A 272,169-nucleotide genomic window follows, 5' to 3' on the forward strand; every position below is an offset into this window, starting at 1 on the left:
TCGCCTTCTTTCTTGCTGGATGGGTTCGGAGCCGACCTCGGCTCCTGCCACTCTAAAAGCTCGAGAGTTGGTTCCACCGGCTCGAGGCTCCCCTTATATCCCACAATGCTAGGCGGTATTACCTCAGATCTCGTTTGTAAGCTAGGCCCAGCCAATAACAACTCCAGAACTACTGGAAAAGGGAAAAAACCCACCTCTATAAAAGGAAGGGAAGAAGGTGACCTGAAAACCTGATGAAGGAATATATGCACAGTATAGCATATACCTATATACAATAGAGGTGGTAGAAAGAGAGGTCACAATCAAACTCCTCTAGGTCTGTCCAGGCTAGGGGGAAGGAGGGTGGGCCGCAAGAAAGAAGGCGAGAAGAAGGCAACTAACATGGAACGTTATGGTAAGAACATAACTTCTATATGTTAAGTTGTCCATCTTGCCTTCATTCTTGCTGGATGGGACCGCGTCCCTAGCACCTTGTCCCGGGTGGCCTATCGGAACAGACTCTTGAGTACAGTGGAACCAAAATTAGCTCTATGTCTAGAAGCTAAATCCAACTTATAATGAGAAATGAAAGTGTGAGGAGTAGCCCATGTAGCTGCTGCACAAATGGTATCAATAGGCAGCCTGTCTTGGAAAGCTATAGAAGTAGCCAAAGCTCTAGTCGAATGGGCCTTTGGTTTGTTAGGCAACATTTGGTGTCTAATTTCATACACAAAGGAAATCAGGGATGTCAGCCATCTGGAGAGTGATACCTTCAAAACTGAAAGGCCCTTTCTGCCTTCTGCATAAGAGACAAACAACTGGTCAGTTTTCCTGATCTGTTTGGTCCTATCCAAATAATACCTTAATTGACAATGAACATCTAGCTAATGCAATTTTTGTTCAGACCTGTTAGAAAAGTTAGGAAAAAACACAGGGAGGTCAATGTTTTGATTTAGATTTGCCGCAGAGGCTACTTTGGGTAAAAAGGATGGATTGGTCCGTAAGGATACCCTATCCTTATGAAACAACAGATATGGTGGTCGACTGCTGAGTGCATGAAGCTCTGAGACCCTTCTAGCTGAAGTAATGGCTACCAGAAAGAGTCTTCCAGAATAGCAATTTCATTGAACAGGAAGCTGCAGGTTCAAAAGGGGGAAGAATCAAAGATGTGAGAACTAAGTTAAGGTCCCAAGAAGGAGGAGGATTTCTTATAGGAGGTCTAAGAAAAAAAACTCCCTTCAAGAAAGCTTTGCAAAGCTTGTGAGACATGATGGCAGAATCTGAGATGCCCACATGAAAGTTAGATATAGCTGCCAATTGAACTTTAAGAGTAGAAGGAGATGAACCTGCATGGAAAAGTTCAGCTAGAAAATCAAGGACTATTTGGATGGGAGCAGTGAAAGGATCTATGTCCCTTCCTTGAGCCCAATAGGCGAAACATTTCCACTTACTAAGATAAATCTTCCGAGTGGAAGATTTATGGGAAGCTATCAAAATATCTCGAACAGAGTGAGATATTTGAGGAAGCCTGGCTAAGGTTGGAACTGGAGGAACCAAGCAGTGAGGTTCAGAGAGGGGAGGGAGCGATGTAACTGACCCGACTGATGGATCAAAAGATCTGGAACTAGGTCCAGATGCCAGGGTTGCTCCAACAGAAATTGATGTAGAAAGGGGAACCAAACCTGTCTAGGCCAGTAAGGAGCAATGAGGATCAATGAGGCCTTCTGAGCGATAGCTTTCTGTATCACTTGAGAGATCAGTGGGAAGGGAGGGAATGCATACAGAAGTCCCCGGGGCCAAACTTGGACTAGAGCGTCTCTGCTGGGCTGGGCTGGTAAGGGGAAGAGGGTGAAATAATCTTTGCACTTGCTGTTTTGGGGAGTAACAAAAAGGTCGCAGCAAGGCTGACCCCACTTGAGAAAAATTTTCTCCAAGATAGAATCTTTCAGAGACCACTCGTGAGGCATGAGGATAGCTCTGCTCAACTTGTCCGCGATAAGATTGGACTTCCCGGGGATGTGCGTTGCTATCAGAAACCGCTGAGAAGAAATCGCCCATTGCCACAGTCTGAGTGCTTCTGAGTGCTTCTCGACATAGAATATACCACACTACAGACATGTTGTCCGTCTGAATTGCTATCGTTCCCAAGGGAAGGGAGTCTTGAAGGGCTTGCAACGCTAGAAGCACTGCTCTCATCTCTAGAACATTTATATGCAAGTGGCGTTCGACTGGTTGCCAAATGCCCTGGACTGTTCTGCCCTGATAATGCCCCCCCCCACCCGATCAGGGAGGCGTCCGTTGTCAGAGTAGCAACCGGAGGGGAAAGGACAAAGGGTCTTCCTAGGAAGAGCTGGGGGGAAGAAATCCACCAAAGAAGATGATACTTGCATGCTTGTGTAATCACAATGGTGTGGGACATCGGAAGTTGTTGGTATGACCATTGTGTGAAGAGCATCCATTGAAGGATTCTCATGTGAAATCTGGCTAATAGAAGTAGAGGGATAGCAGCCGCCATAATCCCCAGTACTTTTAGAACTAATCTGACTTTGACTCTGTTGCTGTGGAAGAGAAGGGGGACCAGTTTGTGTATGTCTGCTATTCTTTGGTCTGTGAGTCTCGCAGACATGATGACTGTGTCTAGATTTGCGCCTATGAAGGTAATAGCACGACAAGGCGACAAAACAGACTTTTCGCAATTTATTGAGATACCTAACTTTTGAAAAATGCGAAAGGTGTAGTCTCTGGCAAGTAGAAGATGCTTGGTAGGAGCTGTGAGGAGCCAGTCGTCTAAGTAAGGAAACACCTGGAATCCTTGACGTCTCAGGTGAGAAGCTACCACTGCCATGCATTTGGTAAACACCCGGGGGGCAGTGGTGAGTCCAAAGGGCAGGGCTCTGAATTAAAAATGACTGGTTCCCAGCCTGAAGCGGAGGAATCTCCTGGAGCGTCTGTTCATTTTTATATGATAGTACGCATCCTGGAGGTCTATAGAGCACATCCAGTTTTCCTTTCCCAACAGGGGTAGGATGGATTGTAGCGTGACCATCCGAAATCTTGTTTTCTTGACAGACTTGTTCAAGATACTGAGATCCAAAATGGGTCTCCAGTCCCTGTTTTCTTTGGAACCAAAAAGAACTTGGAGTAGATTCCGGATCCTTGCTGGTCTGCTGGCACTGGCTGAATGGCTCTTTATGCAAGCAACTTTGATATTTCCAACGCTGCTTGATCCCTTTGAGCGGGTGGAACATCTGGAAGGGATTTTTTTGATTGATTTGGAATGCGAAAGAACGGAATGGAATAGCCTTCGGAAATGATGGACTGTACCCACTTGTCTTGAGTTCGGGATCGCCAGGCTTCTGGGTACAGTGATAATCTTCCCCCGACTGCCTCCGAAGGTGGACAGTCGGGCAACACCTCAGGGGTGCTGGAAGGGTTTATCGGAAAAGGTTTCTCGATTGCCCTGGTTCTGCGGACCCCCCCTGCCTCTAGGGCGACGTCTACCATGATTGTTCCCCCCCCTCTGCCTCTAGAGGGGAACCGACTCTGTGCGTCAGGCAAAGTCCCTTGAGATTGTTTGCGGAACCACATCTTTCCACTTTTCTGGCCTTTGGGGTAAGGTCTAGAAGGAGTAGAAAAACGGACTCCGACGGCAGAAAGAGTTTTGCCATCTGTCTCGCACCTTGTCAAGGTTTCTTTCACTTGAGGACCAAAAAGGGATGATCCATCAAACGGGGAATTAGTGAAAGAAGTTTTAAAGGGGTCCGCAAAATTGCATAGCCGCATCCAGGCATGCCGGCGTAAGGCCACACCTGTCCCTGCGGGTCTGCTCACTCCATCAGCCGCATATGAAAGGAGGCGCATGGAGGAGTTAGCTATAGAGTTTAGGGTAACCAGCTGAGCGTTCATCTTGTCCTGAAAACCCGCAGCTGTAGGGTCCTTCAACATCTCAGTCGCTTCCTTGATCAAGTCTCTTTGAAGACGAGTGAAATGGCAGAGGTAGTTCAGCGAATGCATAGCAAAGGTCGCTGACGAAAACATCCGCTTCCCGTACCTGTCCATAGACCTAGATTCCTTGTTAGGAGGATGGACAGGCACCGAAGGATCAGCTAGCTCTTTCTTAGTGGTGGCAGCTACCACCATAGCATCCACAGAAACTCCCTTAGTGAGAAATTGTTTATCTGCTGGTGCTGTGATAAACTTTGAAGGTCTCCTGGGGGTGGGGTCCACAGAGTCAGGAGCCGTCCAAGCCTTTTTAGCTACCACCTGCATGAGGGGGTCAAAGGGGTGACACCCAGGAGGTGGAAGGGCGAGAGCCGACCGCCTCAAGATGCACAGATTCATCCTCCGAAGGGTTAAGGGCTGGCCAATTTCCCCTCTGTTTCAGGATCTCTAGAATGTCTGCAAAGGAGACATCTTCAGAAGGGGAACGGGGGGAACCTTCGGAATCCTCTAAATCTGTGTCAGAGGTGACAGACTCAGGTGAGTCTATGTGCTTCCTCTTACACTTTCTCTTCCTAGGGGGCTCCCCTGCCAATTCAGGAGAGGCCTCGGAAGAGGATGAGATCCCCACAGGGGATTCTTGAGGAGCTGGCTCTCTGCGGTCTGGGATGAGGGAGTGAGTAGACATAACCTGAGGCACCGAAGAGGGAGGGGCGGATGGAGCCGACTGTGGAGTTGAACCAGGTTCCAACACACTCCGCATGACCTCGAACGCACCTCTGTCAGGCAGAGCCAGAGGTCCCCGCTCCGAAAAGCTGAAAACCTCCCTCGGCACAGACAGCGATGGCTCCGAGGCCAATGTCGGAGCTGAACTCACCAGCGCCGAAGCACCGAGAGAGAGAGCGGGGTCGGACAAGGGTCCGATGCCACTCACCCCCTCGGAGCCGACGAGGGAAGTCCGGCGCCGAGATTCTTCCAAGGAAGAAATCGGAGCCGACGACGGAGCCGAAGACAATTGTATCGGCTCCGACGGTATCACAGTCTCGGGTCCAAAACGCCCCGGCTCCGAGCTCAAAGGAGTCGGAGGAGGAATATTCTGAGAAATAGGGTTGAGCATCGACTGATGAGTCGGGCTCTGAAGCATCTGGGCCAGTGCCTCGGACTTAAGAAGTCGACTCACTACCCTCTGAAGGTCATGGTCCGAAAGCCTCGAAGACCTAGAGGAGTGTGATCTATGGCTCCGTTCAGACAGCAGGGGAGAAGCTGGAGCCGAATGAACGGAGCCGAGGGACGGTGACCTTGACCTCTTCCTAGATGTCGGCTCCGAAAGCCTGATCGGAGCCGACGTAGCAATTTCCAAAACCTCGGCTCCGGCCGGAGCCGAGGGAACCACCGAAGTGGAAGTTAGAGTCTCATCGGCTCCAGCCAGAGCCGATGCAGGAGTAGACTTAGAAGTCTTAGATGCCGATTCAGTACCTGGAGCCGAAGACCTAGAAGCCTTAGAGGGTTTGCCCGAAGATGCAGTCGGGGGACCCTCAGGCTTTAACAAGCCCCGTAAAATAAGCTTGTTCTTTCTTTCCTGCAGGACTCTAGGGCTGAAGCCATGGCATACAGCACAAGAGTCCTGCAGGTGTAAAGGTCCCAGGCAGTACACACAAGAAGTGTGACCGTCTGTCAGAGACATTTTCTGACAGCACGAGTCACACTTCTTGAAGCCTGAGACCTTTGAATCCTTGGACATATCAAGGAACAAGTGTAACCACACACAAGCACACACACACCGATTACACTATACACTAAATAAAACTAACTTAAACTAAATAAATTTAGATAGTTTTTAAATTTTATAAAAGTCCCTACAAGAAAAACACATACATTCCAAGGGGAGATGGGAGGGCCCGAAAAGCCTAAGGGAAGAACTATAAGTTCTTGTGGTAAAAAAAGGGGAAAGAACAAGGAAGAAGGAATAAAAATCCTTTAAAATAAGGGGATACTGTAAGGAAAACTAATTTAAAGGAGTTTTGTAACTTTTTTAAACTATTTTCTACACTCACCTGAAGCCGGTTGAAGCAACACGTCTCGATAGCTGTAGCGGCAAATGAGATCTGAGGTAATACCGCCTAGCATTGTGAGATATAAGGGGAGCCTCGAGCCGGTGGAACCAACTCTCGAGCTTTTAGAGTGGCCGAGTCGGAGCCGAGGTCGGCTCCGAACCCATCCAGCAAGAATGAAGGCGAGATGGACAACTTAACATCGTACGTTAAAAAATTAAGAGAAAGCGTGCTGCTAGTGCAAAGCAAGAAATTTACCTTCATTTGCTTGAGAAGACAAAACTTCACTGGTACTGGTTGGACTATCACCTTCAAACTTTTCTTTCAGCTAATAATTTTAATGTGTTTTTTTTAATAACACCTTTATGAAATTATCACTTAAGACCAGTGGCGGCTGGTGACTTCAAATCACAGGGGGGCTGCAGGAGATGCTGAATGGGCGGGGTCAAAGGGAAGGGGTGTGGTCAACCATAAAGGGGAGGAGCTATGCACAAAACCACAAAAAAACTAACTTTAATTAAATACGCTGCCCTGGGTGGCAAACCATCATTATGAAAGTCCAATCAAGACAAAAATAAGTGTAGAAGAATAAAAATATTTCAATGCATTGGCTGCATGACAGCTTACTTAATATCTAGATGGAAACAAAAGGTTGTGAGGCATGAAAAAATAAATTACTTTTAAATACATTACTGGAATGCCAGTCAAAATCAAGTATAAGAAAACCAGAAGCACTCAACTCAAACTACTTCTCCTTGCACTGCAGTTCTAATTATAATATATTCAGCTTTATTAAAGTACCAAGCAACATGCTGAAAGTAGAAATCTATGTGATGCCCCACTTGTAAAAATGTTTCTTATCCAAAAGACCTGCTGCCTGACAACGTTTCATGGGGAAAACATGATAAAAGTAAAAATGAAAAGCAAACAAGAAACAAGCTCAAGATACATTGCTTAAAGGATTACTGTACAGGTTATGGACCACACATGATTGGCATTCTGTTTAGTTTACGGGTAAAGCCTGTAGAGATGACTGGAAGTCTCCAACAAGTGTAATGAGCTTTTAAAATAATGGAATCCTGTCCTTTAATACCCAAGGCTTATACATTATCTAGTCAAGTATTCTCTGCATGGCAACAACAGAAAGGCTTTCAATGTTGGCAATTCTTTAACAGTATGCTTATTAAAGCTTACTTGCATCTTACGATGTCAGACAAGCTTACCTTATGGTCATTAAAGCATTGCTACTTAAACACAGAGCAACAGGCACTTTGAGTAATAAGCATAAATCAACAGTACAAAATATGACAGAAACCAGACCATTCTGCAAAATCAAGGACAGATGAAAAGCCACTGTAGTACTTATGCAGTGTGTCCTCCCCATCCAAGGTAGATACAACTACTCCTTGCCTTGCTTGGACACATCCAGAGTCACTACATGGGGAGTGGGGTGCAACAAGCATGTCACAATTTGAAATCTCTCTGGCTGACTGTGATGGCCCTGACACATTTGTCATACCTCTCAACTTCAAGAGCAAGAAATCTGGACAAAGCCATACACAGAAGTGGGACAAAGGCACAACAAGAAGGACAATTTTAAATATTGCTCTAATAAACTTAGAAAGATAATAGAATAGGTCTTGCATTAGTATGAATTTTCTGAAGGGTATAAAATCTGAAACTCAAATGTCTGTCATTTTCTAACTTCAGTCTTTAGTGATTTGTCACTAATTTGCCAAAAACACAATTTTATGAAAATGGACCAAAATGTGATGCAAAATATAAAATAGACACACAATACAGCTTCTACCTGTCAAAGAAGGGACACTTTAATATTAGTACTGCTACCTTGAGCAGCTGACAAAATAAAAGAATCTACATGCATTTCAAGTAATCTATAACTTTGATTATTACAGTTATTTCTTAATTGTAAACCCTCCATGTTTTCTTCCAAAATTGCTATTTTATGGAGGGATTATTAGGGGAAGAGCAACATTTTGAGCCAAAATTGGGGACAGTTGAGAGGTTGGCTATGCCTAATTCTATAAAGCAATTTATTTGCATGTACCTCTCAACCTGTTAATGCAGTAAATCTGAACAAGGCCAAATATATTGGGGCACATATAAACAGTACTAAAATTGCTCTTGTATAAATTGAGACAGTTGATAGAACGGCTCTTACTTTAACATGCATTTTATGAAGGTTATGAAGTCTGAAACTTATTATTTAGTGACTTCTGGCAAATCATTTAGGAATTAAAACTACAAATTTTATGAACAACAAACCAAAAATAAGAAGCAAAAATCTATTCATTCTTTGAAAATCTGGACAGTTGGGAGGTATAGTTCAGCTGGGCCTGTCTGAGTTTGCTGCCCTTCCCCTGACAAAATAATGGTTGAACTGGAGCCTCTGCAGCCATTCCAATTAACCATTACTTGGCTATTTCACTCCATTTACCATAAACACTAATGTGCATACTGCTTTACTTCAATGATTGGACTTCATTTGAAAGTTTTATTTTGTATTTTACAGCACAAACATTAAGTAATCTGTTAAACAAAGCAATGCAGTCTCACAATGAAAACTTAGCATTAAAACTTCTCTGCCCTTGAAACTCACATTCATTGAAACCCACATTCAAAGAAAATACATTTTGCCAGTGGCAGATAAAGATTAATTTTGGGCTGTTTTCGAATCATAGGCCGCTTGCATATGAAACATACATGTGCTCTTTGATACACCTTCCTCATTGTACTAAAAATTATATTCCTTGTACAATACAGTACACTTGTTAGAGGGTGTTTTAAATTTGTTTTGAACATTTTTCCAGTAAGCAATGAAACAAAACATATGCACCCATAATGGCAAAACTGCCCAGTTGAGAACATTTATCATAAAAAGTCTACTCAGACTTCCACAGTCCACCATTATTAGTAAATATACACAATTCTACAGTCCACCATTATTAGTAAATATGCACAATTCCACAGTCCACCATTATTAGTAAATATGCACAATTCTACAGTCCACCATTATCAGTAAATATGCACAATTCTACAGTGCACCTTTATCAGTAAATATGCACAATTCTACAGTCCATATTCAGTGAATTCAGTTCTTGCCATAGCTGTCAACCTTAGCACAAAAACCTGGACGAAGCCAATAATGGGGAATACAGTCCCAAAAATAGGGACAAATTTAAAATATTCATCTTATAAACTTAGAAAATTGCTAGAAAAAGGTTGAGCTACTATGTATTCTGAAGAACATGAAGTTTGAAATTCAAATGCCGGTCAATTCTACTGCGGACAGAACAAAAACAATTTTCAGCAGAGGCAGGATTAATACTGCAGACACGTCTTTGTAAAATGGCAGGGCATCAGAGCAAACCACACAAACACAGGCAGGAGATGCAGACTCAAACAGAAGCCACCCCAACCAAGAATCAAACCAGAAAACCTATAGCTGTGAGGCAACAATACTACCACCGCACCATCAATTATGCAAGGAATTAAACATTCAGAAACCTGAAGTCTGAAATTCAAATGCCTGTCAATTTTACTGCGGACAGAACAAAACCAATTTTCAGTAGTGATTAAAACTTCAGACGTCTTTGTAAAATGGCAGGGCACCAGAGCAAATCCACACAAACACATGGAGGAGATGCAGACTCCACACAGAAGCCACCCCAACCAAGAATCAAACCAGAAAACCTATAGCTGTGAGGCAACAATACTACCACTGCACCATCAAATCTGCAAGCAAAACATTCAGAAACCTGAAGTCTGAAATTCAAATGCCTGTCAATTTTACTGCGGACAGAAAAAAAACAATTTTCAGCAGAGATGGAGGGATTAAACTTGCAGACACATCTTTGTAAAATGGCAGGGCACCAAACACAGGCAGGAGATGTAGACTCCAAAACAGAAGCCACCCAACCAAGAAATCAAACCAGAAAACCTATAGCTGTGAGGCAACAATACTACCACTGCACCATCAATTATGCAAGGAATTAAACATTCAGAAACCTGAAGTCTGAAATTCAAATGCCTGTCAAATTTACTGCGGACAGAACAAAACATTTTTTCAGCAGAGAGAGACAGGGATTAAAAACTGCAGACACATCTTTGTAAATGGCAGGGCACCAGAGCAAATCCACACAAACACAGGCAGGGAGATGACTCTCACAGAAGCCACCCCCAACCAAAGATCAAACCAGAAAATCTATAGCTGTGAGGCAACAATACTACCACTGCACCATCAAATCTGCAAGGAATTAAACATTCAGAAACCTGAAGTCTGAAATTCAAATGCCTGTCAAATTTACTGCGGACAGAACAAAAACAATTTTCAGCAGAGGCGCAGGGATTAAAACTGCAGACACATCTTTGTAAAATGGCAGGGCACCAGAGCAAATCCACACAAACACAGGCAGGAGATGCAGACTCCACACAGAAGCCACCCCAACCAAGAATCAAACCAAAAAAGAAAACCTATAGCTGTGAGGCAACAATACTACCACTGCACCATCAAATACGCAGGGAATTAAACATTCAGAAACCCTTAAGTCTGAAATTCAAATGCCTATCAATTTTATAACATTTACATTTTTAATCAGGACAGTCTGACTTGGAACAAATAAACAAATTTTCAGCGGAGGCCCAGGAAGAAATAATGCAGACATGTCTTTGTAACATGGGAGGCACAAAAGCAAACCCACACAAACACAGGGAGAAGATACAGACCCCACAAAGAAGGAACCCCAAGAATCAAACCCAAGAACCTGCAGCTGTGAGGCAACAATGCTACTACTACACCATCAAATATCAAGCATTACAGCATTTACAAACCACAGATATTATGAGGAACAAGATCAGATCAAATATGAGGTAAAAATCTGAAATTTTACAAATGGTGGTGGGTAGGGAACTCAAGTCTTTAACACCTGCATACAGGGTACAGGGTTCAAGCCTGAGGCATTCCCTACCACACCACCATAAGCACCTGGGGCATTTTCACACACACACACACACACACACCACACACACACACACACACACACACACACACACACACACACACACACACACACACACACACACACACACACACACACACACACACACACACACACACACACACACACACACCAGTACACACAAAGCACCATACAGCACAAGCACCATACACAAACTCCAGTAAAGCACAAGCACCATACACAAACTCCAGTAAAGCACAAGCACCATACACAAACTCCAGTAAAGCACAAGCACCATACACAAAGAAAAATAAACATTGTAAATTGAAAGGCACCTTACCTGAATCCTGAATGAATACATCCAGAGTTAACGTCCTTACAATCCATACATCCTTCCCAAGGCAATACTGAAGACCCATGAGATCCACATGCTCCTTGCCGTGACGAGATCCCTGAGGCACTGTCCCGAGCCCCTGCTGCTCCTCTTGCAGTCGGATGCGCCCCATAATCCTGGCGGGTCTGTGCACTGTAAAAGTGCACAGACGCTCCTTGTGTGCCCTATGGGGACGGCCGAGTTGCCCTGAGCATGCGCATAGACCGATAAGCGGGACTCGGTCTATGCGCTGCAAGTCCGCGAATTTTAAAAAAATATTTTTTTTATTTTTTCATTTCTTTTTCTTTCCCTTTTTTCTTTTTGAGGGGGCTGCAGTCCGGCAGCCCTATGCCACGAGCCGCCCCTGCTTAAGACACATACAAACATACATTGGCAGAAACTATACTAATTAACATTTTTCCTTAGTTACAGACATTTGCTCATTCAGTATTTCTGACACAGTACTCTGTAGGGAATTTTTACAATTTCCCAACTCATTACACTCCCAAAACATATGATTACATTTACCGCTCTCCTCCCCATCACACCTCCATCATTTGCTATCTACCTGAGGAAAATGTTTTGAAGTCTGCACAGGGTATAAAAATATCTATGCAAACACCTCAAAGTAAAGATCTTAAACCTTCTGGATTTTGTTGCATATTTGGGAGTCATACATATGATCTCCCATCTTTTGCTTGTAAATTGTTTCTCTCTCTCTCTCTTCCCAATCTTTTCTAGCTTCCTCTGATTGATTTTTATAGTTATTATGCAATATGTCATATGCGCTATTAATTACCTATTTTTAACTGCAGCTTCTGTTCTAGATTCAACTAAAGAAAAAAACTTGTAATCCAAAAAAGAGTGAAAGGCACCAAACCAAACTAGTAAATAGAAAATAGGTACCAACCCACGAAGAAACAATGAAGCCACAGATCAAAATGCGAGTGAGGCACTTTAATGAACACAATAGGCACTGCAAACTTGCACGAATAAAACAAGCAGCACATAAACGTATCCACAGTTTGCATTTTCGTTTCCAACACTTCTTCAGATGTGGGCTAGATTAAAAACACGCTAATTTAAGTACATCAAACAATGACATCATTAACAAACAAACCAATCATTTTTGTAATGAGGTACATGAATATTCATACTATTAAAACCCATACAAGGGTTGACTTACAGATAAATACGTAAAAACACAAATACTTTCAACAACTAAATGAATCAATAAATAGATGAATACTTAATATGTTGAGTAGATGTATAATTCTTCATAAAACTTGTACTATAAATAATTAAAAAACAACTTGTAATTATAAAAACCTTAAAAGCAAGGTTAATATAAAAAAAATTCATAGACTTCCCTCTACTGGTCATTGAGAAAATTACAACAAATAAAATAAAAAACAATTACTTGTGTATTTCATAATAAAACGTATAATAAATAACTACATAAAAAGACTATCTAGCGAAGAATGAATTCCCTTACACATATATTACAAAAACTGTCATAGTTTAAATAAATTAATAAATAATAATTCTTAAAATTTATAAAATTGTGAATTTATAATTTGGCAGACATTAATTTGAGTAGGGGAACAATTGAGATATGTTCATTTAATCTGGCCATGTGTTCGCTTGTAACGTCAACTGCCACCAGAGCTCCCTATACTCAATTTTTTCTTCCCACATACCACCACGTCCATCTTTTTTATTTTTTCCAGTACAAAAAACAAATAACGGGCTTCTGTACATTCTTGTTTGTGTTTATACAGGGCATTGTTCTACTTCCTATTTATGTCATACATATGCTCATATATCCTTCTCTTAAGCTTCCTTTTCGTCTTTCCAATATAAAATGCTTGACACAAAGCTAGATATATGAGCCCATTAGAATCACAATTTGAAAATGCTTTACTTAATAAAATTGTATTCCTACATAGTAACGTGACTTCATCTTTATTAATAATCCACTCACATTGTGCACAATGACTACATTTATATGTTCCCGTTTTTTTTATTACTACCCCAAATTTCCATTCTATGATTCGCTTCTAGAATATTTTTTATAGAGCTGGCATTTTTGTATACAACTTTAAGTCTCTCTTTAGGTAGCGTATCAAGATCAGTGAAGGCCAAAAACCTGTTCCATTCACTGTCCAGAATATTTCTAACCAAATTAGTGCTAGCATTGTATTTAATGACCAAAGCGCTCTCAAAATTCTTTTTCCTACATTTCCAGCAACAGTTTCTTCACTATTCTTGCCTAAAATAGGCATGAATCTTCCTCTCCCACCTTCCATAACCTCTTGTTCAAATTTGAGTAAATAATCAGGGTAGTCTCTTGCCTTGAATATAGTTCTTAATTCCATTTCCTTTCTAAAGTCATCATCGTCAGAAGTCATCCTACTAGACCCAATATATTGTCCCTTTAAATATTCTTGTAATGTGCAGGGTGACCACTATTAAAATGTAGGAATGAAATGCAATAGGTGCTTTTTCTAAACACTTTAGAATTATAAAAATTATTCTTTTTATATATTTCAACATCTAAATATTCCAGTTTTTATTGACTAGCCTTATAAGTGAATTTCAAAAAAGTAGTACTATTGCTGATAAAATTATTAAAATTGGATAACTCATCCTCTGATGATAACCAGAAGATACAAATGTCATCCAAGAAACACTTATATAATATCCAGGAGTGTCTATATATTTAATTTAAAACAAATTTCTCTTCCCATCTGGCTAGTACTAAATTTGCATAGGTGGGTGCGCATATTGCACCCATCGCCACTCCCTTTGTTTGATGGAAATATTCACCCTTAAAAAAAAATAAAATTATACTTTAAAACAAAATCCATTAACTGTAAAATTAAAGTGCATTCATTTGTTAAGCTATTGTCTTCATAATCTCCTCCAATAAATCTAAATAAACGGTTTCCTAACAAGCCCGAATTAAAGGACTGGCTCCAGGTTAGTTACACTAAAAATTTCAAAGACAGGGTTAACAAACCGGAGCCAATAACTGAGACTTATAAAAATAAATTATTGCACTTTAGTTTCTTTTGAAATTTAAAAAACTTGACATTGAGAATGATTATTTAAAGGAATGCATTTCAGAAGGCATAGTTCCCAAGGGACTAATAATTTGTAAGTTTCCAAATAATGTAGTTGTTGGAAGTGCCTTCCATAAAGAATTGATTGAAATATTTAACAGATGTGCGCTAGATATGTTAAAATGCATGATTGAAGAAAACAGAATTAAAATTGAGCTAATGAGGGAAATTGATATGTTGGATGAGTGCATTAAGGAAGATTTAAGTTTTACTATTCCATCTGAGAGAGAAAAATATGACAACATAAGGAATGATATTGACGGGCAATGTGATGACTTACTTATGTGGAAAATTAAAAAGTTTGAGAGAGACATTACTGACTTCAAAAATGATAATAGTTACCCTAAGCCTAAGGCTTGCTTTAGGTTCTGGGAAAATAGGGTTAATGAAGCAAGTGTATTCATTAATAATAATGATAATGTCAGTACTGGGGAACAGGTTTATGATTTGGATGATTTCAATGAATACCCTCCTTTACATAGATCTGAAAGAATTTGGAATAGAGAACAACAACAATATCAGCAGTATCAGAATTTTTGAGGGGGGGGATATTAATGATGAATTTTACCACCCTCCCTGACTTAGCAATCAAAATATTATACATGATGAGAATAATTGTTTTAGGTTTATTAGGGACAATTTTAGTATCTATAATTTCAGTGATATCACTTTAGAAAAAGAACATTTTAGTTTACTGTCAAAGGGTACAAAGTTTATTCCTACTAAAAAGGGTGACCCTAACCAGGACTTTATTGGACATTAAATTGTTCACAAGGAAAATTAATTTTCAAGTCTTTTTTAAACAAAACAGAACATCAAATCCAGGAGTTTTGACAAGAAAGAGTGTCTTCAACCCTCCTTTGCACCCACAGATCAGGAATTTTGTAAGTGAAGTAGAGAACCAAATTAGACAAAATTTTAATAAAATTAAGTATAAACAAAATTTAGACAAGGATGAAATTAGAATATTAGCTGAACTTAGAAAGGACAAAAATTTAAGAGTGATGAAGCCTGATAAAGGAGGGGGCATTGTCTTAATGGATAATATGACCTATGAGGCCAAGATGAATGAGATTTTGAAGGATACAGACAAGTATTCATGTGTATCCAAGAATGAGATAAATATTTCCTACAGAAGGATAGACATGGTTTTAGAAGATTTATTAATCGATGGTTTGATAGATCAAAAAACTCTTAATTATTTAAAGGTAGAAAAACACAGACTCCCTACTATCTTTGGTATCCCAAAGATACACAAGAATGGCACTGACCCTCCATTGAGACCAACTATCTGCTAAAGGGTCTAAGACTTTAACCTTGGCCAAATTAGTTGATACTAAACTTAAAACACCATGGATAAAGGGAGGTGATATTCTAAGGGATTCTTGGGATTTTTTAAGAAAAGTTTTAAACAAGAAGAGATCAAGGACGAAGTAACTTTTGTCAATATCGACGTTATCAATTTATTTTCGAGTATACCCCATAATCAAGGTTTAGATTTATTGGAGGAGATTATTTATGAAGACAATAGCTTAACAAATGATGAATGAACTTTAATTTTACAGTTAATGGATTTGGTTTTAAAGTATAATTTTATTTTTTTTTTAAGGGTGAATATTTCCATCAAACAAAGGGAGTGGTGATGGGCGCAATATGCGCACCCACCTATGCAAATTTAGTACTAGCCAGATGGGAAGGGAAATTTGTTTTAAATACAATATATAGACACTCCTGGATATTATATAAGCGTTTCTTGGATGACATTTGTATCCTCTGGTTATTGTCAGAGGATGAGTTATCCAATTTTATCAATTTTATCAGCAATAATACTACTTTTTTGAAATTCACTTATAAAGCTAGTCAAGTAAAACTGGAATATTTAGATGGTGAAATATATAAAAAGAATATTTTTTTATCATTCTAAAGTGTTTAGAAAAAGCACATATTGCAATTCATTCCTATAGTGGTCACCCTGCACATTACAAGAAGAATATTGCAAATGGGATTGTCTCTGCTGACTGTTCAATCTTAAGAATACTGGAATCATCTGCCGGAAAATTATCAGGAGTCAAGACACGTTCTGGAACAGGAATATCATCTGAATTGCTCAGAGAGTCTATCACAGGTACGATGCTGCGATATCAGTTCTGCTACAGGGAGAAGATATCAGAGATTTCGCCTGTACTCCACACACTCGGATTTAACAAAATAGGATTTTGGCTCTGCACAAATACTCGTTACTTAGCCAATCCGGTCAAAACCTTTCACTGTTTGTATCCTCACTGTCTCTCCTTTTTTCAATGGACGAAGAAATCTGCTCATCATAGCTGGACCTTTGGAAAAAATGCTTTCTAGATAAATAGAAGTTATGTTCTTACCATAACGTTCCATGTTAGTTGTCTTCTTCTCGCCTTCTTCTTGCTGGATGGGTTCGGAGCCGACCTAGGCTCCGACTCGGCCACTCTAAAAGCTCGAGAGTTGGTTCCACCGGCTCGAGGCTCCCCTTATATCCCACAATGCTAGGCGAGAGTTACCTCAGATCTCGTTTGTAAGCTAACCCAGCTTATACCAAAAACAGTATAACAGTGAAACAGAATCCACCTCTAACAGCAGGAAGAAAAGGGGTGACCTATATCCTGAAACAAGAAATATGCATAATAGCATATGACTAAGAAAGAGGTGGTAGAAAGAGAGGTCACGATCACAACTCCTCTAGGTCTGTCCAGGCCAGGGGAAGGAGGGTGGGGCCAAGAAGAAGGCGAGAAGAAGACAACTAACATGGAGCGTTATGGTAAGAACATAACTTCTATATGTTAAGTTGTCTATCTCGCCTTCATTCTTGCTGGATGGGACCGTCCCTAGCACCTTGTCCCGGGTGGCCTAACGGAACAGACTCCTGAGAACAGTGGAACCAAAATTAGCTCTATGCCTAGAAGCTAAATCCAACTTATAATGGGAAATAAAAGTGTGAGGAGTAGCCCAAGTAGCCGCTGCACAAATGGTGTCAATAGGCAGTCTGTCTTGGAAGGCTAGAGAAGTAGCCAAAGCTCTGGTGGAATGGGCTTTAGGTTTATTAGGCAGTTCTTGGTGTCTAATTTCATAAACAAGGGTAATCAGAGATGTTAGCCATCTGCATAAAGATACCTTTGAAACTGGAAGTCCCTTTCTGCTTTCCATAGGAGACAAACAGTTGATCAGATTTTCTGAATAGTTTCGTCCTGTCCAAGTAGTACCTTAATTGACGATGAACATCCAGGTAATGTAATTTCTGTTCAGACCTATTTGCATACTCCGGAAAAAACAGGAGATCAATGCATTGGTTTAGATTTGATGTTGAAACCACCTTAGGCAAAAGGACGGGTTAGTTCGTAAGGAAACTCTGTCCTTATGGAACACAAGGTAAGGAGCGACAACTGAGTGCTTGAAGTTCTGAAATTCTTCTAGCTGATGTGATAGCCACCAGAAAAGAGTTTTCCATGATAATAGCTTTAAGGAACATGAAGCTGCAGGTTCGAAAGGGGAAAGAATCAAAGAAGCAAGAACTAAATTTAGGTCCCAAGGAGAAGGAGGATTTCTGACAGGAGGTCTGAGAAGAAAAACTCCTTTCAAAAAGGCTTTGCAGAGTTTGTGGGACATTAGGGCAGATTCAGAAATACCCACATGGAAATTAGAAATAGCCGCCAATTGAACCTTAAGAGTAGATGGAGATGAACCTGCATGGAAGAGTTCAGCAAGAAAATCAAGGACTAGTTGGATGGAAGCGGTGAAAGGATCTATGTCCTTTCCTTGTGCCCAATATGAGAAGCGTTTCCACTTACTCAAATAAATCTTTCAGTGGAAGATTTATGGGAAGCTATCAAAATATCTCTAACAGAGTGAGATAATTGAGGAAGCCTGGCTACTGTTGGAAGTGGAGGAACCAAGCAGTGAGGTTCAGAGAGGGAGGAGCGATGAAGCTGACCCGACTGATGGATCAAAAGATCTGGAACTAGGTCCAGGTTCCACGGTCGCTCAAAAGAAATCGATGTAGAAAGGGGAACCACACTTGTCGAGGCCAGTAAGGCGCAATGAGGATCAATGAGGCCTTCTGAGCGATAGCTTTCTGTATTACTTGAGAGATCAGTGGGAAAGGAGGAAATGCATACAGAAGTCCCGGGGCCAAACTTGGACTAGTGCGTCCCTGCTGGGTTGGCCTGGTAAAGGGAATAGAGTGAAGTATTCTCTGCACTTGCTGTTTTGGGGAGTAGCAAAAAGATCGCAGCAAGGCTGACCCCACTTGAGAAATATCTCTCTCACTACAGAGTCTTTCAGAGACCACTCGTGAGGCATAAGAATAGCTCTGCTCAACTTGTCCGCAATATGATTGGACTTCCGGGGATGTGCGTTGCTATCAGAAGCGCTGAGAAGAAATCGCCCATTGCCACAGTCTGAGTGCTTCTCGACACAGGGGGTATGATCTGGTTCCGCCTTGTTTGTTGATGTACCACACTACAGACATATTGTCTGTCTGGATTGCAATCGTTCCCAAGGGAAGAGAGTCTTGAAGGGCTTGCAACGCTAAAAGCACTGCTCTCATCTCCAGAACATTTATGTGCAAGTGGCATTCGTTTGGTTGCCATGTGCCCTGGACTGTCCTGCCCTGATAATGCCCCCACCCGATCAGGAGGCATCCGTTGTCAGAGTAGCAACCGGAGGAGGTGGAACAAATGGTCTCCCCAACAGGAGCTGGGGGGAAGACATCCACCACATGAGATGCTTTTGCAGCTTGCGTGATCATAATGGTGTGAGACATTGGAAGTTCCTGGTATGACCATTGAGAAAAGAGCATCCACTGAAGGATCCGCATGTGGTATCTGGCCAATGGGAGGAGAGGTATGGCCGCTGCCATAATTCCCAACACCTTTAGAACTAACCTGGCTTTGGCTCTGTTGTTGTTGAGAAGTAGTGACACCAATTTTTGAATGTCTGATATCCTTTGGTTTGTTAGTGTTGCAGACATGTTTATAGTATCTAAATTTGCGCCTATGTAGGTAATAGTACGACAAGGCGACAAAACAGACTTTCGCAATTTATTGAGATACCCAATTTTGACAGGCGAAAAGTGTAATCTCTGGCCATCAGAAGGAGATGCTTGGTGGGAGCTGTGAGGAGCCAGTCGTCCAAATATGGAAACACCTGGAATCCTCGTCGTCTCAGGTGAGAAGCTACCACTGCCATGCATTTGGTAAAGAGCCGGGGGGGAGTGGTGCGACCAAAGGGCAGGGCCCTGAATTGAAAATGACTGGTTCCCAGCCTGAAGCGGAGGAATCTTCTGGGCGTCTGTTCATTTTATGTGATAGTGCACGTCCTGAAGGTCTATAGAGCACATCCAGTTTCCTTTTCCCAATAGGGGAAGAATGGATTGCAGCGTGACCATCCGAAATCTTGTTTTCTTGACCGATCTGTTCAAGATACTGAGATCCAAAATTGGTCTCCAGTCCCCTGTTTTCTTTGGAACTAAAAAGAACCTTGAGTAGATTCGGATCCTTGTTGGTCTGCTGACACTGGCTGAATAGCTCTTTTGCAAGCAGTTTTGAAATTTCCAAAGCTGCTATATCCCTTTGAGCGGTGGAACATCTGGAAGGGATTTTTTTGACTGATTTGGAAAACGAAGAAAGGGGATAGAATAACCTTCGGAAATGATGGACTGTACCCATTTGTCTTGTGTCAAGGATAGCCAGGCTTCTGGGTACAGTGACAATCTTCCCCCGACTGCCTCCGAAGATGGGCAGTCGGGCAACACCTCAGGGATGCTGAAAAGGCTTATCGGAGGAAGTTTCTCGATTGCCCTGGTTCTGCGGACCCCCTCTGCCTCTAGGGCGACGTCTACCATTGTTGTTCCCCCCTCTGCCTCTGGCGGGGAACCGACTCTGTGTGTCAGGCGAAGTCCCTTGAGATTGTTTACGGAACCACATCTTTCCACCCTTCTGGCCTTTGGGGTAAGGCCTAGAAGGAGTCGAAAAACGGACTCCGACGGCAGAAAGGGTCTTGCCATCAGTCTCGCACCTAGTCAGGGTTTCTTTCACTTGAGGACCAAAAAGAGATGATCCATCAAAAGGGGAGTTCGTGAAAGACGTCTTGAAAGGTTCATAAAATTGCATAGCCGCATCCAGGCGTGCCTACGTAAGGCTACCCTGTTCCTGCGGCTCTACTCGCTCCATCGGCCGCATAAGAGAGGAGGCATGGAGGAGTTGGAAATGGAATTAAGGATAGCCAGCTGCGTGTTCATTTTTCTTGGAACCCAGCGGCTGTAGGGTCCTTCAACATCTCACTCGCTTCCTTGACCAAGTCCCTTTGAAGACGAGTGAAATGGCACAGGTAATTCAGCGAGCATGGTAAAAGTCGCTGAGGAGAACATCCGCTTCCGTACCTATCCATGGACCTAGATTCCTTGTTAGGTGGATGGACAGGCACTGAAGGATCAGCCAGTTCCTTCTTTGTGGCGGCAGCTACCACCATAGCATCCACAGAAACTCCTTTTGATAAAAATTGCTTGTCTGATGGAGCTGTGATGAATTTGGAGGGTCTCCTGGGAGTGGGGTCCACTGAATCAGGAGCCGTCCATGCCTTCTTAGCTACCACCTGCATGAGGGGGTCGAAGGGGGGGACACCCAGGAGGTGGAAGGACGAGAGCCAAACGCCTCAAGATACACAGATTCGTCCTCTGAAGGGTTGAGGGCTGGCCAATTTCCTCTCTGTTTAAGGATTTCCAGAATGTCTGCAAATGAGACATCTTCAGAAGGGGAACGGGGGGAACCCTCAGAATCATCCAGATCTGTGTCCGACGTGATAGACTCAGGTGAGTCAATGTGCTTCCTCTTGCACTTCCTTTTCCGAGGGGGCTCTTCTGCCAAATCAGGAGAGGCCTCGGAAGAGGATGAAATCCCCAAAGGGGGCTCTTGAGGAGCTGGCTCTCTGCGGTCCGGAATGAGGGAGTGAGTCGACTTACCCTGAGGCAGCATAGAGGGAGGGGCTGGCGGAGCCGACTGTGGAGTAGAGCCAGGCTCTAACACACTCCGCATGACCTCGAATGCACCCCTGTCAGGCAGAGCCAGAGGTCCCGCTCCGAGGAGCTAAGAACCCCTCGGCACTGACAGTGATGGCTCGAGGCGATGTCGAGCCGAACTCACCAGCGCCAAGCACCGAGAGGAGAGGGGTCGGACAAGGGTCCGATGCCACTCACCCCTCGGAGCCGGCGAGGAAGTCGGCGCCGAGATTCCTCCACGGAAGAAAAGCGGAGCGGCAGCGGGCGAAGACAATTGTCTCGGCTCGAGGTGACCACAGTCTCGGTTCCGACCGACCCGGCTCCGAACTCAAAAGAGTCGAAGGAGGAAAGAGTTGATGGACCGGGGCAGGCACCGACTGATGGAGTCGGGCTCTGAAGCATCTGGGCTAGTGCCTCGGACTTGAGTAGTCGACTCACCACCCTCTGAAGGTCATGATCGGAAAGCCTCGATGACCTAGAGGAATGAGACCTTTGGCTCCGTTCAGACAGCAGGGGAGAACCTGGAGCCGAATGAACGGAGCCAAGAGAAGGTGACCTAGACCTCTTTCTGGTTGTCGGCTCCGAAGATCTTGTCGGAGCCGACACGGGTACCTCGATAACCTCGGCTCCGGCCGGAGCCGAGGAAGCCACAGAAACTGCGGACTGAGCCTTATCGGCTCCAGCCGGAACCGATAAAGGCAAAGGTTGAACAACCTGAGGTCTCGGCTCAGAAGCCGGAGCCGAAGACCTCGATGCCTTAGAGGGCTTCCCTGTTGAGACAGACAGGGAATCCTCAGGCTTCAACAAGCCTCTCAGAATTAGCTTGTTTTTCTTTCCTGCAGGACCCTGGGGCTGAAGCCATGGCAAACAGCACAGGAGTCCTGCAGGTGCAAAGGCCCCAGACAATAGACACAAGAAGTGTGAGCGTCTGTCAGAGACATTTTCTGACAGCACGCATCACACTTCTTGAACCGAAGACCTTTGCTTCTTTTGACATAGCCTAACTGGTGAACACAAACACACACTCAAACACACCAGTTATACCCTGTCAGAATAACAATTTTAGTAAAATACTAAAAATAAAGTACAACAAACTGTAGCAAAACTACACAAACACTCCCTAGGGAAGAGAAGGCCTAAGGCCCAAGGGAAGAACCAAAGGTTCTTTTAAACAAGAAACGGGAAAAATTAGGGTCGGGGATAAAGTTCTATGAACTATACTAATTTAAGAATAATTAAACTGAAAAAGGGGGAAAAAGAGTAACTTTTAATAGAAAAAGCTTAAACTCACCAGGAACCGGTAGAAGCAACCAACCTCGAAGCTGTAGCGGCAAACGAGATCTGGGGTAACTCTCGCCTAGCATTGTGGGATATAAGGGGAGCCTCGAGCCGGTGGAACCAACTCTCGAGCTTTTAGAGTGGCCGAGTCGGAGCCGAGGTCGGCTCCGAACCCATCCAGCAAGAATGAAGGCGAGATAGACAACTTAACATCTGGGCTTTGATTGCTTGGTTGTTCTTAGCTTTAGGCCTCAAACTAGAGCTGACAAGCAATGTTGTCCTGGTTTGCCTAGACAGAAGTCTCTGAGCAGGTGTGCCAAGTATATCGTCACAGGGTATGTTTCTGAGATTGAGTAAGTTAAAAAAAATTGGTATTATCACACTGACTTCTTAACTAATTGGTTTGCACTCTGTACTGTGCGTTCAGCAAGTCCATTCGATTGAGAGTACTCTGGACTACTAGTAACATGTACGAAGTCCCATCCTCTGGCAAATTTCTGAAACAACTGACTGGTAAATTGCGTATCATTGTCAGAGATTAATTTCTGTGGACTGCCATGGACTGAGAAATGGTGTTTCAACTTAGTGATGACTGTAGCAGAAGTCAGATTATGTAGTAAATCGATCTTGAACCAATTTGAATAAGAGTCTACCAGTACTAAGTAATGTTGATTGTTCCACTCGAATATGTCAGTAGCTACAACTGACCAAGGTAGATCAGGAATTTGACTTAGATGAAGTGGCCCTCTTTGCAAACGCGCTATAGTACTATTGCCTACTGAACAGGAAGAAATTACTCTATCAATGTCTTTCGCTACAGAAATCCAAAATACAAGTCCCCTTGCTCTTCTCTTAGTAGATTCGGAAGTCGGGTGACCACGATGCAAAATCTGGATATACTCTTGTTGTAAGGAAGCAAAAACAACAACTTTAGGACCTTTGAAAATAATGCCATCTTCCATCAACAACTCGTCTCTGTAAAGAAAGTAAGATTACACTTCTGGTGGTATACTCGATTGCTATGACACCCATCCAACACTGATATAGTGACTGAGCTTCTGCAAACTGGATCAGCCATCGTATGATCTCTTAGCTCATCAAGTCTTGTGGTAGAAAAATTACACTTCCATGACATCAGTCTCAAAATTCTCTCCATGAAGCTGTTCTGTTGTATTTCTAGGTGCTCTGGATAAGGTATGAACCAGATAAAGAAGTTTGCCTTTCTTATAGACCATTTTGAAGTACTTTTGCAATCTGAGCATCATTCTTTCTAAACTCACTGGAGCTGAATGCATAGGCTTCTTTAAAATAGTGACCAAAGGTTGATGATCAGTTTCAATTTGGATTTCTCGACCACAGATATAATCATGAAACTTGGAACATGCAAACACTATTGCCAAAGGTTTTTTCTCAATTTCAGCATACTGCATCTCATCCTGGGTAAGTGTTCAAGATGGGTAGGCTACTGGCTTGCCTTCTTGGATAATGTCTGCATCTAAATCAAATTCTGAAGCATTTCAGGAAAGTGTTACTGGTTTGTTGACATCATAGTATCAAAATGCTGGGGGAGGGGGTAGCAATTTTCTTTTTAAGAACTTCAAATGCTCTCTGGTGTTGGTCTAGCTATGACCAAGTAACATTTTTATATGTGAGCTCTTTCAAAAGCACTGTCAACTGACTGAAATCTGGTATAGACTTGCCTAAGTAATGGACCATTCAAGAAAACCCTGTAGAACTTGCACATTATCTTGGTGCTGGCATCTCAAGAATGGCTGCTTGCATGGAAGGGGCTGGTCTGAAGCCCATACTTGTAAACAAATGACCTACATATGTAACTTTTGGTAGTAGGAATTTGCACTTCAGAGGACTGAGCTTCAAGTTCACTTCACATGCTCTGTCTAGAACTCTCAAGATTTCGGTCATGCTCTGTCACCATTTCCTCCAACCAATATATCATCTACTATTATGGCACATGGATAGCTCAAAAAAGTTAGCTCCATTGCACGCTGGAAGACTTCACTTGCAAAATTTATTCCAAACAGCATCCTGTGGAATCTATATGTTCCAAATGGGGTACCGAGTAGTCAGTAATGAAGATTTGTGATCAAGCATCACTTACCAAAATTAACTCTCTGCATCTGAGACAGAAAAAAACTGTGGCATTCAGTATCAGGGCTGCAACCTCTTTGACTGTACGCATGAGATGATGTGCTCTCTTCAATGCTTTATTCAAGTCTCTTGGGTCAATACATATTCTGATTTCATCAGAGCCTTTTTATGAGCTGCTACCATGGACGACACCCATTCGGTAGGTTCTGTAACTGGACAAATTACACCTTGTTGCACCATTTTGTCTAACTGAGCTTTGACCTTATGCTGCACAGCTATCAGAAGTCTTCTTGTTGGTCTGACCATTGGACTGATTTCTGGCTCAAATTTCATGGAATACACAACTGGAAGTTTGCCCAATCTGTCATTGAAAACATCAGCATACTCTGAAAAAATAGCACTGATGAAGCTGGAACTAGGCCATGTGCTTATCTGATGAACTTCTTTGGTAAAAGAATGCAGATTCATTTTCAAACTGTCTGAGACCCAATAATGACGGCACAGGTCTTCGAACCATATAGAACAATACGCTATAACAGCTCTTAGCCACACAACATGAAAGCACTACTGGACCTTCAGTTTGAATCTCCTCACCTCCATTAGCTATAAGTTTCGCACAACTAATCACATTTAGTTGTTCACCAGCTCTGACCCTTGCAAAAGTATCTGCAGACATGACATTACACTTTGAAACAGTGTCTACTTTAAGCTCTGTGGATTTACCATTGATCCGGACTGTACAAAACACTTAATTTTGTCAATAAATCTACTGCATCAATCGTTTCAACAATTACTGAAACACCATCTACATCGAAAGCAGACTGTTGCAGGTCTGTTTGATTAACTTGCTTTTTGAATTGGCCGTTCCTTGCAACTGTGTGATGGCTTACTTGATTTACAAAATCTTTAAAAATGGTTCCATTTCTTACACTTATGACATTGCTGACCAAATGCCATGCACTTTCTTTCTGGACTTTTGGTTAGCACCACAATTGTGACAGTTAACAATAAAGCTTGGTTCGGGTTTTGCTGATTCACTCTTATGCTGTACTGAGCAACGTCTTTTGCACTAGGTACCCTTGATTTGCACTGAGCATGCTCCTTTAACAGAACTGTTCTTGGAATGTACTAGAAGACTACAGGTTTTACATAGAAGTCCCGCAGAGGCTGCTGCTGCTTTGTGCTTAGGCCTGCTTTTGCCTGTCACATGTTGCATGTGGTCTACATGAGCTCTGGAGCCTACTGAAACCATGCTCATATCACTAGCAAGCATATTTGTGTGCCTTTCTGTGGCTTCATGAATCTGACAAATCTCAATGGGTTTACTCAGTATTAAATCACTGTCACGAAGTAAAGTCTTTCTCACCGCAGCATTATTAATACTGCACACGAGTCTGTCCTTTATTAACTCATCCTTTAAATCACCAAACCTACACGTTTTAGCTTTGTTTCTAAAATCAGTAATAAAAGCTGCAAATGTTTCCCCTTGCTTTTGCTCTCTCATGTAAAATAAATGCCCCACTAGTGTAATAGTCTGAGGGTTACACATCTCTATGAATTTGAGCTTTAAACACTCGGTGTCTTCCGTTCATTCAGCCTGCACAACAACACAAGTTTTTCCTTCACCTTCATCCACTGCTGGTGCATAGACAAATGAATGGCCCCTTTCAATGGCTTCTGACCCTGCTAGGATCAGCAAAATGAATGCCCTGGTATGTGCATCTTTATCAGAATAAGCTGCTTGTATAAGTATATCATATTTTTGTTCAAATATTCTCTAATTCTCTGCAATGTTCTGATCAAACACAAGTCATTGCGGCTTGCAAAAATCCATCTGCTACATTGATATATCTCATTGAAAACGCTTGCAAATATGCACGACCACACAAACCTGTACATACACGTATACATGTACTTGAAATTTATGCCAGAACTTGTAACACCACAACATGCATCTGTGTAATCGAATTTCACAAAATGAGTTTCCTGGGCACTGCAACACTTTGAAATCTCTTTACTATAAAACCACTTGCTTTGAAATTATTTTTTTTTACCATATGAGCCGTTTATCTTGTAAATTTATTTATTTATTGTCATTTGTTAACCAGGTTGGTCCAAATGAGCCAGAGGCCCATTTTCAGTGGAGACCTGAGGAGAAAAATAGAAGTTATGTTCTTACCATAACGTTCCATGTTAGTTGTCTTCTTCTCGCCTTCTTCTTGCTGGATGGGTTCGGAGCCGACCTCGGCTCCGACTCGGCCACTCTAAAGCTTGAAAGTTGGTTCCACCGGCTCGAGGCTCCCCTTATATCCCACAATGCTAGGCGAGAGTTACCTCAGATCTCGTTTGTAAGCTAACCCCAGCTTATAATAGTAACAGTATAACTGTAAACAGAGTCCACCTCTAACAACAGGAAGAAAGAAGGGTGACCTACATCCTGAACCAGGAAATATGCATAATAGCATATGTCTAAGAAAGAGGTGGTAGAAAGAGAGGTCACAATCACAACTCCTCTAGGTCTGTCCAGGCCAGGGGGAAGGAGGGTGGGACGCAAGAAGGCGGCGAGAAGAAGACAACTAACATGGAACGTTATGGTAAGAACATAACTTCTATATGTTAAGTTGTCTATCTCGCCTTCATTCTTGCTGGATGGGACCGCGTCCCTAGCACCTTGTCCCGGGTGGCCTAACGGAACAGACTCCTGAGAACAGTGGAACCAAAGTTAGCTCTATGCCTAGAAGCTAAATCCAACTTATAATGAGAAATGAAAGTGTGAGGAGTAGCCCAAGTAGCCGCTGCACAAATGGTGTCAATAGGCAGTCTGTCTTGGAAGGCTAAAGAAGTAGCCAAAGCTCTGGTGGAATGGGCCTTAGGTTTATCAGGCAGCTTTTGATGTCTAATTTCATATACAAGGGAAATCAAAGATGTTAGCCATCTGGATAATGATACCTTTGAAACTGAAAGTCCCTTTCTGCTTTCCGCATAGGAGACAAACAGCTGATCAGATTTTCTGAACTGTTTTGTTCTATCCAAGTAGTACCTCAATTGACGGTGAACATCCAGGCAGTGTAATTTTTGTTCAGACCTATTGGAGTATTCTGGAAAAAGACAGGTAGATCAATGCTTTGATTTAGATTTGACGTCGAGACCACCTTAGGCAAAAAGGACGGGTTAGTTCGTAAAGATACTCTGTCCTTATGAAACAAAAGATAAGGAGGACGACAGCTGAGTGATTGAAGCTCTGAAACTCTTCTAGCTGATGTAATAGCTACCAGAAAAAGAGTCTTCCATGATAATAATTTTAAAGAACAGGAGACTGCAGGTTCGAAAGGGGGGAGAATCAAAGAAGCAAGAACTAAATTTAGGTCCCAAGGAGAAGGAGGATTTCTTATAGGAGGTCTGAGAAGAAAAACTCCTTTCAAAAAGGCTTTGCAAAGCTTGTGGGACATTAAGGCAGATTCAGAAATACCCACATGAAAGTTAGAAATGGCTGCCAATTGAACTTTAAGTGTAGAGGGAGATGAACCTGCATGGAAGAGTTCAGCTAGAAAATCAAGGACTAATTGGATGGAAGCAGTGAAAGGATCTATGTCCTTTCCTTGAGCCCAATATGTGAAGCGTTTCCACTTACTCAAATAAATCTTCCGAGTGGAAGATTTATGGGAAGCTATCAAAATATCTCTAACAGAGTGAGATAATTGAGGAAGCCTGGCTAAGGTTGGAACTGGAGGAACCAAGCAGTGAGGTTCAGAGAGGGGAGGGAGCGATGAAACTGACCCGACTGATGGATCAAAAGATCTGGAACTATGTCCAGATTCCATGGTCGCTCCAAAAGAAAACGATGTAGAAAGGGGAACCACACTTGTCGAGGCCAGTAAGGAGCAATGAGGATCAATGAGGCCTTCTGAGCGATAGCTTTCTGTATCACTTGAGAGATTAGTGGGAAGGGAGGAAATGCATACAGAAGTCCCCGGGGCCAAACTTGGACTAGAGCGTCTCTGCTGGGTTGGCCTGGTAAAGGGAATAGAGTGAAATATTCTCTGCACTTGCTGTTTTGGAGAGTAGCAAAAAGATCGCAGCAAGGCTGACCCCACTTGAGAAAAATTTCTCTCACTACAGAGTCTTTCAGAGACCACTCGTGAGGCATGAGTATAGCTCTGCTCAACTTGTCCGCAATTTGATTGGACTTTCCGGGGATGTGCGTTGCTATCAGAAACCGCTGAGAAGAAATCGCCCATTGCCACAGTCTGAGTGCTTCTCGACACAGGGGTATGACCTGGTTCCGCCTTGTTTGTTGATGTACCACACTACAGACATATTGTCTGTTTGGATTGCAATCGTTCCCAAGGGAAGAGAGTCTTGAAGGGCTTGCAACGCTAAAAGCACTGCTCTCATCTCCAGAACATTTATGTGCAAGTGGCATTCGTTTGGTTGCCATGTGCCCTGGACCGTCCTGCCCTGATAATGCCCCCCCCACCCGATCAGGGAGGCATCCGTTGTCAGAGTAGCAACCGGAGGAGGTGGAACAAAGGGTCTTCCCAACAAGAGCTGAGGGGAAGACATCCACCACATGAGATGATTTTTGCACGCTTGCGTGATCATAATGGTGTGAGACATTGGAAGTTGCTGGTATGACCATTGAGTAAAGAGCATCCATTGAAGGATCCGCATGTGGAATCTGGCTAATGGAAGCAGAGGTATGGCCGCTGCCATAATTCCAAACACTTTCAGAACTAACCTGGCTTTGATTCTGTTGTTGTTGAAAAGGAATATGTTGATGGACCGGGGCAGGCATCGACTGATGAGTCGGGCTCTGAAGCATCTGGGCCAGTGCCTCGGACTTAAGAAGTCGACTCACTACCCTCTGAAGGTCATGATCCGACAGCCTCGATGACCTAGAGGAGTGAGATCTTTGGCTCCGTTCAGACAGCAGGGGAGATCCTGGAGCCGAATGAACGGAGCCAAGAGATGGTGACCTGGACCTCTTCCTAGTTGTCGGCTCCGAAGGTCTGGTCGGAGCCGGCACGGAACTCTACTACCTCGGCTCCGGCCGGAGCCGAGCCACAGAAACTGTGGACTGAGACTTATCGGCTCCAGCCGGAGCCGATGAAGGCAGAGGTTGAGAAACCTTAGGTCTCGGCTCAGTTGTCGGAGCCGAAGACCTAGATGCCTTAGAGGGCTTCCTGTTGAAACAGATAGGGAATCCTCTGGCTTGAGTAAGCCTCTTAATATCAATTTATTTTTTCTTTCCTGCAGGACCCTGGGGCTGAAGCCATGGCACACAGCACAGGAGTCCTGCAGGTGCAAAGGCCCCAGACAGTAGACACAAGAAGTGTGAGCGTCTGTCAGAGACATTTTCTGACAGCACGCATCACACTTCTTGAATCCGGAGACCTTTGCTTCCTTAGACATTTTTTAACAGGTGTAAACAAACACACACACAAACACACTAATTACACCCTGTCAAGTTTAAATTATAATAATAACCACTAACTAGGATTTTAAAATAATACACACACTCCACTAGGGAAGAGAAAAGGCCTGTAGGCCCAAGGGAAGAACCTAAAGTTCTTGAGGGAAAAAAACGGGAATTTTTTAGAAGGGGATAAAAATTTCTCTAAACTAAGGGAAATAAGTAAAAATATTAAAATTAAAGGGGTTTTGATAGACTAAATTACACAAGAAAAAGTCACTTACCAAGAACCGGTAGAAAACCAACCTCGATAGCTTAGCGGCAAACGAGATCTGAGGTAACTCTCGCCTAGCATTGTGGGATATAAGGGGAGCCTCGAGCCGGTGGAACCAACTCTCGAGCTTTAGAGTGGCCGAGTCGGAGCCAAGGTCGGCTCCGAACCCATCCAGCAAGAATGAAGGCGAGATAGACAACTTAACATGCTCCAATTACATTTACAAGACATTCTGAACAAAAGTAATACAAAGATTAAAAATGACAATAGTAGTATTGCTAAGACACATTACATGGAATGAAATCAACAATGACTAAAATTTGTTATGCATAAATTTTGAAAAAATGCTAATACAATAGTAGCAAGATAAGGCAAGAATAAGAGTAGGATTATTTACAAGAGCTGATTGTCGATATTCCATAAGTTAGAGTGTTACAGGAGCAAGAAAAAGAGTAGGTAAAAAGAGAGAGAAAACATTAAGGTGGACCGAAGTAGAATTTAGGAAGAAATCAGTTAGAAGTCAGTTTGGGGCTTGGCAAGGGCAGGACCAGGTTTTAAGAAGGTAATGTTTGACTTCTTGTTTGAAATGGAGCTAATGTGGGATGCTTCTTATTTTCAGTGGAAAGGAGTTCCAGGAGTGAGCTACAGGGTATTTATAGGGGACTTACCGATATTTTTGACGGTTTATAAATGTCAAGAAAATGTTTGTCAGATGTACGAAATTGGTGTCGTGGGTTATATAGAGATACAATAATAGAGATGGAGGGACAGGAAGTGGGATTATAAAGAAGTGAGTATGCAATTGAGAAAAATTGTTTAGGGAATTCAGGCCATTGTAAAGATTTAAGGGCAAGGCAGTGGTGGGATTTGTAGGGTAGATTGGAGGCGAATCTAGCTATTTTATTGTATGTTTGCTCTAGTTTAGACAGAAGTGAAGACTGAAGGTTAGTAAAAATCGGAGCAGCATACAAAAGACAGGGTCATAAGAGAAACATGGCCAAGGAGGGTTTGGTGGAAGGTGACAGCAGTTTTTGATTCCGGTACAGGAGACCAAGTTTCTGGTGTTTTTTTGTTTTGTTTTATGGAATGATGGAGAAGTATGTCGAATTTTAATTTGTCAATTATAACACCAAGTAATTTAGTATGGGGTTCTAATCTGATGGTGGTATTGCTGTCGGAGGTAATAGAGAAATTGGATTTGTGTGGTGTTAAGTGTTTTATGAAGGAAAAGTAGTTTAGTTTTTTTTGGGGGGGGGGTTAGAATTATTTAATTATCATTGAGCCAGGTTTCAATGGATGTAAAAGTGTCTTGGGTAAGAGCAAGGAGTTCTGGGATGCTGTGGGCAGTGGTAATAAGGGTGGAGTCGTTGGCATATTGTAAGCATGTAAAGAGGTTGGTAGTGGGTTTATATTAAAAAGTTCGAAGTCTGAAAACGTCGAATCTCATATGATCGACATCATATGAGCGCTGTTTTCAAACATCGAACATTTCAGTGGAGATCGCCATAAGGAATTCTTCCCTTCACTTCAATGTAGTGCCATCTCGGAGTTGGTATATTTAACTAGCGGGCGTGTGGGTGGTGCAGGGGGGGCTTGCCCCCCTGCATAGAATGTTCAGGTAGGTTTTTTTGTTTTTACTGTGCTTACATTTTCAGTTCGATGTTTGAAAACTTTGCTCATATGGAGTCTACCATATGAGATTCAAAGTTTTAATATAGACCCTTGGTAGCAGAGGATAGACTGTTAGTAAAAATAGTGAAAAGGAGAGAACCCGATATTGAGCCTTGGGGTACACTGGTGTTAACAGGAAGAAACGGGGAGGTGACAGTTTTCCAGTGTATAGATTGTTTTCTATTAGATAAGTAGCTAGAGAACCAGCTTAAAGAGGGGATGAAGAAATGAAGGTCAGTTTAGAGTGAGAGACAGTATCAAAAGCTTTGGCGAGGTCAAGGAATAAACAGGAAACTAATAGGTTGTCATGGGCTTCTGCTACTGTTTGGGTAAAAGAGTACAGCGTAGATGTACTATGGTGAAGTCTGAAGCCGTTTTGGGTGGGAGTAAGGTTATTATCAAGTAGGTGTTTAAGTAGCTGAGTGTGGACACACTTTTCAAGTATTTTGGAAAGGGGGATGTTGGGAGAATCTATGTATATAAACAGGGGGATGTTGGGAGAATCTATGTATATAAACAGGGGAATGGGCACTCAGGGAGTTAGAGAGAATACTGGGGTTATGGTAGAGAAGGGTCAGAGGTAAGGATCCAGTCTATTATAGATCATGGACTAGAGCTTCTGTTGGACCTGGTTGGGGAAGATATTAGCTGGTGGAAGCCATACAGATTGAGACTATGAGTAGGAGATGGGGAAGAAAGTTGTCCAGTCTTTATGTCGCCAAGTATAATGGTTTCGTAAGGAATGTTCAGGGTAAGCCAGGAGGGAAAGTTTTCAAGGATAGGGATGTTGTCCCCTGGGGATGTAGATGGCTATGATGGCAAATCTTTTAGAGAGGTTTAGGTGGCAGTTTACTAGTAGTATTTCAGCAGGAGCAAAAGGTGTGGGAAGTGAGAGTGGAGAGAGAGGAAGTTGGTCAGAGTAGAAGATAGCAACACCTTCACCTCTTTTATTTGCTCTGTCTGCATGGAATATATTGTAGCCTTGGGGAAGGATTTCTGAGTTTGAGATGTGAGGTTTTAACTAGGTTTCTGAGAGGGTTAAGATATGGGGGAGTAGAGGTCAATCCAAGTGCAGGTCTGTAGTTTTGTTAATACTTTGGATATTTAGGGAGAAAATAGTTAGGGATTTAGGAGATGGACTGTAGCTATGGGGAGCTGTTGAGGGGGTTGAGGTGGGGGATGTTTGCTTGTGAGAGGTGGTGATTGGCGGCCCAGGGTTGGGGTGGATGTCACCATCCAGGAATAGTGAGTCAAAGAAAGTCAGTCAGTAAGGAGAGTAGACCAAGAGTACATGGATGGAAGGGTTTTATACATGTGAAGAGAGCCACTAGGATAAATCTTAATTGAACAGTGGAAGGTAGGAGACATAGGAAATAGGTGGGGAGAGATTATAAGTGTGTGAGGGTAGTCATGTTGGTGGTGGTTATTTGATAGAGTTGGTGTTGATACTATGTAATGCAGAGGTATGAAGTAGCTAGAGTTAAGTAGGAGGAGAAAGGGGATGAGAAGGTGGTATGGTGACATAGTAGGGGAGAGTTGGATGAATGTCTGTTGGAGCAGTTAGGTGTAGTAGGTTTAAAGAGAGATAGGTAGTTGCCAGAAAAGGGGACTAAGGCAGAGTTGAGAGGAGGAGATTAAGGGAGGGCAGATGGAATCAAGTATGGTGGGAGAGTTTCAGGAAAAGTGTTGGAGGGGTGGGGGAGTAGGGAATTGGAAGGGTGAAGTGATTGGTCCGAAACTAAGGGGGTGGGGGGTAGAGAAGTACAAATCAAATGAAAGTGGGGTGGGTGGGAATAGGGGTAGGGGAGCAGATGAGTGTGAGTGCAGCGAGGGAAAACGGAGTGGGTTGACCGTCAAGGAGAAAGCACAAGAGGAAGGAAAAACAAAAAATAATCAGTAAGGCAAGTTACATGAGCAGGTAACTCTGGGAGGATTTAGCTGGCTGAAAATGGGGAGAAAAGCAAGCAGTACTTGTGTAATACTTATTTGAAAGAAACATGTTATAAACCTGTAAACAAGACAGGCAGGTACTCTGCCAGTATATGTTACAACTGGGGAAAAACGAAAAATAGCTAAAGAGAACAAAAAATAAGGCAGTCTGCTAGAAGCCTTAAGCAAAGCACGCTCTCAAAAAATATATCCACTCCGGATGTTCTGCAAGCCAGAGTGCTGGCTTATCCTACTACAATACTGCCATTTAGTGGCAGAAAGGGGACATATAGGAGAAAAACTGGCGAGAAAAAAGCTACGAGACCAAGAGAAGTGAAAAAAAAGGGAGTACTGGGGGAGGTTCCCAGAGTGTGTGCTAGTCTCTAAGGTACAAGCGGTGTAAATAAAATAAATATGTATTGATGACTCAGTAGGCAAGGACCTACTTTATTGTACAGTACGGGTGGGTATCCAGAGTTTGTACAGCTCTTTGAATAATTCCACAGGGCTCAGTTCAAGGTAGTATGTAGAATTAGTTTTGTTTGGGAAGGCAGGTATCGCTCAGGAAGAAGAGCAGGCTGTAAAAGAGAAAAGCAGAGTACAATTGTAGTGGAAGTATATGCAGAAAGGAGGGAAATACAGATATAGAGAGGGAGAGAGACAAAGGGGGGTGTGGAGAGGTATATTTGGAGAGGCACAGATCGGTGAGGTGAAAATGAGAATGAGAAGAAAGATGAGAAAAGAGTAACAAACAAAGATAGGAGTGGAAGGGAGACTGGGACGGTCAGTACGAGAGTGGAAGGAAATAGTGCATATACATTTGCTAATATGAAGCAATAATTAGATTTAAACAGTAAATGTAGGGCAAAGCTATTAATAAGGTCATGCAAAATAACACACAAACGACAACTCTAGCCTCTTAACCATATTAGCTGTCCAAGGATAGAGCTTGCTTTCGCCTTACGTGGGGCCAAAGCCTCGGCCTTTGGCTGTTCAAGCAATGCTAGAGAGAATGCAGTAATCCTACTATGTATAACTGAATTACAGCAGCAATTGCAAGCACAAAATACAATGTTTAAAGAAGAGATAGAAAATACAATAATCCTAGTTCTCAACACATTTGTGGCAGCAATAGCATGTTAAGACCCAGATAAGCACGGGATTAGCATTCAGAGATATGAAGTACACAAGGCTCCTTATAAGACCATCGTAGCAACAAGCAACAATGAACAAGTTAACAGCAAGAGAGAGATATGCTAGGTTTTATAACAATAATAGAAAAATAACCAACATGATAAGGCACAGGTTTAGATTAAGGCAATTTAGGTATAAAATAATACATAGAAACACTGCTTACCGGCAAGCACACAATGACAAGGGAGATATGAACAGTTAAGTGTATAAGTGAGATTTAACAATGGCACCAGTCAGTACTGACCCCTAATTGCAGATTCACATGGAGGTTGGAGAGGAACTAGACATAACCTAGGCTTCAGTGAGAAAGGGTAGAGGGGGAGGGGGGTGCAAGGACATCAGGGGTGGACCAGAAGATTGGTTATGACCTGCTGTCAGACCTGGCAAGGAAAAAGCACAAGAGGAAGGAAAAACATAAAACAATCACTAAGGTAAGTTATGTGAGCAGGTTACTCAGGGGAGGCTTTAGCTGGCTGAAAAGGGGGAGAAAAAACAAGCAGTACTTGTGTAATACTTAAACATGTTATAAATCTGTAAACAAGACAGGCAGGTATTGTGCCAGTATACGTTAAATTTGGGGAAAAACGAAAAATAGTTAGAGAATAAAAAAATAAGCCACTCTGCTAGAACCCTTAAGCAAAGCATGCTCTAAAAATATATCCACGCCAGATGTTTTGCGAGCTAGAGAGCTGGCTTATCCTAGTACAATACTGCCATCTAGTGGCAGAAAGGGGACAGGTAGGAAAAAAATGGTCGAGAAAAATGCTAGAGACCAAGAGAAGTGGAAAGAAAGGGAGTACTGGGGAGGGGGGTCCTGGCATGTGTGCTAGCCTCTAAGGTACAAGTGCTGAAAATAAAATAAATATGTATTGGTGACTCAGTAGGCAAGCACCTACTTTATTGTACAGCACAGTTGGGTATCCAGAGTTCATTCACCTCTTTGAATAATTCCACGGGGCTCTGTTCAAGGTAGTATGTAGAATTAGCTTAGTTTGGGAAGGCAGGTATCGCTCAGGAAGAAGAGCAGGCGGCAAGCACACAAAGCTGAGAGAGATACGAACAGTGACATGTACAAGTGAAATTAAAAAAAAAAAAAAAAAAGCAAAATGCTAAAGTAATTTATCATCATTTTACTGTACAAGCCTTTGCCATGTAATCACTTTAATGCCAAAGCCATTTATCAACAGTTTACTGCCAAGTTCATTTATCATCATTTTAAAAGACATTTTGAACTGCATGCTTTGCGAATACACTATCTCGAAGCAATTGCACTTTACGAATAAACTATGTCTAAGTAATAGCAATCTGCATATGAACTGTTCCGAAGTAATGTCACTTGGCGAATAAACTTTTTGAAGTAATGGCAATTTGCGAATAAACTGTTTCTAATGGCAGTTTCAGAATGTATTGGGCAGAAGAAGCTCTGAGTGAGAAACGCCTCAAAATAACTGCACTCTGCGAACAAACAGTACATTGCACACTGTAATTTCCCCCAAAGGGCTGCACTTTGCCAAACAACTCTGTGTAGTGCGAAATACATTCTGTAATGGCGGCACTCTGTGAACAGACACACCCAGGCACAAGTAACTTTTCAAAATAACTTCACTTGACTGCACTAAACGAAACAGTTGCACGCTGCACACAACAAACTCTTCGGAATTAATGCACAGCAATAAGCACAAACTGCAAGCACTTCCACACACTTTGAGATACTTTGAACAACTCTAATTATGCTATTCAATGCTTCAATCAATGCGAAGTAGCAATTTGTACCAAACACAGTAATTTGCCCAAAGCACATGCCGTCACCTTTGCTTTATTTATACTCAATGTGCCCTTTTATGCCCTTACTATTCCAGTGGTTTTGCTCACTAAATCTCTTAATGTGCCTTTTATGCCCTTGTGTTATATTAATTTTGCTCATTTAATCTCTTTTCATGCCCATTGTACTTTCTGGTGCTCATTTTATTTTAAACATGCTCATTTTATAATTCGGAGGCTATTCTGAAACCTTTATGTATTTTTCTAATGCTCGTTTTATCAAATAACTCTGTTTCAAAACATTTCGTTTGATTAATGAGCTCTTTTCTATTTCTTGTTTGCTTAATAAACTTTTCTGTGCTATTCGTTTGCTTAACAATACGTTTTGTGCCCTTGTAATGCTCCATTTAACCTTTTTCAGCAAAGAAATCATTCATGTGTGCCTATTTACCTTTAACTTGTCTCTGGCCATTTTTCATTCTCGGTTCTTTTAGTTTGCCTTCATTGCCTCTCTCTGTACCTTGTGGCTCTGAAGAATAGTCTTTGCATCCTGGTTCTGACACCATGTCGCTTGCCATGTCAGGATAAAATAAGCAAACATCGTGGGTTCTTGTTCAAGCAGCTTTATTGCAAGCAAAAAGTAAGTTATGTACTCACCAGTACAGTCCATCTGAGTTGTTGCTTTTCATTTGTCTTCGACTTTGGGACACAGATCCGGGACGGATCCGACTTGGACGCCTTTTACCAGCATTGGATCCAAGATCCTCCCCTACCCCTAATGCCCCTATCTCCTTCCTCTCTTCAGATCAAGTTTGCCATTCTCCACAGCATCCCAACCTGACTCAATGCCTTACCCCTTGGCAAAAATACCCAGAGAGGAACATAAGAAATTACCAGATATGCCAAAGGAAAGGGCCATGTCTTTTCAACCAGATAAACATGCAACCCACATAAGGCAGGCGGGAAGGAGGGAGGGATGGTTGAAGACAAATGAAAAGCAACAACTCAAATGGAACGTTATGGTGAGTACATAACTTTTATCTGAAGTTGTTTTCATTTAGTCTTCAACTTGTGGGACAGAGTCCCCAGCTACCAAAAACCTGGAAGACCCTCATGGAAGGATATTCCGGAGCATGGCAGAGCAAAGGATACCCTGCTGCTGGATAGAAGGTCCAACTTGTAATGGGAAATGAAAGTATGCAAAGATGCCCATGTAGCCGCAGAGCAAATGTCATCCAAAGAAACTCTGGACCAAAAGGCAGCTGAAGTAGCCATAGACCTAGTAGAATGGGCCTTAATGTCACCTGGCGGAGATAATCCTTTGGTTGAATACTCCATGAGTATGTACTAAGAGATCCAATGAGCAATGGTGATCTTCGATGCACGTTTCCCTAAAAAGGGCTTAGAGTAGGAAACAAAAAGTTGATCAGACTTGCGAAATGCCTTTGTTCTGCGAAAATAAAACTGTAATTGTCTATGAACATCTAGCAGGTACAATTTATGCTCTCCCTTATTCTAAAAGTTTGGAAAGAATACAGGGAGATTGATAACCTGACTAATGTTTGATCCTGAGGCCACTTTCAGAAGGAAGAAAGGAAGAATTAGTGCATAAAGACACCCTGTCTTTATGGAAGATCATATAAGGCGGCTTAATCTATAAGGCTTGAAGCACTGACGCTCTTTTAGCTGAAGTAATGGCAATCAGGAAGGCTGTTTTCCAAGTAGGAACTACAAATCCACTGAAGCAGCGGGTTCAAAGGAAGAAGAAACCAAGGCTTGAAGGATCAAAGTAATGTCCCAAGAAGGCACTGGGTCCTTGACTGGTGGCTTAAGAAAAAAGTGCCCTTCAAAAAAGCTTTACAGAGCTTAGACGAAGCCAGGGAAGCTGAATTATTCCATATGTGGAAGTTAGAAATAGCCACCAGCTGAACCTTAACCGTAGAAAAGCTGGCACCCTGTTGAAATATACCTGCCAAAAACTCTAAAATAGCAGGTACGGGGGCAGTAAAAGAATCCAAGTCACGTTGACATGCCCAAATCGAAAAATGCTTCTACTTGCTAGAATAAACCTTCAGAGTGGAAGATTTATTAGCCGCTACCAATATCTTCTTAACCAGAAAAGATAGCCCAGGAGTCCTAACTATCATGGGAACTGGAGCATCCAAGTGGTAAGCTTCAGGCTGGCCAGATCTCGATGTGGAATCCCTGAGGGGTATGAAATCAGATCCGGAAGGGGATCCCGCGTCCAGGGAGGATGCACTGCATGAGACCATAGAGAAGGGAACCATAGTTGGTGAGGCCAAAAAGGGGCAATGAGGATGACTGAGCTCCACAGTCATTGCACTTTCTGAATGAACTTTGGAATCAGGGGAAGTGGAGGATAAGCATAAAGAAAACCAGTGGAGGGCCATGCATGAACCAGAGCATCTCTGGGGGACTCCCCCAGAGGGGGGTTCAGAGCAAAAAACTTGCTGCACTGCATTTGAAGGAGAGGCGAAGAGATTGCAGCAAGGCTGACCCCACTTTAGAAAGATCTGTTTCGCTACTGAAGGATTCAGAGACCACTCATAAGGCATCAAGATAGACCTGGTAAGCCTGTCCACTAGAATGTTGGACCTTCCCCAGAATGTGCGATGCCACCAAACAATGTCTGGTGAAGATCTCCAACTATCTCATGGCTTCTTGACAAAGGGGATAAGACCTGTTTCCCCCATCTGCTGCTGTACCAGACTAACGACATGTTGTCTGTCTGGATGGCACTTGTCCATTGGGGAAGATGGGCATGAAGAGCTTGAAATGCCAACAGCACCTCCCTCATCTCCAGGATGTTGATATCCAACTGTGTCTTCAGGGAAGACCACATGCCTCATACTGTCCTTCCCAAGCAATGCCCCCCCCCCACCAGAGTAGGGAGGCATCCGTGGTCACCGTGGTTAGCGGTGAAGGAAAAATAAATGGACGACCCGAAAACAGGTCCAGGGATTGAATCCACCATAGTGGAGAATCCCTGCAGGCTCAATATACATGCACAGGATGGGACAATGGTAGATCTAGAAATGACCCACTGGACCGCTAGAGTCCATTGAAGCACCCTCGTGTGTAACAGAGCTGTGGGTAAGAGGGTGCATCGTGGCTGCCATGGATCCCAATGCCCTTAAGACAAATTCCGCTGGAGGAGATTGGGTTTGAAGGATGCACAATACATAAAGTTTGAGGGACTGAAGTCTGTCGGGTGTCAAAAAGACCTTGATCTGAAATGGTGTCTAAACGAACTTCAATGAACTCCAGAACATGAACTGGTTCTAACAGAGATTTGTTGAGATTTATGGTGATGCCCAACTGATGGGCGGTCAGGATAAGGAAATCCCTGGCTTGGCAGAGTCAATGCCTGGAGGGAGTAGAAAGGAGGCAATCATTCAGGTATGGGAAGACCTGGAAGCCCTGCAACCACAGGTGAGCTGCTACCACCGCCATGACTTTGGTGAACACCCTGGGGGCTGTGTTGAGACCAAAGAGTAGCGCTCTGAACTGGTAATGATTGACCCCCAGCTGGAAGCAGAGGAACCTCTGAGACCATCTGCCCATTTTGATGTGATAGTACGCGTCCTGGAGGTCCACCAAGCACATTCAGTCGTTCTCCTGCAGGAAGGGCAGGATAGATTAGTATGTGACAGTCTAGAATTTTGTCCTGGCAACTGCCAGGTTTAGGGTTGATAGATCCAGGATTGGTCTTAAGTCCCCCATCTTCTTTGACACTAAAATGAACCTGGAATAGATGCCTAATCCGGACTGGTCTGGGGGGACAGACTGGATGACTCACTTTTCCAGCAGCTTGGAAATTTCCACTACTGCATCCTCCTTTGCGCAGGTGGAATGTCTGGGAAGTATTTCAGAGGGAGTGGTCTCTGTGTGAAGGGGATTTAATATCTTCTGGATATGATTTGCAACACCCACTGATTATCTGTGATGGACTGCCAGGACGTTGGGTGTAGCGAAAGTCGACCCCCAACTGCCTCCAGAGGTGAGCAGCTGGGCAAGCCTTCAGGGCTACTGCAAGGGCCTGTCTGCGAAAGAATCCTGAGATCCTTGGTTCCTCGGACCCCCTCTGCTGCGAGAGCGGCGTCCGTCTCTGGTGGAAGGAGAGTCCTGAGCGTCCTGGGAATAACCCTGAGACTTCCAGACCCACATTTTCTTCATCCCTCACTGATTCCTGGAGAAGGTTTGTTGAGGGGTTGAGCAGCAGATTCCAGCAGCAGAGTCTTCCCGTCCTTCTTGCACTGGACCAGTGTGTCACGTACCATCTCTCCAAAGAGAGTGGAACCACCGTACGGGGCATTTGTAAAAGACACCTTGAAGGGCTCTGAAAAAGTACAAAGTCAGAGCCAGGCATGACGCCTGATGGCAACGCCTGCTACGGCTGCTCTAGCGGCACCCTCGGTAGCATGAGATAGAAGCCACAAAGAGGTATTGGCAATGGAGGTGAGGGTGGCCATCCAAGAGAAGAAAACTTTTTCCTCCGTTGACATGGACCCTGGGGTAGACTCAGCAATCTCTAACTAGGTCTCGCTGAAGCCTAATCCCATGTGCCATGCAGTTCAGCGCACATAGAGAACGTTGCTGAAGCATAAACCTGCTTCCCAAAACGGTCCATGGTCCTAAACTCTTGGCCCGGCGGATGGACTGTGAAGCTCTCCTGTGCAAGCTCCTTCTTGGTGGCCACCACCACCATGGAATTGACAGGGGATCCCCCTCGACCAGTGCAATTTATCTTCTAGAAACTGAGGATCTTATCAGGGCATTTGGGGATAGGCTCCACCACAGACCACTCCCCGCATTAACGAAGGTGCTCCATGATGCATCCTCTGGGGGTGACTGGGGGGAACCCTCCCCTTCCTCCAAGTTGGTGTCCTCAGTGAGGGACTCCATCGGGGAGTCTCAGTGCCTCCTTTTACACGTGCGTTTTCGAGGAGCTTCTTCAGGGGGAGTCTCCGGGGAGGACTCGAAAACGTCCAGCAGCTGTTCCTGTGGGGAAACTCCCTGGGGCAGAGAGGTTGCAGGCTGTCCTTGAGGGGCCTAGATGGTGGAATCTGGGGCCAGACACAGAGGGAGCCAGGGTGGACTCAGAGGATGAAAGCGTTAGGGGTCTCGATGGAACCGAGAAGACCCTCTCCACCACATTGAAAGCAGAAGGAGAACGCACCCCTGCAGCTGGGACCATAACTGGGTCGGTAATCCTCTGGATCAATGGGGGAGTCGAAGATGGCCCTCTAGGTGTCAAGACTCCTCGAGTGGACAGTTCGGCTCCAAAAAACTCTGAGCCGAAACCACCACATCGAATCAGATGCCGAGACGATAGCTCCATGAGTCGGTCGGCTCCAAGCTGGTCGGAGCCAACCTGCTCAGGGCAATGATCGATGTCAAGGTACAGGGTACCCTCGATGCAGAGGGGCCTTGCACCCCAAAACTCCGAAGCCAGGGGTCAGATCGGAGAAAACAGTGATAGGGATAAAGGCAGACAGCATGCCCCCAGCCCCAGAGGGGGAGGGGGCAGGCAAGACTCCCATGTGAATCTGTGTGTGGATGAATCCCTGCATCATCCTGTCCACCTCAGCTTCAGAGAGGTTGCGGGTGGACCTGGCAGAAGTGGCCACTGACACTGGCCTAGAGAGGCGGTGAGTGGAAGCTGACAGCAGGGAATGGCCCCGAGACACCTCTGGCTCTGGGCAGAAGCAAGGAGAATGGAGCCAGAGGGAGCCTGAGCTAGCAGCCGATTCCTCAGCCTATCCTGGTCCCTATATTTGAGCTTCTCTCCGTCTCCGGTCATCTTGGAGGGAGGTTGAGTCCCAAAGGCCAGGGTGGAGGAAGCAGCAGAGGAAGCTGAAGTAGAAACTGACGTTTGGGACACCTAACCAAACTACCTAGAGTGTGGCCATCTGTTGGAGATAGCTTATAGCCACACTCTGAACACTTACTGAACCCCGGGTTTGGGTGTCTCTGCCATGGTAAATGGAGAGAGAGAGATCCAAAGCACTCACACACGCACACTCTAGAGAAGAAATAGAGAGGGGAAAAGCAGAAGGGAAAAACTTTTCTTTTTAACCTAATGACCAACGCCTGAGCGCAAGAAGAAAGAAAAGGGTGAAAGGGGAGTTAGAAAATTAGAAAAGTATACTAAAAGCACCAAAAACACTTGCCCCAAAACTACCGACCACGATGTTAGCATTACATGCAAACGAGATCTGAAGGGAGAAAGGAGACAGGGGCATTATGGTTAGGGGAGGAGCTTGGAGCTCAGATCCGATGCTGGTAAAAGGCAGCCGAATATTATCTGTCCGGGATCCAAGTCCCACAGGTTGAAGACCAAATGAAAACAACCACTTCAGATCACAGCATAAATGAGATTAAGTAGCTTTAACTTATAAACAAATTAGCTGTAATACACATGGATGTTAACATTCTGGCTGCACCCTAAAAATGGCACTGAAGCTAACACGTGCTTAGTATTTATATATATATATATATATATATATATATATATATATATATATATATATATTTATATATATTTATATTTATATATATATATATATATATATATACACACACACACACACACACACACACACATTTCTTGGAAATGCTTCTTATAGGTAACACACCTGCTATTCTACAATATACATCTGAATTCTGTTTCTTTTTTTCCCCCCAACTTTATTATGCTTTACAGTACACTGAGTAAGGGACAAGGAAACGAAGCAGCAACAGCAAGATACAAAACTGCTGTTACTGAAGCATGAATTAATACATTGGAGATGGGGGCGAGGAAAGATGGCTCAACTGACAAATTATCTAACAGTCAGGATAATGAAAAGCCTAAATGCAAAACAGTATTATTCTGGTAGCAGTTATAGACTTCTTACAAAAAGACGCAACTAATCCACTGTTCAATGACATTCCTAGAGAACAAGAACAGTCAAAGTGTGCTGCACAAGAGTTCCCCCACCCCTGGAAGTATCAGACAGTTTGCAACAATACTGACAGACATGAGTAAGGGTAAATTTATACACAACTGTTTCTGCTCCCATACACACTACTTCCCTGATGTCAACATACTCATGAGCTGCACTGAAGAGTGTTCTCAAAACCTCCCACTGTGCAAACTGAGTGCAGCTAGTGCAAACTGTTTAAAAGCAGTAGACTGCATAAAGTTGCATGGTCTATGATAGAAACCAATACAAAAAAAGTTCTGGGTAAATGACAAAGGCACATACATGCAAGATGACAACATAAAAAATGATCTACTGACATAAGCATAATAAGGCATTTAAAACCATAATAATAAAAAGAATAAGGTATAATCTCACCTCAACACACATGACATCATACTATCATGGACAATGCATTATGCAGTACTCATCCCTTAAAAACATACCGGAAAGAGGCAGGCGAATCAGCATCCTGGAGGTACTACAACTCCTGAAACAGCAGCACTGGCTCTGTAATGAGTCCTGCAAGGTGGCTGCTAGGTTTCAGGGTCACTCTGCCAGAAGATACAAGCATGCCAGTGGGTTCTTGTCTGAAACACCAGTATTTTTTACAGTCTGGACATGTGCACAAAGACTGTCAGGGGAAAACCTAGAACAATATTTGGCATTCTACAGTGTGAGAGAGTTTCAGTGTTCTGAGGAGAGCAACCAAGGGTGGGAAAATACCATTATCATACAACCCAATCATAATCAGAAGGAATGCTATCTGCTGATTGGGGGGAACCAAATAATAATGGTAAAATGATGAATCTGGTTGCAGTATTAGATACACTTCTGTTTCCTTTTTCTCTAAACTGCATGCTGGCTACTTTAGATGTCCCTCTTGTCAGCAGCTACTGTATTTCAGCTGCAGGCCAGCTCTTAACAGATATCCTATTATGACAAAGTGGAAAACTGTGCCACTGGTTCAAGGATACCACTTCAGTCAGAAATATTGTCCATGGGAAGATGCCTGACTAAATAAATAACACTGCCTACCCACTACCTCCTCTAGTCTTCACTAGTCATAACCTAACCCGGTGAAATTCTACCTAATTTGTCGGATTCCAAGTAACTTGCATTAATATATCAATGTTACTGTTAAGTTAAAACATACTTGGTCACAAGCTTAGAACTACATCCTTCCAAAGCAGCTTTTTGTCAGCACTTTTTATCCAGCCCCTGGAAAACTTTGGATCACTCCCTCTTATGTGTACACAGACACATTTGCCTTATGACTCCTTTTAGCTTTTGCCACTTAATTGATAAGGTTTGTACTACTTGTATTCAAACATTTCCTTTGCATGATTTAAATTTCACCTGAGTTTATATTTTGCTACACATTTTAGAAAGGAGATGCACGATCTTTAAAAGTAACAGCAAACATGAACACACTTTTATTTTTTGCCACAAGAGGGCTCAGCTTTCTTTATTTTTATGGAGAAACAACAGTGCACGAACCAGCAGTTTTGTGAAAATCAGACAAAACTGTGTGGGGGGAGTTCAGCAGCAGACAATTTAAGACAGGACACTCTCTCTTGTGCTTCACTAGGAGAAACAGCTCTCAGAACAGGAAGCAAAATAAGAACTATATTCAACTTTCTTTAATTTTCTCCTAAAGGATTCGTAAAAACTGCACTCCAGTAGTGTGAATTATTGCTAAATATTACTGAAAACATTTTGAATTAGACTTTTTCAAAGCAGTAAACAAGATGCTTATGCTATCGATGCTATTTCTGCCTCTACTGACTACTGGCACAAGACTGAAGAATTCTGAAAAGAAAACATCTGATGCAACAATTTCAGATGCTAAGAATGAAAGTTATGCATCTCAAATGCAAATTCAGGGTACAGGAACAGAGTTTTCAGGCTCAACTGGAAACTCCTGGACTGGAAAACAGGGTGATTTTGTGCTGCCAAGAGAGAAACACAGATGGCAGTTAAACAACAAGTGGACACCAGTGAATTCCCCGGTGCTTGAAAGGGGGGCTGTGCATTCCCTAGGAGAGGGAAATGATAATACAAGACTTCGAAGAGGGACAATTGAAGAAGGGCTCTTAGTGCATTCTCATTATGACCCAGTGACAAAGGTAGAATATCCTAGACTTATAAACCCTGCTAAACTGAGGCCAACATCTTCTCACACTCATTCTCCAAGGGAAAAGGAAGGTAAACAATCCTTAGAGATCCCAAAGTCCGCAGAAGACACACTCAGCAATCTTGCCATGGCATCAGAAAAGAGGATGCAGATTCACAACCCACTATATCCCGTCACCGAAAGCTCATACAGTGCTTATGCAGTAATGTTTCTCTCTCTGATCATATTCGCTGTGGGCATCATTGGAAACTTGTCCGTTATGTGTATTGTCTGGCATAATTACTACATGAAAAGTGCTTGGAACTCCATTCTGGCTAGTCTAGCATTTTGGGATTTTATGGTTCTTTTCTTCTGCTTGCCAATTGTTATTTTCAATGAAATCACAAAAAAGCGTCTACTTGGTGACCTGTCATGTCGTATTGTGCCATACATGCAGGTAAGACTTTTGCAAGTAATAATGGCAGAACTAATTAGAAATTAAAACACAAGTCGTGCCATTGTCAGAGTCACTGTATGACTCTGAGCAAGTCATTTAACTTTCTAATGTCTTCATTTACTTACTACCTTTAGGTACAGCTAGAAGCAGGACTACACCAGAAGTAATATGAAATGAAACTAACTAGAAAGGTAGACAACAGGCAGGAGGATGTATCTTACAAATTGTGAACATTTACTAGGGCTTCTAGGATCCAACACAAAGTACAACAAAACCACTGAAAAACTATGTACATCACAAGTAGGCAACAGAAGGACAAGTAGATGAAAACGTGACAGGCTGGAAGTAACACCAAATTATGTGACTAGCTGACACTGAGCAAGGTATTCATTAATTAAAATATGAAAGCTTAAGGTGTTCCTCTGCAAAACTACCGTATGTTCCAGCTGCTACTTCAGAATGCATCAACATATTTTGCAAGCAAAAAAAAAAAACAGTGCAGTGTAGGACAAAACATTTTGTAAAGGCAGCAGGTAAGCATGTGTGAAATAAAATCTGAAGTAGCTGCATGTTTGTTCTGTGCGAAAAGGAGGATGACTTATTTATATTTTACATTTGTTTACCTGGAAAGTCCGGTTGTGTCAGAAGCAGAGACTCGGGGAGAAAAGCTCCATTACAAAAAAAGCTCCATTACAAATTACAGCATTTACAATAGAAGTTGCAGAGTAACCTAATGAGAAACATATGGCTCAATGACAAATTAACAATAGTCAAAAACAGGTCAACAAGACTCAAGAGAAAATGTAATAACACAGGACATAAATGCACAAGGGTTGAATGCTTAGGTGCTAACATGAGTCAGTATAAATACACATTGCGGGAAATAAAGACAAACACCCCTAAACAAATACTTTAAATGCATGGGCAAACAATGTACTCTAAGGTTTTATTAATGCTAAGGACAGCATTTTTTAATGAATGTATATCAAAAACAATGCAACGAGTGAGAAGGAATGGCAAGTAATAGGTGACAGAAGAGCAGGAACATAAGCACAGGACAAAATATCTGCATTAGATGGCAATCAAAATCTTGTGACAGGGTGAGAATTTCTCAAGACAAACTGTTGAAATCACAGCATTCTCTGTTTTCTTTGAATTAATTCAGAATATCAGTTACAGTTCAACAGCATGAAGTATATTACAAAACAAGATCATATAATTATGGCCGGGGTGCCTGATTTATGCAAGGTGATAAAATATGCTATTACACACAAACCTGCCCCTCTGAGATACTGAAGTTCTGGACTACAACACTATTTCATAAACAAGACTGAGACGCCCACAGGTGGCAGGCAGACAGCAGTTGAACAAAACCAGTTTCAGGTACCAGGTGCCCTCCCCAGAGTATGCTGCAACCAGTTTCAGGTACTAGGTGACCCTGAGTACACTACAAACTCAGTGACTCATAAAGGGCCCTTCTCCCAATCACAGCACACTGAATACCAAATTTTTATTTGTCGCAGTCCTATTAATAACAAAAGTTACTTCACTAATGTGCATGTGGCTACAGATGAATGATACTATAAATACTTAGGAAAACACCCTCAGTGAGTACCACTAGTATCTCACTGCAGGATTTCAAATGCATGTTTGGTTCCATTGAAGAATAAGTTGTGCACTATCCAAAATAAATCACTTTAGTTAAAGGTCATTTTGAACTGCGGCCCCAAGATGTTACTCATTCTGTTAAAGGTTCCCAGGATCCTCCTGTAGATCACATAACATAATTGTTAGCTAGGAGGTCATTTGTGTTATGTCATTACCAATAACTTGTTCATCAACAGACTGATATTATGTTAGTCTTGTTTGTAATTTATCATGAAAAATCAGTGTAGTTGTCACTCTTGTTCATTGATGTAACTGCCACTGCCTATTTCTAAATTTTTGTACTTTCTGTTATTGCAGTTCCAAAACTGAATAAAATGTATACACTGTGTTAATCCTGCTAACACCCTGCTGGAGTCCCTGGACAGCATTAATCTTGCTACCCCATAATTCTACATACAAATTTTGTTGGTGGTGCTAAAAATATAAAACTGTTATAAAACATCAGAGTGAAGCTGACTCTTGTCACGCCCCAAAAAAACCTATGAAATCTGCAGGTTTTCCCAGCTCTGAAGGGTGCAAAGACAGCATGGCCGTGTAAGGTGCTTACCAGAACAGTATATCTTCAAGGTAAGGTCAGTGTAACAGTAAAGTATAACATTGAGGTGTACAAACCTTCTGTTCCACTTTCCCCAGACAGATTTTTCCTCGGCTCTCCTTTTTCACAAAGACCTCTTTTTTTTTCAAAAAAACAAAATCTCATATATTAAACATAATTATAACACAACTTATAAACAATTAGGAATTGCTATCAATGCCCATGTATTAACAAATGATGAAAATAATCAAGTAATTCAACACTTCAAAACAATGTAAAATGTTATGTCTTAATTCCAGCAAAACACTAAAATAGTCCATAAATCTTGAAATAATGAAAAATCCAATTCTTGCAATAAGTTCAATGCTTTTATTCATATAAAAGAAACAGTCAATTAAGTTTGCTTGTCCCCTCCTTCCAATTTCTGAAAATTATTGTTGCCGATTTAGGACAACTAATCTCAATAAGATCTCCTCTGCAGTGAGCCAAAACTCTAATACGCTCTCATGGCACGCTGCTGACTGTACTGTGATCCCCTCATATAAGTATGACCACAGAACAGCAACTCCACAGTAACATGAACACCATTTGTAATCAAACAAATAATTTAAAAAGCATCACAACTCCCACTTATCCCTGCTACTTATTAACAGCATAAAGACCACTTCATCTAATAGAAAGAGAAATCCTTAGTAAAGTGCAAAATCAATATTCCAGGAAATTACCTGGAAGGTGCACATTAGTGATTGCAAATACATGTGTAACAATCACTAGTGCTTCATATGCACAAGCCAGACACCGCCCCCCTCAAATCTACATAAATGGGACAACCAGCAATGAAAGGCCCTTCATACTACACTACCAACATTTTCCTATTTGTTTAAAGTAGTGGGACACTATCATTAACAGATGAATGTAATCAGCATACATTTGATGACACCTCCAGGAAATTCTGGCCTTCCCCACCTACACATTTTTTTAAAAAAAAATTTCTGTGTAACATCCCAGAAATGTACGAATTTAAACTGATAAATGTAATAGCAACAACCAGCGGTAGTGGTTTTCATTATTTAATTATCAGAATTTGATGTTAAGTTTCGCAGCTCTGATTCTTACTTTGTTGAAAACTAAGGAAGGACCCATCTGCAAGATAAAAAAAAAGTCAGCAAATAAAGCCTGATGTAATCAAGGAGTACTAGTATTTATCCAACTAGCAGCGTATAACTTAGATTTCCAAAATCTGCCCAGTATTCCCATACTCTGATTATGGTCAAAAAGGTCCTTAAATTCTTCCTTATTTTTCCATCTAACACCCACTGGGATCCAGTCTTGTAGGGGCACTGCTGCTGTTGTACCTACTAATGCACTCAGGCAGATGGATGGGCATTATTCTGCTATACAAAATAGACAATGGTTTACATTCCCTTCAGGTTCTCAAGGCTCAAGTCCCTGCAGGGAGAATTCATACTTGTATTAGATACGCAAAGTGCTGATTCCAAGTATATGGTTAACATATGTTAAGTAATCATAAACATAAAAGTACTTGTTTGCATGTGCAGAAAAAAACACAGAATCATAATTATGTACATGCCCACAATGGTGGAAAGAGAAAGGGTAGTTTTACTATTACTGCCCCTCCACCTAAAAAATCTAGTTACCCACAAAACTGTACTATCATCTGCTCTGAGAAGGGCTACTGTATCAGTAAATCAGCTTTTAGATCCATACTACTTTACCCCTGTGGGTGGAGTGTTACAGAGTTATAGGTATATTAGAACTATGTCATTATCTGTCCAAGGCAAACTACCTGCACAAAGAGTAGAGAGGAGATGTGCTCAGTGTGTATGTCGGTTATACCTTCCCATTCACCTTGGGCTGGCAGTTATAAATGAACACATAGCCAACAGGCTTTGTGCCCACTGAATGGCGCACAGCAACAGTTATCCCACTCCACAAAGGGGAAGCCACCACTGATCCTGGGAACCATCGACCTATTAGCTTGACAAGCCTGGTCTGCAAGGCCATTGAACGTATTATCATGGAACTTATAAACAGACATTGGTAACCTCCAAACTCTGGATCCCACCCAGTTCGGGTTTGTGAAAGGCAGATCATGCCTCCTGAACCTGATCGACTTCTTTGAGGCAGTCACCAAAGCTGTAGATGAGGGTAAGGTGGTTCACACAGCCTATTTTGACCTCGCCAAGGTTTTTGACATCATCCACCATTCTGAAATTATAGCTAAACTCACTAAACTAGGTATAAATCCCTACGTCACAAGATGGGTTTCCAACTGGCTCACTGACAGTACCCACACTGTAAAAGTTGCAGACTCCAAATCTGACCGCAGTGACAAGTGGAGTACCACAGGGTTCCGTCCTGGGACCTCTCCTGTTTGGTATCTACTTCTCTGAAGTACAGGCTAGCACAGAAGGCCTCTGGCTAACTAAGTTCGCAGATGACTGCAAATTAGGAGCCATAGTCAAGTCCCCAAATGATGGGGACATCCTACAAAAGGGCCTCGCTGAGACAGATGCCTGGTGTCAGAGCCATGGCCTCAAGCTCAATGCCAAAAAGTGCAGTGTCATCCCCTTTGGTAAAAACTCTGTACCTATTAACTACCACATAGGCAGCAATCTACTTAACACCAAATGCGTGATAAGAGACCTTGGGACACAGGTGGACAGTAGTCTCGCCTTTGATAGTCACATTGCCACAGTAGTCAGGAAGTCCTTCTATGTGGCACACCTCATCATAAAAGGGTTCTCATCCAGGAAAAAAGAGGTCATTGTTACCCTCTACTCGACACTCATTAGACCCATTATAGAGTACAACGCCCCTTTTAGAATGTACCTCACAAGACATCTGCAGCAGCTGGAAAGGACACAGAAGTACCTCACAAAGAGGATAACTGGCCTCAAACAAATGCCCTACACTAACCGCCTCAAAAAACTCCAGCTTTACTCCGTAGCACATTGCCTACTCCGAGGTGATCTCTACCTAACATATAAAGCTATGTCAAACCCAGAGCTGTTGGACATGCTCCACCTAAAGAAATCCCAATCCCTCCAAGCTACAAGCTCTAGGGACCTAAACCTTGTCATCACAATAAACAGGACATGCTGGAGGGATAGATTCCTGTCCCAGAGACTTCCCATACTTTGGAACAGGCTACCCATCTATGTCAGCAAAGTTCTTCATTAGCACTCAAGAAAAATCTTGATGAGTGGATGGGAAATAGGAAATACACCCCGGGGATCACTTTTGTGTCTCTGCTCGACAGTGGCACAGGAAAATAACTTTCTTGGGTGACGTAAGCCAGAGAAACTTGTTGGCTAGGCTTACGTAGGCCCTTGGGCCGATTGCCTAGTACCTACCTATGAACCTACGAACAGCCACAGTAGCAGAATATATATGATAAAAGGACTTTGTGTAGGTAACTTATATTTGTCAAGTGGCAAAGCCACACAATAACAAGTAGGCTCTGCTAAGTCTCTCACACACGCACCTTATTTTAATTTCTTGGAAAAGAATATGAAAAATATAGTTTGAGAATATGACTCCTTGTGCTCTATTCACTTTTTGTGTGAACATACACAGTAATAAGGAAGGGCTTTTGTTTTAGTATACTGAGAGACAACTGGCAGATTAAAAGATTATCAAAAGTTATGAAAAAAATATGGCTTCACAAACTATGCAGTCTCCAACTCAGAAATGAAGCACACTGTCAGTTGGTCTGCTCATGAAAGGAAAGTCTGATGCTTGAGTGCCATAGGCTATATAGTGTCTATGTATCTAAAATGTGTCGCTGCATATATATATATATATATATATATATATATATATATGTGTGTGTGTGTGTGTGTGTGTGCGTGTGTGCACACAAACACATTAAATATATTTCACACATAGATGCACATTTAGGTACATATCCTACGACACTTAAAAATCAGACTAATATATATTGATCTATATCTGTCTCAAGTACTGGGGATGTGGAAAGTGTGGCTTGTTGCCATGCAATTTTTTTATATTTTGTTTGTAAAGGTATTTTTATTCGGTGTTATGTATGGTTGCTGAAATGCATATTTAGCTAATTTTGTTTGCTCGTATGTGGGTCAGTCATATTTGCAGTCAACCATTACTTGTATAATGCACATACATGTACATACTCGCACATGGAATGTTGTCAAACTGTCTGATTAATGAGGTATTGCAGATGTAGTGGAGTACTGTACTTATCAAGTATGCAGCTGTGAATTTCTGTTTTGTTGACTATTGCATAAATATGTAGTTTAGCTCACCTATTAATGTTGGAGGTTCCATTAAGGTGCTGGCAATTTACTGTGTGGTCCTCTTAAGTATCACAGTTGTGGAATCCTATAGTAAATATCGATAAGTAAGAGGCTCAAGAGCGCAGAGATCCGCATCCGGATGCTGAAGTGGCAAACAAGATCTGAGGTGCTTGGGTGGGTGTAGTGCATTAGGGGTAAGAGGAACTCGAGAGTCGGATCTAAGTCTGAAGAATGTGAACAAGCCAGATCCAAGAAACTACTGTGAGGAGGAGTGAAGAAGACAACATCAGATCATTTATTTTCAGTGAATTTGTACAAGGGGGTTGCACAGTTGTTAAGCAGAACTAGTTGGATGCAGTGTGCATTATATGGGTTTGTATTGACAATTAGTTGATTTACTAAATTTATATTTTATTGTGTGTGTATACATACATACAAGAGGGAGGGAGGAATACTGATCAAACTCCAACTAACTGTGCATCAAATCAGTTCCATGAAAAGGAAGAAGCTAGTGCAGGCCACCTAGAGATCACATTCACTCAAATTCCTACTACCTCACAGACTTCAAAATCCAATAGACAGCCACCATCTTGAAAAATAGTGGGGATAAATCAAATGCAGAAATATTCCAAAACAAAAGAACCAGTGAATCAATAAAAAATCAAATACCAGAAATATGCATTCACAACTAAAATACATTACTGCCGACATATAAGATAATTGCAAAAATGAAATTAACAAAACATGAACCACAGCTTTGCACAAATTAAACACAGTTAATAATAACAGCAATAAAATCTCAAAAGTATAAGCACATTACCAGATTAGGAAAAGTAAAAGATATCCAACAGGATAAAAAGAAATAAAAAGAAATCTGCTGAAGAAACAAAAGCAGAAACTCCACAAACAGAAGATGGAGCATTGTAAGAGGAGACAGAAAGTGAATATAATGAAGCAGTCACCAAAGCAACATAAAGCACCCAGTCTAACACAGGATTCAAATTACATCTGCATAAAAATTCAGTGGAAAGAATCTGCCAGGTATTATCCGACCAAGAAGCAAATCTGAAGATACAGTACACAAGTAAAACACTCTATGAATACAAAATTAATATTAAAGCAGAAATAAAGCATGCATGAAATTACACAGAACACATTTAAATAAAGACAAGTATAGCAAAGCTAAACCAACTTAAGAAAAATTATGGCAATAAGGAAGAACTACTACTTGTATATGCATTTTTTATTTCAGTTTTTGACAGCTACCCCAAAATGATTACCTTTATAAGTTTTTTTAGCAAGCATATCTTCAGTTAAATCACAAAAATACTGTGAGGGAGCATTACTGCTTGCATTTGTATCTGTTTCTGCTCTTGGATTTCCACTAAATTATGATTCTTGTGAATAAGTTTGAGTCTGTGTAACCTGGAATGCAGCATACATGTTTATAAAGCACAGTGCTACTAGTCATCTCATCTGGACACATTCACTTGCCAGAACTCGAAGCATTATGCAGTGCAGCTGATTCTGAAATAGAATGTGCAATAGTTCACAGCAGTTTGTCAGATGATGTCCTGAAATGAATACCCTGAAAATTTCACATCAAAATTTCACAAAGTTAAAAAAAGTTAAAAACTTACACTAGTATCAATTAGTTAAATCAGAAGAGAAACTATTCTACTACTAACACACTCTACACTACTGAAAGTAAAATACAAAATGCAAAAATACAGATTTCCATATTGCTGCACACCCACTCATGCCTCAAAACACACCTGACTGTGTGGTAATATATGTACATGCACACTCCCTCTTGTCCTGTTGCATTTGTACACCTGTACACACATATACATGTGTGTGTATGCATTTATGTTATGTATATACGTATGTGCGTATATATGTGTATCTCAACAGATAGATATCAATAGTTAGATAAATCTAAATACACACAATATTTTATATATATATATATATATATATATATATATATATATATATATATATATATATATACACATACATATATATACACACACACACATATCTACATACTAACACACAAACACACATGCATATACAGATACACGTGTATTCATATATGTGGGGAGATGTACATTCTGATGAATGGTGACTGGTATAAAGTAATTTCCCTGATGTTAACTCCCAGAGTTACACTTTCAGAAACATTTTAATATGTGGTGGCTCTTCAGTGAGACCTCAAATTAGTACATGCTAGTTTTTCAAGTTTTACATTTCTTTTCTTTTCCCCAGGGATGTGTGACTATGGATTTACGGGGGAGGGGGTGAAGTCTTCCATATGGGGGTGGAGTGGGGCTTGCTCCCTACCAAAAAAAATATTTAAAGGTATTTCCCTAGCAGCTTCTATAACTGCATTGTTTACAGAGTTTGACTTGCCCAGTTTACTGACCAGTGGAGGGGGGTTAGTTTAGGGGATTCATAATGGACCCATGTTTTTGTGTATAGAGTTATACATACACACACATTTTATATGCATATGGACTTGATTATATCCACCCATTATTCTCAGTTGGTCACAATCGTCTATGCATTATAGCAAGTATTACCCAAAATTTAATTGAGAAAAGAATGTAAACCAAAATTTAATTGAGAAAAGAATGCAATCAAATGAATGTACTGATTTCAATACAGCTTTGTTGCAGTTGTAGCAACAAAGGTAGGATTAGTCTTAAGAGATGTTCTGTTTCTATGAAACATCAGATACGGAGGCTCAGCAGAAAAAGCATGAAAATCTAAAATCCTTCTGCCCAACGTAATGGCTGCCAGGAAAAGATTTTTCCAAATAGGAATCCATTAGGCTTGAAAGAGTCCAAGTCAACTTTTTTTTCAGAGGAAAATACAAATCCCACGGGGGTATGGGATCTCACAGAGGAGTCATCAACAAAATGGTGCTTCTGAGGAAGGCCTTGTATACTTTCAGTGAAGCTAATGTATTTGAATCTTGGCCTTGATCACAGTTCAAGTGGCACCCAAGTTTACTTTAAAGGATGAATAGCTGAGCCCAGTTTCAAAAATGTCTGAGATATTTCAGGATAGCAGAAAAAGCAACAATAGGAGTCAAACTCTTGTTACTGGCACAAACCAAAAATAAGCAACTATTTTTCCCTATAAATTTTTGTTTGAGAAAATAACAGGAATTTGACCATTCTATGAAAAGGAAAGATTACGAGCAACTGTTAGAAATGAAAAATGCAAAGCAGTAAGGGACGGAAAATAGATATCTGAGCGAGTCCTGCTCACTGGATGGGTCAGTAAAGTTCTTGTAAGACTCAAGAACAAGGCTTCTACAGAGGTTGAGGCAACCAAGCCTGCTGGAGAGAGTAAGTAGATATAAGTGGAGTGCCAGTGGTGGGTTTAAGTCTTACACCAGGGAGATGGACTGCTGACATTGCAGTCCAGTATAACAGGGGTGCTGCAATTTTACAAGATTTTTTTGACACAAATGGTATCTAGATAGTTTTTAAAACAACGTGTTATTGCAGTATTATTGACTTGCAGAGAGTACAAATATTTTAACACCTTAAAAAATACTTCAAAGACACCTTAAAAATGTTCAAACTTTTAACTAATTACCATAATTAACACCAGGAGTGGTCGATTAAGTGATCACCTGATGTATGTATAATGATATAAAATGGTTTTACTTTTTACTGAGCAGTATCTTGATAAAGCCTGGTAGGAACCAGGCGAAAGCGCTTGATTAATTCTTCTGTTTTTATTCATTAAAGTTATTTAACTTCAGTTTATTCCTGGTTGTATCACATTTGTGATTCCTGGACTGAGTGTTTCTACCCGTGGAGCTGCTTTTTACTAGGGGTGCTGTAATTCCTGAGTGTGTCATCCTCCAGATGAGAAGTTAAATGAGGCCTCATCTGTTTGAGCTAGTGGGTAACTCAGGTGAATGTAAAATATTTCATGGCACCTATGGACTAGAGTAGGGTAAGTTCCCCTATGCCCTGGCCAAATTTCCCTTAGTAGTAGTAAAAATACTACTACAGGTCTTCCTTGAAAAGAGGCTACCAGCCTAGTGGGACTAACCCTGTCAGCAAATGATAAATAAATGAAGGAGGATGATTTTGGCTTGCTGTAGTTTTTGCCTTCTGAGCAAAGTCTTGTCATCGGGGAAATGATTAAAAAAATTTGTTGAGTCCAGGTTTGGGGGGATGGGTCAGCTTTTCTCTGAGTGTTTCGTTAGTGACATTTATTAACTTACCATTTATTTGTCTTTGTTGACCAGGATGCCTGACTGATCAAAGTTCATTGTCAGTGAAGGTCTAGGGAGAAAAGCTCCAGCAGATTCTTTAAGCTAATTGATAGAATTTTTTTTTACAAAGTTACTTTACATTTACTATATCCAGAAGCCTTAAGAACTAACCGGCAAACAGGCATTTCTTCTGTGGTCACACTATATATGATGATAAATTTCAATTATAAAATATTTAGTATGCAAACAATTCACGTGCACTATATGAGACTAGCACACATTAGGCAGGACTTAGAAGACATGGGTAGGGAAGATCATAATTTACATGTTAGGAATACTTAACATTTCAGTAAGGAGTGTGGAAAACAGTTAGTAGGTAGGTAATAGTTAAAGCTAAGAGGGAAAATGCATTGTATAGCTGATAAGTAGAGGATAGTGAGGAAAGAATTTTACAGTGCATAATGACAAAGAACATGGTTATACAAAAGTGGTGGAGAGTATTTCAAGGAAATGGATAAAGTGGGATGGTCAGAAATAAATTAAATGTAAGGTGGGATTAAAATAGGAAGGTAATTGAGGAGAAGTAGAAAGGTTTGTAGTGTAGATGGGGACAGAGGTTATAAAGGAATACAGATTATAAGCTGACAAAGGAAAAATAATTTACGCAAGTGAGGACTATGTGCACAACCACATGTGCTTTAGGTGTTGTTTTAGTAAGGGCTTGAAGGCAGAAAATGACATGATCTGTTTTAAGTATGTTGGGATGGTGCTGCAAAGTTTAGAAATGTAATGGGAGGATATGATGTCACCTGCTGAGTTATTAAACTTTGTTGTGATTACTAAAAATGTATTAGTTGAGCAAAGGTCTCTACCTGGATAGTAGTGCTGGAGAGTATCTTTTAATGCTAGACATGTTTCTGATGTATGTATAAGATTGTGTTCAGTAATAAATTGAGTATGTAAAATATTTTGGTAGCTCAAACTAGTTTAGTTGTTTCAGGGCGCTGTAATAATGGGTCCTACACTTAAGGTTGGCTGTAAATTTGGCTATGTTATTGTAATAGGTGGACAGTTTAGCTTTAAATGTACCATTTAGGTTTGTATGAAAAGGCAAGGCATACAGCAGGGATGGAAGATGGTAGGTGAAAGAATAAGGAAAAAATAATAACTGCACTTGATGTTAAGTGGACAGGCAAACAGGCTGTGTCAGAGTTTGTCCCATTTCTGAAAACTCTTCCATGCTCCTGAAGTGCAGCGGGACCATTTGTGGGGTAGCATCAGACATCTGCTTAGCCTGCTTGCCAAAGAACTGGATTCCTCCAAGATGTGGGGAGTTGCAAGGAAATGGTTACAAGACAACACCCATTCCCACAGACTTACAGCTTCGTGGCAGAAGGATAAAACTGAGTTTTCCTTGTTTGTTGATGTACCATACACCTGCCATATTATCTTCCTCCCTCTCTTCCTCTGTACGGCACGGAATCCTTGAAAACTTGGACCGTAAGAGGACTGCTCTCATTTCCAGTATGTTGACGTGAAGCGAATAGTTATGAAGACATTCAGACATCATGAAACCCCAAACCATTGATCTGCCCCGCTCCCACCCAAAGGCTGATGCATCCATGGTGACTGTTGCCACTGACATGAAGGAATAGTTATGATGACATTAAAACATCATGAAACGCCAATCCACTGATATGCCCCACTCCTGCCCAAAGGCTGATGCATCCATGGTGACTGTTGCTAATGAAGGGGTTTATGTGGAAATTACTGCTAACAGGAAAATTGTTTGAATCCATGTACCATAATATAAGATGCCTGCAGGCATGAGAAATATGGAAAAAAGATACAGAATCTGCATTCTGACAACACTGCACCCAATGGTTCCACCAAAGAACTCTTATGTAGTATCTTGCATGATGAACCATGGCAATGACCACCCCCAAGAGACCAAAGCACCCTGAGAAACAGTGATGCTGTGACTGCTGAAGATGCTAGACGTAAAGAGGCAAGATTATGCCTGTGGGGAGTCTTATTCTGCATTATTTTGCGTCCAAACTGCAGCCTATTTAAGTGAGCAGTCGATCAGGCTGTAGATGAGACTTGACCAGATTCAAATTTATTCCCAAAGTAAAAAAAAAAAAAAAGGACCGATCAGAGAGACTCCGTCAGGAACACTAGGTGCAGTAAAGATATGGCAGCTACCCAGGTATGAGTGCACACTAGCTTTCTGCAGCCTCAAGTGACCTGCAATTGCAGACATGCATTTGGTGAACACCCTGGTGGCTGAAGGGAGACCACATGGAAGAATACAGAAGTGAAAATGTCTGAATTCAACTCTGAGGTATAGAAACCTCCTGAAGTCTTCTATGATTCTGATATGGAAGCAAGAGTCCCGAGATCAAAATAGCACATCCACTCTATCTGCAAAATATGGAAGGACTGACTAAAAACAAGACCATGTGAAAGGACTAATTGGGGAATATATGCATTTAGGACATTTAAATTCATAACTAGCTTCAGGTCCATTGTCTTTCTGGCAGTAAAACTAATACTGAAAAATATCAGGATCCTATCTGTTCTGATGAGACATCCCAGAAGGGTTTTCAAAGGTTTATAAATCCCTCTACTTATGACCTTTTTTTTTCTGATGGGGGTGGCATCAGACAGAGGGGATAGGGAAAACTGGGGTCATGACAAGGGAATTTCATAACCTTGGATATAACTTTACCTTACTCATCTGTCCTTGGTTATGAATTTCCAAACTGACAGATGTTGGGCAGATGAACCAGGCAAGACCTCGGGTTTGCTGCTGACCACCCACAGAACTCCTCAGCTGGATGATGGCTGCTGAGAAACTCTGGCTCATGAGCCATGTCTTGTCAGAAAGTCACCATGGCTTGTAGGGATCTTTGCAGTCTGTTACTTCTGTGGCTACTGCCCATGCATGAATCACATTTGGTAAGGTCTGCTTTGCTTCCTGGAGATGGAGTGTTGAGAAGGCTGGAACTTTTACACCAAAAATTTGGGAGTCTTAGCTTTTTTTTTCCATGTGACTTCTTAGAAGAGGGCATACAGAAAAGTTGCTTTGGCAACTCATTCGCTCAACGTTTTCTAGAATTCTTAAATTCCAACAACTTGGATCAGCTTGTCCACACCTCCACCAGGGGTAGCAATATCCTAGACCTGGTCATTACCAATATAGGTTGTTGTGTCTTTCGGCTTTTCACGGTTAGGGGTCGCCACAGCGGAACTCCGGTCCGCTAATGATTGGCAGTAGATTTTTACGTGCCGAGTTACCAACCCTGCTGCACAACCTTCAACGAAGGTATGCCCATTCACGCATGTCTCCACGCAGAAGACGCTCTAGCTGAGAATAGAACCGGACAGCATCTTACTGTGAGGCGACAATGCTACCGCAGCACCACCACCGCAGTCCTAAAACCCAAAAAAGTGGTAGGTAGTAAAGGTCTGTAATCCAACAAAGATAAATAGCAGGAGAAAATGATCTACAGACCAACAGGCTATAAACAAATATAATTTAATACACCAAGATGCTAGCGCTTTTGGGTACAATATGTCTGAAGAAGGGTTTTGAACCCGAAAGCGCTAGCATCTTGGTATATTAAATTATATTTATTTATAGCCTGCTGGTCTGTGGATCATTTTCTCCTGCTATTACCAATATGGGTAACTGGTGTTCCACGCCAGAGATCAACTTCTCGCTGGTCAGATTCGACCACAAGCTAATCACCCTAGACATCCATATCACACTCCACCCCCACCCCCATTAAGGAAACCACTGTCAAAAACTACTCCAAAGCCAACTTCATGCTTCTTAAGACAGAAGTGACAAACTTGACAATACCCATGCATATGGAAAATAGAGGTACGACTGCTGAATCTTACACTAAGGCACTCTACGAGCACATACACTCATGAATGAGACGTGCTATGCCAAACAGAACCAAGACGCTCTCCTCCAAAAAAAAGAAGACAATCTGGTGGTCCCCAGCCATAAACAAACTCTACAACAAAAGGAAGAAACTGTTGCAGAAAAAAGGAAAATCCCAGGATGTAAAAAATTCCATTACCAGCCTAAGTAAAAAGCTGAGATCCCTCATAAAATCCTCCAAAGCAAGTTATGAAAATAAAATAGCCAAAGATTCCAAAGACGGTTGGGAGGGTGGCCTAATGGTTAAGGTGTTTGCCTTACAAACACAAGGTGCAGAGTTTGAGTCTCACAAGGAATAATTGGCTAGCTCGCAAGGGCAGTTAGCTTAGTATGAACCTATGAAACTATGAACAACCACAAGGCATTCTATGCATATGTCAAAAATCTAAGTGGCAATGCTTAGATCTGATCTAAGCTACAACAGAATAGCATTAAATATACTGATATCAATGATATCACCAATATCCTGGCAGATCGATTCAGTGCCAACTTCACCCCCTAAAGGGCCCATCCCAATACAGGAAGATTGCCAAATTCCAGTAATCACAGACATAACGGTAAAAAACGCACTGTCCAAGGCTAAAAATACAGCATCCATGGGACCAGGTGATATCTCGGGCTGTGTACTACATGAGCTACAAAATGAACCGACACCTCACCTAAGAGTCATGTTCAACCACAGCCTCACCTCAGGCTTCGTGCCCATTGAATGGCGCACAGCTACAGTCATCCCACTCCACCTTGGATCCTGGGAACTACCGCCCCATCAGTCTGACGAGCCTGGTCTGCAAAGCCATGGAACGCATCATCATTGAACTTGTAAACAAGGACATTGGCAACCTTCAAACGTTGGACCCCACCCAGTTCGGGTTCGTGAAGGTCCGATCTTGTCTCCTCAACCTGATTGACTTCTTCGAGTGTAGTGTAGGATTCAGCCGAACATTCATTTCCCTTCTGCATGGATGTCATGAAGTTAGTCACTTCTGACTTGAGTAACATGAAGTTGGCTTTGGCGAAGTTTTTAACAGTGGTTTCCATACTGGAGGGTGGGGGTGGGATGTGGATGTCAAGGGACATTAGTTTATGGTCAGACCTGACCAACGAGAGGGTGACCACTGGTGTGGAGCATCGATTTCCCATGTTGGTAATGACCAAGTCTAGGATATTTGAGCCCCTGGTGGGACTATGAATTAGTTGGTCCAGAGCGTTGGAATTAATGAATTCCAAGAACCGTTGGGCGAAGGTGCTGGTATCGGAGTAGTTTTCCCAGTTAATTGCGGGGTAGTTGAAATCACCCAGTATTAGGATGTTTGGTTGTATCTTAATATTTTCCAATATGTTTAGGAAGGTGTGGTGGGTCTCTTGGGACATGGTGGGGGGATCTGTAGCAAGCTACAAATTGGATTGCCAACTTACCTAGTGTCAGTTGCACCTGGAGAATTTCAGATGCATTATGTTGGGCGACTAGCCTAGAGGTGTGAATATGGACACTCCTCCACCTTTCGTGTTGCGGTCCTGGTTTGGTGGCCAAAAAGTGTGGTAAGAGTTGTAGCCTCGTACTGCCGGGGTGCTCTGTGGAGCCTTGAACCAGGTCTCAGTTACTGCACTGATATCGATGTTCTCCATTTTTAGGAGTGCCTTGAGAGAGTGCATTTTGAGGTTTAGACTTCTAGCACTGAGTAGCATTACTCTCAGGGTTCGCTTATTTGGGTCTGTCACGTTGGTGGTTTTGTCATTTGAACCTTGCCTAAAAAAGGCACTATAGGGGTGGCAAGAGCCTTAGCCAGTAATCTGAATCCCAGGGGCGACAGGTGCAGACCATCTCTGGCAAAGCATCGTGGTTTCTCGATTATGTTGTCCCAGGCAGACAGATACTGGATCACCTTTGAATGACACCAGAAGCTGAGCCAATTGTTGAAGTCCATCATTTTGTCCGTATACTGTTATATCATTCTGGGCGAAGGAAGGATGCTACTCAGGGCTAGGGTCATAACTGCCTGGGCCACATGATCCGAGAGCTCTTCCATGTCTCTCTTCATGTAGTCCAGAGAAGTACGTCTCAAGTCATTCACTCCAACATGAACAATGACAGAGTTGTATCTGTACCTGTTGTGGAGTGACTTGAGTGCATGCATTATATGGAGGATCCTGGCACCACACAGGCAGCTGACTGTAATTTTCTCCTTGTTCAGCCTGGTAAGTGGGACATCAGTGTGCCTGACTATAGAGTCACCTATGGCTAAAGTGTTTGGTACGTTGTCTTGCCTTAGGGGCTGTTTTTGGGTGGCACACTGATGTTGTGGGCTGTGTGTCACTTTGGTTGTGATTGGTGATCGTTTGCATTTCAGCTTCGGAGGTCCTCGTTGCTTGGGTAGGTTAATGTTAAGGGCCTCCGCATATGTGGGTTTCGTGTTACTATGTGTGGGTGTTGATGGTGTGAGTTTTGTAGGGCTATGTGTTGCTTGAGGTGTAGTGCAGATGTTTACCTTCTCCTCTTGACTGTCTAGCACAGCCTTGGCTGGAGAAAGCTTTGCTTCCAGTTTGGCTATGTAATTGCATCTCTCACAAGTTGTAGTATTTGGTGGTAGGAGGAGAGGGTTGTCTGTGTACATGAGGCAATTGCTACATTGCCCCAGTATGCCCAGATTCACCAGGTGGACAGGAGAAATCACCAAAAGCTGACACTTGAACATGCCTGGTTAGGTGCTTTTTAGTGAAGTACAAGAGCGGTTTTTACTTACCTTGGCAAGGTACTTGCAACTTTAGGTTGTTTAGTGCTTACAATTGGATTTTAGTAGTAGATTTGATTAGTACTACTCTGTTTACCATCATTGATAACCTTCCCCCCTCCCCTTTTCATTTATTATAAATGATACATATAGCTGTATCTACATTATATATATATATATATATATATATATATATATATGTATATATATATGTATATATATGTGTGTATATATATATATATATATATATGTATGTGTGTGTATATATATATATATATATATATATATATATATATATATATATATATATATATATATGTGTGTGTGTGTATATATATATATATATATATATATATATATATATATATATATATATATACATATTTAAGGGTTCACCTTATAATCCCAAAATAAAACATCGAATTTCAAAATCATAAAGCCAAAACCTTACAATCCCGAAATCTGAAATTGATATCTCAAAATTTCTGGATTATAAATACAAATATATATATATATATTTATATATATATATATATATATATATATATATATATATTTAAATATATATATATATATATATATATAATAAAAATATATAACTAAATATATATATATAAATATATATATATATATAAATATATATAAATATAAATATATATATAAATATAGATATAGATATAGATATATATATATAGATATATAGATATATATATATATATAGATGGGTTCCCTTTAGAATTTCGAAAACTGAAATACCGAATTTCAGTTTTCTGAAATTCTAAGCCCAAAGTTGAATGCTGAACACCAGAAGCGAAATTCGAAATCCCGAAGTTCGTAGCTTCTGTTGTTGCGGTGTATGAATGGATGTTAGTGCAGGTAGGTCTGTATAACTGTGTAGGTTATGGGCTGTAGTGTATGTTACTGTGTGTTTTGGTTGTGATGTGTGTGTGCAAGGGGCTGTGAAATGTGTGGGTGTGAGTTACCTCTGTGTGTGTGTGATTGTGCGGTCTCGGAGTTAGAATATATAAGTAGGGGGGTGGGGGGGGGTGCAGCCCCCCTGCTTATTTGTATTTTAGGATTGTATGTTTGATTGTGGGGGGAGCGTGTGTGCATGTGTGTGTTGTGTTTGTAGTGTATGTTTGGGATTTTAAGTTTCGCGCTTGTGGTGTTTTGGGCTTGTAAGATTAGGGATTTGACCTTCGGAAAACTGAAATTTGGTATTTCAGTTTTTCGAGATTCTCAAGTGAATATATATATATATATATATATATATATATATATATATATATATATATATATACACACACACACACACACACACTGCGGTGGTGGTGCTGTGGTAGTGTTGTCGCCTCACAGTAAGACGTCCTGTTCAATTTTCAGCTAGAGCGTCTTCTGTGTGGAGACCTGCGTGAATTGGCATGCCTTCATTGAAGGTTGTGCGTCAGGGCTGGCAACTCGGCAGGTAAAAATCTACTTTCAATCATTAGCGGACCGGAGTTCCACTGTGGCAACCCCTAACTGGGAAAAGCCGAAAGACACAACATACACATACACACACACATATATATATATATATATATATATATATATATATATATATATATGTATATACATATACATATATATATATATATTGTCTAGGCCCTGTACATCTAGACTCAAGTTGTGACAACTGCAAAGCTTTAATCCTAGAGCTTTGATAGACTGGAAAAACAAACTGATTTTAAGAGGTTTGTTTCCTTCTAAGTCATCAGAAGCATCATTTGGTGCTCAAACCCCCAAGAAATGGATGTGAAAAAGCATCCCCGGATCTGAGCACTCCTTTGACTCCGGTTCTGAACCTCCTCGCAAAGTTTTGAAACCTTCAGATCTGAATGCTAAACCTGAAAAGTCTCCTTGGATCAGATCTCCACCACTGATCTTTGATCCAGTTTCATCTCAGCTGCCTTCTCCCTGCTTGGATAAGTCTCTTAGAAACCATCATTCAAGAGCACCAACAGCCTCTTCCAGTTGTTCCTCCAGAAGTCTGACAAACTGATATGGACAGGATGATGAAGAAGTTCCTCTCAAGGCAAATTCAAATGGAGGTTCTTCTGTCTCCAACCCCAATAGGTCCACAGACCCTTGTTAGTACTACTCCACCAATTCTGGTTCTTTCTCTGATCCGACCTTTGGTATTGGAGCAGTCGGATCCTAAGATTCTGGCATTGTCCATATCAGATCCAAAGATTATAGTATATTCAAATCTGGTGGCATCCCTGAGTGGACAGGGAGCCATGGTGTCAGCGCCAGATCTGGGATGTTACAGTCAACTCCAAAATTGTCAGAGCTCTCTTGCCCCTTAGAGCTTCAGTGTTAGATAGCTCAGCTCCGACTCCTTCCTCAGGTAGTCTGCCTTTGGGACGAAGGGAGCCGACAGTCCAGAAGCATATCTTTTTGGAGCTGTCTGTTTCTTTCTCTCCAAGACACTCTACTTTCAAGGTAATGGAGATAGTTTTCTCTGTTCCTAGAGTCAGAACGTCTCTCCCCTCCTTGGCTTTGATTTCCCAACCCCATTAGTCTCTGCATCTTGAGCCTCAAATTTCTGTGCCACGGGGACAGCCAGCCTAGAGAATTCACCAGGATAGCCAGCAGGATAACTAGTTTCTTCTGATACTTCTCCCGAGCATCCCATCAAAGAAGTTCCCAAGAAGAAAAAATGCAAGAGGAGGCACTGTGACTCTCTACAAGAGTCTGTCACACCGGATACCAATTTTGATTGGGGGGGGGGGGTTGTCCAAGATCAGCACCTGATAGCATCTCCTTTGGAGACATTCTAGGACTTGTAAAGAAAAGGGGTGGATGGTCTGCCATCAACCCCTCCCAAGAGGAGTCGGTATTCCTGGAGGCTTTTGGAGCTGGCCCATCTACCTCCCGGTTGACTCTGCCTACTGACGAGCTCATTGACTTTCTCTCTCGACGTGTATGGAAGGAACCTGACACCACTGAGCCAATCTCTATGAGACCAGATAGATTTCTGGCACCACCAAAAAGGCACAGAGATGTGCAGCATGGGAATAGCAGTTGATGCCAACATCATAGCGGCAGCCCCAAAGAAGGAAATGACAGAACAGAGTTCCTCTGTTCACCTCCCACCTCCCCAAACAGGGGAGTCTAGGACACTGGACAGATTTGAGAAGCATGTGACCTTTGCCCTTCAGTCGCTGAATTATTTGGCACACTTCAGAATACTCCAGAGGGATTTGATTAAGGAACTTACCAAATCCCTCACTGGGACCATTTTCTTCCAATGCAGAGAACACTATTACCTCGCAGATGGCTGCCCTCCAATTCATTTCAAACTCGTCCATGACACTCATCTCACACGCAGCGGAAGGTACCTTATTTGCAGTGAGTTTGGTCATTCCCATCAGGAGGCATGCTTGGATGCTTTTGTGTGATTTTGCAGAGACCTTCAAGTCTTCTTTCTTCAATGCCCCCTTTAACGGAAGTTCTTTATTTGGCCCCTAAGTAAGACACACACTCTCCCGTTGTGAGCAGGAAGGTAAAACCCTGTCTGCTGTGGGCATGCATTTTTCAACCCCTCAAAGGACCTTTTCTAGGAACCAACAAGGTGGAAGAAAGATTAGTACAGAACGTCCCAGGGTGTCTTCCAAGATCCACATGGAGAAAGATCCCCCAGGGGCAAAGGGGGGGGGGGGAGGATGGAAGATGCCATCCATGCAGCAGAGGTGGTCCGTATAACCAGGTATCTAGAGATACCTTCACTGACAGATCCTACCACCTCCCCTGAAAGGAGGCCCGACTGTCCATCTCTGGAGGCGGTGGGGGTCATTTATCCCTGCACCAGAGAGCCTGACTAGAGATTACAAAAGATTCATGAGTGCAAAGGATTATTTCCTGTGGTTATACAATATCATTTTCCTACCCCCTTTTGTTTGTAAACAAAATGCCTGATGTTCCACCCAATCAGAGGCAACAGCAGTAGAAATAAACAAGCGTCTAGAAAAGAGAGTTATCTAAGAAGTCTCACTGACCAGAGAGTGTCTGGAACTTACTCAAGATTCTTTTTAGTGTCAAAGAAAAGAGGGGACTGGAGACCAATTTTGGATCTCAGTAATCTGAACAAGTCATTTCAGCACACCAAGTTCTGGATGGTCATGGTTCAGTCCATTCTGCCTTTTCTGTACAAAGACGACTGGATGTGCTCAATAGATCTTCAGGATGCATACTATTATATCAAAATGAACAGATGATTCAGGAGACATGTACACATTCAGCTGAAAGCCAAGTTAGTACCAATTCAGAGCTCCACCCTTTGGTCTCAGCACAGCCCCCAGGACGTTAACCTAGTGTTTGCAGTAGTAGCAGCTCATTTGATGCTACAGGGATTCCAGGTGTTTCTATATTTAGACGACAGGCTCAAACGCTCAGACCATCACCTGATCAAAGCATAATATTACGTACTCCAGTTATAACCTTATCTGAGAATTACCATCAACCATAAGAAATCTCAAGTCAAACCAACTGAATTATTATGGTTCATCAGACCTTGTTCGATACCGTATCTAAGACAGCCTCTATCAAGGATTCAAACCATTAGATTCCAGGTCAAATATCATTCAAAGCTCTTCTCTTTCAGCTCAACTGTTCATTGGGTCTTCTGCAATCGTTTTGGTACCATTAGCGAGGTACCACACGAGAATCCTTCAGTGGACCCTAGCAACTCAGTGGTCCATTCTTCACCAACCTTCAGCCAGCCATATCAAGATAACATGGGCTGATGGACTTAGTCCAATGAGATAATAGAAGGTCGTCCCTTTGTTTTCCCTCAGACCAAGGCCACAATGACCATAGATACTTCCCAGATCAGTAGGGGGGGCATTTCTTGGGAAGTTGAGTCCAAGGCATGTGGTCCCCCGAAGAGACCAATACACATAGCAATGTTCTGGAAATGAGAGGTGTCCTCCTAACATTACATGCATTCCAAGACCTTCTCCCCTCTAGGACTATTGCTACTCAAATGGACAATATGTCACTGGTCTGGCACATCAACAAACAAGGGGGCACCAAATCTTACCCAGTGTTGAGAAGCCATGAGAGTATGGCAAACTGGTGATCTCGTCAAATCTGTTTCTGACAGCAACACATATTCTAGGGAAATTCAACATAACTACAGACAAGTTAAGTAGGTCTATTTTAATGCCTCACGAGTGGCCCCTCAATATGAAGGTTGCAGAAAGGATTTTCCACCAATGGGAGCAACGATGCTGAAATCCCTTTGCATCTCCCGTCAACAAGTGCACCAGATTCTTTGCACTTATCTCCTCGGCAGGGGGGAGTCACCAAGGGACGCTCTACTTCACAACTGCCCCCCGTCTCTTTTACACCTATCCCCCATTACCTCTAATTCCCAAATTTCTTCAGAAAGCATCTTGACTGAAGAGCACAGATATCCTCATTGCCCCTTATTGGCCTTGTCAGATTTGGTTTCCCTGTCTTTGGCCTCATCTGTTTTGCCCTCCGTGGATTCTGGATCCAATTCCAGACCTTGTGTCTCACCAGACAGCCATGACACATCCGGACATTCCATCCAGGCATACAACTGTCCGCATGGTTTCTCCATTTCTATTGATTACTAGACAGCCCAGGCTCTCCATCCCTGTCAGTCACATTCTCCTATCATCTCACAAAGCTTCCACTATTAAAACTTTACAAAAGTAAATGGAAAAGATTTGTCATTTGGGTACACCAGAAGGATCTAGATCCCTTTTCAACACTGGTCCCTAAAGTTCTTGAATTTTTTAGCTACAATTTTCAATGAAGGTGCTAGCTCTTCTACTGCTGAAGTACAACTAGCTGCCATTTCCAGTTTTCATACAAGAGTAAATAACGCGTTTGCTTCTTTCAAACTTGGTGACCCTAAGAGGAATGTTCCTACTTAGATCCCTGTTAAAAGACCCCACTTCTCTGTGGGATTTAAATATCGTTTTACAATCACTGATGCAATCTCCATTACAGCTATCAGCTAAATGTGAACTGAAATTTTTGACCTTGAAAACTGTCTTTTTAGTGGCTATTATCTCTGCTAGAAGAGTTTCAAAACTTCAGGCCCTGTCTTCCAAGCCTCCTTATTTGATTTTTTTATAAAAATAGGGTATCCTTACAAACTAACCCCCTCCTTTCTTCCTGAAGTGGTGTCAGAATCCAACATAAATCAGGTTATCAAGCTTCCAGTTTTCTTTCCAAATTTTTCTAACAAAGGAGAGTATGTCACACCTTTTGGATGTTCATAGAGAAGTATGGTTTTATCTACAGAGAACCAGATACTCAAGGAAATCAGAACAGTTATCCGTTTCTTTTTTGGAATCAAACTTAGGCAAACCAGGTTCTAAAGCAACTTTAGCTAAATGGCTAACTGACTATATTACCTTTGTTTAAGAAAAATTTTATTTTTCTTTACCAAAACCACCAAAAGCTCATTCCACTAGGTCTATGGCAGCTTTTTCATCCTTTTTAACTAGATCTTCATTGGATGACATTTGTGCTGCCGCAACTTGGGATAATCCGCATATCATTATAGCTCATTACAAACTGGATCTGGCCTCTAGGGGAAGTGCAGCCTATGATCAGCAGTCCTCAGGATTATCCTTCCTTAGAGTCCTCCTGGGATATAGGTAGCTGGGGATAGCTGAGGAATGAATGAAAATAACAGATAAAAAAGTTATGTACTCACCATAACCTTCCATCTCTGTTGCCCATTTTCATTCTTCCTCAACTTCCTTCCTCCAGTGACCTCCGAATTTGACTTCTGGAAAGATTGAAAGATGCTGAAGAAATGAATGTTCCTTTATTTGAGTTCCAGATGCTGTTTTTTCACCATTGCATAATGCTTACAGGCTTAAGGGGCAGCAAACTGGGTTCAGGCACCTAGGCAGTGAGACATTTCCCTGTGGTACATTTGAATGGGGACACATGGCTGAAGTGACAGTCAGCTGCAGAGAAATACGGCTGTTTGCAAATTCCTTGTGGGCAAAGAGAAGAATGTGTTGCCATGCCCACAACTTCAAGAACCAAAGTCACAGGGGGTAAACAATGTCCATGGTCCCCAAAGTAACATGAGAGAGCAGGCAATATGGCAGGCATCAACAGCAGGCTGGCCAGAGGGCATGTCAGTGGCAGTACAAATGCAGTGCACAATGGACAGTACCTTTATAAACGGTGTGTGTGGACCATTACCCACTTTACATTATCTAGGGAACATTACCTAAAACGCATACTGGAGCATAAATGTGACGACAGTAGCCTGCAGGATTTCTTCCATGCTGTAGCACACTTCTACATGCTGTAGTTACATAAGTATGTACTCTACACTGTGCGCAACACTCATTACTTCTTCTGCCTCCATGCATTTGGTTATTAAAGCTGTGAGCATGGCAGGTTGTGCTTCTCTTTGCCCACAGGGAATTTGCAAACAGCCATATTTCTCTGCAGCTGACTGTCACTTCAGCCATGTGTCTCCAGTCAAATGTACCTCAGGGAAATGTCTCGCAGCCTAGGCGCCTGAACCCCAGCAAACCAGATCAGAGGTATGTTAGGTACCTAGGCCAGTATGGGTGAGAGAGGAGCTCGAGAATTTCAGTGTTCCATGAGCTGGAAAAATCATCCGAGTACGATCCGTACCCAACAGTTGAGGAAGAATGAAAATGGACAACAAAGATGGAACATTATTGTGAGTACATAACTTTTTTTTGTCAAGATAGTACCCGAGTTGTCTATCGATATCCAAGGTAAGGAGTACACCTCCCTCATTTTTAGGTTGAGGAAAGAAAATGTGGAGCTAAACAGTTTGGTTTAAAGTAAAACTCGGATACCACTTTAGAACTAGCACTGAATGGTTACGTTGTTGGCACAAGTGAGAAAATGTTTTCCATTTGCTAATATATGACTTTATAGTAGCAAGCTTTCTTGCCTCCATTAGTACCTGCTGCATGTAAACACATAACTAAAAGGCAGTGGACTGAATTTTGGTGGTGTTCTTGTGTGAGTAGATCCAGTCTGTGAGAAAGCTTGTGGTAATTGCCCCTGGCCTCTTCCAAAAGAAAGGAAAAAAAGAAGTTATGTACTCACCATAACGTTCCATCTGAGTAGGTAACTTCATTTGTCAGCAACCTGTGGGTATCGGATCCGAGCTGGCAGCTTTCCTAGAAAAAGATCTGTGCTCCAAGCTCCTCCCCCTTACCCATAATACCTTGCTACCGCCCTCTAGTCCTCAGATCGAGTTTGCCATAGTATCACAGAATACTACAATAGCAAAAGGAAAAAACACCTGAACATCCTAACCTGATGTCATCTGGGAAGTGAAACACAATAATCCTTCAAGGATGAAGTACAGGTCAGGGGGACGGAGGGAGGGTTGGTTGCTGACAAATTAAGTTACCTACTCAGATGGAACGTTATGGTGAGTACTTAACTTCTTTATCTGAAGTAGTTAACTTCATTTGATCAGCAACCTGTGGGACAGAGTCCCCAGCTACCAACAACTTGGGAGGTCTTCATGGAAGGATATTCCGGAGCACTGCAGAGCCAAAAGATGCCCTGCCTCTGGATATTAGATCCAATTTATAATGTGTAATGAAAGTATGAGAGGAAGTCCAAGTAGCTGCTGAACAAATGTCATCCAAAGGAACCCTCGACCAGAAGACAGCAGAAGTAGCCACAGAACGGGTCGAATGTGCCCGAACCCGCACGGGCTCAGGTCGACCAGAAGCTGAAGGATGCATTGGGAAATCCATCTAGCTAAGGTTACCTTTGTCACTGGTTTACCCAGACAGGACTTAGCAAATGAGACAAAGAGTTGATCCGATTTTCGAAAAACAGCCGTTCTGTGCAAGTAAAATCGCAACTGTCTATGTACATCCAGACAATGAAGTCTATACTCTCCTTTGTTATGATAATTAGGAAAGAAGACAGGCAGATTGATGGATTGGTTGATGTTGGCTTCGGAAGCCACTTTAGGCAGAAAGGAGGGATTAGTCCTGAGGGAAACTCTGTCTTTATGAAAAATGATGTATGGGGGCTTACTACAAAGGTCCTGAAGCTCAGATATCCTTCTAGCTGAGGTAATAGCAATCAGGAAGGCAGTTTTCCAAGATACATACTTTATACTTTAAGTCGACCGAAGCTGCAGGCTCAAAGGGGGGACCAGTCAAAGCCTGGAGAACTAGGGTTAAATCCCATGGAGGAACTGCATCTTTAACAGGGGGTCTTAACAGAAAGGTACCTTTCAGGAAGGTCTTGCAGATCTTGGAGGAAGCTAGGTGGCCAAAATTGTTTCCAATGTGGAAGTGGGAAATAGCTGCCAAATGAACTTTAACAGTAGAAGAACTAGCCCCCTGATGAAAAATGTGGGATAGAAAGTCAAGGACTGCTGGAACAGGAGCCGTAAAAGGATCCCAATTCCTATGCTCCGCCCAAATAGAAAAGCGCTTCCATTTACTCTAGTAGACTTTCCTGGTAGAAGGCTTATGAGCGGCCACCAGGATAGCCTTCACTGAGGATGCGATACCGGGAGTTCTAGCCATTAATGGAACTGGATCAACCAAGCAGAGAGCTTGAGGTTGGGGGTTTTCAATCCCAAGGCATGAGAAATTGGATCCGGGATGGGATCTAAGATCCAGGGAGGATATACTAGATGAGACCGTAGGCATGCGAACCAGGTTTGACGAGGCCAGAATGGGGCTATGAGGATAACTCTGCTCCCAAACCGACGAGCTTTCTGCAAGAATTTTGTCATCAACGAAAGAGGAGGATAAGCATAAAGAAGACCGGATGGCCAAGCATGAACCAGAGCGTCTCTGGGGGTTTCCCCTGGTGGGGGAATTAGAGCGAAAAACTCACTGCACTTTGCGTCCGAAGGCGATGCGAACAGATTGCAAGGTTGACCCCATCTGAGGAAGCTATGATTCGCTACTAAGGGGTTCAGAGACCACTCGTAAGGTGAGAGGATAGTGCGACTCAGCCTGTCCGCTAGAATGTTTGACCAACCCGGTATGTGCATTGCTATGAGAAAGCGGTTGGTGGATATCGCCCATTCCCACACTCTCATGGCCTCTTGGCAAAGTGGGTAAGATCTGGTTCTCCCCTGCTTGTTGATGTACCAGACCACTGACATGTCTGTTTGAATTGCAATAGTCCCTTGAGGAAGAAGGGCATGGAGAGCCTGCAATGCTAGAAGCACCGCCCTCATCTCCAGAACATTGATATGCAATAAGGTCTCTGTGCAAGTCCACGTGCCTTGGACGGATCTACCCATGCAATGCCCCCCCCCACCCAAGGAGAGACGCGTCCATGGTCACTGTGACTTGGGGTGGGGACATAGAGAAGGGGCGCCCTTCCCAGAGGTCCCTGGAATGGAGCCACCAAAGTAGAGATTCCCTGCAAACCCTGCTAAGGGGAATAGGGGAAGACAAAGGATGTTGTAGGATGGACCACTGGACCTGTAAGGTCCATTGAAGAATTCTTATTTTCAGACGTGCGAGTGGTGACAGGTTGATGGCCGCTGCCATGGACCCCAGAGCCCTCAGGACTAATTCCGCTGGAGGGGCCGAGGACTGTAGAAGAGCCAAAACGTGGAGGTTTAGGCTGCGGAGTCTGTCCGTCGTCAGAAAGACTTTGGACTGAATTGGGTCTATCCTGGCCCCTATGAAATCTAAGATTGAGTAGGCTGAAGGGAGTATTTCTTGTGGTTGATTGTGATCCCTAGATGGTGGGTGAGATGCAGGAAATAGTCCTTGGCTGAACATAGTAGCTGCCTAGTAGGGGCGGCTAGGAGCCAGTCATCCAGGTAAAAAAAAAAACTGTATTCCCTGAAGCCTCAGGTGGGCCGCTACAACAGCCATGACCTTAGTGAACACCCTGGGGGCTGTGGTGAGACCGAAGGATAGGACCCTGAACTGATAATGGCTGACTCCCAGCTGAAAGCGGAGAAACCTCCTGGATCGCCTGTCCATTAGAATATGGTAGTATGCATCCTTGAGGTCTATGGAGCCACATCCAGTCATTCTCCTGTAAAAGTGGGAGAATGGATTGAATGTTGACCATCCGGAACTTTTCTTTGGCAACTGACAGATTCAGTGTGGACCTTTTTTGGCACCAAAAAGAACGTGGAGTAAAAGCCTGATCCGGATTGCCTGGAGGGGGGACGTGCTGGATGGCTCTTTTTCTTAGTAGCTCCTTTATTTCGAAGGCTGCTACCTCCCTCTGATTGGGTGGGACATCGGGGAGGCGCCCCGACCGGGGTGGGGGGGGGGAGGAGGACTTAGGAATGGAATTGAGTAACCTCTGGATATGATTCGGAGCACCCAGCGATCTGTCGTAATGGACTGCCAATGTGCTAGGTGCTCCGATAAGCACCCCCCACCCGACTGCCTCCAGAGAGGAGCAGTCGGGCAACCCCTCAAGGTTGCTGCGTGGGTCAATCAGATAAAACTTCCCTCGATCCGAAATTCTTTGGCCCCCCTCTGCCTCTGGGCCGGCGTCCTCCCTGTCCTCCTCTGCCTCTGAAGGATGGGGGATCTGGAGCGAAATGGGATTGTTGAGCTTTTTGGAACCATCTTCTTCTGTCCTATTTGGTTCCTGCAGAAGGACCTCCGAGGAGCCGAGAAGCAGATCCCGACGGCAGACAACATCTTCCCGTCCTTCTCGCTCTGGAGTAGCGTATCTCGGACGGTTTTGCCAAAAAGCGTAGAACCGTCAACGGGGGCGTTCGCGAAGGACGCCTTGAAGGGTTCCGCAAAGTCGCAGAGACGGAGCCAGGGCTGTCGTCATAAGACAATGCCTGCTCCGCTGGCTCTAGCCGCTCCGTCCGTGGCATGGGAGAGAAGCCACATAGAGGTGTTTGTAATCGACTTAAGAGTAGCCATTTGAGCAGAGAAGGTCCATTTGTCCTCGGCCAACATGGACTCTGGGGGTGACCCAGCGTACTCTTTGATTAGGTCCTGCTGGAGCCAAATTACATGTGCCATATAGTTCAGAGACCTTACGGAGAAGGTCGCTGAAGCGAACATCCGCTTTCAGAGGTGGTCCATCATCCAAGACTCTGTCTGGAGGATGTACCGAGGAACTCTCCTGTGCCAATTCCTTCTTGGTGGCAGCTGCTGCCACCACCATGGCATCCACTGGGGCACCCTTGCTCCAAACTGTCCTGTCCGTGGGGGGGCTGAGGATCCTGTCCGGTCTCTTTGGTATTGGCTCTACAGTGTCCGGCTCATTTCATGCCCTGGTAGTTATGAGGTCCACCTGGGGATCGGCAGGAGGGGACACCCAAGAGGTAGATGGGCCTGCGAACACCTCCAAAAACACAGACTCATCCGAGGAAGGCTTTTGGGCTGACCACCCCCCTCTAATACGAAGTATTTCCATAATGTCTCCAAAGGAGACGTCCTCGGGGGGTGACCTTGGGGAACCTTCCACCTCCTCCAAGTCCGTATCTTCTGTGAGGGACTCTGGTGAGTTCAAGTGCCTCCTCTTACACTTTTGTTTCTGAGGGACCTCCTCAGGGGGGCTGTCCGAAGAGGGCTCACCAACAATGTCCTGTTCCTCTACAGGAACCATCTGGGATGTAGGTGCAGGCTGTCCCTGGGGCCGGATGATGGAAGACAGGCCCGTCTGAGAGGGAGTGGCGGGTGGATCCGTAGCAAGAACCTGAGGCCTCGAATCCCTCGAAAGGACCCTCTCCACGACGTCAAATGCCGAGGGTGAGCTGCACTCCCTAGGATGAGAAAGCAGCCCCCTCGGATCCAACGTGTGGATCGGCGCGGGAGATGACCCGATCAGATCCGAAAGAACAGTGCGCTCCGATCTCAACGGAACTGAAGGCACACTGGCCCCTCCGCATCTGATGCACAGCTCACGGCCCCAAGAGCTCGGATCCGAAAAAGGACCAGACAGACTCGAGTGTGCAGGCGGCGCCGAAGTAGGAAACACTGTCGGCGCCGACATCACCCCGGCTCCGAAGCTACCTGGATCCGACAGCTCCGAACCCCAATAGTGGGTCAGAGAAGGAGCAATGGGGGCAGAAAATGGGGCAGAGCTCCCCCCCCAGAGGGGGGGGGGGGAGGCAAAAGCACTCCCATCTGCAGCTGGGCCTGAAGAAATCGACGCATCATCTGGTCCATGTCTGTGTCGGATAGACTTCTAGTTGACCTGGATGAGGCTGCTGAGGCCGGCCAGGAAGGTCACCTAGACGACCATGAAGGTGACCAGGTCTCCTCCTCTGGCTCCGGGGAGAAACGTGGAGAACTAAGCCAGGAGGGAGAAGACCCGAAGACCTTAAGGGGGGAGGTGAGCTGCTTAGACGGCGGGGCCGAGGGAGCTGACTCGGCCCGCCTCTTGTGGCTACGATGCCTGTCCCTATCATGCTCCTTGTCTTTTCTGTCCTTTTTTCTGCTGTCCCTTTCCTCCTGAGCTGAAGAGGGAGTTTCAGTCCCGGCCAGGGGAGCGGGAGCATTCGGTGGAGCAGCCGCAGCTGGCGCCACAGAGGGGAAGGAGGACGAAGCCGAATCAGGGGGTAAAAGGCCAGCAAGGATTAGCTTGGTCCTCCTATCCCTCAAGGCCATGGGGTTGAAGGCTGCACAAATAGTGCAGCCCGACGAAAGGTGGTCCAAGCCCAGGCAAATAACACACAGAGTGTGGCCATCTGCTGGGGATAGCTTATGGCCATGCTCAGAGCATTTAGAAAAAAATCGCTTTTGGGCCTTCAGACATTTTAGAAAGAAAAGAATAGGCCCACACACACACACCTTCACACAAAGACAGAAGGGGGGAGAGGTAAATAATATCTAAACTAAGCTAACGTGAAAAACTACCAAAAATATATTAAGGGAAGAAAGGGAACCACACACACAATGTTCAAAGAGATTTTTGAAAGAAAAAAGGTTTGAATAACTTTTTAACTCACAACCCAACGCTAGGAGCTCGTTCTCAGATGCTTCAAGAAGCCACGGCAAACGAGATCGAAGGACTAGAAGGAGGTAGTAGGGTATTGTGGGTAAGGGGGAGGAGCTTGGAGCTCGGATCTTTTGCTAGGAAAGCTGCCGGCTCGGATCCGAATTGGATCAGATACCCACAAATTGCTTATCAAATGAAGTTAACTACTTCAGATCCAGAGTTGTCTGGGCCAGAGGGAAGTCACCACAATGATCTTAAGGGATTCCTTCTGAATCTTCAGAAGAACCCTGGATATTAGTGGAAAAGCATATAGGAACATTCCTTTGGAAGACCTCCTGATCTACTTTTCATTTGTGAGGGTTGATCTTGGTCCTGCTCAGCTTATCTGTTATACAATTTTATTCTAACAGAAGAGTGAGACTGCTGTGAAGCTATATCCCAAGCTAAGATGGGTAGTCTGCATAGGGGAGTATGACCTCGTTTCCCCTTGCTTGTTGCCTGTAACAACTTGAAAAGATCCCAGGGACCAAATATGATTCAGAGAAGTTGAGTGCCTTGATCAAGGCAAGCATCTCTGATATATATGTGCTTGCTTCTGTCCTAGGTGTCCCAGACCCCATCCACTTTAATCCCTTCCGAAACTGCTCCCCAAGCAAAGTCCGAAGTGTCTGTGGTGATGGACTGCTTTGTATCAAGGAGGGAAAAGGGGAGACCTGGATTTAGGAATCTCTGTGGTCTCTACCAAGTGGTTTCCCTTCTAACAAACTCCAACACTGGGATCTGAAAAGACAAGGGGTGTTCTTGCTGGGACCAAACTGACATCAAGTATCACTGCATCTTTCTTCTCATGTGGAGTCGTGCCAGGGACACCATGAGAATCTCAGAAGCCGTGAGACCCAAAATCCTGAAGTACTCCCTTGCATTGACTGAAGTCCGAGTGGAAAACCTTAGAAATAGATCTAACTATAGATCTATTTTTTTCACTTTGGAAGAATCTCTGACCTAAGATGCCCAGTTGACATCTCAGGAACACAATCATGTGCAAGGGAGTCAAGAAAGAATGTTCTCTTGGAATCGCAGTTTGTGCAAGAGATCTCTCACCCAACAGAGATTCCTCAACACCTTGAAAAAGGGTCTGCAAAGATAAGTCATCTAGATATGGAAAGAATTTGGATAATCTGTATCCTGCAATGAGCTATAATCGGAGCTAGACACTTTGTGAACACTGTTGATGCAGTGAATAGTCCAGTGGGTAAGGCAGAGAATTGATAATGTGATCCAGACACACAAAACCTTAAGAAACAACTGAAGTCTGGATGAATAGTGATGTGATGAGCATCTTTTAAGTCTAGTGTTACCAGCAAACTTGAAAGAGGAAGCACAGGTAACAGGTTGTGAACTGACAACATTTTGATTTTGGGCACAAACAGGTTTAGGACAGAAATATCCAAAACTGGTCTCCAACTATTTTATTTCTTTGGGACTACGAACATCCTTAAAATAATACCACTTGGAGGGAATGCCTCTTTTGGAAATGAGCCAGTGTCTTCTGTGGTAAGCTTAGAGCATGTGCTACCACCCAGTGCTACAACAGACGTACATGTAATCAGCTGTGCAACACTGAATGTTTGCATGAGGACACATCCCTGACCTGTGGTCACAGACTGTAATGGCACTGATTCACAAAAGGGGGGGGGGGGTCACATCACAGCCAAACAATTCTACAGCCAGAGTCGCAGCTAATCTAGTGCCCCACCCCCTCAGCTGTTCAAGTGAAGAGAAAAAAAAGGACTTAGGCTTATATTGTAGCAAGCCAACCGGTACAGCTTCCTACAGTAGACCCAATCCACCTCACTTCTTTAAGCAAAGAAAGCAAAGCAAGCAAAAAAAAAAATTATGGAAATGTAGTTCTGCACTTCTCGACTGCTCTACTTAACACTTTGCACCTGGGACAACCAGCCCTTCACCCTCGCCACGCTACTGTTTGCAGTCATCACACTGACCAGTATTCTACTTAAAAACATGGAAAGATTCATAATGCAGCTTATTCAGAACAATACAGGGAACCTACTTCTGTTAGATATGGAACAATATCTTTTTTAGGGAATAATGTATCTTTTGAACCTTATGGCATTCACTGAGGAGGAAATTATGACACTTCAAAAGTACTGACAATGCATACTGCTCATCTTGACCTTGCTAGGGCTTCTGACTATTCCACATCAGTGAAGAACTGATAAATTAAAAGCTTTAAGTTTGACTCCATATCTAATGCAATGTATAAACACCAGACGAGAAACAGGATGTAGTTAGAGAGGTTGATCTGTCTATCCTGACAAGGGTTAAAAATGATGGTGTTTCTTGGATCTATGTTAAATCATAGAAAGCTTAAAAAAGCTAACAATGATTTATCGAATCCATGTAAGCGAAAGCTTACAATCTCGAACGCTTAGAACAGGGATTTTTTTTTCCAAGGGGAAATCAAACATTACATAAAGTGGGGGGCTGTGACCCAACACCCCCCCTGCTTAAATATACCAACTCCAAGATCGCACTACAGTCACAAAAACAGCAAAGTAATGGAAGCGGCCAAGCGATTTCTTTCCCAGGGAAAGAATTCGCTCATATGCCGTTTCGCTATTTTCCTTTTCGTGCTTTCAAGTTCTATCAAGACACATTCGAAAGACTGCATCTTCAATCATTTAAAAGGAACCATCACTTTCATAGCTCTGCATTGGGGCCACTTTTTTTCTAGACTGCTCATCTCATATATAAAAGGGGGGCATGAACAGTGGATAACAAATATGCTGACGACTGCAAAATGAGTAAAAATTACTTCATTAAAAGATGCCAAAGTGCTCTAAAATGTTCTACAAAAAATGAGCACCTGATGTTGTAGTAATGAGATTACCTTTAACATCAATAATTATAGCATCGTAAGTCTTGGTAAAAGACAAATGTTGATTACAAAATAAAAGGTCACCCCACACATGCACCTACTTATGGCGAGTATTTAACTGCAATTTTCTCACACCCCAAAGACAACACAGTTGGTTAAGTTAAACTTAACATAACAGCAGATGTTTGAGTGATCACTGCTGCAGTAGTCTTAGCTATATGGGGTATATCCTTGTCAAGGATATGACAGCCGGCCATCTTCCAAAGCTTCAGGGCACCTTCCCATGTGCCAAAGCTGTCATGCAACTTGAGCTGAACTAACTAACACAAATTTGGCCGTGAAGCCCTTCCGAGATTTCCTCCCAGCAGAGAGGGAGGCTGAGCTAAAAGGACAATGCTAGGAACAACAACAAAAAATGTCCACACCCTAGCACAAAAAAAACAAACAAAAAAAACAAATCAAGAAATAAATGCAGTCTGGTGATAAATCCTGCAAAAAACTAGTGTACAAATCAGTAAATAAAATAAATCACTGTAACCAAGGCAACTGCAGATAAAATTCAGAAACAAGACTGTAGTAGATAAAAACCTTAATACGCAACTCTTAAAAGTTTCACTCATAAGGCTTCATCAGGCATACAATATATAAATTTCAAATAGTTTAAATACAAAAAACATAACTTAATCACGTGATCACAACATACAATTAATTAAATTTGCTTATGTAATTGCTTTAAAAAGAAGTTATGTCTTACCATAATGTTCCATCTGAGTTGTCCATCTTCATCTGTCGTCACCTGTGGGGTTTGGTTCTGACACGGCCATTTCTACAGATTGCGGACTCCAAAGCCTCTCAAGCACATCCCTTACTCATAATGCTTGGAGTCGATTACCTCAGATCGAGTTTGCTGATGAGAGAAAGACGACGTAAAAATAATGAGACCATATCTGGATTACATGAATGTTCCAAAATAAGAAGTTATGTACCTACCATAACGTTCCATGTTAGTTGTCTTCTCTCGCCTTCTTTCTTGCTTGATGGGTTCGATCCCATCTCCCTCCGACTCGCACTTGCTTTAGCTCGAGAACTCCTTTTACCAGCTCGAGGCAGCCCCATATCCCATGATGCAAGGCAGGAAGTACCCAGATCTCGTTTGTTGACAAAGGGCAATAACACCAAGCATAAACAATACTTCCCAAAGGAAGAAGAAACTTACAGATGGAAAAAAGGACCAGGTCTAAATGGTCTTTAGCATTATAGTTTCTTATACAAGGTCTGTCCAGGCCAGGGGAAGGAGGTAATGTTAAGTTGTCAATCCATTCTTGCTTGATGGGACCGTCCCTAGCACCTCTATCCTGGGTGGCTCACTGGAACAAACTCTTGAGGACTGTAGAGCCAAAACTGGCTCTGTCCCTGGAGGCCAAGTCCAATTTGTAATGGGAAACAAAAATAGTGTCTAAAGGTAGTCTAGCTTGAAAGGCTGTAGAAGTAGCTAAACTCCTAGTTGAATGTGCTTTAGGTTTTGAGCACAGCTGTTTTCCCCTGATCGTATAAATTTCAGTGATGACCAAGAAAGCCATCTGGACAAAGTCACTTTAGAAACAGGAAGGCCTTTTTATTATCATAGGAAACAAAAGTTGATCAGATTTCCTAAATTTTTGTTCTGTCCAAATAATATCTAAGCTGACGGTGGACATCAAGATAATGTAGCTTTTGTTCAGCTCTATCTGAATAGTCAGGAAAAATACAGGAGATCAATGGATTGATTCAGATTGTTTTTGTAAAATGATGGATTAGTTCTCAAAGATACTCTGTCTTTGTGAAAAATCAAATAAAGAGCATGAAGTTCAGACACCCTCCTGGCAGATGTAATAGCCACTAGGAATAAAGTTTTCCAAGAAAGATATTTCAGGGAACAAGAAACAGCTGGCTCAAAGGGGGAAGAATCAAGGATGTCAGCACTAAATTTAAATCCCACTGAGGAGGAGGATTCCTGATTGGAGGCTTTAGTAGGAAAATCCTTTCAAAAGGCCCTGCAGAGTCTATGGGACATAATATTATGATCTGCTATCCCGACATGAAAATTAGAAATAGCAGCCAACTGAACTCTTGACTGTGGAAGAAGAGGAGCCTGCATGGAAAATCTCTGCTAAGAAGTCCAGAACTGCCTGAACAGGGCAGTAAAAGGATCAATATTTTGGGCCTTAGCCCAAAGGAAAACGTTCCATTTGCTTGTGTAAATCCTCCTGGTAGAGGATTTTAGTGATATAATATCTCTAACTGGGTTAGAGATCAAAGGAAGCCTGGCTAAGGAAGGAAGTGGAGCAACCATGCTGTGAGGTTGAGAGAAGGGATTGACCGGTGCAGCTGACCGGATTGGTGAATCAGTAGATCTGGCACTGGGTCCAGATGCCACGGCTGCACCAAAAGGTGACGATGGAGGAACGGAACCAAACTTGTCGAGGCCAGTAAGGGGCAATGAGAATCAATTTGGCTCTCAAAGCGGTAGCTTTCTGGATCACCTGAGGGATCAGAGGAAATGGAGGAAGGCATAAGTCCCTGGGGCCAATCCTGGGTCAGAGCTCTGGGGATGGCCTGATAGAGGAAGAGGCTGAAGAAGTCTGGACATTTGCTGTTTTGGGGAGTAGCAAAACCCCATTCCAGAAAAATCTCTTCCGCTATGGATTGCTTGAGAGACCACTCGTGAGGCATGAGAATAGCTCTGCTCAATCTGTCCGCTATAATGTTGGTTTTCCCAGGGATATGCGTTGCTACCAGAAACCGATGAGAGGAGATCGCCCATTGCCATAGTCTGTAGGACTTGGTTCCGCCCTGTTTGTTGATATACCAAACTACAGACATGTTGTCTGTGACGGGAAGAAAGTCGAGAGGCTGCAACGTTAAAAAGCACACTGCTCATCTCCAGGACATTTATGTGCAGATGGTACTGAAACGGTTGCCACGCCCCATGAACCATCCTGCCCTGATAATGACCCCCACCCGATCAGGGAGGCATCCGTGGTGACAGTGGCTATCGGGGCACCTGCCTTGGTGAACCTGAGACGATGTGATCCACCAAGCAAGATGTTCTTTGCATGTTTGTGTCACCAGAATCTGGTGTTGGGAGTTGCTGGTATGACCACTGTGTGAACAGCATCCACTGAAGGAGGCATGTAGAATCGAGCCAGGGAAGAAGAGTGATGGCCGCAGCCATAAGACCTAATACCTTTAGAACCATTCTGGCCTGTACTTTTGCTGGCCAGAATGATCCTGACATGAGTCTGAATGTCTGAAACTCTTTGTTCTGTAAGGGTAGCTGACATCCGAACAGTGTTTAAGTTTGCCTATGAAGGTAATAGACTGGCAGGGCGATAAGGATGACTTTTCAGTTGACTGAGATGCCCAAATGAGAACAAAGGTCTATTGTGTAATCCCTGGCTTGTATAAGCTGATGCCTGGTGGTGGCTGACAGGAGCCAGTGGAAACACCTGGAATCCTTGACGTCTCAGGTGAGCCGTGACCACTGCCATGCATTTGGTGAACACTCTGGGGCTGTAGTGAGACCGGGCAGGGCTCTGAACTGGAAATGACTGGACCCCAGCGGAGAAATCTCCTGAGCGTCTGTGAATTTTGATGTGATATCCTGAAGATCTATTGAGCACATCCAGTTGTCCTTCTGTAAGAAGGGCAGAATTGACTGAAGAGTGACCATTCGAATCTTGTCTTCCTGACAGACTTGTTGAGTCTGCTGAGATCCAATATTGGTCTCCAGTCTCCGTCTTTTGGGGACCAAAAGAACCTTGAGTAGATTCCGGCTCTGAATGGTCTATTGTGACTGGCTGAATGGCTCTTTTGCAGTAGTTTTGCGATCTCTAACTCTGCAATGTCCCTTAGACCGGGTGGTACATCTGGAAGGGAACTTGAGGGAAGGGACTTTCCTCGAAAGGAATTATGTAACCCTTGGATATGATCGACTGTACCCATCTGTCTTGAGTGAGGGAATGCCAGGCTTCTGGGTACAGTGATAATCTTCCCGACTGCCTCCAAGGAGGGACAGCCGGGCAACACCTCAGGGATGCTGAAAAGGCTTTTCAGGAAGAGACTCCCTGTTGCCCTGGTTCTTGGACCCCTCTGCCTCTAGAGCGTCTGTTGTTGTTACCCTCTGCCTCTAGGGGTAAACTGACATCTTCCCACCCTTCTGTCCTTTGGGATAAGGCCTAGAAGGGTGGAAAACGGACTCCAACAGCAGAAAGAGTCTTGCCGTCCTGCTCACACCTGGTCAAGGTTTCCTTCACCTGAGGGCCAAACAAAGCTGACCCATCAAAGGGAGAATTTGTGAAGGACGCCTTAAAGGATCCAAGAAAATCACATAGCCGCATCCAGGCTTCGCCTAAGAGCCACACCTGTGCCCATCAGCAGCATAAGATATTAGCATGGAGGAGTTAGCAATGGAATTGAGGGTCAATCTTTTCTTGGGCCCCTGCAGCTGTAGGATCCTGAACTACTTCTCCCAGCTCCTTCAGGATATCTCTGGAGTCTGGTGAAGTGACAAAGATAATTCAATAGCAAAGGTCGCTGAGGAAAACATCCGCTGCAGTACCTATCCATGGTCCTAGAGTCCTTATTAGGAGGATGGACGGGCACGAAGGATCTGCAAGTTCCTTTTGGTGGCAGCCACCACCATGGCATCAGCGGGACACCCTTTGTAAGGAATTGTTTGTCACTAGGGGCAGTTATAAATTTAGAAGGCCTCCTAGGGACTGGCTCTACAGAGTCAGGAGCTGTCCACGCTATAACCTGCATAAGGGGTCGAAGGCGGAGACACCCAGGAGGTGGAGGGCCGAGATCCAAACGCCTCTAGGTATACTGACTCATCCTCAGAGGGATTGTTGGAGGCCAGTTTCCTCTGTTTCAGAAGTTCTAGGATGTCTGAGAAGGAGACATCCTCAGAGGGGATCTAGGCGATCCCTCTGACTCATCAATCTCAGTATCCGAAGTGACACACTCAGGTGAGTATACATGCTTCCTCTTACAAGTCCTCTTCCTAGGAGGATCTCAAACATCAGGAGAATCCTCGGAAGAGGGGAAATTCCCAATGGGGAAACGTGAGGCGGAGGATCTCTGGGTCCAGTAGCAAGAGAAGAGGCAGAGATGACAACAGGTACAATAGAGGGAGGAGCTACGGGAAGAGACTGCTGACTGATACCAGTGGCCAGTACACTCTTCATCACGCTCCCTCCCAGGCAGGTCCGAGAGACCCCGCCCAAGAGCTAGGAACTCCAGGGGCCACCGAAGGGAAGTCTCCGAGGCAGATGTCGGAGCCGAGCTCACCAAGGCCGAGGCTCCAGGGAAGAGCGGGTTCGGACAAGGGTCCGATGCCACTCACCCCTCGGAGGAGACCATGGAAGCCCGACCACCGAATCCCTCTAAGGAAGAGGAGATAAGAGTAGGGGCTGAAGGAACAGAAGGGGTATCCGTCCTCCAGCCGTAGCAGTAACCCTGCCCGAAGACTCCAACTCCAAACTCTGGGGTAGAGTTGAAGGAGGAACTGGTGGACCAACAGTCGCCTGCTGAGACGGACTGTGTAGCATTTGGGCCAGTACCTGTGACTTGAGCAATCTACTGACCACTCTCTAGGTCATGGTCTGACAACCTGGATGACCTTGAAGATCGCCGATAGAAGAGGGAGGAAGGAAGGAGACCTCGACCTCTTCCTGGAATGGGTCATCGGATATTATTGATCCTGTCGGCACCGATTTCGGAGCCGCAGAACGCTTCGATGTATCGGCTCCAGCCGATACAGCCACGTGATCGGAGCCGATCGGCCGATGCCTGTGCCACATGGGTGTCGGAGCCGACACCGATGTCGGAGCCGGTCGGAACCGACCCACAGTGGTCAGCGACTCGCACCGATAGCCATCGGGCTTAGTAGATCAGAATCGGCTCCAGCCATCGATCGACTCTATACGAAGATCTCGGAGCCGAGGCCACAGGCTTAGAAACAGAAGCCTGGGTCTTGGCAGATTTTGTTGATTTTGTGGGGACTTAGCCGGAGAGCCCTCCGCTTAAGAAGACCCCTCAGAATCAACTTATTCTCTCTCCTGCAGGACTCTCTGGCTGAAGGAGTGACAAATAGCACAGGAGTCCTGCAGGTGAAGAGGGCCTAAACAGTACAGGCAGGAAGTGTGACCGTCTGTCAGAGACATCTTCTGCCAGCACGAGTCACACTTAAAACCTGAAACCCTCTCTTTAGACATGGTGCCCAAAACACACACACACCAGTCCAATTAAATTAAATTAATCCCAAAGGATATAGTAAATTAAACCAACACACACACCCTAACAGGGGGATGGGAAAGGGAAATTAACTGACTAAAAAATTTAAAAGAGACAGGGATTTCTGTCAGAAAAATTAAGTTTAAAGTTAAACTATCAAATATAAAAAGTTTTAAGTAAAAGGGGCTTAAATGTCACAAAGTGAATTACTTACCAGGAGCTGGTAAAGAGAAGACCTCCGCAAACAGCGGCAAACGAGATCTGGGTACTTCCTGCCTTGCATCATGGGATATGGGGCTGCCTCGAGCTGGTAAAAGGAGTTCTCGAGCTAAAGCAACCCATCAAGCAAGAATGAAGGCGAGATTGACAACTTAACATGCAAACTCTCAGGTAAATGCCCGTTCTTCGAGGAAGTCTGGCCGGGGAAGGAGGAGTTGATGACAAATGGAGATGAACAACTCAGATGGAATGTTATGATAAAACATAACTTCTTTATTTGAAGTTGTCAGTCTTCATCCTGTCATCAGTTGTGGCAGTCTTCATCCTGTCAGTTGTGGGACAGAGTCCCCAGCTACCTAGAACCCTGGATGGACTCAAGGAAGGATATTCCTGAGCACTGCTGAGTCAAATGATGCTCTTCCCCTAGAGAATAGATCTAATTTGTAATGAGTAACAAAGGTATGGGAAGATGCCCAAATTGCAGCTGCATAGATGTCCATCCATGGAAATTCTTGACTGGAAGACAGCAAAAGTAGCTACCACTGTAGCTGAAAGTGCTTTTGGTGGTATAGGTAAACAAATACCTCTCATCCTATAAACAAAGGAAATACAGTCCGATGTCCACTTAGCTAGGGTTACTTTGTTTACAGGCTGTCCCAGTTTGAGATATGAAAAGTTAACAGCTCTGAGGGACTTCATGCCCAAACTTGTTTTTTTTGTTAATTCAGCTCAAGCGGCATGACTGACTTCTTGATGTTCCTGGTCCTGTCAAGATAGAATCTTAACGGTCTGTGAACATCTAACAAATGTAATGTGTACTCCACCTTATTAAAAACATTTGGGAAAAACACCGGAAGATTAATGCACTGATTAAGGTTAGTTTCCAACACATCATCAGGTAGAAAGGAAGGGTTGGTCCTGAGAGAAACTCTATCCTTGTGAAAAAAATCAAATATGGCGGCCTAGGCAAAAGTGCCTGAACTTTTGAAATTCTTCTAGCCAAGGTAATGGCTACTAAGAAGATAGTTTTCCAGGATAGGAACTTCAAATCGCATCTAGAGACCGGTTCGAAAGGAGTTTGTGTCAAAGCATTAAGGTGAGGTACCAAGGAGGAGTAGGGTCCCTGTAAGGAGACGTTAAGAGGAGAGCACCTTTTAAAAAGGTTTTACAAAGTTTGTTGCAAGGCAACTGATGATCCCTGGAAACCACTGTGAAAATTAGAGATTGCTGCAAGTTGGACTTCAGTTGTAGAAGTGAAAGTGCCATCTTTTGAAAATAGAGACTAGAAGTGAAGAATTTTGTGGATTGGTGCTAAAAAGGGATCAAAGTGATGTAGGGAGGCCCAATGAAGGAATCTTTTCCATATACTCATGTAAAGTTTGCGAGTAGATGGTTTATGAGAGGCCAAAAGTTTGTGTTTAACTGGGGAAGAGAGCATATTGTGCCTGGTTACTAATGGAATTGGAGATACCAAGCTGTCAACTTGAGAGTTGTAATGTCTGGGTGACTGATGCCCATCAGGTGTGACAGGAGGTCCGGAATTGGATGCAGAATCCCTGGTCTTTGTACTAGATAAGGCAATAGGAAGGGGAACCAAATCTGCAGAGGCCAAAAAGGGGCAATCAGGATGACTTTACTCTTCAACTTGGCTGCTTTCTGTAGAAATTAGCAAATTAGTGGGGTTGGAGGAAAGGCATAAAGGAGACTGGGTGGCCAAATGTGGAGAACAGCATCCCTCATTAATTTCCCCTTTGGGGGGATGAGGGAAAAGTAGCTGCTGCATTTGTTGTTCATAGGGAAGGCAAAAGGTTGCATCAAGGCTGGCCCCAAAATCAGAAAATCATTTCCGACACTTTCGGATTGAGGGACCACTCATGAGGTAGAAGGATGCACAAGCTCAATTTGTCTGCTGTCACATTGGACTTCGCCAGAATATGCGTTGCGATCAGAAAGCAGTTGGATGAGATTGCCCACTGCCATACACTGAGGACATATGGGGGTAAAGATGTGTTTGTTGATGCACCAGACTACTGACATGTTGTCTATCTGAATCGCAATCATCCCTAGAGGTAGACAGTCTTGAAATGCTCGCAATACCAGTAGCACTTCTCTCATCTCAGTTGTGAACCAAGTGCCTTGGACTGTCTTTCCCTGACAATGCCCTCCCACCCAAACTGGGAAGCATCCATGGTCACTGTGGCCTTTGTTGAGGGGGGAAATGAATGGGGTTTCCTTGTCAAACTTGACTTGAAAGAGTCCACCACAGAAGGTCTATTTTGCATGTGTTGGTGATTAATATTGGCATTGAAAAGGGATGCTGAAGGAATGACCATTGTACCGCAAGTAACCACTGAAATATTCTCGTGTGAATCCTGGCTAGGAAAACAAGAGTTATGGTGGCTGCCATTGATCCTAATGCTTGAAGAACTAGTCGTGTTGGAACTCTGTTTCTTTGCAGTAGAGTACGGACTTTAGTCTGGATAGTTTCCAATCGAAATGGAGGGAGGCAGTGAGGCAGTGTCTAACACTCCTATAAAGGTTAGATTTCTGTGTGGGTTGCAGCAAGGATTTGGCGAAGTTGATTGTGATGCCTAGATGGTCACATAACTGTAGAACCTTTTGTTTTGCTGTTAGTAGTAGATGCCTCGTAGTAACGGGAATGAGCGGGTCTATGTTAAATATTCGAACATCCAAAATGTCGAACGTTACAAGGTCGAGACCAAATGTTCGACATTTGGATGCTCGAATACTAAATAAAAAAAAAATGAAAGAAAAACATACCTTAACAGTGTGAGCAGGGGGGCAAGCCCCCCCACACCCCCCCACACCTCCCTACTTAAATATACCAACTCCGAGACCGCACTTCAATGCAGAAAAGGGAAATTCTCCCTATCTGCACCATACAGCGCCATTGAAAGTCAGTCTTTGAACACTTGAAATTTCAAACGTTTGGTCTCGACAATGTAAAGTTCGAAATTTTAAGCGATCGAAGAACTGACAGACACGAATGAGCCAGTCATCAAAGTACGGAAACACCCGGAATCCTTGCAATCTGTAAGTTATTATTGCCATGCATTTGGTGAACACCCTGGGGGCTGTGGTGAGACCAAAGGGCAGAAGTCTGAATTGGTAATGACTGGCTCCCAGCTGGAAGCGAAGGAATCTTCTGGAACATCTGTCCATCTTTACATGGTAGTACGCATCCTGAAGATCTATACAGCACATCCAGTTGTGCTTTCCTAAAAACAGAAGAATGGACTGAACTGTGACCATATGGAATTTGTTTTTTCAAAAGATTTGTTCAGTTCACTGAGATCCAAAACTGATCTACAGTCCCCTGTCTTTTTTGGCACTAAAGAATCTTGAGGAAAAAATCCGGAGCCTATTTGGTTAGGTGGGACGACTTGGATGACTTTTTCAAGCATCTTTTGAATTTGAATAGCTGCCTGTTCCCTGTGACTGGGATGAAAATTGGTGAATTTTCATTGAACAGGGAAGAGGAAGGGAAAAGGGAATTCTACATCCTCTGGAAATGTTCCTCTGCACCAAAGTATTGGAGGTTATTTTTTGCCAGGCTTTTAGGTGCAGGGATAAGTGACCCCTGATTGCCTCCAGGGGTGGAGAAAGTACAGTTGTGTACACTTACCATAAATGTAGATGTTAGAGTCTATTCACTGTTGCAGTCATTACATTTGGGTAATCTGCTGGCAGGTTGCCCTCAGTCGGCCTGATTAACAAAGTCTTAGGTCCTGCGTCGGTTGCTGTCGTTTCTTCCATGACGCCAGGTCGTCAGGGGTATAAGACATGCAGCCGCCACCATTACATCACTTTTTCTTGCCTCAGATGTCAGGTGCCCCCCAAATGGGGAACAAAAAATATATATGTGTATGTGTATATATATATATATATATATATATATATATATATATATAATATATATATATATATATATAAAATTAATTTGAAACACAAAAAATATACCTCCAAATAAAAGCAAATACACCCAAAAAGGCTTCTGAGCATAGTAAAAGAAAAGAGAGGTATAGTAAGAGAAAAACAGGGGGCTGGAGGGTGGGTAACCAGGACTGCAACAGTGAATACACACGAACATCTACATTTACGGTAAGTGTACACAACTGTACTATGTTCTTCGTGTTTCACTGTTGCCGTCATTACATTCAGGTAGAATCCCAAAGCTATGGTTGGGAAGATGGATTTATACAGCCTTAGGAGCAGCTATAAGGCCCTGCAGGACAGCAGTGGCAAAGCCTGCTCTGGATTTAGAGAAGAGAGGTAAATGGTAATGTTTGGTGAACGTATGAACTGAGCTCCAGGTAGCAGCTTCTAGAATGTATCTGGTAGGTACCCCTCTGAGAAAGGCTGCAGAAGAAGATGCAGCTCTGGTGGAATGAGATCTGATCCCCTTGGGGACAGGTTTACCATGGTGCATATAGCAGAAACAAATACAATGGCTTATCCGTTTTGAAATAGTCTGCTTTAAATAGCCTTTCCCCTCTGCCCCTGCAGCAAATGCCACCAGTAATTGTTCAGATTTTCTTAGAGATTTTGTCCCTTTTAAGTAGAATCTTAGTTGTCTGTGTACATCCAATGAGTGCAGAATCTGCTCACCCTTGTTCTGTGGATTTGGGAAGAAAGTTGGCAGATGAATGGTCTGATTAAGGGCCACACTAGATACCACTTTAGGCATAAAGCATGGATTGGTCCTGAGAACCACCCTGTCCAGGTAAAAAATAATAAAAGGCTCCACTGCCATAAGAGCCTGTAGTTCTGAAATCCTTCTAGCTGAAGTGACTGATAAAAGAAAAGCTGTTTTCCAAGAGAGAAATTTTAGGTTTGCAGTAGCAGCTGGCTCAAAAGGAGGTAGAGTGAGTTTTTCCAAAACAAAATTGAGGTCCCATGCAGGTGATGGTGCTCTCCTGGGAGGTCTTATATTTTTGGCCCCTCTGAGGTACTGCTTTAGCAGAGGATGAGAAAAGAGGGTAGGCTCTGTGTTGTAATGAGCTGAAATGGCAGAGGCATGGATTTTTATGGAAGAAAAAGATAGGCCCTTGTGAAGCCTCTCAATTAAGTATTGCAGAATCTAAGGAATATTGGGCATTGCTGTGCTTACTCCTTGTGCTTGGTTCCAGGCACAGAATCTTTTCCATTTGTCAACATAAGAATTTCAAGTACTAGGCCTTCTAGCCTCCAAAATGACATCAATTACAGGTTTACTGAGAGATGTAACTGGTGAAATTAGTTGATTAGCCATGCTGCAAGATTCAGAGTTTGGAGCCGAGTGTGCAGAATTTGATAGTTCTGCTGAGACAGTAGGTGAAGTGTCTGAGGCAGGTACCACGAAGGAAGGTGCGCCATATTGCGCAGGAGCTGGTACCAGTGTTGGCGAAGTCAGTCGAGCAATCAGAATCATTTTTGTTTTTACCTGTCCGACTTAGTAAGACCTTGGAGAGTACAGGCAGAGGGGGAAAGGCATAGACTGATATGTTTTTTTCCAGCTGAAGTATAGAGCATCCACTTTCCAAGCTTTTTGTGATGAATTCTTGTGCAGAATTTGTCCAACTGATAGTTTTGGGGTGAGGCAAAAAGATCTATGTCTGGGCTCCCCCATTTGCGTGTCAACATGCTGAAGATCTGTGGATCCAGTTTCCATTTGTGTGGGTCCATAACATTTCTGCTTAGTTCATCTGCCAGAGTATTTTGCTTTCCTGGCAGGAATTGAGCTTGTAGATGTATTTGATAAGTTAAGGCCGTGTTCCACAATGCCATGGCTAGTCTGCAAAGGGGGTAGGAGTGGGTAGCCCCCTGCTTGTTTATGTACCACTTGACTGTGGTGTTGTCTGTCTTTATCAGTAGTTGTCCTGGATGAAGATAGTCCTTGAAGGGTGTCAGAGTATTCTGTACAGCTAGCATCTCTTTCTGGTTGATATGTAGGTGCATTTGATTTGGGCTCCATTGGCCCTGAATGCGTCGCCCTGCCAGATGCGCCCCCCAACCATAATCTGATGCGTCTGTAGTCAGGGTGCGGGCAGCAGAGGGTGGAATGAATGACAATCCCTTGTTTTGGTAGCAGGCCTCTGCCCACCATAGGAACTCTAGCTGCAGGCAAGGAATGATAGGAATCATTGTTTCCAGGCTGTGACAATGTTGACTCCATAAACATTTTAGGTAGCATTGAAGTTTCCTCATATGCAGTCTTGCATATGGAATTATTAAAATGCAGGAGGCCATGAACCCAAAGGCCTGCACAATCTGTCTTGCAGATAGCTGGGTTTTTGTGGCCACCTGTTTGAAGGAAGTCATCAATTGAATTTGTTTTTCTGGCATAAGGTATGTCATCCGGGCAGTTGTATTCAAGCTTGCACCCAGGAATGCAATTATTGGAGAGGGTACCAGTTGTGATTTCTTTTCGTTTATGGTGTACCCTAGACAAGTTAGGAGTCTTTTTATAAACACCAGATGTTTTAGAAGAGTGTCCTTGTTTTCTGCCTGAATTAGACAATCGTCCAGGTATGGATAAATTTGAATATTTCTTTGCCTGAAAAATGCAATTACTGCTGCCAGGCACTTTGTGAAGACCCTGGGTGCAGTAGATAAGCCAAAGGGCAGTGCAGAGAACAAGTAATGCAAATAGCCTGCTTTGAAGCGGAGGTATCTTCTGCAAGATTCCCTGATTGGGATATGCAGGTAAGCCTCTTTTAAGTCTAGAGTTACCAAACAGGCATCCTTGCCTAGCATAGGTAGCAACTGTTGGAGAGTCAGCATCTTGAATTTTGGAATGTCCAGAATGCATTTAGAATGGATAAGTCTAGAACTGGACGCCATGATTTGTCTTTTCTGGGTACCAGGAAAAGTCTTAAATAAAAACCTTGTCCCTTTCCTTTTCTGGTACTGGTTGAATAGCCCCCATATTCATGAGGGACATAACTTGTTTCTGGGCCTCTGCCCACTGATTTGGAGACAGACTGGCCATTCGTTTGGAAATGGCAACGTGTGGAAATGAAATCTGTATCCCTGGGATACTATATTTAAAACTCATTTGTCCTGGGTAATCAGTTGCCAGTTTCGTGCATGAAGTTCCAGTTTTCCCCCCAAAGGGTGGCCAAAAGATAAGTGCTTGGTGATTGCAGTGGAAAGTCATTGAGACTGTTTACCGTAGGAAGATGCCTTGTTACTTCCAGATCTGGAGGTGGAGGCACCCCATTGCTTTGTTCTATACGTTCCTTGTGACTGAAACCTGGAGCCTTTGGAATGTATGGGTTTGACCTGAGCGGCTCTGGTGGGTACTGGAAAGGACCAGTTCTTAGCAGGCCAGTGCCTACTGAACCTGAGTGGCTGCACTTGTAGGAAATCTTTTACGGTTTGCATAGAATAAAAACAACTTCTGCCTTATTACCAAATAGACTGTCCTGTTGTAAAGGAGCATCCAATAATTTTGCTTTAACATGGTCAGGCAGATTTTGCTCCTTGAGCCAAGCATACCTTCTTATCACAAATCCAGTTACAGCAGCCCTGCAAGAGACCTCCAAGGAATCAAAACCACACTGCAAAGTATGTTTACCAACTTGTTCAGCTGAATGGAATAAATCCTGCAACTCTCTACACAGTCAGAAATCAACATTTTCTGTTTAAGTAAGCCCATGACATGCTGTTGATATTTAAGCATATGAAATTGACAGTTTAAAGCCCTGATCGCCAAGGTTGCAGACGTGTAAACCTTCTTACCCCCATCTATCCAGCGCCCTGGAATCTTTATCAGAAGGGGTAGGATTTTTAGCAGTAGAAGCATTAACACCCTTGGGGCCCTGAGAAATGGTTTCAGGGTCAGCAGTAGGGTTTTTAAAGAGGAATTTGTGGGAGTCAGGAACCCTGGAATATCTGTCTGGCTTACTAGGAGACGGAAGCAGAGAATCAGTAGCCATACTGGACTCTGAGAAAACATCATCAACAATGAACAGGAGGTATAGCCAAAGGCCTATGCTGAGGAAGAAGGAAATCCCCAAGTCTCTTTTTAGATTCTGAGAAATCCTGACTCTCCCAGTGAAAGTGTTCCCTTAAGGTATGCAAAGTTTCTCCAAAAGAAAAATCCTCAGGAGGAAAAGCAGAAGGAATAGAATCTTCTGCATCAGAGTCCTCATAAGTGGGAATAGATAATTCCTGATCAGAAGAGGAATCAGAAGAAATAGAAACCTGATCTGAAGATTCATAGTCAGTGCCTTGCCTAGGCCTCTTAGCAGGAGAGGGATGGATACCCCTGATCAAGGTAATTAAATCCTCAGCCATTTTGATCATTTGTTTTTTAGGCATTGGGGCCTGAACACGTGGCCCAAGCGTAGTTTTTTTAGACCTAGAAGTAGTTTTTGGCCTTAGTTTTGAAGATGGCGTTGGTTTAAATATATACAAATCTTTAGGCCTGAAAACACCCTAAGAAGCCGGTGCCTGCTCAGTGACTCCGGACCCATCTAAGGTAGAGATATCTGTGGGTTCAATACTAAAGTATCTTGTGGCATACCGGACTCCAAATGGGTCTCAGTAGAGGCCTGTGAATCAAAAGTAGTGGGCATCAGGGGCTGCGAAAGCACCTCACTGAGTAGTGGCGAACCGGCGACTGACTTAGGAGAAGCTTCGTCATCGGTTTTGGACCTAGACAGTCTGTCTCTGCCTTTTTCTTTGCGTTTTTTAGGTATTCTGGTAGTCGGATTGCTAACAGACAACATTTCTGGATAGTTAAATCTATTCACCCCCATCCCCCCAAATGGGCTCATAACTATACCAGGAGAATGTAGTGCCCCTGAAATAAGACACTCAGGTTAAAACAGCCCTTTCCAAAGCCAAAAACACAGCATCAATGGGACCAGACGGTGTCCCAGGCTGCGTCCTACACGAGCTCAAAGATGAACTAACCCCTCACCTAAACACACTGTTTAAACTCAGCCTCTCCACAGGCTACATGCTCACAGAGTGGCGCACAGCAACTGTTATTCCGCAAAAGGTCCACAAAGGACCCCGGGAACTATCAACCTATAAGCCTGACTAGCTTGGTCTGCAAAGCTATGGAGCGCATCATCATGAATCTCATTAACAGAGACATTGGAAACCTCCAAACACTGGACCCAACCCAGTTCGGCTTTAAGGGCAGATCATGCCTCTTAAACCTAGTGGACTTCTTTGAGACAGATACCAAGGCTATAAATGAGGGAAAGGTGGTCCACAGAGCCTACCTAGACCTCACAAAGGCCTTCGACACTATTCCCCCACTCAGGCATTATAGACAAGCTCACCAGCCTGAACATAAACCCCTATGTCACGAGATGGGTTGCCAACTGGCTCACCGACAGAACCCACATGGTAAGAGTTGCAGGAGCTAGGTCTGACTCTAAACCTGTTACAAGTGGCGTTCCTCAGGGCTCAGTCCTATAACCCCTCCTGTTTGGCATATACTTCTCAGAGGTACAGGCATGCACAGGAGGACTATGGCTCACCAAGTTCGCAGACGACTGCAAACTAGGGACTATAATTGACTCTCCGGCTGACAAAGACATCCTCCAAAAGGATCTCACTGAGACAGATACCTGGTATCAAAACCATGGTCTCAAGCTAAATGCCAAAAAGTGCATAGTCATCCCCTTTGGAAAAAACAAAGTACCCACAAACTACCACATAGGTGGTAGCCCTCTGGGGACACAAGTAGACAGTAACCTCTCCTTTGATAATCACAATGCCAAAGTGGTTAGAAAATCCTTCTATGTGGCCCACAATTACAAAAGGGTTTGTATCCAGATCGAAAGAGATCATTGGGCCCCTCTATGCATCACTCATCAGACCCATCAAAGAGTACAATGCCCCATTTTGCATGTACCTTACAAGACACCTGCAACAACCGGAAAGATCACAGAAGTTCCTCACCAAGAGGATCACTGGCCTCAAGCAGATGCCCTATGCAGCTCGAGTGAAGAAACTCCAGCTGTGCTCGGTTGCATACCGCCTACTCAGAGGTGATCTCTGCCTGACATACAAGGCCATGTCCAACCCAGAATTGATGGACATGCTCCACCTAAAGAAAACCATATCCCCTTGAGCCACATGCTCCAGGGATCTAAACCTCACCACAACAATAAATAGGATGTGCTGGAGGGATAGATTCCTGTCCCGGAGACTTCCCATGTTCTGGAACAAGATTCCAATCTACATTAGGCAGAGTTCCTTGCTAACCCTCTTCAAGAGAAACCTTGACGAGTGGATGGGAAACAGAAAGTTTACCCCAGGGATCACTTCAATGGCTCTGCTGGACAGAGGCACAGGGAACTAATCTAAGGGGGGGCAGTGAAACCCATTCCAGCTAGGCTTATAAATGCCTTCGTGCAGATAGCCTAGTACCTACCTATGAGCCAAAATATTTAGAAGCAAAAATATACCGACGTTTAATAGTGCGTTGATTAAATTTAGCACAAAACCGACAGCAAGGCACGTTGTGGTCAGGGCCTAGGCAAGGAATACGGTACAAATAAAAATCCTTATGAGGTATTTGCTTCCCACAAGTAATACAATTATTAACTTTTACTGGCATCGGTAAGGAGCAAGAAAAAGTTTCCCCAAAGGGGTACTTAGCTTTTAGTTGAAAACTTTGGTTCTGAAACTCGAAAATGAAAATTTCAGGAGTCAGCCGACCGGCACTTGCGAACTGCTTCTGCTTCGGGCACCGCGCGGCAAGAAAGACTGATGTAATGGCGTCGGCTGAATGTTTTATACCCCTGACGACCTGACGTCATGGAAGAAGGGACTGCAATCGACGCAGGACCCAAGACTTTGTTAATCAGGCCGACTGAGTGCAACCTGCCAGCAGATTACCCGAATGTAATGACTGCAACAGTGAAACACGAAGAACATCTGGGCCTCTGTTCAGGAGTGCCAGAAGGGTTTTCCGAAGAAGGTATCCCGGAACCCTGATGTTGCAGGCAACCTCTGCCACAAGGGCTCCATATCTTCCATTACTGTTCCCCCCCTCTGCCTCTGGGGGAACTTTCACCACATGTAGTCTGGGAAGACCCTTGAGACTTTCTGAACCACACTTTACCCATTCCTCATTGGTTCCTGGAAAAGGGCCTCTGAGGAGTGAAAAAACGTACTCCTATGGCAGAAAGGGTTTTCCCTTCCTTCTCACACCTGAAGTGTCTCTAACAGTTGAGCCGTCAAAGGGTGCATTGATAAATGAAGACTTGAAGGGCTCCGCAAAATTTTGCAAGCTGATCCAGTCATGCCTTCTTATGGAAATGTCTGAACCCACTGCTCTTGTCGTTCCTTCAGCAACATTAGAAATGAGCCTCATGTACAAATTGGAAATAGATGTCAGGGTAGCTAACTGAGAGGTGACTGAATCCTGTATCTCTTCAGAAACAGCTCCTAAGAGAGTATCCAGAAGCTCCTTGATCAGATCTCTCTGCATTCTTGTAAAATGTGCCTTATAGTTGAAAGACCATAGGGCAAAGGTCAAAGCATAAACTTGTTTCCCAAATCTATCCATTGCCCGTGACTCTTTGTTGGGGGGATGGAGAGAGGAACTTTTTTCCACTTGTTCCTTCTTAGTGGTTGTGACGACGGTGCCCTGGCCCAGCAATCAATGAGCCTCAATCTTCTCCACTAACACCAGAGAGGTTGTCTCATAGAAGAGAGGAAAGGATAACTAATACACACAGTAAAGCACACAAGTGCACACAGAGATCACAATCACTCTGGGGCTGGTTGTTCCTTTGCTCACCAGGTCCCCAATTAGACTCCCCAATGGCACAGCTATAGGGTCCAGGTCTCAGCCTAGCTGGGCAAGCTAGAATCTCCAGTACCCTCGCTGTCCAACCAGTGCTTCATGTCCTTGCCAAGTAGCTGACACAACACACACACACTTTGAGATAAGTATTTATACAATTTCACAGACACTCCTGGGAAAGGCTGACAGATTCTCCAGCTGTGCCCCTTTACCCAGACAATATGGTAGTAATTACTGCCACCACCTAGCTAATAATATCAGCTATTAAAAGGCCCTTAAAAGGGTGTCCAATTATTACTGTGCAATATTATAATCCAATGGTAGTATGACCAACAGTCAAGGCTTACCTTAGAGTGGCCTATTACAATAACATCTATAAATATGCAATGTACTCTAGAGCTCATCTCTACACAAACCAGCCACAGGTAGAAGGTTTTAAAAATATTTAATAGTAAATAATTAAAACTCAAGACAAAGCTACTACACCACAGAGATATCCAAGAGTTCAAAGATCACACAAACTTAAAATAATACAGTAGAACAGGTCTAATTTCAAAGAAAAATACCTACTTAATCTTTACTAGCTTTAACTATTCGTACAAGAAATCACAGTGCTAGAAACTTACATGTGAGCTTAGGCAGAGTGTTGAGTTAGATATCCAAGATCAAAATGCTTTAAGTCTCTTGTGAGAAATAGTATTTAAACATTACTAACAAACATGTCTGCTGGGTCTCTCGCAAATTACATCATGTTGACAATTAGGTTTTCCCAGGCAAACAAACTGCATTATTTAGCAATCTAACACCTGCTCAGAAACTCACAACAATAGAAGACATTTCACATGTATATTCTAACAGAAAATAGAGCAGTAAAACATTATCCACATGTAAATTCTGGTCATAAACTTTAGCCTTAAAACAGTGGGCATGAAACCTTCATCAAGATGCACTGGAGCCGAATTCTAACATGAAAGGGTCACAACATGCTTCACTGGGCCAGTAGAGTGCAATGTTGTCACATATTTTGTAGTTCCACATTTCACAGTATTCTTTTACATTCAAGAAAACATGCCTGTATTTTACATTTATTTACAAATGTCAGAATTATATATCAAATTCTATTTGACTAGGCTGACGGCCTTCGCCCATCTCTCCCCCAATCGTCACATCCCCCCCCCCAGGGAACTCCAGCAAGTTTTTCAAGTGCCCCTTCAAAAACATCGCTTGAGTGTGTCAGGTCTATCTGGGTGTACCTCACCCCATTCCCTGTCTTGAGAGTCCATCTGCACTGGCATTGCTACCCCCACTGCGGTGCTGCACTGACATATCATATGCTTGCAACCCCAAACTCCATTTTAGCAACTTGGCATTTTGCTGTCTGGCTCTGTTAACCATGTTAGAGGGTTGTGGATCTGTCATCACAGTGAATTTTCTTCCATACAGATAAGGCTGAAGTTTTTGTAGTGCCCACACTATGGCTAGATATTCCTTTTCTACTGCTGCGTAGCATTCCTCCTTGGGTTGGAGCCTACAACTGAGGTAAACCACTGGGTGCTTTTCTCCCTCTGAAGAAATCTGGCTAAGTACAGCCCGCACTCCATAGTTTGAAGTACTTTCCTGCACAACAAATTCTTTGCTGTAGTCTGGACTGGCTAACACAGGGGGTCCTCCCAAAGCTTCCTTAAGCTTTTGAAATGCCTGCTCACATGCTGGGATCCACACAACTTTATCTGACCTGTTCTTCCTTGTCAGGTCTACGAGGGGAACAGCTAAGGTACTATAATTGGGAACGAACTTTCTGTAGTACCCTGCTTCCCCAAGAATGTTCTCACCTGCTTTTTGGTAACAGGTGCAAGCCATACCTGAATGGCTTCCACTTTGGCAGGTTCTGGCCTTATCTTACCACTCCCCACTCTATGTCCTAGGTAGGAGACCTCTGCCATACCCACCTGACATTTGCTCGGCTTAATGGTCAACCCTGCCCTCTGTAGTCTGCCCAGCACCTCCCTAACATGCTGAAGGCGCTCTGGCCAGGAATGGCTGTAGATAGCAATATCATCCATGTAAGCAAGGGCAAACCCTCCTGCTAAGATATGATCTACCAGCCTCTGGAAAGTCACTGGGGCATTCTTCATCCCAAAGGGCATCTTTGTGAACTCATACAAGCCAAAAGGAGTCACAAAGGCTGACTTCTCTTTATCACTGGGAGTCAGGGGCACCTGCCAGTAACCCTTGGTAAGATCAATGGTTGTAAGATACTTAACCCCACCCAGCTGCTCTAGGGCCTCATCTGTCCTAGGCATGGGGTAAGCATCTGCCTCTGTGTGACTATTTAATTTCCTGTAATCCACACGGAACCTGGTGCTGCCATCCTTCTTTGGCACCAGTACCACTGGGGAGGCCCAGGGACTGTTAGACTCCTGAATCACCCCTAGTTCCAACACCTCCCGTACCTCTTCCCTCAGAGTCTGTTTGACTGTCAGGCACCCTATAAGGTGCCTGCCTGATAGGCCTTTGGGGTCCTGTATCCACCTGGTGCTGCACCAGGTGGGTTTTCCCTGGTTTCCCGGTGAACATACCCCCAAACTCCTGCAACACTGCTCGGATTTCTCGTACCTGGGTAGGAGATAGCTGCTGGGACATTGCTACCCCTTCCACCGAGGTGTCAGCCCAAGCCTCACGGAGGAGATCAGTCACAAGATCTCTCTCAGACTCCTACTGCAATCCACTGCAAATGCTCAGCACAAGGGCCTCCCTATCATGGTAAGGTTTCATCATGTTAACATAGTACAATTTGTGCCCCTGCTGTCTGCCTAGCAGTTTCACCATGTAGTTAACATCACTTACCTTTCTTACCACCTTGTAGGGTCCCTCCCAAGCTGCCTGCAACTTGTGTCTGACAGGAATGAGAACCATCACCTGCTGCCCTACAGCATACTCTCTAGCTCGAGCATTCCTGTCATACCACACCTTTTTCTGTTGTTGGGCTTCTGCCAGGTTCTCCTGGGCCAGGCCCACGAGTTCCCTGAGCCTTGTCCTGAGGTTCAGGACATATGCCACAACAGACTCCTTTGTAAGACTCACACTCACCTTCCCAGTCATCTCGAATTAAATCTAGAGGGCCCCTCACCCTATACCCATACAGCAACTCAAAGGGTGAAAAACCTGTGGATTCCTGGGGAACCTCTCTGTAAGCAAACAGATGGGGCAAATATTTGTCCCATTCCCTCTTAACCTGATCTGCAAATGCCCATAACATGGTCTTGACTGTAGAGTTTAACCCCTCAACAGGATCATTAGTCTGGGGATGGTAGGGGGTGATTTTCATGTGCTTCACCCCACAGGACCTCCACAGACAAGCCAGCAGGTCTGACATACAATTGACACCTCTGTTAGACAGTATTTCCTTTGGGAAACCTACCCTGCTGAAAATCTCTAACAAATCATTTGCCACCTTCACAGCCTCAATGGAGGACAAAGCCGTGGCCTCAGGGTATCGTGTAGCATAATCTACAATCACTAGGATATACGTTTTCCCTGTGGAACTTGGGGTACTCAGAGGACCCACAATATCAATAGCTACCCTCTGAAATGGCTTCTCAATCACAGGCAAATGCATCAAAGGAGCTCGCACCTTGCCTCCTGCCTTGCCAACCTTTTGGCACTGCTCATAGGTCCTGCAGTACCCTGTTACATCTCTGGAAATTCCAGGCCAATAGAAGTTTTGCATAATACACCTCTTTGTATGTTTTATGCCCATATGACCTGCAAAGGGAATATCATGGGCTATGGCTAGAAGTGCCAGATGGTAAACTCTAGGGCACTACCGACTGCTGTACTCTCTCACCTTCTAGCCCTCCCTCAGGGGTCCACTCTGTACAATAACCCTTTGTTCCAGTATACAGATTCCCTCTTCCCTTGAGAATCAGGTGCCTCTCTAGCTACCTGCCTCAGGCCTTGCAATGTAGGGTCTGAGAGCTGAGCCTGCCTCAGCTCTCTCCTTGTAACACTTCCTAGCTCCCCTTCCACAGGAAGTCTGGCATCCTGACAGTGGTGCCTCATTGTCAGCCTGGGTATTACTACTCACCTCTACCTTTGCAGTCACTCTGTCCAAGGGACCACAAGTACCCACAAGCAGCTGTGGCTCACATTCAGTCTCACTGCTACCGAATAGCTTCCTTACTGAAGTAACCACCTCACCAGCCCTGGCTGCAAGTATGCATTCTGTCTGGGTCTCCCCCAGGCTACCGGACTCGCATGCTTGTCTCCTAGCCTGCCTGCATGTAACTGCATAAGTACATAGTACTGCCTCATTCAAATCCTTCCCTCTCAGGACATCTGCAGGATGGTAGTTCCATACCCCTGTTGTCTCAAGATAACCTACTATTGGCATTTTATCTTTACCACTTACTGGATCCCTCACCTTTGGTTCCCCACCTTGCCTCCGTGGACACCTGTATGCCACATGGCCCCACTGGTTGCATTCAAAACATTTCACCCTAGGTCCTGGACGTGTACCTGGACTAGTGGCTTCCCATGCTACTGACGGATTCTGTTGGGGCAGTCTGTGCTACCCACAATGGGTTCCTTCAGACCCATGAGCAGTACTGGGGGTCCCTTTCCTGCGCAGGGCTGCCCTGCTTGCTAGGTAGTGGTCTCCCTTCTTCCCTATCTTCTCTGAAGTAGCACATTGTTTATCAGCTAACCAGATCCTCATGTCCTCAGGCTAAGGGCTTGTTCCCTTACAAAAATGTCTGCCAGACCTTCAAAAGTGGTGACCTGACATCCACTCACCCAGCTATGAAAATAAGTGCTCAGTTCAGCAATATATTCACATGCATTTTCATCTGCCTTGCGTCCTTGCTCACAAAACTTTTTCCTATACATTTCAGGTGTTAGCTCAAAACATTCTAATAAATGTTTTTTTACAGAAGTATAATCAAAACAGTCAGTGTCATGCATTTTTGCTAAAGAAGTTACAGCTTTACCATGGAGTAAGGGGGTTAGGAACCGTACCCAGAGCCCTTGGGTCAACTTCATACTGTTTACATACCCGCTCAAACATATGAATGAATCAGAATTATCCCCCTCTTTAAACTGTGGAAAAAATTTACTGACCTTTTGTGCTTCTGGGGTCCGGTTACTCCCTTCCCCATTACTTCCAATGACCCTGGCAAAGAGTCAGCATTTCCCTCTCATGCCTCCTATGCCGTGCATGTTCCTCAGCTTGTAGACTCCTCATTTTCTCAGCTGCTTCTAGTTCCATACGCCTGGCCTCCAACTTAAGTCTCTTTAGCTTCAGCTGGATTTTTAAGTCCACTGCAGAAAGGTTCAGCTGTCCATTCTCAGAGGTGTCCATTCTCAGAGGATATTGTATCTCCACTGTCAGTCTGATTGTCCTCCAGGCTGCTGTTTTCTGACGCAGCTATAACCAAGGCTGCAATCAGGTCTGCCTTAGGTTTCCATGCACCAGTCCCCTAGCCTGGCACATCTTCGCCAGCTGGCTCCTTGTCAGCTTTCCAAACTCTTCTGCTGACATGCTGCCTGCTCACCCTGACTAACACCAAGCTAACAAAAGAAATAAAACAATTGTGATCTGAACTCACTGCGTGGCTGTTTTAGAGTACAAAACAATTTTAGAGATCACTGTACATAAGCTACAGGAATTCGCTCTACCCACACCACTACAAGCCAATCAGTATGTGAAGTAGATCCTACCACTGCAACCAATTGTGATGACCGTGCCCTGGCCCAGCAATCAAGGAGCCTCAACCCTCACCACTAGCAATCAAGGAGCCTCAACCCTCACCAGTAACACCAGAGAGGTCGTCTCAGAAAAGAGGAAAAAATAACTAATACACACAGTAAAGTACAATTTCCCTTAAGTGCACACAGAGATCACAGTCAGTCTGGGGCTGGTTGCTCCTTTGCTCACCAGTTCCCCAATAAGACTCCCCACTGGCACAGCTAGAGGGTTCAGGTCTCAGCCTAGCTGGGCAAGCTAGAACCTCCAGTACCCTCTATCCAACCAGTGCTTCGTGTCCCTGCCAAGTAGCTGACACAACACACACACTTTGAGATGAGTATTTATACAACTTCAAAGACACTCCTGGGAAAGGCTGACAGATTCTCCAGCTGTGCCCCTTTACCCAGACTATGCTGTAGTAATTACTGCCACCACCTAGCTAATATCAGCTACTAAAAGGCCTTTAAAAGGGTGTCCAATTATTACTATGCAATATTATAATCCAATGGTAGTATAACTAACAGTCAAGGCTTACTTTAGAGTGGCCTATTACAATAACCTCTATAAATATGCAATGTACTCTAGAGCTTATCTCTACACAAACCAGCCACAGGTAGGTTTTAAAAATATTTAATAATAAATAATTAAAACACAAGACGAAACTACAACACCACAGAGATATCCAAGAGTTCAGAGATCACACAGAAACTTAAAATAATACAGTAGGACAGGTCTGATTTCAAAGAAAAATACCTAATTAATCTTTACTAGCTTTTGCTATTCTTACAAGAAATCACAGTGCTAGAAACTTACATGTGAGCTTAGGCAGAGTTAGATATTCAAGATCAAAATGCTTTAAGTCTCTTGTGAGAAATAGTATTTAAACATTACTAACAAACATGTCTGCTGGGTCCCTCCCAAATTACATCATGTTAACACTTAGGTTTTCCCAGGCAAACAAACTGCATTATTTAGCAATCTAACACCTGCTCAGAAACTTACAATACTAGAAGACATTCCACATGTATATTTTAACAGAAATCAGAGCAGTAAAGCACCATCCACATGTAGCCTTGAAACAATGGGCATGAAACCTTCATCCAGATGCACTGGAGCTGAATTCTAACATGAAAGGGTCACAACATGCTTTACTGGGCCAGTAGAGTGCAATGTTGTCACATATTTTGCAGTTGCATATTTCACAGTATTCTTTTACATTCAAGAAAACATGCCTGTATTTTACATTTATTTATAAATGCCAGAATTATATATAAAATTCTATTTGACTACGCTGGCAGCCTTCGCCCATCTCTCTCCAATTGTCACAGAGTCCACCACTACCACCTGTAAATTCCTTAGTCCAAAAAGGCTCATCTTCTGGAGGTGTGATGATTTTTATCTGGTCTCTTAGTAATTGGCTTGGTAGCATCAAGTGGTCTTCCACACCCAGCGAAAGATCAATTCAGTGAGCTCGTCAGCGGGTGGAGATGCCCAAGAAGTAGATGGGCAGGTACCGAAAACCTGCATGTGCAAGGATTCCTCGGTCAAAAGGTTGAGGGGACTTCTAACCACCTAAGTATTTCCAGGATGTTTCCAAAGGAGAAATTGTCAGGAGGTGATCTGGGGGACCCTTCGCCCTCACGAAATCCACATCTTCTGTGATGGACTCTTCTGGAGAGTCTAGGTGCTTCCTCTTACATGATTTCTTCTGAGGGTTCTCCTCAGGGGGGGGGACATCTGGGGAGATTTCGAAAGAAGACTGGGTACCCTGCTAGGAAGCCTGAGGATGCAGTACCCGCTGACCCTGTGGAGGGGTTGGTTGATGCTCCGTACTCAAAACAGCCAGGGACTGAGGCTCCAAGGAGGAAGGAACCAACCTGGTACTGCCAACAGAAGAGAAAGGGTGCGCCAGGGCTGAAAAAGAAGAAGTCAGCGCAGAAGTCCCTCCCCTATTCCAATGAGGTCCCCATCGAGACCGAATTCAGACCCAAACCCATCCATGATGATTGACGGAGGAGCTAGGACTGCTCTGAAAAACTGGGAGCAGACCCCAATGACTCTGAACTGACCACCAGGCTGTGGCCCCAAGAGGACTCCTCTTATGACGCAAGTGAAGTGCTCAGGGCAGTCATCTACTCCGAAGAGAAAGAAACATTCGGAACAGATGCAGTCGGTTCCGGGAAGCTTGGAACCGAAAACTCTAAAGTACCTTTGGAGGTTAGAGGAGGAGAACTGGAAGGGGAAGTGGAAGGTGTTAGTGCCCAACCCAAAGGGTGCCCCAAAGAATCTTCATCACCAACCTCTCTATGTCAACTTCCATGAGACTTCCGGAAGAACAGATGGAGACCCTTGAGGGGAACTTTGGTCCATCTAAAAATGGAGATGGTGGTCTGTCACCAAAGGGGTCCATTGAAGGTGAATACAGGATCTTTGGTAGAGCAGTAAATGGTGGAGTCTATTGTTATGGAGCCAATGAAGGAATTGGAACTGAGGAAGTAACAACTGGTTCTGAGGTATCCTTCAGGGTCGATGGTTTTGACATTGGCTGCAATGTCCTTTTCTTTTTTTGGGCTTAGCGTCGAGGAAGAACTCGGCACCGAGGCAGAGCATTTCTTCACCTCCGAGGATCTAGAGGAGGAGTAAGAAGCAAGTTCAGATTTATGTTTGGTCTTGTCCAGAGATCTAGATACGGCCTCCCCAAAAGAGGAGAGAAGAAGGCCTTTCAGAATGAGTTTATTCTTTATATCTACCAATGCTCAGTGACTGAAAGCCTGGCAGATAGAATATTTCTCTTGCAAGTGCAAAGGACCCAGACAACACACACACACAGTGCATGCTGGTCAGAAAAAGGAGTTTTATGACATTTAGAACATTTTTAAAACCAGTCTGGGTCTTCTCTTTCTCAGCCATCTTTCAGAGAAGATAACGATAGCAACAGTCCACACACACAAACACACACCTTGAGGAAAAAGGTCAAGGGAAGAAAAATATATATATATTTTTTTTGAACAGGAAATTACCACAATGGTAACAGAAGACTTACCAAGTGGCAAGAGAGAAAGGTAAGGAATACCAACAATGGTACTAAAAGCTACCTAATTGTAATTGGAAAGGGTGGAGAGAGGGATTAGAACAAAAGTAAAAACTCTGCCTAAAAAATGGCTGAAAGCTTTGAAGATGCAATAGAAGAAAACAACAAGGTTTTAATTAGTTTTAGATGGGAAAGGGAGAGATTTTACAGCAAAATTTTAATTAACTTTAACTGTTAGGCTTGAGAGTGATAAGGAGAAACCACATCTGAAGCTGAAAGCGACAAACAAGATCTGAGGTAATCTGTTCTGAGCATTATGGGTAAGAGACTTGCTAGAGAGCTTTTGGAGTCCATGAGCTTTAGAAACAGCAGAGTCAGTTCCAAAGGATCACTACCAAACCCACAGATAACAGGATGAAGATTGACAACTTCAAATCAAAGGTTTTAAAGACACAGTGCCATTTAAGCCTGACAATATGCAAGCTTTCAACCTTAAAATCCACTTCAAATCTTCTAACACAGCAAAAAAAAACGAGGAGGATAGAGGAAAGGAGTAGCTACTACAGCAGTGATCATTCAACCAGCTGCTGTTAAAAGTTTACTTGGTTATCTGCAAAAATGCTGGATTTATGTTTTTCATTGTTTTAACTTAACCTCCAAGCACTGGTCTACAGAGCGGGCTCCAATACAAGGTGCTACTTTGGTGTTTTTAATGTTGAGTTTTTATAACAGTTTTGAACCTCCACCTCAGGGGTCAGGGAGCTGAACATTCTACTCAAACACCCACCAAGCTTCCCTTGCCCAGTTTCCATGATCCTCAATATAATTGATTTGAACCCATTAGCTTGTTGTTTTTTTGCTTTGCTCTAGATTTATGTTTTTCATTGTTTTAACCTAGCCTCCGTGCATTGGTCTACAGGGCAGGCTCCAACACAAGGAACTGCTATGGGGTTACAGCAGTTCAATTTTAGGTTCAGGAAAAAAACAGGGAGATCGATAGTTTGACTTGCAGTAAAAATGGGTAGGAATTTAGGTATAAAAGGAGGATGAGTTCTCAAAGAAACCATGTCCCTATGGGCAATGAGACACAGTTGACTCACCATAAGAGCTTGCAACTGTTTCCTATATTCAGAAGTTCATGTCAGCCAGATTAGCTGGTGCAAATGGAGCAAGAGTTAGCTTCACTAACACAAAGTTAAGATCCCAAAGAGGAGCCATCAGTTTACTTGGAGGCCTCTTATGCAAAACTCCTTTTAAGAACATTTTGACAACAGACTGCATTACAAGGAGTATCCATGGGCAGAGCATGCTGTAATGACCGATAAATGAACACTGATAGAGGAATAAGAAAGTCCATAGGTTAGTAACTCACACAAATATTGTAAAACCAGAGAACAACTAACTATGGATGGCTGCTAATTATGTTGTTGGCACCAACTAGATAATCTTTTCCATTTGCTAACATATAATTTTATATTAGCAAACTTTCTTGACTCCATTAGTACCTGCTGCACGTCTTCAATAAACAGGTGCCTGAAAGGAATTGAAACCCTGTCATCCAGGCGGTCAAAGAAAATTGATGTTGAAGTGCATCAAACACCCCTGTTCTTATGTCAGTAGATTCAGTCTGTGATGAAGCTTGTGGCAATTACCCCTCACCATTTCCAAAAGGGAGAACCACAGTTGCATGGGTCAGAAGGGAGTTACCAAAATGATCTTGGGGGATTCCTTATGAATTCTCAGAGGAACCCTGGATATCAGTGGAAAGGCATGCAGGAACATTCCTGTCCAAAGAAAAGAAAAGGAAACTGTGCTACAGGCCTTCTTGCATGGAGTTCTGGAACAGAATTTTGCCAGTTGAGTGCTCAGAGAGGAGGCAGAGAGGTCTAACTTAAACTCCCTACAGATGGATCAAATCTTGGAGGACCCCCCCCCCCAATCTAGTTTCCATTCGTGAGGGTCTGCCCTGGCCCTGCTCAGCTGGTCTGCCACACAGTTTTGCTCTGATGGAATGTAGGAAGCCTGTAGAGTGAGTGAAGCTACATCCCAAGCTAGCATGTCTAGTCTGCAAAGGGGGTGCAACCTAGTTTCGCATTGCTTGCTGATGTACCACATGACTGTGGTATTGTATGTAACTACTTGAAGAGGTACTGGGTACCAAAGACGGTTCAGAGAGTTGAGAGCCTTAATCAGGGCAAGCATATCCTTGATATTTATGTGCTTGTGTCTGTCTTTGGTGTCCTACACCCCCTGCACTTTTAGAACTCCTGAAACTGCTCCCTGTGCAAAGTCTGAAGCATCTGTGGTGATGAAATGTTTTGGAGCAGGAAGGATGAAAGGGAGACATGGATTTAAGAATGCCTGTTGTCAACAGCAAAATATTTTTCTTCTGACAAACTCCAGCACTGGGATTTGAAAAGATAAAGGGTGTTGATGCTGGGACCAAAGCAATTTAAGGCACCACTGAATCTTTCTCACTTGGAGTCTTGCCAGAGATATCATGAGAATTATAGATGCCATGAGACCCAAAATCCTGAAATATTCCCTTGCAGTGACCAAAGGCTGAGTAGAAAACCTTAGGCACAGATCTAAATAAAGATCTATTTCTTCCTGTGGAAGAAATGCTCTTTGAACTGAGCATTCTAGCTGACATCCTTGAAACACAGTCCTGTGTGAGGGAGTCAAGAGAGACTTCTGAATGTTCTCTTAGAATCCTGGCTTGTGTAAGAGATTTCACCCAAGACAGAGATTCCTGACACTGAAAAAGACTCTGCAAAGATAATAAAGTTGTCCAAATACGGAAAAATGTGGATATACTGAAGCCTGCAATGAATTATAATTTGAGCTAAACACTGTAAACACTCGGTGCAGTGGACAGTCCAATGGGTAAAGCCAGAGAAATAATGTGATCCAGATACACAAAACCTTAACGTCTGCCACCTAGATGAATAGAGATCAAGAAACTTGAAAGAGGAAGAAGAGGTAACAGGCTGTGTAATGACATCATTTTGAATTTGGGCACCATCAAAAAAGAAACAACAGGACTTCAGGCACATTTTCTTTCTTTGGTATTAAGTAACATCCTTTGATAAAAACTCTTCCCCACCTGGGAAGGAGGAACTGGTTCTATCACTCCTTGGAACAGCATGTGTAATTTACAACAGGTGGCTACAAGAGTCTGATCTAGAGGATAAGGAATGACTCCCTGGAAAGGAGTAATTTCCTCCAGCTGCCATCTGTAACCTTGAATTTTCAGAACCCATTTCTCTGAAACAATCTGTTACTAAAGAGAACATGGAAATTCAAATTTTTTGGAAGAAAAAAGAAGCCATTGTGGGAGGTCACAAGGTCTCCTGAACAGTCATTCAGACTTGATAAAACTGTCCTTGGTTTTGGGAGATTTGAGACTTCTATTTGGTACCCCCTTGCCACATCTTCTTAAATGTCTGTTTATCTGAATTCTGTTGAAACTGTTACTCTGTTTTGCCAAAACTAGATGAGAAGAAAGAAAATCCCTTGAACAATTTGGGAAAGGAGGGCTGGAAAATCTTAAGAGATTCCATGAATCGGCTTGTCTCTTTCATCACACGTTTTGATCACGTCTGCAGCAGAGGAGCCAAACACTAAATTTCTATTATCCAAGGAAGAATTTAAAAATCTCATTTTTATCTAGAAGGGTCTAAAAATGCAGTCATGCAGACCTCCTTAAAACAGCACTAGTGGCCATAGCCCTGGAAAACTAACAAAGTCATACACACACTACAATGAGTAGTGGCCTGTGCAATAGGAGGTACTAAGCTATTTAAAGCAAAATTTTCCTCAGAAAAATAAATTGCAGATAAAACATTCCTAGTGTTTTCACAATTTGTCAGAAATTTAAGTTCTGTACTTACCATAACTATGCATCTAGGTTGTCTATTTTCATTCATCCTCAATAGATGGGTTTAGATCCGATCCAACTCAACCTCTATTTTTACAGTCCAGGATCAGTGTCTTGAGCTCTTCCCTTTACCCATAATGCTCCTGATCACTGCTTTACCTCAGATCAAGTTTACTGCTCCAGCGATCGATCAGGATTGAAGAAATTTATACATCCTGTCTTTTTAGGGGCAGCTGGGTAACTATCTGGAAAACTGCAGGCACCAATACATCCTCTAAAACAGAGCAGGATGAATGGGTGTAAGCATCTGGAAAATCCTTATGTAACATGTCATGGTACTTTCTGAAGACGAAGACTCAGTGTTCTCCCACTGAAAACACTGCACTTTCTAGCAACAGTCTCAGAGAAACAGGAAACCTCCAGAGGAAGAATCAGAAACTGAGCTTTCTTCTGAGTCAAAAATCTGAAGTAAACACCCTGAATCCGTCCCTGCATCTTCCTGTTCAGATTCAGAATCTTGAATCTCTTCAGGAAAAAAAAGACGCCCTCTTTCTTTTACCAGAAACTGCTTTACAAGAAGGATCCACAGCCTGAATTAAACCGAGCCAGCACCAGTAAACTATTCTATCCAAATAAATTTGAACAGGAGCAGATACATGCTTGGTTTTCTGTTTCTTTTTGACAGGAAGAATGTGGCTAATCATATTACTAATGGCAGCAGTTGCTTTCCCAGGGATGTGCACAGCATTCTAACACCAAAGAGAAACCTTCCCTGTTCCCTCTCACAGGACCAACAAAATTGGCTCTCACTTGCCCACTGACAGGACTCCAACAGCCGCAGAGGATGTGGCCAATCCCTGGTCCATAGTGGCTGTAGGTGCTACACCCGGGGGATCGGGGTAAAAAGTGGTCTGAGGTATAACAAATGGCCACAGTAAAGGCACCCACCTGCAGCTGAGGCAAATTGCTAGTCTGCTGTGGTGGCAAAGACTGTTAGCTTAACTTTTTCTTTTTGTGGCTGGAAGAAGGGCCAACTGTGGGACTATTAGTTTGTTCCATGGTGAAGCCAGAAGTCTTTCCCACGGAAGACAAGCAGCAAATGCTGGTAAAACTACCAGTCTACAAAAATTCCTTTTTTGAGAGAGAGAAGGAATACGTTAAAAAATACTTTAAAACACTTATTTCAGCCCCACCAAGAAAATTTTCTTGACAGTAAATTTTTTCAGTTGGTTAACATTACTTTTAAACTGACAGAAAAAAAAAAAAAAAACAAGTGCTCAGTTTAAAAATACATTGCAATTTCAAGAGATACCATTAAAATACACCATCTTTAAACTACCTTTCCTGAACAGGAAAGTAATAATTAAACATCAATAAAATTAAGAAAATTATTTTTTTCCCCCAAAAGGAACTTATCTGCCCAGCAAAGGAAAGCATAAGCATAAACTCAATCCTCAAACCTCAGGAGTGTACCCTTTGGAAGCAGTAAACCTCTGAACAGCTTCAAATCCAAACTTAACTTTCAGTCAGATCAACTCAAGCTGCTTGACAGTTTTGGCCATGGAAGGTACCCTGACGCTTTGGAAAATGGCCAGCCATTACATCCTTGGCAGGATATAACACGTACAGCTATGTCTGTTGCAGTAGTGATCAATATGATGAACAAACATTCATCTGCAAAAATTATCCTGAGCAAACCCAAAAGCACTCAACCGAACCAACACTTAACACTGTGCATACTACCACATATTGTACAACACACTGATGTCCCACTCAACAGGGCTATAAAGAAGAAAATAACAGTTGCCTATCAGGGTCAGGATCCACCAAGTTACACGTGATCAAGTCATTGCACCACAGGTACCAGGATAATTCAGCCACAGTCCATGTAGGTGTAAATGGCCTGAGACGTACCTCACTAAACAATATGAAGACAGACATTATGGAGCTCTCAAACTATATGTCACAGGCTAATGCCTAGCATTGAGCAGTATTCTAGTACCTAGCACCGAGCAGCATTCTACCTTCACCAAGGAGGATGCCACAATATGAAGAGACGACTGGTTTTAATAACTGGCTTAGTTTTTGGTGTCATTCAAGGGGGTATACAATATTTGTCAGATGGGAGACCATGGTTAAACCACATTGCTTTGCCATGGTTGGTTTGCACCTGCTCCCGCTTGGCTTTTAGAGGCAATGCCAAATTGACAAAACTTCCAACATAGCAAAATCTACCCAAGGAAATCTAAAGGTGTTACTGCTCAATGCCAGGAGTCTAAAGTCCACTCCCTCCAAGCTCGCCCCACCTTGGGAGAATGCGGATATCTGTGCAGTAACCTAGACATGGTTTAAAGCCACAGAGAGTACCCCAGCTGTGCAAGGATTCGGTGCCTTCCACACATTCAGATCAGCAACTGTAGAGACAGGGTCTAAAGTCAGAGGTGTCTCGATCTACATCAGTAACAAGTATACTTCTAGGTGGGTTAAACAAAATGATCCACTGCAGTTCTTCCACATCCAGATTACCACAGACAAAGTCACATACCATATCACAGCCAGCTATAGGTTACCCTCTATGTCCCATGAAACCCATAGCTCATACTTATACCTACTGGAGACACTCACCAGTCAACCAAATGCCATACTCATGGGAAACTTTAATCAACCCTCTAAAAAAAACTGGGAATCCTACACAACTCCAAAGTTACAGGCTCAGAGATTCTTAGACTTTGCAAACACAAACAACCTGGACTAGTTAGTGCATATGCCCACTATAAGTTCAAACATGCTGGACATGGTACTAACAAATACGGGAGAACACTGCACCTCCACCAGTGTCGTGCCCTCTCTGTTAAGGTCAGGCCAAAAAGCATTCTCCTTCTTAATAAGAATCAATTCTGTAACCCCAGCAAACCCTGTAACAGAAACTGCTCCAAGGCAAACTACCATTTATTATGTGATAATCTGTCAGAATGTCAAGTCCCTCCAAACCGAGGAAATACAGCAGCCTATGCAGAATTATTCACAGAAGCGCTGTACAACCAGGTCAATGACTGCATAAAGGCTGCTGTGCCTACCAGAAGTAAGCCCAAAACTAACTAAAAAAAAACACCCTGGCAGAATCCAAAAATTAAGCAGATTGTACAACAAAAGAAAAATTTCAGCTAAAATTAGGAAGTGCAATACCAAAAATGATAAAAACCCTCTAGTCAAACTGAATTGACAATTAGGATGACCAAGTCCAACAAAACAGATTTTGAGTTAAAGATGGTGTCCCAGGCCCAGGACAGCCATAACACTTTCTTTAGCTATGTCTGAAGCTTCAAAGGCAGCACGCAACAGTGTACTAAACAGTTGGTAAATGCAGCCATGTTCACAGAATTGAGAGATATAGCAAATCTTCTGGCTGACAAAATCAGCTCCAGCTTTACCATCATCTCACCACCAGCCGTCCCCCAGGAAGTAGCATCTAATGTAGTCCCTCCAACTGTCTGTCAGCAGGGAGCAGGTCTTAGATGCAATCTCTAAGGACAAGAATAAATCTTCAATGAGCACAGGTGATATCCTAGGATGCCACCTAAATAGCCCAAAATGTGACCAACGAGAACCACTGGAGTCACTATTCAATCACGGCCTCTGCACAGGCTTCATGCCATGCAAATGGAGAACTGCAGTGGTCATCCCTCTGCACAAGGGTGGAGCATCGACAAATCTTAGAAACTACAGACCCATTATTTATTTTATTTATTTATATTATTGCATTTGTTTACTGGGAAAGTCCACTGGGCCTACGAGAGCCCATTTTCAGTGGAAGCTCAGGGAGAAAAGCTCCAACAAGAACATAGATACAGAAAAAAAATGGTACAGAAGTAGAAACAGTGTTACACATAGTAACTATAGTAATATACAGAATATATAAAAGTAGGAATTTAGTTTGACCAGTCTCATATGCAAAGCCATGGAAAGAATTATCAAGGAAATGATTAACAATGACATTGGAGACCTTAAGACACTGGCTCAAACCTAGTTTGTTTTCAACAAAGGCAGATCATACCTAATGAATTTGTTAGACTTTTTTGAGAAAGTCATCAAGGCCTATACTGCCTACTTTAACCCAGATAAGGCAGTTTATACTATACTGTATTCGGGCATTGTAAACAAACTATCAGAATTTGGCATAAACCCTTATGTAACTCACTGGATAGCCAACTGGCTCACAGACAGGATCCAGGAAGCTAGGACTGAAGACAGCACCTCCACAAAGAGTCTGGTCACCAATGGAGTCCCACAGGACTCTGTGCTGTGCTGGGTCTATTTCTCTTTGGCATCTATTATTCTATAGTCAAGGCCAATATCAAGGGCCTCTGGCTTACCATGTCCGCAAGCTAGAAGCAATCCTACAAATACCCAAGATACCAACATCTCACAAGAAGGTCTAACAGATAAATGACTGTTGCCAAAGCTAAGGCTTAACTCTCAGTGCAAAGAAATGCATAATAGTACCTTTTTGGAAGATGGCCACGCAGAAAAAAACTACCTTATTGATAAAACACCCCTAAATGTAGGCTCAGTATCAGGGATTTAGGGAGTCATGTAGATAGCAACTTGGCCTTCGACCAACATACATCTAAGGTAATAAGAAAATCATTGTATTTTGCTCAACTTGTATATAAGAGCATAGTATCAAAGTCCAGGGAAGTCATCGGACCACTGTACTCAGCCCTCATTACAGTCATATAGTTTAACCCTCTCTTCAGGATTTACCTGACGAGGCACATGCCACTACAGAGGTTCCTCACAAAAAGAATACAAGATTTAAACACAATATTCTATGCAGGTCACCTCAAATCCCTATTGCTATATTCTTGTTTCCTACAGACTGCGCAAGGCATCCTTGGATCCTGCTCTGCTGGTCTTTTTGCATATCCACAGAACGAATACAAAAACATTGCTTGCAACTTAAACAGGACTTTTTAGAGGGACATGTATCTCAGGGAATCCCCATTCTCTGGAATATGACTCCCCATCCATGTGAAGACAGTCCCTCCCTAACCCTATTCAAGCCTAACCTGGACCACTGAATGGGAAATCAATAATTCACCCTTGGTCTGACACCTACGTCTGTGAATGATAAAGGCAGCCATTAAATCATGCCCTAACACATACCCCTTAAAATAACCTCTAAGGCACAGAAACTCATGTGATACATTTCTGTTTCATGGCTAGGCTTATAAAGGTCCTAGTGGTCGTTAGCCTAGTACACACCTATGAACCATAAAGAGCATTTAAACTCTGATCATTGTGATCTGTCAGTCATAAAAGCATATTTGTAGTCTATCTAAATACCTTATCTGGTCACTTCAGAGAGAATACTACTATTTTTCATTTCAACAGTCTGACCCACTATTGAGTACAAGTACAATTAGTGAATTCTGTAGCTTTTGAACAAGTCACCTGAAAGAAAATGAAAAAGTACACTGATTACTTATCGGAAAATCACAGCATTTGAAAACTTGACGTGCTCAGAATGGATTCCGGACATGTTATATTCTGTTTCTAGTAGGTTACTAAGAGGTGATTTCTGCCTGGTTTAAAAGGCAATGTCTAATATGGTTCTATTTGAAACTTTGTGACCGTAATACACTACTGGGAGAGATACCATCATATCAGGGAACCTTGTGCTAAAAGTAAATATGAACAACAGAAAAAAGTGGCAGATATGTAATACCTTCCAAAATTATGGAAAAAGCTCTCTCAAATAATCAAGTAGTTATCCTTCAATAACGTCTCTTGAAAACAATCTTGATAAGCGTAAGAGAAATAAAAATAAACACTGGTTATGTCAGTCAAGCTTCTTGAAGGGTAGAAGGTTGTATACTTGACATTTACACCTATAAACATATGAATCTATGAGAAAGAGTTAAAAGTCCTAATAGTAAGGGTATTAGAAGTGTATAGCTTTTACATCTAAACAATATCCGTCTCCTTTGAAAAAGATAAGAAGACCAAGACGGAGATTTTTCTGGTTTCAGAAAATGGAAGTAACTTTGCAATGTCAGGTTTTAAATTATAATCAAACTGCTGTCTTCCTTCATGCATGTATATGATTTTCTGCAGTTTTGTGTACTGAAAATTGGTGCTAGATGAAGACTGCTGTCTTGTAATAAATCTTCGAAGATGCTAACCGGATGAAGGCTCCTAGTCTTAGATTGTAGTAACTTAATCACTTCACTATAAAGACTCATAGAAGAACAGCATTCTGTAATGTACCACCTAAGTAAGTCTTCTATACTGTCAGTGGCTACACATTTCACTTTTTCTGATCAACCTCTTTTTTTATTGAATTATCACTTGTGACAGACAAATTTACCTTCATATAAAAGTAATCAAACTATATTAAAAAACATTATACTTCACATACATTACTATGTATCATGTAAACCTACGCAATATTACATAAATGATTAAATTCCTGCCTTTTCTTAAACAAGACACATCTTTATTAAAACATCACTTATTAAACCATCACTTACTACATAGGCAATCACACATTTAAATAAATGAAAACAAACCACACAGACACAATCCTAGTTGCAAGCATTTTACATCACAAACCATACTGACACTCCCAGTTGCATACGTTATATGTCACTTGTAATCTAACTTTCTCAGTCAAACATTACATAGCTCTTAATTCCTGGCACCTTTGAAACCTCATGCCTCCCTTATATGTATTGTTCCCACAATTCCCATTTTTCCCATGTAGTTTGCTCTTACCCTTTTCTAAAGATCTCATTTCCAGTTGTTTCATCTCTATTACTATAGTCACTACTTCCAGTATAGTTGGTTTAGATTTTGATTTCCAGTTTCTAGTAATCGCTTTTTTTTTTTTTTAGCAGCCACCATTATTAGACACAGCAAGGCCTTACTATGTCTAAGCAATTCTGATTCTGTATCATGGCTCAAAACAATCTCCCATGTCAAACCAATCTGCCCACCCAGCATCTCGGACAGTGCATCCCCAAAGGGAATCCCTAAATTCCGCCAACTCACCTCACTCTCAGAAAATATGTTCCCGATTACCTCTTTCTTCCCCTTCACACCTTCAACATTCGCTGTCTGCCTGAGGAAAAATTCTCTGGAGTCTACTTGGGGTATACAATTATAAAATTTTGTTGCATATTTGGGAGACATACATATATATTTGCATTGTTTCTTTGTGAATTGCTTATCCAATCTCTCTTTCCAATCCTTTCTAACCTCCTCTGATTGATTCTTATAGCTATCATGCAATATTTTATATGCTCTATTAATTATTTTTTTTTAATGGCAGCTTCTGTTCTAGATTCTATTAAAAACTCTGCCAGTGCTGGTCTTTCATTTAGAACCCCCCCCCTATTTCTTTCTCTTTACCTATACTCTGATATCAATCCCTGATAGGGAAGGCAAGCTCTAACCTGCAGTCCAAATAAATTATTGACGTCTACCCATTCTATCATCCTTTCCTCTCTAGTTATTTGCTCCCAATACCTTGACTCCCTTGCCACTTTTCTCCAGTAAATTCCAACCCCCTGTTGTCTGTATCCCTAACTGCAGTCATACCTATCAGCAGAATCTCCTTCCTCCATTCCCGTATTGGTTTAGTTCTTAGAATACTTTCTGCTACTTTATGGATATAATTTTCCATACAAGTATTATTATCCTTAAAGGCCTGCATCCAAAATCCCAGTCTCTCCTTTCTTGAGCTTATTTTGCTAGCCTCCTTAGAAATAGTTTCTTCCGTCACTTTATCAGCTCTACATCAGTCATCTAGTTTTAATTTCCTGTGTCATAAGAATCAAATATGTGCATCAGTCCTACGCAATCAAAAAAATCTTGCATTAAAAAAAGACCTGCAGTACTAAGACAGTACAAACAACTAAAAAGAACACAGAACAGTCTCATCTTATATGGGAGTATCACACCACCTGTCAGTGTATATTACAAGACGAGAGACTAACATTGATCCTCATAAGGAAATCAACAGCCGAAAAAATTCTAGCTCAAATGAAGGAAACAGAGGAAAGTCAAACCCAAACATTGTAAACTACTGTTACAGCAATTCTTCTCTGAAAATACTCTGCACCATTAAAGGCATTTGATTTAAGGATTCAGCAACATCCTCCAAATGTTGGGATTCAATACCTATCACTCTAAGAAGAAGGATGGACGATAAACTTGATTTCCAATAACCTTGAGGCAAAAGGGTTCGCAAGTTAGATGAAGAAATAATAATTCAGCCTTATTTACATAAAAGGCAGTGATTTCCACATACAAGGTTGTTAAGGTTTCCCTTCCACGGTCCCCAATGAACATGATAAACTCTTTAATACTGAATTAAATTAAGAATCCACCATTATGTAAAATTTCAATTATTCCACCATCAACTGGGACAAAAAGTAATATTTTTGCTGTTATTCTAATCACCATGGCCACCATTTGTCCACTCTTCCAACTATTATGCCATCTCTTGTTATATCTGATCATCACATTCTCCTTAAATACAAACCTTGTCCAAAATTCCTCACCATTCCATGACCTTTTTACGAGCATCTACCCCAAAATTAAGGACACTCGCACCACCTAAAATTTAGAACTGGCCATTAGTGATCCTAATATGACATCAGCAGGGCATCTCTTATGTGTTAAGCCTAGAAGCCAAGACTCTTATTACTGTATTCAAATCACCATGAAAATGAAAGGAAGGCTAGAAAACTTACTGATAAAGAGCAGCAATGCCTGGTGAACACTGTCTTTTCATGCCCATAAGATATTACCAATATCTTAGCTAACAAATTCATTACCAGTATTGTTGACAATTGACAAGGGAAGCTTTTGTCATCTATCTATGATAACTACAGACTCAGCAGTCTCATCTCTACTCAAAGTAATGTATTTGTAGAAGATCGCTATGAATCTAGTGCACTAGAAATCTATTTCATCTTGACATGAACAATTATGACTTTTTGAAGGGCAGGTTATGCCCTAAATTTGTCACATCTCTCAATGGAGTTATAGCAGTACTAGATGAAGGACTCAACATATTTGTGGCATACACTGATCTTGTCAAAGTCTCTAATATTCTCCCTACTGTACAGATCATAATCAAATTTAGGAAATAAAAACCTTGTGGATATGTAACTTGTTCCACTGGTGACTAGGTACTGGATAGGAAACAATCAGTTGGAGTAGGTGACCAGTTCTCTGATCTTGCAAGACTTATCAGTGAAGTAACACCAGCTTTAGTTCGAGCTGCTCTCCCCTTTAGTATTTTCTTTTCTGATGTGTATAACATAGTAGTACTAAATGGCTTACCAGGTTTGTCAATGACTGCATACTGGGTACATTTTCCTCCAAAATATGCCTCTTCTCTATGGAACAGTTTGGACAGCATTCGTCTGGTGCTTAATCTCCTTATATTTACCATTAAAAATCACAGCAACTGTGTCACTTGTTAAGAAAGTAGTCCAGTTGCCTTAAGAAAGTAGCCCAGTTGCCTATTGCATCAAGGGTTAGGGACTAAAAATGGATAAGGTTTGTAAGGCCCTAGGTATACTAGATCATTTTCTAACCTTCAATTTCTTACTTCATCACAGCTGTCTGCTGAATTAATAACTTGCTGTCAGAAGTGCAGGGCCTGTAATCCAGAGTCCCAAAACTTAAAATGCAGTTGCTAAAGAAATACAGCAAGTCTCTACCACTTAATGTAATGCCATTAAGGCACTGCCATTTCTCTACACCCACCTTTTCTACTACTTAACATGTAGATCACTGTACTGGGGAGAATAAAGCTTCAAGATACCATAACCTTAGACTTGGTATACAGTCCCAGTAGTTGCACTAATAGTCCTTGTATTCTAAGGAATGCAATTACAATACTCAGAATTTCAAAAGTAGTCCACATTAATATTCAACAGGCTAAACTGCATCCCACAAAAAATCTAATCCTCATATATAGCTCTCTAATACATGGGTAATGCTCCAGTCTTCAGATTTCTAAGCACCTTATCCAGCTAGAAAAAAACATGAAGGGTTCATTACCAAGAAGCTAAAGAATATACATAACTTAAGTTACTCAGAAAAAACTTTGAGAAACATCCCTCTTCTTGGAATTATGCAGAACTCTAGCTGCATTCACACATGGCTGCAAGGTGGCTGTATTAATACCTCTAATCTAGTGGATGATTCCACTATACTGATATGCTGATGGTCATATCACTCGGACTTCCACAATGAAGTTAACGTTGCCATTACACATAAATGGTGACATTAGTAAAATCTCAACATCCAGTTTATTCAAGTTTTTTTTTTTTGTCCAGTCACCTTTTGACTGTAATCCATCACACTAGTTAAGAGCTCGAAGACCCACTAGTTTCCTGGGAGTGAGGAGTGAGCACACAAGGTGTGATGCTGTTATCCACAAGGAAAATGAGGGCTTCTGCTTTATAGCCCTAATCCCTCCCACTGGCATTTTTGGGATTCTAATAATGCTGCACATAAGGATACACTCAAAGCACCACAGACCAGTCTCCGGCTTAAGCAGCATGGTTCTGCTAGGTTCTGACAGCAGTTGATTGACATACACTTCTGTAGATGTTGTTAATGCAGTGAGCCAAAGCTGTCCCACCATAATATGAATGCTGGTATCAACTGCTCACTTATACTCTCCTCAGTGGACTCCTCCAATTCCTGTGCCACTTACTGAAGAAGGGTCATCGAAGTCGTAGACAGGCTTTATCCCTGTACACAAATGGGGCCAAGCACTATTCAACATTAGCTTAATTTAGTGTGCTACAATGCAATGAAACATAAAACTCCAATCTAATGTTATGATAAACACTGAAGATCAGATGATTTAGGTTTTTTGAATGTGTCCTGAAATGTGTATTATGCACCTACATTTTGTCTGTCAGATTTCAGTAGCTGGTATGCTCTAAAACGGAATGACACACACAAGCAACTGGAAAATGCCAGCACCAGATTCTTTGAATTCAGACTTATTTGTGCACCACGACTATAGCAGATACAGCTGCATAACTAGAACTTTTGTGCATCATGAATATGCAAACAAACTACAGAGCATGAATAACACTACTAATGCAATTCAGAGACAGTTGGCCTACCTACCATGGCTACTTATAGCAGACATATAATGAAGTTACAGACTCCTGCTCTCAGGAGTGAGTCCAACACATTGCTATGGAAGCACTGTTCATAATCCTTCACCCACCTCGCACACAGACACATGTAGATCAGTTTTGCATGTGAATCTGCTTGAAAAATAGTCAAACTCAGGGAGAATGTATTTTATAATGATGTTTGCTGCTGCTTGTTGTAGGTGATATCAGAAATGCCTTTCAACCATAACTGATGACCCCCATCCAATGCCCCAGACACCTGGGAAAATGGTGTACGACACCATACCATCAAAGGGATTGAACATTATCAAACGTGCTTAAATTACTAAAGCCTTGCTTCTGCTGCCTGAATACATATGGTGGTGCACATTTTGCTCCAGAGACTTGCAGCAAGATATTTCTATTCTGCACCATGCTACATAATATGGTGTATTGAAAACTGTTATAGATATGGGAGACCACAGCACTGGCTGATATAGTATTCCAGGAGCTGGAGTAGGGATTCTCCTAAGAAGGCATTTTCTGTAGGCTTTCATGTGATGCAGAGTTAGAAGCAATATGTCAAAGCACTGGCAAAGAGATGTCTGTTCCACTACTATAGGTCACGACATGGTAAAGCAAAACTGATGCATGCATTTACACACCCAAGCTATAAATTACAGTACAACGAGTGGCCATCCTGAGCATCAGAGAGAAACAGAGAAGAGTCTTGATACCCCATTACTGTAAGGACAGGGATATAAGTTATAAATAAGTTAGGCAACAAATCAATTCACAGATGCATCCAACTGTTTACAGTCCCACAGTGAAAAGGCCAGGAACTGCCTGAAAGGAGGCTGATAGGTTTAAAGGAAGAAAGTGCGGGGAAGATCTCAGTTCCCACAGCAAATGATGGCAGTATGTTTAACTATTTATTCAAAGGAGAATTAAATTAATGCCCACATTTTGCCCACATCCTTATAGGGGAAACACAGATGAAGAATCCTCCACCACAGAAGTGAGAATGGCTGATGAGTCAAAAGATAGCAGCTTTGAGGAATGCTCACATTTTTTGAGAAAAGTTAAGACATTTAAACTTATTTTTGGAAGATTTTTCTGGTGTACGAGAAGCTGAAATAGAAAAGGAATGGACAAGAGAATGATGCTTTTTTTTTCTCCCCATCTCCTCTTCTCATTCACCAGGTCTATCAGACCTGTTTTAGCCTCCCTCAGGGTCAACCCAACACATGTCCAGTACCAATGAGGAAATCTAGGACCCTGGTGAAACATCAAATTGCTGCCAAGGAGTATAACTCAACTCCCACCACTGTATTGTATCCCTGTGAGATAAGCAATCAATGCAAGTGCAATCTTCTGACCAAGAGGCACACCACATTTACTGCAGCACTACTGACCCCTACAATGGGTAAGATGACTGCTCACTCCCATCTGCTTCCATGCCCCCCCCCCCCCCGTCAAATGCAGCAAATGAAACACGGTCATCTGCAGCATATTTTTATTCCCCTCCACCACATGACCACTTAAGGCAAAAACCTTTTGTGAAATTAAATAGCACTCTAATGTCTTCCCGGACTTTCCCTTAGCAGCATCATTAAAACCTGAACTTGGACTAGTGTGAAACAATGTGTTAAGGCAATACAATAACCTAATGATCACACCAGTGGGTGAAGCAGCCGTACCATACGCACATTAAGTAAGCAAAGGAGCAGACATGACAAGTGACAGTGAATGTGAGCACAGACCTGACGAGGAGGGAAGTAAAAATTAATTTCTCAAAAAGAGGGAAGAAAGGCTTGTTACTCATGACTGGGTGGTAGAGAAACAGAAGAAAAAAGATACAAATAATACATACTGCATTCTACACACTTCAAAGCTTTTAATGCAACATGGAATAATTTGTGTTACTTTAGCTTTTGAGTAATTGTAAAGAACTGCAGAAAGATGCCTGCATATACCTCTCAACTGGTAGAGGGAGCACCAGCAGCTTCAGCCACCACCAACTAGCTAAATATCTGTGTATATACGTAATAAATCCAGTCAACGCGATTGTAAAAATGAATGAGACCAATCACAGTCACCAGCTATGTTAAAAATACTTCTATTTTTGAAAACAATAAATAAAACCGAGTGCTTTTGTCATGATAATATGGAACTTTATCAGAGTAATGCATACAGCTGCAGACAGATTTTATAACCCCTAAAACTCCACCCCTTAATCAAATAGTGTTTGGGAGCAATAATAAATCAGAGGAAAGTTCTTCTTAAAATCCTATACCAAAAATAAATAGACAAAGGTATAATAAATGTAAAACACTCTGTAATAAACCAATACATAATAAACTCAAGATCTGTCCTATAATTTGAGTTCATCCATTCCAGTTAAAACCAAATAAATATATATATATATATATATATATATATATATATATATATATATATATATACATACATACATACATACATATACACACACAGAAAATATTTTTTTCAACTAATTTTATTTTAAGGAAACTACAAGGAAATTTGGTCGTTTAACCCTTTTGGCCACATAGCATTCATCATCTGTCCTGATACTACCCTAACGCCATTCCCTGATTGTTTCGGCTGTGGGCTTAGTTTGTTTTCTCTAGTATTCTGATTACAGCGACTGCTTTGTATTTGTATTTTTGAAAGTATTTAACGTCTTGCCTTTGAATTTAATAACCTGTATAGCCTAAGTTAATGTTACTCGCAATATCAACCTTTTCTGCTTTCATTTTATTAATACCTGCACAACTTAATCTCTAATACAGTTGCGTAGTTGTTTTTTCTCTTTTTGGTTTTCAATACTTAACATCAGTTAAATGTAGCTAACTGCTCGTTGACTGTGTATCAGCTGTAGCGACAGTGTGGTAGCTTCGTTCTCAATGCTTCTCTTCAGTTAAATGCAGCTACCTGCTCGCTGCCTGTGTACCAGCTGTAGCGACAGCGTGGCAGCTTAATTTCTGATACTTTTTATCAGTTAAATGCAGCTAAGTGCTCGTTGACTGTGTACCAGCTGTAGCGACAGTGTGATAGCTCAGTTTTTAATACTTTTCTTCAGTTAAATGCAGCTTACTGCTCGCTGACTGTGTACCAGCTCTAGCGACAGAGTGGCAGCTTAGTTTTTAATAACTTTCTCAGCTAAATGTAGCTAACTGCTCCTTGACTGTGTACCAGCTGTAGTGACAGCGTGGCAGCTTAGTTTTCAATATTTTTATAACAGTTAAATGCAGCTAAGTGCTGCTCTTACTGAAGAGAATTGCTATCTGCCATTTGTCTCTTGTTGCTAAACATGCTGTTGGCCTAACAAGTACAGATTAGCGACAAATGTTCATAGGTTCATAGGTTCATACTAGGCTATCTGCCCTAGGGCATTTATAAGCCTAGCCAGAGTGTGTGTGGCTTTCACCACCCCTTAGGATGAGAATACTATACCCATTAGTTTGCTGCGACTCTGTCCAGCAGTGACACAGAGATGATTCCCGGGGTAAACCTACGATCTCCCATCCACTCGTCAAGATTTCTCTTGAACAGAGTCAGTGAGGGGCTCTGCCTCACATGGACTGGGATTCTGTTCCATAGTGTAGGGAGTCTCTGGGTGATGAATCTGTCCCTCCAGCACGTCCTATTTATATCCATGTTGAGGTTTAAGTCTCTTGCTCTCGTGGCTCTGGTGGATTTGGATTTTTTGAGGTGGAGCATGTCCATTAATTCCGGGTTGGACATGGCCTTGTATGTCAGGCACAGATCACCTCTGAGCAGATGGTATGTGACTGAATAGTGCTGGAGTTTCTTCAGTCAGGCATCGTATGACATATGTTTGAGCCCCTTTATCCTTTTGGTGAGGAACTTTTGGGGTCTTTCCAACTGCTGCAGGTGTCGGGTAAGGTACATTCCGAATGGGGCGTTGTACTCAATCATTGGTCTGATAAGTGAAGAGTACAGGGGTACAATGACCTCTTCTGATCTGGATGTGAATCCCTTCATGATCAGGTGGGCAATGTAGAAGGTCTTCCTAACCACTTTGGCAATGTGAGTGTCAAAAGAGAGGTTACTGTCAACTTGGGTCCCCAGGTCCCTGAAAACTTCTTCCGTGTTTAATGGATTACCACCTATGTGGTAATTAGGGGTTACCTTGTTTTTCCCAAAGGGTATGACTATACATTTTTTGGCATTTAGCTTAAGGCCATGGCTCTGGCACCAGTTATCCATTTCTGAGACCTCTCTGGAGGATGTCTGTGTCTGATGGAGTGTCAATTATGGTGCCCAGTTTGCAGTCATCTGCAAATTTTGTCAGCCACAATCCCCCTATGTTTGCCTGCACTTCAGAAAAATAAATGCCGAACAAGAGGGGGCCCAGGACTGAGCCCTGTGGGACACCGCTCGTGACCGGCTTAGAGTCTGACATGGCACCAGCAACTCTAACCCTGTGTGTTCTGTCCTTGAGCCAGTTTGCAACCCATCTTGTGACATATGGGTTTACATCTAAGCTGGTGAGCTTTTCTATGATGCCCGAGTGGGGTATGTGTCGAACGCTTTTGCTAGGTCAAGGTAGGCTGTGTGAACTGCCTTACCCTCATCAATGGCCTTAGTGACTTTTTCGAAAAAGTCGACCAAGTTCAAGAGGCAGGATCTGCCCTTGACAAAGCCAAATTGGGTAGGATCCAGTGTCTGTAGGTCCCCAATGTCTTTATTTATGAGTTCCATTATGATCCTCTCCATAGCTTTGCAGACAAGGCTCGTCAAGCTTATGGGGCGGTAATTTCCAGGGTCCGTAGAAGCACCGCCTTTGTGGAGTGGGACCACAGTTGCCATACGCCATTCTTTGGGTACGTATCCTGTAGTAAGGCTAAGATTAAACAGCAGCCTTACGTGTGGGTTTAGTTCCTTATTGAGTTCGTGTAGCACACAGCCAGGGACACCGTCCGGTCCCATTGATGCTGTGTTTCTTGCTTTAGAGAGAGCAGCTCTCACCTGGGCATCTGAGATGTTTGGGAGGCTAGACTCTGGTGGGATAGATATTTCTCCTTTTGGGGGGGGGGGGGATTTGCACTGAACCTGTCTGCCAGTATGTTGGCAATGTCTGTTGGTTCAGTGATTTATTTTATCATTTTGGACTAATTCTGAGCATATCTGGGAGTTTCCACCCAGGTTTCTAACATAGCTAAAGAAGGCCTTATGATTGTCTTTTGTGTCATTAGCGATTTTTCTCTCAAAGTTGGCCTTGGATGATTTTATGAGTGATCGTAGTTTTTTGCTAGTATTGATCAGAGATGCCTTCCCTTTTATGGATTTTGCTCTGTCATGTAGTAGCTTTATCCTCTTGTTGTAGAGTTTGTCTTGATTTTATTAGGGATTGCTTGATCCATACATTCCTGGAGGTGCTCGTAGAAGGCATTTGTAAGGGTTTCAGCAGTGTGGGTTGTGGTTTCCACTGGCTCGGGGGCCTTGAAGGATACCACTCCAGTCTTAAGAAGTGTGAAGTTTGCTTTTGAGAAGTTCTTCACTGTGGTCTTTTTTGCTGGGGGTGGGCCGGGATGTGGATCTCCAATGAGATTAATTTATGGTCTGATCTCACCAATGAGGGATATACTTCCGGTGTGGAGCATTTTGTCCCCATGTTTGTGATGATCAGGTCTAGTATATTTTCTCCTCTTGTGGGAATGGTGACTAGTTGTTCCATAGCATATGAGTTTATGAACTCCAGGAACCTTTGGGATAGGGTGATGGGGCTTGAGTAATGTTCCCAGTCTATGTTTGGGTAGTTGAAGTCACCCAATATGATGGTGTTTGGAGAGACATTCATACTCTCCAGTGTCTTCAGGAAGGCTGTGTGGGTTTCCTGAGTTTGAGAAGGTGGTCTGTAGCATGCTACAAACTGTAGGGCAGTTTTACCTATGTTTAATTGCACCTGGATGGTCTCCGATGCTTCGTACGTTGCCACTAACCTGGAGGTGTGGGTATCCTTTATGAATATGGATACTCCGTCGGGCCGGAACGCATGATATGAGGTATAACCTGATAGTGCTGGGGTGCTCTCAGGAGCCTTGAACCAGGTTTCAGTCACAGCACAGATGTTCTCCATACTGAGGAGGGCTTCGAGGGCGTGCATCTTGAGGCTTAGACTTCTGGCATTGAGCAGTATTACCTTTAGTTTTTCTCCATTTTTGTTTTCTAGGGCGGTAGGTTAATCATTTGAGCCTTGCCTAAAAAAGGCACTATGGTCTACTTTAACCTCTCTTGGTCTTTACTCTGATAATATTGCGTGATTTATAGTCTATGGAATTTTTTCCTGTGAGGGACGTAAACCTTAACACTAGTTATTGTTAAAACGCAATCTTTTATGACTTGATGACGTACCAGTTAATGTTTTACTATTGTTTCACTATAATAAGGTTCTACTATTATCAAAACGTAATCTTTTACCCGCCATCTACCTGAACTGCGTGTAACTTGGAGTGACCTTACATGTGTAGCTTGGGCTGGGGTTTTATTCCCCAAGGGCTACCTACCCTCGACATTTACTTAGGTATAACTGTTATGGAATAAAAAGCTTACCCTTTTGTTTCCCTCCGCTAACTGAAAACCTTCTTAATTCTTTTGTTGTATTACTTACTGTGGAGATGTATATGTTATAGCTGGCAGTAGCCATTTAACTCTGTGTATTCTGTACTGTATGCTGTGCCTAAACATATACTGCTATTAAGGAAACTGCTTGACCTTGCCTGATTGTCACTGCTATTTTTGTGTGTTATAATTTAAATTATATGACTGGAATAACCTGTTAATTCTGCACTGCCCTAGAAGCATTGTGTTTTTATTATTATTTTTCTCTAACTTTATTTTATTTTCTCCACCTCTTTCCTCCTGTATTAGCCTCCTCCTGGATATACCCTGTGTTTTTTGCCTGGGTGGAATCCCTCTACTAACTCTGCTAGTCTACTTTCTGCCAACTGCCCTTGGAAAATCCTAAAACCTAGCCTTCCTCCGCAACCCCCTACCTCAAGATATCAAGAAAGTATGTCTGCCTATATCTTGGACTTGTAATTTTGTAACCAATTTAACCCTGCTAAGCTATTTGTTAGCTCCCAGTCAAGCTTGCCAGCAGCAACCCCCCCCCCTTGCTCCTTTATTTCCTTTCCCTCCGTACCTTAACTTTTACTTAACTTGTGCCCTCTTTCCCAGTAGTATATTCTTACTTCCAGAAAGCCCCAGTGAATCTTATTGTAATCTCTGCTTTGTCCACTAGATGTCTCCTTTTCCGCATCCATATTTATTGTACTAGTTTTTTATTCCTACTTAATTCTTCCTATTTCACCCTTCCCATTACTATCCCTTTCTTCCTTTCCTTAGTCCTCTCTTACCCTCTCCTCAAACTACCTTACTTACCTGGACTCAGCTAGCTTTCTCTGATAATTTTTTTTCCTTCCTCTTTGGTTTACTTTGTGTATCCCGCTCCGTTCGCCCAGAGGGCTCACTCCACCACTGCCCTCCTTTCCTTTGTAGACACTATCAATAGGAATCGCAACAATAACCTTCTCTCTTCTGCTCTATTCATTGACCTCTCCAAAGCCTTCGATATGGTCAACCACTCGTCTAATTCACATCCTTGAATCCCTCTCTTTTGATAACCTTGCCATTAAATGGTTTAGTTCATATTTGAGTAATAGACAGCAAGCCGTTCTTTGGAATAACCACATCTCCTCATTATTACCCATTTCCATCAGAGTCCCTCAGGGCTCTATTCTTGGTCCACTTCTTTTCTCCCTCTATATTAATGATCTTCACTCAGTAATCCCTCAAGCTACCTGCATTCAATACGCTGACAACTCTACCACTATCTGTTCAGCATCTTCCTCTTCTGATCTAATCTCACTAACTCAAAATATCTTCAATACAGTAGAAACATGGTTTACTAGATGGTACCTCCTTCTTAATGCTAAAAAAACTAAACTTCTTCTCTTCTCCCCAACCACTCAGACCTCCCAATTAAATTTCACCATCCTGTCAAACAACGCCACTGTCATCTCTCCTGACCCTACAACTAAACTGTTAGGAATAACCATCGATAATCTCACTTTTGATCAACACATCAACACCACCATCAAATCAGTCAACAGAAAAATAGGATCCTTATACCGTATTAAACCCTTTCTAACCCCATCTACTAGGGCTACTATCGCCCACTCCCATCTTATATCCACTCTCTTTTATGCCTCTCCGATCTTCACCAACCCGAAAGCTAACCTAAGCAAACTTGCTTCTTGCTATAACAACACTGCCCGCTTCGCCACTGGCAACCCTTTCAGAACCCATCACTGTCATAATTTGAAACTTTTAGGCTGGCTAGAACTACAAAACTATCTTGTATTCTCACAACTCACTATTGCCCACAAAATACTGCACCAACCTGATAACACCCCTATACTCTCACAACTTTTAATCCCTTATAGCAATCTTACCTCCCTTCGATCCTCTTGTAAACTCTTGGCCAGATCTATAAAGTCCAACAACTCAGCCGGCGACTCTTTTTTCACTAATTCTGTAGGTAGAATATGGAATCTGTTACCTAAGGATATAACACTGATCACTTCTTTACCTATCTTCAAACATAAAATCAAACTGTACTTCCAGGAACACTGGCTTTGTTCTTGTAGTACTCCAGACTAACTTTCTTCACTCTACCTCTATCGTTTCTTCTACTCTTACATCTAACTTCAGTAAGCTACTACCAAGATTATCCTTTGCCTTTGGGCTCCTTCTATGCTCGGACCTTCTTCTCTCTTTTTCTCCCCTCTCTTCTCTTTGTCTTCTCTGCTGTCTTTTCACCTTTCGACTGTTCCTACTGCCTCTTCCTCTCTTCTTTTATGTTACTCCCTCTTTTCTTCTCGTCTCTTGTACTCTAATATTTTTCTTCTTTTAGATCCTATTAATTTGGTGCACCCTTTATTCCACTAATTAATATGCTCTGTTACTGACTTAGTATTTTCTGTCTACTATAGTTCTGTATGGCTTGTCTTTTTTTGTTAGATTTTGTTAATAATTAGCTTTTTACTTACATGTTATATTGTTGTATCTTGTGTGGAGCTTTTCTCCCCGGACCTCTACTGAAAATGGAAATATATCCAGCTAGACTAGCCCGGTCAACAAATGTAAAATAAAAAAAATATAAAAAAATAAATAAATAAATTTAACTGCCATTCTGTTTCCTTTTTTTTCTAATATAATTTTTAAAGGGCCACGCCTTAAATCATACTGAAAGTCCAATACAAAAACATGCCCATCATGATTCTGGATGCATCTCCAGAGTGCATTTTTCAAGTCATGTTTCTTAAGTGTTATATCCTCACTCTTATGGCCTTTTCAGTTTTTCCAGTGTAGAAAAATGAGAAGTTATGTACTTACCATAACGTTCCATGTTAGTTGTCTTCTTCTCACCTTCTTTCTTGCTGGATGGGTTCGGAGCCAAACCTCAGCTCCGACTCAGCCTATTACTAAAGCTCGAGAGCTATTTTTACCGGCTCGAGGCTATCCTATGTCCCATAATGCTAGGCGTCATAAAAAATATATATATATATATATATCTCTAAGCTCTTGTGTATATATATATATATATATATATATATATATATATATATATATATATATATATATATATATATATATATATATATACACATACACACACATATATAAAACTCTTATAACAGTTACCAAGAGAAGGAAGAGAGGTAGCTAAGGAGATAACACTCGTGATAACACATCTCAGAAGATACTCTCGGTCTTGCCAGGCTAGAGGGATGGAGGGTGGGACGCAAGAAAGAAGGCGAGAAGAAGACAACTAACATGGAACATTATGGTAAGTACATAATTTCTCAATGTTAAGTTGTCAATCTCGTCTTCATTCTTGCTGGATGGGACAGTGTCCCTAGCACCTTAGTCCTGGGTGGCTCAATGGAACAGACTCGAGTACAGTGGAACCAAAATTCAGCCCGACTTCTAGAGGTCATGTCCAGCTTGTAATGAGAAATGAAGGTATGAGGAAAGGCCCATGTGGCCGCTGCACAAATGGAATCCATTGGCAATTTTGCCTGAAAGGCTACTGAAGAAGCTAATGCTCTGGTTGAATGAGCTCTGGGCTTAATAGGGAGCTCTTTATGCCTCAACTGGTAAATCAACATAACAGAGGTCAACCACCTGGACAAGGTTACTTTGGAAACTGGCAGGCCTTGCTTCCCTTCCGTGTAAGACAGGAAGAGCTGTTCTGATTTCCTCGTCTGCTTGGTTCTATCCAGGTAGAAGCGTAATTGACGGTGAACGTCCAGACAATGTAACTTCCATTCAGACCTATTGGTATAAAGCGGGAAGAAGACAGGAAGATCGATGGTCTGATTCAGATTTTTTTCAGAGAGTACTTTGGGTAAAAAGGACGGATTAGTCCTAAGTGACACTCTATCTTTGTGAAAAACAAGGTAAGGAGGGCGAACATAAAGGGCTTGAAGTTCCGATACCCTTCTCACTGAAGTGATGGCTACTAAGAACAGAGTTTTCCAAGAGAGCAACTTTAATGAACAGGAAGCCGCAGGCTCAAAGGGAGGGAGAATTAAAGACAACAGCACCAAATTTAGGTCCCATAGTGGGGGAGGATCTTTTACCGGGGGCCTAAGTAAGAGGGTTCCTTTTAGAAAGGCTTTACAAAGTTTGTGTGACATAATGCTGGTCTCTGACAATCCAACATGAAAATTTGCAATAGCTGCCAGCTGAACTCTGATGGTGGCTGAAGAAGAACCCATTTGAAAAAGTTCTGCCAAAAACTCTAAAACTGTATGGACAGGAGCTGTAAAAGGGTCACCTTGCTTCTCCCCTGCCCAAAGAGAGAAACGCTTCCATTTGCTAGCATAAGTCTTTCTGGTACTAGACTTGTGCAAAGAGAGGATGATGTCACGAACTGAATGAGAGATTGAGGGAAGCCTGGCTAGGGTTGGAAGTGGAACAACCAAGCTGTGAGGTTGAGAGATTGATGCAGCCCGCCCGACTGATGTGTGAGAAGATCTGGTGCTGGGACCAGATGCCAGGGCTGATCTAGTAGATGACGTTGCAGGAATGGAAACCAAATTTGTCGAGGCCAGTAAGGGGCAACAAGGATCATTCTGGATCTCAATTACTCAGTTAATCCAGAAAGCAACTGCTTTAAGGGAAAAGGGGGAAAAGCATACAGAAGACCCCAGGGCCAATCGTGGACTAGAGCGTCTCTGGGGGGGAAGAGGGTGAATAAGTCTTGGCACTTGCTGTTTTGAGGGGTTGCAAAAAGATCGCAGCAAGGCTGACCCCACCTTCTAAAATTTTTTTCCGCTACTAGCTGGTTGAGAGACCACTCGTGGGGCATAAGAATGGCTCTGCTCAGCCTGTCCGCTATGACGTTGGACTTCCCGGGGATATGCGTCGCTACCAGAAACCGTTGAGAAGAGATCGCCCACTACCAAAGTCTGAGTGCTTCCTGACATAGGGGGGTAGGACCTGGTTCCGCCCTGCTTGTTGATGTACCACACTACAGACATATTGTCTGTCTGAATTGCAACAGTCCCGGTGGGTAGAGAGTCTTGAAGGGCCTGCAACGCTAAAAGTACCGCTCTCATTTCCAAGACATTTATGTGTAGGTGGCCTTCGAAAGGTTGCCATGTGCCCTGGACTGTCTTGCCCTTAAAATGCCCCCCCCCCACCCGATCAGGGAGGCATCCGCTCTCACAGTAGCAACAGGAGGAGGAAGGACAAAAGGTCTGCCCTGAAGAACCTGAGGGGAGACCATCCACCACGAAAGGTGCCTTTTGCATGACTGAGTGATTAGAATGCTGTGTGACATTGGAAGCTGTTGAAAAGACCACTGGGAAAACAGCATCCATTGCAGGATCCGCATGTGAAAGCGAGCTAGGGGGAGTAATGTGATGGCTGCTGCCATGAGACCTAGGGTTTTTAGTACGAATCTGGCCTGGACTCTGCTCTCTTGTAGTTGGATTTGAACATGATCGTGAATGTCTGAAATCCTTTGTACAGGCAGTTTTGCTGACAGTTCCACAGTGTTTAAAATGGCGCCTATGAAGGTAATAGATTGACAAGGCAGACTTTTCGGAGTTTATAGAGATACCTAGCTCATTGCAAATTTGGAGGGTATAATCTCTGGAATGGAGTAGGTGACGCTTGGTGGTGGCAGTAAGGAGCCAGTCGTCTAAGTATGGAAACACCTGGAATCCTTGTCCTCAGGTGAGCCGCAACCATTGCCATGCATTTCGTAAACACCCTGGGGGCTGTGGTGAGGCCAAAGGGCAGGGCTCTGAATTGGTAGTGACTGGCTCCCCACCAGAAGCGGAGAAACCTCCTGGAGCGCCTGTTCATTTTGATATGATAGTACGCATCCTGAAGGTCTATAGAGCACATCCAATTGTCCTGACCCAGAAAGGGTAGAATGGACTGAAGCGTGACCATCCGGAATTTCGTTCTTTGAACAGACTTGTTCAGCCTGCTGAGATCCAAAATAGGTCTCCAGTCCCCTGTCTTTTTTGGTACCAAAAAGAACTTGGAGTAGACTCCGGATCCTTGCTGGTCTGCTGGGACTGGCTGGATGGCTGTTTTTTCTAGCGGCTTTGAAATTTCTAGTGCTGCTTGATCCCTCAGACTGGGTGAAATGTCAGGAAGGGGCCCTTTTGGCTGTTGTGGGGTGTGAATAAAGGGAATTTTGTAACCCTCGGATATGATCGACCGTACCCCATTTGTCTTGCGTGAGGGAATGTCAGGCTTCTGGGTACAGCGATAGACCTCCCCCGACTGCCTCCGAAGGTGGACAGTCGGGCAGCTCCTCAGGGGGTGCTGGAAGGGTTTGCCAGAGAATGGTTCTCTGCTACCCTGATTCTGCGGACCCCCCCTGCCCCTCGGGCGGCGTCCATTATTGTTCCCTCCTCTGCCTCTGGAGGGAAGCTCACCACATGCTTCAGGCAGTACTCCCGGAGGTTTGCGGAACCACATTTTCCCACTCTTCTGACCCTTAGGGTATGGGTCTAGAAGGGGTAGAAAAACGGACTCCCACGGCAGAGAGAGTCTTGCCTTCCTGCTCGCACCTCGTCAATGTATCCTTCACTTGAGGTCCAAACAAGGCAGAACCCATCAAATGAGGTGTTAGTGAAGGATGCCTTGAAGGGGTGAGCAAAATTGCAAAGCCGCATCCAGGCGTGTCTCCTTAGAGCAACGCCCGTGCCTGCAGCCCTACTCGCTCCATCGGCTGCATAGGAAATGAGCCGCATGGAGGAGTTGACAATAGAGTTCAGGGTCCCCAGCTGGGAGTTGATCTTTTCCTGAGACCCCGTAGCCGATGGGTCCTGTAAGGTATCACCCAGTTCTTTGAGAAGGTCTCTCTGGAGACGGGTGAAATGGCACAAATAATTCAGCGACTGCATAGCAAAGGTCACTGAAGAAAACATCCGCTTGCCATACCTGTCCATAGTCCTAGATTCCTTATTAGGAAGATGGATAGGTACTGAAGGGTCAGCCAACTCCTTTTTAGTGGCCGCCGCTGCCACCATGGCATCAACAGGGACGCCCTTAGTTAGAAACTGCTTGTCAGAAGGGGCTGTAATAAATTTTGTAGGCCTCCGGGGAGTTGGTTCCATAGTATCCGGAGCCATCCACGCCTTTTGAGCCACCACATCCATGAGTGGGTCGAAAGGCGGAGACACCCAGGAGGTGGAAGGGCGGGAACCAAACGCATCCAGGTACACCGACTCATCCTCGGAAGGGTTAAGGGCAGACCAGTTTCCCCTCTGCTTAAGAATCTCCAGGATGTCAGAAAAGGAGACATCCTCAGAGGGGGACCTTGGGGACCCTTCTGACACATCCAAGTCGGTGTCAGACGTGACTGACTCAGGGGAGTCTATATGCTTCCTCTTGCATTTTCTCTTTCGAGGGAGCTCCCCTGAAGGATCAGGGGAGGCCTCAGAAAAGGAGGATACACCCAATGGGGCTACCTGTAGCATCGATTCTCCACGTTCAGGATCGAAAGGACAGATAGAGACTGAAGCAGGCACCATAGAGGGAGGAGCCGAAGGAGCCGACCATGGAGCAGGCACAGGGGCCAGCACACTCCTCATGACCTCAAAGGCGCCCCTATCAGGCAGGGAAGGGGGTCCCCGCTCCGAAGAGACAAGGACTCCTCCCGGCACAGAGAGGGATGGCTCCGAGGCCGATGGGGCCGAACTCACCTGCACCGAGGCTCCGAGTGGGAGAATGGGGTCGGACAAAGGTCCGATGCCACTCGCCCCCTCGGAACCGACGAGGGAGTCCCGGAACCCGGATCCCTCCAAGGATGGAACCAAGTAAGAGATCGGAGCCGACGAGGGAGCCGAAAAGTGGTATCTGCTCTGACGTTCCGACTGTCCCGACCCCTACAATCTCTGGCTCCGAACTCAAAGGAAGAGTCACAGGAGAAATCTAAGAGGTAGTAGTGATAGCAGAGGGCTATGCAACATTTGGCCAGTGCCTGCGACTTAAGTAGTCTGCTAACCACCCTCTCGAGGTCATGATCAGACGGCCTGGAAGACCGAGAGGAATGGGACCTGTGACTCCGCTCGGATAACAAGGGAGACTTCGGAGCCGAATGGACAGTTTCCAGGGAAGGAGACCTGGAACACTTTCTGCTCGAAGACGGCTCCGGCCGGAACCGATGCAGAGGTAGTAGTAGTAGCGCCACTCAGCGATGGCTCCGAACATGGAGCCGATGGTTTGGCGGGCTTGGAAGGTTTACCCCACGAAGGCTTAGCCGGGGAACCTTCAGGCTTCAACAAGCCTCTCAAAATAAGTTTGTTTCTGCGTTCCCTGCAGGACTGTTGGACAGAACAAGAGTCCTGCAGGTGCAGAGGGCCCAAGCAATATACACAAGAAGTGTGACAGTCTGTCAAAGACATCTTCTGACAACACGAGTCACACTTCTTGAAGCCAGAGACCTTGGTTTCTTTCGACATCCTGAAACAAGGATGACGGGCAGAAAAACTACTCAGCGAGGGGAAAACTGAAGAAAAAAACTACCTAAGAGGAGATTCTAAACAGGGATCTATAGGGTAGGAACTAGGAATAACTATGGCTAAGGTTAGAACCAAAAAACTGACTAAATACAAGAAAAAGATTAATACAACCTGGAGCCGGCAAAAAGACGCAACCTCGTAGCTGAAGCGGCAAACTAGATCTGGGTATACGACGCCTAGCATTATGGGACATAGGATAGCCTCGAGCCGGTAAAAATAGCTCTTGAGCTTTAGTAATAGGCCGAGTCGGAGCCGAGGTTCGGCTCCAAACCCATCCAGCAAGAATGAAGGCAAGATTGACAACTTAACATATTACATTACTTACATAAAGCAACGTAAACAACCATTTTACAGTAACAGTTGCATTTCCTGAGGCATTTGACTACCATACCTCCAGATGTACACACTGTCACCTTCTATAATTGAAGGGCATTGAGAACAACCGCATTTAAACATACATCCCTTATTACCCTAATTCGTTTTGTGCTTGTTCACGTGCTCTAAGTATTTTTTTTAATATTCCAGTCCCCTCTAAAGGTGAATCTTGGCCCCTTTCCTATCGGAGATTGGTCAGTTCCTCCTATTTTAAAAATTTTCCACTGGGTCAATATGTGTCTAATTGCATCTGAGTCATTATTAAAAGTGAGGCTACATCCCTTTTGAAAATTAATATCACTGAACCTCGAATTCGACATCTCTTTGCTGTTGGTCCCTAGTAATGATCTATAAAAAATTTCCACCCTTTTCTTGTACACCTCATTAAAAACTTTTTCCAAAAAGGGATTAAAGTGTCATCTGTTAAGCAACATAGACCTTAATTTTTCCCCTTCCACAAAAGTTTGCTAATGACAAGATCATTCTCGCCAACCTGACCAGCTGTCCTTTAACTAAGGCTCTTTTTTAATAGCTAGGATGTCAACTATTGTAATAGAGCAAATGGTTTGAATCAGTTGGTTTTCTGTAAAGATTACTCACAAAACATATATTTACCTAATCAATGGAGATTTTAATATCCAGGTAATATAAATGGTCATAGGATATATTTAAAGTACATTTCAAAAAAAATTGTTGAGTTATTAATATACTGGAAGAACTGATGCAGTCTAGCCTCTGTATATTTCCAAAAAAGGACCATTATCCAGAAATAGTCCATATATTGTCCAGGCATCCTTAAATTCAGAGTCAAGAGCAACATTTTTCTCTCAGTGTGCTAAACAAGATATTTACAAAAATGGGGGCACATGCTGCCTCCATAGCTATACCGTTTTTTTTGTTAATAAACACTTCCCTCAAACCATATGTAATTATCTAAAATTGCCTCCATCGAGGTTCTAAGGACAACAATATCATTGGTATCCAACCTATTTAGTATAAAAGAAATCACAAAACCAATCCACTCCACACTGGTGGGGTATGACCGAAAGTAAATCAACAAAATCTATTCCTAGTATAATGATGTTTTCAGAATATAAGCTGTTTACCTGGGCGTAAAGGGGATCAAACATATTCTTATGGATCTTCAGGATACTGAAGATCCCAGGGATCCTTGGAAATTCAACATTCGAAAAACAATATTCAGTTACTGTAGTTTGCCCATGCATTTTCTGCTGCTGCCAGTTATATGTTCAATTCTGACTTGATTTCCATATTAGAAACCGATATCTGGAGCTCAAAGGCAGGAACATTGGTTCCCCTTACGATCTTCTCATTCTTCCAGAAGTCACAAAGAAAATGGTATGGGGGTTGGAGGGACAGGAGTGGAGGAAGAATGAAAATGGACCAAACAGATGGAAAGTTATGTTAGCACATAACGTCTTTATCTGACATTGTCAATTTTCATTCATTCCTCAACAATTGGGAGAGTCCCCAGCTACCTGAATCCTTGGAGGACTTCAAGGAAGGATATTCCTTGGCACTGTTGAGCTGAAGACTGCTCTTCCCCTTGAAACGAGATCCAATTTGTAAAAATAATAGAAGTATGAGGATTATCACAAGTTGCAGCCACACAGATATTGTCCATGGAAAACCTGATTAAAAATACTGATGATGTTGCCATGGACCTGGTTGAATGGACTCTCAAAGGTTTTGGCAAAGACAAACCCAGTCTGTTGTAGACAAAGGAAATGCAATCAGCTTTCCATTTGGCTAAAGTTACTTTGATAACAGGTTTGTCCAAGTTTGAATACACAAATGAAACAAATTGACATGTTTTTCTCAGATTTGTTGTTCTACGCAAATAGAAATGTAACTGTCTGTGAACATCCAATGAATGCAATATGTATTCTCCTTTGTTCTTGAAATGTAGAAAGAAAAATGGAAGATTAATAGATAGATTGATATTGGATTTTGACACTACCTTAGGAAAGAAGGATGGGTTGATTCGTAACACTACCCCATCTTTACGGAAAATTAAATAAGTAGACTTAGAAGATAGGGTTTGGAGTTCATAGACTCTTCGAGCAGAAGTTATAGCTATTAAAAATATAGCTTTCCAGGCTAAAAATTTTAGTTCACACTTTGCTAATGGTTCAAATAGAGATAGAGTTAAAGCTTGTAATACTAAATTCAAATCCCTTGGAGGGGATGGATCTTTAAAAGTGAGGTCTAAGAAAAGTTAATTTATAAAGGCCTTACAAAGTTTTAATAAAGCTAAGGAAGAATTACTTATTGCTATGTAGAAATTAGAAATGACAGCTAGTTGTACTTAACAGTCGAGGAGCTAGCCCCTTCATTAAGTATTGCAGCCAAAACATGCTGAAAAAGGTTCATCATCTCCTTGTTGCGCCCAAAAAGCAAATCTTTTCCACTATAAAAATTTACAGAAGTAAATGGAAACTTCATGGAAAGACAAAAGAATGCAACGTACAGGGAGGAAAGCCTTGGTTGTCTGGCTATCAATGGAAGTGGAGAAACCATGCTGTCAACTTTAGGCCTGAAATGTCCAGGTGAATCATGCCCTTCAGGTAAATGGGAGGTCTGGAATTGGATCCAGAATCCATGGTGAGCGAACTAGAGGAGGCCAAATAAAGGGGAACCAAATCTGATGAGGCCAATAAGGTGCAATGAGGATGAATGTGCTCTTCAACTGGGATGCTTTCTGAAGAAAGTTGGGAATTAGAGGAGTTGGGGGAGTAAGCGTAAAGGAGACCAAGGGGGCCAATCATGGAGGAGAGTGTCTCTTGGCGATTCCCTCAGTTGGGGGATCAGGGCAAAGATCCTGCTGCACTTGTTGTTAAGGGGAGGTGCAGAGAGGTCACAGCAAGGATGGCCCCATTGGCAGAATACCTTTACCGCAATTTTTGTGATGCAAGACCATTCTTGATGCAATACAATGGACCTGCTTAACTTGTCTGCTATCACACTGGATTTCCCCGTAATGTGCATTGCTATCAGAAATCGATTAGATCAGATCGCCCATTACCACACACTCAGAGCTTCTCGACACAAGGGGTAAGATCTGGTTCCTCCTTTTTGTTGATGTACAAAACCACTGACATATTGTCCGTCTGAATCGGAATAGTCCTGGAAGGGAGCGAGTTTTGAAAGGCCTGCAATGCTAGCAGTACTGCTCTCATTTCCAGGACATGGATAAGCATGTTGGCATCTTCAAGGGACCAAGTGCCTTGGACTTCCCAATAAGTGCCCCCTCCCCCACCCAATTTGGGAAGCATCCGTGGTCACTATGTCCTTAGGCTGAGGAAGAATGAAGGGGCAGACTTGTAAAATCTGATCTAACCAAGTGCATCACAACAGGTACTATTTTGCATGCCTGAGTTATTCTAATCTGGGTGGAGATAGGTTGGTGCAGAATAGACCACTGAGTTGCTACAGTCCATTGAAGAATTCTCATATGGTATCTTGCTAATAGAAACAGAACTATTGCAGCAGACATTTATTCCCAAAGCTTGTAGAATCAATCAAGCTGATACAGAAGAATTTTGGATTATCTTTTTGACTTGAAGTCGAATAGTTTGTACCCTTGGCAAGAGAAGGGAGGATGTCACTGATACCATATTGAACAAAGAACCTATGAACTCTAATACTTCAGATGGTTATAGCAAAGATTTGCTGTGATTGAGGGTGATTCCTAGATAAGAGCAAAGCTGGAGTACATATCTGGTGCTTTTACCAGAAGATGCCTGTTCCAAGAACAGAAGCACCCGGAATCCCAGCAGTTGCAAGTGAGCTGCGACTACTGCCATGCATCTGGTGAACACCTTGAGGACTGTAGTGAGGCCAAAGGGCAGAGCTCTGAATTGGTAATGACTTGCTCCCAGCCAGAAGCGTAGGTATCTTCTGGATCATCTGTTCATTTTTATGTGACAGTGCACATCCTGAAGATCTACTGAGCAAATCCAGTCATCCTTGTGCAGAAAAGTCAGAATTGACTGAACCATGACCATCTGGAACTTGGTGTACTGAACTGACTTGTTCAGATTGCCGAGATCCAAAACTGGTCTCCAGTCATGTTTTCTTTGGCACTAGAAAGAATCTAGAGTAAGTTCTGGACTCTCTCTGGTCTGGGGGAGTTCTTGGAGGACTTTTTTTTCTAGCAGCTTGTTTATCGCTAGTGCTGCTGCTTCCGTCTGATTGGGTGGAACATCAGGGATTTTGTTTATTATCGGGGGGGGGGGGTGGTAGGAAAAAGGGTATTATATAACCACTGGAAATCCTCTGCACCCATGAATCTTTTGTAATCTCTAGCCAGACGCTCTGGTGCAGGGATAAACAACTCCCGACTGTTTCCAGAGTTGGACGATTGGGCCTACTTTCAGGAGAATCCGTCAGGGAAAGTGTCCCTAGATACTTGTTTCTGCACGTCTCCTCTGATTCATGGGCAGCATCTTCTGTTAGTTCCCCCCTCTGCCCCTGAGGGAACTATCTCCATGGCTATCATGGAAAGAACCCTGGGAGTTCCACAACCACATTTTTCAACCACCTCATTGATTCCTAGAGAAGGTTCTTTGAGGGGTCAAAAAAACATGCTCCCAATGTAGACAGGGTCTCACCATCCTTCTCATACCTAGATAGTGTCTAACTTTTGAGCCAAACAAAACTTCTGTAAAAGGGAGCACTGATGAAGGAAGATGAAGGCCTCTGCGAAATCACACAAGCACATCCAAGCATGTGTTCTAATGGAAATGACTGAACCCACTGCCCTTGAGGTACCTTCAGCTGTATGTGAAATGAGCCTCATGGACAAATTTGAAATGGACTGCAGGTCCCGGAGAGAGAGTCTTTTAATCAAATCCATCTGAAGTCTGGTAGTGTGTGCCAAATAATTCAGCGACCTACGTGCAAAAGTCACTGAAGCATATACAAGCTTTCCAAATCTGTCCAACACCCTAGACTCTCTGTTAGGGGGATGGACAGATGAACTCTGTTCTGCGAGTTCCTTCCTTGTGGCCACTGCTACGACCATGGCATCTACTGGTACTCCTTTACTCCAAAACTCTGCTCCTTTCGGTGGTGCCAGGATCTTGTCTGGTCTCTTGAGGATCGCTCAGAGTCAGCTTTCTTCCATGCCCGCCTAGAGATCAAATCAATGTGCTCATCGTTGAGTGGAGTCACCCAGCAGATAGATGGGCCAGACCCAAAGGCTTCCAGGAATACTGAAGTCCTCTTGGAAAGGGTTATCTGTATACCAACCACCCCTTTGCTTGAGGATCTCCAGAATGTCTCCAAAGGAGATGTCATCAGGTGGTGATCTTGGGGACCCTTCCGCCTCATCAAAATCAGTATCTTCATGACAGACTCTTGAGGAGAGCTTAAGTTCCTCGTCTTGCACTTTCTCTTCTTAGGGTCTTGTTCAGCAGGAGGCCCTTGTGCCGATAGCCTAGTACCTACCTATGAACCTATGTTCCAAAGAATTATCAGAAGGTATGAGTATACTCAGCTGGGTATCATGAAACTTTGGGTTGGCTGTCCCTGTGGAGTACAGTGTTGAGGCTCAAGGCATAAAGACATATGAAATTGGGCAGACAAATGGGGGGGGGGGGGTCATCCTTCCGCTAGAAGTAGAGGACATTATCTCACTACCTCAAATGCAGAATGCCCTGGGGAGGAGAAGGCCTACGGTACCAAGACGACATGCTTCTGGACCATTGGCTCCCTTTGACCCGAAGGCTTTGTAATAGACTCCAACATTTCAGAACTGGCAAAACCACTACAGCTCCAAGAGTTGTATGGTTCCAACACACACACAGAGTCGGTCCATTCAGAGAAGGTATTGGAGCAGAAGATATGACAATTTTGGGGTCCAACACGGACTGCTCCAGAAATCTCATATCCAGGAGCTCCAAAGCCAAAGGGCAGATTGGAAGAGGTGACAAACAAGTGGAGTAGTACTGGTAAAGGTCTCCAACTCGATGGGGTAGGAGCCAGGAGAACTCCCATCTGAATTTTTGCCAAGAAAACTCTCATCATTCTATCCTCATCTGCTTCTGTTAGACTCCTGGAAGAATGAAAAGAGAAGGCCACTGAAGGGGTCCCAGAATGATGGTGCCTCTTTAGGAAAGGTGATGGAAGATGGAAGGAACAGGATGTAGAGATGACGCATATCAGGTCGTAAGAAGCTTCTTCAGCTCAGAGCATGTCGGATCCGATGATACAGATCAGTATTAAGAAGCTGTTGGTTCTGAGGGTTTAGTCTTTGGATCCAATGAAATTGGATCTGATTGCTTAGACACCGTGAGAGGTGGTTCATCAGTAGGATCTAAGCTAGGAGTGGAGGATCCGGAAGGGTCTGACAGACACTTTTTGGACTCCTTTTACTCTAATTTCTTGGAAGGTTTCATCTTCGGATTAAGATTAGGAAAAGGAAATCAGAAAAAACTTTCAAAATTAGTTTATTTTTGCAATCTACTAAGGCCTGTGGATTAAAGGCCTTACACATGTCAGAAAACTCTCTTAAATGAGCCGGGCCTAAACAGTACACACAGGAATTGTGTGCATCTGAAACAGGGATTTTATGCCCACAATCTTAAATTTTTTTTAAATCTTGAAGGTTTTTCAGCCATACTGATGAAAATTAGTCTTTTTTTAATGGAAAGAGAGAAAAAAAAGTGAAAAACTACCAACTATGATAATTAAAGACGTTACCACAAGGGTAAAGTTTAAGAGCAAAAGAAAAGATTACCAACAATGTTAAACTAAATTACACCCATAAGTGTAGGAAGGATAAGGGAGGCATATATTAGTGAGCGCAACTAGAAAGGGTAATAAAATGTAAATATCCTACATTATTCACAAAGAACAACACTAAAGCTCGAGATCTAACCACGACCACATCCATGCACGAAAGCGGAAAATGAGATTTGAGGTATGGTAGGGGACTAAAGCATTATGGGTAAGGGAGGAGCTTGAAAGCTTTCCAGTATCCATGAGCTGTAAAAAGCGGCCGAGTTGGATCAGAGGACTGGATCCAAACCCATTTGTTGAGGAATGGATGAAAATTGACATTGTTAGATATGGATGGGCAGGTTAATCCTTCTGAACCAACAAGGATAAAGTCACAGGCCTTTAGTCAGCTCTTCATCCAAAAACCTTGCTAGGCTACTAACTTCTCCCCTTTCATGCAGTGTTCTGTGTTCAAGCTCCCTCTTCAGATCTCTGGTATGCTGCAGTTAAGGTGGATCAAAACAAAAATGTAATTTGTAAATTCCTGGAGACCATGTATGCACTCAAGCAAAGGGGGGGGGGGGTTGTTGATGAGGATGGCTCCTGTACAGATATTATCCAAGAACGTGTTTCTGAAAAAGCCCTCTCAGTCAGTCAATACCCTGAGTGAGCTCTACACACAGAAAGTAAATCTTTATTTATACACAATAGTCAACCACTTAACCACCCAGAAAAAAGTCATTTTTAGAGATTTTGGTGCCAAATTTATTTTTTTTGTAAAATGACATGAACAATTGTGAATCCCTTGTGTTAGATATGGTTCTTTCCAAATATAACCTGAGGTGCCTGTGGACATTCATGCAATGTAATGAATATTTTCCTCAGTAGGAGAAATTTGTTACAAAATAAGTTAACTGACTGAGCCTCATCTCCCTTTATACCTTGGGCATAAATGATAGATTAATTTACACAGGCATGTTAACCTTCTGGAAAAAGACTGACACAATCTTGTAATTCAGAAACTCTTCTGGTGGAAGAAATATCCACCAAAATGTTTTCCAGGATGCTTTATAGAAGGTTAGGAAAGTAAAGTTTCTCTAAGAAAAATCATGCATACTTTAAAGGAAGCTAATGATAGTAGGTAAGAACCTTTATGAGTGTCCAAAATTGCTAATAGGTTTACATTAACAGAAGAAGAGTTTAATCCAGTGCCAAAGACCTGCAACGGATTATAACTGCTAGAACTGGAGCATAAAAGGATCCAAACCTTTGAAAGTAGCATAGAAAGAGAAATGTCAGTTTACTTTTGTACACATTTCCAGTACTGGGTTTCTGGGCATGATGAAGGTCCCTAATCATAACTATAATTGGAGAAATCATGCAGTTCAACATAAGAAGTAAAGGTACAGGTGAGTCTTGCTGGACAGATAGATAAGGAGGGTTCTAAAGGGCCTCAGACACAGAGGCTTCTCTGAAAGATGAGGCCAAAGCAGAGGGAACCAAACTTATTGACATCAATATGGGGCTACAAGACTGACTTTGCATTTGCTCATCTTGCTTTTCTTATAGGTTCATACTAGGCTATCTGCCCGAGGGCATTTACAAGCCTAGCCCATAGTTTTGTGGCTTACACCACCCCTTTAGTATGGGGAACTATACCCATTATTTTGCTGTGCCTCTGTCGAGCAGTGACACTGAGGTAATCCCTGGGGTTTCTGAATGAATTTGGAAATATGAGGGAAAACAAAGTAATCCCGAGAGGCCATTTCTGGATAACGGCATCCCTAGAATGCTCCTCCAGAAGGAGGATGAGGAGCAAAGTAGCTGCAGCATTTGGCACTTGTCACCCTTAGCAAAAGATGATCTTCCACACCACTAAAAAATAAAGGACATGTTGTATGTCATCAGTAAACAGCAACTGAGCCTGTCTGTAAGGAGAATGGCCTTCCCCAGGAATCTGACTGCTATCAAAAAGCAGTTGGCGGACATATCCCATTCCCACATAGTCATCTCTTGAAAAAGGAATGGGAAAAAAATCCTTCCCTGCTTTTTATTTACCAAACCAGTTATTTTGTCGTGGATGGATGGTACTTATGCCTTGAGTGAGGCAGTCCTGGAAAACCTGTAATGTAAAAGAAAAAAAAAAAAACATGCCATCTCCTAAATGTTGATGGGCAGACTGGTCTTTGTCAATGACCATATTCATCCAGTCAACACCTTCTGTTGATGACAATACTCAATCCTAGCAAAGAAGCATTCATGGTGACCGCCACTACAATGGGTGGAGACTAGGAAAAGACTTGCCCACAGTATAGTTTTGTGGGCAAATCCACCAGTTCAAAAGATATACTGAAGTGCTAGAACCATTTATGTGCTGCATCATGGGATCTGTCAACACAGACTACCAAACCTTTAAAATTTGTAATTCGCAAAAAATCTCACATTCAGACCCATGTAAATGCTTGCTGCCAGGACTTCCAAGGCTTTTAAGTATAGTGAGGTGGGAACTGAGTAGAACTGAATGACCTCAAGCATTACATTCTGTAAAGGGAGGACCCTGTCTGAGAGAAGATAGTGTCCAGAGTGCACCCAATGAATGTTGTCTTAATAGGACCCCACCTAGTACTTTATTATGTTCACTGTGACTTTGAAGGTTTGGAAGAGACTAAATAGTTGCTTCCTCACAGAAATTAGATTGTTCCATACTAGACTGGCTAGAAGCCAGTCATCACCTTTGCCCCTCACAGCCTGTAGTTTGCTGTAATGGTAAACATGAATTTAATGAACACCGGGGGGCTGGGGGCTGAAGTCAGATCAAAGAGAAAAGTCCAGAATTTAGTGTCAGGCTCCTGCCTGGAAGTGCAGAAACCTCCTGTACTCCTTGGCAATCTTTATATGAAGACAGGTGTCAGAGAAGTCTAGACAACTCAGTCTACTTATGACAGATGGGAAAGGATTGACTGGAACATGCAAATGAACTCTTTGGGAATAAAAGTAAGGTTGATTAGACAGAGTATTGCCTTATAATATTGTTGCTTTTGCAGAACTATTAAGAACTTAGAGCAATAACAGTCATTTCTAGTCCACTGGGATCTCTTAGATGGCTTTTTTTGTGAGGTTCAAGACATCTTTTTTTTTTTTTTTTTTTTTAATTACACTCTTCAGCTGGGTGGGATGTCATACAGTGGGAGACGGTAAGAGTTGGGTGGGGAAATGAAAGGAATCATATAGCCTCTGGATATTATCATACAAATCCACTTTTTTGCATGATGGTGAGCCACACATTTAATTGGAGACAGATGGCCATTGACTGCCACTAAAGTAGGACGGTCAGACAAGACCTCAAAGATTAGACAACTGTCATCCTTACAGAAGACTATGATACCCATACTGCTGGTGACCATTCTGGTAGTTACCACAGTCAAGGCAGTTTCAATGCATCTTTAGTTGTTTTGCTGCTGCTGAACATGTCAAAACCAAAACTGACATGGGCTCTACTGCACTCTACATTATGTGCATTGGGAATTTAAAGTTTGATGCCAACAATCACAAAGGTCTTCCCTGCCTTCACCATAATTCTCTAGGTACTACATTTTTTTGCACTTTGTTTGCTATAGCATGGACTATATTCAGAATTGCTGAATCTAGCTCTGTTTGGATAACCTGAGTACTAAACAAGGCTATCTTTTTGTTGGAGAGGGTTCCCTGCACCCTTGTGGCAAGAGTGTGCAGTCAGAGCTTGTCCAATTGAAGGTTGCTGGAACAGGGCTCAGTTTGAGCATTTTTATTGGTTAATTTGTTCTAATCCGTTTGCTACATAAACCTTGTGTTTGCCCGAAACACTCAATCACGCACTACCGCGCACACGGGGTTACCACTGGTGGTTATACATACAAACATTACTGCTTCAACTTTCCCTCAGTACCTTTGCTGGTGCTCCATCTTTGAGTTCTCATGGTTGTGCCTCACTAACAGGTGATGCACTCAGTGAAGCTCCTGAGGTACCAGCACAGATCCTACCCACTAGCCCTTCTCCTGTCCTCTACCTTACGTGGTCCTTCCAGTCCTCACCCTGCTTCTGACCACAGTAAGCTTACCTAGCATTATGAAGCTTACCTAGCATTATGAATGGACAATTTTCCACAGTTTCTCCATCCTCCCTGGTCGAATGGGCATCTTGAGGCAATGTAACAACTGCCTCATGTACATTGACAACCCACTACTAAGCTCACATGAACTCAGTATGTGAGAGATCCTCATATATTAAGAACCTAAAATCTAGGCTCTCTCATTCACCAGTCAGTACAACTGACACTAAGCAGGTTTGTCAGCACGCACACCACACTTCCTGCGCCAACCAAACCAACGTCATATAAACCTAAATATGCGGAGGTCCTTACAAGAAGTTTAGCTAAACACCAGAGATCTCCCAAACACAAGCAAACTTCACATAATACATCCAGTGTAGAACACAGTACAAATAATATTACACACACCAGTGTCTCATCAGACAAGACCCCAAGACACAGCTGAAAACCAAATATCCAATCATAGGTGACTCTGTTGAGAGACACACAGATGTCCCTCTCACCAGGTTGGATAAGGAAAATTTTGCAGTCAACTGTCAGGTGCCAGGATCTGCCGCATCACACCCGCACTCAAGTCTCTTAACAACAAGCATTGTTAAGGCTCTGTCATAGTCCATGTTGGTGTGAATGACTTGAGATGTACTTCACTGGACTATATGAAGACAGACATGACCGAGCTCTCCGATTATGTGGCTCAGGCAGGTATGTCCCTAGCCTTAAGCAGCATTTTACCTTCACCTAGGATGATGCCACAATACAAACAAAAAATTATTGACTTCAGCAATTAGCTATGTTTCTGGTGTCATTTTAAGGGGATCCATTATCTATCAGCCTGGGATGATATAGTCAACAGACCTCAATGTTTTAAATCAAATGAAAAAAAATGTCCTAAGCTTGCGCTTTCCAAGTTTTCAAATTTTTTCATGAAATCACAAGGTTTAGCGCTTTCATTCCTAAACAGGAACTTCATCAGAACAATGTGACATTCAGACCAACCCTTTACATATTCAACCATGTCTACGTTTTTCCCACACAATAGTAAGGACAATTCTGGCACTGTACAAAATATACTGAGTGCTAGTGTAATAGAAATGTCCAACAATGTTATATTTTTATTCTTAACCATAAATGTATCAGACTCCACAATGAACTTAGATTGTGGACAATGGCCACACCTCAAAGTACCTCTCCTATTAAATACCCTAGCCGGTATTCTAAACTCCAATAACTGCTTAAAAGATCTGTCCTTCCTATAAACAATAGTTGGCCTAAGACCAAATTTCTCTTACGAGATTATATTTATGAACATGTCCAGGATATCAGGAATCATAAAACAACCAATGCATTATACAGGCATGTTAATATAAACCCCTCCCATACTTTTGGGTGTCTTGCTATACAACAAGTTAAAAAAGATGTGCAGGGCAAGGTGGTAGTTGCACCTGTCCCAACAGGAATTAAAATGGCAAATCCATTTAAATGCCTTAGTGCCACCAGGTTTAAACAATTGGTGTTCATTGGCATCTGTGTTAAAGCTTAAACATTGTGGAATTGGATTATAGTATAATGTGTTTTATTTCATATGTTTGTATTGTTTTAGCATGTGATTTTTACTTTGTTTTTTATTGGACATGGTTGAATATTTTAAGGGGTTGTACTAAATGTCACATTGTTCTGATGAACTTCCTGTTTAGGAACGAAAGCACTAAACCTTGTGAGTTCATGAATAAAATTTGAAAACTTGTAAAGAGCAGCCTTGGGATTTTTTTTGTTTGATTATTGGTTTGTCTTTTCATTGGAATTTGGAGACCTCAATGCTTTGTCAGAGATGGTCATCTATCACCCCTGGGATTTCAGTTACTGGTAAAGGCTGTTGCCCCCATAGTGCCTTTTGTAGGCAATGCCACAAGAGTAAAATTCCTGAGATAAAAATACCCTCTACATTTAACCTCAAGGTTATGTTGCTAAATGCTAGGAGTCTAAACCTGAAACTGCACCAACTGGAAAACAGCCCTTACCTTGGAAGATCCTGTATTTGTGCAGTCACAGAGACCTAGTTTAAGGCTGCAGACAGCACCCCAGCCATATCGGGTTATACTTCCTTCCACCCATTCAGGCCACAAACTGAAGGAACAAGAAACAAAGGAGGTGGTATATCATTACTCATTAAAGATAGAAACACCTCTAGAGTGGTTACACAGCGTAATTCCCTGAAATTACTTCAGGTGCAGCTGACTTTTAGTAAAACCCCTCTTCACATCACTGCCAGCTACATGAATCAGGACATCCACTCAGCCTACTTGGTTCTACTTAAATCAATCAAGATACAACTGAACACCCTGGTTATGGGCAACTTTAATTGCCTTTCCACTGACAGGGTAAGTTATACGTGCACCAAATCACTTGCCTAAAGGTTCCTGGATTTCATTAACTCTAATGCCCTGGATCAGTTGATTGATACCCCCCCACAAGGGGCTCACATATCCTGGATCTGGTACTCACCAACATGGGGGGACCATTGCACCATCCCCAGTGTACTGCCCTTCCTGGTGAGATGTGACCAAAAATCAATCTCGTTAGAAGTAACCACACACACACACACCTAGACTGAAAAACTTCTCCATGGTTAATTACAGCCTTTTACAAGATGGAATAAATACGTTCATAGCCCCTCCCCCAACAGATGGAAAGGATACCTACACTGGGTTATACACCAATGCCTTATATGAACATCAGCACAATTGTACCGACTATGCAGTACCTGATAGGACCAAATTAATATCCTTAAGGAGGAACAAACCTGCATGGTGGACATCTGCCATCAACAGGCTGCACAACAAGAGGAAGAAATTGCTGTCTAAGAGTAGGAAGGAAAGTTCTCATAACAGGAAGCACTTCCTCCTCAACTTAAACAAACGAGACTCCTTGTGAAGTCCTCCAAAGCTAATTACGAATCCAAATTAGCTTCCCAAACTAAGGACAACTGTAAGGCGTTCTTTATTTACATCCAAAACCTGAAAGGAAAATCCCAGATTTGCGCTGAACTAGTAAGTTAACTGTACATATACAGAACTTGCGGATATAGCAAACCTGCTGGCTGACAGGTTCAGTGGAAACTTCACTCCCCTGTCCCAACCACACACACCCGAAAGCATCCCTACCACCTCTCCACCACCTAGTACCTCTAAGAAGCAAGTCTTAAATGCCCTCTCCAAGGCCAAAAATACTGACTCAGTGGGATCAGGTAACATCCCAGGTTGTGTTCTACATGGGTTAAAACAGGAATTAGCAACAACACTGGGAACGCTTTTCAATCACAACCTTAGCATTGGCTTTGTCCCAGAGAAATGGAAAACAGCTACCATCATCCCTTTACACAAAGGGGGTGCTATCCACCAACCCCGGGAACTATAGACCTATTAGCTTGACCACCCTTATCTGGAAGGCCATAGAATGAATCATCATGGACCTTATCAACAAAGATATAGAAAGTCTCCAAATGCTTGACCACCACCCACTTTGGCTTTGTCAAGGAGAGATCTTCCCTGTTAAAGTTGGTGGACTTCTTTGAGAGTCACCAAAGCCCTAGACAAGGATAAATCTGTGCATATGGTCTATCAGGACTTGGCCAAGGCCTTTAACGCAATCCCCCATTCAGGCATCATTGATAAGCTCTCCCAGTTGGGTATCAACCCATATATTGTCAGATGGGTTGTGAACTGGCTCACTGATAGAACTCATACAGTTAAAAATAGGTGAATCAATCTCTTGTAGGAGACCCGTAATCAGTGGCACCCCACAGAGATCTGTTCTAATCCTACTGTTCAGAATCTACTTCAAAGTCCAGGCAAAAAACAAAGGTCTATGGCCGACAAAGTTTGCAGATGACTGCAAACTGGGAGCGGTCATTGAATCCCTCAATGATGTCAACATCCTGCAAGAAGGACTTACACAGACAAATGACTGGAGCCAAGTTATGGTCTTAAATTAAATGCAAAGAAATGCATTATCTCCTTCAGCAAGGGTAATGTTCCTGCAAACTACCACATCAACAGTAATACCCTAAAGCATGCATACAATGGTGACAAATCTGGGCACACAGGTGGACAGCAACATTACCTTTGATCACCATGTCTCTACAATAGTAAAGGGCATTCTATATTGCTCATCTCATAAGCAAGGGCATTGCCTCCAGAAAAAAAGAGGTTATAACCCCAGTACTCTTCCCTCATCAGTCCAGTAATAGAGTACAACGCTCAATTTGAGTACCTGCAGCAAATGGAGACACCACAAAGGTTCCTTACAAACAAAATTCAGGGTCTTCAGCATCTGTCATACGGGGACACATTGAAATCACTGTCGTTTTACTCTTATGTCAGCCTACTCAGAGGCGATCTGTGCCTTGCATATAGGTCAATCCCTGACCCTGCTTTATTGAAAATGCTGCACATTTGCAAGTCAAATGGCACACAGGTCACTCGCTCTAAGAATCAACCTGGTATGTGATTTCAACAGAACCTGCTGGAGGGACAGATTTGTCTCCCAGAGGCTGCCTCACCTTTGGAATCAGCTTCCAATTCATGTTAAACAGAGCCCCTCATTGACCCTATTTAAGCGCAGTTTGGAAAATTGGATGGGTAACCACAAATTCACCCCTGGGGCTCCACCTGTGTCTGTCCTGGATAAGGGAAATAGGTGCTGAATTTAGTGTCTGCTTTAAAACGGACACTCTTGGGAACAGGGGTTGATATTTGGCTAGGCTTGTAAGGACCCCAGGGCCATTAGCCTAGTAACATCCTACGATCCTATGACAGGTTAAAAAGTGCAGTCTCAGAGGGGAACTCAAAAAGTCACTTTGATATCCTCAGTAAAGTGAATGTGAAAAATGTGACTACTCATGTCATAAATTTGTTAATGGCTTTAGATTCTTTATCCACTGGCTAGACTGCAGGAATCTGCAGAGTAAAAACTTTTTAAAGGGTTGTCTCTGTGACAATGGAATATAACTTTGAAGTCTTTGTCCAGTAGATCCAGTCTTTGAGAGTCTGCAGGATCTTATCTGACCTTCTGAAGACGGGTGTCAAAATATCAGGCTATTCTCATGCTATCTAAAGGACCAGGGACACAATTTTATCAACTTGAAGACCAAATAGGAAGAAGGCTGGGTGTTACAGAAGGCCCCTTGCAGGATATATTATGTGTGTTTATGAGGTCTGCATGCAATCCTTTTTTCTGTCTCACCATTTTTAGGATCTCCATGAACATGTGGTCTTCTGAGGGGAACAAATGCCCCAGTGCTCATCAATATCTGGGATGGAATACTCCTAAGAAAAGTCCACAGACCTCCTCTTGCATCTGTGCTTCTTACTGGGCCTTGGAGGTGAAGGGTCCAAGAGCAATGAAGAAGCCTGAAAAGAACTGGATATGTAGGAGTGATCCTGCAAAAAGCCCTCCTGCTCCACCATTCTGCTCCAAACGATGATGGACAAAGAGCTAGGCAAAGAAGGGTTTCTTGCTGAAGTCAAAATCACAATCAATAACAGGTGATGAAGGCAGCAAATGAAACTGAGTCAGCATCATCTACACTGAGACTGATGATGATGCCTCACACAGGACTGACCGGCGCAAATCCAATTACACGTGGTAGAAATCCACAAATATTCACAAGTGTCAACAAGGAGTCTGACAGCATCAGCCCTGAACTCAATCCTGATAGGTCAACATCTGACAAAGGGCTCAAAACACTCATCGACAGACACCAAAAACTGTAAAGTTGACCTTGGTGACATCAATAATGGCCCATTATGTTCAATGATGACATCAGATCTGAAGGCTTTAGTCCCGATACCACAACTTCTGTCAATATGACACTAGTGAAAACCTTCCAAAAGGGAATGACCTACATACACCAACAACCCCAAAAAGATTGAAACAGGGTAAACACCAGTACTAAAGCAAGTCCACCTTCAAATATTTAAAAACACCAGAGGATACAAAGTGTAATAAAAACAAACAAGTTTAATGAAAGTTTTAAGCGCATTTGTCCTATAGAAACTGATACCTGGACTTCATCTTTTTGTGGTTAAACATAACACTAGTGCCTAGAGTCTGAATTCTGGCCTCAAAGGTACCAACACAAGAGTGACAATTGATAAGGAGAACAGTGATGAACTGGCAGAAAAGCTTGACAAAGATGAAAAGCTTGTGACTTCCCTCCTACTAGAGGGGAGAAAAGGCTGTAGATATTCTTTACTGAAGTATGATGAATGCCTCTATCATTTTTTTATAGCATGACTTGATCACATGAATACAAAGGCTTCAGATTTGAACTCAAATATCCCACAGATGAAGGCCTGGAAGGAACAAACACTGTTCTAACTTCAGCATCAGAAACACTGTTTTCGCTAAACAACAAGAGAATGCTCAGACATACTTCTAGTATTTGATAAACTCAAGAAGGGGAAATGAGCGGAATTTACCACAATCCAGTGCACACTGTACCCCATTATAAAAAAGGAGCCATAAAAATCACAGTGTTGATCATAGATTTCAATGGATATTAAAAATAAAATCGAAGACAGAGATTCAGCCTGGAAGAACTGGAAAAGGAACACAGAGCTGCATCACACTTCCCTGAGATTTAGGAAAGAAACGGAGAATTGCAACAAATACTGCAAAAGCCCTGTACCCTAGACAGAAACAGGAAGCAAACTGTCTCGACCAAATGCATTCTGAAAAGGAATAAAATGCTTCTTAGGGACATTAACTCTTTAGCTAGCAAGACTGAACCCTTAACATTTAATCACTCCACCTTTGCTAATGGCTATGCTCACTTTTTGCAGTCCACCATAACCAATATAACTAGTCTTTCAAACAATTTATTCCTCTATCAACAAACAAGGACCTTCATCCCCTGATCTATACGTTCTAACCTCTTATGCAGCCATCTTCCACTTTTCTGAAATGTCAGTAAAACAGACCAGGTCACTACTTCTCAAACTCAACAATTCAAGATCTAAATCCAGCAATCTTCATCACACCTTCCTAAGGCTTGCAACTGAAAAAAAAAAGTATTTCTTTCAGTGGGTTGAAGGATTACAGACCTATTCTACCATGTCTCCTATTGCCAAAATATTTGAAAAACATTTATACAAGCAATTACTTAAACAGATTAACTGCTATGGACTGTTATGTGATGCACTTGACTTTCACAGTGCCTTCAGTACCTTTACTACTCTGGTAATGGCCACTGATACCATTTATTGCAACCTAAATGTGGGACTTATTACTGTAAGTCTCTATTTTACACAAGAACTTTTGCAATGGTCAACCATACCTCTCTTCTCAACATACTCAAAAGACTCAACTTTGCAGATAGCACTATCCGCTGGTTTTGCAGTTATCTAAGAGACAGAACCTTCACAGTCCCTAGCAATGTCTCAGCCTCTACTGCCAGTAGACTTAATACAGTTACACCACAAGGATCTGTGCTAGGTCCTCTTTTCCTTTCTCTCTTTAATGATCGCCCCTGGAATTATCAAATCTTAAATTAATAATGTATGCAGATGATATGCTGCTCCTACAGTCCAGTACCAGCCACTCAGCTGCAAACCAAGTTACAGGACAATTTCACTTAGTTATATACCTTGTCTACTACTAACACATTGCTAATTAATCTCAAGAAACCCAATGTCATGGCCTTTCGTTCGGCCAAAAATTCACCCAATATTCCTTCAATTCTCTTAACAGATCCTAATGGGAACAGAATACCCAATGTCACAGAAGTACCTAGGCCTAATACTTGACGCTACCCTTTCCTTTATCAAACAAAGATTTTGTAACAAAGTCCTTGCTCAATTAAAACTACGTTGAAGGATCAGTCACCTCCTTTTGGGTCACTGCTAAAAATATTTTAATACCCAAAATTGAATATGGCCTTCCTTTTCTCTTTATGCATTTAGCCGACAATAATCACAGACTACAGACTTCTGAGAATCAAATCTGCAGATTTGTTCTATTAGCAAACCCTCAGATACACCACTGCAATTTGCTAAAAAATTCCAAATGGCTTTCAGTGCCTTATAGGGCCACTTTTCTTAAAAGATCTCCAATTTACAAGGTGTTAAAAACGGTCACTGTCCCCTTTAAGAATAAAACCACCTTTACAAGACAACAACTGTTATGTACTCAGAAAGTACAGTTGTGTACACTTACCATAAATGTAGATGTTAGAGTGTCTTCACTGTTGCAGTCATGACTGTAGGGTTCTCCCCTGCCGGCAGGCAGTCCTCGGTTGGCCAGAATCCCAAAGTCTGGGTCCGGCGTCGGCTGTTCAGCCATGCTCCCTGACGTCAGAGTGCCAGGAGTACAAAGCTGACAGCCGACACCATGTTCTCCAGTTTTTCTTGCCCCAGATGTCAGGAGTTCCAAAATGAGTAAGGTCCCATACCCTTTGCAAATACACCTCAGAAGAAGGGTGAAAAAAGGAACCACACAAAAGAAAAAATAAGAGGGGACAGGAGGGAGGGAAACCCAGACTGCAACAGTGAAGACACTCAAACATCTACATTTATGGTAAGTGTACACAACTGTACTATGTTCATCGTGTTTCACTGTTGCAGTCATGACTGTAGGGTAGAATCCCAAAGCAGAATGAAAGGGAGGTGGTCATAAAGTAGGGGGGGGGGCGGCTAAAAGGCCCTGCAAGACTGCAGAAGCAAAGCCTGCCCTAGACTTAGAGTAGAGAGGTAGATTGTAGTGTTTGGAAAAAGTATGCACTGAACTCCAAGTTGCAGCTTCCAAAATGTCTTTGGTAGGAACTCCCCTGAGGAAGGCAGCTGAAGTGGCAGCAGCTCTGGTAAAGTGAGTCCTTATACTCCCTGGGATTTGCTTTCCATGGTGTGAATAGCAAAATCTGATTCCATGAGCAATCCCTTTAGAAATGGTCTGTTTTGAAATGGCTTTACCTTGGGAACTTGAAGCATAAGAAACAAACAATTGCTCTGATTTTCTGATGTGCTTGGTTCTGTCCAGGTAAAAACGTAGTTGTCTGTGTACATCCAAGGAATGTAAGATCCTTTCCCCTTTTTTTTTTTAGGAGTGGGGAAAAAAGTTGGCAAGTGAATAGTTTGATTTAAAGCCACTTTGGAAACCACCTTAGGCATGAAAGTAGGATTAGTCCTTAAAGACACCCTGTCTTGATGAAAAATAATATAAGGTTCCACAGCCATAATAGCTTGCAAATCTGAAACTCTCCTGGCAGAGGTCAGAGCCAACAGGATGGCTGTCTTCCAAGATAAAAACTTGATGCCAGATGTGGCAGTAGTCTCAAAAGGAGGTAAGGTGAGCTTTTCCAAAACATAGTTGAGATCCCAAGCAGGAATGGGAGGAGATCTAGGGGGCCTTAAGTTCTTAGCTCCTCTGAGAAACTGTCTCATGAGCTGGTGGGAAAAGATTGGAGGGTCTGTATTATAATGAGCAGAAATAGCAGAGGCATGTATCTTTATGGAAGAGAGTGAGAGACCCTTATGTAAGAGGTCTATCAGGTAAAGTAAAATCAGAGGAATGTTAGGAAGAAGAGGATCAGAATCCTGAGCCTGCATCCAGGAACAAAATCTTTTCCATTTTCCTGCATAAGATTTTCTAGTGCTAGGACGTCTGGCTTCTAAAATGACATCCATAACCTGCTTGGGTAGGAGAGAATGAATCAAAGACCCTGGATTAACCAGGCCGCCTGGCTGAGAGTTTTGACATGGGAGAGTAGAACGTGACCCTGGTGTTGGGACAGAAGGTTTGGAGTCTGTGGTAAAACCCAAGGAGGCTCCAGACAAAGGTTTTTCAGTGTTGGGTACCAAAACTGTCGAGGCCAATTTGGGGCCAGCAAGATTATCATCTTGGGCTTGTCCTGTTTGATCTTTAAAAATACCCGTGGAAGAAGAGGAAGAGGCGGAAAGGCATATCCAGAGAGGTTTCTCCAACTGAATAATAGTGCATCCACTTTCCAAGCTTGTTCGTGGAAAGTCCTGGTGCAAAAAATCTGTAGCTGATTGAGGTGGGATGCAGAGGTCTATGTGAGGACATCCCCAGACTGCTATAATCATCTAGAATATTTTGGTGTCCAGCATCCATTCGTGTGGGTCCGAAAGGTTTCTGCTCAGACTGTCTGCCAGGAAGTTTTGCTTCCCTGGTAGAAACTGAGCTTGAAGGTCCAGATTGCAAGCTAGAGCTGTGTTCCAAAGATCCATGGCTAGTCTGCAAAGGGGGTAGGAATGAGATCCCCCTTGCTTATGTACCACATAACTGTGGTGTTGTCTGTCCGTATCAGTAGTTGTCCTGGTTGTAGAAGATTCCTGAAGGCCAATAGAGCTTTCTGAACGGCTAACATTTCCTTTAAATTGATATGCAGGCGCTTCTGATCCTTTGTCCAAAGGCCCTGCAGACAGTTGTCCTGAAAATGGGCTCCCATGCATAATCTGAGGCGTCCGTGGTTAGTATCCGAGTGGCAGGAGGCAGACAGAAGGGTTTTTCTTTGCTTAGAGTACATGCCTTGGACCACCAAAGGAATTCCTTTTGAAGACAAGGCAGGACGGAGATCAGTATGTCTAAACTGTGGCAATGCTGAGACCATACACTTTTTAGGTACCACTGTATTTTCCTCATATGTAGTCTTGCATATGGTACGAGAAGGATGCAGGAGGCCATGTAACCCAAAGCCTGCAGGAATCTCCTTGCAGATAGCGGAGTTGAAGTTGTCAAGGTTTTGAAAGTTGAAGCCAGCTGCAACTGTTTTTCGTATGTCAGAAATGCAATCTGGGTTGTTGTGTTTAGAGAAGCGCCCAGAAAAATTATCTGTTGTGAGGGTGTCAAATTTGACTTTTTTATGTTTACGGTGAATCCTAGGAACTTGAGAAGATTCTGAACAAACTGTAGATGCTGGAGTAAGACATCCTTGCCATCTGCCTGAATAAGACAGTCGTCCAGATAAGGGTAAATTTGAATTCCCTTGAGTCTGCAATAAACTACTACTGGAGCCAGGCATTTGGTGAAGACCCTGGGCGCAGTAGACAATCCAAAGGGCAGCGCAGAGAATTGATAGTGCCTCGATCCGGCCTTGAACCTGGGGTATTTTCTGCGTTCCTGCCTGATGGGAATGTGTAAATATGCCTCCTTTAAATCCAAAGTTACCATCCATGCATTTTTGGTCAGCATTGGAAGTAGCTGCTGTAGAGTAAGCATCTTGAATTTTGGTATCTCTAGAAAAGTGTTCAAGACTGACAGATCCAGAATGGGTCTCCATGAATTTTGCTTCCTGGGGACTAGAAAGAGCCTCAAGTAAAAACCTTGTCCCATCTCTGAAAGTGGAACTAGCTTTATGGCTTTCATAGCCAAGAGAGCTTCCACCTGGTTTAAGGCCTCTGACCATTGATGTTTTGGAAGATCTGGCCATCCGCTTGGCCTTGGTAGGGTATGAAAATGGAATTTGTAACCTCTTGAAACCACATCCAGAACCCACTTGTCTTGGGTTATACGAGTCCAATTTAGGTGAAAAAGAGAAAGTTTTCCTCCGAGAGGGGCTTCCAGGCAAGAAGTTCCTGCAGCCCAACAGAGGGAGTCATTGAGCCTGTTTCCTATGAGCTTGCGACCTGTCCTCTCCTCCCCTAGGGGTGGAAGCAGTCCACTGTCATGTCTACAAGAGGCTTGCGTTTGAGGCCTTCCTCGGGAGCGTCTGTATCTACCCCTCCTGTCTGAATTAGGAAAGGACCAATTTTTTGTAGGCCAATTCCTACTAAATCTGGGTGGCTGTACTTTTAAGAAATCTTTAACTGTTTGCATGGATTTTGCCTTGTCCTCCATCTTTTTAATCACCTCTTCAGCTTTAGATCCAAACAAAACATTATGCTGAACAGGAGCATCCAATAATTTAGCTTTTACTTGATCTGGCAAATTTTGTTCCTTTAACCATGCATGCCTTCTAATTACTGTGCCAGAGGCAGCAGCCCTACAAGAAGCCTCCAAGGCATCAAATCCACAGTGTAAACCATGCTTCCCAACTTGTTCAGTGGCATGCATTAAGTCATGTAATTCCTTATCATCTGCACAGGCAGAAATGGAAGTTAGCTTTTGTTTTAAAACAGACAGGAGAAATTGCTGGTATTTCAGCATATGAAACTGACAGTTTAAAGCCCTAATAGATAAAGTAGCAGAAGTGTACACTTTTTTGCCCCATCTTTCTAAAGATCTGGAATCCTTCTCAGTGGGAATGGGGTTTTTAGTAGAAGCGGCCTTAACGCCCTTAGGACCCTGAGAAATGGTTTCAGGGTCAGCAGTAGGGTTCTTGTATAAAAACTGGTGGGAATCAGGAACCCTATAATATCTGTCTGGCTTAACAGGAGCTGGAGGAAAAGAGTCAGGAGTTAAGTTAGCCTCCGAAAAAGCATCATCCACAATATCCAAAATAGGAGGAATAGCCTGGGGTCTATGTTGAGGAAGAAGAAGAAAATCCCTTAGTCTTTTCTTAGATTCCGAATACTCCTGTCCTTCCCAGTGGAAATGTTCCCTCCATCTTAAGTAACTGTTTCTGAGACTTGGGAGCCAGATCAGAAGAGGCCTGGGCTGCAGTCTTTGATTTGGAAGGAGTCTTGCCTTTGTCTTTGGCTTTGCCTTTATTAGAAGCCGAGTAGGCCTGAAAACCCCTTCGGAAGCCGGTACCTGCACAGCGGCTCCGGACCCATCCGAAGGAGCATTGTCCGAAGGTCCTGCAACAGAAATATTCAAAGGCCTAGTTGGCTCCTTGTGGGAGTCCGTTTCGGCCATCAGTTCCGAAATGGCCGAGGACAGGGGCTGCAAAAGCGCCTCACTGACTATGGCCGAACCTGAAGCTGGCTCTGCTTGTACAATATCGTCTGATTTGGACCTCGGAGGCCTGTCTTTGTCCTTGCGTCGTTTGTGAACTCCGGTAGCCGGAACCGTATCAGACGACATTTTGTAATTAAAACGCCTACCGAAGTAATGAAATGCAAAATCGTACCTTCGTTTAATTGTACGTTGATTGAATCTAGCACAAAACCGACAACTAGCTACATGGTGGTCAGGGCCTAAGCAAGGAATACAGTAAGAATGAAAATCCTTATGAGGTATTTGCTTCCCACATGAAATACAATTATTAACTTTTTCTGACATCGGACTGGAGCAAGAAAAAAGTTTCCCCAATGGGGTACTTAGCTTTGAGTAGGAGAAGAAAGTCTTCGGACTGAAGTTTGTTTAGAAAAAATTGTCAGGAGTCAGCCGACCGGCACTTGCGAACTGCTATCACCGCACGGCAAGAAAGACTGGAGAACATGGCGTCGGCTGTCAGCTTTGTACTCCTGGCGCTGACGTCAGGGAGCATGGCTGAACAGCCGACGCCGGACCCAGACTTTGGGATTCTGGCCGACTGACGACTGCCTGCCGGCAGGGGAGAGCCCTACAGTCATGACTGCACCAGTGAAACACGATGAACATCATCAGTTTCACTCTAATACACCCTCCATTTCAAAATGCTGTAGGTGAGAAAGCCTTCTCTAGACTGGGACCAGGTACCTGGAACCACCTGCTTACAAACATCACAAATCTACAAACCACTAAAAGCTTCAAAGATGCACTTAAAGGGCATCTTTTTACTGAACCTACCCTGCAACTGCTTCTTTGACGATGGTCAGGTAACTTGTCCCAAATCATAAATACAAGAACATAGTTAAAATTTTCTCAGCTTCATAACGTGGCATCTCATACACAAATATTTCACATGCATACAGGAGTGCATTATATGTATGAATACAATGTATTTCATGCACATCATAGCTTGCATTTTGATTATTTTTTTTTGTCAATGCACTCTGACTGGATCTTTTAATGTTACTCTTATTAGCATTCAGTCTCACTATGCTCTGAATTTTGCTATGTGCTCATTTTGTATATGATGTCGCTCACTAGAAGCCTGTGATGGATTTTCTGCTCCTTTAGCTAGGGTCATGGCTGAAAAGGGTCAACAGACCAGTCAAAAAGGAAACAAATAAGGCAGCTCTCTAGGAGGAATATGCTTTTGGAACCTGGAGAATAGCTATCCCCTCCAGCTCTTTCACCTTAATCAATCTTACATTTTTTTAATCCTTTATCTTCCCGTATCTTGTCTTTTTACCTTGAGATTTTTCAAGCATGAAGTCAACCAGTACGCAAATGGGGTTAACCTTGGAACAGAGCTTAAGGTTAAGGTACCAGCAGGATGATCACTTCCAAAATGGCTGCACACCATCAGCAGCTTAATTTCAGCTCCTTCAGTGTGAAAACACAAACTGAGAAAAATGGGCCAGTGATATTGTCAACTTGAGTAAATTTCAGTTACTTGCTAGTAAGTATACTGTCTTGATGCCAGCAAAGAAGAAATCTGGAGAACCTAAAATAAAATCAACCAGAAAATGTGAAGAAAAAACTAAGTTTTCAGGAAGTGTAACTGTTCAGGAAGAATGCAGAGTCCCTGTAATCACAACTATGCAGGTAAAGGTTGCACTCTCTAAAGCCAAAAACAAAGCATCCATGGGACCGGACAACATCCCAGGCTGCATTTTACCCGAACTTCAGAACAAACTGGCTCCCCACTTAAGCACCATGTTCAACAATAACCTCGCATCAGGCTTTGTGCCCACTGAATGGCGCACAGCAACAGTTATCCCACTCCACAAAGGGGGAGCCACCACTGATCCCGGGAACTATCGACCTATTAACCTGATGAGCCTGGTCTGCAAGGCCATGGAACGCATCATCATGGAACTAAAACAGACATTGGTAACCTCCAAACTCTGGATCCCACCCAGTTCGGGTTTGAGAAAGGCAGATCATGCCTCCTGAACCTGATCGACTTCTTTGAGGCAGTCACCAAAGCCGTAGATGAGGGTAAGGTGGTTCACATAGCCTATCTTGTCCTCGCCAAGGCTTTCGACACCATCCCCCATTCTGGAATTATAGCTAAACTCACTAAACTAGGTATAAATCCCTATATGTGTCAAGATGGGTTGCCAACTGGCTCACTGACAGAACCCACACTGTAAAAGTTGCAGACTCCAAACCTGACCTCAAAGCAGTGACAAATGGAGCACCACACAGGGACCTCTTCTGTTTGGTATCTACTTTTTTAAAGTACAGGCTAACACAGAAGGCCTCTGGCTAACTAGGTTCGCAGATGACTGCAAACTAGGAGCCATAGTCAAGTCCCCAAATGATGTGGACATCCTACAGAAGGGCCTCATTGAGACAGATGCCTGGTGTCAAAGCCATGGCCTCAAGCTCAATGCCAAAAAGTGCAGTGTTATCCCCTTTGGTAAAAACTCAGTACCCATGAACTACCACATAGGCAGCAAGCTACGTAACACCGAATGTGTGATAAGAGACCTTGGGACCCAGGTGGACAGTAGTCTCTCCTTTGATAGTCACATCGCCAAAGTAGTCAGGAAGTCCTTCTACGTGGCACACCTCATCATAAAAGGGTTCTCATCCAGGAAAAACATTGTTCCCCTCTACTCGACACTCTTTACACCCATTATAGAGTACAACGCCCCTTTTGGAATGTACCTCACAAGACATCTGCAGCAGCTGGAAAAGTCACAGAAGTGCCTCACAAAGAGGATTACTGGCCTCAAACAAATGCCCTACACTGACCGCCTCAAAAAACTCCAGCTTTACTCTGTAGCATATCGCCTACGCCGAGGTGATCTCTGCCTAACATATAAAGCTATGCCAAACCCAGAGCTTTTGGACATGCTACACCTAAAGAAATCCCAATCCCTCCGAGCTACACGCTCTAGGGATCTAAACTTTGTCATCACAATAAACAGGACATGCTGGAGGGATAGATTCCTGTCCCAGAGACTTCCCATACTCTGGAACAGTCTACCCATCTATGTCAAGCAAAGTTCTTCATTAGCACTCTTCAAGAAAAATCTTGATGAGTGGATGGGAAATAGGAAATACACCCCGGGGATCACTTCTGTCTCTCTGCTCGACAGTGGCACAGGAAAATAACTTTCTTGGGAACCTTATTGGGTAGGCTTACGTAGGCCCTTGGGCCGGTACCCTAGTACCTACCTATGAACCTATGTAAGGGGTGGACCTGTAGTTCAGCAAAAAGCAGTTCAGTCTTCAGCTTTGGTACCAGAGATGACTTCCAGTAATTTAGAGGGGAAAAAAAATCAAATGTACTCTGGGTGATTACAACAAATGAAACACTGAAAAAATACATCAACTCAAATTAAAGGCTGGAAAAAAAACAGAAGCTTTATCTTGCCATTCAGATGAACTGATAAAGCTGCAAAAATTAGAGATTAAAATTGAAGAAAAAGCTGTCCGAGTATGGGATTTCTCAAGAAGGGCTGTAAAATAAATAGCGTTAGAAGACAGAGCACAGATAAAATGTGAGATTTTCTGCTGTACCACACAAAAGAGAAGGAACACTCTGCATTAATTTTATGAAAGCACAAATAAAACAACTAGGATAGTGTTCCACAGCAGAAGTTATTACTTGAAAGACATCCTATATATGCTCCAAACTTGGTCATGAGAATGCATCCTTCCTAATATATGTCCTGGCTGGTATCATACCAGCAGAAAGAGTTAATCCTGACAAAACTGTGACAGAAAGGTAAAGTATTAGAAATGGGAGAGGGCGGTGTTTTGGAAAATGATTATTCAATGTACACCAAGCGTAAGATAAACAAATTTATCCTAGCTATCAGGGAGCATCGAGAGGCAGGTGTGAGATTCAAGCTGCTATACCCAGCTGTCTTCAGAATATTTTTTCCTGAATGATTAAAGTAATTTTTTAATGCAGAGCAGGCTAATGAAATATGTTTGTCCAACAAAAAGTAAGCCATCTAACAGAAGTTGACTTCATTCTTCTGAGAATAAAGCTTATAGAGACTTTACCAGTGAAACTTTTTTATAATGTTCCAAAGGAAAATGATTGAGACACAGAAAAAAATCACAGGAGGTGACCAGAAGAAATGGAAGTACCTTGGACTTGAACTACATTCTGGGGATGGGAGATGGAGATGAACAGGAAGACCAGCAACACTGAAATTAGTGAATAAATGTGTGATCATAAAGCATCAATCACATTGTGAAATGTGGTTTTATAAGAAAAGTGGCTGAGAAATATTGCATTTTTGTTGACTTTCTTAAACTTGGAGGAATGACAAGCATATGCCCCACTTCATGTCATTAATGTTTGTAAGGATACTAAAAAGGAAAAAAAAGGAGGGAGAATGAGGGAGAAAGTAACTAAGTAAAACAATTTTTGTTCTTAAAAGTATTTGTATAAAACATTTTATGATATAAATTGTATGTTATATAGTAAAGTATTTTCAGTGATTGTTGTATGTGATAAAGACAGTAAACTTGTTTTTTTCTTTCTAGTTTTAAGAAATGTAGACATTACAATGTAAAAAAAGAGAAAAAAGGCTGGACAAAGCAATATGTTGTAATCTTGGGCTGATGGCTTGGGGTGGGATGTAAAAGTGGACTGGTTATAATACAAGTACAACTGAATTGTGTTACTTTTGCATAGATGAATACTTCCGAGGTGGTGCAGCGGTAACATTGTTGCCTCACAGCAAGAGGTTCTCCCGTTCGATTCTTGGCTGGAGTGCAAGGGAGTGCCTTCTGTGTGGAGTCTGCATGTCCTCCCCGCGGTTGGGTGGGCGTTCGAAAGACATGCGTAAATGGGCATGTCTTTGTTGAAGGTTGAACGTCAAGCTGGCACCTCGGTGTTTGTGAAAATCTACTGCCAGTCATTAGCGGACCGGAGTTCCGCTGTGGCGACCACTAACTGGGAAAAGCTGAAAGACAACAACAACTTTTGCATAGATGAATGTCTGAATTAATGCCCTTGGCTTAATCTACTGACTTTTTTTATGAAGTCCAGTTGGCTTTAAGGAATGACAGACCATTTTCTTTAAGCAAATAAATGTTCAGTGCCAGTTGAGAAATCCAGAGCCAAGGGTAGCTCTACATTTTGTTCATATGTTTCCACAGAAACAAGCTGACTAAATATGAAGGCAATAAACTGAGAGGTCTGGACATTACCTGAGATAAACATAAAACTAAAAGGTACAAGGGCAATCAGTTCAGAAAAAAAAGTTTCAAATTATTGGAAGTGCATAATAGGTTGCAGCTTTTCTGACAACTAAATACTTTAATGCAGTTACTAGAACAGTGCATGATTAGTTATAATCAAAGGCAGTGCACTTTTTCTTAAGGCTAAAAATTAATGTTATCTGAAAACATGCAAGCGGTTTTGCACATCTCAGCTTGTTCTCTCACTACATTTGCCGTTGTGGCTCCAGCTTCAGTCACTTCACTACCCCACGTCCCAAGTGTTCTCTCCATCCAGCTGCTTCACTCTACAAATAGTGAAACAAGCACATGTACCTTCTGCGGCAGCAGTAGTCAGACATCATATACCACTACCTAAAGAACTTGCACACCTGAATTTCACCTGCAGCTGGCAAAAGTTTACAAGGAACAAATAACCAAGTAAAATCTATGTAAGGCTATCTCCAAAACTTAAACGAATAACTACTTAATTTGTTAAGTCTAGTGTGTATTGTTTTGTAATGCTGAATCTGCTGGAATGATGTCCCCCACCCCACCCCCACACTCACAGGCATTTTACTGCTGAAGGTGAAGCTACATTAACACTTCAGCATATTTCACTCTTATCAGTGTAATATATCCCTGGAATGACATTTAAAAGCCCAGAACTATAAAATTAGATGCTGTGACTCGAGACAAGTATTTAGAGTTCAGACACCTTGTCTTCATGAACATCCTACCTCACTGATTGTTTATGGTGGTAAACCATCTTGAGGGGGGGGGGGTTCTTTCCGCACCGTTTGCTCTACTCTTATCCTAAGCAAGCCACTCCCCCTGATTCTTGTGATCAAATTAAATACAACTCTACCTTGTACAAAACCACATTTCATGCACACCTTACTATCTTTTATTTAGCCAAACTTATCTGTTCTCCCTTACATCCATCACCTTGAATTCCCATGCCTTCTACTACAATTTTCTGCATCTTACTCTACTTTACCATCAGAATACAATCACCACATGAAACTATTTTAAATTAACTCCATGCTTACCACCTTCTCTTCTGCTATACACAAACTAGCATTGCACCATAATTTTACTACTGACCAATCACATCTCCCCCACCCATCCTTATCACAAACTGCAAGGTAAAACACCTAACCACCTTGTCTAATCCCACTCTGAAGTCAAAACACTTCCAACCTTACCTTCAGCTAGATACACATCACATGATAACAATCTCTATTTACACCTGATAATACATTCAAACACTCAAATTCCACTTTTATTATTTTTAAACTCACTATCACAGTTGACCTGCTCTTCCTAACTTGCCTGGCCTCTTTGCTCTTAATTCTCAGCCTCACCACAGCTATATCCTCGCTTACCCCCACACACAAATACACATCAACAACCTCCTCTAACCCTCTCCCCAATAAACAAAACAGCTTCTCACATATCTCCTCCCAGCCCCCCCCCCAATACCCTCCCATTCTATTCAAGCCACAAACTGGCTTCCTCACCTCTTATGAAACCACACTTGACACCAGTACCCTCACCTAGGAATAAAAAAAAACACTTCCCATGGTACACATTCCTCATTACCTATCTACTCAAATGTGGAGACATGCATCCTAACCCTGGCCCACCCTCTAATCCTAACCACAAGAGTAACCCCAAAGATTTAAACACTTACTTTTAACCTTAGAAGTCTATGTAATAAAATAGCCCCACTGCATGCCTGGATTGATCAAAATAAACCTGACAGCCCTTACTGAAACATGGTTATACCCCAATGTAAATGACTCAGAAATAATACCGCCAAACTTTGCAATAACCAGAAGAGATAGATCTAAAACAAGGAGGAGAGATAGCACTTCTATATCCCTTCTACACTCAACAACACACCCTACACCACTAATATACCCATCTTTTCCAATGCTGAGGTATTAATCTCCTTTTTGTACCTCAATATATCAAAAATAATTTGCATAATAGTAATATATATCCCACCAGGTAACAATATACCAGTGTTGGAAAATATTTTATCCTGGACATCCCAAACAATAAACCTTGAAACCATCTTAGGAGATGTAAATATAGACTGGCAAACCATAGCTTTCGACTCCCCCACAAATAGCATAAATCTGTATGTTTTTTCTCAGCTCAAAGCTCCAACAAGATACAGCAAAGATCTTACCTGCCAATCCACCTTAGACTGGATTATAGTATCCCACCTTGCCAATTACCCCTATTCTGGTACACTGCCCAACTCCCTGAGCGATCATCTACCAGCTTATTCCCTTAGAACAAACTCCCAAGAGTACACACTATAAAATCAGTTAGGAACTCAACTAATTTTTGTCAGCATATATTCAACAATCTCCTACAGGAAATAGACTGGACACTCCTTAAACAACTACCCCTTAATGATGCTGTACTATACATTAACACCTTCCTTCACATACTTAATACACCAGCTCCCATTCATATGAAAAGAATCAAAAATAACAGCACCATGGCTCTCTAAAGAATGTAAACACCTGATGAACCAAAGGGACTTAGCCTGGTCAATGTAGAAACAAAACAAAAATGAACAAAATCATGTTCATTTTAAAACACTACATAACAAAATTACAAAACTAATAGGTTCATAGGTAGGTAACTAGGCTATCAGCCCTAGGGCTTATACAAGCCTAGCCAAAAAGCTACCCTGGCTTTCGCCACACAAGAAAATTATTTTCCTGTACCCGTGTCGAGCAGAGCCACAGAGGTGATTCCCAGGGTGAATTTCCTATTTCCCATCTAATCATCAAGATTTTTCTTGAAGAGTGCTAATGAGGAGCTTTGTTCGATATAGATAGGTAGTTTGTTTCAGAGTATGGGAAGTCTTAGGGATAGGAATCTATCCCTCCAGCATGTTCTGTTTATTGTGGTGACAAGGTTTAGGTCCCCAAAGCGTGTAGCTCACAGGGATTGGGATTTCTTTAAGTGGAGCATGTCCAACAGCTCTGGGTTTGACATAGCTTTGTATGTTAGGTAGAGATTGCCTCTGAGTAGGCAATATGCAATGGAGTAAATCTGGAGGTTCTTGAGACGGTCTGCATACGACATCTGTTTGAGGCCGGTAATCCTCTTTGAGGTATTTCTGCAGCCTTTCAAGTTGTTGCAGATGTCTTGTGAGGTACATACCAAAAGGGGTGCTGTACTCTATATAATGGGTCTGAGTGACTAGTAGAGAGGAACAATGACCTTTATTTTCCTGGATGAGAAACCTTTGGTGATGAGGTGTGCCACATAGGTTTTCCTGACTACTGTGGCAATGTGATTATCAGAGGAGGGACTACTGTTCACCTGTGTCCCAAGGTATCTTATCACACTTTCGGTGTTAAGTAGACTACCACCTATGTGGTAGCTCATGGGGTACAGAGTTTTTACCAAAGGGGATGACAATGCACTTTTTGGCATTGAGCTTGAGGCCATGGCTTTGACACCAGGCATCTGTTCTCAGTGAAGCCCTTTTGTAGGATGTCCACATCGTTAGGAGTTTCGATTATGGCTCCTAATTTGCAGTCATCTGCAAACTTCGTTAGCCAAAGAACTTCTGTGCTAGCCTGTACTTCAGAAAAGTAGATACTAAACAGGAGAGGACCCAGGAATGAACCCATGTGGTACTCCATTTGTTACTGGTCTGAAGTCAGATTTGGAGTCTGCTACTTTCACAGTGTGGGTTCTGTCAGTGAGCCAGTTGACAACCCCTTTTTGACACAAGGATTTATACCTAGTTTAGTGAGTTTATCTATAATTCCAGAGTGGATGGTGTCAAAAGCCTTGGCGAGATCTAGATAGGCTGTGTGAGTCCTTACCCTCGTCTACGGCTTTGGTGACTGCTTCAAAGAAATCTATCAGGTTTAGGAGACATGATCTGCCTTTTACAAACCCGAACTGGGTGGGGTCGAGAGTTTGGAGATTACCAATGTCGGGTTTTATAATCAACATATAGATCAACAGAGATAAAAAGTCATATTATTCCCAGCTTCAACTCCAGCATAAAATCAACCCCAGGAAATTTTGGTACTCCATATCTTCTCTATTTAACCCTGGAAGAAATGGAGAGCACACCCCATCACCAGATACCCCTCCATCACAAATAGCCGAAAACTTTAACAAGCACATCATAAAATCAATTTCGGACCTACTAACACCCCTAATGCCCTGCCCCCCCACCCTTCAACCTATTCAGACACCAACTCCAGGCCTTCAACTACTTATAACCCTGTCATTACTAACCCCCCTACTCAACAAAATGTCATACAAACCCCATTTTTCAGCCAATAACCACTGACACCATTAAGAAACTGCTATAAAAACTAAAACCCTGCTCTACCTCAGCTGACAATCTCTCCCCAAACTACCTCAAACTGGTTGCTAACTCAGTTGCCTACCCAATCAGTATCCTTATAAATAGGCCTTTATCCAAATAAGAAGTACCCACCATATGGAAACAATCTCATATCACACCCATCCACAGAGGCAACTCTTTTGATCCATCCACTTTCCGTCCTATATCGATCTTGTCACCCATATCCAAAATTCTCGACAGAGGTATCCATCAGCTGGTAATGCAATATCTATTGCAACAATCTTTTAACCAAAACCCAACATGGCTTCTGACCTAGCCACAACACAGCTACAGCCCTATCATCTTTTACAGACGCCATAAGCAAGGCCAGAGATGCAGGATGCTATACAACCTCAGTATTCCTTGATCTCTCCAAGGCCTTTGACAGTGTCTCACCCCTTACTTTTGAACACATTGTCTAACTTCGGCTTCTCACATAACAGTAACATTTTTTCAGAGCTACCTCAAGGATCGTAAACAAACAGTGAAATGGTCCAATGAACTCTCACCCTTCCTCCACAACCCTACTGGAGTCCCCCAAGGCTCCATCCTAGGACCCCTACTCCAACATTTTCACAAACAACCTTCACACTGCCTCTCACCCTGGGACCCTCATTCGAAACGCTGATTCCTCTATAATCTGCACTGCTTGATCATTACCAGAACTACTTTCAAAAACTCAACAGTCCTTTACTGCAATCGAATCCTGGCTAAGAAATGCCCAACTCTTTCTTAATCCAAAGGAGACGAAACTAGTACTCTTTCATCCCAAACACACCTCCCCTGTCACTGATCATTTCAACATTATTGCATCTGACAACACTGCCATAGAAATAGTGCAGGAAGCCAAACTTCTAGGTGCTACCATTGACAAACTTTAATTTGTCCCCCATATACAGAAGAATATAAAGAAAACTCGTCAAAAACTGGGACTCTTATATAGAAACAAAGATTTCTTTACTGCAGCAACCAAAACTACCCTTTCAAAAACATATTTACTTCCCTCCCTTTTTATGGTGCCCTTATCTTAACTTACGAAATTCCTCCCTAAGCAAGTTGGAACAGTGCTACAACAAAGTTGCAGAGTTTGCCACAAACTCTAAATATCACACACACCACTGTAAATCACTCTTACAGAATTAAACTGGCTTGAACTCCCCAATCAACTTGCCTTTGCTCAGCTAGCCACCTTGCACAACCTTATTTTCAAGCCTACTGCCTCCCTGCACTAGCCAATCTAGTCACATCGTACACACCAAATCGATCCCTACGATCAGAAGACAAAAATCTCTTACTACCTCAAAACCCACAAGAAAACCTGGTCACACTCTGTATTCATACTCTGTCAGTTTGGAATTCACTACCTCTAGCTACGAGGTCTATGCCTGGCCTAACCCACTTCAAAGCCGCTTTAAAAAATCATCTCAAAGATACATGGCTCTGCTCCTGCATAAAGCCTGCCTAATGCTTAGGTCTTTCTCTTCTGTCACATTTCAGTCCCTCAAAGACTGCAATATCCTAAGGCTCTTCTAACTCCTTCTCTGCTTCTATACTATATCCTTAAGCTACTGCTCAGTCTTTATTGCTTCTATTCTTAACTGTCTCACAATCTGCATCACTAACTTTCTGGCTGCTATTTTCCTAACTGAAACAAATATTCTATTTTGCATGTACTATAACAGTCAATGTCACACACTGCACTATCTACGTACTATTTTGTTTTGGACACAGTTCATATCATGTATGGTGAGAGTGACTATTACTGCCTGTAATGTTTTAACTACATAGAATTGTCTAGATGTGTAGTAATATATTGCAACATCTTGTAGCAGTTTGTTCTTTCAACTTATTTTTTGTACAGTATTTCTAATGTAATATTTGTTGTATTGGATTATACCGTATTTGTACTGTACTGTATGTGCAGCTTTTCTCCCCAGGCCTCTGCTGAAAGCGGGCTCTGTAGACCTAGTCAGACCAACCCGGTAAACAAATGTCAAAAAAATAAATAAAGACAAGAACAGTCAGCAATTAGTTTAAGTAGAAGCACAGGCTGTAGCATGCTTCTTAGGAGAAATAAACTTCATTTGAAGATATACATAGTTCTGTGTGTTTGTTTTAAGTTAATAGGTTATGGGTTTATGGTGTGTGTGTGTGTGTGTGTGTGTGTGTGTGTGTGTGTGTGTGTGTGTGTGTGTGTGTGTGTGTGTTTGAGGGTTTTCATTAAAACAAAAAAAGTCTTGTAAAATGTGGCATATATTCAAATAGAGGTGACAAAAAACAACTGCATAAAAGGCCAAGCTTGACAAACATTTAAACAGCTATCATATAATAGGTGAGGAGAACTTCTTATCAAAATACCTACACTAAACATTATTTTGGAATATGAAAAAACTGCGGTGGTGGTGCTGCGGTAGCATTGTCGCCTCACAGTAAGACGTTGTCCTGTTCGATTTTCAGCTAGAGCGTCTTCTGTGTGAAGACATGCGTGAATGGGTGTACCTTCGTTGAAGGTTGTGCGTCACAGCTGGCAACTCAGCACGTAAAAATCTGCTGCCAATCATTACCGGACAGGAGTTCCGCTGTGGCGACCCCTAACCGGGAAAAGCCAAAAGACACAACAATGGCCTCAGAGGTACATACCAAAAGGAAACAATGTTGCATTATTTAAGAAATGCAGAATGCAAATTAATGCTGCAGGAGATGCAGTTGGAAAAATTAGCATGTGAATTTGGTAAAGAAAGGATTTCAGGAAGGATATTCAGCAGTGTATCTGGGACAAAGAAAAGGGAGTACTTGTACCAACTGCTAGAGGTGCCCCAACAGAGAGAGAGGATAAAATAAGTAAGTAATGGTAGATTTGTGGCAGTAAGGAGCTAAAGGTAAGGGAGAAGGATTATGTCGGCATGTATTTATATTCCACCTAAAACTGCTATTATGGAGCTTAAGAAATTTTGGGGATATCAGCTTTTAGCAGGGAATGTTACTTACAGGTGGGGAAAGGAACTTGATTTGCATCAGTGAGGCTGTATTTGGGGGCCCTAGAAGGGGAAAATATGACAACAGGGGAGATTTCTGAAGAAATTTATGAAAATGTTTGGTATGAAGACGTGCATTCAGTAGTAAAAACTTGGAGAGAATTTGCATATTATTCCCCAATGTACAGTAACTAAGCTACCCTGGGCAGAAATAATATTTCTCAGCAGCATATGCATTTAACTGAAAGCTCGGACACGCATCCAATAACTATTTCATATCATGCACCGATAAAAACTGAGAGAAAAATGCAGGAAATTGAAGTAAAAATGAGATACTTTTGCTTTCCCACCTAAAAAAAGAAAGATAAGTGGAAATTATTCAAGAGTTATTAGGCAAGATAAACATTTCTTCAAACATTATAGCTAATTAAGTGGGATAAATTAAATGGAAGAGATTAAAAATAGGGTAGAAATAAAAGATACAGAGATATGGTTAAGTAGCAGAAATTAAAGGGGCTAACAAATGTTATAGTACTGCAGAAAAAGGGGAATCTTATAGAACAAGAGCAGCAACTGCAGAGGGTGAGAGAGAAAATAATGGAGTATCTGGATAATATGCATGGTTTTAGAAACACTGCTAAGCAAATATTTCTGATAACTCCAGAGCACAAAAACATTTAGCACAATGACTTAGACAACAGAAAGTAGAAATGGTTGTTGCCAAATTTAGGAAGCCAATAACCACAAAAATAACCCAAGATCCTATACAGGTACTGGAGATATTTCTGAAATTTTATGAAAATTTGTGTAAAGCAGAGAAATGTGAAAACCAAGAAAATGCAAAAATGGAAATATTTATGCAAGACTTAATTATACCAAGGATAGAGGAAGACATCGCTCATCAACTAATAGTTAATACAGGAGAAGGTGAATTAAAAATGATGATGAATAATTGTTCTGAAGGAAAGTCTCCAGGAACAGATGGTATTCCTATGTAAGTTTGAAAGTTAGGAGGGAAGAAGGGAAGAAAGTGATAAACATATAGGCCCATTTCAATTTTAAATCATGATTACAACATGTTTACCTCTATAATAGCTAAAATAATGGCAAAGGTGTTGCCACAATTGATAGATATGGATAAATGTGATTTTGTGGAGGGGAGGCAAACATTTGACAACATTAATAAAACAATGATGATCCTGAGGGAAGCAGAATGAAAGAAAATACTACTGTTGTTGATGGGTCTTGATGCAGAGAACGCAGTCGACAGAGTAAGGTGGGATTTTTATGGGAACGGCAATGGAAGCATTTGCAATCCTGATACAATAAGGTTAATTAGGAGGATATACGAAGGACGGGAGGCAAGAATTAAAGTGGTACAGTTCCTCTCTGATAAGTTGTCTGAATAGAGGTACAAGGCAGAGGTGTCCTCTTTTTCCCTTTATTTGCATTATAGCTACAGCCACTGGCAAAGAAAATAAGGGATTCAAAATTAAATAATATAACTGGTACGAAAATGAACAAAAGTTGGTTTATTTGCAGATGATATTATTTTGTACCTAATAAAACCAGAAAAAGAACATCTCAGTGCTTTGGAACATTCTGAGACAGTTGCAAGTCTTTTTGGAATATAAAATGAATGAAGACAAAAAAGGCTTATAGCTGTAAACTACCTATCCACACATGAATTAGTTTAGCAGTACCCACATTCATGGGGACATGATAAAATGAAATATTTAGGAATATGGGCTAAAAAGCATTCAGTTATGACAACTAAGGATATGTGGGAAGGTACTAAACAAAAACTGAGAAAAAAGGAAGATCTTGTTTGTATTTTGCTATCCATATACACAAGTAGTGAAAATGTTTTTAGTCATTTTAGTTTTATATATAGTTCAGGCATATGTTTATTAACCAGAGGAGAAACAGTGGGCAGTACTTAAGAGTTGTACGATTTTATCTGGGAAAAGAAGGCAGCAAGGGTTAAGTGGGTAAGTTGACCCTTCCAACAGAACAGGGTGGTTTAGGATTACCTGTTCTGAAGGGATATTTAGAGAAAAACAGTTAAGGCTCATACATTACACAATAAGAAAGCTATAATTCAAAGTTGAATGGGGTGATGATGAAGCAAGGGGGATTCAAGAGTGGAATTTTGGATGCTGATCCTTAAGAACAGCCATACAGAATATTATATTCATAAAGTAGCAGAAAGTATTCTTAAAACTAAGCCAACACAAGAACGGAAAAAGGAAATTTTGCCAATAGGGATAACTGCAATAAGAGGCACAGAGAATAAGCAAGATGGAGCTTAAATTTGTTAGAGAAAACTGCAAAGGAACTAAAGTACTGGGAGCAAACTAGAGAGGGAAAAGAAACAGCATGGGAAGAGGCCAACAAAGACATTTGAACTGCAGACTAGAGACTGCCTTCCCCATCAGGGATTCATATCAGGGTACAGGCAAAGAGAAAGGGACAGGGGAATCCTAAATGAAAGACCAGCTCTCGTATAGTTTTTAGTTGAATCTGGAATAAAAGCTGCTGTTAAAAAAGGGATAATTAGTACAGCATATAAAAGTCAGTAACTATATGAATGAGAGGTGGTTAGAAATTGGGAAGAGAGACTGGATAAGCAATTCACAAGGAAGCAATGACATGACATAGCATGGCTCTTAAATGTGCGACAAATCCTAAAAGATTAAGGGTTTTTGCTTGGAAGTGTTTGCATAGATATTTTTATACCCCATGCAAACTCCAAACAAATTTTTCCTCGGGTAGATGTCAAAAGAGTACTCTGTCAGCAATATTGAAGGAGCAAATGTATCAAGTAAGGAAATAATTTTTTTTTTGAGCTAGGACACAAGGTCTGAATTGCACAAACATAGTAAGGCATTTTTAAGTTTAATTCTATTGGGTGACAAAAAAAAAAAAAAATACTAGGACATGGAAATCAAAATCTAAACCCACTGTATGTGAAGAACTGAATTTTACGAGAGATAAGTGAACTGGAATTGGGATCACTGGAAAAGTGAATGAGCAAATTACACAGAATAAACAGAAATTGTGGGAACAATACATGCAGAATAACGGTTTAGAGGAGCAGTGAGGTTTAAGGGAAGACAGGAAGGAACTGATCAACTTTGGTTATGTTTTATTTATTTACTTGACATTTGTTGACCGGGTTGGTCCATCTGGGACGAAGCCCCTTTTCAGTGGAGACCCGGGGAGAAAAGCTCCAAAGTTACAAACATATGCAAGTACACAAGTAAGATGCACAACAACGTAATGAGAGTCCACAATACATAAAAATGCTTACAGATTATATACAGTGTTAGCTATGTATATTGTAGTAGGTAAACAGGAAAAAAATATTTACAGTATAGAGAACACAAAATAATAAGGAAGTTACTTAGCAGCAGTGAGAATAGATTAGAAGGCAGAAGTAGTTTTTGAAAATTCTACTGGTGAGGAGATTGGAACCAGTACAAGGAAAGTGTTTGGGGTTTAAAGTAGGGAAGGCTTTTGCAGTGAAGAAGGGTGAGAGAGTTAGAATGGAGGTAGGGTTAGCTACTTGTAGGAGAAAAAGAAGTGAATGGTTGATCTGGAGAGATGGGTTAATCAGGGGGGCTGATAACAGAGGCATAGTTTATTTATGCTGAAGTGATTTTTCACAGTCTTTTTGAACAGTAGTTTGGATCTAGTGTTTCGGATGTCAAGTGGGAGTTTATTCCAGTGTTTGGTGGGGTTATAGCTATACAGGTTTTTCCTATGTTGAGCTTGGGTTTGGTTATGGTCAGGAGGTGTTGGTCAGAGCTCTGGAGTCTTCTAGCTGGGGTGTAGGATGAGATCATGGGTAATATGGCGGGGCGAAATGTGGGGTGGAATAGGATGGAATGGATTATTTGGAGCTGGGAGAGAATAAGGTTGTGGGGGAATTCTAACCATTTCAGTTTTTGTAGTGCTAGACAGTGGTGAGAGGAGTATAGTAGTTCAGCGGCAAATTTCGCTACTTTGTTAAAGGTGGATTCAAGTTTGGATACAAGAGAGGTCTGTAGGTTGATGAGGATCTGAGAGCCATAGAGAAGGGTTGGTAGAAGGTAGGCATGTGATAGAGCAACTTTTGCTTGAGTAGAGAGAAAGTTTTTGTTTCTATAAAGAAGGCCTAGTTTTTGGTGGTGTTTTCTGATGTTATTTAGTACATGCTGGTCAAATTTTAGCTGGTCATCAATGATGACCCAGAGTAGTTTAGTGTGATTATCCACTATGATAGGTGTGTTGTTGTGGGAGGTGATGGAGATGTTTGGTTTCAGGTGGGTCATTGTTTTAGGTAGAAAGAGGAGGAGTTTGGTCTTTTTTGGATTTAAGATTAAATGGTTATGGTTGAGCCAGTTCTTGATAGACAAGAAGGATGCCTGAGTTTTAGTATGGAGTTTGGGAAGTGTGTCAGCAATGGTGATTACTGTGGGGTCATCAGCATATTGCATTAGAGATGAGTGTGGGGTGGAGCTTGATAACTGATTGGCAAAAATATTGAAAAGCAGTGGGCCTAGAATTGATCCTTGGGGTACTCCCATCAGTACTGGGAGTTCTGGGGAGATGGCTGAATCCCATTTGATGGACTGGTAATGGTTTCTAAGACAAGTAGAGAACCAGGAGATAGTGACAGGGGATAGGTTTAACTGGGAGAGTTTCTCTAAGAGTAATGGATGGTGGACAGTATCAAGTGCTTTTGATAGGTCAAGAAAGAGACAAGAGGCAAGTTTATTCTGGTCTCTAGCTTGAGAAATAGTGTTTATGAAGAAGATGAGAGCTGTAGAGGTGCTATGACCAGGGTGAAAACTGTGTTGGGTGGGGGTAAATGGTAGGTGCTGGACTGACCATAATTGTATAAAAGAATATCTGTGACGAATAATGTTTGCAACTGTGAATACGTTAATATGGTTTGCTTGGTTTGCTTTCATTTATATAAATGTATGCTTGTCTCTGTCTTAAGTGAAAATTCAATAAAAGTGTCAAAATAAAAAAGGAATAGTTAAGAAGAACTTAGAAAAGACTGAGAAGAGACTGAAAAAGCAATTTTTACAACAGAACAATGGGAGGACATATGTTTGGCTCTCAAGTATGCAACAAAGTCCAGAAGGTTTAGTATTTTTGATTGGGAGTGTTTGCATAGGTATTTTTATACCCCAAGCAAACTTCAACAAAATTTTCCTCAGGCAGACAAATGTTGCAGATGTGATGGGGAAGACAGAGGCAACTGCAAATGTGGTTTGGGGAGTGTAATGACATGTCAGATTTTAAAAACAAGAAGTGAGGTTTAATGGAAGACATGTAATGAGCAGTTTATGTAATGTCAATTAAAATCATCAAAACGAAAACATACATACTCCTTATAAAAATGGAAAATGTTACTTTGGTTTGTTTCCTTTTCCATCAGTATAAGTATTCTCATGTCACCGAATAAAATGTGATGATTTAATACAGAGGTTAAAATACATTCTGAAACTTAATTTTGTCATAATCATGTCTGAATCTTAAACAATTTATAGAACTTACTTCTTGTCCTTGGTTTTGCAATGCAAAAGTTTTGAAAAAAGCATGCCCATTTCTGGTGGCCTTTGACCTTATTTTATAGGTAACTGAAGGGCTAAATACAACTACTGGCATGAGCTGAAGTCTCTGTCAAATTTTCCTTGGCAGTGGTACTAATAAGAACCCTGGATCAGATTTTTTTGTCAATTTAACAGATTAACTAATTTCTCCTTAGTTTGCTGTCAGTATTTTAGAAATTGTAAAAGTGTCCTGCACTAGATGGTTTGATAGCATTAAAGTGGAAAGGAATATTTAGGTTACTCATGTTTTGCTACTTGCTTTTGTTATCTTTTTCTCCTCTACCTGCCGATCACTAAACCTTCCTACACTTGCACTTGAGCCAGTGCCATTCTGTTCCCTAAGGGTAGAGAAAGTCCCAATAAGTCCCCTATGATGACAGGAGATCAAAGCAGCCACTGAGGAGTCTGTGCTGTATATACATTCCAGTAATGACCGCATTTTATTATTTCAGCCCATCTCTGCCTCCTGGTGGTGAGCTGAGCACTTGTGTTACTGCAGGGTCTACATACACCATTACATTAGATGTGTGCATGCTCCTCCATACATGCCTGACGACGACTACTGGCTTGAGTGGATATGCCTATGCTTACGTGTGGCATTGCCCCCACTCATGACTCACTTATGCCAACTGTCCAAAGCTACATCATCGGTTGGAGTAGAGGGCACAGCCAAAACAAGACCCACCAAATCTCTACCCAGGAAAAGCATGCCCATCCTCCCTTGCCTGGGCAGTCAAGCACCTGAGTTGCTGACTGAACTCGGGTTGCCTGGGCTACAGTCAAAGTTTAGGATCATAGGAAATACAAAGCAGTGGAGTCTTGTGACCATTTTTACTGAATACCCATACGATAATCCAGTTCCCATTTAAAGGAAGATCATGTATGCAACTGGTTAACTTGCAGTGGGAGTCTATTCCATAGATGGGAAGACACTGTTTAACAAACTTCTTTCTTTCTCTCCCCACCTTGTTCTATTTATCTGCTGGTAAATATTTAGATTCCTTGGTTCTAGTATTTGTGAGACTATTCAATTTGTGGAGACATAAAAGATCCTGGATTACAAAGTCTTTAATGGCCCAGAAGACCAGACAAATTTCCTCTCAAGAGTCTATAAGCTACTGAAGAGAGAGTGTTTCCAGTCTTTTCCGATAGCTTATTTTTGTTAAACCAGTGATCTTCTTTGTTACAAACATCTGGGGTGTCTTACTAGTTATTTGACATGTTTAGCGATCTAAATCCCAAAGGGGACAATATATGCAATAATTGGCCTAATCAATGTTGAATATACTGGGTCAATGCTTCTTTGGATCTGAAAAACATCACCCTGGTGATCAGCTGCATTAAGCAGAAATAATTGCTTACTACCATCATTATGCAATAATCAGTGGACAGGGAATTAACCCATGTACCAAGGTCTCTAACAATATTCTCATTTTGGAGTTAGGGTATTTATGTTTTAAGCCTGGGGTAGGGATGGTTTATCAAATACAAACTACATTACACTTTTTTGTACTTAAAGTGTTTACACGTATAAGTTCTTGTTGCAAAACTTGGGTGTCAGATGGTTATCTGACAATGAATCCTGGTTTACAGTCATCTGCAACTTGGTTAGCCAAAGATCTTGGTGTATGGTCTGGAGGTAGGAGCAGTAAAACTCAAACAAAAGTAATTCCAGCACACAGCCCTGCAGAACACCATTGCTTACTATGAAACTCTTTGATGAGGAACACCGCTACCCACACAGTATGGGTTCTGTCCCTTAGCCAATTTGCTATTCATTTTACCATATAGGGATCAATTTGTAATGCATTTAACTTACTGAAATTGCTAGTATGAGGGACAGGGACAAAGGCTTTCGTCAAGTTAAGCTATGCCATGTGTACCACATGGCCACTTTCAACAGCTTGTGCTACTTAAAGAAGTTAACCAGATTCATTATAGAGGGTCTACCCTTTACTTATTTTATTTACTGAAATTTAATTACCGGGAAAGCGCAACTGGGTTGGTGCCCATTTTCAGCAGAGGTCCGGGGGAAAAGCTCCAAAACAAAGGTAAACTGCCAAACTACTTAATGTCAACTCTGATGACATTTTTAATGTCACAGTCAACCAGGTCAGTTTTAATGTGCTCCATGGCAATGCATAGGTGACTTGTCAGGATGATGAGTCTAATTCCCAAGGTCAGTGGTGGGGTCACCCTTGTGAAGGAGCATCACCACTGTTGTCTGTCAAACTTACAGGACAAAGCCAGTGGCTAAACTCAGATTAAACACTACAGGCAGTGGTTCTTCCACAACTTACATGACACTGTTTATTTAACAGCTAGATATATTATCATTATCAGGTCGCACTGGTGCTGCGGTAGCATTGTCGCCTCATAGCAAGACGTTGTCCCGTTTGATTCTCAGCTAGAGCGTCTTCTGTGTGGAGGCATACATGAATGGGGCATGCCTTAGTTGAAGGTTGTGCGTCAGGGCTGGTAACCCAGTACGTAAAAATCCACTACCAATCATTAGCGGACCGGAGTTCCGCTCTGGCGACCCCTAACCGGGAAAAGCTGAAAGACACAAACAAACAGTGAAAGTATTTGCAATCTTTGAGAGCACCTTTAGGACATGATTCTTGGTAATTATTTGTTTCAGGGGATTAAGGGTATGACGTCTGGCTATATCCCACCGGACTGCTACCACTTAATGTGACATCCTGCTATATTCCGCCAGACTGCCACCAATTAAATGAAGTCATTTACAATTCTGGGTCAGTAACTAAGGAGCTTCAATCCTCACTGCTGACTCCAATAGGAGACTGTCACTTAAAAAAAGAAGTTATGTTTTACCATAACGTTCCATCTGTGTTGTAGATCTTTATTCATCCATTACTGTTAGGACTTCGGTTCCGTCCTCGGAATAGACACAGCCAGCACCAAGCTCACGCCAGCCAAAAACTCTCAGCTGTCCTACCCACAATGCCCCTCTCAATCTCCTCAGATTGTTTGCCCGCCATAATAGTACAGAAGTAATAATAGTGATAATAGGAGGCTCTGTCTGAGAAGATACCTTAACTAATAAGGAAATCCTAAAGTCCACCAGGAGTCCAGGCAGGGAGAAGGAGGGCAGGAAGTAATGAATGAATAAAGATCTACAACACAGATGGAATGTTACGGTAAGACATAACTTCTTTATCTGATGCTGTAAATCTTTATTTACTCCTTACTGTTAGGACAGAGTCCCCAGCTACTTGAGTCCTGGATGGCTCTAAGGAAGGACATTCCTGAGCACCACAGAACCAAAAGATGCTCGTCCCCTGGAGGCCAAATCCAATTTGTAATGAGTGATAAAGGTATGAGGTCTTGCCCAAGTGGCTGATGCGCAGATATCATCCATAGAGGCTCTGGAATGAAAGGCCACTGAAGTAGCCATCAATCTAGTAGAGTGAGGCTTTATTTTGGAAGGTAAGGACACTTTGTTTTGATGGTAGATGAATGTAATGGCATTTCTGAGCCAAGAAGATAAAGTCATTTTTGAAACAGGCTTACCCATTCTGGGTCCTGCAAAGGCCACAAACAATTGATCCATTTTTCTGACAGATTTATTTCTGTCTAAGTAGAAACAAAGTTGCCTATGAACATCCAGGGCATGCAGAAGATATTCCTTTCTATTTGCATGGTGGGAAAAGAAAACCGGTAGGTCAAAAGATGATTAATGGAAAAAAACAGAAATGACTTTGGGTGAAAAGGAGGGATCAGTATGTAGAGACATTCTTTCCCTATGAGAAATCAAGTAAGGTCTCTTGACACTCAAGGCCTGCAACTCAGATACTAGAAGTAGAGATTTCCAAGACAAAAATTTGATATCACAGGAATTAGAAGGCTCGAATGGAGGACTTAACGACTGAAGCACCAACGTCAAGTCCCATGGTTCTATAGGAGGCTTGACAGGAGGTTTAATATGTAAAACTCCTTTCATGAAAGTTTTGCAGTCGGTGTGACATAACAGATGAATGGTCAATTCCATTGTGAAAGTTTGTAATACCTGCTAAATGCACTGTAACTGTCTATGCTGAAGCTCCTGCATGCAACAGGGTAGTGAGGTATTGAAGGATCTTCTGAATAGGCATGGAAAAGGGGTTTATGTTATGTTCTTTGGCCCATCTAGAGAACCTAGTCCACTTATTGGAATAAATTTTTCTGGTGGACGGTTTGTGTGAAGCTAGAAGGCTCTCGCAAACAGGGGATGAAATATCAGGTAGCCTGCCAATCATCAGAAGTGTAGAAACCAGGCTGTGAGATTGAGGCTATGAAGACTGGGGTGGATCAGTCCCTGAGGATGAGACAGCAGACCTTTGGAATGATCCAGGATCCACGGGCTGTTGGCTTCTCAACCTTTGAGCTTTCTGTAGAAATTTTGGGATGAGGGGGAACGAGGGAAAGGCATACAGTAAACCCGGGGGCCAATCGTGTGTCAGAGCATCCCTCGGTGACTCCTCCTGAGAAGGGATCAGGGAAAAATAGCTTCTGTATTTGTTGTTTAGGGGTGAAGCAAACAGGTCGCAGCAAGGCCTGCCCCAACAACGGAAGATCTGATCCGCTATTATTGGATTGAGGGACCACTTGTGAGGCATCAAAATGTTACTGCTCAGATTGTCTGCAATAAGATTGGAACTGCCGGGAATGTGCGCTGCTATGAGAAAGCGGTTGGAAGCCATCGCTAAGTGCCAAATTCTCATGGCTTCCCGACACATGGGGTAAGACCTGGTTCCACCTTGTTTGTTGATATACCAAACAACCGACATGTTGTCCGATTGAATTGCAATGGTCCCGAAAGGAAAGGATGTTTGCAACGCTAAGAGAACTGCCCTCAATTCCAGGACATTTATGTGCAAATTGGCCTCCATGGGTGACCAGGTGCCTTGAACTGTCTTTCCCTGGAAATGCCACCCTAACAGGGAAGCGTCTGTGGTCACCCTGGGCTGGGGAAGACAAAACGGTTGACACCAAAGATTTGTTTCTAGCTTCATCCACCATAGCATTTCTTTCTTGCAAAGATTTGTAAGGCGTATCATGTGGTCGAGTGGGTGGGTTAAGATAGACCATTGTGATGAAAGGCGCCACTGTAATAATCTCATGTGCAACCTCGCCAGTGGTACTAAAGTAATGGTTGCTGCCATAGAGCCCAACAGTTGTAGTACAAGACGTGCTGGTACAAATGTCTGCAGAAGGACTTGAATCTGGCTTCTTATTTTTGAAAGCCTGTGAGGAGGAAGGGAAGCTACACAGGACGTTGTGTCAAAGATCGCTCCAATGAATTCCAGTGCTCTTGTTGGAAATGTGTGATTTGTCCATGTTGATCGTGATACCTAGGCGAAGAGCAAGGCCTTGAGTGTAAGAGATTGAGAATAAGAATATTCCTGGTCGTGACAGTAAGGAGCCAATCGTCTAGATATGGAAACACCTCGAATCCTTGTAGTCGGAGATGAGCTACTAGGACTGCCATACATTTGGTGGACACTCTGGGGGCTGTCGAGAGACCAAAGGGCAGTACCCTGAACTGATAATGATTGGCTCCCAGCTGGAAGCGGAGAAATCTCTGGGAGCATTTGTCTATCTTTATGTGGTAATACGCATCCTGGAGGTCTGTACAGCACATCCAGTTGTCCTTCCCCAGAAAGGGGAGAATGGAATGCACCGTGACCATCCGGAATTTTTGAGGTTTGACGAATTTGTTTAGTAAGCTGAGATCCAGGATTGGTCTCCACTCCCCTGTCCTTTTTGGCACTAAAAAGAACCTAGAGTAAAAGCCGGATCCTCTTTGGTCTGGTGGGACTGGTTGGCTGACTTTCTTAGCAGCTTTTTGATTTCTAAGGCTGCAGCCTCCCTCCGACTGTGTGGGACATTGAGGATTCATTTTACGGGTCTGGGAGTGAGGTCAAACGGGATATGATAGCCTCTGGATATTATTCTCTGCACCCACGCACCCATTGTTATGAGTTGCCAGACCTGTAGGTGCAGAAAATATCGACCTCTGACTGCTTCCAGAGGAAAGCAATCAGGCCGCTGTTCAGGAGCATTGGAAGGGTCGGCCAGAGAAGGAATCTCTAGCACCCTGGTTGCGCTGACCCCCTTTGCCCCGAAAGGGGAGTCTTCCAGATGAGGGGGGACTGCTCATAACAAGTGTCACAAAAAGATCTTTGGGACTTCTTGAACCACAATTTTCCTCCCCTCCGATTCCTGGAGTAGGACCTCTGGGGGGGGGGCTGGAAAAACGTATGCCCACAGCAGACAAGGTCTTTCCGTCCTTCTCACTACATGAAAGTGTGTCTCTTACTTTGGGACCAAAAAGGGAAGATTCATCAACAGGTGCGTTGACAAAGGAAGATTTAAAGGGTACCGCAAAGTCACACAAATGCATCCAAGCATGCCGTCTTATAACGATGCCCAATGCGGCTGCTCGAGCTGCCCCCTCGGTAGTGTGAGAAATCAAGCACATCAAGGAGTTATAAACTGACTTCAAGGTAGCTAGCTGAGAGGCAACAGTATCACGCACCTCCTCAGGCAGTACCTCTGCCAAAGAGGCAGACATTTCTGAAATTAGGTCTCTTTGGAGGCGAGTAAAGTGTGCCAGGTAATTCAGCGACTGAATGGCAAAGGTCGCTGAAGCACAGGTCCGCTTCCCCAGTCTGTCCATAACCCGAGACTCTCTGTTCGGAAGATGAACAGTGGGGACTATCTTCTGCCAGTTCTCCCTGGGTGGCCGCCGCCACAACCATGGAATTGACTACCAGCTGTTTGGACCAACTGGGTTTGTCTTCTGGAGTGGACAGAATGTTATCTGGCCTCCGGGGGACGGGTTCTATGTTGTCCGGTGCCTTCCATGCATGCTGCACAATAAGTCGAATGAGTTCATCTGCAGGTGGGGTCACCCAGGAAGTAGAAGGCCTAGCACGGAAAGCCTGCAAGAACACGGATTCCTCCGAAGAAGGGTTGGAGGGCTTCCAGTCTCCCCTCTGCTTGAGGATCTCGGGAATGTCTCCAAATGAGATGTCTTCCAGGGGAGACCATAGGGACCCTTCTTCCTCATTACAATCTGTGTCTTCATTGATGGATTCCTCAGGGGAATCAAGATGCTTCTTCTTGTAAAGTTTCTTCCGGGGTGGCTCCCCAGTGGGATCTTCTGAGGACTCTGGAGAAAGGGGCCCCTTGAAGGGCAGGTCTTGCGGCTCCCGTGCTTGAGGTTCCAGAGTAGGAGGGTAGGACAGCTGCAAGCTAGAGGGGGGTTCTGGTTCCGATGCCAATGGTGTCAACTGCGAGCCAGTTGAAGCAAGGACCCTCTCCATCACCTAAAAAGCAGGCCAGCCCGAGGAGGGATGGGAGCCCAAAACTGAGAAGGATGACCTCAAAACCAGGGTCACACCCCACCCGGAGGAGCCCGCCTCCAGGTGAGGAGCTCCAAGAGGACCGGCAGCTGCCAGGAGAGCCGTGGCCGTAGACGGCGCCACAGAAAAAAAATTGGTGCAGAACTGGGTGCCACAGTGCCGACACCCCAATCACTACTCCGAGAGTGCACCAGTTCCAAAGGAGCCATGACACCAAGAGTAATCTTTGCCGACAGGGAAACCTCCGCTGTCGGAGCAGAGACAGTATGCACTGGGATGGCCATCAGTACTGAAGTCTCTGAAACCTGAGTGGAGGTCGGAGGAGGATAGACAGGAGAATACGCCGTGAGAGCTTCTGCTCCAAGAGGGAGGGAAGACCTGGTCTGGGTGGTTAATCTTCTAGCTGCCAGAAGCTGCTCCACAACATTCACTACATCCTGTTCCGAAAGACTCCTGGTGGATCTGAAGGACCCTGCCGATGGTGAGTCTAGTCTCTCAAGAAAGGGACTAAATTGTTGGCCCAAAAAGGGGTCAGAAGATGGAGAATACCTAGTTCTGGTTAGGTGCTCGACCTTCGGAACTGAAGGTGTCATTACCAGTGGAGCCGTGTAAGACATTGGTACCGAGGCCAGGGATGGTGCCGATGCAGGTACAGTAGTCTGAGCCTGTGTCACAAAATCAGCACCGTGGGGGATGATGCCGAGGCTGGTACAGTGGAAGGAGTCTCAGTCAGAATCAAAGGCGGCAACAAGGAAAAAGACAGGGACGCTGCTGCTGAAGCTGTCTGCGCCAACGGCGCGGGAGAAGCCCGGTGTCGACTCTGTTCCAAAGAGGATGGTGATGTCTGAACCAAAAGTCTCCATTTCTCCTTATGCTTTTTTACGTCTTTATGCTTAGGAGGTGGTGACACCTCCATCCCAGAAAAAGCCTCCACGAAGGGTGATTTCAGCATACCCTTTAGAATCAGCTTGTTCTTGTGTTCAGCCAACATACGGTTGCTGCAGCTAGAACAAATGTCACAAGAAAATTAAGGTGGTTAACACCCAAACAGTAAAACACATCGGTCATGGCCGTCAGAATTGGGCATCTTACGCCCGTATTTATCGCACTGTTTGAAACGAAGCTTAGCCTTATCTGCCATTATAACAGACTAGAACTACTACACAACAAACAATAACTAGCACAAGAGCTAGGAGAGTGAAAGAAAGCACTTTTTTTTGTACAGATAGCAGGAAAAAAAGTACCAACAATGGTACTAAGAACTATCAAAAAGGTAAGAGGAGGGCCTACTAAGGTAGGGAGAGAGGGAGTAGTACCAACGATGGTACGAAAGAACTACCAAGGTAGTGGGTAGGATTTAGTCAGGAAAAGAAGGATATAGAGATGAGAAATAACTTTAGACGATAAAAACTGTCTAACAAACACTAAAGACTCGAAATAACCACAAAAAAGCCAACACTTAGCTGAGAGAAGGCTTGGCACGTCTGACGAGGAACCCCACAAACGACATCTGAAGAGACTATGAGAAGGACATTATGGGTAGATCGTAGCTGAGAGTTTTTGGCTGGAGTGAACTTAGTACTGGCCGCGTCAGTTCCGAGGACGGAACCAAAGTCCTAACAGTAAAGAATGAATAAAGATTTACAACATCAGATGCAATATTTCACAATTTTCCCCTAACAGCACAAAAGGAACATGTTCTCTTTTTCTGGGACTGGACTATATACCTCAGTCCACCCAAATGTATTTTCTTATTACACATTTCAGAGCAACGTGTCCCAGTTTAAGACCTCTGATACACTAGCACTCAAAATCTCACACATCCAAACACTTCTGAGAAAGCCTGACACAGATTTCCAGCTGTCTCTTTTTCCCAAAATAAATACAGAAATGCTGCCACCAATCAAAGAGTCTTCATGCCCTTCAAAAGGGGAGTCCTATTATGAAAATTAATTATCAAAATAAATGAGAGCTGTGACCAGAACAGCCAGGCCTCGGGATGACCTGGGGAGTATCAAACAGGTAGAAGCACACACTAATCTCCAAAGAAAAACACTGGTTTTCAGCCACAATGTAAAATAATGGGAAAAAAAACATCTAATAAGTAAAAATGATTACAAAACTGAAAAATCAATAACTCTCAAACATTAGAATTCAATCACCAGAAATGTAAATCAAACTGCAGGATAGTAGCCCATTATTCAAGAAAAACTCTATCTTAATAACTAAACTTCCCTGATCTACTCTAGGATATAATAGCAAGGAAAAGGCAAACTTACAGTTTTCTTGGCGAGTTATTTTTTCTTGGTGTCAACTGACTGCTCAGTACTTGACAAACTAATTTCAAAATATAGCAGTCAGCTGTAAAAAAGATTATCAGCTGTTTAAATCATCTCCTAGCAACAAAGAACATTCCAATGACATCACTCACTTCTCAGCTGATTCTCCACAATTTGTACTTTAGAATGTCCTTCTCAAACATGCACAGTTAGAACAGTATCAAAGTAATGACAGATTCTTTAAGAACTCTGTTCAAACAGGGAAAGACAACATTTTAAATTATTTACATTTACACAAATAAGCACGCTGGCATACAATACAAGTCAGTCCAAGAATATGCACAAATCTCCTGCCAGACATGCTAACAGATGACAGTGTTTTCAGTTTCTTCACAGAGGGATTCAGGAATAAATGGGCTTTGAATAGTCATTTCCAAGGAAAAGGTGTCACTGAACTATTTAGCCAGTACGTTGGCAGAGTTTACTGGGCCAGAGTAGGTGGTGTCATCTTGAATAGGTTCTGACAAACGCTGGGTGTTTTCAGTTCCCTAACAAAGAATTTATTTGTAGTTTGTCTTTGCTTCTCTCCCAAAGTATTCATAATAATTAATCTTAAGTTTTTAGTCAGTTTTCTATTTTCTTCCTTCGTTTGAGAGTCCCTAGAACTGCTGAACACTAAGATTTTTTTCCCTTTTATTGTAAAACGTATGCTGGTGGACTGTTTGATTTTAAACTTCCCATTATATTTAGTTGAGGTGGGTACTGTCAATTCTTATTATTTATTCAAGAAGGCAAAGAATTTCTCTGGTGTAGCTTTCTGCTGAGTTGATGTCTGGGGTTATTCTGGAATAAGATGTTCTGTCCCTCGATACACCCCTGCCACCAACAAATTTGCTACTATTGATACTTTTTTTTTTGGGGGGGGGGGGTTATACAGCTGCTTCCTTTACAGTTGATGGACTGTTGGATGGCATTTATAAAAAGGCCTCATTGGTGTTGGCAAATTCCTATTACATCAGGGAATGAATGTAGGACACTTGCTGTTCTTTCCCTAATCCTGAAAAGGCTCTCCACAGGTTTACCAAACACTGCCCATGTTTAAAAAATATTAACAATTCTCACCTTGATGTTTTCTGGTAAAACTGGGTTTAAAGCCAAGCATGCCTCAAAGTTGTACCAGTTACGTTACCACAACAGTATACGTTTGAATAGATCACTGTTCCAGTAGCCATATGGGACATTCCTGCCAAGGATATGGGACATCTGCCAGTCTATAAAGTTTTTGGTTCCCTTCTCACTCACTCTGGCATGAGATGACGTGCTGTTACAAGTGTGTGCTATTTTTCCATACATCACAAAAGCTTTGAAAGCCTTCATTCTTCCCATATTTTACTTTTATTAAATCTTCTGAAAGCCTCAATTCGTCCCATAGTTTAGTTTTATTAAATCTCTTAGTGTTCAGAATTACTGATGTCCTTGTGGAGGATCCAAATGAAACACACATGGTCTAAATGAAAGTTTTAACGCTTAGTTGTCTTCCTCCAGCACAATTAAGACTTCAGTCATAAGAGATTATACAAAGCAAAAAACATACTTCTATAATTTTCTTGGGTGGCAAAAGCCAGGGTACCTTTCTGGCTAGGCTTATATAGGCCCTAGGGCCAATAGCCTAGTACCTACCTATGAAGTGAGCACAATAATCTTCTCTCAGTAAGGCAAAACAGAAATGTTTTCAAATCCTTACCCACTGGAATCTGTCCAGGCTTAGCTAAATTACTTCTGAACTGACATGCAGTCAGTATATTAACAGTTTGAAAACAGCACAAAATAAAGACTTAATTTGCCAGTGCTGCTTTTACGAATGATTCAAATTACTTAATACAGCATTACCTGAGAAACGAGTGCTGAACTCACAACACCTGTTTGAATACTAGAAAATATGGCTGGATTATCAGTGATCTCGGTGAGTAAACACCAAAATATCAGTATTGCTACAGGAGCTCTACCTAAGGTACCCACCTAAAAGAAAGTAGAGTTGCATAAGTCGAACTAACCATAATAGTTGATGTCTGAGTGATCACTGCTGCAGTAGTCTTATCTATATGCGGTATATTCTGCCAAGGATATAACGGCCAAACCTGCTTTGAAAGCTTCAGAGCACCTTCCACATGCCGCAGCTAAAGCTGAACTGACTAAAAGACAAGTTTGGGAATAAAGCCCTTCAGAGCTTTCTTGCCAGCAGAGAGGAGGAAGTTGAGCCCTGAAAGGACAATGCTAGGAACAAAAAAATGTCCATACCCTAGCATAAAAAACACAGCAAGAAACAAGGGGGAGGGAGGAAGGGAGTGGGATACTTCAGCAGTGATCATCTGAACATCTACGGTTATGATAGGTTCAGCTTACACAACTGTTCAGTGATGCAGTGTCTTAGCTGTATGGGTAGATTATCTTAGCTAACTTCATTTGGGAGGTGGAGGGATACAGACTCCATGAGCCCCTGGAGAATGGTTCTAGCAAAGCTTGATCTAGACAGAAAAGGAATCAAGCTTGCAGTGCTTTGTGGGAGCATGTACAGAGGACCAAGTAGCAGCTTCCAGAATACTTCTAGAATCCAACCCTTTCCAAAAATCTATAGATGAAGCCAAGACCATGGTAGAGTGGGCCTTGACCATGCCTGGAATAGTTTTATTATGGCGAGTATAACAAAAGGTAATAGCTTTAGATAACTGTTTGGAAATGGTCTATTTTGACACAGGTTGTCCCTTCTTACTTTCACAAAATAATTGATCCAAATATTTGAAGATTTAGTTCGGTCAAGATACAACCCAAGTTGTCTATGGACATCTAAGGTATGGAATATGTTTTCTCCCTCATTTTTAGATTCAAGAAAGAAAAGGGGGAGATGGATAGTTTGGCTTCCAGAAAGCTTGGATACCACTTTAGGTGTAAAAGAAGGATTCAAGATTTCAAAGAAATCCTGTCTCAATGGAAAATGAGATAAGTTTGACTTGTCATAAGATCTTGCAACTCAGATATCCTTCTTGCAGAGGTCACAGCAATCAGTAAAACTGTCTTCTATGTTAAGAATCTTAAGTCAGACAGATTACCCGGAACAAGTGTTACCTTCTCCAACACAAAATTAAGATCTTAAGGAGCGGCCACCAGTTTTCTAAAGTTCATAGGTAGGCACTAGGCTATCGGCCCAAGGGCCTACATAAGCCTAGCCAGCAAAGTACCATAGCTTACACTACCCAAGAAAGTTATTTTCCTGTGCCACTGTCCAGCAGAGACACAGAAGGGATCCCCGGTGTGTATTTCCTATTTCCCATCCACTCAAGATTTTTCTTGAAGAGTGCTAATGAAGAACTTTGCTTGACATAGATGGGTAGCTTGTTCCAGAGTATAGGAAGTCTCTGGGACAGGAATCTATCCTTCCAGCGTGTCCTGTTTATTGTGGTGACAAGGTTTATGTCCCTAGAGCGTGTAGCTTGGAGAGATTGGGATTTCTTTACGTGTAGCATGCCCAACAGCTCTGGGTTTGACATAGCTTTATATGTTAGGCAGAGATCGCCTCGGAGTAGGCGATATGCTACGGAGTAAAGCTGGAGTTTTTTGAGGCGGTCAGTGTAGGGCATTTGTTTGAGGCCAGTAATCCTCTTTGTGAGGTACTTCTGTGGCCTTTCCAGCTGCTGCAGATGTCTTGTGAGGTACATTCCAAAAGGGGCATTGTACTCTATAAAGGGTCTGATGAGTGAGAGTAGAGGGGAACAATGACCTCTTTTTTCCTGGATGAGAACCCTTTCATGATGAGGTGTGCCACGTAGAAGGACTTCCTGACTACTGTGTCGATGTGACTATCAAAGGAGAGACTACTGTCCACCTGGGTCCCAAGGTCTCTTATCACGCATTCGGTGTTAAGTAGATTGCTGCCTATGTGGTAGTTCATTGGTACAGAGTTTTTACCAAAGGGGATGACACTGCACTTTTTGGCATTGAGCCTGAGGCCATGGCTCTGACACCAGGCATCGGTCTCAATGAGGCCCTTCTGTAGGATGTCCACATCATTTGGGGACTTGACTATGGCTCCTAGTTTGCAGTTATCTGCGAAATTCATCAGCCAGAGGCCTTCTGTGTTAGCCTGTACTTCAGAGAAGTAGATACCAAACAAGAGAGGTCCCAGGAAGGAACCCTGTGGCACTCCACTTGTCACTGCCTTGAGGTCAGATTTGGAGTCTGCAACTGTTACAGTGTGGGTTCTGTCAGTGAGCCAGTTGGCAATCCATCTTGTGACGTAGGGATTTATACCTAGTTTACTGAGTTTAGCTATAATTCCAGAGCCTTGGCGAGGTCATGATAGGCTGTGTGAACCACCTTACCCTCATCCACGGCTTTGCGGACTGCCTCAAAAGAAGTCGATTCAGGTTCAGGAGGCATGATCTGCCTTTCACAAACCTGAACTGGGTGGGATCCAATTACCAATGTCTTTGTTTATGAGTTCCATGATGATATGTTCCATGGCCTTGCAGACCAGGCTCGTCAGGCTAATAGGTCAATAGTTCCCAGGATCAGTGGTGGCTCCCCCTTTGTGGAGTGGGATAACTGTTGCTGTGCGCCATTCAGTGGGCACAAAGCCTGATGCGAGGCTATTATTGAACATGGTGCGTAAGTGGGGAGCCAGTTCGTTCTGAAGTTCGTGTAAAACACAGCCTGGGATGTTGTCCGGTCCCATGGATGCTGTGTTTCTGGCTTTAGAGAGTGCAGCTTTAACCTGCGTAGTTGTGATTACAGGGACTCTGCATTCTTCCTGTATAGATATGGGCCCTTTACCAGTGAACCAATCTGCCAGGATGTTGGCAATATCAGTTGGCTCTGTAATTTTCGTGCCTTTGTGCTGTAACTCAGGGCAGATCTGGGTGTTGCCATCTAGATTCTTGACATAGTTATAGAATGCTTTGTGGTTGCCCTTGGATTTAGTGGCGATTTTGTTTTCGTAGCTAGCTTTGGAGGATCTTATAAGGGATCTCAGCTTCTTACCGAGGCTGACCAGGGAGCTCTTCCACTCATGGGATTTTACTCTCTTTTGCAACAGTTTCTTCCTTCTGTTGTACAGTTTGTTTATGGCAGGGGACTACCAGATTGGCTTCCTTTTTTTGGAGGATAGCGTCTTGGTTCTGTTTGGGATAGCATGATCCATGCACTTGTGTAAGTGCTTATAGAGTGCATTTGTGTAGGATTCAGCAGTTGTAACTGTATTGTCCATCTGCATGGGTGTCATGAAGTTCACCACTTCTGTCTAAAGAAGCATGGAGGCTTCTTATGGAAAACCCCTTTCGAAAAAATTCTGAAGTGAGGCCGAACTGAAAGAGGAGGATCCATTGGCAATAAATGAACTTGATAAAGGAATAATAAATGCAATAGGACAGTAACTTACACAAATACTGTAAAACCACAGACAAATTAGCCCTGTATGGCTGCTGGTTATGTTGTTGACACTAACAAGAAAACGTTTTCATTTGCAAATACATGATTTTCTAGTAGCAGGCCTTCTTGCCTCCTTTAATACCTACTGCACATCCTCAGTAAACAGGTGCCAAAAAGGAATTAACACCCTATTATCCAGGCAGTCAACTGAAGTTGACTGTTGTCGGGGTGTATGAAATATCCCTGTTGTTCTGTGATCATATCTAATCTGTGAGGAAGCTTGTGGCAATTGCCCCAGGCCAATTTCAAACAAAGGGAGAACCACGCTAGGAAGTCACCAAAAGGACCTTGGGCATTCCTTCTAAATCTTCAGAAATACCCTTGATATTACTGGAAAGGGTGGAAAAGCATACAGGAAAATTTCTGTCCGGGGAAAAGAAAAAGCATCTGTCTTCCATACCTTGCATGGAAAAGAATCTTGCAAATTGACTGCTCGGGGAGGAGGCAAAGAGGTCTACATGAGGAATTCCCTACAAACAGAGCAAATTGTGAAGACCCTCAATTTATTTTCCATTTGTGAGGTTCTGCCCGGGTCCTGCTCAGCTTGTCTGCCACAGAAATTTGCTCAGAAAGAAGGAGTACACCGAGCTGTGAAACTATAAGCCAAGCTATCATGGCTAGTCTGCAAAGTGGGTATGACCTAGTTCCCTCCCCTGCTTGTTGATGTACAACATGACTGCGATATTGTGTGTAACAAACATGGAAATGTCCCTAGGACCAAAGATGATTCAAAGAGTTGAGTGCCTTGATCAGGGCAAGCTTCTCTGATATTTATGAACAGGCATCTGTCTTTGGTGTCCCACACACCCTGTACATTAATCCCTTATGAAACTGCTCTACAAGCAAAGTCTAAGGTGTCTGACTGCTTTGGAACAGGGAGGAAGAAGGGAAGACCTGGAATTAAAGATATCTGTTGTCTTCACCAAATGATTTGTCTTCTGACAAATTCCACCCTGAAAAGGGTGTTGGCGCTGGGACCAAAGAGGCTTCAGATAACCCTGACAAGACACCACACAAGAATGATAGAGGGTATCAAGAGTTACAGAACCCATGAGACCAAAAATCCTGAGATATTCCCTCACAGTCAAAGTTTTAGTGGAATACCTTAGAAATAGGTCTGTTGTGTCCTACAGAAGAAAAGCTCTTTGAACTGATGCATCCCACTGACATCCCAAGAACACAATCCTGCGTGAAGGAGTCAAGACTTTTGAGTGTTCTCTTGGAATCACAGCTTATGTAAGAGATCTCTCACCCAAGAAGGAGATTCCTGACGCTTTGAAAAAGATTCTGCAAAGATAAGCAAGTCTAATTATGGAAAAACGTGAATATCCTCTAGCCTGCAATGAGCTGGAACTGGAACTAGACACTGTGAACATTCTTGGTGGAGTGGATAGTCCAAAGGGTAAAGCAAAGAACTGATAAGGTGATCCAGACCTACATAAACTTAAAAAACATCTGAAGTCTGGATGAATAAGGCTGTGATAAGCATCTTCAAGTCAAGTGTTACCACGAAACTTGAAAGAGGAAGAAGAAGCAACAGTCATGAAGTGACTTCATTCTGAATCTGCGCACCATCACAAACAGGTTTAGGAAAGAAAAATCGATGCAGAAAGGATTTCTAAGCATTTTCTTTCTTTGGCACTAAGAATATAGTTGAATAAAAACCCTTCCACAAATGGGAAGGAGGAACTGGTTGTATCACTCTTTGGGATGGCATGTGATGAAGACCCAGTGGATACAAGAGTCTGATCTGGAGGATGAGAAGTAACACCCCCCCCCCCCCGGGAAGGAAGAGTTTCTTCCTACTGCCATCTGTAACCTTGATGAATGATCTTAAGAACCCATTTGTCTGAAACTATCTGTTGCAAAAGAGAAAAATGGAGTGCGACACCCCACCACTGATCCAGTAATCAAAGAACCTCAATCCTCACCACTAGCAACAGTGGGGGATGTACACACTGGGAGGATGACAAGTACACAACCATTTGCAAAATTCCAGACAGCTATGCTGGCAGTATCTCCCCTCTGTCACACTTCTATATAAATCATATTAATATTCACAAATTACATAATTTACAAAATCCCCCCCCCCCCCGAAAACTCAAGCTAGTTTTTCAAGTGACCCTTGAGAAACATAGCTTGACAGGGTGAGCCTATCTGGGAATACACTACCCCCTACCCAGAGTTGAGATCCCAACTGCTTTGGCATTACTGACCCTAGTGCAGTGCTGCACTGTCCTATCATATGCCTGTAACCCTACACGCCACCATAGTAATTTGGATGGTTGGCTCCCTGTAGCCATAAATCCCCCTCAGACTCCTCCTGCCTTGTACTGCAAATACTTTGCACCAAGGCCTCCCTATCATGGTAAGGTTTCATCATGTTACCATGGTGCAGTTTGTGCCCTTGCCCAGCAGTTCTACCATGTAGTTAACATCACTGACCTTCCTTACCAATTTGAAGAGTCCCTCACAAGCTGCCTGCAACTTCTTGTGTCTGACAGGAATGAGAACCATAACCTGCTATCACACAGCATACTCTCTAGCTCGAGCATTCCTGCCATACCAGACCTTTTTCCGGTGTTGGGCTTCTGCCAGGTTCACCTGGGCCAAGCCCACGACTTCCCTGAGCCTTGTCCTGAGGTTTAGGACATATGCCACAACAGAATCCTTTGTGAGGTTCACCCTCACCTTCCAACTCATCTGGAATTAAATCTAGAGGTCCCCTCACCCTATGCCCATACAGCAACTTAAAGGGAGAAAAACCTGTGGATTCCTGGAGAACCTCTCTGTAAACAAACAGATGGGGCAGATATTTGTCCCACTCCCTCTTAAACTGGTCTGCAAATGCCCGTAGCATGGTTTTAAGTGCAGAGTTTAACTTCTCAACCACACCATTAGTCTGGGGATGGTAGGGATAGTCTTTAGGTGCTTCATCCCACAGTACTTCCACAGACAAGCCAGTCTGACAAAATTGGCACCTCTGTCAGTATTTCTTTTACCCTGCTAAAAATCTATAACAAAGCATTTGCCACCTTTTCTGCCTCAATGGAGGACAGAGCCACCGCCTCAAGGTATCTGGTAGCATAATCTACTACCACTAGGATATACTTTTTCCCTGTGGAACTTTGGGTACTCAGGGGCCCCACAATATCCATAGCTACCCTCTGAAATGGCTCCTCAATCACAGGCAAAGGCATCAAAGGAGCTTTCACCTTGTCCCCAACCTTGCCTTCCCTTGAGAATCAAGTGCCTCACTAGCTATCTGCCTCAGGCCTTGTAATGTAGGGTCTGACAGCTGAGTCTGTCTCAACTCTCTCTGTAACCCTTCCTGGCTCCCCTTCCACAGGAAGTCTGGTATCCTCTCTGACAGTGGTGCCTTACTGTCAAGCCTGGGTACTACTACTCACCTCTGCCCTTGCAGTCACTCTAAGAGAACATCACTACCCAAGAGCAGCTGTGGCTCACCTTCAGTCTCACTGCTACGGGTAGCTCCCCCTCTGAAGTAACAACCACACCAGTCCTGGATTCAAGTCTGCAGTCTGTCTGGGTCTCCCCCAGGCTACCAGACCCACATGCTTGTCACCAAGCCTGACTACTTGTCACTGCATGCACACAAAGTACTGTATTACCAAAATCAATCCCTAACATGACATCTGCAGGGATATCCTCAAACACACCTACTTGTTTGCTTCCTTTTCCACCCTCCCAGTCAAGGTGAACCCTAGCCAAAGGTATTTGGAATAGGGTCCCTCCCAAAGCTCTGAATGGAGTAGACTTCCATAACAGGTACTGCTCCTCTTTAACCATTGCAGGCTTCACAATGGTTAGGTCAGAGGCTGAGTCTCTTAGCAGTGGCGTCTTTCCCATTTACCAAGATAGGATATAACCTCTTGTGGTAGTTTGGTACCCTTGTCGTCTCCACACATCTCACTGCTGGCACTCAGTCATTCCTACTTACTGACTCTCCCACCCTTTGTTCCCTACCTTGCCTCTGTGGACATCTATATGCAACATGGCCCCACTGGTTGCATTTAAAACATTTAATCCTTGGTCCTGGACGTATACCTGGACTAGTGGCTTCCCTGCTACTGGCAAACTCTGTTGGGGTGGTCTAGGCTGCCCACCATGGGCTCCCTTAGACCCATGAGCAGCACTGGGTATCCCTTTCCTGTGCAGTGATGCCCTACTTGCTAAGTATAGGTCACCCCTTTTCCCCAACTCATCTGCTGTGTTACATTCTCTATCCGCTAACCAGATTCTCATGTCCTCAGGCAAAGTGCTAAGGGCTTGTTCCCTCACCAAAAGTCTGCCACTCCTTCAAAAGTGGTGACCTGACATCCACTCACCGATCTATGAAGGTGCTTAACTCAACAATATATTCACACACACGTTCATCTGCCTTGCGTCTACGCTCATGAAACTTTTTTCTATAAGCTTCAGTTGATAACTTAAAGCACTTTAACAGACAATTTTTAACAATATTATAAAATAAGCAGTCAGTATCAGACAATTTAGAAATAGCAGTTACAGCTTTACCATGGAGTAAGGGGGTCAGGAACCATACACAGAGCCCTTGGTCAACATTATACTCTTTACATACTCTATATGAATGAAACTATCAAAATTATCCCCCTCTGTAAATTGTGGAAGAAATTTACTGACCTTTGTTGCTTCTGGGGGTTCGGTTACTCCCTTCCCCATTACCTCCATGACCCTGGCGAAGAGTCAGCATCTCCTTTTCATGTTGCCTCTGCCTCTCATTCTCGTCAGCTTCCAGACGACTCAATCTGTCTGCTGCTTCTAATTCCATTTATTTCTCCTGCCAGTGTCTCTCTGCTAATTCTATTTCCAAACGTTTGGCCACCACTTCAGGTCTCTAACTCCAGATGGATTTTTAAGTCCTCTGTGGAAAGGTTGAACTGCCCATTTTCTGAGAGTTGTACATTCCCAAGGCCAGTCTGACTGTCCTCCTGGTTGCTGGTCTGTGATGTAGTTGTGACCACGGCTGCAATCTTTCTGCTTTAGTGAGGTTGGCATGCACCAGTCATTTGGCCTGGCAAATGTCAGCCAACTGGCTCCTTGTCAGCTTGCCATACTCCTCTGCTGACATCCTTGCCTGCTCTCCCTGACCAACTAAGCTAACAAAAAATAAATAAAACTATTGTGATATGAAACCCTGAATGTTCACTGTGTGGCTGATTGACAGTACACATGCCTTCCTTAGTGACCACTGTTTACAGGCTACAGGAATTCAATATCCACACCACTGAATCCTAATATGTGGATATCCCACCTCTGCCGACCAATTAATATGGGAAGCTGCACCACTGGCCCGGTAATCAAGGTGCCTCAAATCCTCACAACTGGCAACAATGGAGGACGTACACACTGGGAGGATGACAAGTATGTGACGCCCCACCACTGGCCCAGTAATCAAGCAGCCTCAATTCTCACCACTGGCAACAATGGGGGACATGCGCACTGGGAGGATGACAAATACTCACACAGTAAAGTGCAATTTCCTTTAAGAGCACACAGAGATCACAGTCAGTCTGGGGCTGGTTTCTCCCTCTTTCTCCAGATCCCCCAAATAAGACACCCCACTGGCACAGCTATAGAGTTGAGATCTCAGCTGAGTGGCCAAGCCAAGACCTCCAGCACCCTCTCTATCCAACATGTACTTCGTGTCCCTGCCCAAGTAGCTGACGCACACACTCTGAGAACTGATTTATACACACACACCCAGTAAAGGCGGGCAGAGGTTTACTAGCTATGCCTCCTCCTGCCCAGACTATAAACAGTAGTTTTGACTGCCACCAGCCACTCCTTATCAGCTACTTGAAGGCCCTTAACAGAGTGTCCAATCTTACAGTGTAATGTTACTATTAATCCAAATGGTTGTTTGACCAAAAGCAAGACTATTAGGAGTGGCCTGCACAGTGTCACCAAACAGATATGCAAGTATGCTAAGAGCTTAAATATCTCTAGACAGACCAGCCACAATTGAAAGGTTTAAATATGTTTAATAATAAATAATAAAAGAACAAGAAAATACTCAGCAAATGATCACAGTAACTTCAGAATTCAAAATCACAGGAAATAATTCAAACAACATTGCAGGACAGACTCAAATAAAGAAAACATCTAAGCTATACTTCACTATATTTCTAACTGTATCTAAGAGAAATACTGTACCCTAGACCTACTCATAGCAAGGCAAGACAGATGCAGTAAGTGGGTTTTCCAGCTGATGTTGTCATGTCAAAGACAAAATACAAACTGCACAGTCTCTCCGAGTTTTATTAAATTAATATTTCAAATATTACTGCTGGGATACTTGCAGTAAGACATAATTTCTTATCTGACTATCCCACGTGAAGACCCCCACTGCAGCTGGTAGCACTTAGCATCAACCTGTGAAAACACAGACAAGCACTTATCTTAGATTTAAGGCAAATGGTGGAAGTCGTAAAATAATTTACATTTCTCCACATTTAAAGACAATACAAAAAACTTCTAGTTTTAGACATTAAGTCTCCTGTTACACTGAAACCATATTTTATGGCTCAGTTATAAAATCATTTCAAATATTTTTCTTAAGTTTTGCAAGTTAACCTTCTATGTGCCAGTTCCCAATGTGAAAATATACATTTACACAGTTACAATACTTTATATACATTTCTGTTCTTTTCCAGTAGGGTACACTGTGGATACAGCTTTAAGCTGAGTACTCTACAACATATCTCTTCAGCACACGTCTGTACAAACCATCTTATATGACATACAGTTCTAATCCATTGTAACACAAGCATATGAATCACATTGATATTCACAAATGACATATAACCATTTACAAAATTCCAGACAGCTGTGCTGGCAGTATCTCCCTTTTGTTACACTTCTACACAAATCATGATAATACTCAAATGACTAATTATTTACAAAATCCCAGCTAGCTGGGCTGGCAGTATTTCCCTTTGTCACATGGAGATTCAAACACTCTGGAAGAAAAAAGGGGCCAGGGTGGTACGGGTCATAAAGTCTTCTGAATAGTGATTCAGTCTTGTTGGACTGTCCTTGGTTTTGGAAGGTTTGAGGCTTATTTTGGAACCATCTTGCCATTTATCTTAAATGTTTATTACCTGTATTTTGTTGAGCCTAGTTATTCTGTTTTTTGCCAAAACTGAATGAAGAGTTAAAGAATCCCTTAGAAAACTGGAAAAGGAGGGCTAAGAATATTACAGATTCCCTGGATCAGCTTGCCCTTTCATCATACTTTTTAGTCACATCTGCAGCAGAAGGGCCAAAAACTAAACCTCTGTACAAAGGAGAATTTAAATCACATTTTTATCATCTGAGAGGTTCTGAAAATGCAGTCATGCAAATCTCCTCAAAATAGTACCAGTGGCCATAGCCCTGGAAATAGCAATAAAGTCTTACACACAGGGAACTGAACAGAAAAAAGTAAATTTAAAGCAGATTTTCCTAACAGTAAGAAACTGCGTATAAACCATTCTTCATACTTTCACAATTAGTCAGAACAAACCAACATATGAACCTGATGAATCAAAATTCTGAAAGTCAGAATTGCACAAATATGCACTTTTCCCAAGTACTTACAATTTCCTATACTTGTCAGAAACAGCAGCAGGATTTAAATTAACTAAGTGTTTAGCAGCAGTGAGATAAACTAAAACTATAGCTGCCAGGCAGGTTTGGGAAGTGTGTACAAATTTTAAAGAGTAAAGAACTTAATACATCCTATCAGCCTTTTTATGGGCAGCTGGCTGATTATCAGGAAAACTGCAGGCAGTAACACACAGCCTCTAAAGCAGACAGAACAGGAGGAGTGGGTATAAGTTTTGGAAATTCCTTCTGTAACAACTCACTAGTATTTTCTGAGGGACTAAGAAATATCAGTTTTCTCTTACCAAAAAGACTGGCAAATTCTAGAAACAGTCTCAGAGAAAGAAAATCCCTCCACGTGGACAATCAGAAATTGATCTCACCTCAGAGTCCGAATCAGAAATCTGAGGAGAAAACCTTGTATTTGTCCCTTCATCTTGCTGTTCAGATTTGGCATCTTGAATCTCTTCAGGAAAAGAGGTAAACCTCTTTTCTCCCCAGAAACTACTTTACAAGAAGGAACAATAGTCTGAATTAAACCCTGAGCCAAACATAGTAGACTATTCCTGTCTAAGAAAATTTGAGGAGAAGTAGACAGATGCTTGGTTTTCTGCTTCTTTCAGACAGGAAAAAATGGGGCCAACCATGTTACTAATGGCAGCACAAGCTAGGGATGGGTACAACATTCTGACATTGCAGCAGTGATCAATATGATGAACATTCCTTAAACGTTCACAGTTAGTTAGTCAGAATGCAGCAACGTATAAGCCTGACGATTCTAAAACCTAAAGTTGCAGGATACACTTTTTCCCAAAATGATCAATTTTACCATCCTTGCCAGAAGGGGGATAATTAGACTTGGGATGCTTGGCAGCAGCTGGATTGACTAAAGCTACAGCTGCTGGGTCAGGCCTGGGATGAGTGTATAGAAATTTGAAAGATGGAGTATTTTGTACATTCTATCTGCTTTCTTAGGTGCAGTAGGCTAGCTGTCAGAGAAACCACAGGCTGTGACAAACACAACTCCCGATTCTGGTAGTACGGGGGTGGGATTAGGTTCTGGGAATTCCATAAGTAACATTTCATAGCATTTTCTGAGGGACTGAGAAACCTTAGGGTTCTCCTACTGAAAAAAACTGGCACATTCTGGAAACAGTCTCAGAAGAAAGAATCATTGACAGGGATATTCAGATAACGTGACCTCCTCAGAGTCTGAATCACAATTCTGGGGAGAAAATCCTGTATCTGTCACATCATATTCCTCTCTAGATTCAATTTCATGAATCTCTTCAGGAAAAGAGGAATCTGGTTTTCTCTTACCCGAAACCACGTGATAAGAGGGGTCAGTAACCTGGACAAGACCCTAAGCCAAACTTAAATTACTCCCATCCAGTGAAACTGGAACAAACAATATGTTTAACTTTTCTTTTTGACAGGAAAATTAGGGCAAACAGGATTTTTAATGGTAACAGCAGCTTCCCTAGGGATGAGCACAACATTCTGGGTAAGCAAGGGCACCTTCCTTGCCCCTTCTTTCAATACTAACAAAAGTTTCTCCCCTTTGCTCACTAAGGGGACCACAACAGCTGCAGAGGACATGGCTAACCCTCAGTCTATAGGAGTTGTATGGGAAACGCCAGAGGGATCAGGGGGAAAAGATCAATGGTCTAAATTGTAGTTATGTACTTACCATAACTTGGCATCTGTGTTATCTGTAGTCACCATTCATCACATTAGGGTCTAGGATCCGATATCGGATCTGAGCCAGCATACACAGACAAACAGCTTAGCTCAAGCTCTTCCCCTCCCATGATGCTCTGCTGCCCTCTAACCCCTCAGATCGAGTTTGCATAAGGAAGGAAGACAGACCAAAGACAACTAACAGCAATACAGGACCACCATAATCCAGCTAATCTCTCAGGAAGGGGGCTGGAGGGTGGGACCATGATGAATGGTGACTACAGATAACACAGATGCCAAGTTATGGTACGTACATAACTATAAATCTGATGTTATGTTAGTCACCATTCCTCACATTATGGTCAGAGTCCCCAGCTACCTAAATCCTGTGAGGCCTCAAGGAAGGACATGCCGAAGAACTGTGGAACCAAAGGAAGCCCTTCCTCTAGAAAGCAAATCCAACTTATAGTGGGAGATGAATGTGTGATGAGAAGACCATGTTGTTGCTATAGACCATGTTGCTGCTATACAAATGTCATCCAAGGACTGACCGACTGCAAACGCAGTTGAGGTAGACACCACCCTTGTGGAATGAGCCTTTACTGGCACAGATAAAGGAACACCTTCTGAAGAGTAAATGAAGGAAATACATAGCGAAATCCAGCGGGAGACAGTGACTTTTGAAATTCCTCTACCCTTTCTATTCATAGAAAAGGCTACAGACAACTGGTCTGAACATCAAAATTCCTTAGTCCTATGGAGATAGAAATGAAATTAACGATGAACATCCAAGGTGTGCAAGATATATTCCCCTTTATTGGCATGGTTCGAGAAAAATACTGGCAGATGAATACATTCATTAAGATTAGCTGTTGAAGCCACTTTGGGCATAAAAGATGGATCTGGTTTCAGAGACACTCCGTCCTTATGAAAGATTAAGTAGGGCAGCTTAATTGTAAAAGCTTGCAACTTGCAACTCTCTCTTCGCTGAAGTCAACTGCCACCAAAAGAGCAGTATTCTATGAAAGTACTTTGATATCACAAGATGCCACTGGTTCAAAGGGTGGTTTTGTTAATGCCTGCAGCACCAAAGCCAAATCCCACGGAGGAGATGGATGCTTTACAGGTCGGAAAAGAAAAACACCTTTTAAAAAGGCCTTGCAAAGACGGGAAGAAAAGGTAGAATCATCAGGTCTATATTATATGTTCGAAGTTTGAAACCTTCAAATATTAAATAATCAAATTTAAATGTTCGAAGTTTCAAACATTGAACATATAATAAAAAAAACAAAAACAAACGGAACTTAGACTAGTGTAGGCAGGGGGGGGCAAGCCCCCATGTACCCTACACCCCCCACTCTTGCACTGTAGTGCAGTCTCAGAGTTGGTTATTTAAAGAGTGGGGGTGCAGGGGGACCCCCTCCCTACAGCCGAGTGGGGGGGTGGGGGTGCAGGGGGACCCCCCCCCTCCCTACAGCCTTTTTTTTTTTATATGTTCGAAGTTTTATAATTTCAAACATTTAAATTCGATATTTTAATGTTCGAAGTAAAACTTCAAACATATGATATAGACCCGAATCATCACCAAGATGAAAATTTGAAATTGCTGCCAACTGAACCTTAATCGTGGAGAAACTGGCCCTTTCCTTAAGCAGAGAAGTCAAGAAGAGAAGGATCTCAGGAATGGAAGCCGAAAAGGGATCCAGATTCTTATTCTTTGCCCAAATAGCAAATCTCTTCCATTACTGTTATAAATCTTCCTAGTGGAAGACCTCTGGGAAGCAAGGATAATATCCTTTACGGGTGAGGCTAGCCTGGACTTGGCTAAAATCACTGGAAGTGGACATACCACGCTGTCGGACACAGGGTCTGAAGATTCGGGGGCAGAAGAGACGGAGGAGATATAAGATCCAGAGTTGGATCAAGCACCCAGGGTGGGTGCCTCAAGTGAGACCGTAGAAGGGGGAACCACATGTTCCGAGGCTAGAAGGGGGCAATGAGGATCAATCGTCTCTTGAGGTGTGTGGCTTTCTGAAGTACTCTGGGAATTAAAGGCAAAAGTGGAAAGGCATACAGGAGACCTGTAGGCTAATTGTGAGTGAGCACATCTCTGGGGGGATCAATGCAAAGAAATTTCTGCATTTGTGGTTGAGAGCAGATGCAAACAGATCTCAGCTCAGATATCCCCACCGACGGAAAACTTATTGGGCCACCACTGGATTCAGGGACCACTCGTGAAGGGTCAGAATAGCCCTGCTCAATTTGTCCACCAACACGTTGGATGCTCCAGGAATGTGCGTTGCAATGAGAAAGCTGCTCATGGACTTCACCCATTCCCAAACCCTCATGGCCTTGCGATAAAGCAGATAAGAACATGTGCCCCCTTGCTTGTTTATATACCAAACAACCGCCATTTTGTTCAACAGAACTGCAATCGTTCCCTGAGGTAGGCAATCCTGAAATGCTTGCAACAACAGAAGGACTGCTCTCATCTCCAGAACACTGATGTGCAGTTTGGTCTCTGACGGCGACCACGTCCCTTGGACCGTCCTTCCCTGGAAATGCCCCCCCACCCCCACCCTAGTACAGAAGCATTCGAGGTCACCATGGCTGTGGGAACTGATGGAGAAAACGACCTGCCCACCAGAAGGTCAGGTGAGCGAATCCACCACAGAAGATGCTTTCGATACACTGGGGTGAGACGAACGATGAATGACAAGGAATGCAGTAACGCTGACCACTGAACTGCAGAGGTCCACTGAAGAACCCTATTGTGGTACTGAGCCTTCGGAAGTAAATAGCAGGCGCCATGGACCCTAGAGCCTTGAGGACATGCTTGCTTCAGCAGAACTTGAACCTAGGCGCAAATCAGAGAAGGGCTGTGATCTGCATGGTGGTATCCAACAGAGTGCCTATGAACTCCAGACGTTGGGTAAGAATCAGGGAAGACTTGGCCATGTTCACCATAATTCCCAACTGATGGAACAGGGAAAGTAAGGTATGAATGTTGTCAAACAGTTGATGCTTTGTAGAGGCCGTTAGGAGCCAATCGTCCAAATGGGGAAACACCTGGATTCCCTGCAGCCGGAGAAGAGCTTCCACCACTGCCATGCATTTGGTGAACACCCAGGGGGGGCTGAGGTGAGGCCAAAGGGCAGGGCCCTGATCTGAAAGTGATCGGCTCCCAGGCGAAAGCGGAGAAACCTCCTGGACCATCAAACCATCTTTATATGGTAGTACGCGCCCTGAAGGTCCACTGATCACATCCAGTCATTGCTGTGCAAAAGGAGCACAAGCGACTGCACAGTGGCCATCCGAAACTTCGACTTCTGTACAAACACGTTCATACGACTGAGGTCCAGAATAGGAAGTAGGTCCCCTGTTCTCTTTGAAACTAAAAAGAAGTGGGAATAAGTTCCGTATCCTCTCTGCCCAGTGGGGACTTCTTGGAGAGCTTTTTTTCGAAGAAGGTTCGCAACCTCCTGTCGGGCCAACTCTTTCTTACTGGGTGGCACGTCCGAAGAGTACTGGTTTTAGGGGGGACTTCTGAAAAGAGAATGCAATAGCCCCTGGATATAACTTAGCACCCACTGATCGTTTGTAACACTTGCCCAGACTAGAGACTGCAAAGATAACTGACCCCAGATTGCCTCCAGGGAAAGACAGTCGGGCAACGTCTCAGAGACACTGAAAAGGTTATCAAGGAATGGCTCCCTGGAACCTTGATTCTGCAGGCCTCCTCTGGCCCTGGGGCGATGTCTGCCACTGAAATCTCTTCCCCATCCCCTGAAAGAGGAATCATCCTGAACATCCTGGAAGAAAGACTGCACCTTCCAAAACCACATTTTCTTATTCCCCTTCTGGGTCTTAGAAAAGGACCTTTGAGGGGCAGAAAATCAGATCCCAACAGCCGACATCTTCCCTTGCTGTTCACTGCAGGTCAATGTCTCTTTCACGCTGGGACCAAAGAGAGTTTAACCATCAAAGGGGGCTTTGAGTCATTCCATGTAGGACATGTTGTTTAGGCCATGTATCCTTTTTTGTAAATATCTCTGTGGGTGTTTCAATTGCTGCATGTGTCCGGACAGATACATGTCAAAAGGGGCATTATATTTAATGACAAGCATAATGAGGACCAAGTAAATCGGACAATGACATCCCTAGGTCTAGACACAATACCTTTGTTTATAAGCTTTGCAATACAGAAGAACTTTCTTAGAACAATAGACAATGCTGGTCAAAAGTTAGATCACTGCCCACATATGCTTCCAAATCACAAACAACTGGATCAACTCTTAGGGCCATATTGTCAATGTAGTAGTTCCCTGGGGTAGATGACTTCCCAAAGGATAGAATAATGCATTTTTTGGCATTTTGTTTCAGACCATGATTTTGACACCAGTTATTTGAGACAAACCTTCCAGATGGATGGCTAAATCATCTGGGGATTTAATCACTGCTCCTAGCTTGCAGTCATAGGCTCATAGGTGTGTACTAGGCTAATGGCCCTGGGACCTTTACAAATCTAGCCATAGGATTACCCTGGCATAGTGCTACCCAACCTTAGTTCCCAGTGCCTCGGTCGAGTAAAGCCACTGGAGTTATTCCCGGGGTGAATTTTCTGTTTTCCATCCACTCATCAAGATTTCTCTTGAAAACGGTCAGCGAGGTGCTCTGCTTAACATGTATAGGAAGTCTATTCCATAGCATGGGCAGTCTTCTGGGTTATGAACCTTTTCCTCCAGCATGTTCTGTTAATTGTGGTAATGAGGCTGAGGTCTCTAGAGCATGTGGTGCGGAGGGATTGGGATTTCTTTAGATGTAGCATTTCTAAAAGAGCTGGGTCAAACATGGCTTTGTAAGTCAAGCAGAGATCGCCTCTATGTAGGCGATATGAGAAAAGAATAGTTGAGTTTTTTGAGTCTGTCCATATAGGACAAGTATTTAAGGCCTAGGATCCTCTTTGTGAGGTTCTTTTGCGGCCTCTCCAGTTGTTGCAGGTGTCTAGTGAGGTACATGCCAAATGGGACACTGTACTCGATGACTGGCCTAATGAGGAAGAGTAGAGGGAGACTATGACCTCTTTCTTTCTGAATGCAAAACCCTTAGTAATGATGTGCCACATAGGACTTTCTGACCACAGTGGCAATGTGGTGATCAAAAGAGATGTTGCTGTCAACCTGTGTTCCCAGATCTCTTATAATGGCTTCTGTGTTCAGTGGACTACCATCAATGAGGTAATTCATGGGAACCGGGTTTTTCCCAAAGGGATGATACATTTTTTGGCACTGAGCTTAAGGCCATGGTTCTGACACCAGTCATTAGTCTCAGTGAGGCGATTATGCAGGATGTCAACATCACTTGGGGAGTTAATAATAGCTCCCAACTTGCAACTGTCTGCGAACTTTGTCAGCCAGAGTCCCTTTGCGTTGGCTTGGACTTCAGAGAAGTAGATACCAAACAGGAGAGGACCCAGGACCGAACCCTGTGAGACTCCACTCATGACTAGTCGGCAGTCTGACTTGGAGTCAGCTACTTTCACACTGTGGGTTCTGTGAGCCAGTTTGCAACCCACCTAGTGGTATAGGGGTTGATGCCTAGCTTAGTGAGTTTTTCTAGGATTCCTGAGTGGGGAATGGTATCAAAAGCCTTGGCCAGATCAAGGTAGGTTGTATGAACCACCTTGCCTTCATCCACAGCTCTGGTGACTGACTCAAAGAAGTTGACCAAGTTGAGCAGGCATGATCTACCTTTCACAAAACACCAACGAAGCGGATGTAAGCAAAGAAACGGATGTAAGCAAAGAAATCAGGAACAGGAACAGCTCACCAAGTCCGAACTAAGTCAAAGTAGAAGTGATGTAAATCTTTAGGAGACCCAAAATGTGTCTGTAAACCAACTTGCATAAAATGAAGTACCGGACCAAACGGTGTTGGTAAGTCCTAGCTGCGTGATGCAAAGTTTTCTTCAGTGAAGATGAAAATGCTCACCAGGTAGTTCCACCACAAAACTTTTATTAACAAGACAAACATTCCCTTCTCTTCCCCTGGAGATTTGTCTTGTTAATAAAAGTTTTGTGGTGGAACTACCTGGTGAGCATTTTCATCTTCACTGAAGAAAACTTTGCATCACGCAGCTAGGACTTACCAACACCGTTTGGTCCGGTACTTCATTTTATGCAAGTTGGTTTACAGACACATTTTGGGTCTCCTAAAGATTTACATCACTTCTACTTTGACTTAGTTCGGACTTGGTGAGCTGTTCCTGTTCCTGGTACCTTTCACAAAACCAAACTGTGTGGGATCCAGAGTTAGGCGATTCCCTATATCCTTGTTTATTAGGTCCATGATGATGCATTCCATAGCTTTGCATATCAGGCTCATCAGGTTAATGGGGCAATAGTTCCCACGGTCTGTTGTCGCTCCTCCTTTGTGGAGAGGGATGACTGTAGCAGTGTGCCATTCAGTAGGGGCAAAGCCTGAGGTGAGGCTGTGATTGAATGGGGCACATGTGAGGTGCCAGTTCACTCTGCAGTTGATGTAGAACATAGCCAGGGATATTGTCAGGTCCCATAGAAGCTGCATTCTTGGCCTTGGACAGTGCTGTTTTAACCTGTGCAGCAGTAATACTGGGTGCCTGGCAATCTACTGGTATTGTGATTGGTCCTTTAGGTCTTAGCCAGAGCCCTTTCATGCTTGCTTTTACTTCAGAAAAGCAGATGCCAAACAGCAGAGATCCCAGCAAAGAGCCCTGGGGGACTCCACTGATGATTGGTCTTTTTGTGTAAGTAACTTCCTCTATTTTGATTATCTGTGTCCCATGTGTGAGCCAGTTGACAATCCATAGGTGGGTACTAGGCTGTCTGCCCGAAGGCATTTGTAAGCCTAGCCAGAATGTGTTGACTTTCGCCGCCCCCTTAGATTAGTTCCTTGTGCCTCTGTCCAGCAGAGCCACTGAAGTAATCCCCACGGTAAACTTTGTTTCCCATCCACTCGTCAAGGTTTCTTTTGAAGAGTGTTAGCGAGGAGCTCTGCCTAATGTAGATTGGGATCTTGTTCCAAAGCATGGGAAGTCTCTGGGACAGGAATCTATCCCTCCAGCATGTCATATTTATTGTTGTGGTGATATTTAGATCCCTAGAGAGTATGGCTCGAGGGGATAAGGTTTTCTTTAGGTGGAGCATGTCCATTAATTCTGGGTTGGACATGGCCTTGTATGTCAGGCAGAGATCACCTCTGAGTAGGCGGTATGCAACATAATACAACTGGAATTTCTTCAGTTGAGCTGCATAGGGCATCTGTTTGAGGCCAGTGATCCTCTTGGTGAGGTACTTCTGTGGTCTTTCCAGCTGTTGCAGGTGTCTTGCAAGGTACATCCCAAACGGGGCGTTGTACTCTATGATGGGTCTGATGAGTGATGAGTAGAGGGGCACAATGACCTCTATTGATCTCGATGTGAACCCTTTTGTGATTAGGTGGGCCACGTAGAAGGATTATCTGACCACTTTGGCAATGTGATTATCAAAGGTGAGATTACAGTCTACTTGGGTCCCCAGATCCCTTATTACATCTTCCGTATTTAGGGGACTACCACTTATGTGGTAGTTTGTGGGCACTTTGTTTTTTCCAAAGGGGAGGACCTATGCACTTTTTGGCATTTAGCTTGAGGCCATGATGTTGACACCAGGTATCAGTCTCAGTGAGACTCTTTTGGAGGATGTCTGAGTCAATTATAGCCCCTAGTTTGCAGTAGTCTGCAAACTTGGTCAGCCATAGTCCTCCTGTGCTTGCCTGTACCTCTGAAAAGTATATGCTGAACAGGAGGGGTCCTAGGACTGAGCCCTGGGGAACGCCACTTATAACTGGTTTAGAGTCAGACTTAGCTCCCGCAACTCTCACCATGGGGTTCTGTCTGTGACGTAAAGGTTTTATGTTCAGGCTGGTGAGCTTGTCTATAATACCAGAATGGGGAATGGTGTCGAAGGCCTTAGCAAGGTTTAGGTAGGCTGTGTGTACCACCTTTCCCTCGTCTATAGCCTTGGTAACTGTCTCAAAGAAGTCCACCAGGTTTAGGAGGCATGATCTGCCCTTAAAGCCAAAGTGGGTAGGGTTCAGTGTTTGGAGGTTCCCAATGTCTCTGTTAATGAGTTCCATGATGATACACTCCACAACCTTGCAGATCAAGCTAGTCAGGCTTATAAGGCGATAGATCCCAGGGTCTGTTGTGGCTCCACCTTTGTGGAGTGGAATAACCGTTGCTGTGCGCCACTCTATGGGTATGTTGCCTGTGGAGAGGCTGAGTTTGAACAGTATGTTTAGATGAGGGGTTAGTTCGTCTGAGCTCGTGTAGGACGCAGCCTTGGACTCAGTCTGGTCCCATTGATGCTGTGTTTTTGGCTTTGAAGAGGGCTGTTTTAACCTGAGTACCTGTGATTTCAGGGACTCTACATTCTTCTGGTATGGTTATGGGCCTTTTTGGGGGTGAGAGGGGGGTGAAGTTTGCACTGAACTTGTCTGCCAGGATGTTGGCAATATCGGTCGGTTCAGTGTATTTTGTGCCATTCTGCACTACCTCCGAGCAGATCTGAGCATTGCCACTTAGATTCTTGACATAGCTAAAGAATGCCTTGTGGTTATCTTTGGAGTCCTTGGCAATTTTTTTTTTCAAAGCTCGCCTTGGATGATTTTATGAGGGAGTGTAGTTTCTTGCTGATACTGATCAGGGATGTCTTCCCTTCTTGGGATTTTACTCTTCTATACTAGTTTCCTCCTGCTATTGTACAGCTTGTTTATGGCAGGAGTCCACCAGACTGGTTTCCTTTTCTTGGAGGAGTGAGTCTTGGTTTTTCTTGGGATGGCACAATCCATGCATTCTTGTAGCTGCCCGAAGAATGCATTAGTAAAGGATTTTGCAGCTTGGACAGTGTTATCCTTCAGCATGGGGGCTTTGAACTTTCCACCTCGGTCTTAAGTAACGTGAAGTTTGCTTTTGAAAAGTTTTTCATGTTGGTTTTCTTGTCCGGGGGTGGGGCGGAATATGGATATCCAAAGTGATTTGTTTATGGTCAGATCTAACCAGCGAGGGGTTGACTTCTGGTGTGGAACACCGGTCGCCCATGTTGGTGATGACCAGGTCCAATATGTTGTCACCTCTGGTGGGAGTGTTGACCAGTAAAACCAGGGTGTTTGAGTTTATAAATTCTAGGAGAAGTTGGGCAAGGGAATTCGTACTTGAGTAGTTCTCCCAGTTAATGTTTGGGTAACTGAAATCACCCACTATTAGGGTGTTTGGTAGGACCTTTATGTTTCCTAGTGTTTCCAGAAATGCAGGATGGGGGTCCTGGGACATGGTGGGTGATCTGTAGTAAGCTACAATTTGAATTGCAGTTGTACCCATTGTTAGTTGCACGTGGATGATCTCTAGCATCGTGCTGTGCACTAACCTGGAGGTGTGGGTATCATTGATTATTATGGATATGCCCCCGCCTTTTGTATTTTGGTTTGGGTTCTGTGGCCGAAATGTATGGTACGGGTTGAAGCCTGGTAGTGCTGGGGTGCTCTCTGGAGCCTTAAACCTTAAACCAGGTTTCTGTTACTGCACATATATTGATTTTCTCCATACTGAGGAGTGCCTCGAGTGCATGCACTTTGAGGTTTAGACTTCTGGCATTGAGTAGCATTACCCTCAGTTTTTTGTTACTTGTGCTATTTACGGCGGTGGTTTGTCTTTTGAGCCTTGCCTAAAAAAGGCACTATGGGGGTGGCAAGGGCTTTGGCCAGTATTCTAAAGCCTAAGGGCGACAGGTGTAAGCAGTCTCTAGCGAAGCAGCGTGGCTTGTTGAGCACGTCATTCCAGGCAGACAGTGGATCCCCTTTGAATGACACCAGAAACTTAGCCAATTGTTGAAATCGAGAATTTTTTCTTTATACCGTGTTATCATTCTTGGTGAGGGCAGGATGTTACTCAGGGTCAGGGTCATACCGGCCTGGGCTATGTGATCAGAGAGCTCTTCCATGTCTCTCCATGTAGTCCAGGGAGGTACAGCTCAGGTCATTCACACCAACATGGACAATGACAGAGTCATATTTGTACTTGTTCTGGAGTGACCTGAGTGCTTGTGTTATGCGGCGGATCCAGGCAGCTAACAGTAACCTTCTCCTTGTTCATCCTAGTGAGTGGGACGTCAGTGTGCCTGACTATAGAGTCACCTATTACTAGTATGTTGGGTATGTTATTTTGCCTTAAGGGCTGTGATTGCATGGCACACTGGTTTTGTGAAGTATGTGTTTCATGGTTTGTGTTGGGGGGTGGAGGTTGCTTGGATGTTTGCTTTGGAGGTCTCTGTTGGTTTTGCAGATTTTTATTTAGAACCTCAGAGTATGTTTTCATGTATTTATGTGTTTTTTTTGCCGGTGCTGGTTTAATGGGTCTATGTAAGACTGGTGGTGTGATGCAAGTATTTCCCTTCTCCTCTTGACTGTCTGATCCAGTCTTGGGTTGAGAGAGCTTAGCCTCTAGTTTGGCTGTATAACTACATCTCTCGCATGTATTTGTGTTTGGTGGTAGGAGGAGGGGGTTGTCTGTGTACATGAGGCAGTTGTGACATTGCCTCAAAATGCCCAGATTCACCAGTTGGACTGGAGAGTACACCTGATACTGCCCTTTGTACATGCCTGGATAGGTACAGTGAACTGTTTTACTGGATGGCTGTTAAGGTCAAATAGAGAGCCTTGTCCTTCTGTACAGTACAGGAGGGTCTAGTGCTAGGGTTTATAAGTGCTTGCTATAAGTTTTGAGCAAGTGCCGGGCTGAGAAATGAATGGCTTGAGTGCTTCAGTTGAAAGTTTGTCTAGTTCCAGAGGGTGACACAGGCATTTACTCCCAGTTTATTTAGCTTTTCTACTATGCCTGAGAGGAGAATTGTGTCAAAAGCTTTGCTCATGTCAAGGTATGCAATATGTATCTTTTCGCCTTCATCTATTGCTTTGGTGACCTTTTCAGAAAAATCCACTAGGTTGATTAAGCATTATCTGCCCTTGACGGGTCCAGTGTCTGGGGGTCCTCTATGTCCTGCTTGATTAATTCCATGACAAGTCTTTCCATGGCTTTTCATATCAGGCTGGTCAGACATCTGGGTTTGTAACTGCCTGGATCTGTGGATTACAGACTGTAATCTGTAAAAAGTCTCTGAATATCTGATTGAGGAAAGAGCTTGTCTGATAAAGGAGTACCATTCATTCAGCATTTAACAAAAGCTTTGACCTACACTAATGTTATACAAATTAAATAAGCATTTTTGAATGAGTGATTTGCACTAGGCCTGTGATGATATGAGAGAGCCAGCCATGCCAGGGAGAGTAGGGCAATGCACCTGTAACATATGCCAGCATAGCTAGCTGGAGTTTTGTAAAAGAATATGTCAGTTGAATATCAAACTGATTTGTACAGATATTTCTGTTAAAAGTGCATTTGTAAAGTTGCTTGTGTTAAAAATGTATCAACAGTGGGTCCTGCTCGACAGAAAAGAAATATACATGTATATCAGACTGTATTGTTATAACTGAGAAATTGTATATATTTTAACAGAGGATGCTGGAAGGGAAGAGGTTAAGCTCAGCTAATCTTAAGAAAAATAGCCCAAAATTAAATGACTTGGTTTAGGCCATAAAGATTTTATCTCACAGGTCTAAATATAGCCAGAGAGGTAATGTCTGTGAAAAGCTTGTGCTGGGATCCTACTCTTTTGTCCTTAGTGGTGAACTACCTGCTATCCTGGGGTGCCAGAGAATTGCCCGTTATTCTCTACAGGAAGTGGGGGTGTTGGAACTGTTTTACAGTTTCCAAATGCTGTAATATACCTTAGCTAAAGTCCTGCGTGTGCACAACAGTGCTAAATCCTGGCTCAGTTGCTAGTGAGGGGGTAGTCCAGAAACCACAGAGTAAGGTGACCAGATGTGATGTTATTCTGTAGCCAGCACTGAAATTGTATTTGAATACTAATAAGAGATATAAGTGCACTTTGTTTTTGGGGCCTACCAAGAAGCACTCATCTACCTTCATCTTGCCTTCCTTTAGTAACTAGGGAACAGTAATTCTTCAGTCAGTTAGAAAATAATATTGTTTTTCTGTATCCGTCAGTCTCTGCATCTGTGTTTTTTTTTTTTATATTTCCTGTGAAATGAAATTGTGGTGTTTATTCTAAACAGATAATCAGTATTTTCATGCTTATTATTATTTAATATATCTATACCTTTTTCATTGTGGATACTTTTTTTAGAAAATATTTAACCTTTAAGAGTACTTGCATTTAGTGGCACCATGTTCCTAAAAGTCTTGCTGCTTGGTTAAACACTGCCATTTGTATACGTATTTGTATACGTATTAATTTTGATAAAAGTGCAATTGGGTATCCAGGTAAGAGCCTTAGAGTATCTGGCTTCAGGTGTTCGGCAGGCAGTGAATCTACCTTATAGTCTGTGTGGAGGTGGCAGAGCGGGTACGCTGGGCCAGCCTTTCCCAGGTGTGTGTGTTTGTGAAAATCAAGAGAGACTGTGTGTGACAGCTACTTTGAACAGGGACACAGAGCACGGATTTCACAGAGGTGGTGCTGGAAGACTTGGCTTGGAACACTCAGCTAAGGCCTCAGCTCTGTAGTGGTCAGTGGGGGAGTCTTATTTGGGGACAGGGACAGGAAGGCTAGCCCCAGAACTGGAATGCGCATTCCCTGTTTGATCTTAAGGAAAAATGTACTTGGTACAGAGGTCTGCACCTAAAAATACTGTGCATGTCTATTTTTCTCAGTGAACGTTTCCCACTGTTCAGTGGTGAGGATTGAGAAAACTTAACTGGCCCAGAGGAGGGATGTCACAAGCCCATCAAGGATACAACTGTACCATTTACTGACATGTTTGCCACTGATAACTGAAAACATATTCAAATTATCTATTAGAAAAGTCCACTAATGATAAATAGATTTACATTCTCAAAAATGTAAAGCACATCTGCTACAGAATCACTCCAATACAATATGCAGTTGGGATGATGTTAGTTTCCTTAGAGGAGACTGCTTGTGTGGAGTCACATAGGCATGATGTAAATGGCATGAATTACTGGTACATCAACTTTGAACAGGGAATTCTTGTTTTAAGAATTACACTAAACCATTACCCAGTCTAGATCTAATGTTTTATTTTAATCATGACTGCTGATAATATTTTGATGAAAATATTTTGTTAAGTGGAACTTGAGACTGGTCTACACTAGCCGTTTTTTTTAAGATAACTCATCCACAGTAAGACCAAACTACTTAACACCTAAACTTGATAAGGATAGCAGTCAGCAAATTCTGTGTTAAGTAACACATTTATTCTGATTCCATGTATCTTTCAGCAACTGAAATTAAGAATCCTATTGTCTAGAATATAGCGCAGGCAAAGGTGTTTTACGATACAGAAATGCACAGGTCTTAATCTTTCATTTATTATTAAAATGTTGTGACTGCCAGTAAGGCATCAGAATAATACAAATTCCTTAAATAGTATTAATTTCTTAAGGAAATTAGGTTAGGTTTTAGCTGCTTTATTGTATTGAGGGGAGTTTAGAAGAAACACCTGAATGAGTTTTCAATGAAAGAAACTTCCATCCTTCATTCATTTATTTAGTGTTTGTCTATAGGAATTGCCAATCTGGGTATTCAGCTGAAATACACTGGATAAATATGATCAGCTCATACAGAGATAACCTACGTTGAGTCCTACTCTAGTCCACATAGAAATGACAGGAGATGTTTAACAGCTTGACTATACATGAAATAGTCTAATAGAAAAGTTGAAAATTAAGCAACTGTAAGCCTCCATTTTGCTTTAGATATGCAAGATTATTCAGACTGGTCAAAGGATTACTACAGTTTCACAGACACTTCAATACAGTTTTATTTACAGATAGGAAAATATCCAACAAAGTATATGCTGAGTTACAGCAAAAACACAAGTTTTTGTTTGAGAATATGTTCTTTTGACTATTGCTTTAGCAAGCAAAATAAATTTCAGATTATTCCAAGGTTTTGCATCTGATTTGATTTCATCTAATGAAAAATTAAAATTTGTATGTATAAAATTGCAGATGTTAGGTTTACATTTTAAGTCTATTAAATGAACTAATTTATTGAAATGTTTTATACTCAACACCAGGTGTAAATTATTTTCTTGACATCCTTAAGAAAAAATGATTTGTCAAGGTTGAATTTATAACTGAATGCTCAAATATAATACTGACAATATCTATTAAGCAGTAAATAACTTCAGACATTCTGAAATTATAAAATAATAATCAGTGAAAAAAATAGTATTAGTATATTTGTAATTACTTTTATGCTTATTAATTTGGGGTTCTATTAAAAAAAAAAAATGAATTAAACATTCTTCTCATTAACTAACCTGTTTTCCTATTTTAGCGTTTTGGAAGCCACAGAAGCATTTTCAGACTTCAATGTGTCAAGCATTTTCTCTTCATGTGAACCGATCACAGCTGTTTGTCAGTACTGTTCATTTTCATTATCAGTTCACAGCAAATTATTTTGTACACAGTTGTTTTTGCATTCATTTTACTTGCTCTGTACATATCCACAGGTTTTAATTACATCAGCTTTTTCCATTACTGCACAGTTCCTTGTCTCTTCTTGCAGAATCATTTTACTCACAAAAAGGGACAGTCCTTGACTGCATTCTTCAGTTCAATAACACAAGCATTTATAGTCTTTGCAGGACCATGTGCACTTGTAAGGAACAGGCTTCTAATAAGCAGCAAATTATTTTTGGTCTGGCAGCAACTGCTGAATTTATCTCCGTGTTGCTATGTAGTTTGACCCTCTTCTGACACCATATCATGTCTAGAAAAGTGATACCTAACAATCAAATTCAGTAAACGTATAACTTTCAGCAGTTCTATATCAGTTTTCCAAAATATTTTGCTAGAAGAAAGTGTTACCATAAAGAATGTTAAAGGAGAACTGCAACCACAGACTTAAAAAACATGTTTATTTCATCATGTCTTGATGTTTCCTTTATTATAACACAATTTTTGGACTATATACTTTTTTATATATTTTAAATGTAATTCCACAGTCTGACCAACATAGGGTTCAGCATCTTGATTTGTTTAGTCTATCTCTAGGTATTCCACAAATATGCAGTATTTGGCTTTAAAATATTACATTATAGCCTCTAAGCTCCTGTCAATGCACTGATTTTACATGTGTTTTTACATATACCTTGCTTTCTTTTAGTCAGTCAGGTTTAATTACCATGTCTTGCTTTTCACTTCTAGTTAAAAGACAAATCGGGATAATCACACAAAACAGTATTCTCAATGCCTGTCACTTCTTTTTTTTCTAATGTGGCCTATTTTCATTCTTTTGGTATGCCTGAATTATAGTCCTTAAACTCATCTCACCTCACCCTAAACACCTCCCCTTATCTGTCAAAGTGGCAAATGTAATTTGAGGTATTTGCTGCTGTGACTGATAGCTCACAGTAGCAGACAAAGTTTATGTACCTTGTACTGTACACCTACATACTGAGGGTCACTTATTTTTGCTGCACCATTGCCTCTTTCTGTCCTCAAATTTTAATCCTTACTACCTACTAATTGGTAACACATTGCTTGGCAAATCTTCCAATTTCATTTTTCAGGGAGTCCTGAGAAAGCAAAACTCTTAACTGTGTCACAAAGGCCATAAAAAGAAAACTTTTTGTTTTTATATAGCACTGTGATGCACTTAAAATAAGATTATTTGCATCGACGTGCATTTTCTAAACAGTAATGCAACTGTAAACTATCACATTATTGACTTAACAGTAATCGCCATTGATTACTGAGAAGTTATGAGGGACAGGTCAAAAGAAAGATTAAATGAGCATTCAGCAAAATCAGGGACATTTGAGATGTATGGTCTTGGGCCATTTACCTCTTATTGTACTGTTGTCTGTATTTCCTCCCTGTAATTTGTCTCTTGCAAATGGAGGATTTATCCAAGTTGTCTGCAGTAACCTTCTTAAACCAATAAGTCATTGTTAATGAGTCTTCTCGGATTTATTTTTCACACTTTGTAACTCAGTATGTAGCCGTCTTCACTGTTTTGTTTCTGATTCTGGTCACTTCGGTTTTTCATTCCATATATTACTTTTTATTGTGTTTATATAAATATGTTTATTTTTTAATTCCAAGATACCACAGTTGGTGTTTCTTAAAGCACCCATGTCACTTATTACAATGAAAGAAAAGTTGTTTATAAAGACATCCAGGTTCCTATCCCTGCATCAGATAACAGATGAATGAACATGCACTGAATAAGTAAAAACTGCCTTCTTTGCATAAAATGCATTACTTATCCACCTTGAATGCCTCCTTATGGTGACATACCCTAACCTGTACTAAATGACAGTGTTAAATAATGAATTCACAAAAGCCCACTCCTGGAATGGCAGTCTTACCCAAAGTTACTATTATACATTCCTTGGCACTGAATTTTTGGCACCAGTTATTAGTTTGCATCAAGCCTTCTCGAAGAGTATCTATGTTTTTGGGGGTTTCTATGAATGTGTCTAGTTTGCAATCGCCTGTGAACGTGGTCATCCAGAGGCCAGTGACATTACACTTTACTTCAGAGAAGAAGATGCCAAAAATAAGTTGTCCCAGCACCAAGCACTTGCTGACTTTGCTACTGACTGACCTTTTGGCAGACTTCTTGGGACTTATCCGTAAGCCAACTGACTGTCCAGTGGATGATGCAGGAACTTGCATCTACTCTCGTGAGCTCATGTACAATGCTCAAGTGAGGTATGATGTAGAATGCCTTGGCAGATCAAAGTAGGCCATATGCACCATTCTGCCACATCCATTGCTTTCGTGAATTCCTCAAAGTCCACCAAGTTGAGCAGGCATGACCTGCCCTTGACTGAATCAAACTGGGTTAGGTCCAGTGTCTGAAGATTTTCAATGTCATTATTTATCACATCCAAGATAATTCTTTCTATGGCTTTGCATACAAGACTAGTCAGTCTTATAAATCGATAATTACCCTGGTCGGTAGATGGCCTGCCCTTGTGCAGAGGGATAACACCTGCAATCCTACATTCATTTGGCATAAAGTCTGTTTGGAGGCTATGGTTAAATAAACATTCTAGCGGGCCCCTCAAGTTGTTTCCTGCTATCTAGGAATAATCTTGGCATATTATTAGGACCCATCGATGCAGTGTTCTTGACCTTTTAGATCACTCGGAACCTTTTCCCTAGTGATAGTTATAGCAGGGGTTACTTTTTGAGAGATGACAAGGGGAGAAAACAAGATAAAGTTGGGGCTTACTTTATCTGCCAGCAGATTTGCTATATCCTCTGGCTCAGTGTAGGTAGCTTAATTTCAATTAATTTAGCATACTGTTATGTATTGACTTTGGGGCTGTTAACTTTACTAAAGAATCCCTTGTGATTGTAATTAGGTTAGCAGGATACTTTAACTTCATTAAATTTTGCCAGAGTGTCACCTAATAGCAGGCGGTTTGCCTTGGAGTAATTCCTGAAAGTTCCAGATCAGGCTAGTGTCCCAGGTTTTATTTCAAAGGAGACAGCTTCATGGTCTGACCTGATCTGTGAGGATGTTACACTGTGTTGTGGGCGTGTGTGTGTGTGTAAGGGAGGGGGTTGCAACCTTCACTCATGTTCATGAGGGCTAGGTCGAGCATTTTTGCACCCCTAGTGGGCATACGGGCTAGTTGGAATGCTTGGGCCTGTGAATTTGGGATTGTGTAGATTTCCAGTTTATACTGATATAGTTGAAGTTCCCCATGAATATGCATGGATATGACATTGGGTTGACTGCAGAGTTACTCTAGTATATTTAATTACCTCACTGCCTATGAACATACAAGTTGGCTCACCAATCCTAAGTAGAGGGATGTGACTTGACTTGCTGCTTGGGCTGCCTGGTTGGGAGACTGAGTATACAAATAAATTTACTTGTAACCTTACCACAGAAACCATTACCACAACTGCAGACATGGCCACATTCCTTACAACCAAGTCCTACTGCACCCCCGTAGAAAAGATGTAGGTCCACCGCACTGTTACAGCCATACTGCAGCCCCCCACAAAAAAAATGTACAGACCATGACCTGACACTGCAATATATCTCTTTTGCCCTATCATACTGATTGCCTTGTGCTCATACTACATGGGCAGAAAAGCTGTTAAGACTTTATAAGCCTCAATGTCATGCTATGGCAGCCAGTCCCACAGATGTCCATTCACACAGGTGCTGACGTTTAGCACAAAGCATCCATGTCACATCACAGCAGGCAGATCACTATCCTAGTAGGACTAGCCTGGCAACAAAAACTAAACGAATAACGTATTATCCCTCTGTCCTTTCTACCTCTCTGCTACTCTTAAAGAATTACTGATGTTTACCCATTTTTTAAACTAATGTAAATCTTACTAGAATGTACATACACAGAATATACAGTCTAATCCGAACTAGTTCTGTTTGGATCCACAGTGTGCCCTACTGGAAAAGAACAGAAATATACATGCACTGTTGTAACTGTTTAAATGTGTATATTTTAACAGTGGAAACTGGGATAAATGAGGTTAACCTCATTCTAGTAAATTTTAGAAAAATACCTGAAATTAAATTACTTTATGGATGGGCCATAAAAGATGGTATCTTACAGTTTTCAATACAGCAACAGACAATGTCTGTACTAGGAAACAGTCTGTATTGTCTTTAGAGTGAATTAATTACTTGTCTTAAAAGCATGAAGGAATGCAATTGTTTTATGACTTCCAGCATCTGCCAGAGATCTGAAGAGAAGCCCTTGTTCATGTATTTTTAGAGGTAGATGCTAAATACTGCCAGCTTTTTCAATAGTTGTTTGGCATGGAAACTAGCAGTCAGATGACAAGAAAGGATGTCATTCTGCACGTTATCTCAGCAGTAATATTTGAGATATTAATTTGAGAAGTCTCTTAGTGAGACAGAACATTCTGCATTCTGTCTTGGACCTGACAACAACTAGAACCACCATTCACCACAACATTTGCCTTGCTCTATTAGTAAGTTCTTACATTATAGCATAATTCTCTTAGATTCAGTCAGGAATATAGGAAAAAAGAAGTCATGTTCTTACCATAATGCTCCATCTGTGTTGTTGATCTTCATTCATTCATGACAGATGGGTTTCGGTTCCGTCTTCGGAACTAACTCAACCAATATAGCAAGCTCGTACCAGCCAAAAACTCTCGAGCTAAGGTTACCCATAGTGCCCCTCTCCTCAGATCGAGTTTGCCCGTAAGGAAAGAAAGTGAAGGCTTTGTCTGATCAAATGCCCCATCAAGTAACCAGGACCAAATCCGAACCTCCAGGAGTCTTTCGGAGGAGGTAGGAGTGTGGGATGTCATGAATGAATGAAGATCAACAACACAGATGGAACATTAAGGTAAGAGCATAACTTCTTTATCTGATGTGTGACGGATGGGACAGAATCCCTAGCTACTTTATGTCCTGGGAGGCCCCATGGAAGGATATTCCTGAGCACCATTGAGCCAAAGGATGCTCTTCCCCTGGAGACCAAGTCCAATTTGTAATGAGTGATAAAGGTATGAGGAGAAGCCCAAGTGGCTGCTGCACAAATGACATCCATCGAAGCTCTAGAATGAAAAGCTACTGAACTATTAATTGATCTGGTTGAATGCATCTTTATTTTTGTATTTAAACTGATTTGGTTCTGTTGACAAAGGAGATGCATTCTCTCAGCCAATTTGCAAAGGTGACTTTAGAAATTGATCTTCTCAACTTGGGTCCTGAGAAAGACAGGAATAACTGGTCAGATTTTTGGAAATGTTTAGTTCTATTCAAATAGAAGCGTAATTGTCTATGTACATCCAATAAATGCAAATAATATTCCCCATTATTTCAGAAACTAGTGAAGAAAACTGGCAAGTCAATGGATTGGTTAATATTCAACTCTGAAACAACCTTGGGTAGAAAAGATAGGTTAGTCTGAAGTGATACTCTCTCTTTGTGGAAAACAATGTAAGGGTGTTTTACACACAAAGCCTGTAATTCTGATATTCTTCTTCCTGGGGTAATGGCTACCAAGAACAAAGATTTCCAAGACAAGAATTTTTTTGTCACAACTGGCCGCAGGCTCAAAGGGATGAGGAGTCAAAGATTGTAGGACCAGTGTGAGATTCCAAGGTTCAATGGACTTTTTGAAAGGTGGTCTTATATGTAAAAAAAAACCTTTCAAGAAGGTTTTCAGAGGTGACGAGATATCAGACAGGAATCCTGGAAACCATTGAGAAAATTTGAGATGGTTGCTAATTGGACCTGGATCATAGAAGCTAAAGCTCCTGAATGGAGTAGGGTTGAAAAATACTCTAAAACCAAACTGATCAGAGCTGAGAAGGGATCTATTCCTTTTTCACGAGACCAATACACAAATCTGTTCCATTTACTATGATAAATCTTTCTGGTGGATGGTTTATGGGAAGCCACAAGGATTTTTTAAACAGGGGAAGAAAGGTCATTTTGCCTGGAAATTGCTGGAAGTGGAGTAACCAAGCTGTCAGCTTGAGGCTCGATAGGTTTGGATGGATCAACCCCTGTGGGTGTGACAGAAATCCTGGAGTTGGATCCAGAATCCATGGTCGATGAACCAGATGTGGCAAAAGGAAGGGAAACCAGACTCGTCAGGGCCAATAGGGTGCAATGAGGATTACTTTGCTTCTCAACCAAAGAGCCTTCTTTAGAAACTGTGGTATCGGGGAAAGGGAGGAAAGGCATACAGTAGTCCCGGAGGCCAACTGTGTACTACAGCATCCCTCGGGGATTCCATCTGAGGAGGGGATCATGGAAAAGTAGCTGCTGCATTTGTGGTTAGTGGGGGATGCAAATAGATTGCAGCAAAGCTGGCCCCAGCGATGGAAGATCTCCGCCGCTACCACTGGATGGGGCATTGTCCTCAATCACTTTGGAATTCCCAGGAATGTGCATTGCTACTAGAAAGAGGTTGAAGGCTATCGCTCACTGTCAAATTCTCATGGCCTCCCGACACAACAGGTAGGATCTGGTTCCCCCTTGTTTGTTGATGTACCAGATGACCAACATTGTCCGAATGGATAGCTATTGTTCCCAATAGGAGGGCAGAGTGGAATGCTTGCAATGCCAGAAGCACCGCCCTCAGTTCTAGGACACTGATAAGCAAATTGGCCTCCATGGGGGACCAAGTGCCTTGGACTGTCTTTTCTGAAAACACCCTCCCCCCACTCCACCAGGGATGTGTTCATGGTCACTATGGCCTTGGGCTGAGAGAGTGAGAAGGGACGACTCCATAGTTCCATTTCTGGCTTCATCCACCAATTCAGATCTTGCTTGCAACGGTTGGTTTTGCATACTGAATGGGACATAGGATGTATTAATAGGGACCCACTGAGAGGCTTAGCAGCCACTGAAGAAATCTCATATGCAGTCTTGCTAGGGGAACTACAGTAATCCTTGCTGCCACTGATCCTAGCAGTTGAAGGACTAAATGAGCTGGGACTTTGTATTGACAGAGTATCACTCAGAGTTGAGATCTTAGTTTGTGAAGCCTGTAATAAGGGAGGGCGACAATGCAAGTCCTCATGTCAAATGCCGCTCCTATAAATTCTAGGCTTTGGGTAGGTACTAGTTGTGACTTCTCTTCGTTTATAGAAATTCCTAAGAGTTGTACTAGCTGTAGGGTATAATGCAAGGCAAGAAGCAGTAGATTCTTGGAGGGGGCGATAAGGAGCCAATCGTCTAAATATGGACACACACACAATCCTTGTAGTCTCAAGTGAGCCATTACTACTGCCAAACATTTGGTAAACACTCTGGGGGCTGTGGAGAGACCAAAGGGCAGCGCTCAAAATTGGTAATGACTGACTCCCAGCCAGAAGCGGAGATATCTTCTGGACCATTTGTCCATTTTTATGTGGTAACATGCATCTTGGAGATCTATCGAGCACATCCAATAGGCTTTTCCCAGAAACAGGAGAATAGACTGAACTGTGACCTTCCGGAATTTGGTCTGTTTGACGAACTTGTTCAGGATGCTGAGGTCCAGGATTGGCTTCCAGTCCCTTGTCTTTTTTGGCACTAAAGAATCTTTGAGTAGAATCCGGATTCTATCTGGTCTGGTGGGACTGCTTGGATTACTCTTTTTCGAGCAGTTTTCGAATTTCTTATGCTGCTTTGTTAATCTGACTGAATGGAATGTCAGGGATTCTCCTTTGTGGTCTCGGGCAAAGATTGAAGGGGATGTGGTAACCTCTGGTAATTATCGTCTGCACCCGGGAATGTGATGTTAATGAGTGCCAGGCTAAGGGGTACAGAAAGAATCATCCCCGGACTGCTTCCAGAGGCAAGCAATAGGGCTGCATTTCAGGAGCGCTGGTAGGGCTGTCCAGAAAAGGAATCTCCGGACCCCTGGTTATGCAGACCCCCCCCCCCCGGCATGGGGGGGATCTTCCAGAAGAGTTCCCCCTCTGCCCTGGGGGGAGAACTCGCCACGTGTGTCATGAAAATGCCCTTGGGATTTCCTGAACCACATCTTTCCTCTTCTCGGATTCCTTGTATAGGATCGTTGGGGAGTGGAAAAACATACGCCCACAGCAGATAGGGTCTTTGTCTTTCTCACACCTGGCTAGCGTGTCTAACTTTTGGACCAAAGAGAGAGGAAGCATCTGGGAGCACTGACAAAGGAAGACTTGAAAGGGTCCACAAAGTCGCACAAGCACATTCAGGTGTGACGTCTCATGACAACACCTGTACCCGCTGCTCTGACCATCCCCTTGGTTGTATGGGCAATCAACCGCATGGACGAGTTGGATATGGATTCCAGGTTGGCAAGCTGTGAAGCAACTTTTGTCACGTACCTCATCAGACACTGCTCCCGCCAATGTCCTTGAGAGTTCTGTAATCAGTTCCCTTTGTAGATAGGTAAAATATGCCAGGTAATTCAACAACCATATGGCAAAGGTCGTTGAAGCATAAACCCACTTCCCCAGTCTATCATCAGAGACTCCCTTTTTGGAGGATTAACAGCAGGACTCTCATCTGAGAGTTCTTTCTTGGTAGCCGCCGCCACCAATATAGCCTCTACTGCCAAGCCTTTGGACCAATGGGGCTGATCCTATGGAGGGAAGAGTATTTTATCTGGTCTCCGGGGCCTTCCAGGCGCACTGCACAATGAGTTTTACCAAGTCATCTGCAGGTGGGGTCACCCAGGAAGTAGCGGGTCGGGCATGGAAAGCCTGCAAGAAAACAGATTCCTCCTATGAAGGGTTGGTGGACTTCCAGTCACCCCCTCTGTTTCAAGATCTCCAGTATGTCTCCAAAGGAGACATCCTCAGGAGATGATCATGGGGACCCTTCCCCTCATCATAATCTGCATCTTCGGTGAGGGATTCTTCCCGAGAATCAACATGCTTCCTCTTGCAAGATCTCTTATGGGGTGGCTCTTCAGGGGGAAGATTAGAAGAGGACTCCAAAGAGAGGGTGCCCTGCAGTAGGGTGTCTTGCTGCCCCAGTGCCTGATACCCCAGAGTAGTGGACTGTGGCAGCTGCGAACTAGAGGGCATGTATGTATGGAATTCCAGTGCCGAGGGAGCCAACTGCGAGCCTGCATAGGCAAGTGCCCTCTCCATAATCTGGAAGGCAGGCCCACCTGAAGAGGGATGGGAGCCCAGAACCAAAAAAGACCGCCTCGGAACTGGGATCACACCCTGCGCCAACGAGCCCACCTCCAAGAAAGGAGCCACGAGAGGACTCAGAGCCGTCAAAGCAGCCGTAACAGTAGATGGCACTGTAGAAAAAATTGGCGCCGTACTAGGGATCACGGCGTCGACAGACCAGTTATGGTCCCAAGGATGGGTTGGCTCCAACTGAGCCGTGGTCTACAGGGTAGGCTCTGGAACCAAGGTAAGATCTACCAATGGAATTGACGTGGTTGGCACCGGGGTAAGCACTGGCAATGATGGCTCCAAGACCTGTAGGGAGGTTGAAGAAGGAATATAGGTTGGAGTCTGTGGAGAAAAACCTTCGGCTCCGGGCAGGAGGGAGGTCCTAGAAGGGGTTGGGATGCCTCTGGCCTCTGGGAGCTGATTCCAGAGTCTCACTACGTCAAGCTCCAAAAGACACACCTGGTAGAATGGGTTGACATCCCTGATGGGGATTCAGGCTGATCTAGGAATGGACCAGCAAAGGGGTCAACAGATGGAGAATATATGGTCCTGGCTAGTGTGTCAACATTTGGCACCATGGTCGAAAGACTGAAAGGTTGTGATGAATGGGGGAAATGACCAGTTTTAATGGGGATACTATTTTTGGTGCAGAGAGCGTCTGTGGTACCGTAGAAAGAATCGGTACCATGGGAGTAGTCGTCAATGTCGATTCCGTGGTAAAGGACAGCACAGTGGACAGAGTTTTTGACTCCGGTGCAGACACAGGTGTCGGAATCATTTCAGCAATTTTTGGTTTTGGTTCCAAATGAACTTAGGCCTTAGTGGTTTTCAATTCCTGCGTATGAGATGACAAAGGTACTGACTAGCTCTTCTTCGACTCTTTTTTAGGAGAGGCTCAGATAAAGCTTCCAAGAAAGGGGTTTTTAAAAGACCCTTACAGATTAGCTTGTTCTTGTGTTAGGTTAAGGTGTGGGCAACTAAAGCCCTTGCATAATTCTGAAAAAAAGAAACACTTAGCTTGAGAGCTGTCCTGATGTGTTGAAACTCTACACAACAAATGAGATCTGAGGAGAGGGGCACTATGGGTAACCTTAAGTTGAGAGTTTTTGGCTGGCACATGTTTGCTATATCAGCAGAGTCGGTTCCGAGGATGGTACCGAAACCCATCCGTCAATGAATGGAGATTAGCAACATCAGATGCTTAGTTTAGATGTTTTTCTTTGAGACTGCCCTGCAATGATGTTTTAAATATTTCCTGTGGTTTTGAACTCTGATGTCACTGTGAATATATATTTAGTACTGTCTTGTTCTTTTATTATTTATTATTAAATATATTTAAACCTGACTAATGGCTTGGTGGAGAGGTTAAACTTTACTCTAAAGACCATGCTATGGGCATTTGCAGACCAGTTCAAGAGGGAGTGGGACAAATATTTGCCCCATCGGTTTTGCCTATAGAGAACTGCCCCAGAAATCCACAGATTTTTCACCCTTTGAGTTGCTGTATGGGCATAAGGTAAGGGAACCTCTAGATCTGATTCGCGATGAGTGGGTGGGTGATTGTGAATCCCACAAGGAGTCTGTTGTGGCATATGTCCTAAACCTCACAACAAGGTTCAGAGAACTCATGGGCTTGGCCCAGGAGAATCGGGCCTAAGCCCAACAGCAGAAAAAGGTCTGGTATGACAAGAATGCTTGAGCTAGAAAGTATGCGGTGGGGCAGCAGGTTATGGTTCTCATTCCTGTTAGACACAACAAGCTGCAGGCAGCTTGGGAGGGACGCTTCAAAGTGGTAAGTAAGGTCAGTGATGTTAACTACATGGTAGAACTGTTAGGCAGGGGCACAAACTGCACCATGGTAACATGATGAAACCCTATCATGATAGGGAGGCCCTGGTGCTAAGTATTTGCCGTAGAAGGCAGGAGGAGTCCGAGGGGAATCTATGGCTGCAAGAAGACGGCCAGCAAAATTCAAAATTACTATGGTGGAGCCTAGGGGTGCAGGTATATGATAGGATAGCGCAACACTGTACTGGTGTCAGCAATGCAAAGGCAGCTGGAATCTCAAGACAGGTAATGGGGTAATGTATTTACAGATAGGCTCATTCCTCTCAAGCAACGTTTCTCAAGGGTCACTCGAAAAAACAGCTCGAGTCTTTGGAGGGGGGGGGGTGACGAAAGGAGATGGTGCCAGCCCAGCTGGAATATTGCAAATAATTATATGTCATTGGTGAACACAGAAATGATTTGTGTAAGATGCTTGCATTACAAATATATTAGAACTGTATGTCATGTATAGATCAAACTGCTTGTACAGATGTGTGAGTTGAAAAGGATATTTGCAAAAGGCTTGTGTTTAAAATGGATCCACAGTGTGCCTTACTGGAAAAGAACAGAAATGTACATACACTATTGTAACTGTTTAAATGTATATATTTTAACAGTCGAAACTGGGACACAGGAAGTTAACCTCAGTCTAGTAAATTTTAAAAAAATAACTGAAATTAAATTACTTTATGGCTAGGCCGTAACAGACACAATGTCTGTACTAGGAAACTTTCTGTATTGTCTTTACTGTGAATTACTTGTCTTAAAAGCATGAAGGAATGCAGTTGTTTTATAACGTCCAGCATCTTATTTATTTGTATTTATTTAACATTTGTTTACTGTGAAAGATCAACTTGGAATGAAGCTAATTTTCATCGGAGGCCTGGGGATAAACGCTCCAAATACATGTCTTTGTAGCATCTGCCAAAGATCTGAGGAGTAGCCCTTGTTTATGTATTTTTACGGGTAGATGCTAAATACTGGTAGCTCCATCAGTGGTCGTTTGGCCTGGGAAAGTACAGTTTTGTACCTACCATAAATGTAGATGTTCGAAGATCCACATTGCTGCAGTCCTTACTTATGGGTAGTCCGCTGTCCCCGGTCGGCCCGAATACCAAAGTATTAGGCTGACGTCGGTCATGGGCGCCTAGATCTGACATCAGAGCGTCAGGGTATAAAGGCGCATGACCGACGTCATATCCTCAGTCTTTTCTTGCCCCAGATGTCAGAAGGCCAAACCAGAAAGGCCACAGCCAAAAACAGAATACCTCCCAAAAACATGCCCAACAACAACCATCACCTAAAGCATAGCACCAAGTCAAACTACAGTGGGGAAGGAGGGAGGGTAAACTGGACTGCAGCAATGTGGATCTTCGAACATCTACATTTATGGTAGGTACAAAACTGTACTATGTTCTTCATCTCACATTGCTGCAGTCCTTACTTATGGGTAGAATCCCAAAGCAACGGGAAAGGGAGGATGGTAAAATCATAAAGCATTAGGGGCCGCTAAAATGCCCTGTAAAATTGCAGTGGCAAATCCAGCCCTAGACTTAGAATAAAGAGGAAGGTGGTAATGTTTAGAAAAGGTATGCACTGAACTCCAAGTAGCTGCCTCCAAAATGTCTTTGTAGCTACCCCCTTAGAAAGGCCGTAGAAGTAGCAGTAGCCCTAGTGGAATGAGGCCTGATTCCAGCAGGAATCTCCTTACCATGATGGGAATAACAGAAAGAAATACAAAACCCAATCCATTTAGAAATAGTTTGTTTTGAAACAGGTTTACCCTGTGAACCCAAAGCAAAAGAAACAAACAATTGCTGAGACTGTCTGAACTCCTTGGTTCTGCTCAAATAATAACGCAACTGCCTGTGAATATCCAAAGTATGCAAAATTTTCTCCCTTTATTTTGGGGGTTTGCATAAAAAGTAGGCAAATGAATAGTTTGATTTAAGGCCACACTAGAAACCACTTTAGGCATAAAGGAAGGATTAGTACGCAAAGATACCCTATCCTTATGAAAAATCAGGAAAGGCTCCACTGCCATGAGGGCCTGTAATTCAGAAACCCTTCTTGCAGAGGTAATGGCCAACTAAAAAGCAGTTTTCCATGACAAATACTTTAACTCGGCAGTAGCTGCAGGCTCAAAAGGTTGTAGAGTAAGTTTTTCCAACACAAAATTGAGATCCCAAGCAGGAGGAGGAGCTCTACGTGGGGGTCTTATATTCTTTGCCCCTCTAAGAAATTGCTTAAACCAAGGATGAGAGAATAAAGGAGGGTCACAATCATAGTGAGCAGAAATGGCTGCAGCATGGACCTTTATTGAGGAGAAAGACAAACCCTTGTCCAATAACTCAGTAAGATATTGAAGAGCAACACTTAAATCAGGTTTGGAGACATCAAAGTCCTTTCCTTTGCTCCAAATAAAAAATCTCGTCCATTTATCAGCGTAAACTTTCCTGGTACTAGGCCTCCTGGCCTCCAAAATAACATTCAAAACTTGTTGTGGAAGCTGAGACCCTCCAGAGTCTAAAACAGAATATGCCAGGCTGTTAGATGCAGAGACTGAATCTTGACATTGAGGAAGTGACTGTCCTCTTGTGACAAAAGGTGCGGAATCAAAGGCAGAGGCCATGGAGGTTCTCGTACTAAACTCCTCAGTAGTGGGTACCAGTGTTGTCGAGGCCAATCCGGTGCTATCAAAATCATGGTTGGCTTGTCTTGTCTGGCCTTCAAAAGTACCTTGGGAAGAAGAGGCAGAGGTGGAAAGGCATATACATGCAGATTGGTCCAACTGAATGATAGAGCGCCCACCATCCAAGCTGTGTGATGACACATTTTTGTGCAAAACTTTGGCAACTGGTAATTTAGCGGAGAAGCGAACAGATCTATGTCTGGAGTTCCCCATAACACTGTCAACTGTTGAAATACAAGAGGATCCAATTTCCATTCGTGAGGATCCACTATTTGTCTGCTCAATACATCTGCTAAGGAGTTCTGTGCTCCTGGTAGAAACCTTGCCTGAAGATTGAGGTGTAGATTGAGAGCAGTTTCCCACAGAATCATCGCTTGCCTGCAAAGAGGGTAAGAATGGGTTCCCCCCTGCTTGTTGATGTACCACATGACAGTAGTGTTGTCTGTTTGAATCAACACCTGCCCTGGGTGAAGTAAATCCTTGAAAGCCATCAATGCAAACTGGACTGCTAACATTTCCTTTAAGTTGATATGCAAATGCTGGAGTTTGACAGGCCACGTGTTTTGCACCCATTTTCCATTGAGGTGTGCTCCCCAAGCCTTGTCCGAGGCATCTGTCATTAGAATCTGACTCGCCTCTGGCCGGGTCACAGAGAGTCCCTTGTTTAGGTGACATTCCTGAGCCCACCACAAAAACTCCTTCTGAATGCAAGGTATTATCTGAATGACAGTGTCTAGATCTTGGCAGTGCTGTGTCCATACATTTTTGAGATACCATTGAAGCTTCCTCATATGCAATTTGGCATTGGGAAGTACCAGAATACAAGATGCCAAGAACCCCAAGGCTTGAAGGACTGTCCTTGCAGTCAGCCTGGACCGTAGAGACATTTGATGGAAATAAAGAGAAAGGCTTCTTTGTTTGTCCGGGGTCAAAAAGGCCATCTGGGAAGCTGTGTTCAGTCTCACACCCAGAAAGCACATGTCCTGAGAGGGTACTAGACTGGACTTTGTTTCGTTCACAGAATACCCTAGGCATCTTAACACTGCCATCACATACTGTAGATGAAGAAGTTCATCCCTTTCTTGTGCAATAATCAGGCAGTTGTCCAAATAAGGATAAATCTGTATTCCTCTGAGTCTGAAAAAAGCTATCACTGGAGCCAGAACCTTTGTGAACACTCTGGGCACAGTAGATAAGCCAAAGGGCAATGCAGAGAACTGGTAATGTAAATTTCCAGCCCGAAAACGCAGGTACCTCCTGCAACTGGGCCTGATAGGAACATGAAGGTAAGCCTCTTTGAGATTCAGAGTAACCATCCAGTGATCTTTTCCCAACAGAGGTAAAAGTTGTTGCAAAGTCAGCATCTTGAACTTTGGAATGTCCAGGTAAGTGTTGAGGATAGATAAATCCAAAATTGGTCTCCACGTGTTCCCTTTCTTTGGAACTAGAAACAGGCGAGAATAAAATCCTAGGCCCACTTCTGACAGAGGAACTGGCTGCATAGCTCCTATTTGAAGAAGTAAAGAAATTTGTCTGTGAGCCTCTATCCTTTGCCGAGGAGGGACGTCTGGCATGCCTTTGAAAGGAGGCATGGTATGGAAATAGAACTTGTAACCTCGGTTTATAATGTCCAATACCCATTTGTCCTGGGTGACTAAATGCCAATTTTGCTTGAAAAGAGCCAACTTTCCTCCCAAAGGAGCTGCCAGGCAAGAAGAATCTGGCAGCTGAAAATGCAGGTCATTGGGCCTGTTTACGAAAGGACTGGCCCCTGCCCTCACCAGCAGATTGAGCAGGCGAATTCCATTGTCTCGGCCTGAAGGTACTCTAAGCTCTGCCCCTACCACGTCTAGATCTACCCCTAGACTGAGAATCAGAAGAAGGGTACGTCCACCCCTTAGTAGGCCAATTTCTACTAAACTTTGGAGGTTGTACCTGCAAAAAATCTTTAACAGTCTGCATAGACTTAGCCTTGTCTTCCATTTTCTTTAAGACTGACTCCACAGGAGGACCAAACAAAACTTCAGACTGTAAAGGGGCATCCAGAATTCTAGACTTAACATGCTCAGACAAATTCTGATCCTTAAGCCAGGCGTGCCTACGAATAACTGAACCAGTGGCCGCCACCCTAGAAGAAGCCTGTAAAGCATCAAAACCACATTGCAAAGAGTGCTTACCCACCTGTTCAGAAACATGCACTAAATCCTGCAATTCTTTACACTCTATGCCCTCTGCCAAAGCATCCACTTTAGATCTTAGCTGAGAAAGGAGGAAATTCTGATACTTCAACATATGAAACTGGCAGTTCAAAGCTCTCATTGCTAAAGTAGAAGAGGTATACACCTTCTTACCCCATCTATCCAAAGCTCTAGCTTCCTTATCCAGAGGAACCGGATTCTTAACAACAGAGGCTCTAACACCCTTAGGCCCCTGACTAATAGTTTCTGGGTCCGCCCTAGGACTCTTATACAGATATTTATGAGCCTCAGGCACCCTGTAATACCTGTCCGGTTTAACTGGGGCAGGAGGCACAGAATCTGGATTAAGGGAAGCTTCCGAGAAAACATCTGAAACAACATCCAAAACCGGAGGTATAGCTAAGGGTCTATGCTGTGGTAAAACAAGAACTCCCTAAGTCTCTTCCGGGAATCAGAGTAATCCTGTCCCTCCCACTTAAAATGCTCCCTCATGGAATGCAGAGTTTCTGAAAATGAAAAATCCTCTGGAGGAGAAGCAGAAGGAGTGGAATCCTCTGCATCAGAATCAGAATAAGGAGGAAATCTTGAATGTCTTCAGCAGAAGACTCTGAATCATCTGAGGCCTGCTCCAAACTTTCCAACTCTGGCTCCAACCTGGGCCTCTTATCAGGAGGGGGCATAGAACCTCTAATTAAAGTAATCAAATCCTCTGCCATTTTAAGCATGTGCTTTTTAGGCACAGACCCTGAAGAACCAGAACTGACACCAGAGGAAGGCAAGACAGACCTGCCTTTAGAAGGAGCCTTAGAAACAGTAGCAGAAGGCCTAACCACCCTAGGCATAGAAGGGAGAATAGTAACCTGAGAGGCCCCTTCAGCCTGACCTGCCTCCTGAGAGGCCACATCCTGTAAAATCAAAGCTTCCCCCTGGGACTCAACAGAAACTTCAGCCGGATCCACCTGTTCAGCTGTAGCTTCTAAAGGTCCGGCGTCCGAAACGGACGAATCATCCTGCCTAGGCTTTAAAGATTTGTCTTTGCGCTTCTTAGTAGAAGCAGGCGTCGGAACATCCGACGGCATATTATAATTACACCTCTTGCCAAAGACTAACCTAGCGCAATCTAACCTCCGTTTTATAGTGCGCTTATTAAACCTAGCACAAAACCGACACCCGACTACGTCATGCTCCGGTCCCAAACAAGGAATACAAAGCGAGTGGTAATCCCTATGCGGTATCTGTTTCCCACAAGAAATACAATTATTCACTTTTTCTGACATCCGGTAAGTAACTGAGGCAAGAAAAAACAAAAATATTCCCCAACGGGGTACTTAGCCCAACTTGGTATCGGTCTGAAACTCCGAAAACGAAAAATTTCAGAAAGCCGAACGGCACTTGCAACGCTGCTTCTGCATCGGACCATGCGGCAAAAAAGACTGAGGATATGACGTCGGTCATGCGCCTTTATACCCTGACGCTCTGATGTCAGATCTAGGCGCCCATGACCGACGTCAGCCTAATACTTTGGTATTCGGGCCGACCGAGGACAGCGGACTACCCATAAGTAAGGACTGCAGCAATGCGAGATGAAGAACATCTAGCAGTCGGATGACAAGAAATGTAATTCTACAAGTTATCCCAGCAGTAATATTTGAGATATTAATTTAAGTCTCTTAGACAGAGCATTCTGTCTTGGACCGGACAACTAGAAGAACCATTCACCACATCTGCCTTGATCTGTTAGCAAGTTCTTACATTATAGTTTAACTAGCTTAGATTCAGTCAGGAATATTGCAAAGCTTAGATGTATTTCTTTATTTGAGACTGTCCTTCACTGTTGTTTTAAATATTTCCTGTGGTTTTGAACTGTGATGTCACTGTGAATACATATTTAGTATTGTCTTGTTCTTTTATTATTAAATATATTTAAACCTTTCATTGTGGCTAATCTGTGTAGAGATATTTACGTTTTGAGAGTACTTGCATATTTATTTGGTGACACTGTGTGGGCCACACCAACAGCCTTGCTCTTGGTCAGACTACCATTTGTATTAATATTAAATTTACACAGTAAAATTGGACACCCTTTGTTAGGGGCCTTAAAGTAGCTGATAAAGAGGTGGCAGTGATAACTACCTTATAGTCTGGGCAGAAGGGGGCATAGCTAATAAACCTGTGCCAGCCTTTCCCGGATGTGCGTGTAAAACAAATCTCCAGGAGTGTGTGTCAGCTACTTGGGCAGAGACACTAAGCCCTGGATGAACAGAGTGTTGGAGGACTTGGCTTAAAACCCTGGCTAAAGACTCAACTCTATAGCTGTGCCAGTGGGGAGTCTTATTGGAGATCTGGAGAAAGAGGGAGAAACCAACCCCAGACTGGTCTGTGTGTACTCTTAAGGGAAATTGCACTTTACTGTGAGTGTACTTGTCATCCTCCCAGTGTGTACGTCCCCCATTGTTGCCAGTGGTGAGGACTGAGGCTCCTTGATTACTGGGCCAGTGTTGGGATGTCACACATCACATGCCTGTTATCTTTATTTCAGAGGATTAAGAAAATATAGTGCTTCGCTCTTTTCTGACATCTAAAAGTTTGGGAAGGCTCTTTGAGGTGCCTTCTAATGGTGTCATTAAATAAACACTTCAGATGTTTGTCTGCAAAGCAAATGTGTTTGCTACAATCACTTAAGTCATGACTGTAACATGACCAAAGACCAGAAGAGATACAAAGGAAAAGAACTGTTAAAAAATAAGGGAAAAAAGGCTTGATTAAAGCAAAGAATTAGAAAGGCTAACAGAAGTATTGAAAACAGCCTAAAATAAAATAGAATGCTTTTACCTCACAAAATAAGATTTCCATTCTTAGCTGTCTTGGTCATCCAATGTGCTACAGTACTTTTTTTTTTTTTTTTTTTTAATTTGTGGCAGGAAAAAAAGCTATCTTGTTTTTCTTTGGCAATGTATTATGGTAGCTGTGGGGGAATGTTTTGCAAATTAAGCATTACAGAACCAAATCTATTTTTAGCTCATCGGTTTTGTTACAAAATCATGCATATTGAGATTTTTTTGTCCTTTAAAATGTATACATCTACAAACGAAGACATAGTTTTCAATATTTTAATTGATTATTGCCTCTTCATTTCAGGTGTCATCTTTAGGTGTCACCACCTTCAGTCTTTGTGCTCTGGGTATAGATCGGTTTCATTCAGCTACAAGCATGCAATCCAAGGTTCGACCTGTTGAGCAATGTCAGTCTATTATAGCCAAGCTAGCTGTCATCTGGATTGGGTCAATGATCCTAGCCGTGCCAGAGATTCTCCTATGGCAGATAACTGAAGAAACATCTCCCATTTCTGGAGCAGCTGCTGAGTACTGTGTTATGAAACCATCATCTAAGCTACCAGAGTCAATTTTCTCCCTTATTCTAACCTATCAAAATGCAAGAATGTGGTGGTACTTTGGTTGCTACTTCTGTCTACCTATCCTCTTCACAATAAGCTGCCAGCTGGTGACAAGGAGAATCAGAAATACAGAGAAGAAAGCAGATTTCCGTAGTTCTCCAAAGCATGTTCAGTGTGAAAAACAGCTCAACTGTACTGTGATGGGCTTAGCCGTCATCTATGGCATCTGTATCATTCCTGAAAATGTTTGTAACATTGTAATAGCCTACCTTTCTCCAGAGATGTCAAAGCAAACCCTGGAACTACTCTATCTCATCAATCAGTTCTTTCTGTTCTTCAAGTCCTCCGTGACACCAGTGCTTCTTTTGTGTCTCTGCAAACCACTAGGCCAGGCCTTCATGGATTGCTGCTGTTGCTGTTGTGATGAATGCCGGCAGGATACGTCTTCCAGTGACAGGCCTGATGGCAAGCTCAGAACTGAGATGTCATCTTCTATCTTCTTTGATAAGCCTAAAGAAATAGCATCACCAATTATGGTAATAGGAACACCTTGTTAACTTGTATCAGTCATCATCCAGAGACAAAATATATATATATATATATATACATTTAACAGAAAACTACAGATAATAGAAAGAGAGAGAGCGAACAATGGAGCTTCTAGGCATATCACTGTTTTCACAATGAAATTTTTCATTCCTTCCTAATTTTGCAGACATAACAGTAACAAAAATGATGGTGACAAAAATTCACACAGTATGTATTTTATTTCTGCTCCAAAAATACTGCCAGCTAATAACATCTTTCATGTCACATGTGCTTTTTAAAGAATTAAACACTGAAATCATCAGACAGCTCTCTCTTCTAGAAATGAAGCAGTTTCCTCTAGAATATAAGTATCAAAGCATACATACATCTAATGCAAACTATCTCGGCTTCTCTGGTTTAGCCTAAAATCATCTTGTAAATGAGGAATTAACTCCTTTGATACCATTCACAGTCATTACCTTCTATGAAACAGCAAAACGCAACAGAAATATTATTTTCCAAATCCACATGTTCAGATTTGTGACAGAATGCAAAAAGCATTTGATCGGATTGATGTCAGCTGCCACTTCTTTCAGTGGCTTTTGAGTGCAACTTTTTCTTTCTTTTTTTACCCCAGAATTCAAACTACAAATCTTTAATGCAAATTTATTGTAGCACTTTGATACGATAGCATAACATATATGGAAGAAATTGTAGTGAATTCATTATTTCAGAAATATTAAAAGGAATACTTTTCATTGAACCTGATAGAAATGGAGTCCAAGGCATAAATGTAAAATACTTTTTCATGCTGCTTTGTATCTCAACAGCCAAAGTACCGAAATGGCACATCAGAGTATGTAGACACATAGTTCTCTAATGAACAGTCGCGTAGATGGATGAAATCCAGGTAGAAGTAAATGAGGTCTAAGCGACATCCTATTTCTACATAAGTTTATAGGGCTATAACCATTATCTAATTCACTTAAAGTAATCTAGTCATACAAATACTAGCAATTCATTGTAAACATTTCTCAGGTATTTTTTGCATAAACTACAAGGAACATTGTGCTGTTTCTTTCCTAATGATGCACATAAAACAATCAGTTTGGTAATTTAAGAGTTCTAAATTGCCTCCACCAAATGTTGCTGCAGTAATATAGCCAAAAATCCCACTAACAATAGGCTAAGAGGCAGCACAGATATAAAAATTGCCTTAAGGTATTGGTAATATATATTGACAGTGTTTAGTTGCCTACACTTTTTGAAACTAACATTTAACATTTTTGAACTACAGAAATCAGCTCAGAAGAATCCAAAGTGTAGGGTATACTAACAAACTTGTTCACAAAAAAAAAAAAAAACAAACAGTTTCTTTATCTGAAACCATAAAACAGAATGGCGGATCACTTACAGACATTTTAATCCCCCATCCCATTCCCTCAAATTTTTTTGTAAATTATATTACTCTTTATTTTGACCCAAATGGAACTCTGTCGTGGGTGAACTTGCGTCCTATGATTACTGTATCATTTTGGCAAAATAAATATGTATAAAATCCTTTTAAGAAACAGAAGTTGGCTTTGTTTCAACTGTTGAAAGACCTCCCATGATAACCCAGAATATCCAATTACTAGTCTTAGAAAAACTGCATTATCCCATTTTCTTTAACTGTTCAGGTCTATATTAGAATGACGAAACCTCACTTATGAGAATCCCGAAAGGCCGACACAAACAGCGAACCACATAAACACCAAACGTCCTTAAGCGCGAAATTCAAAATACCAAATCGCCATAGTTGTCCACACCATGTTTAGTGAGGTAAAACGTCAGTAGGAGATTCCCTTATACGGTATAGCTCCCTAACGTAAATGTGCAATAGTTACTGACCTTACGCTTAGGGTGAGGATTAAGTTAAGTGCATATATAGTAATACATTCATATTTATTTTTTTGGGTAGGCAGTACGTAGCGGGCAGTGGAGTTGGCCAACTACGGCAATTCGATATTTTGAATTTCGCGTTCAAGGACGTTCGGTTTTCTTGCGGTTCGGTGTGTATGTGTCGGCCTTTCGGGATTCGCGTAAGTGAGGTTTCGGCATTCTAATATAGACCCAACTGTTCAGTATCAGTTCAATCTTCTGTTGATTCAGTTTCTACTTTCAAAACAGTTGACCCATCATGCACTCAGCCCAATTTCAGATAACTGTTGAAACTTCATAGCTTACTTAATAATACAGTATCACAGTATAAAGTAGGGTTGCATGAAAAGTACTTAAAATAATAGTAAATCTTCTGGGACTGGTGATTATAGCAGCAAGTAAGTCATAACATTTGGGTTTACATACTTTATGCATTTCAGTTCTAATCCAGTACTCGTATAAGTAGTGGCTTCCTAAGGTAATGTTATAGATGGTATGAGACTTGCCCATATAAAAGTTACACTGCTACTGCATATTTTGTTCTGTTCATCAAGCCTCTATTCTTGGTAATTCCTTTCATGTATGTGTGCCTATGAAAGGCAGACCCAGAGCCAAATGGGTGCCCAAATTCAAATTTGTTTTATTTAAAGTATTATAAAGTAGCATGCAACAAGAAACTAGATGGATATGATATCATGGATTATATAAATACTTCCTTCAGTACACCAAATTATGTTATTGTAAGTACATGTTTGTTTGTTAATTTTTCATTTTGACAGCTATGGATGAGCAGAGCACCACTGGAAGAAGTGAAAACAGCAACAGCAAAACCATTCTCCTGGCCACATCAACCATTAGTAGAAAGTACAGTGGATGTACTGACAAGGTTGAACCTGCTCATCCAGATTAAGAAGGTGGTCCATCCTTCTGAATTAACAGTACAGAATCCCATGCTTACACTTCTGCTGGTCACCATCAAAACATATATCTGATCAGTGGATCTGGAGATTAGACGTAGCTTACAATGCATGTTTTGAAAGTATTCAATAAAGCCCACACAGCAGTTTTGAAATATCATCTGAGGATGTATTGCTAGAAAAAAAATGGCAGGAAGGTAGCCACTACTCCAGCTGTGTGTGTTGTAGGCAAAGTTTTATACATTTACATACATGTATGTATGTATATGTATTTACACACACACACACACACACACACACACACACACACACGTGTGTAAAACTTTTGAAGCTAAATTTTTATTTGAGATTGAAACAAAAAGCTTTGAATCTTTTCTGATTAATTTGGTATTGCCCACAAAATCTGAGCTGCTGGTGCAGGTCCTAGCAATTTAAAAATTATCCACCGCTGAACAGTTGGGGAATAAAATAAAAAAATGGACTGATTACAGTTTATCTCAGTTCAAAGCTTACTTATTACTACATAAAGATAGGATGGGTTTGCAATGGCTATCTATAAAAGACCAGATAAAGATGTTTATCAGTAAGGCCTAAGTCTCAGAAATCCTGCCAGAAGTAATAAGTATCTTCCATGGCAGATGTCGATTCAGTTTAACAGCAAGTTCAACGGTAGAAGGGTTACCTTTTCCAAATGAGATACAAATCCCAATCAGGGAACAGGAGCACAGATAATAAAGAATGCACCCTTCTAGAATATTTAAATATGCCAAAGATACAGTGAAGGAGCCTTGGAGGGTGGTGGATGTAGCAGCAAGGTGGACCTTGACAGAATAACTCAAGTCTGTGTTGAAGATCTGTGAATGATAATCTAGGACTGCAAGCACTGGAGCTGTGAAGGGGTCAAATGCCTTCAAAGTTGATCAAGTAGAAAAAGCATCCATTTACTTTTATGCATCTTGCCAGAGACCCAGTACTAGAAAAAGTGAGGATTTGCATCATCCTAGATGAGTAAAATGCTGTGGTGAGGCTTGCTAATGATCTTAAGGATAAACCAACAGAAAAAAAAAGTTATGTACTTACCATAACGTTCCATGCGAGTTGCTCATCTCGCCTTTATTCTTTACTGATGGGGTCGGAGCCAATCCCTTGGCTCTGAGTCGGCCAATTGCAAAGCTCAAGGTCTTCAAATAGCTCAAGGCCAAGTCCCTATCCCATGATGCACCTAGAGCTACCTCAGATCTTGTTTGCTGCGTATTATAATACCATATGTCATTCTTTCACTCCCAAGAAAGGGTATAGAAGGATTGAGCAACCAGGATGGATCCAGCATCTCAGTAATCTAACAGCCCAGGAGGGGTAGGAGGGAGGGACGTAAGAATGAAGGTGAGATGAACAACTCACATGGAACGTTATGGCAAGTACATAACTTCTTTATGTGAAGTTGTTCTATCTTGCCGTTCATTCTTTACTGATGGGTACCGTGTCCCACGCACCATCAATCTCGGGTGGATCACAGGAGTATATTTCTCAAGACCGTGGATCCAAAGGAGGCCCTATCCCTGGAGGCCTTGTCAACTTTGTAATGAGTGAAAAAGGTATGAGGTTTTGACCAAGTGGCTGCTGCGCAAATATTATCAATAGGAAGTCTCACAGAAAAGGCAGATAATGTAGAAACTGCTCTGGTTGAGTGAGCTTTAATTTTATGGTGCAAAGGCATATTGGCAGCTGAATAAGCAAAGGTGATACATGAATAAGCAAAGGTGATACAATCAGATAACCATTTAGACAGAGTTGTTTTAGCCACTGGTCTACCTTTCCTGGAGTCTGAAAATGAAACAAAAAGTTGGTCTGATTTTCTGAAATCTTTTGTTCTATCCAAATAAAACCTGAGCTGTCTGTGAACATCAAGTTTGTGCAGCGTGTACTCTAAATTGTTTAAATGGTTGGGGAAGAAGACGGTCAAATCAATAATTTGGTTGAGAATAGTTTCAGTGCAAACTTTGGGCAAGAATGAGGGGTTTGTTCTAAGAGAGACTCTGTCAGCATGGAATATCAAATAAAGAGGCTTGATGGATAAAGCCTGAAGCTCTGAGACTCTATGGGCAGAAGTAATGGCTACTTAAAAGATGGTTTTCATGACAAAAATCGGAGGTCACAAGAGGAAGCTGGTTCAAATGGCGGAAGAATTATGAGGGAAAGCATAAAATTTAGATTCCATGAAGAATAGGGAGATTTCACAGGTGGTCTAATATGAAACGTCCCTTTGAGAAAGGCTTTAGATAACTTGTGAGACATAATATTCAATCCTTCAAATCCAAAATGAAAATTAGAAATAGCAGCCAGTTGAAGACTAACTGTTGCTGCTGCAGCTCCTTTGTTAAAAATCATAGTCAAGAACTCTAAAATGGAGGTCATAGGGGCTTGGTAAGAATATTGTTTTTAGAGGCCCATAAAGAAAATTCTTTCCATTTGCTAAGATATAGCTTCCTAGTAGAAGATTTATGACAGGATAAGAGGATTTTTGTTTTGTCTCATTGGAGAGGATGTTCATCGTGCATACAGCTGCAGTAATCACAGATGGGTTTTCAGCCGTCAGGCGGTCCCTCGGTCGGCCGAATTCCAAAGTCTTGGTCCGGCGTCGGTTTTCGTCGCTTACTCTTCTGACGTCAGGAAGGCCAGAGTATATAAGACACAGCCGACGCCATGTTCTTCAGTCATTTTTGCCGCGCGGTGCCCGAAGCAGAAGCAGTTCGCAAGTGCCGGTCGGCCAGCTCCTGATTTACGAAAATATTTGGAACCGAAGTCTTCATTAAAGCTAAGTACCCTGCTAGAAACCTTTCTTGCCTCAGACCGATGTCAGAAAAAGTTAATAATTGTATTTCTTGTGGGAAGCAAATACCGCATAAGGATTTCCATTCCCTTTGCATACCTTGTTTGGGCCCAGACCACGACGTCTCGGGCTGTCGCTTTTGCGCTACCTTCAATAAACGCACTATCAAGCCGCGGGAGTTCGCCCAACACTTTTTTGGTAAAGCTTTTGACTATAAAATGTCGGACACTCCGACTACCGTTTTATCCAAAAAACGCAAGGAAAAGGACCGACACGCGAGGCCCGCAGTCTCCACCGACACCACGCAGAAACAGGCTACACGTGGTCCGGTTCTCAGCGAGACGCCTTTGCAGTCCCTGACTACAGACGACACTCCTTTGGCGGTGTCTTCTGTACCCGAGACCGCTGGGTCATCGGCCCTTTCCCAGACTACAACCGAAGCCCCGGCTTATGTCGAGCCTACTAATGTGGACAGATCCACCTCCACCCATGGTATATTTAGGCCTTCATCTTTTTCTATTAAGGCCTTCACTAAATCCAAAGCAGCTAGGCATCACACTAGGCCTGCTGCTCAAGGCCCATCTCCTGGACCCATGCCTAAGAAACAGATGCTTAAAATGGCTGAGGATCTAATAACTCTCATCAGAGGTTCTCAGCCCCCTCCTGACAAGAGACCCAGAGTGGAGGAAGAATCCCCTTCTTCTGATCAGGGATCCATTTTATCAGAGCATTCTGACGCAGAGGAACACTCTTACTCCCCTTTTGAGGATTCGGATGCAGAACAGTCCATTCCTTCTGTATCCCCCCCCTGAGGATTTTTCTTTTGGGGAAACCTTGCACACCTTGAGGGAACACTTCCATTGGGAAGGCCAAGACTTTTCAGATTCCAAGAAAAGACTTAGGGAATTTCTTTGGTTACCTCAGCACAGACCTCTGGCTATACCCCTGTTTTGGAGGTACTGGATGATGTCTATTCGGAGGCTTGTCTTAATCCTGATTCTCTGCCTCCTGCACCAGTAAAGCCTGATAGATATTACAGAGTACCCAGTTCTCACCAATTTCTTTACAAAGGCCATAATGCTGACCCTGAAACCATTTCACAAGGCCCTAAGGGATTAAAGGCCTCCACTGCCAAGAATCCACTTCCTGCAGAAAGGGAATCTAGATTTCTAGAAAGGTGGGGTAAGAAGGTATATACCTCGGCCACCCTAGCCATGAGGGCCTTAAACTGCCAGTTTCATATGATTAAATATCAACAGTTCCTGTTATCACAATTAAAAACAAAATGTCTCAACCTGAACAACCAGATTTAAAAGAGTTACAGGATATGATGCATAGTGCGGAACAAGTGGGTAAACACACCTTACAATGTGGTTATGATGCCCTAGAGGCCTCCAGTAGAGCTGCTACAGGATCAGTCATTCGCAGACATGCCTGGCTTAGGGAACAAAATTTGCCTGATCATGTGAAAGCTAAACTTCTTGATGCTCCTTTACAAAAGGATGTACTTTTTGGTACTAATGCTGAGGATATACTACGAAAAATGGAAGAAAAAGCCAAATCTATGCAAACTGTCAAAGCTTTCTTACAGGTCCAGCCACCACGATTTAGCAGGAATTGGCCTTCAAAAAACTGGTCTTTTCCAGCCACTGACAAGCCCCAAAGAGGTAGATACAGACGCACAAGGGGCAGAGGGCAGTCACAAGGATCATATAGAGGCAGACAATGGCAATCTCCAGCACCAAGACGTGGTGAAGACTGTGCACAACAATACAGGAAGCAAACCCAATGACTCCCTCATTTCCATGCCAAGCAAGTCACAGCTGGCAGCACCTTTGGGAGGGAAACTAGCATTATTTGCAAACAATTGGCATATTGTCACAACAGACATGGATTTTGGACATTATAAACAGAGGCTACAAATTTCAATTTCACACTCTTCCAAAAATGAGAGGCATGCCAAACCTACCACAAAATCAAAGGGTAGAGGCACAACTGCAAATTTCAAAGCTCCTAAACATGAGAGCTATACAAAAGGTACCTACGCACCAACAAGGTCAAGGTTTTTATTCAAGACTCTTCCTGGTACCAAGAAAAGGAACTGACTGGAGACCCATTCTGGACTTATCCATCCTAAACACATTTCTACTCGTACCAAAATTCAAGATGCTCACATTACAGCAACTTCTTCCCGTGCTGGGCAAGGAGTTTTGGCTGGTAACATTGGACCTCAAGGAGGCATACCTGCATGTCCCAATCAGACAAAGCTGCAGAAGATACCTCAGATTTCTTGCAGGTTCAATCCACTATCAATTCTCTGCATTGCCCTTTGGCTTATCTACTGTGCCCAGAGTATTCACAAAGTGCCTGGCATCAGTGATTGCCTATTGCAGACTTCAAGGGGTACAAATTTACCCTTATCTGGACGACTGCCTGATCCAAGCGGACAGCAAACAAATACTACTGGAACATCTGGCATATGTGACACGGTTACTGCTTTCTCTGGGATACACCATCAACAAGGAGAAATCAAGGCTAACACCATCTCAGAAAATAACCTTCCTGGGTGCCAGCTTGGACACAAACACCCAGATGGCATACCTTACGTCAGAAAAACAAGGGCAATTATCTCAGTACTTCAAAACACTAGCAAAAAGTACCAGGCTTACTGCAAGGAAAATCCTGCAGGCTCTGGGATTCATGGCATCTTGCATTCTTCTAATCCCATGTGCAAAGCTGCATATGAGGAAACTTCAATGGTACCTAAAAAATCTATGGTCTCAACACAGTCACAGCTTGGAAGCAATTATACCAATAATTCCATGTCTGCAAAAAGAATTTCTATGGTGGGCCCAAGCATGTCAAGTAAACACAGGCCTTCCATTCTGCAAGCCTCAAGCAAAACAAGTCATAACCACAGACGCCTCAGATTACGCCTGGGGGGCACACATGAAGGACAGGTGCATTCAGGGCAGATGGTCCCAAAAGGAAAAGCACCTTCACATCAATCAAAAAGAAATGCTAGCAGTAATAAATGCAATTACAGCTTTCAGGGACTTCCTGCATCCAGGACAATTACTGATAAGAACAGACAACACCACAGTAATGTGGTACATAAACAAACAAGGAGGAACACACTCATACCCCTTGTGCAGACTAGCCATGACTCTTTGGAACTTGGCTCTGGAAAGACAAATCGAACTTCAAGCACAGTACTTGCCAGGACTGGAAAACACACTGGCAGACACTCTGAGCAGGAATATGACAGATCCACACGAATGGAAGCTGCATCCACAGGTGTTTACGGAGATAATCCAAGCGTGGGGGAGGCCAGACATAGATCTTTTTGCCTCCCACAGGAACCATCAATTGAAAAAGTTTTGTTCAAGGACCTTCCATCCAAAGGCCTGGAAAGTGGACACCCTTTCATTCAGTTGGGCAACATGGACAGTTTATGCATTCCCACCTCTGCCTCTTCTGCCCAAGGTGCTTTTGAAAGCAAGAACAGACAAACCGAGGATGATACTGATTGCTCCAGACTGGCAAAGGCAACACTGGTATCCACTCCTGAAGAGCCTAACACATACTCCTCCCTGGTCCCTGCCTCTAATACCTCTTCTGCTGACGCAGAACAGCTACAAAAAGTACAGTTTTGTACCTACCATAAATGTAGATGTTCGAGGATCCACATTGCTGCAGTCCTAACTATTGGGTAGTCCGCTGTCCAGTCGGCCCGAATACCAAAGTATATGGCTGACGTCGGTCAGGGCGCATTACACTGACGTCAGTACGTCAGGGTACTAATGCGCATGACCGACGTCATATCCTCAGTCTTTTCTTGCCCCAGATGTCAGAAGACCCTGAAAAGATAAGGCCAAAAACCAAAAACTCCCAAAATACCTGCACCAAAAATATATATACAATATATACACAATCAGCAGAATATAACCTCACCTACACAACCACCCCTAACACAGAGGGGAAGGAGGGAGGGTAAATTGGACTGCAGCAATGTGGATCCTCGAACATCTACATTTATGGTAGGTACAAAACTGTACTATGTTCTTCATTCCACATTGCTGCAGTCCTAACTATTGGGTAGAATCCCAAAGCAGAGGTAAGGGAGGCTGGCAAATCATAAGGAAGCAGGAACAGACAACATGCCTTGCAAAATAGCTGTGGCAAAACCAGCCCTAGACTTAGAGTAGAGAGGAAGGTGATAATGCTTAGAGAAAGTATGCACTGAACTCCAAGTAGCTGCCTCCAAAATATCCTTAGTTGCCACCCCCCTTAGAAATGCTGTGGAAGTAGCAGTAGCCCTAGTGGAATGAGGCCTAATCCCAGCTGGAATCTCCTTGCCATGATGGGAATAACAAAAGTAATGCAACACCCAATCCACCTAGAAATAGTTTGCTTTGACACAGGCTTGCCCTTTGAACTCAAAGCAAAAGAAACAAACAACTGCTGAGACTGCCTAAAATCCTTAGTCCTGCTCAAATAATAACGCAATAGCCTGTGTACATCTAAAGTGTGCAAAATCTTTTCCCCTTTATTTTGGGGATCTGCATAAAAGGTAGGCAAATGAATAGTTTGGTTTAAAGCCACACTAGAAACCACCTTAGGCATAAAGGAAGGATTAGTACGTAAAGATACCCTATCCTTATGAAAAATCAAAAAAGGCTCCACTGCCATAAGGGCCTGCAACTCAGAAACCCTTCTTGCAGAAGTAATGGCCAACAAAAAAGCAGTCTTCCATGACAAGTATTTCAATTCAGCAGTAGCCGCAGGCTCAAAAGGTTGTAGAGTAAGTTTCTCCAACACAAAATTGAGATCCCAAGCAGGAGTAGGAGCTCTACGTGGGGGTCTTATATTCTTTGCCCCTCTAAGAAATTGCTTGAACAAAGGATGCGAAAACAATGGTGGGTCACAATCATAGTGAGCTGAAATTGCTGCAGCATGAATCTTAATGGAAGAGAAAGACAAACCTTTGTCCAGTAACTCAGTAAGATATTGAAGAGCCACACTCAAATTTGGCTCAGTAATCTCCAAATTGTTTGCTGCACTCCAAAACAAGAATCTCTTCCATTTTTCTGCGTACACTTTCCTTGTACTAGGTCTTCTGGCTTCCATAATCACATTTAAAACTTGTTGAGGAAGCTGAGACCTGCTGTCTTTCAAAACAGAATATGCCAGGCTGTGAGATGTAGAGAGTGAAGCTTGACATTGAGCAGATGACCGTCCCTCTGAGACAACAGGTGTGGAATCAAGGGTAAAGGCCATGGAGGCTTCCTTACCAGACTCCTCAGTAATGGGTACCAGTGCTGCCGAGGCCAATCTGGAGCTATTAAAATCATCCTTGGCTTGTCTTGTCTGACCTTTAGAAGCACCTTTGGAAGAAGAGGCAGAGGTGGAAAGGCATACACATGAAGATTTTTCCAACTGAAAGAAAGAGCATCCACTTTCCAAGCTGTGTGATGAAATCCTTCGTGCAAAACTTTGGCAGCTGGTGGTTTAGTGGAGAAGCGAACAGATCTATGTCTGGAGTTCCCCATGACACTGTCAATTTTGAAATACATGAAGATCCAGTTTCCACTCGTGGGGATCCATGATTTGTCTGCTTAATACATCTGCTAAGGAGTTCTGTGCTCCGGCAGAAACCTTGCCTGAAGAGTTAGTTGCAGACTGAGCGCAGTCTCCCATAAAATCATTGCTTGTCTGCACAATGGGTAAGAATGTGTTCCCCCTTGTTTGTTGATGTACCACATGACAGTTGTGTTATCTGTTAGAATCAACACCTGCCCTGGAAGAAGTAACTCCTTGAAAGCAATTAATGCAAACTGAACTGCTAACATCTCTTTCATGTTGATATGTAGATGCTGTAGTCTGGCAGGCCACTTGTCTTGTATCCACTTTCCATTTAGATGAGCTCCCAAGCAATATCTGAGGCATCTGTCGTTAGAATCTGACTTGCCTCTGGCCGGGTCACAGAGAGTCCCTTGTTTAGGTGACATTCCTGAGCCCACCACAAAAATTCCTTTTGAATACAAGGTATTATTTGAATGACAGTGTCCAAATCCTGGCAGTGCTGTGTCCACAGATTTTGAGATACCATTGTAGCTTCCTCATATGCAGTTTGGCATTGGGAAGCACCAGAATACAAGATGCCATGAACCCTAAGGCTTGAAGGACTGTCCTTGCAGTCAGCCCGGACTGAAGAGATAGATGATGGAAGTAACTGGAAAGATTCTTTTGTTTGTCCGGGGTTAAAAAGGCCATCTGGGCTGCTGTATTCAGTCTCACACCCAGAAAGCACATGTCTTGAGAGGGTACTAGACTGGACTTTATTTCGTTCACAGAATACCCTAGGCATCTTAGCACTGCTATGACATATTCCAGATGCTGTAGAAGATCTTCTTTCTTGAGCCAGAATCAGGCAGTCGTCCAAGTAAGGATAGATTTGGATTCCTTTTAGCCTGAAGTAAGCTATCACTGGAGCCAGAACCTTTGTGAATACTCTGGGCAGTAGATAAGCCAAAGGGCAATGCAGAGAACTGATAATGAGAATTTCCAGCTCGAAAACGCAGATACTTCCTGCAACTTAGTCTTATTGGCACATGAAGGTAAGCTTCCTTGAGATCTAAAGTTACCATCCAGTGATCTTTGCCCAGCAGAGGTAAAAGCTGTTGTAACGTCAACATTTTGAACTTGGGAATGTCCAGATAAGTGTTGAGGATAGATAAATCCAGAATTGGTCTCCACGTGTTCCCCTTCTTTGGTACTAGGAACAGGCGAGAATAAAATCCTAGGCCCCTTTCCGGCACAGGAACTGACTGAATGGCCCCTATTTGGAGCAACAGAGAAATTTGCTTGTGAGCCTCTGTTCTTTGAAGAGGAGGAATGTCTGGCATGCCTTTGAAAGGAGGCAAGGTATGGAAATAAAACCTGTAACCGTGGTGAATAATATCCAGAACCCATCTGTCTTGGGTAATTAAATCCCAATTTTCTTTGAAAAGAGACAGCCTTCCTCCCAAAGGTGCTGCCAGGCGAGAACGTACTGGCAGCAGAAAAGGCAGGTCATTGGGTCTGCTTACGAAAGGACTGACCCCTGCCCTCACCAGAAGTCTGAGCAGGGGAACTCCCAGTCCTAGGCCTAAAAGAACCCTGAGCTCTGCCCCTACCACGTCTAGACCTACCCCTAGACTGGGAATCATAAGCAGGATAAGTCCATCCCTTAGTAGGCCAATTTCTACTAAACTCGGAGGCTGCACCTGCAAAAATCTTTAACAGTTTGCATAGACTTAGCCTTGTCCTCCATTTTCTTCAAAACTGCTTCCACAGGCGAACCAAACAACACATCAGACTGTAAAGGAGCATCCAAAATCCTTGTCTTAACATGCTCAGCTAAATTCTGATCCCTCAGCCAGGCGTGCCTACGAAGAACAGAACCAGTGGCAGCCACCCTGGAGGAGGCCTGCACAGCATCAAAACCACACTGCAAGGAATGTTTACCCACCTGTTCAGACACATGAACTAAATCCTGCAACTCTTTACACTCAATACCTTCAGCCAGAGCATCCACCTTAGATTTCAACTGTGAAAGAAGATAATTCTGATATTTTAACATGTGAAACTGACAATTCAACGCCCTCATGGCTAAAGTGGAAGTAGTATACACTTTCTTTCCCCATCTATCCAAAGCCCTTGCCTCTTTATCAGGAGGGACAGGATTTTTAACAACTGAGGCCTTCACACCTTTAGGCCCCTGAGAGACAGTTTCTGGGTCTGCCCTAGGACTCTTAAAAGATACTTATGAGCTTCAGGCACCCTATAATACCTATCCGGTTTAACTGGGGCAGGAGGCAAAGAATCAGGATTCAGGGAAGCCTCTGCAAACACATCTTCCACCACATTCAAAACAGGAGGTATAGCTAAAGGCCTATGCTGGGGTAAAACAAGAATTCCCTAAGCCTTTTCCTGGAATCAGAGAAATCTTGACCTTCCCATTTAAAATGCTCCCTCATGGAATGCAGAGTCTCTGAAAATGAAAAATCCTCAGGAGGAGAAGCAGAAGGAGTAGAATCATCCACATCAGAATCAGAATAAGGAGGGTACTCCTGCAAGTCTTCAGCCGAAGACTCCGAAGCCTCGAGCATTGCTCAAAACTCTCAAACTCAGGTTCCACCCTAGGCCTCTTATCAGGAGGGGCATAGAACCCTAATCATAGTAATCAAATCCTCTGCCATTTTAAGCATATGTTTCTTAGGCAAAGATCCTGAAGCACTAGGGGAAACCCCACAGAAGCTAAACTTGGCCTGCCCCTCAAAGAAGCCTTGGAAACTGAAGGGGAGGCTCTAACCACCTTAGGAAGAGAGGGAAGACCAGCCACCTGAGAAGCCCCTCAGCCTGGCCTACTTCCTGAGAGGATACATCCTGTAACAGTAACGTCTCTCCCTGAGACTCCAAAGAGACACCTGGCAAAACCTCCGGCTCCACTGAGCCTTCCAAAGAACCGACGCCTGGGACTGTCGGTTCCTCCACCCTAGGCTTTGCTGCTTTATCTTTGCGCTTTTAGCGAAGCCGGCGCCGGAGCATCCGACGGCATTTTATAATTACAACGCTTCCCAAACACTAACCTGGCACAGTCTAACCTTCTCTTAATAGTGCGTTTGTTAAATCTAGCACAAGAGCGGCATCCAACAACGTCGTGCTCAGGCCCTAAACAAGGTATACACAAAGTATGGTAATCCCTATGAGGTATCTGTTTCCCACAAGAAATACAGTTATTCACTTTTTCTGACATCCGGTTAAATACTGAGGCAAGAAAAACCAAAATATTCCCCAACGGGGTACTTAGCCAACTTTGATTCGGTCTGAAACTCTGACTTCAGAAACTTTCAGAACGCCAACCTGCACTCGCAAAATTGCTTCTGCATCGGACCATGCGGCAAAAAAGACTGAGGATATGACGTCGGTCATGCGCATTAGTACCCTGACGTACTGACGTCAGTCTAATGCGCCCTGACCGACGTCAGCCATATACTTTGGTATTCGGGCCGACTGGACAGCGGACTACCCAATAGTTAGGACTGCAGCAATGTGGAATGAAGAACATCCCTTCACAGTCAGCTGAAAACACTCAACCTCGCTGCGTGGAAAATTCCTTAACACCACATCAGACTCTACTCTCCAAGGAGGTGCAGGATGTCATTTTGGAAGCCAGAAGACCATCTACAAGAAAAGCTTACTCCGCAAAATGGAAGCGGTTTTGCTGCTGGAATGAGAAAAGAAGACAGGACCCTAGAAAATTGAACTTGCCTCAGGTTTTACAGTACCTAGCTGAACTGCTGAACAGTGGACTTTCATTTTCTTCCATTAAAATACACGCCTCAGCCATTTCTGCAGAATTCAACACGGATCCTCCTTTATTCTCTCACCTCTCTACGGCAGTTCCTCAGAGGGGCTAAGAATATAAGACCTCCAAGGAAGCAACCAATACCAGCCTGGGACCTTAATTACATACTAGAAAAATTAACATTGCCTCCCTTTGAACCTGCTGCCTCAACAGATCTGCAATATTTGTCCTGGAAAACAGCTTTCCTTCTGGCCATCACTTCAGCTCGTAGGGTTTCTGAACTACAGGCCCTCATGGCGGTGCAGCCCTTCCTCATCTTCCATCAGGATAGGGTTTCCTTCGTACTAATCCATCTTTTATGCCAAAAGTGGTATCCAGGGTAGCCTTAAACCAAGCCATACACCTACCTACCTTTTATCCTAACCCTCAAAACAAAGGGGAAAGACTGCTTCACTCTTTAGACATCCATAGGCAGCTACGTTACTATTTGGACAGAACAAAGTCCTTCAGGAAATCAGAACAACTTTTTGTGTCCTATGCAGAGGGGCTCAAGGGAAACCAGTTACCAAACAGACCATTTCCAAGTGGATTGGCCACTGCATACGATTTTGTTACTCCTACCATGGGAAATCTGTCCCTACTGGTATCAGATCTCACTCCACCAGGGCCACAGCCACCTCTACAGCCTTCCTCAGAGGTGTGCCTACTAAGGATATTTTGGAGGCAGCCACTTGGAGTTCTGTACATACCTTCACAAAACACTACCACCTGCCCTTATACTCCAGAACAAGAGCAGGCTTCGCCACTGCTGTTTTGCAGGGCATTCTGGCTCAACCCAGTTCCTCATAGTACCTACCACCCTATGCATAGCTTTGGGACTCTACCCATCTGTGATTACTGCAGCTGTATGCACGATGAACATAGTACAGTTTTGTACCTACCATAAATGTAGATGTTCGAGTGCTAATACAGCTGCAGTACAGGTTTCCCTCCCTCCTTCCCCTCTTGGTTAGGGCATGGGGCCTAACAACCTCTTCATACCTCCTGACTGGGTTATCCTGTTATGTTTTATTTGCTTGCTTACACTGATTTTGCATTACATTGCATTGCTTGCATATGTGGATAAGCTTTACTTATGTATTGCCTTCCTTTTGGGGGCACCTGACATCTGGGGCAAGAAAGACTGAAGAACATGGCGTCGGCTGTGTCTTATATACTCTGGCCTTCCTGACGTCAGAAGAGTAAGCGACGACAACCGACGCCGGACCAAGACTTTGGAATTCGGCCGACCGAGGGACCGCCTGACGGCTGAAAACCCATCTGTGATTACTGCAGCTGTCTTAGCACTCTAACATCTACATTTATGGTAGGTACAAAACTGTACTTTATGGAACCTGGCTATGATGGGAATTGGAGCAACCAAGCTGTCAGCTTCAGGGACTGCAGAGAGGGATGAAGTTCTCCAGACGAGTGTGTCAGAAGGTCTGGAACTCGGTCCAGAATCCAAGGGCCCTCCAAAAGCTGAGGTCAAAGGAAGGGGAACCAAATCTGGCAAGGCCAATGAGGGGCTATGAGAATGATGGTCCTTCACAGGGTTTTTGCTTTCTGTAGAACCTTTGGTATCAACAAGGATCGGTGGAAATGCATAAATGAGGACCAGAGGCCAATCATGTACGTGTGCATCCCTTGGGTCTTCTCCCAGAGGAGGAATCAGGGCAAAGTAGTTTCTGGATTTCGTGTTCATGTAACTAGCAAATAGGTCGCAGCAAGGGTAGCCCCACCTGCGGAATATCCTGTCCGCTATTTCTTTGAGGGACCACACGTGTGGCAACAAGATTGCCCTGCCCAGCTTGTCTGCTATCACGCTGGATTTCCCCGGGATGTGCATTGCCAACAGAAAGCACTGGGTTGAAACAGCCCACTGCCATACTCAGAGCCTCGTGACAAAAGGGAGTAGGACCTGGTTCCTCCTTGTTTGTTCAAATACCAGACCACAGACATGTTGTCCATCTGAATTGCAATCGTACCCAGAGGAAGAGAGTCCTGAAAGTACTGCAACGCCAAAAGTACTGCTCTCATCGCCAGGACATTGATATGCAGGGCATGTCTCTTGATCAGTCCATGTGCCTTGGGCTGTCTTTCCCTGAAAATGCCCCCACCCACCTTATCAGAGTAGCGTCCATGGTCACTGTGGCCGCTAGAGGGGGTAGCACAAATGGGAGTCCTATCGTGACACGAAGTGAGGTTAACCACCATTGAAGATCCTTTTTGCAGGAAATTGTGATCATTATCATGAGAGACACGGGAAGCTCTTGGTAAGACCATTGAGTGAACAACAGTCGATGTATCCGCATGTGCATGCGAGCTAGTGGTATGCCTAAAATTGTAGCTGCCATCATGCCTAATAATTTCAGAACTTCTGATGCTGGTGCTCTGTCTTTGGATATCACAATGCTGACATGCCAACGAAGAAAAAGGACTCTTTCTATAGGAAGCTTTAGTGTGGTGGTGGTGTCCAGCTCTGCCCCGATAAAAACGATATCCTGCGATGGCGACAAGGCAGATTTTTCTGAGCTGATTGTAATGCCCAGTTGATTGCAGAGTGACAGAGTGGACCTCCCTGGCCTGAATGAGTTGATGCCTGGTGGTGGCGGCAAGGAGCCAATCATCTAGGTACGGAAACACCTGGAATCCTAGATGCCTCAGGTGAGCCATGACCACTGCCATGCATTTGGTGAACACTCTGGGGGCTGTAGTGAGACCAGAGGGCAGCGCTCAAAACTGGTAATGATTGGCTCCCAGCCAGAAGCGCAGATGATCCTTGGATGGAATGGCCATTTTTATGTAGTAGTACGCATCCTTGGGATCTATCAAGCACATCCAATTGCTCTTCCCTAAGAAGGGAAGTATAGACTTAAGTGTGACCATCCGGAACTTCTCTTTCTTTACATATCTGTTCGGTCTGCTGAGGTCCAATATGGGTCTCCAGTCCCCCGTCTTTTTTGGAACCAACAAAAATCTTGAGTAAGTTCCGGATCCTGTCTGGTCTGCTGGGACTTGCTGGATGACTCTTTCTTAGAAACATTTGGACCTCTATTGTTGCCTGTTCCCTGTAACTGGGTGGAACGTCTGGGATTTTTCTTATGGGTGGAGGGGGTGTGGCGAATGGGATGAAGTATCCTCTGGAAATGATACTTTGTACCCAGCTGTCTTTTGTTATTTTGAGCCAGGTGTCTGGATACAAAGATAAGCAACTCCCAACTGCCTCCAGAGCAAGACAGTTGGGCCTCCTTTCAGGAGCGCTGGTAGGGCTTCCCAGAGAAGTGATCTGTCACCCTGGTGTTGCAGACCCCCTCTGCCGCGAGGGCGGTGTCTTCCATTATTGTCCCCTCCTCTGCCTCTGGAGGGAGGTTCACCACTTGTATCCTGAGAGGCTCCTTGAGCTTTTCGGAACCACATTTTTCCTCCCCCTTGACCCTTAGGGTAGGGTTGGGTAGGGGTGGAAAAACACAGTCTTTCTGTCCTGTTCACACCTGGTTAAGGTTTCCTTCCCTTTAGGCCCGAAAAGGACAAGCCATCAAATGGAGTATTCATGAAGGATGACTTGAAGGGCTCTACTGAGGAACACAAGTGCATCCAGGAGTGTCTCCTAAGAGCAACTCCTGTATCCGCTGCCCTACTCGTTCCATCAACTGCATTTGAGATGAGGCGCATGGCTGAGTTTACCATAGAATTAAGGGTAGCAAGCTGGGTGGCAACTTTGTCGGTAGCTCCTGCAGCTACTGTACCCTGAAGAGCACCTCCCAGCTCTTCAAGGAGATCTCTTTGTAACCTGGTAAAATGGGTTAAATAGTTGCGCAAACGAAGAGCAAAAGTCACTGAACTAAACACGTGCTTCCCATATCTATCCATGAACCTGGAGTCTCTCTTAGAAGGATGGATAGACGAAGTCTCAGACATTTCCTTTTGGGTGGCTGCTGCCACCACCATGGCATCAAATGGAACACCTTTTGTTAAGAAAGATTTGTCATGGGGGGCAGAAATGAACTTATTAGGCCTCCTAGGGACAGGCTCCATAGTATCTGGAGACTCCCACCCCATTCGTGAGACCAGCTGTATCAGCTCATCGAAGTGCGGAGACATCCAAGAGGTGGAGGGCTGAGACCCGAAAGCCTTCATGAGAACAGACTCATCCTCAGTAGGGCTTTTGGACTGCCAGTCACCCCTCTGCTTAAGGATTTCAAGTATCTCAGTGAATGAGATATCTTCAGAGGGGGACCATGGAGACTCTTCTGACTCATCTAAGTCAGTATCCGATGTTAGAGACTCCTGAGGGGAGTCTAGATGTTTTCTCTTACACAATCTCTTCCTGGGAACCTAATCAGTGGGAACTTCTGGTGAGGTCTCGGAAGAGAAGGGCCACCCAATGGGGATTCCTGAGGCTCTGGGTCTCTACGCTTCGTCAGGATGTGGGAGGCAGAAGCAGACACAGGTGCTTTAGGAGAGGAGGAAGCCAGACCTGAGGTCGAGGATGTCTTAGGAGACATGACTCTCCACGTGGCATCAAAAGCACCTCTGCTCCGATGCAAGGGAACAGACAGATCCGAAGAAATGAGAAGTTATGTACTTACCATAACGTTCCATGTTAGTTGTCTTCTTCTCGCCTTCTTTCTTGCTTGATGGGTTCGGAGCCGAACCTCGGCTCCGACTCGGCCTATTACTAAAGCTCGAGAGCTACTTTTACCGGCTCGAGGCTATCCTATGTCCCATAATGCTAGGCGTCATATACCCAGATCTCGTTTGATAGCTAACACTATGGACATACATGTCCCCACCATGACAGAGAATATATATATATATATATATATATATATATATATATATATATATATATATATATATCTAAGCTCTTGTATATATACACATATATAAAACTCTTGTAAGACTTATCAAGAAAAGGAAGAGAGGTAGCTAAGGAGATAACTCTCGTGATAACACATCTCAGAAGATACTCTCGGTCTTGCCAGGCTAGGGGGATGGAGGGTGGGACGCAAGAAAGAAGGCGAGAAGAAGACAACTAACATGGAACGTTATGGTAAGTACTTAACTTCTAAATGTTATAGTTGTCAATCTCGACTTCATTTTTGCTGGATGGGACAGCGTCCCTAGTACCTTAGTCCTGGGTGGCTCAATGGAACAGACTCTTGAGTACAGTGGAACCAAAATCAGCCCGACTTCTAGAGGTCATGTCCAGCTTGTAATGAGAAATGAAGGTATGAGGAGAGGCCCATGTGGCCGCTGCACAAATGGAATCCATTGGCAATCTTGCCTGAAAGGCTACTGAAGAAGCTAATGCTCTGGTTGAATGAGCTCTGGGCTTAATAGGGAGCTCTTTATGCCTCAACTGGTAAATCAACATAACAGAGGTCAACCACCTGGACAAGGTTACTTTGGAAACTGGCAGGCATTGCTTCCCTTCCGCGTAAGACAGGAAGAGCTGTTCTGATTTCCTCGCCTGCTTGGTTCTATCCAGGTAGAAGCGTAATTGACGGTGAACGTCCAGACAATGTAACTTCTGTTCAGACCTATTGGTATAAAGTGGGAAGAAGACAGGAAGATCGATGGTCTGATTCAGATTTTTTTCAGAGAGTACTTTGGGTAAAAAGGACAGATTAGTCCTAAGTGGCACTCTATCTTTGTGAAAAACAAGGTAAGGAGGGCAAACACAAAGGGCTTGAAGTTCCGATACCCTTCTCGTTGAAGTGATGGCTACTAAGAACAGAGTTTTCCAAGAGAGCAACTTTAACGAACAGGAAGCCGCAGGCTCAAATGGAGAAAGAATTAAAGATGACAGCACCAAATTTAGGTCCCATGGTGGGAGAGGATCTTTTACCAGGGGCCTAAGTAAGAGGGTTCCTTTTAGAAAGGCTTTACAAAGTTTGTGTGACATAATGCTGGTATCTGACAATCCAACATGAAAATTTGCAATAGCTGCCAGCTGAACTCTGATGGTGGCTGAAGAAGAACCCATTTGAAAAAGTTCTGCCAAAAACTCAAACTGTATGGACAGGAGCTGTAAAAGTGTCAACTTGTTTCTCCCCTGCCCAAACAGAGAAACAATTCCATTTGCTAGCATAAGTCTTTCTGGTAGCAGACTTGTGCGAAGCGAGGATGATGTCATGAACTGAATGAGAGATTGAGGGAAGCCTGGCTAGAGTTGGAAGTGGAGCAACCACGCTGTGAGGTTGAAAGATTGAAGAGATTGATGCAACCCGCCTGACTGATGTGTCAGAAGATCTGGCGCTGGGTCCAGATGCCAGGGCTGATCTAGTAGATGATGTTGCAGGAACGGAAACCAAATTTGTCGAGGCCAGTAAGGGGCAACAAGGATCATTCTGGATCTCAAAGCAGTTGCTTTCTGGATTAACTGAGTAATTAAGGGAAAGGGGGGAAAAGCATACAGAAGACCCCGGAGCCAATTGTAGACTAGAGCGTCTCTGGGGGGAAGACCTGGGAGAGGGAAGAGGGTGAAGAAGTCTTGGCACTTGCTGTTTTGAGGGGTTGCAAAAAGATCGCAGCAAGGCTGACCCCACCGTCTGAAATTTGTTTCCGCTACTAGCTGGTTGAGAGACCACTCGGTGGGGCATGAGAATGGCTCTGCTCAGCCTGTCCACTATGACGTTGGACTTCCCGGGGATATGCGTTGCTACCAGAAACTGTTGAGAAGAGATCACCCACTGCCAAAGTCCGAGTGCTTCCCGACATAGGGGGTAGGACCTGGTTCCGCCCTGCTTGTTGATGTACCACACTACAGACATATTGTCTGTCTGAATTGCAATAGTCCCGGTGGGTAGAGAGTCTTGAAGGGCCTGCAACACTAAAAGTACTGCTCTCATTTCCAAGACATTTATGTGCAGGTGGCCTTCGAAAGGTTGCCATGTGCCCTGGACTGTCCTGCCCTGAAAATGCCCCCCCCCCCACCCGATCAGGGAGGCATCAGTTGTCACAGTAGCAACAGGAGGAGGAAGGACAAAAGGTCTGCCCTGAAGAACCTGAGGGGAGACCATCCACCACAAAAGGTGCCTTTTGCATGACTGAGTGATTAGAATGCTGTGTGACATTGGAAGCTGTTGAAAGGACCTCTGAGAAAACAGCATCCATTGCAGGATCCGCATGTGAAAGCGAGCTAGGGGGAGTAATGTGATGGCTGCTGCCATGAGACCTAGGGTTTTTAGTACGAATCTGGCCTGGACTCTGCTCTCTTGTAGTAGGATTTGAACATGATCGCGAATGTCTGAAATCCTTTGTACAGGCAGTTTTGCTGACAGTTCCACAGTCTTTAAAACGGCGCCTATGAAGGTAATAGATTGACAAGGTGACAAGGCAGACTTTTTGGAGTTTATAGAGATACCTAGCTCGTTGCAAATTTGGAGGGTATAATCTCTGGAATGGAGCAGCTGACGCTTGGTGGTGGCAGTAAGGAGCCAGTCGTCTAAGTATGGAAACACCTGGAATCCTTGTCGTCTCAGGTGAGCCGCAACCAATGCCATGCATTTGGTAAACACCCTGGGGGCTGTGGTGAGGCCAAAGGGCAGGGCTCTGAATTGGTAGTGACTGGCTCCCAGCCGGAAGCGGAGAAACCTCCTGGAGCGCCTGTTCATTTTGATATGATAGTACGCATCCTGAAGGTCTATAGAGCACATCCAATTGTCCTGCCCCAGAAAGGGTAGAATGGACTGAAGCGTGACCATCCGGAATTTCCTTCTTTGAACAGACTTGTTCAGCCTGCTGAGATCCAAAATAGGTCTCCAGTCCCCTGTCTTTTTTGGTACCAAAAAGAACTTGGAGTAGACTCCGGATCCTTGCTGGTCTGCTGGGACTGGCTGGATGGCTCCTTTTTCTAGCAGCTTTGAAATTTCTAGTGCTGCTTGATCACTCAGACCGGGTGGAACGTCTGGAAGGGGCCCTTTTGGCTGTTGTGGGGTGTGAATAAAGGGAATTTTGTAACCCTCGGATATGACCAATCGTACCCATTTGTCTTGCGTGAGGGAATGCCAGGCTTCTGGGTACAGCGATAGTCTTCCCCCGACTGCCTCCGAAGGTGGACAGTCGGGCAGCTCCTCAAGGGTGCTTGAAGGGTTTGTCAGAGAAAGGTTCTCTGCTACCCTGATTCTGCGGACCCCCCCCCGCCCCTCGGGCGGTGTATATTATTGTTCCCTCCTCTGCCTCTGGAGGGAAGCTCACCACGTGCGTCAGGCAGTACTCCCTGAGGTTTGCGTAACCACATTTTTCCCACTCTTCTGACCCTTAGGGTATGGTCTAGAAGGGGTAGAAAAACAGACTCCCACGGCAGAGAGAGTCTTGCCTTCCTGCTTGCATCTGGTCAATGTATCCTTCACTTGAGGTCCAAACAAGGCAGAACCATCAATGGGGGTGTTAGTGAAGGACGCCTTGAAGGGGTCAGCAAAATTGCAAAGCTGCATCCAAGCGTGTCTCCTTAGAGCAACGCCCGTGCCTGCAGCCCTACTCGCTCCATCAGCTGCATAGGAAATGAGCCGCATGGAGGAGTTGACAATAGAGTTCAGGGTCCCCAGCTGGGAGTTGATCTTTTCCTGAGACCCTGCAGCTGATGGGTCCTGTAAGGTATCACCCAGTTCTTTAAGAAGGTCTCTCTGGAGACAGGTGAAATGGCACAAATAATTCAGCGACCGCATAGCAAAGGTCACTGAAGAAAACATCAGCTTGCCATACCTGTCCATAGTCCTAGATTCCTTATTAGGAGGATGGACAGGTACTGAAGGGTCAGCCAACTCCTTTTTAGTGGCCGCCACCACCATGGCATCAACAGGGACGCCCTTAGTTAGAAACTGCTTGCCAGAAGGGGCTATAATACATTTTGTAGGCCTCCGGGGAGTTGGTTCCATAGTATCCGGAGCAGTCCACGCCTTTCGAGCCACCACATCCATGAGTGGGTGGAAAGGCAGAGACACCCAGGAGGTGGAAGGGCAACAACCGAACGCATCCAGGTACACAGACACGTCCTCAGAAGGGTTAAGGGCAGACCAGTTTCCACTCTGCTTAAGAATCTCCAGGATGTCAGAAAAGGAGACGTCCTCAGAGGGGGACCTTGGGGATCCTTCTGACTCATCCAAGTCGGTGTCAGACGTGACTGACTCAGGGGAGTCTATATGCTTCCTCTTGCATTTTTTCTTTCGAGGGGGCTCCCCTGAAGGATCAGGGGAGGCCTTGGAAGAGGAGGATACACCCAATGCGGCTACCTGTAGCGTCTGTTCTCCACGCTCGGGATCGGAAGGGTGGATAGAGACTGAAGCAGGCACCATAGAGGGAGGAGCCGACCGTGGAGCAGGCACAGGGGCCAGCACACTCCTCATGACCTCAAAGGTGCCCCTATCAGGCAGGGAAGGGGGTCCCCGCTCCGAAGAGACAAGGACTCCTCCCGGCACCAAAAGGGACGGCTCAAAGGCCGATGGGGCCGAACTCACCTGCGCAGAGGCTCCGAGAGGGAGAACGGGGTCGGACAAGGGTCCGATGCCACTCGCCCCCTCGGAACCGACGAGTGAGTCCCAAGCGCCCGGATCCCTCCACGGATGGAACCAAGGAAGAGATCGGAGCAGAGGGAGCCGAAAGGAGTGGTATCAGCTCCGACGTTCCCGACCCCTATGATCTCCGGCTCCGAAATCAAAGGAAGAGTTGGAGGAGGAATCTAAGAGGGAGTAGTTATAGCCACTGCCTGATGAGGAGGGCTGTGCAACATTTGGGTCAGTGCCTGCGACTTAAGTAGTCTGCTAATGACTCTCTTGAGGTCATGATCAGACAGCCTGGAAGACCGAGAGGAAAGGGACCTGTGACTCCGCTCCGATAACAAGGGAGACTTCGGAGCCGAATGGACAGATTCCAGGGAAGGAGACCTGGAACGCTTTCTGCTCGAAGACGGCTCCGACAGCAAGCAGAGTTGGAGCTGACTGAGGCCTCGAATCATCGGTTCCGGCCAGAATCGATGCAGAGGTAGTAGTAGTAGCGCAGCTCGGCGACGGCTCCGAACATGGAGCCGACGGTTTGGCGGGCTTGGAAGGTTTACCCAACGAAGGCTTAGCCGGGGAACCTTCAGGCTTCAACAAGCCTCTCAAAATAAGTTTGTTTCTGCGTTCCTGCAGAACTCTTGGACTGAACGCATGGCAGACAGAACAAGAGTCCTGCAGGTGCAGAGGGCCCAAGCAATATACACAAGAAGTGTGACCGTCTGTCAGAGACATCTCCTGACAGCATGAGTCACACTTCTTGAAGCCAGAGACCTTGGTGTCTTTCGACATCCTGAAACAAGGATGACGGGCAGAAAAAGACAATTCTAAGCAGTCTAGTCACAATCAGCCAACACACACACACACACACACACACACACACACACACACACACACACACAAAGAGCTTGTAACAGACCAAGAAAAACAAAAACCCAACACTTTTTAACACAGTTTAACTCTAGGCACACACATACAAGAAAAAATCTACAGAAAAAATCCAAAGGGATTTACTGCTACAGAAACTAATAGAACAAGTTTAGCCAAAGGCCTAACTATTCAGTGAGGGGAAAACTGAATAAAAAAACTACCTAAGAGGGGATTCTAAACAGGGATCTATAGGGTGGGAACTAGGAATAACTATCGCTAAGGTTAGAACCAAAAAAGTGACTAAATACAAGAAAAAGATTAATACAACCTGGAGCCAGCAAAAAGACGCAACCTCGTAGCTGAAGCGGCAAACAAGATCTGGGTATATGACGCCTAGCATTATGGGACATAGGATAGCCTCGAGCCAGTAAAAATAGCTCTCGAGCTTTAGTAATAGGCAGAGTCGGAGCTGAGGTTCGGTTCCGAACCCATCCAGCAAGAATGAAGGCAAGATTGACAACTAAACATCTATCAATACCCCCGGCACCGGGACAGTGGGCTCCAAACCAGAGGTAGGAGCAGAGCTCATCCGAGCCGAAGCCCGAGAGGCAGAGTCGGAAACAGACAAGTCGGTTCAACTATCCTCCCTGGACCTGACCAAAGAGTGTAGGCTCCTAGAATACTCGATCGGCACCGAGGATGTCAGAGTGCACGGAGCCGAAGACACTGCAGCAGACTCAGAGTAGGAATAGTTTGAGCTGGTGCAAGGGTCTTCGGCTCCGAAGCCATCTGGGTTGAAGCCGATAAAATTTCTGCCAAGGCCGGTACCGATAACAGCTTCTGCACCACACCATCCACATCTAGATCTGAAAGGCTGATAGAGGACAGAGAAGAGCGCACCGAAGGTGGTACCGACTGTAGTAACGGATTCTTAGGGGCTTCGGACACCGGTTCCAAGACTGGGGACCAGCTCCGAAAGGTAAAAACTGTCGGAGCCAAAGTCGAAGAGGTCTTTGATTTTTTTTGAGTCTGAAGACTGAGGACTTCCTGGATCCATCTTGGTTGCTCAAAGCTTCTTGAAAAGACGGTTTCAACAACCCTCTGTCAATAAGTTTTCTTTTCCTTTCCTGTAGGACCCTTGAGGAGAAGGAATGGCATATAGCACAGCTATCATGCAAATGCAGGGCTCCTAGACAGTACACACAATTAACATGTCTGTCTGTTACAGACATCTTTTGGCCACACTTTGGGCACTTTTTAAAACCAGATTTGGGGTGCTTGTCTTGGTCAGCCATTGAAAACCTGAGAGAAAAATTACTGTTACCATAAAATATCCTAAAAGTAATTATCCACAAAAAAGCCTTAATAAAATCAGGCCAAGTCACACACAAATGCAAATGTAAATATGAAAATGACAGGAAAAGCCTTTACTGTCACACAAACTGTTTAAACACACAATATAAGCAGAAAATGCAGAAAAGGGGGAGATAGCTGCTATAAGATACAACACTGTATAAATATTGTAAGAACTATCCAAGTCAGACAAAATTACTGTTAACTACAAAAACTGTAATAGTAATAATAAATTCAAGCCTTTTCTGAAAAAAAAAAAAACTCTAGGCTAAACACCACACAGCAAATAACTATACACTATTTATCAAAAAATGTGACAAAAGGTCACGGAGTAAACACACTCTATCAATTAGAAAAATGTTTTAAACTAGGCCTAAAACAAGAGGCCAACTAGGTAATTCTTAAATCACACTAAGGGAAGGGACTAAAATGCAGTACACACAGTAGAAAGCTGTAAGAGCTTTATAAAACTAAACTATTTAAACTATCCAACTATCTAAACATAAGTAAATAAGAAGAAAACAGTTTTACTGGCCTGAGCTAATGCAGAACCTCCGATCTATTGCAGCAGCAAAGTAGATCTGAGGTAACGCTATTTGCATCATGGGACAGGGGACTTGGCCTCGAGCTATTTGAAGACCTCAAGCTATGCAACGGGCCAACACGTAGCCGAGGGATCAGCTTCAAACCCATCAGTAAAGAATGAACGGCGAGATAGAACAACTTCACATCACTACTTTTTTCAAGGCCAGAGCAGAACTATAAAATTATTCTGAAGTTCTTGTTCTTGGCCTTCCGTGACAACTTGAGAAAAAAAAGGGGGGGGGGTCCAGAGAAGGCACTTCTAGATGAACATATCCTGGGAATGCTCCTCTAGAGGAAGGCTATGTTAGTAGAAAATGCTGCATTTGCTACTAGTCAGGGAACAAAACAAGGATACTAGAATAACTGAAGGGCTTCCATACTACAGAAACACTGAGGGACAAATCATGAAGCATCAGCAAGCAGGAACTGGGCCTGTCTGCTAGAGAATGAATAAAATTGGCTATCAGAACGTTATCTATTGATACAGCTGATTCTCATACCCTCACCACTTCTCAGAGGGATAAGAGTGAGGCTCTCCTTGCCTGTTTAAGCATTAATCTAATCTACAGTCATGTTGTCAGTGTGGAAGGCAATGGCACATTGGGGTAGGTAGTCCTTGGGCACCTACAAAGTGAGAAGAACTGCCCTCATCTCCAGAAAACTGATGTGCAGAGTGGCCTTCATTTGTAACCAGACACAGACTGCCTGCATTTGACAATGAACTCCCACCCTAGTACTGAGACATCTGTAGTGACAGATACTACTGGAATGGGAATTAAAAATGGATTGCCCAGATTAAAATTATAAGTATGGAGCCACCACAGGAAATGCAAGTTGCAAGCCTTGGGGATTTTTATCTGTTGAGACAATGGATCTGTTAACTAAGACCACTGCACCAACATGAGATCTATTAACCTAGACCACTGTACTGACCGGCATAGGATTTGTTAGCCAAGACCACTGTATATTGACAGTCCACTGTAGAATCCTCACGTGGATCCTGGCATGATGTTGTTGCTGTTCAGTCACTTAGTCAAGTTGGACTCTGTGACTAGTAGTACATGCCTGTCTGTAAACAACCAGCTAAGGTTTTGCAAACTCATATTCATTACTTCAGTAATTCTATCCACTTCAACCTCAGTGCTCCCTTGTTTTGTTGCATGTATTCCCAGCATCAGTGTCTTTGCCAAGGAATACTGTCCTTGCATTATGTCGCCATAGTACATCAGATCTAGTTTTACCCAAAAATCTTACAGTGAACAGTTTGGCTTGCTTTATTTCCCCAAGTACGTCCTGATCTCATCTTCTTCCAGTATGCAGAAATGTCAAGCTTTTTTCCCCAACAGCACAGTTCAAAACATTAATTTTTCTGGTATAAAGCCTTTTTTAAAGTCTAACTCTCACTGCAATGTTATTACTTCATAAACCATGAGTTTAACTATACAGATCTATGTAGATAATGTAAATAGTAGCCTTAATTAGTTCCACTACCCTGAGAGAGGAAGCTGCTGTGTCTGAGTGAGAGAAAGTAGCTGAGATATCACATTTTGCAGCGAAAGTCTGAAAGAAGACAGGTTTTGCAAGACAGTGTGCCTAACTTGCATTCAGTGAAAGTTTAGGAGGACACCATGTATGATTTTCCAATGTTCACTGCTATTCCCAAGGACTGAAGAAGATTCAGTAGATACTTCCAAGTTGTAACTAGCATGTCTAAAATTGCTGCAGCTAGGAGCCAGTCATCCAGGTATGGAAACACTTTTACTCTTTGCAGCTTCTTCCTTGCTGCAGCTAAGGAACTGTATTTGGTAAACACACTGAGGCTGAAGTGAGAATGAATGGAAGTGTCCAGAAATGAGAGTGACTAGCTCCTACACAGACTGTAGGAACTTTCTGGACATCCTTGACAATCATATGTAGGTAGGCATGCTTGAAGTCCAAGGAGTACATCCAGTTTTTCACAAGCCTGAGTTCCTGTTCTGTGAAATTTCACCTTGTAGCCACATCCAGCTTCATGAAGGCCCCATACAAGGAAGGACGGACTGCACTATGACTACCTAGAAAGACTGGAAGTGAAATTGTTTAGGCAGCTCAAATCTAGTATCAACTCAAGGCTCTTTTGTGGAATTAAATGGAAACTGGAGTGACTGATAGATCCTTCCTGGTCATGAGTTTTAAAGTCTTTTCTGAGGTGGTGAAATATCTGGCAACAGAAGTTGACAGTGGCACAGGAGAGGTGTGGAAGGGAATAATATGGTCTCTGGAAGTTACCGCCTCTATTCTCCTGTCATCTCTGAGGGCCAGGCATGCAAAGTGAAAGAACAGATGGCCCTCAACCACCACCAGAGTGGACAGACAAGTAAAGACTTCATGGATTAGACTTCTACACAGTACCATTGCTGGTTCTTCTCGTCTTTGAGCTGGTGTCCATTTGCAAAGCTTCCACGTCCACAATGGTTCTTCACAGATCTTTGATTTTCCTGCTCTTGGCCATACAGGTATCATATCTGACATGGTCTTTCTTCTATCCCTGAAAAAGGGTAGTGAGGAATCTGAAATTCCAGGCTAGCAGCTGTGAGGATTTTGCCCTTCAATATGTCCTCCAATTTCTCCTTAACTTTTAGTCTAAATAGGGTGCCTCCATCAATGTGGGTTTTAAGAAAGGATGTCTTAAAATCCTCAAAATCTGTACTGCACAACAAGACATGTTGGTGGAAATATATGCAGATATCAGCTGCTCTTGCTGCACTACCCAGCATGTTATAACATACATGCTTGGCTAGCCTGGCTATAGAAGATATAACTGCCATCCGAGTCTATAACTTTGACTTCAGGTATCCATCCAGCAACTACTCCAGTGGAATTCTAACCTCATCCCTCAACTGCTAGAACTAAAACAAAGTACAAATGTGAGAAACAGTTTACATCATCAGAGAGAGTAAGGAAAATGTATAAACATACTTTTTCAATGTATTCATTGCTTCAGAATCCTTACTGGAAGGATGGACAGCAGGACTCTAATGTAGAAACTCACTTTTAAGGATCACTTAAGCAACACTATTGCATACTTGGGGAGTAACTACTAAACAAACCCATTCCTTGGAAGTTGAAGGATGACTTCCTTCATTGGGAGAGAAATGCCATGCAACTGGGAGCCTAACATGCACTTTTAACTATGGGACAAACCATCTTGTCTGGAGAAGGGACCACCAGGTAGTAGTTGGGTGTCCAAAAGGTTTCTTTGCAGGATTCTTTCTGAAGAAAATACGGGGGTCTGTGGACCATCCTGCCCTCTGTCTCACTACTTCAAAAACTTCTTTAAATTTGGTTTCATCTGCTGGAGATGGTGGAGAAACTACACCATCTCATTTGCCAGTATTCAGGATGTGGGACTCCAGCAGAAACCAAGGTGCTTCCTCTTGCACCTAAACTTAGCTCATCTCAAAGGGGACTGATGTGAGAAAGAAAGCAAGAGGAGATGCAGAGAGTAGTTGCTCCAACGTAAGAGTCTTTCAGACTGTGTCTTGCTGTCAAGGATAGGTGAGAGGAGGACGACAGGAAACTCTTTCTGGTCGAGGTCATAGTCAATGCAGGCAAAAATCCTGAAACTTACAAATGCAGAACTATCTGCTTCATCAGTACTGAAGTTAATGTTGATCCCTTACTTTGGTTTGGTGGTAACGACCCACCTTGTCACATGTCAAAGTTTATCGAGGCCAAAGCAGAACAAACCAGCATTTGGACATAACTATCCAAACCTGCAGAAGTGGACAACTGGTCTACTGAACCCAAGCCCAATATCCAAACTCTTTTAGCAGAGACCAACACTGACACATCTGCAGCTGTTGGAACACCCCCTGACAGTGACAGAATCTGTGTCAGACCCACAGACACAGATCACATTACTAAGATAAAAGAAATCAAGCCCGAGGGTTGTGGCACTAAGGTCAAGACCTCTACTCATTTCAACAAATCTATCAGCATTAGTAGCAGTTCTTGTTGGTTTATGAGTGTGCTCATCAAAACTAATGCGGAAATGAGGGTCAGTGGAGAGAACCAGACGGGATGGGTTAGAATACACCAATGAGAAACCCAGGTGCATCATCTTGCATCTGTGCTTCCTACCTTATCTTACAAGACTGATCAGAGAACAAAGAAAATGTCCAGAATCATGCAGTTGATATTGCAAGCGCCCCTCAGACCTTTCTGTTCTGCTGTTGAGGATGAATGGCTAAAGCCGCAGGGAAGAAAATATCTCTGGTCAAGGACAGAGTCAACAAGAGTACAAGTAATAACTGTGCCAAGGGGAGAATCTTCTGCACATTCAAAGCCAAAACCAAAGTTAGCCACATTTAGGGCCAAGGGTACAGAGTCCGATTTTCCGAGGCTAAATTCTATTAAAGCCAAAGCAGAAGCTGATAAGACTGGGACAAGATTAAACAATGATTGCTCAACCTTGAGAAAAAGAAGCCATCAAGCCCAAGGTCAACAGCCCCTGACGTCAAAAGCAAAAATGCCAAACCAACCAAGATCAGTAATGATCTCAGTCCCAAAAGTGTCAAGGATGAGACTCACCCCTCAGTAGCAGACCCTGATGTCTAAGGATCACAGAGACTCCTGGATGTTAAACCCATTTGTAATGGCACCAAGGTGGGACCATATCTGATGATGACATCTGTCTAGGTCAATAGCAACACCTCTAGGTTTGTGATCTGCCTTATTGAAACCAACACAATGAGGGTTAGTGGAGACAACCAGAATAAGAAGGCCAAAAAGGAAGGCAGGGGTAGAGCAAAGAGGCCAAGAAATATTCTCTGTGCACTGTCAAGAATATCCTCATTATCTTCTCATAGTCTAACCCAAGGTAACAGAGTGGTTTTAAGAAAAATGAATGGATCTGACAGGTGGTGGACTGGAGTGTAGAATTCTAACCTCATAATCCAACACTGAGGATACACTGTCCAGACTTGCAAGCTTAGAAAGACAAAAACTACACAGCAATTACAGTTAACTCAGCAAAACCAGCAGAAGTAATGAGGACAGCTGCAGAAGAATGTGATACTCGGGATTTGTTTTTATTAACAGTGGAGTATTCTTTAGCAAATTCATCTGGACCGTTTTTTTTCTATTTTTCTAGGTATAAAGAGAAGATAATTGACTTTAACAATTGGCTTAATAGCCAGTGCCACTTTAGGGGAATCAAATATGCATCAACCTGGTACAAGACAAGCAGTCTTACTTGTTTTGCAAAGGATGACCTACATCTCTCATTGAGGGATTACTGTATATTGGCAAAAGTCCTTGCAGCCCCAGTACTACCTTTTGTAGGTAAAATCCATCTAATGGACATCTAAGCTTATCAAATTCTTCAGACCCTAAAAGCATCTACTGCATCTGGAGCATTTCTTAATGCAGATGCAGTTACTGATACTGGATTTAAATATAAACAGACACACCTTCCATACCTGGGTTTTGTGCTTATGCCTTCAGGCCTGGTGAAAACCGCAGCGATGTTAGCTTATTTGT

The 272,169-nt window shown here is 43.0% G+C and overlaps 1 protein-coding gene across 1 annotated transcript; it reads left to right on the forward strand.

The window, feature by feature from the left end:
* Positions 1-45,648: 45,648 nt before the first annotated feature.
* Positions 45,649-240,048, forward strand: GPR37L1 (G protein-coupled receptor 37 like 1). Its single transcript, XM_044076497.1, has 2 exons — positions 45,649-46,658; positions 238,497-240,048. Exons 1-2 carry the CDS (start codon positions 45,837-45,839, stop codon positions 239,307-239,309), a joined length of 1,635 nt encoding a protein of 544 aa, XP_043932432.1. The 5' UTR covers positions 45,649-45,836; the 3' UTR covers positions 239,310-240,048.
* The last annotated feature ends 32,121 nt before the right edge of the window (positions 240,049-272,169 follow it).

The sequence above is a fragment of the Protopterus annectens genome, chromosome 7.part0, assembly GCF_019279795.1.
Source record: "Protopterus annectens isolate FY-2018-M chromosome 7.part0, PAN1.0, whole genome shotgun sequence".
Classification (NCBI taxonomy): Eukaryota; Metazoa; Chordata; order Ceratodontiformes; family Protopteridae; genus Protopterus; species Protopterus annectens.

What these genes read in the sequence shown, in the direction of transcription:
- GPR37L1 (XM_044076497.1), top strand. Translation starts at nt 45,837, where the DNA reads ATGCTTATGCTATCGATGCTATTTCTGCCTCTACTGACTACTGGCACA. An exon ending in GTATTGTGCCATACATGCAG is followed by an intron (nt 46,659 to 238,496) that starts GTAAGACTTTTG and finishes TCTTCATTTCAG; the next exon opens with GTGTCATCTTTAGGTGTCAC.